The sequence below is a fragment of the Tympanuchus pallidicinctus genome, unplaced genomic scaffold (assembly GCF_026119805.1).
Source record: "Tympanuchus pallidicinctus isolate F22 unplaced genomic scaffold, pur_lepc_1.0 scaffold18, whole genome shotgun sequence".
Lineage (NCBI taxonomy): Eukaryota > Metazoa > Chordata > Aves > Galliformes > Phasianidae > Tympanuchus > Tympanuchus pallidicinctus.
In genome coordinates, this window is record NW_026294699.1 from 4,889,313 (window position 1) to 5,101,013 (window position 211,701).

The 211,701-nt window shown below is 42.0% G+C and overlaps 2 long non-coding RNA genes across 2 annotated transcripts; both read left to right on the forward strand.

Annotated features, from left to right (window-relative positions):
* The first annotated feature begins 37,648 nt into the window (after positions 1 to 37,648).
* LOC128079205 (uncharacterized) lies at positions 37,649 to 211,175 on the forward strand. The gene is made up of 7 exons (XR_008206024.1): positions 37,649 to 38,991; positions 41,578 to 41,755; positions 117,288 to 117,459; positions 119,596 to 119,805; positions 170,382 to 170,451; positions 208,480 to 208,644; positions 209,470 to 211,175. It is a non-coding gene; the product is annotated as an uncharacterized LOC128079205 (long non-coding RNA).
* Positions 49,745 to 51,974, forward strand: LOC128079209 (uncharacterized). Its single transcript, XR_008206027.1, has 3 exons — positions 49,745 to 50,081; positions 50,818 to 50,861; positions 51,846 to 51,974. It is a non-coding gene; the product is annotated as an uncharacterized LOC128079209 (long non-coding RNA).
* Positions 211,176 to 211,701: the final 526 nt, after the last annotated feature.

A 211,701-nucleotide genomic window follows, 5' to 3' on the forward strand; every position in this document is an offset into this window, starting at 1 on the left:
CGGGAATGGAGAGAGGAAACAAGAAGAAGCCTACTGATATTGTTAAGCTTGATAGTCTTTAAAAAAAAAAAAGTTTTTAAGCATATTCTTTCTCTTTCAATTGTAAAACAGATTCTTTCAGAAGAAAAAATGCAGGACCCAGTATGCAGTTCTTAAAGAGAAAAAAAAAAGAAAACAACTATTCCCAGCCCCCCCTCAACAATCAAACTGCCTTCTGTACCTCAGCATACATTTTAAGTGGACAATTTCAGTGCTAGCATGGTGTAGGCAGGGCACAAAATTCAGCTGAGATGAGCAGACCATCTGCCAGAAGCAAAATTAGGGGGGGGGTGGCAGAAACCCTCAAAGCTAATGGAGGGGTGGGAGCGCTACTGGTTTGCTGGAATTCAGAGCTTAGACAAACAGCATACACTGCAAGAGCTCTTGCCAAAAGGAGGAAAGAAGGCAGCAGAAGGGCAGAGAGCTGGATGGCTTGGAGAGCGACATCCTTGTGTGTCAGAAGTGGTCAGTATTTTACCAGCTGAGTTCCATAAATTGGCCCTGGGCAGTCAGTGCTAGTGCCAGCTGTTAACTTTGTAGCAGCCATAATCTCAGCAGGGACAAATAGGGAAAGATGTATTGACAAATGGCACTGAGCATAATAAACTGCTCATCTTTATGAATGCTGGGATCCAAATGATCAAAACAGATGTACAGTTTCCAGATCTTAGCTGCACTGTCAGAATATTCGTGGCTTCCTCTTGCACAGTCATCCATAATGAAAAGAAAACAAGCAGATTTGCCTTCTCTTGGGTTTTTCTTTATTGCTCACTCAACATTAATTACAGAATATTGTTGGAATAGCAGACTGGCAGACACCAGCACCCTGAACAGAGTCTATAGGTTACTCCTGTTACTTCTGCATGTAGCATAATAGCTAAAATTATCTTCAGAACAAGTGTATCTTTGTCGTGGTCATATGGGAAAGCATCAATTTTGTATACTCCTTTATAAATTAAACTTTAACTTGTCATGTTGTAAAGCATGGGAAAGGAAAGGGAGTGAAGGCTGCCATCTTCAAATTGAAGCCATAAAAATGGAGGCAGGGAGACAATGAGAAAAAAAAGGTTGAATTCAGTTAACACAATGATTTCTTATATTTTCTTGACAAGGGAATTGTAAAGGGTGAAAAAGAAAAAGACACAATGGAAATATATGCCTTTAAAAAACATTTGGACACAGAAATCCTCTCCTGATTTATATGTGATTTGCAGGTTCATCAAAATGACTTTTTTACTTAGCGTTGCCTGAAGTGTTTGGGGTCATTAGGGACTTTTCAGCTTATCAGATAAATCCTATGTATCCTGCCTCGCTGTTTGACTATAGCATTTTTTAAAAGACTTGTCAAGTCAATGGGTTACCACATCCCTAAGGCAGTGCATTTAATAGTTATAAAGTGCTGTCCTTTGCTAAGTGAAATACTGAGTGCTGAGAAGAGTACACAATTCTTAAGCCGTAAGTGAAAAGATGAGTTTTAATATCTTTTTCATGTGCAGTAGGCATGAGAAATTCAGAATGCTACACATTTTCTTTCGACTCAGAACGATAAGCATACTTCTGCTTAAACATTACTATGATCAAACTGACGCATTGTTACAAGCAGAAGTGAGTCAAAAATCAGAACGCATTGAATCTCAGGCTTCTCATTTAACTGGAATCTGCCCACATATAAATAGTACAGCTACCACAATTTCCTGGTGGACCTAGTGCCGTGTTTCAAGGCATTGCAGCCACTCTGTTGGTCTGTCGGCTCCCAAAAGAGGCTCAGAGAACTGACAGGCATCTCGTGTTGCCCAGGGCCATCCTCAGCAAGGCAGAATGCTGGCTGCCATGGAACCAGGCATTTTTAAATCTTCAGTACCCATAGACAGACAGTTGCAGAGTTCTTACTGTCTTTCCTTGGACTATTTTCTGGAGGTGACTAAGACCTGGCCTCAGTGGAGCTGACAAGCCTCAAGCATCTCTTAGAGCCATGGAGGTCCTCAGGAGCATCCTGCAGCCACCAAGTAAATGGTGAGATGTTGGCAGGCACCTTTCAAGTCTCAGATGAAATACTTGTGGGATTGAGATCCCTTGATTTGCAGGAGATTTTTGTTGCTTTTTCCATAGATCATTGAGGGAAAATACTCTGAACTGTCAAATACTGCCTTCTTTTCACGTTCTTTGACTTCCACATACAAACCTGATGTGTTAGGAGTGTTAGAAAGAAAGATTTTAAAATACTTTCCTCCTCCCCAGTACTGGAGCCAAGTAGCAAAGAATCAGGACTCATGTTCACAAAACAGATCTGTTTTTTAACCTCCCTATGCCTTGTCTCCTCTGCTGGCAATGTGAAAGATGTTTTAATATTTGAAATAATTTCAAATCTGTGAAATTAGAAATAGCAACTATACTGATTATATCTGGTATCTGCTGGCTCAGTGTAAGAAGTAAAATCATTAAAACTCTCTCCTGCAGCCTGTCGAGAGAAATAATATTTAGTGGGTGTTGAATTTCATATGATTCAGCTCTGTCTTGAAAATTGGCGAACCTCTTATGCTCAATTAGATTTCAAATCTGCTTTCAATACCTCATTCTTCATAGACCGGATTTTTAATGGATCTCAGAAATAAAAACAAACCCTGACCTCCCTGGGCAGGGATAGCTGCTGTCCTTAATGCAGCAGGAGTCTGAAGCCTTTGTGGCTGCAGCTGAGCTGTTTGGAAGAACAATCTTTTGGCCTAAAAAGCCACAAATAGCATTACAGAAGAGTAGCTTAACTGCCGTATTGTTCAAGTCAAGCATGCATGAAGTTACAAGGAAACACCATCAGACTTTAATGCATTCTCTTAGTAGTTATCTAGGTAAAATAAAGTTAACCGCAGCACAGATTATGCTAAGAAAGTGCACAGAATGAGTATTGCTTGTATTTTTGGTATCCTGCCAAGTCAGGATATCGTGCTGTGAAGTACATTGATTTTTTGCTATACATGGCTTATTTTTTTCTACCTTTCTTTACATTTGTATCAAAGATAAATTCCAGATCTGTGAGTTCCTCTGCTGGATTAAACTCAGCCTTAATGTTTCACTTTTTGCCCATTTGGTGTTACTGTCTGTCATCAATTCAACTGGATGATCTGCTTAACTTATCAAGACTGTATGACTAAAACTTTGGTCAGTGTCTTGTTTTTGTCTTTCATAGATGATACTCCCTTTTAACCTCCTACCACTTTTATCTAAGTTTGTCCATATCAAATTTATCACTGTCAATAAATTTTTGCTCCTCTAACAAGAAAAATATAGAAAGAAAAGATTTGGGTCTGTTATGAGATTTGACAGTGTGAAATTTGAGTTTGTGAAAATTCTTCTAACTTTCTAATTCTACTTGATCTTTTCCAGATGTTATAAATCACACATTGGAACCTATAGAGATTATAAACCTGGCACGTCTAGATTTTATTCAAGATCAAAAGTAGAAATAACTTATCTTGTAAATAAAGCTGTTCTCAGAGTGCCCAGCACAATTTAGAAACCTGAGAAATTCAGTTTAGTACAACTGCAGTCTTTAAAATGCATCCTCAACTTACAGCATTTACTGGATGTTTATTCTGACAGCTGAATCTTTATCTGGTTCATTCTACCAGCAAAAAAACGAAACAACTCTTATCTTGGAAGCTTACAGTCTAAATAGACAAGAGAGACAGAAAACGAGAAGCATATGAACCTCATTATCCCTGTCTTGCAAGCAAGAATGTAACAGACTGCTTTCTCTGCCCCTTCTCACAAGCTGAAGGACTAAACCCTTACAGTTCAAGATTAAGTTAACTGTCTTGAGAACAGAGCTTTTTGTTGTTGCTGTTTACACTGCCAACAATTTTGGCTGATTCTTTATTATTACAATTATTTTAAATAAGAGCATGATGCAGTTTAAAACTCTAATCCTGAAATCTAGAAAGGTAGGTGGTGAGGGTGGGGATTTGCCTGAAGAAATGCATTTGTTACAGTTAAAAGGGTGCCATCCCTTTATCCCATCTTTGCGTGTTGCTGCCGTTCTAAGAAGCCACCCTTGGAGGAGGGCCAGGAAGGGGCTTGGGGGACAACCTAAACATGTGAAATAGGAGGAGGAAAAGCTGCACACCGCGCACACACAGATGGCGGGGCACTGGGGGACTGCAGGGCTTGTTGGAGGCTGTGCTAAGTAGGCAGTTTGGGAGCTGGCTGTGAGTTTTAGCAGCTGATTCAGTTAAACCACCTGCACATAGCCTGGTTCCACCTTATTTTGTCTACAGGAATTTAAGAAGCAGAATGAAGAAGCTTCCCCTGGAAGCTTATATATGAAGCATTTATACGTGTGGTTCTGCATGTTTGCAAAATGTAAGATTAAAGGTAGATTATAGCAGCATATATGAGGAACTAAATTTCTTTCCTTTTTCACTATTCTATTCTATTTTTTATTCTATTTTTTCTGTTTTTAATACTGCAAAGTAACAATTTTCAAGACAAATAATAAAGAAACCTTTCAGGTCTTGATTATGTGGATTTGAGTTCTGAAATATTAATTAGAGACCAGCAAGATAGTTTTGTGAGAGGAATGTTCATAAAGCTGTGAATTGTCTTGCAGAGAAAAATCAGTATATTTTTATTACCTCTGAATGCATTGCTGAAATTCAGAAGCATGGAAAAAATACTGGTCTATTAATTTGGATAAAAAATTGGCTTTTTCGCTCTCTGTAAACCTCCAGGTTTATTTTCTTTGTTGTACAGGAGTGGAAGGGATTAAAGGTTCATTTCTAAGAAGCTACAATTGGCTTCTTGGGCACTTAGTATGCTCTAGAGACATTAATATCTAAACTGTTCAGGGATAATTGCATTAGTTGTCTTTTCTCCCAACTAAATTATTTGAGTACATTAACAGTCAATTTTGTGTTGACAGGGCATGAATTTCTACTGATGGGAATGGAAAGCTTTGTATTATCTCAAGCAAAACATCAGTCTAAACTTTAAATTCTGAGAGTATATCATTGGATCAGGGACTTGGTAGATGATATATTGCAGATGGGAGAGAGATCTCATTTTAGCGGTAATGGGAAGCAGTGGATTTAGCAAAAGATAAACCATGTTTCTAGCTGGAAGTGTTGCTTTTAACCCAATAAAGCTTCAGTCCTTCAAAATAGATTGTTAATTTTTAATGCATGTAGCAGTTACTGATGTGACAGGTAGCAGAACTGATCTTGCTCCCATCAGACTTTGTGGGAGTTCAGGCATTGATTTCACATGGGGAGACAGCTGGCCCAAATGCAGCGAAGTGAACCAGCTGTGATGTATTTTGTCCACGTGAATGCATGTAATATCTATTATGTGGTTTTCAAGATTAGAAGGTTGTGTCGAACCAGTCTGAAAAGCAATTGAAGAATTCTTGGTTTCTGATCCAAGCATTTATGAAACTTTTGGTAGATATATTTTTCATTGAATGAAACCAGGTGCCTGAGTACAGCCTGTTAGAAGTGGATCCCATCTCTATGGTGCCTACATTCTTGTTCAGTTCTGACTTTTTCAATCTTCCATTTCTTTCACAAGATTGTTTCTTCTTTTGAGAATTATATTCTAACTTATTCTTTAACAATTGCATCACCATCAGATACCAGTGGCAGCTCTCTACCCTGCAATCTATGACTGCTTTTTGGACTACAGACTGTGCGTCCTTTTTTAACTGCAGTTACCCATGATGGTCACCACCTCCCTTCTCTGATGTCCAGAAGACCAGCCTTTTGTGACCTTGCACATTCGTCACTCAGAGATTACATTCAAACAACCCATGCAATTTACCTGCCAACAAAGTGAATGTTTTTGAGAGCTGTTATTTGCTACGTAGAGCATCTGCTTCTCAAATCTGAAAGTAATGAATATGTCTGGGTAGCCCATAAAGTTTGTTCCTTCCTCTGCCCTCAACAACAAAAGCAGAAACTGAGAAAATCATCTAATATTACCTTTTTTCCCTTTTGTCAAAGCAAAATGTTGAAAGGAAAGAGAAAAATAGGACGAGGACCTGACCCTCAGGCTTGAGTTCGGTGTAAAAAGGTACATACCCAGTGTTTGCAGAAGTGTGAGGAGCGAGCGACTACCTGTGAATCTGTTCATCCAGCATTAATCTTTTATCCATTATTTGAATGCTTCTGCACGTAAAATGAAGAGTCAAAATAGCCAATTTTCATTTTGTTAAGGGTCTTTGCTAATATGATGATCAAAATAAGGCTCAAAAATTAGGGAATACTACAATTGTAGTTGGCATTCCATTGTCTGGAGGAGTAATTTTGTGCAATAAGAAATAAAAATAATTGTACAATTAAAACCATATCTTCTTGTGCTACAAAACACATTCAGCATTGTTATAATTTGGCAGATTCCTGTTTGGAAGCATTAAGGATGATTCATGCCCCTCTAAGCTTGTTTTTGCTCCCTCTACAATCAGTGAAGAGAGAGATGCTACCTCTTCCATCCCATTCTAAAAGACTTCTCTGAAGCACAGTGTTTGCAAAGCTGGTAACATGCCCAGTGCCCAGCTCCTGAATATTTATTGCCTTGTGAAACTACTGCAAATCGTGGTAGATGAGATTAACAAATTGAGAAAATGTTTGTTTTCTTAATAGCTTTAATGTTTGTATAAACTGTGATTATATTGTTTGCACCATCTTGAATTGGATGGGGAGTGTCAGCAGAGTTTAAGATTGCTCAGTTTTTATCTGAGTGTAGATAAAACTAGCAGATAACTGATGAGCAACAGGCTGTCAGCTTCTGCTTTTACGTAGCGATTAAACTTTACCTAAACTAGGTAAAACTAGTCCTCCACATTGTGAACTTTACTAAATGATCTTCTGAGGAATGAGGCAAACTGTTGCTGCACTTTGTGTCCAAACCGTGCAATTCGTGGCCGTGTGACTGACTGCAGTGTATCAGTTCCAAACAACCTAAAAGGAAGAAGCTGCTGTAAGTCCTGGATCTGCATTCATATCTTGATGTGAATGTTTGATGGGTACTTGGAGCAGAGATTTTGATGTGGACCCTCTCTTGTGCATGTAAATAGATGATAGAAATTAGAGGAGTGTTCTCCTTTAAGACTAGATCCAAAACCCTGGATATATGCTTTAATAATAAAAGGTAGGGCCATGTTGTGGCAGCTCTTTTTAGGCATTAGTCACCATTGAATTCACTGTGAAATTCTGCATAAAACATGATAGCATGCTGTGGCATACAGCAATTGCTGTGATGGGATAGAGAAGTATGGAGAAAACATATTAGAAATGCGGTGGGTAAATGAAGTTGACATGCCACATGGGATATTTTGAACTACATTTCACATTTCAGAGTAGAAAAATCAATGTAAGTGGAAAAGAACTTCTACAAAATGAGCATCAGGCCTGATAACTCTTGAAACTTTCTGGTCTCCGTTATCTAACTTCAGTATATAGTGAGGGCTGCTTTTTCTGTCTGTAATGTATTCTGCTGCTTTCTTTATAGTGAAAGAACAGCTGCTAAGCAAAAATTCTGCCTTTGGCAATATCAATTAATTGATGTGGTTCCTCAAAAAAAAAAAAAAAAGCCCCCAAAAAAACAAACCCAGAAGAGAAAAACAAAAACAAAAACCCACAACAGAATTAAAGAAAAAGAAAACAAGCAAAAAGAAAATGGAAAAAAAAGGAATGTAAAGGAAGTACTGCGAGGTGTTTCCTTTCTAGATATACTAGGTGAACCAAACCTGCTAAAAGCATTAAAGAAAACTGTTACATGGCTATCTTTTTTTGGAGGTACAGTCCAGTTTGTGCTGATTTTACAGGTGGGACAAAATGGGTCATCTGGAACAAGGAGTGTGAGCAGCATGGCGGGAGCTGCAGCCCTTCTGCTCTGTCCTCCCCCTGAAAAAACCCTGAGATGCCAGCTGTAAGATGTGCCTATGGGCAGAGATGCTTTCAGGGGCAGAGCCAGGAGAAAAGAAACCGGCTTCCTCTGGGTATCTGATTTTTCTGTTGTCCACATCCGTGCTAGTGAAAGCTGTTCACTGCACGAGGGAATCCTCAGTGCTGGAAATGGATGCTTGCATTAGGTCGTCTTACTTGCCCTCCAGGCAGTTCAAAATTGTCCTCTCTATTCTGCTTTCCAGTGATTTGCTTTGACCAATTTTAACTGACCCAAATAATCAGGCTTTCATTTTCTCCAATTTTTCAGTCCAGTTGCTGTAAATCTTAGCAGCTGTTTCCTGTACCTGATCTGAATTTGTCTTTTCTTAATCTTGTGGTATAAAAGGAAAGAAAAGGAAAGAAAAGGATACAAACAACTAAAAATAGCTTATTGGCTTTCTTGTCTGATTTTTGCCTAAAAACTGAGCTTTATTTATTTTAAGACAACCTTACCATCCTTCTAATTTCACATCTACTAAGGCACTTTTGAAACCATGTGAGATAATCTGATTTGGTTCACATTCTGTCTGGAGAAACACAGCAGACCAGGTCATGAATGCAGCAGCAGACAGGCTCTTGCAGAACCTAATCAGGAAGAGGAAGAACCAGAGAAACTGTTCTTGTGAAATTCCCATCACAATTTTGCTGTTAAAAGTTGTTCAGATAATCTCTAGATAACCATCACAAGCTTATAAGTGCACATCTGTACCATCTCCAGCTGGTTTTGTGATTCAGTCATCACTAATGAAAAGATGTGATTGAAAGCAAAAGAAGATGGGAAATGCCCTCTCCTCTAAGCCGGCAGCTATCATTCACTGCTATGAAACACCACAGATAACACTGCTGGCCACTTTTCCTTTGCTTCAGTACCAGAGTGAACTATCTTACTGATTCCACCGTCAAAAATGAACGCAATTCATTTTTATCATTACTTACCAATAATTATTCATTTAAGCCTTGGTAAAAGAGGATCACAAAATTTGAACTAATGGAAGAATTTCAAAGCTTTACAACGTGCCATGAAGTCTCATGCTGAAATTATGTCCTGTAAAATGTTTGGCCATAGAAAGTTCAAGTGTCACCCAGCAGTAATTATTGCCTTGGTTTCTGAGAGGTTTATAATTCAGCAGCAGAGATGATGCCAGCACAAAGTGAGCGTGCTGTGCTGATAAAACTTCAGTATTTTTCTTTCAGATTTCGTTTTATTTGGAAGCCTTTTTTGTTTATATGCTTGCTAATAAAAACTGCTTTATTTTATTATTTCCTATTTTACCACTAGAAAAATCCTCTGAAGAGAATGTAGGGGTCTGTATTATACCTCTAGGAGATAAACTGAAGATTTTGTGTCTTGAAGTTACCTTTGTACCTTCTAGTATCAAAGATTTATCCCCATAGTGTAAAAGCAGACTTCTGGCTATGCTCCCTTAACAAAGCCAGTTCTTGCCCTGCCTATGGGTTGTGCTGCAGATAGAACTTACTGCAGTACCATACTTTAGGTTCTACTATATTTCTTTCCCTGAATTACTGGGACCCTGGAATTTTCCCTTCAGCGGGGAAGGGACGTGTCACATAACACCCAGCTGGATGCTGCAGCTGTGAAGTGGCTGTGCACAGCAGCTCTTGGGTGGGTGGAAGCACTGTAGCAATAACCTCTGGAACTGCTTTACTGAAGGAAAAGCTACCACATTTCTGCTTTAACTCTATTGCACATTGTAGAATTTGTACCCTTTGCTTGCCCTCTGCTCTCAGCCCTGGAGAACAGAGGTTGGTACCGTATTAAACCTTGTTATATGTGGACTTCTTCATCTGTGGCTCAATAGGCTACTTTTATGAACACATTAAATAACCAATAACTTGTGATTAACTTCTAAGTGGATTTTCTTCTTCTTGATATGGTTCTGTGCCAACATATTTATTAGACAGAGTCACTTCTTGTAACTTGGGAACAAAGAATTCTCTTTGCAGATTCCTCTGAGTTCCTGTTAACATCAATGATCTAAAAATTGGATTCCAGTTTTCTAAGCAGCAAGAAAAATATTTCTTTACGTTCTCTCATCCATCCTACTCATGTCACTTAGCACACGTCCTCCTGACTTTCTTCTAATGATCGATGGCTACTCCTGGTGAGGTTCTGTTCCTACAGTGGCATTCCTCAGCCTCTTCCCCAAGCATGATCATACTTCCAAAGGGTGCCTACTTCCAGATTTTCCATCTGAAACATTTCAGCAGGTATACGCTCTCGAGGATTTCAGAAATCTGAATGAATTTATCAGGTTGATTGAGATGAGAATTGCCTTCAGCTTCGTACCCCAGTGGCCTTTGCTAGCTGTGGCGAAGCTGCTGGAAGAGGCAAGTAAGAGCTCCTGGAAGAGGGACAGCCCTACTGGGCAGCAAGATGCCATGGTGGAAACCACCTGTCTTTGGAAAACAAAACACTGCAGAAATACGTGGGGGAATTCTCTGAAGTGTCTTGATGAATACTTTTTTTATTTCAATTGCTCTAGTGTAACGATAACTGTGAGTAAAATCATGTGCTTTTGGTGGGGATGCGTTTTGGTCCAGATGCCTGATTTTTACATTCTGTCAGAGATGCCGTATGGGGGTTGTAAAGGTTTTATGCAGCCTTTGTCTGCCCTGTTTACCTGCTCCTCTTTGGAATAGCTCTGACTTCAATATGAGGCTTGAGGCTGTTCTCAGTAGTGGTTGGATTTATTGGATCCTTAAAGATTGCTTTGAGAGAAGAGAAAAAGCAGACTGCAGCAGATCTGTCAGGGAAGCAGTTACACAGTAGATTCTGGGGCTGCTGGATTTCTTAGCTCCTCCAAACTTGGTGTTGAAACAGCGGGGAAAACAGTTTCTCTAATTACACTTTGTCTCGTGTTTCAGCCACTGCTACAAGCATTCAACAAATCAAATATGGATTAAAAACAAAATCTTTATAACCATAGATTTTTATTGAGTATAACTTTCTGGAAAAAAATCTTGACTGCAGAACTTAGGGATCTTTCCAATATTTAGACCTCTACTCATCCAAGCATAAGAGCAAACACAAATTATACATATAAATTGTAGGTACTTTCTAACCTCCAGTACTCAGACTTGGGAAAGCAATATTTCAAGAAGAATTTGCTGATAAGTTAATGTGGAGAGACATACATTAGATTAACGTCACAGCTTGTGCTCAGAAATACACATCAGGAAAAACAACTGTACAAGTGTTTCTTCTGACTCCAATATTGTTGTGCCAAAAAAAGAGTATGTACGTGCGTCTGCATCCAAGCAAGTAGTGGTATTTTATCCCATGGAAACTGTCATGATTTTAAATATTCCCACTGTGTGTTAGTATATAACCTTTAACTTCTGTTTTCTGTGTCTCAAAAAAGAGCCCGAGTCACCAAATATCACTTCTGGAGGTGCTGGGATTGAAGAGACAAGCCTGTCTGCACCAAAAGTGTGTGCTAGTGCTATATCATCACCTGGTGATTGCCAAAGTAACAAAAAAAAGTCAAATCTACATTCAGGGACACTTGTGCTTGTTTCTCTGTTGAAAAGTGGAAATAATTATGCTTCTCTGACTTTGTTATACTGTGTAATGTGTTGGGGTTGTGTAACTTTTTGTGAAGAGTTCTTTCATTTCTGTAAAATTCAAGTGTGTCACAAGTCGTGCCCAATGGTGAAGAATTGAAACAGCTGAGAACTTGTATTTTAGGTTGTATTTTACAGCTGAAAAACAGCTGCAGTATCAGCAACACTGTCTAGCTGCCACATGCACACAATAGCAATGGCATGCTGCTGAATGGCCTTTGGTAGGAGGGAAATAGGACAGCTGGGGAGTTTGTTTTGCGAGTTCCGATATCCGTAGGTGTGCCACTGTCCCAAGGTCTCATCAGTGGCACAGATAAAAAAAAAAATTAACCTGTGCTTTTGCAATAAATGTGGAAGGCAAGAAGGAGAATCCAAGATGAGGCTGCTAGTTCAAGGCAGCTGTGGGACAGCAGTGAGACCCGCAGGTGTGTCGGGCTGTGTACTGCTGCTCTAGGGAGGGGTTTGCATTGGCGCTCAGGGTGCAGTTTCCATCTCAGCAGGAATGCTCCCTGACAGTCTGCTCGTCCATGCCCTCAGATAAATGATAGAAGCAAGAGCAGATGCAGAAAGTAACAAAAAGAGGACTGAAAGCTGCTTTTTCTGTGGGAGACTAGAAAAGCTTACATGGCACAGTGAAGTGGAATGAAGAGAGTGAGGGAAATGCAGCACTATAAAAATGCAGCATGGATCCCATTCCAGGAAGGAAGAATTTACACAAAACCATGGTGGTACACAAATAGTATATCTGGACAGCCTGTCAGTAATTTTAGACTGGAGATTAATAGAGATATCTGAATCTCAGGGATAATTTTGGAAGAGTTTCAGTCAGGAATTGGGTTGATGGGGGGCAAAGCCCTCATCTTTTGGCAATCAAATGATCTTACATGATGGCTTGGCAATTTTAAAGAGCAAGACTTCGGCCCAGCGCAGTGGGACTTGCTATCAAACTGCAGTTCAGGTCTGATTATTTTTCTTGTTGCTCTAAAGAATCAATACAAGTGTTAAAGTTTAGTGAATAGCTTTACGTCGACTCGAGTAGTTTTAAAATGAGATTACTTCACTATCTGATTTACAGCTATTATTGGTTAGGATGGGGTGTTAGCAGTGTTGCAGGTAATGCACCTTCTGAAAGAGATGAACATAGCTTTTAATTGCATGTAAAGAATGCATACCTAAAAATGCTTGTTGAATTTTATTTAATATCTTTTGTTACGTCTTTGTTGCTGCTGACCAAGAAGTGCCTATTGAATAGGGGGACAAAATGCCATATCAGCATAAAGATGAACTGAAGAGTTTGTTGCATGTTGTTATTAATGTAAATGAAAAGTAAGACTGCACCTAAAATAGAATCCTCTGAAACTTCATTAGTACTCTAATTTGTCTGGAAAATAAATGATCTGACTTAGCATCTATAAAGGCACTATAAAGATAGGTCTGGAAACAAGTCAAATAATTTGAGAGGCTGTGGATGCCCCGTCCATCTCTGAGGTGTTAAAGGCCGGGTTGGATGGGGCCCTGGGCAGCCTGGTCTAGTATTAAATGTGGAGGTTGGTGGCCCTGCATGTGGCAGGGGGGTCGGAGCTTTATGATCCTTGAGGTCCCTTCCAACCCGGGCCATTCTGTGATTCTTATGGCATCAGAAAATCTACTGGGCACCAGAACACGTTTTCCCCTTGTCCCCATTCCTGCAGTAGGTCTCTTTTTTTGGCCAGAGCAGCTTGTGCAATTGCAGGGGGCTTTTTCCCAGCAGAGGATTCACAGAACACAGGAGCTGCTCATCAGAAAGTTTTGTTACACTGACAGCTCTCCTCAACGCAAAAGGATTTTTTTCACACTGTGGAACCTGGCCTAGTGCCAGTTCATTGCACAGTGAGACAGACAGCAGTTGCTGTAAAAAACAAATCATCCCACAGTAGTAGGTACCTGAGTAGGAGAAGTATAAGGGGCTGCCAAATCCCCAAGTGTTTCTATAGTAAACACTGGGGAAAAAAAAACTGACATTTTAATGGCAGAAGCAGTCATTCAAAATTAGTCTGTATAGTACTACAATCTTCTTATGGATTATAAGGAAACTTATTTTGTTTCTCAGTTAAGTTCCTTCACAGAAATGAGCACTGCCTGGAGTGGCTAAGCTTTCCCAGTGATATAGCAGCCAACCTGAATGGCTGAAAGAGAAGCACAGTGACAAAATTCCCAGATTTTATTATGGGCTGCAGTTGTCTTTGTAGGAAGCTCTCTGGTAATTATCATTCATTATAGTCAGAGCTTTATGACCAGAAAGAAGTTAACGTTAGTATCAGAAAAGCAACATCCCTTTCCATTTATTGATATCTTCTGGGAAAAGTGGCACAAGAAAAAAAGAAGTGTGAAAACAGACAGGTTGTACCTAGAGTTTTTAGTTGCAGATGATCTTCACAAGGACAAATTTGAGGTTATATTGTACAAAAAAAAAGGAAGTCAGTCTCTTCTCTAATACACAGATCTAAATGATTCTTTCATCCAATGTCCTTTTTGCAAAAGGTCAGTGGCGCATTTTGCACATCCTTCAGATTGTTAGAAGTCAAGTCACTGCCTTTTTTTTTCAGTATTGCCAACCATTCAGGCTCAGTCCTCTTTCACAAAAAAAAACAAAAAAAAAAGAGTGGGTGGCTGAAGCAATTTGGCAATGTTAGTATTTGTCTCATGGGATAGCTTTTATGTTATAAACTGGATATTGACTCTCATGGAGGTGAATATTAAGGTTTATCAACCCAGGAGGTATGTATTGACCAAGACAAACCAGAGGTCACTATAACATCAAGAGTAAATAAATCTTAATGCTGCCAAAACAGAAAATCAATATGCGTATTTTTTCACTTATTTTGAATGTCATGGAACTCTCTGGAAATCTCTCAATTGTGTACCTGAATTTCAAGATCCTGCAGATTTTTTTCTTACCACACGTAACCTTCTAAAGACAAGTAGGAGGTTGGGCAAGAATTTAGGAAAAGCACTGATTGTTGTTGTGCCTTTCTATATTGAAGGAGCAGTCTCTACTATCAAAAATATGTCATTTATTATTTAACCTATGTTGAAGGAAACTACTCATCTGTACTGGTTTTCTATTCAAATGATAAAATATTTTCCTGAATAAATTCAAGGAAGTTTGCTGAGGACACCAAGCTTAGTGGTGCAGTTGATACAACAGAAGGAAGGGACGCCCATTCAGAGGGAGCTTGAAAAGTGAGCACATGTGAACTTTATGATGTTCAACAGGGCAACAGATAAGGTGTTGCACTTGGATCGAGCCAATTCGAGATAAGTGTAGAAGAACTCATTGCGAGCAGGCCTGCAGAGAAGGGCTTGGGGGTCCTGGTGAATGAAAAGCTGGACGTGAGCCAGCAGTGTGCACTTGCAGCCAAGAAGGCTGCAGCCAACTGTATCTTGGGCTGCATCAACAGAGGGGTGGCCAGCAGGGACAGTGAGGTGACTGTCCTCCTCTGCTTTGCTGAAGCACCTCTCCTGTGAAGAAAGGTTGAGGGAGCTGAGCTTGTTTAGCTTGGAGAAGGCTCCAGGGAGACCTCACTGCAGCCTTCCAGTCATTGAGGGGAGTGTATAAACAGAGGGGAGACCAACATTTTGCACTGTCCTATCACTGTTGGACACAAGGGGGGATGGCTTTAAACTAAAAGAGGAGAGATGTTAGGCAAAAATTATTTATTCAGAGGGTGGTGAGGCCCTGGCATTGCTACCCAGAGAAGTTGTGGATGCCCCATCCCTAGAGGCATTCAAGGCCAGAATGAGTGGGATCCTGTGCAGCCTGATCAGGTGGGTGGCAGCCAGCTCACAGCAGGGGCTTGGAACTGGGTGATCTTTAAGGTCTCTTCCAACCTAAGCCATTCTATGGTTCTATGAAATTCAGTGGTGATCAGATTGTCAGAAATATAGTTCACACCAAGACCTGTAGTACAAAAGCTATTTTGTAAGATTGCATAGCTTGACTTCTCTTAACATAATAATGTGAATAAAATGTGAAGTATGCTGCTAGCTGAGATGTAGCTATAATTTTGTAGTCCTAAACAGCATTATGTTGTTATGGCCTCTCACTTTCCTAGAAGTAGCACTTGTATTATGCACTCTGATGAAATATAAGGTCCTTTTTAATTTTTGTATGTATGCAGCTAAATATTGTTCAAAAGCTTTTTGCAACACTCCCTCAGAATAGAGAGCAGAAATGAAGGAAGATGGATTCAGTTTTTGCTAAGCATCCAGGCACCAGGATGTGAAATAGCACCCAGAAGGAAAGTAAGATGTAGTTCATTATGTAGACAGGTGGATATGGAAAGGCAATGGATGTCTTAAACAGAGGGTTTGGTACTGGGTTATTTAAAGACCGATGAGTCCAAGAGGGTGGGCAAACTGAAAATAAGTAATGTGGGAAGAAGAGGAAAGGAGACTGGCTAAAAAATATGACGTTTGGTAGTGTAAAAGGGCAGCTGGGAAAAAGGTGGCTGTTTCAAATAACAGTGTGTAAGCTCATGATGGAGGATTTCAGCCCGATGGCAAACCACACTGACAGCAATGGGAGGTTAGTGGCACAAGGCTCATGGGAGGACTGTGACTTGGCCCAGGATTAAAAGAAAGCAAGAGGTAGAGAAGAGAGAAGAGACATGAGGAAGATTATTTGTTCAGTTATTTTGAAGGAAAACATGGAGCCAAGCTCAGGAAACCAGCTGGCGTTATCCCGTAGTACAGCTCCTAAGAGTTTTGTTTTCATCTGGTTTTCTTTCAAGTGTCTAGAATTATTAAGAGGCAAATTTCAGCAAATTATCCCAAGCGTAGGAGACTTGAAGCCTTTGTTTTCCTGTGCTCCTGAGAGCAACTCTGCACTTGCTTAGCTTTCAGGCTGCAGATTATGGCAGGCAGACTCTTCATCCTCTATTTAAATCTCGGTGACCTTGCCGTGATGGAGGCTGGTGCTGAGGAGGAGGAACTGCTGAAGTTTGCTGTCTGTGCTTGAAATCAAGTGTGTTTGCTGTTTGGTGCCTAATGCAGAAAGTTCACTGGAAGTGAAAAATGAGCAAGTCTGACCTTAATTTAGAGCTCGATGAATCAAAAAGCAGTCTTCAATTAGGCCCATGGCACTAAAGGATTATTTACACACTGCAGTTGGAGCTGCGGGACTGCTCCCACCAGTGAGCCATGGCTGGCAGTACAGCTGCTCTCCTCTCCTGCTGCTTCCTTGGCGACAGCATTTGCTATCTGACCTCACAACAAGCAGGTTCAGGAGCTAAACGGGCAGCAGAATAAAAGTACAGAGGTAGGGGATAGTTTTCTTCTGGCAGCGCCTTCTTCTGAGGAAGAAGACACATGACCAAGGAAGCCTTGATGTGGCAGGCATGCCCCTTTCAGAGGTGGCTGGCTGCTTGGCCAGGCCAGTTCCAGTTTAAGGTGCCCCAGCAGCATGGTGATGGCTATGTTGACCTGGCACCTACACATGGAGCTGCCAGATTGTGCCATCACCTGCTGTTCTGGTCCTGCTCTCCAGCGCTGCAGGGATCCATCACCACACTGAGCAGCACAGGGCAACCCAAACAGCTCCCCATCTGCAGACAGGAAAGCACCACTTTGCCATCAGCTCTTATTCTTGTGGGGATTAACTGGACCAGTAAGTACATCCTTGACATGGCTGTAAGGCTCATGAAGGTACACAGGGTTATGGCCCCCAGGGATTGCCCGGGTGAGGAACATCCTGCTGTGGTGCCACTGTGTGCACGGCTGCAGCCTGGCAGCAGCTCCCAGGAGCGCCATGGGGTGACCTTGCTGGCTCAGGCTAAGTAATCTGGTGGCAAAGCAATGAAAGCAGCCACTTGTGGCATCCTCACCCTATAGTTTGTCCTCTCTAAGCAATCCTGCATACTTTCAGAACTACATATTGACTTACTTACCAGTTTAAATACAATCCAGGTCTGTTTTTTTTTTCCTCTGTGTATATTCTCTGCCAATTACAGCTTTCTTGTGCAAAGAACAAGCTGTGTCTCTCTGGACTGTAGAAGAACCTTTTGAATTGGGAGAACTTCTCTTTAAAGCCAAGTAATAAGTTTGTCAATCACTTCTTTATTATCAGTCACTCTCTGATGAACAACATTCAGACTTTAATATCAGCAAAGAGACAGTCTGAGGAATGAATGCTCAAGTAATAACATGTAGGAGTTTTTATGGCCTGACTGTTTCTAAAGTATGTACACAATGGCCTAATTTAACATCAGTGAATGTAACAAATTCCCTGTGGCAAATGCAACATATGGGAATTACTTTTTATGTTTTTTTTGAAGTGCACAAAACTCCCATTAGCATCACATGTACATATCACAGGGAAGTGAGAAGGGAGAGAAGCTCCTTAATTGGTATTGGGCTTGGGGTGGAGTTCTGTGGGGTTTTTTGCTTATGCTTCTTTTCTGGTTTATTTTGGTGTTTTAGAGCAGTCCTGGATGCATTGGATTGATTGTGTATTGGAATGGTCTACTCATGCTCACTTGAAAGTGTACTAGAAGTTATTCAGTAACTTACTTACCAGGAATTATCAGGAATTGGGCAAAATAATTGTGTAAAGACCTGTGTAGGACACAGCTGATGACCGAGTTCTTACACAGAAGTTCTTGCATTGGCTTTTTGTACGTTTAGAACCGGTTTCAAAGCTCTGATAAAAACTTGTATGGTGAGGATCCTCAGATTTTTCTTAGAAATGAGGACACTGAAATAGAAACTGCAACTCCAGGGAAAGTTTTATTGAGAGAAACATCGGAGATTTGAAGACAGGAGCATCACAAATTTGAATTGTGGAAAGCATGTATTTTAACTGTCATGGGTCTTTCACAGGAATCATTAAAAAAAAATGAGATTCTGTTCATGGGAATTAAAGATGCACAGAGTTTTGTGTAAGACTGGGAGCTTAGCAGCACTTTCTCTGGCTGGGTTTTTCCCTTCATTAACTACTTGGCAGTGTGCTAAACGTCCAGGGGTCCTACGCAGCCTTTCAGAATGTGTGCAGTTGCTTTTGTCGATGTAGCTATAAACTGATTTGAAGCCCACAAACGTCATGCTGTGTTGTTTTTTTAATCTTTGTTTTCCTTCATTATGCGTTCTAATTAGTAGGCAATTGTTTTCTTTTAAACTGTATACAACTTAATCTTGGGGGTGTGGATTGACCTCTTGTCCAAAGAGAGAAATTCCCTTTGTATGCAATCGTTCTGAATATGCAGAGTAAGGGCTGCTGCAGTATTTAACATAATTCTGGCTTTATGGACAATTTTGCAAGGCTTTTCCAGACTCTGTCTGTATTTTTAATGTGCCTTTAGCAATGCAAGTCTGATCAAAGGGAATAATTTGTGCCTGTTTCTAAATGGCTGGCAAGAATTTCAACAGATATTTTGAGTAATAATTAATTAGGGATATGGTATGATAATTACTACAGAAACACAGGTCTTTTATTTAAATAGGATAATAATCATTGCTACAGTAAAAGAGTTGTTTGGATTATTCAGAGAATCTCATTTCTCAAATAGAAATTTGTTTTATGGAATTAAAACAAAAACAGGATTTTGAAGCATTTAGTTGTTGGAGCAGCATTTCGTTCTTGTGCCTGTTTTTTATAATCATACGTTTTTATTTCTGAGTTTCTCTCCCATAGGGCTTTCAGTGCTGCCATGGAGAATAACTACCCAGTTTCCTACTTTCTGCCTTCACAGGAAGTCAGCGCAGACTTGGCGTTCACTCTGTGCAGATCCTGAGCTAAAATCAAGACCATTAGACAGGATGCTGTCTTATGCTAAGAACAATAGATATGTGACTGGAATTTTCAGATTGTTATTCTGCTCTGAATTCTCAATCTCAAGTCTGGTTTTGTTTTTTATTAGTCAAAATATTTTTAGCCAGTTATATGCATACATTATTTACATTGTCTTACCTCCTACTGTGTGAAAAGCAAGACACTTTTATCTGGAGACTTCTTATCATAAGGCTCTTCAGCTGAGAGCCGGGATCCAGCAGGGAATGCTTTGGTAGCGCCATCTCCTGCTGGAGTTTAGCTTTTTGTCAGAAGTGAAATGGTTATGAAGTTATCAATTGTGCTGAAATTTTGCGTCTCCAAAAGAGATCGGACAAAGGGAATGCTGACAGTGTTTAACTTCCCTGTCTCGATAGAATGTAATGCTAGGACCTGAATTTGGAGGTTGTAAATTTCCTAGAGCAGCAGTCTGCTTTGGAAGAAGTGGAAGAAAGTGGAGACTGTTAAAACTGCATGTTCTGAGTACAGCTGTGTCTTTTTGCTCCAACGCTTCTCCTGCAGCTGAAATTTTAACCAGTAAGTTAATTCATTACACAGCTATATCTAATTCCTGGGCCACTTGGGTCTCCAATCAAAAGGGTAGAGTTTCCCAACCCTGTGATGACAATGAGATATTTAACAACATTACTTGCATGACAATTACGTACAGGGAGCTTTTCATTTGGCAATTTTGGAAAAAAATGCTAAAACCCTAATCATCATTGCAGAAATTTCTCATATATCCACAATTCTGAGGATGGAGCATCGTCTTTTCTTGATTTCTCACCAAACAAAGACAAAATGCTGTAAACTTAGAATTGTTGGCCAAATCACTTTGTCGTGTTTTGCTATGCCCCGTATGCAGGAGGAACCCAGTTGCTCAGAGACCAGGGTTCGACCCAGGATGAAAATCTCCATTCTGTCTTTCAGGAACTATTAGCACATTGCCTTTTCCATAGAGTGAGCCTATTGTTTATTTTCTAAGCATTACACTGCTAGCTTGCCGTATTAAGAGCCATAATTTCCATCTCTCTTCCAAAAATTCTGTGAATTTGTGCTCTGCCATTTTCTTTCCCTTCTTTAAGTAACAAGCTGAGACATTGCTTCTGGTAGGAAATGAAAAGAAATTAAAGGCTTTTGCTTTTTGGGGACCACCTGTGTGACTCTTACCTAAAAGCCAAAAGGAAAGAATCAATATAGTCATCAGAAGATCAGAATTTCTTCTAAGTGCTGCCTTAAACCTGCAATTTCTTTCAAAAAATAGGCCAACTTCTTGAAATTTCATCCAGCCTCCTTCGATGCAAGACCGCTCCAGCCCTCCCTTCAGTCCCTGTAAGACCTCTCCCCCCCAGCCAAGCCGTGACCCATGGGCAGTGATGGAACACCTCAGACCTGCACTGTCCCTCTGGCTCTCTGCTGCAGGGAGGAGAAGGCAGCGCGGCCGTTCAGGCTGCAGGCAGCAGTAAGTGCTTGTGCAGGCTCTCACCGGCAAGGGGCTGAGCAGACGCAGTAAGCTTTCTGCTCAAATGTAAGCTGCTTTATTTTTCTTTCCTCTGAAGAGACCTTTTTACTTTTTTTGCATGAGCCAGTAGCTTGAGCGAAGATGAGTTTTCTTTCAGCATCTCAGCAGATTTAAGCGTAACAATGCAGAAGCTGACAAAAGACAAGCCGGAGCGGAGAATAGTTCGGGCAACGTGAGTTTTAGTTGGCTGTTTGTGGAAATGCCCTATTCATTTAGAGCTGAATTCCGAAATCATGACGGTTTTTACAGTTTGAGAGACAGCAGCTTGTGTGTATGTGTGTAGAGGAGATTCCCGGCTCTCAAAGGCTGTTATTATGAGGCCAGACTTTCTTTGAATGCTGCCTGATGCCAGTGCAGATGAAATCAGCAGATTGTAGTGTAATGTGGTAACTGCTTACAGAAACTGGTGTGAACAGGGAGGCGGCAGCTAATCGGATTAAGGAAAAGTCTATCACAGCCACAGCTGTCAGTGGATTTTAGCAGATTTTTTTATCGCTGTTTGTGTGGGAAAACACATGATAGAGGGAATCTAATGAAGGAGATTGAACTAATAAACAGAAGTGCTTTTTGATCTGATAGTTGCTCTTCTGAGTAAAGTACTCTGGAGAGGCTCAGGGAAAGTTTTGATGTAACTCTTATGTAGAAGAAATAACCTGGAGACATTTTAGGGAGGGAAAGGTGAGGTGATTGAAATGTTTCCTTCACATTTCAAAAAAGTTAACAAAAAGATTATTTTAAAATCCCAAAGCTCTACTTTGCCATCTAAAAAAAATCCTTGACACGAAGCATCTGTGTTGTTCCTGCCCCCTCTCATCCCACTAACATGCACACACACACACACAGTTTTTTTTAGGAGAAAGAAAACATGCATATAGAAAAGACTGGGACAAGTGAGAAGAGAAATGGAAATGACTGTTCTGACTTACATGGTTACAATGCACACCCTCTGCATCATGCTTCTTCCACCTATCCCATACAGCCTCTTTCAAATATGAGACTAAAAGTACTGACTGATGTTTTGCCTCATCCTGCCCAATCACTGTCTTAGCTGAGGACTCAGCAAGCCCTCAGGACCTTCCTGCAACAGGGTGAGAATTTTAAGGCTGGAGACATGGTGGCTTTCCTCCAATACCTTCACCCTTTCAAGGGTGCCTTGAACTTGGACCCAAACTGAACTGACAACATTTTCTGTGCAGATATGTGGGGTCTGAGTTTTCAGGAGCTGTGCTGCAATGTGCTTATATTCAGAGCTCTGCCCTTACTGACCTCAGTTCCCCCACAAAGGAAATATCTCTGGAGACCACCACAGAAAGTTGACTACAAAACCTCTGCTTTATCTCACAGGAGCTCTGTGACAGGGACAGGAATTCCAAGTGAGTGTTGTGTTTTCATACAGACTGACTCACGCTCATTTTTCCCACTTCCTTGCAGGACTGCTTAGCTCAGGCTTAGCTCCACATGAAGATGAGCATGTGCTTTCCCCATTGGGGGTGGTGGTATCACTTTTAAAGCTGCAGTATAAGAACTGTTGGTGCTTTGCCCCAGTTTATGCCATAGGCACATAACCCACACATCTTACACACAAAATGCCTCGATTCTTCCTTGAGTTTTCATTTTGAGCAAATTGTCATATTGTAGGTATGAATCAATGTATCCAGGGCAAGAATTCCTGCCTTAGTTCAGGCAATATTCACAGTTCTGTTGGTACAAGCTGTAGCTTTTCATGCTAAGGCAAGTTTTTATTTTGTTCCGATTAGAGTCTGAGTGCTTGCTGGACTGTGCTTTAGCCATCCAGTACTGTCTTCATCATATATTTATATCAGAACCGAGCAGTAACTAATTGAGGTTAGTTGAGGCAGAAAAGCAGTTTGGATTTGCTGGGTACTTGCTGTGAATTAGGAGTTTTCTTCTAAAAGTCATGGCAGAATCCTTTAATCCAACATTTTTTCTTAATGCATGCAAAACAAACTGCTGTATCAGTGTGTTCAGTCCTGGAACTAATTGGAGGGAAGAGATTTATTCTGAGCTACTAGTGAATTAGAATGGAAGGAAAAAAAAAGACCTCATTGAACATGTTGTTTTATTTTAAAAATCAGCAAAACTGATACTGATGAAATGCAGTTTTCTAGAAGATGCTGAATTCCTGATGTTTTTCCTGGATTTAGTTATAAAGAAAATAATTCTAAAAGTGTCGTATCCTAAATATTAAGCATTTTTAGCAGCATTGCAGGTTCTCCTCTTCTGTCTTGTATGCTTTGATGACTGTTCTGAGAGGAATCTGCACTCAGAGAAGTCTCTTAGGAACTAATGACACTGTTTCTTCATGCTGTAGAATGCACACAGGTCTCTGAATCCAGGGCATTGCAGAAGTTCAGGTATTTTGGGGATGGAAGGGTGAGAAGCGTACCCAGAGTGAGGCTCATGGCATCAAATAGCAACAAACGGCAAAGCAAAATCTGTTGTGATGTGAACTGGGGCATGGAAGAATGCACCTTTTTTTTCTACTTTGGTATCCCAGTGTTGTCAAGTGGTTTTGTCCCTTCACTATCATGTGGCAACCAGGTTAAGAAGAAGAGCAACAGCTTATTACATTCAGACTTCATTTTAATCCAGCTGCTGTACCGGGTGCAGAGCTGGAGGAGAATTTCAGGCATAGTTACATCAATTCCCATCACCTTTTTTGTAGGATTTATTCTCAGGAGTCCAATTCTTTATGTTGAGAGCCCTTTATGCTGCCAAAGTGACATAAAAATATCTTGGTGCAAGCCCTCCTTTTCAAAGATAATATCTCTTTGCTCAGTGAAAGAGTCCTTGGCCTTGATGAATCCTTCTGCCTGCATGCTCTCTTTTTCCTTTGCATGCACATTCATCCTTTTAGACTTTTTCCTCTGTTCCACCATTAAAAACAAGAAAATTGCGTATATGTCATGTAAAAAATGTGCAGGAGTAAGCAAGGATTCACAATATTTCATGTCTTTTTGATTATAAAGCAACTAGAAATGCATAACTGAAATGAATTTGCACACACTTGTTTGAAGAAGGAGAGTGTAGAGTGGGTAAATGCACAAAAGCAATCAAAGCAGGAAACATCATATTTTTCTTTCAAATGCTTCAGTGCTCAGCTCCACTGCAATTCCACCCCAGCCCCACCTGCACAGTGCTCCAGCTTTGGCAGGTGTTTCACAAGGCCTCGTTTTCCATGAGCAAGGCAGAGGCTCTGTAAAATAGTTCTGCAGATTTTCCTTTCAAAACAAAGGTTTTTTGCCTTCTGAATGTTCATTTCATCACAGTAGCCATGTATGAGGAGATGAGTTACTGAGATAGGAGCAGTAAGGGATGCATTGGGTTGAGTGAAAAAATGTTGATGCTATGGATAGTAATTGGCTTGTCTTGAGTAAATTGGTCTTGCTAATGTGAATGATCCATGGCAATAGCATTTTTAGCCTAGGAAAGGAACTTGTAAAGCCAAATAGGTCTTCAGGGGATGCTGATAGCAAAGCAACATCATGCATCCTGTCCATGCAAACGCTACTGTAGACAGTAGTAGATCTGTAAGTGCTGGCTTCCACTGGAACCTAGCAGTGCAATGCATGTGTTCAGTATGCATTCAGTACTCAGAAATGAATTTGTAAGCAGAGGTGAACAAGAACACTGTAACTAGAGGATGTGTTCGAAGTGTCATGTGAATGTTAAATATTGCTCATTCAATTCATCCTGAAGTATAGGCCTCTTGAACTTGACATCAAAGTATCGTGCAATTAACGTTTTGGACAATCTCAACTTTGAGAGAGCGAGGTTCCACGTTTCTGTGCTGTTCTATTTTACGGTATTACCCAGAAAGCCTAAGAGCCAAGAAACTTCACTGTCTACTGAGCAGTCAGGGACTAGAAATCCTTGGGAGCACCAGCTACAGACCTCAACAACACTGCTTTGTTTGGGTTTTTGTATTGCCTGGCTAACTGATTGACTACTTGTTCAATGTCAGGAGTGCCTGGCTCTCTGGAAACTAAGACATTCCACTCCCAGGAGCTTGTAAGGTGCTCAGCTCCAAAGCAGTTTCTGCCGTGAGACCGAGCTCACAGGAAAAAACCTTCATGAGCTTGAGTGGGACTGCTGGGAGCTCAGCTGATTGCATGAACTGTCTCACTTTCAGAGAATCACTAAACAGTGATTTAACTTTTTAATCTTTCACAAGTGTTTTTGCAGCCACTTAAATATCTCCATTAAATATGTGCAAAGTATTACACAGGAGTACCTGTGTACCTAGACAAATGATATTTATTTTGGTTTGCTAAAATCTCCTTCCTTTTCTCAGTTAGAGCAAAGGCAAAAATCCTGTTGCCCGTAAGGAAAACAAGGTCGGGCCTTTGGAGCTTCTATAGGTATTCCCTTTAAATAATATTTCAAACAGCACTAATTTACCGTGTTCTGGTCAATGCTCCAAATCATCCCTGCCTTCCTCTTCTTTTGTCATGCTGAGTGTTGCACCATGCACTGCTCACCCTGTGCACACCCTGTGCTGCTGAGCCAGCAGCAGAGCAGAAGTTCCCAGTGGTCAGGCAGCACTTGTGCACGGTGCAGTGGGATGGCATGGAGCAGGGCAGGAAGTCAGCCCTGCTGCTGTCAGGACAGAAAAGAACCGCTGCAAAGGACCCTGTACGTGGGGCAGCCCAGCACCAAGCAATGGCCCGCTGGCCTTGAACACACATTTGGAGCCTTTGGTACTTCCCAAGACCAGAAAAAGCACCTGTGGTTGTGATTAGAGAAAATCTGCTCAGGAGTCTTTCTGTCTGTCTATATTCTGAGTTGCTAAAAACCCTAAAAATCTTAGTTCACACAAAGAAAGTAGGGTCAGTTTTTTGACCTAATAATATCACACACAAATACTGTCCCTCTATTAAGGATCAGCTGCATTTGTTTAAGACATTATAACCCCCTGCTGTGTGTTACAATCCCTATTAGCTATGCCTCTGTAACAGATTTACAGCCTGGATTAGTTTGAGCTTGTGAAGAAAAAAGTTTAAAATAAGGAGCCTGAGTTTGCCCTGAAAGAGCCTGGCAGTGCTCGTGCAGACGGTTGGCAGCAGCTTTAGAAATACCAGAGCTGCACAAGTACGCCTGTCTTTGCCTTATGTGACATAGATACGTAAGCTGTATTCTTGAAAGTGATTCAAGGGTTTTCAAGCCTAAGTCTCATTTTCTACTAAAGATCCAAATTGCTTTTCCATCTCTTCTCTCTCAATAAATAAATGATCAGCTCTGACTACCCACGCCAGAACAGATATCTGCACTCTACATGCATTCCTCACTAAATATTTCAGGAGATATCCTAGAAGCTCTTTGTTATTAAGCAGTTTTGTCATTCTGTGAACCATCAGTTATCAAACAGCAGCTTAAAATAAACAATACCTCTTCTCCTGTGGTAAAAAATGTAGCTGTTATTTTAACTCACTGTAGCTGCATTGCCACACCATCTTTCTAAAGGTTAAATTTAGCCAGTTCTGCCTAACTCTGTAAAAGGAAGTTGTTCTCCTTTCCTACCATGGCCTTTCCATTGCACATTTGTATCTTCAGTTATATTAACAACAAGAAAAACAACAACAACAAAAGCAGAACAACTTGAAGTATATCAAATTGAATAATATCAAGTTGAATGATATACCAGCTCATGACTGTCTGCCTCATTCCTTGACTTCCCTCCTCAGCTCTGGTCCAGGCTTGGTGTTTTCAATCTCTCTTCCCGCAGGACCCTTAGCAGGGCTCACCTCTCCCCCTCTCCATAACTCTGTCCCCTCCTCAGACTGCAGTGAATGCTGGAGGAGGAAAAGCCATTCAGCACTCCACAATCCTTCAGGGCACAACTCATTCAATCAGGATGAGACAGATTTATGGCTCCTGTACTTGGGTCCCAATTTCCTGCACTGACATTCTGATTTGTTTCAGTGACATTAGGGGCTTGCCAGGCTCGGTATTTGTTCACTCTCAAGGTACATGAAGGAGGGTGTTACGCTAACAGCCTGCAACTGTCCTGCAAAGGGCTGAGAAAGGGTCCTAATAAAAAGGACCTGAGTCTGGGACTTCCCTGATTGTTAAGTGCATTTTGTTGATCTGGTTTTCCGGTTCCTAGCAGAGCACTGATAATACAATGCTGGTAACACTGCATTGTAAGGGGGTAGCATTAAACTAGAAGTAATACAAAAAGTCTGGCTTGCTTTCTAATATCCATCATGCTTGTCAGATGTGTGTAAAGTATATGCCATCTTGTGTTGACAAGCCCAAAAAGCAGTTGTGATTTTGAAAACTGAAATTACATCTACTGTTGGCCATTTGAAAGGCAAGCAGCACGAAAGACCACAGAAAGGTGTGATGCTGCCCAGGGTCCATCTTTCCCATAGATTTCCTGGGAGAATCATGGTTATTTATAAACAAAACTTCAGAATGATGTTTCTGCTCTGCAGGGCTGGACAGATAGCAAGAAAAGAGAACTCAGTATCCCAAAAATTTGCAAGTTAAGCAGTAATTATTGTGAGAAATCTTTCAGAAGTAAAATTTTGAAATAACCTGAGTGCAAAACAACCTTTTACTTGCCTCCATAGAAACACACATTTGAGAGATTTGCTCCCTGGGATTTTATTAAACTTGGAAAAGCAAGAAAAAAAAAATTGGTTGAAGGACTGTCATCTACATGAGTAAATGTTAACTACTGAGACTCAATGCCAAAATCAGTGGAAGTTAGCATGCATGCCATTGCTCTGAAACACAGATTCTGCTGTTACCTTGATACCCCAAAACTGTGCCTAGCTGTGACTTTCTCAGTAAGGATGGTGGAATATTTGAATAATCAGTTTGTTATTTGCTCCCAGAAGTTGATAAACGCCGCTTTGGGCTTGGAAAGGACTACTGTGGAGATCCTGATCTGACCTGCATAACCCTGGAGTAGAACTGGATGATTTTTTATCTGTCTCAGTTCCAATACTCTGGTTGTACCAAATCTGCAAGCTGAAGCCAGGGTTTACCTAAGTCAGTTCTCCATTTCCCAAAACTGAAACCAGTTTTTTCTGCCTTTGCAATTCACCATCCGACTTACTTTTATCCAGCATTCCCTTACTGGATATGGGCTCAGAAGCAAATGGTGTGAAGGAGTTAAAGAAAGTGAATCCACTTAAATGTGTGTGCATTAGGCTTCACTGCTTTTATAGTACTTGTGTTTATATTTGTTCAGTGGTTTCTCTTTGTTTTAAATGTTAAGCGTAGGGAAATGCAAGTCATGCAGTTCACATATAGCAATGTGTTCCTGCAAATAAGGAGGGCGGACAGAGCTGCAGCTGCAGTCCCTTTTTGTTAGCAGAGAGGCATGAGAGGAAGTAGCAATGCGGTTCCCAGTGCGAGAAGCGATATCTCAGAGTTGATTTCTTCCTCTGTGATGGGCTGTCTTTCCAGGGTAGCTATGGTTAGAACAGGTCCTCTAGCTGACAGCCCACACACAAGTAAATCTTCCTGCTGGGCAGCCTTTCTTGTGGGCTTCTTGGAGCAGAGGAACAGAAAACACCTCTTTCAGTTCTGCCAGGAAGGATCCTGATGGCTATTTATTCCTTCCCCTGGATGATTTCCTATGGCATGTAAGGCACTGCAGGTACAATTAGAAGGGAGACTGGCTGTGACGAGAGGCTGCAGTGCAGCCTGCCCAGTGCTGGACAACAGCATGGATTTATGCTGGATTACAATCACAAACTGAGATTTGGCTTGCTGCTGCCAGCATGTTTCCTGCTGCCCTCCCAGCTCCACTGCTGCCCTTGCTGTGCTGTTTCTTGGGTCTTCTTCTGCATTCTCTTTAGATCCCACATTCCAAAAGCTTCCTGAACCTAAATGTGCTGGGCTGTGCTTACAGAAAGAGCAGTCTTGCCCCCTGCTCCAGGACAGGTACCAAGGTAGCATAAATATTTTTCTAACTGCCCAGCTGCCCCAGTTTTCACTGAGAAATGTTCTCTGCAGCATGCCTGATTCTGATTAGGGTGGTGAAGGAAGGGGAGGGGGTGAGAGGCAGGGGGCAAAGTGGGCACGGGGTGGCTTGTAGTGTTGCCACAATAGAAGTTTGTGGCAGACTGAGGTCAGGCTATAAGGAGCTGTGGAGAGGAAAGTGTTGAACAGGCTGGGCAGTCTGCTCTGCTCTGAAGACAGCTGTTGTCTACAGATTGAGGTAAGGAAAACTTCTGCTCTGCCTGTGCCCACCTCCCACCCTTGCCCTGAGAGCAGGTAGGGCCGGGCTTCTGGTCTGTCCAAGGCAAGCAGGTTAGTTGTTAGAACTGAGAACATGCTCACTTGGGAGTGAGATGAAAGGGTAAGCCTTTTAGTGCTAGTTAACATGCCTATTCAGATTTGCATTTACCATTTGGTCATCCTACCATGTGTAGCCAAGGGGCATTGCTTAATTTTGCATAGCAAAATTGTCCTGTTGAGCAAATGCTTGATATAGCCTTAGTTGCTTCCTTAAAGTGACTACAGCATAGTTTTAATTATAATTTAAACCAAAGTCGGATATCTTTTACAACTGAAGTTTCTTTTTTGTGTTAAACAATGATGAAGAGATTAATGGAGCTCTGTAGGAAGACAATTTTTGATGGAGATGAAATACTGTCTGTGCAATTTCGGATGATTGATTTTTGTTGATTAGGTACCCATCAAAGTGCAGTCGGCAATGCTCTGGGTATGATCATAACACAGTGAAGAAAGGGGCAGCTCATTATCTGAAGAGAATCAGCCTGCCATCCCACCACCCTCCCACCCCCACATTTTCTATTACTGCTTAAGCAGTTTAGGCCTCACAAAACTGTGCTATTTGGAAATAGGTACTATATATATATATATATTATGTATATACACCAGGCTGCTATGAGAGAGAGTCCTTGATATGCAAAATGAGGCATGCAAAGATTTCATTAATTCTATTTATTTTTAAAAGTTTTGAACAAGCATAAATAATCCTGTGAATATTCCCTACTTTCTGTAGAAGCAGCTTGGTATAATCAGAAGAACAGCCTTCAATTTGGCTATTCCCAGAACAGGAGTTTGCTGCTAAATCATCTCTGTTATCAGTGGAGCTCTAAAAACAAGGCTATTGACCACGAGACAAATTTTGTCACCAGCTTGATGTAGGAGTCAGTTTTGACACAGTGTTCTCTTCTCAAGAAAAGCTCTATTGAGAGCTGATGTATAAAAAAAAGTTAAGCAGAAGCTTTTGCATAAATGAGAGCGAGACATCTGACTTACCCGAGCTTCTACTGCACGCTAAGCAGCTCACTGTCCTTTATGTCTTTGAAAAACCTTCCCTCAAACCACCATCTTGTAAAATGTGGTGGGAATATGATAGTAGGACATTATGTCTGCACGTGGATTTTGATTTTGATATTACAATGCATGTTCATAAATCTTGCAAAAACTCCAATGTTTTCACATCATTCATCCTTTGCCATTTGCATCCTTGCTTTTTTCTGTCCCATAAAATCAATGGATTCTAATTCAACTGACAATGTTTTGTGGACCTCAGAGAAATTTGCTGGAAGCAATCTTAAAATGTCACTTTATACTGGCAGGAAAGTTTTGCCATTCCTAGCAGCAAGGCCTTCGTGCACTGAAGTGCCTTGAAGTCACTGGGATCTACCTTTGTGCTAGCTTTGAATCTGGTTTTGCCAGCTGTGTTTTGGATTCATATTTTACAAGACTAACTCCTAACAGAAGTGAAAGCTTATGTCAACTCAGCACTACTGCTGTGGATTGGGGATTTTGAGAATTTATTACAGAAATGAGTTTGTGCGAATATTTATGCTTCATTAGTTACCCACTGGTGTGGAACATAGTATGGGAACTTTGTACTTACTGATTTTCTCAAGTTAAACTGCCAAACTGTTCTTGACTGATATTCCCATATTAAGTGTGTGCAGCTTTTAACACTTGACTTAACAAGTGCCTTTAATTTCACTGAACATAAGTTATTGATCATGGTGCTTGTTGCCTGGAAGCTCCATTCCTGATTGTTAATTGAGCCATTGATTTTTTTAACGCTATCATTAACCAAAGGGTGAGTGCCGTATTGTAAAGTGGTCTGCTCAGAGCAGGGAGGGGAGTGGCATAGCTGACCGAAAAATACCTTAGGAACACCGATGATAGCAGAAATCAGCTGTTGGCTTGAGAGAACTGCACTTGATTTGGGTTTGATACAGCAAAAGGAAGGTTGACAGGAAAGTTCTGCAGATTTCAGGGATGCCAGATCAGACCAGATGTTTGGTGTAAGTTCTGTGTGTTAGCTGCTTATCACGACACCAGATGCAGCCCAGTAGGCCTTACGATAAAAAGCTCATCACAAAAACTCAGACTTTAGCACCCGAAGAGCTCCCCATTCAGAGATGGCAGCTGGCTGGCCAATCTTTCACGCCACACAAGGAACTCACCTGTGCCTGCAACTCTCTGCTCAGACCGTGCTGAGGCCAGTGTGGCTACACTGATTTACGCCAGCCAGGGCCTTATAGTCACTGTTACCCCATTAACTGGAAGGTGTGTACTGGACAAGTGAAAAAGTCAACAGTAATATCAAGTCTGACCACAAAATGGAAAGCAACGTTCCCATCTGAGATGTATAACCTGATGACAGCAAGGATAAGATTAAGAACTAAGGTGAATAATGATGCCTTTGGTAGGATGGAGGTAGGATATAAGTGTAATACATACACACATCATGTTTGTACGTGCAAGATATTATGGATATGACCCCTAACTGAATTTTCTGATGTTCAGTGTCTTATGTGTGAAGGTATGCAGTAAGCAAGTATCAATTTAATTGAACTGCCTTGTCAGGGAACTAGCATTATTATCCGTGAGGTCTTCTCAACTACTTACAGACTTCAGAGAAAGTCACCTCTGCTCACTGAAAACCTTTTGCTTGTATTCCATCATGCACAGTTTTTATGATTTTTAAATGGAATAAAATAGACAAACAACGTCTCAAAGGCATATGATGGAATTTATTTTCCTCTTATCTTTTGGGCGCTGTTTTTATGAGCACATATCACGGTATTCAGAAGCAAACTGTTTCTTCTGAGCTGTTGTACAGATTTACATGGTGACTTTAAGTGGCATGAGAGTAGATGCAGTCTAGATAGGTTGAAAGGATTCATTATTGCTGTCCTTGCAGGACCATATCTAAAAGAAATAACCTATTAGAGTAGAGGCTATAGCAGAGGTGCTCATATTCATGAACCCCTGCAAAACACTACTGCAGTTTGACAACTGTGGTAAGGAAGTATTCATGAGTTTACAATTCGAAAGGTTTGAGTTCTTTGTAGTTCTCCAAACAGTTTCCAGAAACTATTTTATGACAGTTTTAAAAAACTTCAAAGACTTACACTCTTGGGTATACCAGCTTTCTCTGCAAGACAGGAGTGAGGAGAGAGGTCTCGCAGAGGTAGTAATGATTCAGGTGGCATCAGCTCTCCTCATTTCCTGACCTTGTGTGGCTGACAGTTTTAGTGAGGATGGAAACAATGCTGATTTCTGAAGACTGTCAAGTGCGAGCAGTTTTCTGCTGAGTTGTAGGAGGCTGGAGATCTATAAACCTTTTTAAGTGCTAAGAGGAACGAGAGGGCATTGTTTTCATTGCAGCTGGTCTGTGAGTCAGAAAGAGAATAGTAACTATTGGGGGATGGACCTCTGCAACTAGGCTAAGCTTTATTTATTAACTAGTAAAATTTCTTAAAAGGAGAGTGAGCCCACAAAAATTGCTTAGGTCTGTGGCTGTGGACAAATAAATATGAATGCAGAAAGTATTATAATAATACAGCATTAAATTATATTGCGAAGGCAACGCAAGTTCTTCTACTTTGAAAAATAGGCCTAAATGTGGATAGCATTTCAAGACTATCCAAAACTAAAATGGTTATTACTGGAAAGCAGCACTCCGCAAATAAATCATTGGCTGCAATTTTTCAAAGGATTTGTCTGACTTAGGCTATGATGTTTCTGTATTAACTCCTTGGACCTATTCCCAGCTCAACTGGCCAGAGATTTTATCATTCAGTATGTATTTTTTGAAATAGAAAGTCAAGTATGAAACTAGTGGTGTGCCCAGTTGGCCCTGGGCGGTCTGAAATGTCACCCTAGGACTTCATTATCATTTAGTCTCTAGCATTTGCCCATTTTTTAGGAGAAGTCTGTCAAATCAAACGTACTGAGATCTTCTAGAGATGTGGTTACATTCTTTATGACTAAAAGGAAGCTGAGGAGGTGCAATTACTAAAGGATATTTGGAGGTCCATCCTGTTTGAGCTTTACCTTATTTGCCAACTACTTTTTGAAGCAGAAACTGGGTGAAAAGGGTATAGTGCACTCCTGTGGTACTTCATCTATGAGATTCTATTTGCCTACCTCCATATTAAAATGTGTATTTCTGTCTTTTTTGTGCGTGTGCCGAGCAAAGAGGCGCAAGTAAGAATTTTCAGGGTAGCACATCATAAAGTAACAAATTTCATTTCCAAAATGTTTGTCACTTCCATGATGGTCATATAGAGATCTCCCATTTCTGGATGTTTGGTGTCTGTGGTCAGATGTGACAGTGGGAATGGTGCCAACTGTGTGATGGCTGCAGCCAAATCCTGCCCCTTTGAAAAAAGAGAGGAGAGAAGAAAGATGCTCACTTTGGGGGCTGTGCTGGCAGAGACAATACTTGGACTGTAACAGCAGAGGGAATGTCTTCATTTGGGTGAGGTTTGCAGCTGGATGGCAATGCTTCAAGCTACCATCTTCCATCTAATAAGAATGCTGCTCTGCGTCCAGAACAGCATCAAGTACGTCAGCTCTTCTAGGGATGAAATTCTTCATTAAGCTACAATATACACTTATTTATGGTAATCCCATGAGACACCTTCAAGATTTTCACTTACAGAATAACTTTCCAAAATTCCAGGACCTTTGTGAATTATGAATGTCTTCCTAAAGACTTGGTAGGATTAGGTTGTAAGGGCTGTTTTATTACCATGTTAGTTTTTTTCTGATGAAATGCCATTTTTATGAAATTTTCCCCTATTGAACATGTGCGTGCTTTCAGATCCTGGCTGGAGAAATCACTCAGTCTATGGCATTCACAGCTGCTTTGTCCCCTCCGCTCTGTTGTGTTAAAAATAAAATAAAAACCAGCCTGACTCTCCGTCAGTTCGACTTCTGCCTGTGCAACATTATTAACTGATCCTGAGGTCCAGTTCTGAGCAATCCAGGGAAGGACACTGGTGCTTTGATTCCTCTTATTTGACCTGTCCAGCTGAAGAAATAAGTTCCAAATACTGTCTGTAAAGTTAATATGAACAGCACACAGAATTTCATCCCACCAAAGGGATTTGTTTTTAAGCTTCTCTGAACTCCAGTATCTGGACGAAAGCTCTGGTGTTTAGAATTAATGATGTCTTGGGTTAGCTCACACAGCTTGCAGCGCTCTCGGTACTGCGGCTTGATGACTGTCACTGTTGGTTGGGTCAAGGATAGCTGCCACAGACATAATCGGCACGTTTCCTCATTTTATCAGGCTGGTGCAAGAGGCAGTCATTTTTCCAGGGGACAGAATTAATGGGTGAATGTGCTGTGGGGCTGGCACATGCTGCCTCCAGTTTAATAGCTGAATTAGAATCTTTTTAAAGCCTTGGCACCAAGAAATGTGATTTCCCGATGCTTAGGGCTAATGCTGTGGTAAGTGCTGGGAAATCTTGACTGATAGTGCTAAGAGTTAACAGAGACAAAAAATGAAGCACAATAAATCTTACATGAAGTGTCTGGCTATGTATGAATTACATATGTGCATATATGTAGTGGTTTGAAAGGTTTGTTCACATGCAGAGAGAGAGATTAATTATACTTTAACTGCACTTAATAGGATCATCAAATCTAGTATTTTTTTGCTCAGTATTTCATCGTTGCTTCTAGTGGCCAAGCTTGGTTAGGGGGGAAGATTTATAGCCACCATGTGAGAAACTGTATCAAATAAATAATGGGGTCAAATTAAAAACATTGATTAACTATCATTCACTATCCTGTAATCTCTTAATGACAAAGGTCTAATTTAAGAAAGTTGAGAATCGGGATTAAATTCTTAGTTGCTATTATTATTACATGCGTTCATTAGATTCTGGAGGAATTCAGCAGAGATTAAAAAGGCACCTGTGAATTAAGACCAGCTATTAATGGGGAGAGTTGAAGGGGCTTATCCGCATTAATGGCATTTTTCTTATTCAGATAGACTAATTCATGGAAGCATTAGACTTTACAGGTTGTCTGTGTATTCATGGATTTTGTCTGCCTAGTTTATCGTCAGAAAATTTATAGAGCACCTGGAAATATAATCATAGCCACTGGATTGCATTTACTAATCAGAGGAGCCGAAAGCTAATTAGAGGGTTTCACAGGGCAGTTCAAAGGGATACGTTTCAGCCAAAACTGCAGTCAGTCCAAAGAGATAAAATGGAAGGTGAATGGGAGAGGAGGGGAGAAAAGCTGTTTGCTTTAATTGGCCTGTGCATGAAGCTATTTATATTTAACTCTGCGAGTTTCAGGCTGGCCTCGATGTGCCAAACTTAGGAGGGTCGCTGACCCTTCTGAACCTGCAGAACTCCCTCAAATATGTGAACAGCCACCTTTATTAGCTTACTTGAGCATTTGTGTAGGAACAGAGCCAGGCACGACCACACCCCAGCACTTTTTGCAATTTCTTGCCTTCTTTCACTGATGTGTATGCAGTCTGTGAGTCAGGAGCACGAGAGGTGTGCGTGCCAGCTCCATTTAGCTCCAGTTTGGCTCCAAGACACCACAGCCCACCGCTGTGGCAGCTTCACTGTTTGGAATCGTGGAATAGCAGTGGCATCTTCTGGGAAAATCCACCATATGAAAGTACTGCCAGAGTACTTCCATCTGTGCAATGGTCATAATGGTAGGGCTTCTCCAGCCCTTCCCCAGCTGCTATGGGCTTGACATCAGCACCTTCCAGCTGAAAGTACTTGCTTCATTACAGCCTCAGCGCTACAGAGAAAGACAGGGGACTGGTCTGGTCCGGGTCATCGTGGAGAGATGACTGTCCTAACATCATCCGATGCTCGATGCCTGAATGAGCGCTGTCTGACGCATAGGCAGCCTTGAAGAAGTGAATTCAAAATAACGCTGCCCTGTTGAATATTTGTTTCTATCTTTCCTAATAAGGCACTTGCTTGTGATCTTCAGCCCCTCCTTTTTTGACATTTCTAAGCCAGTTTCCTGATGTTTCGTTTTCAGTAAAGAGGCCATTATTCCTGCAATCTATCATTATGAGGAGTGCTGCCTACTTCACAGAAGCTCTTGCAGCCTAACTGGAATCACTCGATGATTTGGATCATTAATATATTGCAAAATGACAATAAGAACTGAAGTGAGGGGGCAGGCAGACACAAAGCACTGATGAAGATGTATCTGCTCTGCTGTCAAAATTCCACTTATAAATATAGGAGCAACCATTGGATTTCTCTTAGCTAGAAGGTGAAGCTTTAACACACCTAAAGAGTATTGATTGTTAATGCTGTTGGTCTGTTTGGGAGTAGATTGAGAACACCTGAGTCTGCTTTGCCTCCAGTTTTTGTGTCTGAATTTTAGTGTGAGCTCTTTTTAATCGTTCTACTACCAAAGCATTTTCCTTTTTTGAAGCTTTGTTCGTTGTTATGTTCCACTGTAAAGCACTTCATTTTCTGGGTCTTTTTTTTTTTACCTTTGGCATCACTTTCTGAGTTCTGCTTCGTCTCCTTTTTCTGGGGAAAAAAAAAAAAAAGGATTGCTTTTAATTGGATTTCATACTACCAATGATGTTTTTAAAAGGATTCAAGCCTAGGAACAGTAGTAGTTCATCTCCTCATCTGCGGCAGCAGCACTAATCTTGTACACATTGGCATGCATGCAGGGCAATAAAAAGTGACATGAAGTAACATTTCAGTGAAGAATTGAATGCAGCGGAGCCAAATCCTGTCATTTAAGGCTTTCTGTGAGGTGTGATTTATTCTCATTTGCAAGCTTTGTGAGAATGTGTGAGTGTTGGGAATTATGCTTATACTTTTTAAGCTTTGCTAGTGACTGCAGGTGTCTGTGCCTTCAGGTTCCCAGCTTGGCATTCCAGAGAGGCTTGATTCTTGGCACACGCACAGTCAGCTTGTTTAGAAAAGCTGGACCCCGAGTCCAGGATCTCAAGTGGAACACCACAAATCATCGGGCTTGAAGACGAGGGCTGTAAGAGACTGGCCTAGGTATCAGGCTCCGATCTAGCAAAAGAGCTTCTGAAAGTTCTGCACAGTTGTTAGTAGGCAGAAATTTTATTTTATTTTATTTTATTTTTTGCTCCTAGAATAGGAAGTGAAGGCTGATGGGACAAATCACTTCACTTTTCACATTATTAGTCTTCTGAAAGCATAGATCAATTGCCCAGAGTGGTTTCTTCCTTCTTAGAGGCAAATATATAATCTTATTAATGATAATGTTTTTTTGCCAACAGCATGATATTCTGTATTGTTCAGCTTAATAATCAGCATGAAACCTATTAAGTGCATAAGATGTGGAGCTGGAAATCTGGGGTGAAATCTTTGCCACTTGGAAATATTAACTAACGTGTTTGCAGTACTGCAATCTCCCACAGTTAACATTCTGGCAATTACAGAGATACAAGTTTTGAAAGATAAGCTTTCTGTTTTGCACTGTACCCATGATTTACCCTGTAGTCAAAATCCAAAGTAAGCCTTTTTGGTTGTTCTAGAAGCTTGGAAGAGTTTAATCTAATTTAATTTATTTTGATTGTGAACGCTTGGGAACTTCCTGGTTCTGACTGAGCTTAGCAATGACTAAATCCTCAGAGCATCTCTTCTCAAGCAGTGCTGATTTGGGGGGCAGTAAATCAATTACCCAGCCAAGGATTTTACCTTCTTGTTTTTCCACATTTCTATATTTTGTGTTCCTTCACTGTCATTTCACTTCTAACTAACAAGAATGCAGAATTAAAGTTGGTTTTATCAGCAACTGTGAATGTCTCTGCTTAGAGTCAATTTTCCTTTCCTTGCACGTGCCTGTCTCAGTTGCTCAATTGTGTTGATGAAAGTTTGAAACTTCCCCTTCACGAGAGGTCAGTGAAGCTTGTAATTTGTCACTTCAAGACATCAGTTCCTATAGCAAATCTCTCATTAGATTTTCCCTGTGCATATCAGAGGTTGAGGTCATATGGCCCCAGGTTGTCTTGTCTCTGAGGGGAGTGCTGGCATTGGAGTATTTGATTGCTTCACCACAGCTGTGAATTTGAAGAAGTCAATCTCTTCTGGTCTGCACTCCCTCTAGAGCATATTGCCTCCTCTGCACAATTTAACAGTGATTGGCTGTTTAAATAGCTTTTGAATAAGTTTGTTCTTAAACATGTTTCCCCTAGTTATCCTCCATGTAGTGTGGAGCTTCTGCTCTGAGTAGCTTACTAGTTTGCCCTGGTACTTCTCATGTTCTCTGCTCCTTCTGATCTTTTTCTAAATGTAGCAGTGAATAGCTAGGGAAAGTCATGTACTCTTATGCTTCTGCTGCTGTGAAAAGAAATTGATGCTTATCATTGTGCCTGGAAGTCCACTTGCAACTTTCCTGTTAAAACCATTTTTCCATCTGCCAAGACACGAATCGCTCTGTAATTACTTTCCCAAGGGTTTCTGGTAGGAAGGCTTCCTGCAGTCACTCCACGACACATTTCCTCCTCATCCTTCCAGTAGACTTCAGCTTGCTGAAGCCTCTCACTTCGGGTTCCTTTTCTCCACAGAAATAGGTTGTGAAGATGACTTTCCATGCCCTTTTGATTTTTCTGTTGGGCGGTGTATGGGAACTGCTGAGTACCGGCCTGAACCACTGATTGCACACCTGGGAAAGCACCAGTCAGCTGGGAGCACAGGTGAAGGCAATTCTATGTAACCAGAAGGGGTGGAGCCTGGCTGCACCTCTCTTAGACCTCATTTAAGGATTGACTGACCCTGGGGAGAGATCTTTTGGGGGAGATTCCTCCTTGGTGAAGCTTTTTTCTGTGATCCTGGAATCTTCTGATGTTGGTGAGAAATCTTTTTCCTTTCTTTATAGCACCTTTCTGTCATGCTGGTTGTTTCTGTGACTGTTGAGTGTAGGCAGCAGAACAAAGGAGCAGGCACAGCAGTTGTAGGGGTGTGCTTCCCCAGCATTCTGTAGCTTGAAGCAGGAGGAGACTGTCCAGAGCCTGTGGCTGGAGCTGGTCCAGCTCAACTCTGCTGCTCACTAATGGGAGTCTCAGCTGAATCAGCACGAAGCTGGTGCTCTGTGCCTTGAGGTTAGAAAAAAAAATTCATCTAGAAGACCTGGAGCTGCTACTGATGCTGGTCTGGTTTCTGTAGGAGTGGGGTGGCAGCATAAGATGATTGGGCAAATGTAACGCTTCCTGTGGCAAGAATGCATTTTACTGCCCCAAAAGCACTTATGTGATGAGAGAAAAAGTATTTTCTGAGGGAAGGGAAAATGTGATGATCAATGAAAGATTTGGGCCTGCTGAGGCACTGGATGCCGATTGTCCTTATCTTTTTAATTGCAAAGTAAGGAATCAATTTCTGTCCATTAATTTTTCATGATCTGGTCACAGTGATTACAAGAAAGACTGTAAGCATTCTCTGCACTAATCCGTATCTGTTCTAAACGTATACAGAGAGATAGCACTGGTCCTGTTGGCAGCTACTGTAGCTGTGCAGGTCAAGCATCAAAGAGAGGGCAGCGCTCTTTGGCCTGACAGGCTGAAGTTGAACTTCCAGTATTTCTGTTTTCCTTTGAAAATCCTTTGCAAAACAAAAGCATATTTGTCTAAATGTGTTGCGTAGTCTTTCTATATGCGTAGTGTGTCTTAAAAGAAACATTATAATAGTATTAAAAAAAAAAAATCCTAAAGTAACGTGACATTTGTCACTAAGCAGAGAGGCAAACTATTTGTGTTTCTAATAGGAGCCACTGGGAAGAGAGAGATTTGGGGGAAAAATCAGCCAGAGGGAATAGGCTGATGAAAGCTTTAAGTTCTAAGAAGGTTTTATTTCTTTGCTGCCTTGTAGTTCCTCTGGGTAAGCAGGTAAACCTGACAGTTCAAACTACATTTTCCTCAATATCTCAAAATTCATTCAGCCCCCTATGTTTCTAATTATTTTTCCACCTGAGAATCAGCTATTTTGTTTCAGGCTACAGCAAGGAAAATAATAAAGATGCATCTTTATTACCAGGGTCAAAGAAGAAAAAAAGAGAAAACTCCTTGCATCCTTGATAGCATGCAGCATTTTGTTTCAGTTTCCCTGAACTTGGGTGATTACAGTAAGCTGTTAGCACCTAGGAGGAAGGGAAAAGGAACTGAATCCTTTTCTTTGCCCTCTCAAATGAGTAAGCTCTCTTATTTAAAACTCACTGATTTCTCTAATATTACTATATAATACATTCAGGAGATTTTCATCGGCAGTAGAATCTGGTAACTTGGTCTTGAGAACTGTGGAAACCATGAGCATTAATTGTAGTTCTTATTCTGGAAGCATAAGTTTTAATTAAGCCTCTAAGTAGGCAACCTATTAGATTTTCCTTCTTCTTACACAGTGACAAGGAAGCATATAACAAATTTTTTACCTACTCCCATTTTTGTTTCTCTTTTGCTTTGGGTCCTTGATGCCTTGAAGAGTGCTTCTAACAAAAAAAAAAAAAAAAATTATATCCAGAACAACAGCTTAATGGTTCACTTGATCTGTGTGAATTCTGCTGCAGTTAGTGTAAGGAATTTCAATGGAAAAAGCACAGAATGGATACAAACTCAAAGAGCCATCATTAAATGTTTTGGATTTGTTGTTTAATAGCAGAGATGAGGGAGTGGAATTCCTCACAGAAGGAATTTACCAACAGTAACTTGAGAAATAATTTATAGGTATAATTTATAACCAACCTTCAGAAACTCAACCTTGTAATATTGAAATGGGATTATTCATAGAGCTAAAGCTGTTCCTTAAGGCCAGGGCTGAAATATGGAGATAATATGCTCTGTAGTTTTGCTTGGACCTAGAACACCTTAAAATACAAGGTATACTGCTTCTGGCCAACCTTCTGAGGAGCTGCCCCTTCCATTGCCTTTTTCCAAGCAGGCCTTTCTAGTCTGGTGAAGAAACAGATGCCTCAGGAGCTAGGTGTGAGGGTACTTGGTGCTCTTTGCAGATGTTACATTTTAGGATTTTCACAGAGCCCTAGAAGACATCAGTACTCTGCAGATAGTAGTGAATGTGTGATTACTGGATCATGAACCTAACAATGGAACTAGTAATTTTTCTAATGAGAAAATCTTTGGAAGCTGGGCCATTGTTCTACAAGGTCTATTTCTCCAATCTTCCATCCCCTTTACCTATGAGAAACTTGAGGGAAAATTAACTATAATTTATGACAGAAATAACTTTGTCATGGATATCAAGCCTACTTATTTTCTTTTCATCTATATTTTAAAAAGTCTGTTCATATAATCTCACATACATATTTAAAACTCAAAATATTCACTTTATATCTTAGTAGCAGATTTCGTGTACTCTTCTGCTTCATTAGACTAGTTAAGCAGTTTTGCCAAATAACTACATTAAGACATTTCTTATCTTTTGCACTTTCAGAGGACAGACTGCCATTTTAACTCAGTTATGCCAAAGATCCAACAATGTGGTCCACAGAATGAAGCTTCTGAAATGTGGATGGTGTGACAACAGTTCTCTGATCCATCATTGAATTATTTGATAAACTTCAACTTCAATCAACAGAAGTAAGCAAGATTCACAATAAGTTCCTTTGTAGGTAAGATAATTAATTTATTAAATTCTTTTTATCATCTGAGAGCAAGAGAAACTGAGATATTCATGGATGTAGTAGAACAGAGATGAAGTTCTGTCACTTCATCTGTAAACTAAGGAAGTTAGAGTTTTTGCTAGTTTTTATGTCTGTGATTGAGCCACTGCTTTTTATTACAGTAAGTGATTGTAATGTGATAGAGTATGTCAGAGAGCTGGTAACTTGGTCCTGTACCTTGTCTCATTTTGTCCAGTATTTTGCTGTACTATTGCAGCAGGCTTGCTTACTGCATGAGCTCCTTCATGTGTAGTTTAACATCAAGTGAAAACAAGACTCTTCTGTGGATACAGAAAAAAGTTGTCTGATCATTCTTTGAGGGTCCCGGATGTTTCTGTGCTCAGGCAGTGTTTAGCTTTAGGTCTGCTTATTTCATTTAAACTGTCTCCATGCAAATGCCAAAGTGCATAAAGAAAAGCGTTTCTGTGGTTTGTTGAAGAGGGCAGTTTTGTTACTTTTCTGTGTGCTTAGACTTCAGATAGAGAAATAACTGCTACAGTCAGAGTAGATCACTTGAACATTTCCAAGTAAGACTTATTGTTGAGATTCTCTTTCAATAGATTATTAAGGGAATATCTGCAGAAATAAGATTTTTCTCTCCGTTTTCTGCTTTCTTCAAAAAGGAGAAAATATGAGAAAAGCAGAGCTGAAGTCAAATACTGTAAACTTTACTGACTTAATTGAAAATGCTGCCACTGTCAGCTGATGGCAGGAAGACTTGAAGTTGTCTCACAGTAACCTCTTCATTTCCTTTGCATTAAAAATACGAGATCATTACTTTTTTTTTTTTTTGGAATTGGAAAAGGAAGCAGCCCTTTACCTGGCTTACCTGGTGATTTAGGTAACAACCATTGCACTGAATTTTCTCAGATATCTGACGTTTTTAATGAGTCTCGCAGACATTTCATTTTCTTTCTAAGTGCCAATTATCAATCTAAGGGAATGGTGGGTAGTTTAACATGAACTGTCAAGGAATTTTATAAAATTATCCTGTCAACACTGTGCTCTTCCAGCAGAGTTAGAGAAAGATTACGAGAAAATGATATTGTCATTTAATTTAAGTGTGTGTGTTGGTATTACGTGTATCTTGCTATTTCACATTACTTATTTCTTGTACTGGCTGTCATTTTATTGTGCATGACTTTGTTATGCTTACTGTTGGGCAATTTGTTAGTTAGATGGCCTGAAAACTTCAGGTGTCAAATTGGGGGGGGGGTATCTACGCGCACTTGAAGTGATGATGTTTGGCATCATGGATAGGGTAATGTTGGAGTGGGAAACAAGATTTCAGGCACAGTTGATTGTCCAAATATTTTAGATGTGTTTTCACTTTTTCACTCATCAGTGGAAGGCATAACGGTACCCTAAACCTCTTTCACTTGGAAGTGTGTTTTTAAGTTGTCTGAACGTTCAGAATTCCCACATTCTCTCCAAATCACCAACCTTATTTTGCTTTTTAGTACTGAAATTTGAATCTGAATTCAGATTCTCAAAAAACTCTGCTAGTTCCACAAGCACATGCCCGTAATCATTTGAATCACGTGGCATAAGCATTGCCTGTGAAAACCAGCTGGGCTCTCCTGTAGCAGCAGAAAGACCTTGCTGCAGGTTGAGGACACCAGTAAGTCAGAGGACCCAGGCTGGGTAATACCAGCTATTGTTAATCCTGATGGGCAGAAGGACTAGGCTCGGATTCAGTTATGATTCTAGTTTCAGCACTACAGAAGAACTCCTTTGAACCTAGCTGTGTATTTTAGGTCAAGAAAACCAATATTTCCAGGAGTGTTGATAGCTCTTCAGCAATGTTAACTAATGAGCATTCAGTTTCCCCTGCAGTAACTAAAGATTTTTCTCCAGACTTTTTAGGAAAATTTTGGCTTCTCTCATGGCTACCCTCAATTATTCCTTTGTATTCTGAGATCTGTGTCAAAATAAATCCTCATCCCTGCAGGATAGTTAAGGGTTGATGGAAGTACGTATATGGTGGTTGTATTCCCTGTCAGAATCTACCTCAATAAATAATCACTGTACATGATTTTGCTTTTTCTAAGTAATCTCATCTCCACAAGTGATTTAACTGAAATTTTCAATTTGGCAATACTGAAGTCTGTAAAAATTTTCATTGTTGAGAATCTCATTGTGTTTTTTGCGTTGTCTGGATTGTTGGTTTTTTTTTGTTTTTTTGTAATGTCTGCATTGTTCTTTGAAGATGTAGGCATCTTTCTTTCTCTTGTATGGTAAAAACAAGCAGTTTGAAGTGGCTGCAATACTAGAAACTAGAAAGCTGTAGAAAGATAGGAAGTAACAGATTGTCCTTTAAGAACTGGCAGACTAAAGAAAAATACAGTATTGAACAGAACTCAAGGAGGAGTTGGTGAGACTCAGTAAATCAGCTTGATAAAAGATTAGAAGAGGCTCACATTAAGCATTTTTTTCATTGAGGAATTGGAAGATGGAATGTTGAGCACGGCTTTGGATCCAGGGAAAACTCTCACAAGCTCTGTCTACTTGAGTATTCTTAAAAAAAAAGAAATTCCTGAATCATGGTCTCAGTCCTGGACGGTGCTGATTGCTTGATTGAGTCACTGCCCGCCACTTTTGAAAGTAAAGAAATTTCAGAGAACTGTAAATGCTTAACTCCTCTGTAAATCAGGCCATGTTTATCTCCCCAAAGCAAGGAATGGGTGCACATTTCAGTCACCGTTACACGAATGCTATTACCATCTGACTAAGTCTGGCCTTCAAGTTTTTATTTCTAACTGAATGTTTTGTGATTTTTATGCCAGTAGGAAGAAATTGATCTGTTCTTGCTACTTAATGTACCTATTATATGCTTGCTATTTAATGTAACAGTATGTGTACCTAGCAAGAATTAGTAGCCGTGATTAGAACCACAGGGTAATTCTGGTTGGAAGCGATCTCAGGAGGTCCCAGCCCAAACTCCTGCTTCAAACAGTGTCACTTGTGAGATTAATGTGCTTCCAAGTACTTTCTTTTTATACTTCCCAGCAGATCACAGGTTAATTCCAGCAAAGTGATAATTTTGCCAAGTGCCAATCGCTTCTTTAGAATTTCGGCTATTATCACTTTCATACGCTTTTAATTCATGGGTTAACTATGGGAACTCAGTAATGCATAGTGACAATTCTGTAGACCTTTAAAATATTACACTCGTTATTATAGTAACTTTCCTCAGTTCCAACAAGTGCTAGAAATACTATTGTTATTGTAAGTTATGGATCCCCAATGGAAGCATTTAATTTCATGGCATGTTAAAGGTTATAACAGCCTATTAAAAAGGGAGAACAAAATCTTATTTTTCCCCCCCCACCAAAAAAAAGAATGGAATGCTTAGTGGTGTTCTTTAAGAGAGCAATGTATCAAAACCCCAATCTCAATTTTTTTTTCAAATAATACATTCTTCAGGGGCTAACCAATGGAATGGTGCAGCCGTACTTTTTAGCAAATACTGACTGTCACTTCTAATTCAGAAGAGAATGCTGAAGTTGGGGAGTATATGATTTTTTCCTTTCATCATTCTTCCTCAAATTGCAAATAACCAAGAGCAATTAATCACAAACATCAGCGTAATCATTATAACTTAAGTGCACAACCCTGTGGAGGCTCAGCTTGCTTGTACAGTCCTTTTGGTTTAAAACCACGGGTAAGGCTGCAGCATTTATGGTGCATTTTTGGAAGCTTTCAGAAATTTAGTTAACCCTGTGTGAGCTGTGGGTTTGATTGAGAGTCTGAAAATAGCCCTCCAAGCTACTGGAAGTGATGGAGCCCTGCTGGTTGCTTTTCATCTCCAAAACCTGTGGGTTTTGTTTGCAGCCCTACATCATAATTACTTACATTGGAGAACATAAATAACTGAAGCTGAGAGATGAATTTTGCATAAAGGTGAATAAATGAAATATTTAAAAACTAGGTGCTTAACTTTGTTGCCTGAGCACCTGTTTCATTGTCCGTTGTAGCCAACAGGATCCTGTCCATTGGCTTTAGCAGACACTGTGCTGATTCCTGGAACTATAGCTGTAAATGAGAAATCTCACAGAAGTACAAAAGCTGTAAGATTCAGGAATGTGAAGTAGCATTAAAAATTAATTTCTGCCTGGTTGGTACCATCTGGAGCTTACAAAGTATGCTAAAGATCATTAAAATAAAATTAAAATAAAATCTCAGCTTGAAAATCACTGAAGTTTCTGTTGTCCCACCCACCTCTCCCAAGGTGTCCATTTTCCTTCATTTTAGTTATTTAGACATTTCATATAATTGCATCACCTCAGTGGTTTTTTTTAACACCTTTGTAGTGTCTTGGAGGCACTACAGTGGGGAAACAAGGGTTGATGAGGGTTTGGCTGGTCGAGGAGTGCTGTTAGGCAGGCCCAGTAGCAGTTAGCTGCTCTGGAGAACTTGTAAGGAAATGTGAAGGTGTGAAAGCTGGCAGAAAATGAGAAATTTGGAAACGAAGTCTTCGGACGCCATCATTACTTGATAGGAGCAAAGGCTCTGAATATGAGAGCCAGTGGCCTGAACTCAGAGTGACTCAAAGTGAGAGCAAATCAGAAGTTTCAGTAGTTAATGTGGGAAATAATTTGTGGCTTTATCAGTGAAGGAGCTGTATGTAAAGAGGGGATGTGGGGCCATGAATTGAAAGCCAAATGATTTAGTACAGCAGGATTCTTTTGAGAGTATAATGAGCTTCTGCCCCTAAATTAAAACTTTTCTTTAAAGATTTTTGAATCCAAAAATAACTATCAAGGGAGTTTCACAGAAGCATTAATTACTTTCATTCCTAAATCTGACAGTGATCCAAATTCATGTTCCAGCTACCATCCCTTTTCCTTTATAAATTAAGGTTGCAGAGCTAAATTATTGGCTTCAAGGACTGCAAGGGCAATTTTCTACATCATATCTCATTCCCAAGTTGAATGTTATACGTAGATTATGCACAAACAATGCTGAAAACCTTTATAGCAATATCCCTTGAGCCAGTAAACTCTTTGTCTACTAAACAGAATTTCCTAATGATACTGTGAATGTATGTGGCTGCCTACTGTGGAATTACCTCTTCTCTAATCCTCCAGTACTCTGTCTTTGATTTGGTTAGACTATTTTTTTTTTTCCCTTTTTTGCAGCCCTACAAGTACTATGATTTTTCTGAGTGGTTTTTCCACGTGTTCCTTAATTATCCTGTTTCATTTGGCCTTGCTAAATGTTTTTGCTTAATAACATAAAAGTATTGATACAAGAAATGGATTTATCTTTCCGACATGTGTTCTGTTCCAGTTATCACTAATTTGGATTGTTAATGATTTTTTTTATTGGGCTGGTAAGAAAATGGCTAGTAGTTGGCTAGTTGCAAATGGTGATTTTGTTCAAAAATACAAGGAGCTGTAATTGAGACAGGCCAGGTATTCACATCATCCAAATCTGCTATTTAACCTGTCCATTGGTTGAAAAAGTGTGTGTTTTTTAAGTGCTTGTACCTGGGAAGAGCTGATCTTGCTCCCTCTCCTTGGTAAGTGGTAAGACACCCTATTCTTACCTCTGTCCTAGGAATTCTGTGCAGAGGTCCGTTTACCTTCTGTTCATTACTTTGACATTCTAGATGCTATTGTCAGTTTAAGTGTAGAGGCAAGGAAGCCACAAAAAATAACAAAGGTATTCAAATCATGGAACACAGGGATACGTTTTTGCTTCCTGGTCTGGGTAAATATTGAAGGGGCATTTCCCTGCTTGTTGGCTGGAACACCTGGACTGAAGCAGGGTTGGAGGTCACTCAAATGCCGTGCTGCTGACTGGCTTATAGTGCATGTTGTCTGCTTGGGATTTTGTTTAAACCACTAGCTGAATAAAATATACTGGGTGGGCAAAAAGATTTCTTGGTTGTCCAATTTCATGTACTACTTTAGTTTTGTCAGAGTATAAATATAATTAGAATATCACATGTCTGAAAGGCAATATTAGAACAGCAGCAGCTTTGTGGTGCTGTGTTGCTTTGTGCAGCACCAGCTGAGCTATGCTTGCAGGCCTACATCTGAAAAAGGAGTTTTCATTTTCTAGAAAGAAGTTTGGATTGAGGTAAGTTTTAGATGAATGTAGATGTTGGAATGGGCATGTTGTTTGCTGCTGTTTGCTGTACTTGTTTCTTTGAAGCCCTCAGCTGGCACTTGGCCTTCTGCATGTGTGTGTAGTTATAGCTTTGCAGTTGCCACCCTCCCTAATTTCTGTACAGAGTGTAGGTTTTTTGGTTTTCTGATTCAGTTGTATCAGCAGTTGGGAATACGTTCTGGGATTCCCTTTGGAGAAAATTTGAACTAGCTTTCCATGCAGCAGCTGTGTTAAGCTGTGTAAACCCATGACAGCATTTTTTTGCTTCTGTCTAACTCTTGGATTTTGTTTCCACTCACCAAAGGTTTAAAAAAACCTTAGTTTGGGCCACTCTGGAAGGCCTCCCGTAACCAGGGAAGCTGAATAGTATAACAGATTATCAGAGAATCATAGAATTATTCGGGTTGGAAAAGACCCTTAAGATCATCAAGTGCAACCGTCAGCCTAACACTGCCAAGGTCACCAGTAAGCCATGTTCCATTATGCCATGTCTACACATCTCCTAAATAATTCCAGGGAAGGGGGCTCCTCCGCTACCCTGGGCAGCCTGTTTTGGTGCCTAAGTGCATTGTAGACTTTTTGTACATTGTAGACTGCATTGTAACAATTGTAGAAATTGTTCCTTATATCTGACCTGGACCTCCCTGGCACAACTTGAGGCCGTTTCCTCACTTGTCTACAAACAGAGACGTGCACATCAGAGGCACTTTATGCAAGTAGTAATAGGATGAAATCCTTCCTGTGTCAATAGATTTTTTTATTTTTTTTTCTCTGGTCCAGTTTTCTTAGCAAGGGAAGTTGCCAGCAGGGTGTCTGCCACAGTGTGTGTAAACCTGCATGCTCTTTTGGTCGTTGAATTCTTATTTTCCTTGTGTCTTAACAAACCCATTGCCCTTTCTCTGGCACTTATTCAGCTTTGAAATGTTTAAATAGGGTGGCAGAGTAATTTACTGCAGTATTTGTACCTGTTATTTGGGAACCAATGGGAGGAAACAATCTGGAATCTTTTGCAAGAGAACAGAGGAGAGGCTTGTTTACCAGATCTCGCATTTCTGGCAAACAGCTGGCTGTAGTTCTAATAATGAGCTGCCCATAATTGGAATGTATTTAATCCAAGTTAACACACATGCACTAAACTTGCTAATTGGGAATTTCTCTTTATAATAAGCACATTACTCTTGCTTTTTCAAGTAATGCTAACACGCTGATACAGCAGAGAGACTGCACCTCGCTATGTGAATGCAGCCAGCAGGCCCCAGTGCATGGTAATTTTTGAAGAAAACATATGGTAAGAGTAATGGCTGAAGTCTGTAGACAGCTTGCCTAAATTACAGTGCATCCATTGAAACCAGGACACATGCTAAGCTGCTGAAAGCAAAGAGATGTCATTAAAAAATGATTCATATACCTTTGCCTTAATGAGTGCTCACACTTGAGGATTGCCAATTGCCTGATCAATAGGTTTGCTGCTGCACAAGGCGAAATTCTTTGTACAAGCAAAATATTATGATTACTTCTGTGTGTTAGCTTCAGCGTATGCGCTTTTGCCTTACAGAAATTTGAAAATAATATTTTTTTCTGAAACCTGCCTATATTTGAATCTAGTAAATAAACAATCGTGTGCTGCCATATGGAGCAATTTCATAACAGCACATGGTGAGGTTCTAATGAGTTTTACCATACTGTGCCTGACAGGTGAAATTTCAGCTTTGATTACAGGAGGCCAAAAATAATTCATCCAGGCCAATAAAGTTTGATTTAGATAAGACTCGATTATTTTTGCTATCAGCCATTAAGATCTGTTCTTTCCTCATTTTCATTTTCAGGCACGCAGCTTGGCAACAAGCAGTAATGGATATTTATTGGGCTATCAAATCCACAGAGACTTGTTTATTTATCTGAGTACTATGATTGTTGGTGTTCCATAGTCCACTCACTGCTATCCTTAAAAAGGTGTCATGTTTAACAGTTGTTTTCAAGCTTGATTCCTGGACTTCAAAAAAAAAAAAAAAAAAAAGTTCTTTGAAGTTGCTATTAGTAATGCAGTGTCTGGAGACCCCATTATGCCAGCCATGGTACAAAAGAAGAGGCAGACTTGGTGCAGGAAATGAGCCCAAACATCACCAGAGCAGAGACAGCAGACTTGGTGCTGCAGCAGGTGGGTGCCTCTGTTGAACCAGTAGTAGCGTGAGCTGTCTTAACGAGGCGTACTGTACTGATGAGGGACTACAACACAAAGCAACATAGGTACTGCCAAGCTCAAGTGGAACTGAGTCTGCTTGCTACTGGACTGCACATTTTGGGGTGGACAAAAGCAGGTTGGATAGAGTTGAGGCTTAAAAATCTTGGGTTAAGCCTTCATCATGAACTGGCTCTACCTTCGGTCTTACCTCCCCTCTTGCAATTAAATACTGGCTTTGTGCCCCAAAATTCAAGTAATACCACTGAGTCAAAGCCATGGAGTTAATTTTAGTTAAACAAATAAATGTGGATTTGCACCATTTTTTTAGCATAGGAGGGCATTTGTGCCAGCGTACAGCTTTGGATAGTACTGGTTTTCCAGTAAACTAGGGCACTGAATTATTCAGAGGAGGCAAGTGCACAGGGAGGTGTAGGCCACCCAGACCTCCCACAGCTGCAAGAATAAGGGATCATGCTGTAGCTCTCGCCTCGAAATTCTGCCAAGTTTCTTCCCAGGGCTGCCCAAAATAGCTTCATGTTTTTGGAAGGCTGGTAGGTCTCAGACTTCTAAGGTTTCACATTAGTACTTACCATTGTTTTTAAGGTATCTTAGGTGAAAAGGCATACTATGTCATCTTGATTTCTTGGAGGCCCTTTATTCTTACTCGTGTGCTCATCACTGTTCTTTTCCTCTATTCTCTTATGTTCAACAGGTGGAAAATGAGCAGTTATGCCTTTTGAGAAAATTGGGAAATAGGTAGGCATGCCATTCCTGCATAGCGTGTGACATTTTATGCAAAGCTTTATCTCTGACCTTTCTTTTCTTACCCTTGGTTCAATTTCTTTCTGCCCTGGGGTTTGAGACAATGAAAGTTAATTATGACTCCTGTTAGGTCTTTCAGGGGGTTAGACTCTTCATACACATACACAGGAAAAAAGTGACCTTGAAGATCCTTTTTCAACAGATGCCCCCTTTTTTTCTTCTTCTGGGTGCTGTTAGAGGTGTTAGAATGCAGTATGAATAAAATTAAGATCAAATGAAAATCTTTTTTCTTTGCTTTTCTTGGGAAATAGTCTTGGGATTCCTTTCCAAGGAATTTAGTAATCTTCGCATAAAATTTGGATCACCTCTCTGAATCCCACAGTGGAAGTCTAATTTGCAAATACTTACCAAGGATACTAAGGTTCGAGCAGGTCCTTTAAGTCATCTATTTAAAAGTGAGCTAAAAGCAGCTTCTGATGTTTTCCAGAATTACTATAAGTTGGGTGCCCATTTGAAAGTATCACCAGTGACTTGCAGATACCATTTTCCTTGCGTTTCTGAGCTGCATTGCAGTCTGATCTCCTACTTCAGGATTAAAAACACAGGATAAGCAAGGAGCTATTAAATTAAACCAGAATATAACTGAGCCAATCTTAGATAGTATCTCTGAGGTAATTAAGAAAGGAGCAATACAGTGATCAAATCAAGCTTGCAATTAAAAGTGAATCAACAGATCAATGGGTTCAAATGAGCAAATCATCTTATTAATATAGCAGGTAATCAAGTAGAATTAAGAGGTTGGCACTGGAGGGAATTTGTTAGTTGCAGGATGAGGCAGGGAAGAGCTGGTTTGCTCTCAGCTTGAGGTTCCATGGCAGTGATCACTGACCTACCAACAAAGCTCATACGATCCTTGTGATCCTAAGCTTGTGCCGCGTGTTTTCTCCAGCATTTTTCAAGGCATTTTTTCATTTTTAGGAAGTGAAGCCTGTCAAAGTCAGTGGTGTGAAAACTGAACATGATCATCCAGCTAAATAAAATTCCATTAATTCATTAGTGTGGGTGTGCTGAAAAATATAGTTCATCAGAAACTTCCCTTATGAAATACATGAGTTCTGTGGTGTTTGCCTATATGGATCTTTCAGCATCTCGTACTGTGCTCCAAGGCAGCCTTTCCCTACAAAGAGGTTTTCTGAGTCTTTTCAGTTCCTTCTTTCCCGGACTTTTGGGAATGCCCGCGTCTGAAATCTCTGTCATCCCATAAATTCAGTTAAAATACTGAAATTAGTTCTATTAGACTCCCAAGCTATTAGAAATGTACAGACAGTATGATGACACAAGCCTCATCTCCTCAGGGAAGATTAAGAAGATATTTCTAGATTTTACTGTGATAAATTCTCTTCCTGACTTAAGGATGGAACTGCCATGCTCAGGTAGAATGTGGGCATATAGTTTTTACAAAATACTTTGCCAAATAGATTAATTTTGAGAATCGTGTTTTTTCACTGATATAAAATAAGCAGAGCTTATAAACACAGAGGTGGCTCATGTGCATCTGTTTAGTATGATAAACTTGTCTCGCCTTTCCCTTGTTAATGGGGATGGCCTTTTGGAAAGCCTGTAAAATTGCTATGTGAAAAAGAGCTTGTTTAAAATTCCACAGGATCTGAGGAGCTGGGCTGTGCTTCTCCACCCAAAATGGACGGCTACAGATCTCACCATCTTAATTCAGAGACCAAATGTAGCTCAGGTCAATTTAATTTCATTACTGTCACCAGGTCTACTGAAAAGCTTATAGTGTTTGTGAACCGCTGCCCACCACGAGGTGATGCCACATGAGGAGAGTTCACTGGGGACCACAAGCAGTAGTGAAATTAATTAACCCATGTCAGCAATGTAGAGCTAAACAGGCTGGTAACTTCTGCATTTGCTCGTCGAAGGCAGAGTAAAAATCAATTTAAGCTTCTTATTCTGCTGAGAATCAACATGTGGAAAGTTGAGTAATTTTTTTTTTAATTGATGGATATTGCAACAAAGGAGAAGGGTGGAAAAGTAAGAGTAGGTGTATTTTTATTTTCTCTTTTTATGATAAGTGCTTACTAAGCGAAAGCTAACAAATGCTGCTGCAGCACTGGATCGCCCATGCTATGTAATTTTCAAGCAGACATAAATACTACAGACCAACTTGTCATTTTAAAAGGGTAAACAGAAAAATCATATAAATTAAGTGACATTTAAGAAGTTCAGGGTTTACATCGCTGCCACTAGGGAAATCAGAGACCCAAGGAAGAAATGTTTCTGTAAAGCATTGATGTAATCAGACTTGGGAAAGAGATTTTTTTTTTTTTCCTTCTAAATGATTGTCCAAATAATTTAAAAGCATAATTTTGGACTCAGATTGTCACAAAGGATTAACTCGATTTATTTTTAATTATGGGCACTGCATTTGGCATTCATTTTAAAGTTGATTGAAAATTAGTTCACTAAGGCAGGCTAAATGCAGTCAGGTGGCTATAGGAAATAAAAAGCCTACTGAGGCTCTGGTTTTCTGAAAGCAGTGGAAGTAGTACCACAGTAGCAAGGTTTGTTTTGTTTGGGCCCTTACCGAAGCATTCCTTGGGCCAGCAGAGCCTGCCTTGGGATAAAGGAGCACTACGATCAACTCCTGACAGCCATCCAGAACCGTGCTATGAGCCTACATCTGCCAAATGCTAATGAGCCTCTTTGCAACCAGAGAGCTTCACTCTGGAATGGGCCCTTGAGGTGATGCGTGCTGTGATGCCAGCCGGAGCTGGCTCTGGTGTGACATGGGATCCCGCAGCCCCAGCTACCAGCCCTGCCGTGTCACCCCAGCACTCTGTCTTGCTGTGCAGTCTGGCTTTTGCTCTCTTTCAGAGTGGGCCAGGCCTGCAGAGCTCCGCTGAGTACGTGCACAGATTCTGGGGCACAGCAGCGGAGATGGACTTGAGTTGCAGCTCATCCAATGTTGGCGGTGAAGCTGCAGGGCCTCTGCTGTGGGTGCTTCTCACACAGCTCATTCAGCGTGTAGGCTGCGTGGCTGCTGCCATGTGGCGTAGGTGCTGTTTCCTTTTCAGTCTGCAGTCAGATGCTGCTGTATCAACACGCAGATGATGAGAGGAGCGAGCCGGGGGAAAGGTCACCTCCCGTACTGTCACAGTACATCAGGCTGCTTGCTGATATTTCTAACCCACAAGTGCAGGAATTCATTGTGCTTATCTCAAGAACAGTGTTCTGCGCACCAGAAGCAGCTCGGTCCTGTCCTCAGTGCTGGTGTTTATCATGTTAGGTGATGACCTTTGAAGGATCAAGCTACCAAGCACCATGCGGGCTGCAACTTTTCAGTTTGTATAGTCAGGAGGTAGCTGCAGTGCAGTGTGATGTTGATTTGCGTTGTCCAAACAGGAGCAGAACTTGATTGACCTCAGTACAGGACATGACCCATTCTTTGCTGATCCAATTAGTCGTAGTCATTAATTTATCTCTTTAAGGTCTTGTTTTAACAGAAGACGGTCTTATTGCCAAGGTAATCCCTAATGTTTCATAAGCATGGCACTATAGACAGTTCTGATGGAAGACGAACCTCAGGGGGTTCACTAATCCTCCCCCTGTCCTAAGGCAGGATCAACAAGACATTCAAGCTTTTGATGGACGTATTTATCTAAGCTGTTTTGAAAGAGAGCCTATAATTCTGGCAAGAGGGCTGGGTTAGAAGTCCTATCCCTTCTATCTCTTGTTCTTTCTCTGTACGTTCTTTTTTTTTTTGTTTGTTTTTTCTTCTTGAGGGCTTGGGGTGGGCTTTGACTCATTTTGTCCACCAAGTGGTTGTTTAGAGGCAGCAGAAACAATACATTGTTTCTGTATATTACCTGTGAATGAGTTACTACTGAACGCCTTAAGGAAAAGATTAGCGAGTGGCTTAGAGTCCATTTATGAGTAAGCTGAGACAATGTAAAAACTCCCACTGATGTGTTAAAAGTTATCTATGTATGAGGGTTGCTCCAGAAGTAATGCCTCCTATTTATGATGTTGGCCCAAGATGGCAGAGGCAGATGTTGGTGGGATGGCAGTAGAGGTTGAACCTTCCACCAATATTCTGTTGTATGTTGTTGCCATGTGATAGATGGCAACAGAGGGACAGTCTGTCAGAAGAGCATCTGAACAGAAGTGCACATGGAGAGGTTTGTCATTCAACTGAGAATTTGTTATATCAAATATTGTGTGCTTTGTATCTGTTGTAGTATCCGTGGAAATGAATAGGAGGCATTACTTTCGGAGCGACCCACATGTGTAGCAGTCTGATATTTCTTTCAATATCTGGTTCTTCACTTAGAAAAGTCAAAAAAAGTGCTAAAAAAAAAAAAAAAAAAGTTAAACAATCATTGTAAGTAATTCCATGGTTTTTTTTTCATGAAATTGTTTTAAGAAACAAAGAGCCTTTTTATTTTATTCTGTAAGCTGTTCTTTAAAAAATAGACTGCACTTCCATTTTTCTCAGAGGCATTTTGTTCTCTGATTTTATGCATCAAATATATTACGATGTTTGGGAAGCAGTGCTATGATCTTTTTTGTTCCTCGTTTGCTTTTTATCAGTAATGTCTGACTTAGAAGATCTGTAGCACTCTCATATACAAAATTATTAGTATGTCAGCAGAGAAAGTGCAAATTTTTTTTTGTCCTAAAGGGTTTCATAAAATGTTATGCAAGTGTCTGGTACAGATGGAGTTGGTAGCACTGCTCCTTCTTAAGGTAGTCCAGCGTTTGGCATTTTCACTTGCCAAGTTTTTAATTGTTCAAACTAAAACTTTTTAGGCAAATATTTGCTTTCAGGCTAAACGTTTTAGGGAATTTTCAAAAAGAAAACAGTTCAGCTGCATCCAAGATTACAGAAATCTATATCAAAGTACAGAGGAAAGGAGATCAGCTTTTCCTCACGAGAAGCAAAATATTAAAATGATCTAATCAGAAAGGTTTGTTTGCTCTTTGTTTAAAAATTGGCCGAGATTTGCTGTGACATCGGAGGTCAGTCTCTTCCAGCTATTGGAACACCCAGGAGAGGTTTCTGAAAAGGCCCCCATGGCTGCGCGTTGGAGTGGGGTCTCTGAGTGCTCCAGGTGGGTTCTGCCACCAGCCTTGGAGGGCTGTGCAAGGCTGGGGCCTTCTACCAAACCTGCAGAATTTACAGGAGCAATCTAGGGAAATCTCTGTGCTCCACGTGTGCTTTCTATTTAATGGCTTTTCCTTCATTCCAGTTTGGCATCCCCAGGGGTGAGGTGTGTGATGGCCATGGTCTCTGGTGCACCGACAGACTTTGTGGTTCAGCTGAGAGGCAAGTCCTACCTTACAAATCAACACCTGTAAAAAAAATTAAACCAGCTTCAGAGATGTCCAGCCAGTTTATATTGGCAATTACAGCTTTGACCTGGCTGACCATCACTCTTCAAGCAGTTGGCAGCGACAGCTTGAGTCACAATGAAGTCTGTTAGTGGGAATCTGCAGACGGGTCTGGCATGGTAGGGCAGGAGGCAAATACTCACAATGGTGTCAAGCCTAACTATGCTATTTGGTTACTCTAATGCTCACTTACAAATGAAACAAAAGTTCTCTGGATTCAGTCCAGAAGTTGTCTGTGCTGAGCATGCTGCAGCACTGCACTATGGGGACCGCACAGGACTTAGCCTGGCAGCTGGAGGAAGCGAATGTAGAGGCAATTATGGTGTTAAGCACTGAACCAGAGAACAGGGAGACAGTGAAACCCTCCCTGCTTCAAGCGCTTGATCCCCTGTGATGACAACAGTCTGCTTATTGTTGCCAGACGTCTCATCACAGCCAGTGGTAGAAGCCTGCGCTATGTACCCAGGTCCCTGAGACTCCAGCTCAAGGAGTCTTTCTTGCTTGATGGAATTTCATGATAATTTGTTTCATGAAATTTAAGACTTATTTTCTCATTATGGATATACATACAAATAGCTGTGCTCAGATTTGAAAAGGAACCAGTTGCCTAGTACCTCCAAACTTACGCATGCTGGAATGTACAACCTTAATAACCTTCTGAATTATTTATTTTTCAGAATCTAATATAGCTCTCAACATTTGTATCAAATTGGAACCATAGGGGAAACATGGGCAGTAGGACACAGCAGCAATTATCCCTGGTGCTGCTCAACTATATGATGGCTTGGCTAACCATTTTTAGCTTTCATGGAGATCGTACTGACGAGTGTTGCTTCAAAACTACTTTATCAGCCTTTGGTTACGCTGTTGTGCTAAAACGCCAATTCCAAATCAGACTGCTCGTTGCTGACACATAGCGAGCTTCTGACTCGTGTGCAGCTCTGTAGTGTGGAATTACATAGCTGCAGGCATCTGGACCAAGTTAACGTATTCATTATTTGGGTCCAAATTTATTGTCATTAGAGGAAAACACGTGAATTAGCTGCAATTTTGACAGAACAATAAAATATAAGATTAAAATTGATGTATTTGGAGCGTTATATGCTATGTCTATTTTCTTGTAAAAACAAAGGCAGCTATTTTGGAAATCGTTGTACAAATGCTTTCTATAAGGAAACCATTTTGAGAATGCTGGCTGCTGCTGGTTTTACAGACGTAGGGATCTGAGTCTTCGGGAGCCTGCTAGTTGCTGCTGCAGCGTGTGTCTGTATGGCTGAAGGATGTGGCTCTTCTGAGGTCTGCTGCTGCCCATAGAAATTCTGGAACTGAGCAACTTGTCTTCTCTGCCTCATCCTATGTGGCTCTGCTCAAGGTGGGAGGTGCTTTCGGAATCATGAGCTGATACAGTGCAGAGGGGCTTTCTGGAGCTGAGTTCTCAATCGGAGCGAGTATATGTGGTGTTCAATGCAAAATTAAGTGGATTAGTTTAAGTAAATAGGCTTTCAATTTAACTTGGAAGGACTGTGGGATTTGGATAAACAATCACAGGGTGTGTTTCTTTTTCTTTTAATAGAAGGTCTGTCTTGTACCGTTAAAAAACAAAAAGTATTTTTCTTACTGAAGAATTGTCTCTGAGAACGTGGAGCAGACTTCATAATGCTCTGCATGATGAAACAGGGGAGTTTATTTCTATATATTTGCCTCTACAGGGCAATGTACGTTAGTATGTGTGATGACTGTAGGGACTGGTTAGATGTGTGATAGAACACACAGTACCGTGCTGTTATCTTGTTTTAATTACATGCAACATTTTTCTTCAAAATGAAGAAAACAATAGAGACAATAATCCGTGAGCGAGCAGATATGTGGATGCAAAAGAGATGCCTACAGTATTCCTCTGTTGGTAGTACCAAGAAGAAAGGTCATGAAAAGCCCCATAAATAGCCTCTATTACCAGAAAGAATGCCTCAGTAAGTGTCTGACAGAGATCCCCAGCTCCCAGCAGCCATTAAAGCAGACTTTCACTTTCAGACATTAGAACATAAAGCTCCTTAATGAAGGGAAGATGTTTTTAGTCAAATTGTTTTCCTTTAATATTTGTTTTCTCCACTTGAATAAAATGTGTATGACGAATGACTGCCTAAGCTTACAAGAAAAACCATTGTTAAAATGGACAGTTTGTACCGAAATTTTTTAAAAAATTCCCATTACACTATTTAAATGGAAACAATCCAGACATCATTAAAATAAAGCAGGATTCCTTCAGGGAGAAATTATTTCTGGTTTGATTTCTGTCAAAATGACTTTGACTTTCAGAATACTTTTACAAAATGTTTTCCCGAGGCTTTGCCTTTGTGAAAGGTTTTTAAACAAAGGAACTATTTGCCACTAAACAGAGTAATCTGATAAAAGATTGAATTCAAATTAAGTATGCTGCCTTTTTAATGGAAGAGGTTCTTTATTATTTTATTTTGTTTTAAGACATGTCACCTAATCAGCACATAAATCTTCATAGAATTCATCTGACAACCTCATTAATTTCCTGTGAATATTGCAGTGTGAAGAAAAGACCATAATTTCATGAAGGTAATTTATTTCAAAATCAGGTGCTTCATATTTTTAGTTCTGTGAGTTTTTCTTTTAATGAAGCTAATCTCAGTCCTAAACACATCCCTGTGGGCACGGCACGCTCAGGCTCTGACCCTGCAGGGGGCCCCATCCTGCTCTCCTCCTGCGGCAGCAGCGCAGGCACATCTCAGTGCAGTCACACGAGGGCACGGACGAATGCAAGCCAGGTGCAGCCAAGCTCAGGTGTCTCTAAGAGCTTCATCTGTGTTAGGCTGTGGCAGAAGAGGGATGGAGGACTCTAATTAGACCATGGAACAACTTGTCTAGCATAATCACAGTGTTAGAGCAGGTAGACCCGAACTGGCACAACCCTCAGCTGGGCCCCCTGCAGGCAGCAGAGCTCTTGCTCTGCCCCAGCAGGTTCCTTTTACTTGCAAGTTCATTGCTAAAAAGTTTCACTTAGTATCTGTTGCATTGCCTCCTATGGTACTGACCTAAAACCAGGCCAGGACCAAATGACTGCACGCACACACCAATATGATGAACAGCAAAATGGCCTTTATTACACATGAACTCTAGCTTATATAACCTATGTGCTTCGTCTGCGCCCTTAAGGGCACGTGCCACACATCAATCATAGAGCAGGGAGAGGACCTATCGCGTCACATCCCGTGGGGGGGTCTCGCAGTTGCTGACAACAAGTATCTGAAAAAACTGAAGTTTCTGCCAAAAATCACCTGGTCCTGGACCTGATTTTCAGTTTCTTTGTGCCTCAGTTGTTTATTGTTTTTACACAACTGCATGTGAACTTTTCATGTTGCCTCAATAGAGTAAGTTTTTTGCTACTTTGTTTGTTTGTTTGTTTGTTTCTTTTCCTGTGTTTGTTATATTTGTGCCATAGGCGTCTTGGCAAAAAGCAGTTCTGTTGTTCTCCCAGCTTCTATGTGAGTGGGCCTGGCCAAGGAGGCTGCTGCTGGAGTGAGCAGGTGCTCACCTTTCGCCTCTCCTCCAGGACCTGTTTCTGCCCTGCATGAGTACTGATCGTGTTTTAAGTGTAACTCTCTAGAATTTTATAATACTACTGCATTTTCAGTGTATCTTCAACTTAACATCATCTTTGGGCTTGTTGACAAAGGTGCTTAAATAACTTACACAATAATGTTATATAAAAGAGAGGCTCGTCATACGGCACTGGAACTGTGACATGAATTGATATCTATCACTAAACGCTGGTTGTGGAAAAATGTCAGATTTGCTGGTAGTGAGTTAAGGTTTTGATGAAACTTCTATAGCTATGCATCTCCCAAATTCTGCCTGCTTTTCAGCGTTACTGTTCTCTTAATGCTGTTTAAAAGCATGGTGGTCACAAACCCCATGCAACCATTAACAATAATGACATACAATTTCAGAAAAAAAATGAGCAATTTGTGTGAAAATGTTTTGAGGTCTAAGCAAAGGCAAAGGGAGCCTGCTTTATTGTCAGAAAAGTTTCGGAAACTTCACATGCAGAATGTACAGAAAGCATCTTTCAGGCGTGATTTTGAAAATTGCTAATATTTGAAACCAGCCGGTGTAACAAGGTTACTGAGGTGAGGAGAGAACGGCTGCCTGGAGGACACGTATTAGAGAGATCAGAAGATGTTGCAGGCAAGCTTCAATATCAGTAGCTATTTTTTACAGTAATTTCATTGCAACATTGACCACTGAGAACCACCACCCGTCATTTAACCAGTTCTGAAAGTTCTTTTTCCCCCAGTTTTAATCTTCTTGTGGAGGCAGCTGAATAATACCTTTTTCAAGGTAAGTGTCTGATATGTTACATCAATCACTAAAATTTCTTCTAAGATCCACATTACGCTTTAAACCTTGACCTTAACAGCCATATCAGCATAATAATTTTTAGGTATCTGAAGGATTTAATACTTGATCAAGAGAGAAGGTGTTGGGGGCTCCTTTTATGACCCATGGCAGATAGGAATATGATTCTGTTGCTCCCCCCTTGGATTATTCTCCATCATCAAGCTTTTAAAGGCAAATAGCTGTTGTGTATGAATGCAATCTGCATGGTAAAGCTTTATTAAGAAATAATAGCCAGTACAGTTGAGTATCAGGTAAGATATTTTGGAGAAGAGTGTTTGATTTTTCAGGCCAAGGGCAGCATGGAGAACAGCAATAAAGATTTCATCTCCTTGCCCCACGGTGAAAGAGAGCTCTCATTAGCATGGTGCAGTATTCCAGGTTTCAAGGCTGTTGGATGGTTTTTGAGACAGGAAAAGAAAAGTGGAGTGGTGGTTTCTGAGTGGTGCTTCCTGTAATGCGAACAAATTCAGTTAGAAATTAGAGGTGGGCAGCTCATTGCTTGGCACATCAGAACATCTTCCAGGTATTGACAAGTTTCACTCCTGGAGGTTTCTTGCTCCAGGTCTGTTGACCAGCCACCCCTGTAAGGCATGTAGCTTTGTAATCACTTGTGAATCTGCGGAGGCAGTCAAATCACTGCAAAACAGTTCAGTAATGATAAATTATTCCAATTTCCATTAGGGTCGATCAAGATATTTTTCAAGATTTTATGATCTTATTTGAGTGGAAGTATTCCTTTTAATTGTTTTATGTAGCTGGTCTATGAAAATGACTATAATTAAAGTCATTTTATAAAGAAAAGAATATTTTAAAAATGATCGTATCATTTTTACTCTTCTCATCACAGAGGAATGAGGTATGAAGTTTTCTCTTACTTAGCCCCTAAGGCACGTAGGTGGCAACTTTCACAAACACCTTCAGTAGCAGAGGCCGGCAGTTTGGCCTGTGACATGCTGGGCCAAGACCCGTTGGTTTCAGGCTGGTTCCACATAAATGAAGCAGCCTGTTGTTTGAACTGATTGTGAAATTTGTGTCAAGGCTTACCTGTGAGTTCAGAGGGTATCTTTCCATTATCATCAGGGAGATACCGGCCAGGCTTCAGTGTCATAATCATGTTCTAGCCAGTGTGATAAATGAATTTGTTTGCCATATGTACGCTGCTGTGTGAGGAACAGCAAGTTCTCAATGAAAATAGTCCTGTTTGGCTGCAGGTTAAAATGAATATGGAATAGTCTGTTAATCCCTCCCAAAGTTTGAAGGTTACTAGTTCAGAAGTTAATTCTAAGTACCACTCAGCTTGACACAGTCGAGCTACATTTTTCCTGTGAAATAGGCCTGCAATATTGCAGTAGTGCTAAAAATGGATGTTTGAGTAGGCATTTCCATAGCAGAAAATGATTCTTTCGAAGTATGTGTAGATGCTTTGCCATAGATGCACTACGTGCACTTTATTAAAGGAGATGCTTTTTCAATGTTATAATCCCCTCTGCTATTTCTAGCAGGTATGCATTTGACTCGTAGGCTGATCCATTTCCATAAAGCACCTCTGTCCTTAACAATCACATCATGCAGCTGTCAAAATCCCTAGGCTGTGATGAGGCATGGTTTTCCTGGGCTTTATCTTGTCATAACCATAGTAAAGAATCAGACGTGAAAGTGGATGAGTTGTGAAAAGAACCTTTGGCACAGCTTTTTCATTTTCAGATTTTAGTGTTTAGGAAAATTATGAAGTGCATTAATAAGTTTTTTATGCTTGAAGACTTCCATTTTTTCATCAAGATAAAATATTTTAAATAAGGCAAATTTGAGGAAGAGCTTGTTTTGGTTTTATGTATATTTAATAACCAAACTGAATGATATCTATTCTTTCTGTTGATTGCTGTGTGGATGGTTTGAGTTGTATGTAGCACAACACACTTAGTTCATGCAACTTCATTATAGGCATTTACAAAAAGTGATTTTCTCTGTGGCCAAGCTGAGAGTGGTAAAACATGTGGCATGAGCTTTATCTCATCACGTTTACAGAGTATGTTGGGAACCACAGGATCCCTGAATGTATTTAATAAATAACACATGTCATCCATCTATCAGCCGAATTACAGTGTGCTGCACAAGCTCAAGCAGTCAGCTGACCTGTTTATCTTCACCCTCCCACCCACCAGCTCTGTTCAGTGTGAGCAGAGTTATGGAAGTTAAAAAAAAAAAAAAAAAAAAAAAAAAGCCATTAATAGAAGAGAGGCAGAAGATGATGAATTAAGGGAGCCTCCATTAATTTTTCATTTTGACAGATTATCGTCTGTCAAAAGGCAGAGGAGATGTTTCTCGTACACAGAGCCAGGGATCTCGCTCTTTGTAACACAGGCTTATGTTTTTCGCATGAATTAGGTAGTGGGCACCAAAAGGATGAAAAATTCATGACAATCTATAATTTACATGCTAGAAGATAAATAATGAACTAAATCCCGTCATTAAATTGGTCTTTCGTTTTTTCTTAATCCCTAGGGTGATGAATCTGATTCTGCAACAACATTTAGTATAAATTGATTTTTTTTTTGGTGGGGGGCAAAGCTGTTTAAAATACTTTTGTTATAAATAGCTTTAGCAGCACAGTGCATTGCCTTAGGCTGAAAGATATGCCAGCCTATTAATGTAATAGTACATTAAGATTGACGTTAATGAATGTCAATATTAACATCACCTTTTCTAAACCACACTGAGCTACAAAAAAAGTCATAAATATTGTAGGGCTTGGTTTAATTAACTTTGAGTTTTGTTCAAAAAAAGAAGTCTGACGTGTTGTGAAACCTTTTTTATTCCAATGGTATTAGCATGGATAAATGGGCATTTGAATGAATGCGGGCTTTTCACATCACTTAATATATGTCAAGGGACATGACCTCATTTCAGTCGGATGTGTTTTTTCAGATAAGGCATTATGGTAACTGAAGTTCCACTGTGTATAATAAATAATGAAAATGCAAGCATCAAAAGAAAACCCTAACAATTTTAGTTGTGCTCTGGACTGGTTGCTAAAGGCTGCTGAAACTGTTCTGCTTTCTTATGTCCTCCTTGTAGATGGCAAAGGGAAGAAACACGGCTCTTGCTATGGATGTTAAAAATGAGTTTCATCTTAATTTTTCTGAATGCCTCTTTTAGTGGAACGTTGTGCAAACACGTGCAGAAAATTGTTTATGTAAATATATACAAATACACAGCTGCACACATGCTCACATATATGTGTAGGGCATAAGCTTGCTTATGCTTGGCTGTGTTCTGTGTTGCTGTGTGACGCGAGGCTCTCAGATGCTGGGCAGTTCTGCAGCCGGTTTCCTCCGCGCAAGGCGCTGCTAATGGTGCCGGCTCTCAGGAGGCGAAGCCATCAGTGCCACCTGACCTCTGTGGCAGTGCCCAGCCTCGCAGCACATGAGGGCCCTGCTGCGCTGTGCCGCCAGCAGCCGGCCTCACATCCGCTCATCTGCGTCCTGAAGGTTCCTTGCTGGAGGACTCCTCCTTCAGGTGGTTTCCTTGACCTCATGAAAGCTATGGAATAGATCAGAAGCATGTGGCCAGAAGGTGCTGTGTGGGTGTGCCATGAGTGTGACTCAAGCAGAGCACATCACTGTTCCAGCTGTTCCTGTGGCCGTGGCAGCCATGTCCCATCAGTTCGCGTTGGTGCTGTGTGAGTGCTGTGCGCTATGAGACCCGGGCAGTGCGCCATCCTGCATTGTATGCGGGGTCTGCAGGTACTCCTTTGGCTTCCTGCTTGCAGGAAATGCCTCCTAATTAGTTGTCATAATGAAAACCAGGCTAAGGATGGACTGATTTAACACACGATCGTACCATTAATTTCTGGGGAATGAGGTTCCTGAACAGTAACACAGAAACGCTTCAGTCACTTCCAGCCATTATTTGGAGTAATGAGCATTGGCTGCTGTGTGCAGCCTGCCGCCCATCCTGAGGGCTCTGGGGTGCCGCAGGAGGCCAGCAGCCCTCCTTCCAGGGCAGGTATATCTGGCCTGTGTCCCTGGCTGGAGGTAGGTTTTTGCAGAATATCTGCCCCTTTTTTTTTTTTTTTTTTTTTTTTTTTTTTTTTTTTTTTTTCATTTCTTGAAGGAAAAGCATTTTTTGTATGTTCTTACAGTTACCAAACAGACTACTTTCAGCTCCAAGCCTTTTTCCAGGCAGCACTTTGCTCCCTGGACATTTGGATTTTTGGAGATTGCTCTGGAGCTTTCCTCTGTGCCTCCTGCTGGCAGCTGCTCCCCTGTGCCTCGGCTCGGCCTCCCGCAGCTCTTCCTGGGCTCTCAGCACAAGTCCCACTGCTCAAGCCAGCTCACTGTGGCACAAAGCCTGGCTAGCTTACATCAGAAACAGGTATGTTGTGGGCCAGCCAGGCTTGGAGCAGTACCCTTGTGTGAAAACCAGGCCCACTGTTATTGTGTGGAGCCCCTTTCAATACCACAGCTTTCCATTATCCAAATCCCCTCAAAAGTTCATCCAGAGAGAACACTGTGCTGCTCTACACCAGCTAGGGATCTGGTCTAATTTTCTATGTACAGCAGTACATTTATTGCTCTGATTAGCAATGCCAGTCATGGCCTCATGATAAAACAAGACAGGTAGAATCTCTCCTTCCTGAATATGACATTCCTAAGCTTGTGCTGTCTGTACCATTGGGATAAGAGAGGTCTGAATTTCACCCCAAATAAGTCAGTAGGATTTTTTCTGTCATTGAGTTCCTCCTGGCCAGCATTTCACTTTCAGAATATGCAATATATTTTTAACACATTTGGGTTTTATAGCTCATTTCCTGTAACAAATGTGTGGGAAATATTGGTGGACTTTCAGTGCAGATTATGCTTTTGTAGCTGTCCAAATTATCTTGGCCTATTTAAGCACATTTAATGCTATTTTAGGCTTGTTGGTATTCACATTGCTCACTGCTTTAAATGTAGCCTCGGGGGCCCCGTGGGCAGGAGCTAGAAATGAGGTTGTCCCCATGGAAGCCCTGTGCAGTCATATGGTAGATAATGGGATTGATCCAATTTCCATTGAAGTCTGTGGTGGCGGGATTGAGTCCAGTATGTTGATTAAAATTTTGTGCTTGCTCATGAGAGTAGGTTTGCGATCAATAAGTAGAATGACATGAAATATCAGGGGAAAATTTATGCAGCGCTTTTTCTGCAAAAATATCATGCCTGTTGTTTTAGGACTGTGTCGCTGCCTGCATACTCTCAGCTTCTGAACCTGGATAAGCACCACATTTAAAACTTAACAATTAATAAGTATTTTTCTTGACACTCTCCGGAGCAAAATTTATTTCCGTGACATATGCTCTGTGTTTAGACTTCAAGGTTAACGGGCAGTTGACAATGGAGACAAAGTATGGACGCCTTGACCTGAGTCCCAAAACAGGGCTACAGTTCACACTTGCAAAGCCGCTCATGCAATTTTTTAAGATGCATCAAACCATAATATCTGTTATCTTCTGGCCCCTCTTGCTGCCTGTTCTTTTCCCTGTAAAGCAACACAGCTAGTCTAAGATAAAATCTGACTGTTAATGTACTTCTGGATTTGTCTTTCCTACAAATACTTGCTGAATATTAATATCTGTGGAAATTAATTGTTTTTCCATTTGATCATCCTTTTATTGCATTGACTTTACTGTATATTAATCTTATTAAGACCTTTGAAAAATCAAGTCAGTACTTTAGATAATGGCTTATAACAGGTGTTTTTTTTTTAATCCTGAGTGGGAAATCTTTGTGATGTTAGCAAAAGAATTCTTATGACTTCTTCCAGGTTTTGGTGTTTTTTGTTACTTTTCAAGTTAGGTGAAACTCAAAGTGAGATTATATAAGGACATTCCTTCTATAGGCATTTCTTTGCTAACTATAAGGAGAAAACAACTTGGTACAATGCTCACTGAACTTAATTTCTTCTGCTGGAGGTAAATTTGAAGTTGGTGGTTTATGAAGAAAACTTCATAGCTTGTTTAAAAAGTTTTTCCCGAATCAGGACAAAGTTTAAAAAAACAAACAAGAAAAAAAAATGCTTCAAGTGGGCACTTTCGTTTTAGGGGGAAAAGTTTGACATTTTTTCCAGTTAAATTTTTCCCAGTAACAGTAAGCTGGACCAGGACCTATTCAAAGAGAGCACTGCAGCAGGAAGAGCACTCTGGGAAAGTTTCCCTTCACTTTTCCTGATGACAAATCTCTCTGCACGTCTGAGGCAAAATCAGAACTGCAATTAAACTGTTTTAGTTCTGGGGAAAAGAGCCTTCTTTCATTTAAACACCGATCACTGCTATTAGAAACTGACTAGCATTGGGAAGCAGCTAGAGGATGAAGTCTTTGCAGAGGCTGAAGTTAATGATGTCCTAATCAATGACCAGCTCAGTTCCACAGATCTGCATTTTCCTTTCTTGGACTGATAAACATCTTCAGCCCATACTGAACTTCTAAGCAGTGAATATTCCAATTTAAATCAATCGTACAATCCTCAGCTTGTAACGGAGGAGCGTGCTTATTTGATGTCTAATATTTTAAGTATATGGGGAAGGAATAAGCATGCTTACCATGTCAATATGTTTTTATACGTGTGTTTCTGAAATCAAGCAAAGAACGGTGCCTTTAAGATTCTTTTCGGACAGTGCACCATCTAGCATCCCAGCACTTAAAAAACAAGACAGCTAGGCAGTCAGCATCTCTTCTAGTGTGTGACCATATATGCTTTAGCGTTGTTACCGACATTTTAGCATCATTCTATATCCTGTATAATTTCAGTTGTAACATTATCTAAATTAAACCATCCTATGTATGGCATGTATTATGTGCAGTCCTAGAATGGAGAAAAAAAAAATTGCAAGGCTTTGTAATAATGAAAAGTAGGACATCACTTTGTTTGGTGTTTGTAGACCTTGGATTAAGAAACAGGACTGAGATTTATACTGATATAAAACTGACGTTTTTTTTCATACACAAAGAATAGATCATCATATGCCCATCTTGAAAAGAATGAAATTGGGATCATTTTGAGTACTGGGAAAATTCAGTCCTCTATAACTTCAGTGAATAATGTTTTGAGCAATTAATTCCTGCTTTATATCTGGTATAATCATTGTTGAATTTGATGGGGATATTTGATGGGGATGTAGGTAAGCCGGACTGATTATTTCTGAAAATTCCAAATTTATAAAGTCCTGGAAAATATGTAAATAAATGGGACCAATTGTGTCTCTCAAATATGAAATCACTGTGCATGGGGATCAGATTCCAGGTGTCCATACAGTTATTGCCATTGTTTTCGTGTAATTTGATAGTATCTTGGAACTAAGCCACAGATGAGTTTGCAACTGAGCTACTGCAGTGCAAACACAGGAGAAAAGCAAAAAGAACTCAGTTTGCAGAAAGTGGCTGCTCTTTGTAACAGGCTTGGTATAAAGAAAAATAACTCGGAGAAAATTTTGAGACAAAAACAAGACCTGATGTTAATTAAATGAGTGACAACCAACCTAATCAACTGGCTGTCACCACATACTGACATAGCAGAGATAGTGGGAGACAACACCAACAAAAAGCAAGTGGTAGTAGCAGTAAAAACAAATAACGTTGAGTACAATGGAAAGACACACGTCCAAGCTGCCTCTTACAAAGAAAAGAACAAAGTTGGCAGAGATCAAACTGATCGTGTTTCCAGTTAAATGTTCTATTAACTGTCACTGTCAGTCAGAAAGGACTGCTTCTTCAAAGATATGCAGACCTTTTGTGAGTAGCAAGATGAATATTCATATTGCCTAGCACAGAAGGAAAAAGTAATGATTGAAGAACTTTGGAAAGACAGTCTGAAGCTGATGAAAAATGGACCCAGAGTCAGCACAGGTTTTAGAACTGTAAAGCAGAATTGTGTGAGGCAAGAGAGTTGTTTGTTATATTGGAAGCAAAACTACACAAAACCTTTGGGGTTTGCTTGATGGATACCAGACAGGACACTTGGAGGCTTTGGGGACACTCCATTAACTTTGCATCCTAAAATTTCCTTGGGAGCATATTTTCTCCTGATCATAAACTAATTTTAATCTAGTGAAGGATGTGGCCATTTAGAACAAAATTTGCAGGGGAAGGGGAGAGGGACACATAAAAATGAACTGCAGTCATGACAGATGACTAAGAGTTTCACTTGCTGGGAAAACAGAAAAATGTAATCTGTGGCCAAACAGAAGAATGAAATCATAGTCTCACAGCCAGGGAGAACTTTGCGAACTTTAATGGGAATAGAAGCACCTTGTTTGCTTTTGTTGGCATGTGGTAAAGAGATCTCAGTCTTTTTTTTCTTTTTTAAGTAGAGATCGACACGCTGTGCTTCTGTTAAGACCACTGAAATTTGCACCCTTACAAAGGCCATGTTCATATAATAACAAGCATAGTACCACTGTGAACAAAGGGCATATGACAAGAATCAGAAGAAATATTTTTATTTCTCTTTTTTTGTTGTTAGTTACAACTCCTCATGACCCCCACATTTGTGTTCAAATTATTTGTTAGAGTACTGAGGGTTTGGGGGAAGAAAGTATTCAACTAATGGTTTTAGTATTTCTTTAGCTGAAGTGCTTAGGAAAATTCCTCCCAGTAATGTGGTTTGTTGGTTGGTTGATTTGTTTATTCAGGGAGATTAATACACAAGCTAAGGTTCTAGACATTCTCCCATGCCGTAATCCTGCATACTCAGCAAGCTCTAGTTATGGCAAAAATGTGATAACAAGTCCCACGTTCTGTTGTTCATTAAGTCTCTTACTTTTAGGACTCAGCCTTGCTTGACCTCTGCAGACTACCAAATGCCTATGAATTCCATGGAATTATTTTACTACAGAGAATGGAAACTCTAAGGAAGTTTATTTTAAATTAGCTTGCTGTTGCTGAGCTACTCTGTTTCAGAGGATTCCTTTCAGGGAGAGAAATCCATCAATCATGTGATTTATGCTCTTTGGGCATGACATTTAGAAGTGCTAGATGGTAAAGAACAGTATTTGGTTTAGAGAAAGACCAAGAAGACCCAAAAGATAAAAGTCCTGCATCAGAGCAGTTTACTGGATTTATATGGCACAGAATGTCTTGAATTATGTTTCTCCTGTGCTAAAAGTCCCACATCCTCATCCATGCAAGATATGACAAAAATAGGCTGTTCTAAAAGTACACTTTAAGGGTGGAAATGAAAATTTATTTTCAAATGTATTCAAAGACACTGAAATAAATATCTTGCAGAGGAGAGAGAGACTCAAAATTATTCTCCAATTAGCATATTCAGCCTTGCATATGAATGATTTACTTAAGTGTCAACCTGCAGACTAATATAGATATATTTCAGTCAAGAAGAAGGGCAAGGAGTCTTTATCACAGTGCTATGAATCTGGACCCTAAAAGAGTTTGGAACAACAGACAGCAATTAATTTTGGCCTTCAAGGATTATCAGAAGGCTTCACATAAATTAAGAAGAATGCTGTGGAAGTTAAGAAGGTAAGCAACTGTGCAGTGCTGGAATACCAATGACTGCCCTTGTTTATTATAAAATAAAAGGCTCAGTTATAAGAGGAGAACAATGAAATTCTATAAGCATATGAAGTTAAGCATTTGCCATTACTCTTAATTTGCTCATAATGGAAGCAGACAAGATTTTCCTTCGCCTTTTTGAAAAGAAATACTTTAATATGAAGAATAACTTGTTGGTTGGTCAATAAGAAAAAATGCAATGCTCTGATATATTAGAAAAAATAATGCTAACACAGCACTGCATTTTCAGGCATCTGATAATTTTAGAGGAGAAAAATATCTATACCACTTCAAGTAACACTAACTGTATTTTTCAGGTGCAGTCCTTTAAGATACTATCGAAATATTTTTCACAGAGAGATCCAGATCTCAGCATACAAATACTGAGATCAAATTCTGATTCTGAGTACATGCACACATTTCTATTGATTCTGTTAGCATCCATGTTCTCGTACAGGAGACAGATCTGACTCTAAGATGAACCTTAGAGTAACACTGGTGCTATTACACGCCCAACTAATGTGTTGGCAAATCTCTAACAAGAAATAACACTTCAGACAAGCATGAATGTGGTCATAAGAAGATTCTGTATTCCTGTTTTGTCTTGATCAGACTTCCTTTGAATAGTGACAACAGACATTACTGCACAGAAAGAAAAATGAGCAATTGGGTAGAGACCAATCAGACACCCTGTAGATGTCAGTTGTCTCTTTTTATGTGGTGTCTTAAAAGCCCTTAAATTATCATCTAAATTTTGTCTTAAAATTACTATTAGCGCTAACATCTTTCCACTGCAAAGTCCAACTATCAGTCTAAAGATCTATTTTTGTTTTGAATTATTTATTTAAGTCTGACGCTTATGTTCTTACAACTCTACATTCCCCTTGGGGTATTGTTATTTTTGCTAAATGAAGAAGAAACAACATTTCCGATAAGAACATTTCATGAGAATAAAGTTCTTTCTTTATGGTGAATTAAACTGCTAAGCGTTCATTTTATGTTCTAATCTCAGCATTGCAGCACAGCACAATTCCAAAAGTTAAGGAGCTGAGCTGCCCAGTTTTTGTACATGACACTGCTACTAAAATTACCAAGTTGTCTAAGTATTTTTTTCAGTGTAGCACCAACTTCAGCCTCTTCTTACAAGTCCAGAACACCACAACTCTCAGTATTGTAGGGAGGGATTTTGGTGCATTGAACAGATGCATGAGCAGAAGGGTGAAGATGGAGTCAGATCATGCTGTTACCACTCTTGGAGTCAAATTTATTCTTTCTACAACTGGCAGTGGTGCCAGAAAGGTTCATATTCTTCTCTAGCAAAAGCATTGTTGATAAAGCATGCATCACTGAAGCCTCATAGGTTTGGTTGTAGGAGTGCAGGCTGAAAGTTGAGCAGCTTGTAGCAGCTGAAGCCTGAGTCCACAGGAAGAGGCAGAAAGCAAACCCTTCCTAGAATGCTCTTTGTGTCTCAGTGTTTTCTTTGGGGTAATTTGTTGTGGGTTTTCTTCCATGACGTTCTACAATTGCTTTTTGAACTCATGTGAAGTACTAGCAGCCCAGTTACCTGTGTCAGTACACACAGTGGCTTAAATACCTATTCAGTGGTGATTTACTTCCTTTTGCTTCTTGCAGACGGTCCTACGTTTAGGTTACAGTTGCCTCCCTCCCTTGCTCTGGATAGAGACAGCTGTTCCCTTGCTTTACTAACACCTCCTCTGTACTTCCTATGACTTTATGGACTTCTGTCATTATTTTCGTTCACTTCTTTTACAGGTTCATCTGAACCTCAGTCTGTTGAACAGTTCCTTGTATAGAGGTTGTCCTTTTGAACACATTTGGCACATTCCCCATCCATTTTCTATTTCTCCTGTATTCTTTTTGGGACACAGCTGAGCCTTGGGCTGCTACTTTCATAAAACAAGCTTTGATAGCTTAAAGATCTCTTTCTTGTTGATAATCAGTTCAGAACCTATTTATGTATATGTAAAACTTAGGAGTTCTTCCTACATAAATTGCTTTATGTTTAATAGTATTGAAATTCATTTGCCTTTCAGTGTCACAAGAGAACCCTGCGTCTCTTCACAGTTGGCTTTCAACTTTACTGGAAAAAAAAACTATTTTATCTTGAAAAACTCATCATCCTGAGAAAACTTTGTCAGCTGACTATCCGTGCCCTTTGTCACTAGATCAGGTTGGGACATGTTTGGCTCAGCTGCCCGTGGGGATCCCCTGGTGCCATCCTGCCTCTGTGACAGCTGCCCTGCTTTTGTCCGGTATCTTTCAACCACCTCTTTTTCTGAGAGAGAACAATCCCTTGTGTTCCGTGACAGCACAGCTTCTTTAAAAGTCTTTGATGAGGGACCTTGTCAGATACCTTCTGGAAATACAAATAGACAGTATCAGCTCAAACTCCCTTATCCACATGCTTGTTGATTTCTTCAAAGAACTCTTGGAGAGAGGCTTTCAGTAGCAGTGGCTTTGAAAGTCATAACAAGAAACCCGTGTTGACTTTTCCACGAGAAAATCATATATATTAATGTACCCAGTAACTCAGCTCTTTACATCCAGATTTTACTTTTTTACTTTAGTTCTTCTTTACCAGATTCGGTATCTCTGTGAAGTTACTGTGTGCAGCTATTGTATATAACAGTGCTGGTAATGAAAGAAAATCCTCATGTATCTGCAGCAAACTAGAGAGACAAACAGCAGTCCTGCCTTGAGAAACATGGTGGTGTGTGGGTGACCAGAGGGGCTCAGCCTTGGGAGGAGGCTGAGAATCTGACTGAAGGGGATTTGTAATTGGTGTTGCCTTTGCCTCTGCAAAGAAGCACCTGAACATGCCATTTCTGGTGACAGCTCTGCACTCTCCACAGAACTCCCTGCTCCTTTTCTATCAGCCTGCAGGGAAATTTCCTCCTTCCAATCAGCTTCAGTTGACTGAGCTCTTCCAAAAACAGGTTTGTTTCCTTGTATTCATTCCCTCCTTCCCTGGTTGTTCTGTGTGCTTTTCTGCAGTTTCTTCTCTAGACCTTTTGATGCAAGCTGCTGCAGCCCTAAAGCAGTCATTTGGCACTGAGAAGATTGAGCTCATGTTATGTGGGGGTTTTCTGTTCCTTGTTTGTTTGTTTGCAGGGAAATAGGAGTTAAGCTGGCCAGTCTTTTTTGTTTGGTTTTTTTTTTTTTTCCCTGTATAAACATCAGAAAATAACACCTATCTTTTTTTTCTCCTAGAATCACAAGTTAAAGCAAAGGTTTCCATGTTTAAAATAGAACATAGCTGTTTGCATCACGGCTCTAACTGTGTGTGTATTAGTAAGCAGGTTGCTTTTTATTCTGTGGTCTTTGATAAGACTGTGTAGGGTTTTGTTTGTTTTCTTTTATACCTTAAACACTATTTCCTAGCAAGAGATGTAACTTGAATTGGTACTTTGTCGTCCTCCCATGCCTTTGTGTGTGTGTGCGGTTTGGATCAATATTTTTGTAAGCCCACACTTATGCTCTTGGTCCCACTCGGAGAGAAATAGAACTCCCCCACTCACGTCAAAGCCGAGCAATTGTAAATCAGCACGGAGGTGCCTGGCAGCCACAATAAGTGCTGTGTACTGGAATGAAAAGGTTACTCATCCTGACTACTAATGAATCAAGTTATGTCTGCCACAGCTATTCTCTGTATGATACATTCATCAGTTAAATGGGTTCGAACCAGCCGTTTGCATCCTGACAACAAGGTGGAGCGGCTCCCAAAATCTGTCTGCAGCATTCAGATCCTCCCAGAGTGCAAGGGGAACAGGGGCGGGTGCCAAAACATGTATTTGCAGTTAAAAAAGAAAGAAAAAAAAAAACAAAAAAACATGGATGCAGTGGCTTTTTTAATGAAAAGAGGAAACATTTGAAGACGATTGGATAATATCCTTGCTGTTTCTTTGACCTCAGGAGAATTTTAAAGGAGTTTGATCTGTAATATACACCTGTAATATATATAGGGGGTCATCTAATGTTTATTGGTTACAGCAAACTGGTTTTATTTCATGTATATTCTGAAGTGATATGTGATAATGGCAGTGGATAACATCCATCAGATTGGATTCAATAGGAAAAGTTTGCCAAGAGCCCTTTCTAAATCTTGGAAGAAAGAAGGCTCTGCTTTAGGAAGGGCAGTATGCATGTAAGAGCTTCCTGTAGTTGAAACCAGCTTTGAATGAGGTAGTTAATCATAAGAGTCTGTGCAGGTTGTTGCAGCCTCCACCTACAAGCTAGGATATGTGATTACTTTTAGCTATTTAGTTGCAAAATTGGAGCTTACAGAGTGAGCCTGGGTCTTCTTGGGCCTGGCCTCCCACATGCTCAAGTCTGGGGACAGGAGGACAGCTCCTGCTTCTGCACTTGAGCACATCTACAGAGCCCTGCAGGTACAGAAACATGAATGGGTTTGGCTCAGCACCTGGGGACATCAACAGGACTGAGTTCTGGGGTACAGATATTTAGTGAATAGTTTACTGAGTCCTTTGTGGTCTGTGAAATTGCCCTCATATGGGAGGACAGTCTTTGAACAGCTCTAGAAGTTCATTACATACAGTAGTTTTCATATCTCTGATCTAGAGATGGTAATTGTGTTGGTGTTTTTCATTTTCCATAAAGAGTGGAACAGGGTCCTCTGTACTCACAGCAAATTGTCCACAAATATATAGAAATAAAGATGATGCTTTCTATATTCAGCTCTCTTCATCACACTATGACTGCAGTATAAGGCCCAGTAATTTTATACTGATATAGGCTGGTTTAGCAATAGGGAGCAGTGTATTAATGTAAGGATGAATATGTTAGTTTATCAAAAAGAATCAGTGAGTGCCAGTTCTAAAGCTTTCCAGTTTAGCTTTGCTTGGTGTGTTTTTCTCGATCCTGCTTCACAGAAACACTGGAGTCACAACAGACTACTTTGCATCCACCAACGTTTTCTTGGCTTTCACATGCATCTTTTTAGGTTATAGTGAAAATACTGGGGAAAGACTGCTGAAGATCAGCCAAAAGTCAGTGTGATGAAACTGAAGGAGAAATACAGGGAAGAGGCAGGTGGTCACACAACCACCTTAGATGCAGTCACACGTGTCCAGAAGGACATTAGCATATGTTAATGAGTTCTTGCAAAATAACAAATATGTATGCCAATGTATGCTTGATTTATCGAGTTGCCCAGTACATATCATGAGGGATAAAGGAATGTTGGCTTTCTAACACCACACTGGAGTTAGTTTCCTTCACAAATTCTGGACAACAGTACGGTCTTAATTTTAAGGTCCTCGGTGAGCTTTAATGAAAGAAGCTCTATGGGACGCCCACTAGGCAGGTGGGTGTATGCAGATTCCCTATAGAACGTAGAACAGAAGCCGGATGTTGAAAGGTGTAAGTGCTGATATCACTGTCTTTAAGGGGGAGCTGTGAAAGCTTGGTACAGTTTGGGGGCTGGAGTATCATTGCATTGCTGGTCACTTTTGCATGTTTACTCCTCTGGTTTCATTTAACATCACCCAGATCATTAGTCTGACCAGGCTGGATTCGGGTTTAGTTTGTTTCCTTTTTCCTTTCCATTACTTCTTATGACAGTAGCATTCATGCATTCTCCCCCTAGGGTAAAAAGGAAAATAAAAACATGATGGAACTAAGCAGATCCCCTTTTAGGCAAGCATTGTGGGTTAACACTGTCGGGCAGCTCAGCACCATCCAGTTGCTTCCTTCCAAACCTCAGTGGGAGTGAGAGCCAGAAAGGTAAGAGGGAGAAAGTGTATGGGCTGAGATAAAGATAGTTCCATACAAAAGAGAATGAGCAGGCTCATAAAATAAAATATAATGAGATTATCTCGCAGTAGAACTGCAGGAAACTGATACTGGCAGGAATGAGATGCTTAGCCTAGCGTACTTTTATCCAGCTCTTGAGCAGGAGCTGCAGATCACGTTGGCCTTACTGTGGCCCAGCTGCAGTGCTAGCTACAGCCTAGCCAACTAATTGAAATAGAAGCACAGCTGGATAGTTCAGGTTTAGCATCAGCAAGTGTGGATCTGTCAGAGCATTAACGAAGGTGAGCTCTTCCAGGCAAATTTGTGCATGGGTTACTGTCCTCTGCTGCATTTATTCTTGGGCTGGTTGCACATCTTGAAAGCACAAGTTGTGCTGTGCTACAGGGGTACACTTGGGGTGTTCATTGAAGAGTCTGATGAAGCTGAAGAGGCCCTCTGTGCCAACAGGGAAAAGCGAGAGACCTACTCAAATTTTGTTATCTTTGTCTCTTTCTAATGAAAACCTAAGTTAGATGCTTGCATCTGAAGTTAACATTTCTGTCTCCTCTTAATCTTCTCTCTCATCTTCCCATCCTTAGCATGATTGATTGCTGTGCTCTGAAAACAGCAACTGAGCTTTTTGGCAGCTTGAGATTTTGAATTGTGCAGTAGTGGCAGGAACAGTTGGCAAGAGTTTCTGAAAGGTTAATCCACTGAGGATTTATGGGTTTGCGTTAGGGAGAGAGCAAACATTATTTGTGTTGCCATGTTATAAAACTATAATCTGACATTGATGGTTATTTTGATTTTGCTTATATTTCAGTGAATGGGAATTACATAATAGCTACTTTCCTATGCAGATCTTAAAGTGGCTTAGGAAATGCAATGAATGCTTTCTGCTAGAAAGATGTTGCAGATGTGCTCTCAGGCCCAAAGAATGAGCAAAGGGTGGAATCTGGTGCCTCATTTCAGAGTCTGTTGTGCTGCCCTCTCTTGCACACTTCCAGTTTCTCTGTCCCCTCTCCCAAGCCATTAAACATTATTTCATCTGAACAGAGGTAGGGAGACCTCATTTCAAGTCTGTTTTCTTCCTGCTAACTAGTGCAATAAGGAGTCTCTAATCATGCATTGTAAGCTTTTCTGAACACGTTGCTGAACAAAGTAGATGGCTGTTTTTGTTCCCAATGTGTCAGATGAAACTGATATAAAAAAATAAAGAAATGAGAAGATAAATTTTAAAGAAGGAGAAAAAGAGAAACTGAACAGAAATAATTTTTCTTTGATGATAAAGAAGTTCCCTTCAAACTTCTGTCTGAAGTCTAGACAGGTTCTAATTTAGTCTGAACCAGTTTGTTTATTTCTAATTAAGAGCATTATTTGGCTGTAAGGTCAATGGGGATATTTTGCAATCTGTGCTTTTAATTTAACTTGAATAGCTTACATCTGGGAAGAAGGAGAGCAAATATGAAGCTCAATAAACCTAATGTGACAGATAATAAAAGCAATATGCAAGATAACAGTATTAAAAATTGATAGTTTAATATCAGTAGGAAGGTTCTGGTCATTTTGTAGAAAAGTAAAAGTTAGAAGTTCGTCTTCTGAATACAGCTTTTCACGTTGTGCCTGTAAGGGACTAATTCCTGTCTGTGCAGCGTAGCATGGGGGATCTTAGCACTGGATTTGCACCAATTCAGATGTCAGTGCTGTTCCCTTCTCTTGAGAAACAAACACTTAGGAACGTATGGACGTACTTGAATGACTGGCATCTTTAGTTATCTCTGCAACACCGCAGGGAGATGTTGTATTCAGCTTTTTGTTTTGCTGATGGTCCACATTTCTTTCCAAGTCAAACTCTCAGAACAGAGATCTTCAAATTAGCTGGGATACTGGAATATTAACACTAGTTTGCTAAAGCTTAATATGTGTGATTAGGAGCTATAAATTGGATAGCTATTCCAGATGTTTCATCTCTACAAGGCTAAGCACTATAATTTACATTCAGTTGGGAAACATTGGACACTTGCTTTAGACATAATACATTGTTTTCTCTGGCAAAGCAAATTTTCTATGTCTCATGTGTTCATCATGCTCTTTCACTTGAATATCAGATAGAACATACATTGATTTCTTTGTCCATACTTCAGAAGCTAAATGTTTATTGTCATGTATGGGAATTGTTGAGTCCCAGCCTGAACCACTGATTGAGCACCTGGGGAAAGGACCCGGTCAGCCCTGGGAGCACAGGTGAAGGCAATTCTATGTAACCAGAAGGGGTGGAGCCTGGCTGCACCTCTCTTAGACCTCATTTAAGGGCTGACTGGCCCTGGGGAAAGGTTTCTGGTTGGAGACCCCCTCTCTTGTGGAGTTTTCCCTGTGAGCCTGCAGCTTTGAAGATGGGTGAGCACTTTTTTCCTTTGTGACATCTTTCTATTGTGTTTGTCCGTTTGTTATTACACCTCCTGTGTCACCATTCCTCTGCATTGATTCTTTGGATTGCTTCATCGTGTCAAAAATGGACATGAAAAAGAGCTGCTATAATGGTGGAAGATAGTAAGAATTGTTGTACTGGTGATGTTATATAGGTAATGCAAAAGAATTTTGCTGAAACAAGTAGGGGTTGAGGAGGGTCTGGCTCTGAGAAAGGAGTTATGGTGTTTGGATAAGCAGTCACTATTACCGTTTGGATATGTTCTGATTACCACAGAAATGCCAGATTCAAAGCAGATGGAACAATTGCAGCCTACTGGGCTGATGTGTTGGCGAACATTTACTTCCTAATGGCAACTGCTCTGCGAGTGACAAAAATGCTTCTGTGCCTTCTCGTGCAAGGGGACTGTTTAAGCAACAGTGTCTTGGCATGGTTTGGTGCATCTGTGGGAGCCACCCCCAGACCCGGTATCATTGACAGGGTCAGGAGGCACAAGAGGTGGACCTGGAGGCTGCGCAGCAGAGGGCAAAACTGCCTGCTCCTGGTGCAGTGATGTGGGCTCCAGGTACATTTCTCTGCCTCTAATCAGTGCAGGTCACACGCAGGAAGTGTCACCTTCATCTGCATGTCATTGATTTTCTAAGTAGTATTTCAGCCCTGAAACCATCAACTACTAGTTTATTGCTAATTCAACCTTTCTTGAGTAGTTTTTAGTTTTTTCTTATTCCGTCTATCTTGTCTCAAGACCTTTGGATATCATAGCACTTCTAATCACATAGTGCTTTCTGCGATTTGTGTGGATTTATCTGTGGGGCCATGTCAGTTGTCTTCCAGTAGGTCTGACTATACGTAAGCTGAAGAGTACACTGAACTTCCAAGTTTAGTTACAAGCTGTACAGTGCCCTCTAGTTCTTATTCATGGTAGTATCATCTCCTTGTAAAATTGTAATAGTAGCTATAGTGAAATCTGTGGTATGATCATGTTGTTGTATAGGAGTTATTTTGAGGCCATTTGTTTTGATGTAGTTGGAACTATTTGGAGAGGCTGGATGCATCAATTTAAGATGGGAAACTACAGTAATCCTTCTCTAGGTTTAAAACTCAGGTAGTCTGAACTCTTGACCTCATTGTATCGTGCTTCCTTACAGCTCAGTGATACTTGCAACTTAAATTGAAATTGCCCTTCTACATAATTAACTTCTGCCTGTGAAAATTTTGCACCTTTGTAAGGAAGTTCAGTAGCAGAGCTTTAATGTCATGTTGTGGCTTAATCTCAGAGAAGCAATTACTGTTGCTTGGTTACTAGTGCCATTGCTATTAAATTTTAAAACCCAAAGCCAAGCTAACAGCACATAGTTTCAGGTATAAGTCTTGATAGAAGGCACAGGTGAGGGTTAAGGCTGATTCATTTCTTCAGACTTCTTTGAGTCTTTGTATTTTTCTGTTTCTGTGAAAGTACAGAAGATAGTTTTCAGTGGGCTGGAATTTGGTATTTTTTTGATATAGATTTGTAATCTCATGGGATTTCTTGACAGTGGGATGAAGTTCTGGTAAGTACCAGAGTTCCAGAGCTGACCAGAAGAATGAGAGATCTGCTTGCAAGCAAGATTGAAATTTAAAGGTTATGAAAACTTGTGGAACAAAGCCCATAGTACAGACAGCTGGTACCTCATTGGAGTGGGTCCAGGGGAGGGCCATGAGGATGGCCAGAGGGCTGAAGTGACTCTCCTATGAAGAAAGGTCGAGGGAGCTGGGCTTGTTTATCTTGGAGAAGAGAAGGCTGTGGGGAGACCTTATTGTGGCCTTCCAGTAGGTGGAGGGAGCTTTTAAGCAGGGGAGGGGACAACTATTTTGCATGGTTTAATAGAACCATGATAGGACAAAGGAGAATGGCTTTAAACCAAAAGAAGGGGGAAACTGGGTTAGATGTTAGGAAGAAGTTCTCTACTCAGAGAGCGATGAGGCCCTGGCGCTGCTGCCCAGAGGAAATGTGAGTGCCCTGTCTCTGGAGGTGTTCAAGGCCAGGCTGGATGGGGCATTGGGCAGCATGAGCTGGTGGGTGGCAACCAGCCCACGGCAGAGGGTTGCAGTTCAAATGATCTTTAAGGTCCCTTCCAACCTAATCCATTCTATGATCTTGTGAGCTGAAACCAGTGGTTTCAACATCCAGCCCTGCCAGTAGCAACTGATTCCGCAGTAGACAAATGTCATGGATTTCTAGATCTTTATAATGTAGATGTTGCAAACGGGAGCAAAGGATCTGCCAGTACTGGATGTGAACATAAGAAGTATCGCATATATTTCATTGGAAATGCTGGATCACAAATGCTGTGATCATTGATCTTAGTGAAGTTGATGATCAAGTCTGGACTTTGAGGACTATCTTAAAGACTTCATATTTGTTCTTGTAGTAATGAGCTGTGTATATTTGACTCAAATGTTACTTGGGGAGCTACATTCCCTTTCAAATAAAAATATTCAAGAATTTAAATATCAAATACAATCTAGGTCAGCAAACAGGCATACTGGGAAACTGATATTGCTGGTTTTGAGAGGAGCGCAAAATTGAGGCAGGCAACCACAGTCATTCTAAACCACTGTCCTTTCTTCATCTTCAATGCATATCTGATGTGCTGTTGTGCTCTCGTTGTTCCCTTCTTTAAATTAAGTTTAACTGGGTCTTTGTTGTGTTGCTGGCTGTAAGTCTCCCTGTCTTCAGGTAAGAAACTCATGAGAGCTGCAGATTTATAACTAAAGTTATTCCACTATTCTGAAACTGTAAATTATGTCTCACTTCACCACCTCCCCACTTTCATAGAAGACAATTTTAATGCTGTGGGAATAAAGTGTTTCTCTCATGCATAAGGATATAATAAGACCATCAGTAAACTAAGGGAAAACACAAGCTCAGAGGACAGTGTACATGATGAACAGTCTTGAAAAGAGACTAAATTCAGGCTTATTGCTGAAACTGAAGATGAATGTCATCTTTATCCCTGCCATTGTAGAAGGAACTTTTCTTAAAGCTGGAATGCTAACCAGAATATTTTTCCTTTGCTGTGGATTTTCTTGTTTTTCCTGCTGCAGTTACCAAGATCTTTAAACTCATGCATGGATTTGCAAATCCTTGCAAACAAAAAGTACTGTACAGTTTCAATTTGTTTAATATTGTAAGGTTATTTTTCTTTGTTTTCTGGTTCTCTCAAGGACTAGCTCTGAGAGTTTGAAACTGGGACACCAGTATTGTACCAGAGCTACGCATACAGTGCTGATACCCACATGATGATCAGAAGCTTTTTGTGTGTAGTATTAAATATATTCTTCAGCACTTTATTCTGGAGATGAAAAATGTGGGCTTACAAGACAATTTCACTGCAAAATTCTCTGCAGAACATTTGTGCAGGTAGTTTAACTGTTTGGAAATTACCTGCCTTAAGGCCTTGAAAATGCTCAAACCTGGAACAGTCTGGAAAATGGGAGAATATACAGAGTTGAGGAGGAAGTTAAGCTCAGGAAGCAGATGGAAAACTTCTTGAAGCAAGTTAACTGCAAGGGGCTGCTATGGCCATCCCCTCAGCAGTGGGTAGGCGCTGGGGCAGAGCTGGCAGCGCGGTTGCGGCACGCGAGTGATTCTGCAGCTGCCCACCCATCCCAGCGCTGGCAGTGTGAAATTTATTCCTGTTTCCCCACCAATAACAACTGACTGATGATTTAAGGTTGGCATGTGAAGCACCCAGATGTCCAGCTCCGGGAGAAGTCTCTTCAGTAGAATCAGCTTCTTGACAACTCATTTTTCTTTGTCTGATTCTTGGCTACGTATCAGGGACTGGTCCTGTGTGTCTGGTGTGAGGCTCGACTGCTGCAACTGTTTGATCTTCCTTGATGCATTTCATTTTCCCTTAACCTTTTTATAGGTGCTGTTTCCTGCAGCGTAGGTCTGGGGCAAGAACTGGGATATGATTCATGCGCCTGAAATGAGGAGAAAGACTTCTTCCCTTCCGCAATGAATTCCTGATGTGGTTTTTAAATGCAAATATCCATAGAAACACCAATACTGCCATGAATGAAGTAGGAAGAAGTGCTGAAGGAAACTTGGTATGCCGATGGATATAAATCACATAAGTTTTACAATGCTGACGCATCAGTGAGCACAAAGCAACAGCTTTATATGGTTGGCAGAGTTCCATTATGTTGTCTGCTCTGGAGGACCCTGAGATGTGGGGTGGCTTGAGCCAAAGCAGAGGCATATCCAAAGGTCCCACTCCTTAGGATGAGTGCTCAGCACTTCCCAAAGCGATATAATTGCTGCATTTTGTCTCAAACAGGTCACCTGCAGCTACTAATTGCATTTAGGAATCATGGCATCCCAGGTGCCATTGTGTAGTGACTGTTGACAAATTATCTCTCTCTTAAAAGTGATTGCAGTTATTGTACTTTCTCAGTCAGTAACTGTGCTTTTAATCTTCATTCCATGTTATGGATGACCAGAACATGATCCGCATGTTTATCTCTCCTGTGTCATCATTTTATGTGACCCCTTTTTAACTGCTCCCTTGCTCTGCCTACCTGTAGATGAGATCACTTCAAGTCCAATGGCACTGAAGGGATATTGCACTTGCTTCTACATTTCATTGATCATTTGTATTTTGGTGCTAATAAGTATCTACCTAGATCTGCTTATAAGTTAGATTCCAGTGATACCTGCAGTCCTTCAGTGATAGTAAATATATTCCTTGAAAGGCATCTAGTATTTAGGGAAACAGACAGTGCACTGAAAGCCAATTGTATGCTTTCTATCCGAAGCCTAACCCTTTTATCTCTGGCCAGCTTTGCTGGCTGAGAAGATTGGACTGTTTATCTGCTTACTACCACAGTCCATCTCTTGTCCTTTCGTGATACTTTTTAGGCATTCATGAAGATTCTCTCAGTACACTTAAGTGTCAGAATGGTCTGTTTAGATAGAAGGTTACCTAACAAGGAAGGTTTCATATGTTCTTCCTTGTCAACATAGACACTGAACTAGAGATTATTTACAAATTTGTATTGCTCAATTATGATATATGCAGCTTGTGATGGATTTGCTAGTCAGAGTAGTGCACTTTGTCCTTGAGACTTAGCCATCTCCTTGGCTTGCTAATCATTTTGACTGCTTGCCTCTAAGCTGAGCTGATTCAGAGTCAGGTATTTTTTGAACCAGACAGCTGAATCCCCAGAAATGTTGGAAAGAGTAGAACTCTTTCTTATAGTCCTGTAACATCAAAATGATCCAGTATCTGTACTTCTGAATTTTGTTGGAAGTGTATGTTCCATGGTTAAACTGCACACCAGCTTTTCTCTTTAGGCAATCTCTCAATCCTTCACTTTCCCCCTTGCAATAAATGTCTCATGCTTTCAGCAGGAATTATGATTTCTGAGAGTCCTACTTGCTACCTACACTACTTATAATGCTCTTACTTTGCCTGTAGCAGGCATCACTTTGCGTTGCTATGCCACAATGTGTGACTGTGTAAGTAAGCTGTATGCCACTCTGCATTCCTGGAGCAGCATACATGGCATGCTACACGTTTTCAGTTGTGCCTTGCATAGCTGTGGGAGGCACGTGATGGCTCTCTGTCAGGGAACTGCACTTCTGCAAGGCTTGAGGAATTGCACAGTCCTGTAGAAACCAACGCATTTCTCTTGACACTAGCAGAAAGCAGATGTTATCCTGATCAATTATCAGTGAGGCATAAGGACAATATGCAAATTGTGGTAGACTACAAACGGCATTTTGTATGTGGTGAAAAGTAGAAAAAAAGAGGAAGGTTTGGTATGTGAAATAAATAAAAAGTTTACATGCATATGAAGCTCTCTGTATTTCAGGATACAGCTCTGCAAAACAGCAGATGAGCCTCAGTTCACTATTAAATCTGAAGTGCGTTTCCCTGGCTTTATTCAGCCCACTAATTGCTCATGAAAATTCAGGTCTTGTATTTGACACATTAATTACTCAAAAAACATTTACACTAGGATTTGCAGAAAGGAACAAAGGAAAAATGAAAGAGAAAAGGGCTGGAGAGTGAGGGGTGGAGAATTTAAGACAAGTCTTATGATGCACTAATCATACGGTATTCTCTGGGGCCAAACACTGACCTCTGTACCACATTGTGGAAGTGAATAAATGCCCATTTATTAAACCAAAATGACAAGGGATGGCAGCTGACCTGCTGACTAGGTCACCATTATGCCCACCTGTGCCACATGTGGTCAAGTTCCCCTGATGCATAGGGTTAGAAGTGTCTGCAGAGAAGTCCTGTGAGGAGTCTTCATGCAGCCAGCGCATTCCGCTGGCTCCCAGCTCTGCAAGGATCGTTCCTTGCTCCTGGCTTCTCTGCAGGGCTTGGGAACGCTGGTGATCACTGACATCAGCACAAGGCATTGCATTCTAATTCTGCTGAGGTCGTGGCCGTCAGTGGAGAAATGGGGTGGTAAATCTAAGCAAGTGAAAGAGGTCGTGAACTGTGTGATGGTGATTACACCTCACAGAATCACCTCATTACAGAGCTAATGCCATTTACATAGGAGTAAATAACAGCTCTGTGGAAATTTGGTCTTTGTGAAGCTTCTGAGGAATAAAGATGAAAATGTAATTTTTTTTCCTCCCGATAACATTGACTGTGATGTGAAGAGTATATTGTGTACCACAGAGGAGCAGGGGAGTCTGTTTGCTGTGAGGAGGATTAAGGCATGAGTTACTATTGAAATTAGTACTCTTTATCGACAGAATCCAGTCATCTCCAATCATTACAGTTCTACTGAAACGTTAAACTACTTTTAAACTTTCATTTCCCCTTTAAAACTAAATTACTTTTGTGTTTTCTCTAGCAGTAGTGCCACCCTAAGGCAAGCAAGCTACAGTAGAGCAAACATATAAAAAACAATCAAGGCATAATTACTAAATGGGAATAACACTTTCTAATGCTGCTTCTCCCAACCCAGCTCTGCGTGTACTGTAATGGAAACTCTCTTCTGCTATTTGCAGCCGGTTCTTCAAGCAGATGTCAGATATGCTTGAGCAGTTTGGGATTGTCTGGTTCACTGATTATGCAGTTCAATCCAAAGCTCTTTTATTCTTTCTCTTAAATTAGGAAAAATCCTTTTTAGGGATAGATGGGAAATGTTGAAAAAATCAGAGATTCTTCCAGTTATCTGTAGCTTTTACTGAAAAACTTATTTTAGATTCCAAGTTTCACTTCCCTCGTTTTCCTACTATTACCTAATGCTTCTGTCTCAGTCATGAGCATTAATTTAAATTATGACATGCTTTCTATGGAATGACACAACCAGATTCGTTTTGGACAAGAAAGACTGCTATGGTCCCCCAAATTCCTCTTGATGAAATATGAATTTTGCTTCAGTTTCAGATAGCTTTTCAAACTCTGTGGTGCATATCCCATTAGAGTATAGGTTCTGAACCTTTTGAGATTTATTCATCATAAATCACCTTCTTCCCGTTCATCTTTTGATATTTGTCCTTAGAAAGAATTCATTCTGCAAAACTTTGAAAAACTCAAAGCTGCAGCAAAGCATTGTAAATCACATGAGCTTTCGGATATCTCTGGATATCACAGGCTCACAGAGATTCTATCTAAACATACATTGGGTTAATCTTTTATTGCAGAATTCAAAAACTATCAATGCTGCAAGATATTGGACTGTGTACTTTTAATTCCATTTATTTCTATTATTATACTAACTTAAAGCCCTAATCAAGCACTGGCATCCCATTTGGCAAGACATTGTAAAATAGCAGGGGAAAAAAAATGTTCCTGTTCTCAAAGAAATTCAAATTTGCATTTTAAGGGAGAAATAGAGGAGAACAAGAGCAACTTGAAGTAGCAACAAACTTGCAGTGGTATTAGGGAACCAGCAGACTGTAGTGGGACTTGTTTGTCCGAGGGATATATGGAAATATTTTCAAGAGTTAACTGTGAATGTCTGGAGGACAACAGAACTGAAAGCAAATTTTGTTGGTTTGGACATTAGAGACAGCCACTAGTATTCTCTGTAACACCTCTCTGGGTTCGCTGATAGAAGGAATAATGTTAATGTAGAGGTGGCATTGTTTGAGCAAATTTCAGTTGTTGAGGATTATGTGCTTCAGTAGGAGTTTTCAGCAATTCTTTCCTACACCCACCTGGGCAGGCTGCAGGAGATGCTTTTAGTTCTTCAGGATACACAAGAACAAGAGTGGGAATGGTGCAGGGATGGAGGGCTGGGTTGCTGCTGCTCCTGCTGCTGTAAGGTGAGGACGAGGCAGTGACTCAGTTGCCACAAGCACTGAGCTGCCAGCAGGGAGCTGCCAGGGTCAGCAGGGCCCTGTTCTGCTGATCTGGCATCCTTCGTGCACGTGGGGTGAGCTCGGGGGGTGGAGGAAAGCTTTCAGCACACTGGGAAACCACTACTGCAGTAACTGCATTTCCAGGTGGATCAGGAGCTTTTCTTTTTAGTGTTGTGCCTGGAGGGAGCTGTGGTGTAGATAAGAACTGGAGTAGGAGTGGTTTCTATCCTAATCAATCTTCTAAGGGGGATAAAATAGTAAAATAGTAACTTCAGTTTCATGGGCTCGCTTTCATGGATCAACAGTTTGCTTTAAAAAGTCACTTAAACATTGTGATGAGCTAAACCCAGTGTTCTTAAATGATGCTTTTCACCCCATAAAGCTGGATGAGAGGAGCTGGGTAGCCTCCTTTGGCCTGTTCTTAAGTTTCCATCCCAAGTGCAGTCAGACATAATCGCAGTGCCAATAATGGTAGTTTACCATTGAAGTCACAAACATTCATTTGATATTGACAGAGGGAAGAATGTCAGAGCCCATCAGTGAGCCGCACAAGAGCCACTGGAGGCGATGCGAGCTGAGTCACAGCAGTGCAGGGATGACTTCAGCCAGCTTGTGCTTCGGGTCCCAAGCATGTCCTGTGAGCAGGGGGGAAGTGGCACCTCATGGGCTGTGGCAGTGACAGGAATGCTTCGAGCTGCCCTAACATGGAAATTTTTGAGGTAAATTAACATTCACAGAAATCAAGATCTGCAGCAAGACATCAAATCTGTCCAGGACTGTGAAGGTATGCACTGCTCACAGACCATTCCCAACCACTGTTAGTCCTCTCTGAAAAGTTATTTTAAAGCCCTAATAATATCTTTGGGAACTTTTCAGCATAACTCATGACAAATTTTTGCTTGGTTAGTTTTTTTGTTTTGTTTTTTTTTTTGCAGTTGTTTATTTTTAAACTTCCAGAATTTTTTTCTTGTTAAAAGCAAGCACTGCTGAGAGTCAAGTGGTTGTTTCATAAGCCCTCATCTAAGAGTATTTTATTCAACGAGTGAAACCAAGGCATGTTCAAGGGCAGTAGAGGAACCCAAGCACATGTACAGCTGGACAGAGTGTGACATAGAGAGTCTGCCTATAATTTATTTTGCAGCATAATTGCTGTCTGATAGTCTCTAAGGGTCTGTGTGTACTTTGATCTCTGCAGTTACTTGAGAGCCCAACCTAATGCAGCACATATATATATGCAAATAGATACAAAGTTTAACGTTCAGGGGCATTGTGTCATTCACAAAATATAATGAGCCGAATTATCCTCTTCTTACAGTGTGAGGCCAAAATTCAGCAAAGCACAGCAGCACTCACTTAGCGTTCTTTCTGAAGGCAGTGACACTTGGATGGTTAAAAGCATTGCTGAATCAGATGGGACTTAAGCATTTGCCTACCCTGAAATGTGTACTGAGAAGAGCTGTTTATTTGGAGCTTTAAATAATGTTCTATTCAGACTAAGGGAAAATGCAGTATTTCTTTCCTTTCTGTCAGAGAAAAAGTAGTGTTTGTGTGGTCAGAATGTAGTTTATTCCTCTTATTTTACAAAATGTCAGAATGCATCTTGCATTTTGACAGAGCAAATTCAGAGCAAGTTGCTGCTCCTCTGGCCCCAGCGTCGGGGAGCAGCGAGCCAGGCCTGCGTGCAGGGACCAAGTCAGCCCTGGAATGACTGTGAACTTGCTTTCTTCTCTGACAAAGATGGTTCTTTTTAATTAAGTCACCATATTGTCAGAGGGCCTGAGGACATGCAGGACACATGGCAGTGACGTGCTCCTGCAGCAGGGAGGGCCAAGAGCACCCTGGGCCAGTTAGCAGGAGCACAGCCAGCAAGGCGAGGGAAGCAATCCTTCCTGCCGTTGGCACTACTGAGGTACAGCTGCAGCATTGTGTGCTCTTTTGGGTATAGAAAAGGTGCCGGCAGATGGGAACAAGTCCTGAGCTGGGATGCCAGGACGGCTGAGGCCTGCAGCACATGCAGGTTGGCTGAGAGAACAGCAGGCGAGAGGACCTTGCTGCTGCGCACTGCTGCCTGAGGAGAGTATGCAGAAAGGAGGCAGCGTGCTGCCCTGCAGTACGGGGTGGGAGCCCGAGAGGCACAAGCTGGGCATGGGAGGAGCCATCCTGAGGTAGTGTAGGGCTTCCTCCTTGTGAGAGCGAGCAGAGCAGTGGCCAGAGTAGTCTATGGTCTCTCCAACCTCAGAGACAGTCCAAAGTGACCTGCACGCAGCCCAGGGCAGCCTGCTTTATCCATGCACGGTGTCGAGCTAGAGGCCTCCAGCAGCCCCATCTGAGTTGTCCCTGTCAGACTGCAGAGAAACAGTTGTTTGTCTGAGAAGCACCCCTACAGCCTTTCATTGCTTTTGTCTTCCAATGTTAAATCTGCTTGGGCTGCACAGGCTCAGCTCAAGTCAGCATTTTCATCACTGTCTTTCTGTTTAAATGAAGTCTTTCAAATTGGAGCCGTTTGGTGAGAGAGGAGAAGTAATTACGCACCGACCTCTTGTCAGCTGCAGATTTCCGGCTCGTTTTTACGTACCTAGTCATAATCTCACTCTCATAAAATTTAAGTACTGCTACATTGCTAGCATTTCCATTTTGCTTGGTGACTTTTTTGTTAGTATTGTGCTACCAGTTTATGTAAAAGAGAAGCAAGAGTCTCTTTTTATGGATAACATGTCTAACTTTTTTTTTTTATGGTAACATGTCTAAATATTGTTTTGATACTCCCAGAAAAAGTAAATCAGGTGAAAAAGGTCACTGAATATTCTTTTATTGTGTTCCTCCCAAAGAGTCACTTAGATTATTCATGTGCTGACTTAAAAATATCGTCGTCTCCTGAAACTCCTTGTTCAGACAAAGTGACTTATTTCTGACAAGGATTCATCTGTGCTAGTGCTGTGCACTGAGCAGTCATTGACAGCATATGTGGATTTAGCTGCTACTTTTAAGGTAGATGGGGGCAATGAAAGCCCATCTCACCTGTGCACCTCAGAAATCCATGAGTAATTAAGGTAACCAGCCTTGATTCATATTTGGAAAGCGGAGCACTTGTGTGTGGTGCTTAAAGAAATGATCTGTAAATGAGTGAGTACAGCTGCCTCAGTATTCAGCATTATTTGCTGCCAGAGAGTGAAGCGAAGGAGAAAACAAAAATATGAAAATGAGAAGGTAATGTGAAAGACGTGAGAAGGACAAAATCCTTCTGAGCGGCATATGAGCAAGGACGTCTTCTATTGTATTTTTTCTTTTGCAGTAGTACAGTCGCTATTCCTTGTTGGGCTGCACTCATTAAAATAACCTCACTGAAGATCGTTTCACTTTTAATTAAACCTCACGTATATCCAAAAAATTGGAAGTATTCTTAAATGCTAACTGGAAGGCTTTCTCACAGGAGATTTCCAAACCAAATCTGTAAGCTGAAGAAGTAGGAGTGATTATTATAAGACTGAGCAAGACTTTTTACCAAGGCCTGGAAGGAGAAGGCCTGAGGGTAGATTTAGATTAGATATAAGAAAGAAATCCTTCATTATGAGGGTGGTGAGGGACTGGCATAGCCTGCTCAGAGCTGTGGGTGCCCCATCCCTGGAAGCGTTGGAGGCCAGGTTGGATGGGGCCCTGGGCACTTGGACTTGGTGAGTGAGCAACCCAATCTGTTGCCTATGACTGGGGGTTGGAGCCAGACGGCCGATACAGTCCCTTCCATCCAAACCATTCTGACTCTATGATTCTGTGCTTATTTTCCCTGTGTATCAGACTGCCACTGTGTTCTGGGTTAGAACTGAACCTTTTTCGTGTGTGTATTTGTACAGTACTTATCACCTTAAGCACTATTACTTGTAACAGAACTACAGGTAATTAATTTCTTTAGAACTGTCATGATAATAGCCAATTTAGTGCCCTGTGAAAGAGGCAGCATTATTACTCCTGGTTTGCAGTGGGGGGAAGCGCTCAGGGAAATGATGAGGCTGCTCACTAGATGAGTCAAAACCTAAGACTGCCTAGAGATTTTCAAGGTTTTTTTCAAGTTCTCTTCTACATTTAACTACGTTTGAGTCTGTACTTTGCAGCAGATTGAGCAATGTGTTTGTCTCATTGCAGCTGATTTCTTACTGCTGTCAGCTCTGCTGATACACCTGCTGCTCAGCTCAGCCTGACTGATGACCAAAGGGGTAGTAAAGAAGCCTACTGTTGTACTCTGCATTCCTAGACAACTGAAACAAGTTGTCTAGAGGACTTCATAACTAAATTTGTAACGCCTACCTTCTTCCTATATTGCAAGGTATATACATTATTTTTTATATTGTACCTTCCTAAACTGTTGGTGCTCATCAATACTCCCATGCTTCTGTGAGCAACAGAGAGCTCTTCCCAGCTGTCACCAAGCCCCTGTGTTTGCAAACTCAATCGTTTTTACAGTTTGATTAGATAGATGACAAAAGATGGTGTTTGTAAGGATTGAGACAGAAGCAGCAGGAAGAGGCTGAAGAGTGCAGGTAAATCTTTAGAAGTCAAGAAAGAATTAAATGAATAGTAAGGTTGAAGTGTGAGGGGGGAATCAGTGGAAGACTGTTTTACTTCAGTTTTGACACTGTAAGTATGTGCCACGTGAAGGAGAGGGCCCCTGCTTAAGTGCGCTGCTGAGGCTGTATTCAATTATGGGAAATGCCATGATCTGATCTCCATTGCCACTGTTGTGTTTTGAGGGGCTTTTTTAGCACTGGTTGCACCAACGTGTAGTTGATGGGTATGGTGGGAAACTTCTGTGTGCTCTGCAGGCGCTCACTGCGCCATGTTTGGTCTTGAGCTCTGCTCACGATGAATCTAATTTGGAAATTTTCTGTCAAAGCTATTTGCTTCAAAACCAGTATTGCTATCCAAACAGCTTGGAACACTTAAATGCCATTTCCTTAAAAGTAAGAATATTTCTCGGTAAGGGCATAGAAAATAGATGTGTTTGACTTTGCTTTACTCCTTGTGAGACAGTTTCAAATTGTCCATCTTGGACTCAGGATCAGGATCATGGAGTGATGGGATCTGACAAAATTTAATGGTCTAAAAATCTGTGTAAAATATTCATCTGTTCCTCCAGGAAGACCTTCAACTTTTGGTGTTCTTTTTATTGCTCTGCTCAGGTGTTCGATGCATGAACATTTTACAGACTATCCGTGTATTTATGAGGGCTGCTCCAAAAAAATGCCTACTGTTTTATTTTCTTTTGATATCCATGACATCAAAGGCAGATGTTGATGATATGACAGTAGAGGTTGAACCTTTTCACCAGTGCTCCATTATATTTTGTTGCCAGGCCCCATGTTGGTTTGAAGACTGTAGAGCCATTGCCAATCTTGACTGTGCTGTCCTACCGCACCCACTGTATATTCTGGATTTAGCATTTTCTGGCTTCCATCCGTTTGGATTAACGAACAACAAACTGCGTGGGCAACATTTGCTTAGCAACAATGCCATCATACCCATTGTTCCACAGCTGCTCAACTCTGCTTGTGCAGATTTTTGTGAGCACAACATGCAGGCTCATGTTCATTGCTGACAAAAAGGCGTAGCTAACAATGATGTCTGTGTTGAAAAACACTATTTTTTGTAGTTGAGAATTTCTTCTATCAAGTACTGTTATTGGACTCTTTCTATCTGTTGTAGCTCCCCTGGAAACAAAAAGGAGACATTACTTTCAGAGTTACCTTTGTACAATGGTCAGCTGGTATTTCAGGCATGAGAAAATCCCTCTCCATTCCTCCACAGAAGTAAGCTGCTGTGGTAGGAAATGTGCGGATGAAAAGGTCCAGCTTTAGACAGGCTGTGCCAGAGCATTTCTAAACAGTTAGCACCACACATGCAGTGATAAACTCTTTCCTTCATTCAAAACAAACTGGCTGCCGTTTGGCGGTTTCAAGCACTGTGACCCCCTACCGTACTTATCTGAGCTTGTTCTTCTCAGTTTTTAGTTATTAATACAGACACTTTAGTTATCAAAGGATTGACAGGAATGAAGGATTGACCTCCTGTGACTGAAGATGCAGACAATCTCAGCTTGTTAAAATAATAAATGGGTACCTGTCAAAGCGACACTCAGAGCAAATGTGGCCCCTGTAGATATCTCTATTGTAGATTTTTTAAAACTCTTTTTCCTTCCTTGTATGGATATTAATTAATAATAATATTTTCCTTCATTTAGATAGATGGAACCACTAATTACTCTTTCCCCATGTATCCCTCACTAGTACCATTTATTCTGTAATAATTAAACATCTCAAGGCAAAAAAAAAAAAAAAAAAGGTTGGTTAGAAGTAGTTAGTAGTGATTTAAATGCTGGTGAGGAATTGGCATATAAATTACTACTCAGAAGGAGGTGACTATTTGTGAGACCTATCTCTAAACCAGTTGCAAATAACAGTGCAGGGCCAGGAATTTGGTTGGATTCCTTTCGTTAATTTCTTTGCTTTGAACATAGCAAAAGAGCTACCTGATACTGGCGACGCACACAGTACTAAAAACCCCAGAGCTGTGCAAAGCCTGCCCGCAGGCTCCGGAGGGAAGAGCAGAGCAATGGCAGTGACCTGCAGGTGCCACTGGGCTCCCAGGTGGGACCCTGCAGCTCTGCACTGCACTCTGTGGTCCTGGGCTTGGAAAACGCAGTGTGTGCCTAGGCTGCACGGAGATGCAGAAGGCTCCACTTAGGGCTCTTGTGATGATGTACAATGCTTTAGCCACACAGATTCCCAGGAAACAATAACAAAAGCATTTGACATATTTTTCTTTTCTAGACCAGTTTTCATTAAGCTCCATCATCCTGAAATGTCTGCTGCTACCCGCTGCGTCTGCTTCAAGAGCAAGTGCTGATGTCAGTAACAGCACTAAACCAGGGCAGCTTTCAGGACAAATCTCTGTACTCATTTGTGAACATATTGCATGCAAGCAGTTACTCACCCCTCGGGTTGTTGTTGCTGTTGGTGCCCAGGTTACTTAGCTCAGTTACTCTGGTTTTATTGTGGTGCAAATGGATAACAGAAGACCTGAATACCTCTAAACTGAGGCAGATCTCTGTCCCTGAAGTGTTCAGAAAGGATGCTGTTATTGGAATGTAAGATTGGTTAAAGAGGGAAGAATAAATCTGTTTTTGCTTAGCCTGTGAGCAAGCAAAGCTACTTGTACTGCAAAGCATTTCTGGTGACTTCTGGCTCTCTCATGTAGTTGCTAGTGCTGTATGGAGAAGCAGTTTGTTGTTTTGTGAGGAAGCAAAGCAGTACCCTAAGGAATCCTGCACTTCTCTGCAGAGAGTAATTGAATATATGCATACGTTCTTCCATAATAAATTGTTAAAGAACATTAGTTTTGGACACTCAAAGCATGCTGAGTTGGTGTGGCAAGAGATAATGAAATGAGCAGGTATTAAGAAATGGCCATCAGAATCTCCACTGGAAGCAAATCTTAACACTTCCAGGTGTTTTTAGGGCAATTATTTTAAGCCCTGGGTAAAAGCTGTATTTGTTACACTGGGTCTGGGTGGCAAGAAGAATATTTTCATTCATTTAATTATGTTTAAAAAGCCAATGGATAGACTGGGTAGCGTTCTGAATTTTCTTCATGCTTCACTTTCTCCATGCAAGAAACTGAGCATTAAATGTCATCTTCTAAAAGCAGGGAATTAAAAATGAGGGAAGTTTAGTTTCTTAGATTGTGGTTGTTGGGTTTTTTTGGTTGCTTTTTTTGTTGTTGTTTTTAATGTATTTAGGCTTTTATTAATATAAAACTCCTGTGTTTGGATAGCATCACACAAGCATTACTAATTCTCGCCCTGACCCTTGTGTGTGGATTGCGTCCTGTAGGCGTTGCGCAGTGCTCTGTACATTGGCCTTTAAAAGCCCAACAGTCTTTAGCGAGCACGTGAGCTTTGTAAAACTTCACACGCTAGATTTAGACGTCCAAAACAATTTCCTCCATATGAGTTATGATCCCACATTGTAATGCTTTTGCAAAGCAGAACTTTTCCTCAGATGTTTACTTTAAATGGCAACAAATACAAAAAAAAAAACTAGCTTGAGGAACTTGTGATCCGATAGTAAACTACCAGTCACATAATATACATAACTGGAGGAGATTGTGAGTGTATTTCTTCATCATTTTTTAACTCTACATTACATTCTAAGATGTTATTTGAGGTGTTTTGGGAAGCAGTATTTTTGGTTGGAAGCCCTAAGGGAGGATGAACACATCATCAGTTATGTTCTGATTCCTAAATAGCTTGCAAAGAGGAGACGTCCTGTCTGAAATATGTGAAAAATATGTCTGAAATATGTGAACAGAGCCTTTTCATTTTGTAAATAACAAATGACCTTCATGTAAAGGGTGTGAGCCGCAGCAATTAAGAAGTTACCATCTTGTTTGCTTTAAGCTACTGTTCCTCCAATGAATTTCAGTGTCTGATGACGTACCAGCGCCTGCTCCTTTAATACAAAGTAAAATAGGTTCACGTAGGTTGCCTTCAGTGTCTTACCTTCTGTTTGAGTAGGCTGAGGACAGCATTTACATCTCTTCAGCGTTATCATTCCTCACAAGTCCCCGTCTCTTCGATCACAAAGCAGGAAAACTATGCATGCTCAGCTTCAGCAAAAAAAAAAAAGGCTGAATGATGCTATGACAGTGAAACTTCACAATCTTATCCTTGGTGTTCTATGTATAATAGTATCTGTTAAGAAAGGACAAGAAAGGAAATGCTAGTGTAATTCCCTCAGGATTCAATCTGGTGGCAGAAATCAGACCGTTAGCTTTGGAAATACTGAGAGCAGGACACGAATAACTTCTTTAACCAGTGAAGACAAAGGAACTGACTCTAGTGTTCATTAGTCCAGCCAATAAAAGAGCATCACTGTATCAGAGTCTTACTAAGATTGATGGAGATTGAGGCACAAATTTGATTTTTGTCTATGGGTAATAAAAAATCATTTACCACTTTCCAAGCACTGCAATATCTTAGGAACTAAAACTAGACTTGGAAGTCACTTAGTAAGTATATCATGATGTTCAAGAAATATCTTAAATTCTTCATTTATGAAAGCATTTCTAACATATTTTGAGATAGAGGAGTTTAAAACAGGCTTGTGAGGCACACTCTTGTCTTGGAGAAGATGAAAGAGAAGCTCTAATGTACTCAGTTTATTTTTTAGTCTCAGATTCTGTACTGAGATCCAGATTTTGTGCTGATGCAGTTGCTTATGGCAGTCATAAAAAGAATGAGTGATTTACTTCTGTTTCAAAGCAAGCTTGTAAAACCCCTGACAGTTCTGGTTGGGGACGTGGACCTGCAAGATGCTCGGGGAGGGTTGTTTTACAGGCAGCACCACTAGACCTTTTTGGAGCATGTCCTCTATGAGGTACTTTCATTAGACTGGTGTTGGTAATGATCAATTAATCTGTTTCTGTATCCAATCCTCCTCTACTCTGCCCTCGCGAGGCTCCACCTGCAGCACTGCATCCAGGACCGGGGCCTCCAGAATGGGAAAGACATGGAGTTGTTGGAGAGGATCCAGGGGAGACCACGAGGATGCTCAGAGGGCTGGAGCACCTCTTTTATGGGGACAGGCTGAGGGAGCTGGGTTTGTTCAGCTTGGAGAATAGAGACCTCGTTGCAGTCTTTCAGTACTTGAAGGGAGCTTATAAATGGGAGAGTTACTTTTTACGTGGTCTGATAGTGATAGGACAAGGAGGATGCTTTTAAATTTGAAGAGATTTAAATCTAAAGAAATTTAGATTTGATGTGAAGCAGAAGTTCTTTACTCAGAGAGAATGAGGCTCTGGCAAAGGATGCCCAGAGAACCTGTAGGTGTCCTGCCCCTCGAGGTGTTTGAGGCTTTTGTAAGATGTACTACAATATTTTATGCTCCCTTTGACCAAAGCTTCAGGTAGGCAATTTCAGTTTTTCAGGACTTTTTCCTAGCATGCTTTATCAAGAAGGTCAAACAGAATAATAAATTTATGGTGCATTACAATGCACAACTGCAGTGAGGAACATGCATGTTTGCTGGAGACGTGCCATTAGCTGGTAGCAACACGATGCTTATGCTCTGCAAAAGGTTTCTGTTTTCTTTCTGACAGAGGTACAAGGAGAGCACCTTGTAAGTTGAGTGCATCTGCATCTTTTTCTTCTTCCTTAGGTTATTATTTTCATGGACCTTGACACTGTTCTGAAAGCTAGAACACAATGAAAATAAATATATATTCAGCAGCTGTATGTTTCCTGTTTCATCTTCAGAGAATGGATATTGTCACAGATAAGGAGGAGAATATAAATCATAAAACCATTCAAGTGTGTTCTCTTGCCAGTACCATCTCTTTGCTACTACAGTGTCTTCCATGACACTGATTCCCCTAGTCTGGCTGAAAGTAGCAATCTCTCCTTCACACTTCATCAGTTGTCTAACCAAGCAAGCTCTTTTAAACCCCAGAATACTGTATGTGAAATTCTAGATCTGCTGAGCACAGTTCAGAACTCCAACAGCCTTCCCTGGACTCAAAATGCTATGTTTCGAAGTGCAAATCCAGAGCTTCTGAGTTGTTTTTTTCTTGTAGCATTCATTTTTAATGTGTTAATTCTTTTTAAAAAGCCTCTACTGGGCTTCTGCCACACTGCGCTGTGGCAGAAGCACGATCACTTAATATGAAAAGGAGCTACCCAGTCAAGACAGACCAACAAGGATCGTTGGAAGAGTAGTCCTCTTATTCCTTTCAAATTCCTGCTACTTGGTATCTTCTCAATGGCATAGAGTTCTCAAATGGTTTAAGGTTTAAGCCAAAACTGCATTAAGTATGCATGGAAAAAGTTTCATCTAAAATTACAAGTGAACGCCTCAAGATAAGGCTTAACAAATTTCTTGAACTGCTGCAGAAGCCTGAGAACAGAATTTCTGTTCAGTGGCAAGAGGATCCCATGAAGGCTTTTGGTCTTTGAAGCATTAGCTGTGCATGTAGCCCATGTTTGCAGTGATCTGCTAATTGTCTTTTCTGAAGCTCAGATAAGAATATCTCTGAGATGGTTCCTAAATTAGGGCTCAGCAACCAGGAAGTTTCCCCACATAGCCAAACAGCCATTCAGCGTCTCGCACTGCAGCATTGTGATGTCTGAATATCCCTTTCTTTCCTTGCTTCTATCTTACAGCAAATGCCAGTGACCCAAGTCCATCCTCTGTCACTAAGACCAGAGAAAGTTCCTCTGTTCCTGTTGTTCTGCTGTGCCTGGAAGTGGCAGGGCTCCTCTGCGACACTGAGCATGACCAAAGCCTCCCAGGTGTGCTCAGCACTTGGTTCTGCCTGCAGGCAGGAGCTGCAGGTATCTTCATTCTGAGGCCAGAACCCCAAGAAGCTGAAACTTTGGTCACTAAACCTTTTCAAAAAATGTCACCAAAGACGCTTAAATATCTGATGAACTTGCAGCTATTTTGTATTTTCTGAGGGCAGAGCAGCAGGGCTGCTGTTTCCTTATAGTTAAATCTGGCTAGTGAACAGTTAATGAAAGGCAGGCTGCATACCTATTCATCTTGTTTTATGGGCAAAAATTGTGCATTGAGCTATGGAGGGTTCTGATTGCTTTCATCTTTATGTGGGTTGTTAATCCAAGGGCAGAGGTTGCGTATCCTTACTTTTACCATTGGTGAAAGTAATTGACTAAAAACCTGTTGTTCTGAACTGTTTTTTAAGCATTACCCATTTTTCACTCCACCTCTTTTTGCCGTAGGAATCCTGAAATCTATTCAGACCACATAAAGAACAAAGAGAAGCAAAGTGTTTTAGTGCAGTGACCAGCATGCCTTGCAGATGGGTTATAATAAGACGCGAGCTGTCTTTGTGAGAACTGAATCCATACTTTTCATGTACAACCTTTACAAATTGTGCCCATGTGGCAGAGTTTGAATTACTTTTTTTACAGCTTTAGAAAACAAATGCAAAAATCTTTCAAGTGCATTCAAAGTCATTACGGTACTTTGCTGAACTGAATCAATTGTCGTAACCTCTGTGGGTGTGTAAAATATGAAATTACTATCACTCTTGTGGTCTTTCTGAGTTTGTAAATTAGAAGGAATTGATTATAGGTGCTTTTGGAAAGGACTCTGGTGTATTAAAAATGTCTTGATGACAAACAACAATATATTATTTGTAAGGTCTTGCTTGATGAAACTGTCTTGTCCACTAATGGCTGTTTGTCTTTGTTATTGTTCTGACTTGCCTTCTAACAAATTGATGTGTGGGATGAGATTTATCATATCAAGTCTGCAGGAAACAAGAGACTTTGCTTATTAAAGTGGTTGTAATACTTTTTTCATTTGATAACTTAAAATATTTTAGAGTTAGTTAGCATTAATATTTTCCCACTTAGACAATTTTTAGAAGTAGTTGCTATAAATTTATTTTAGAATGAAGCAAATTGTGTTTTTCTGGCTAGCTATTTCAGTATTCACTTTGAAAGTTCTACAGATGATGATGTAGCGTTTTTTCTTTGTATTAGAATTATTTTACAGCTTGCTATTTTCTTATCCCTTTCTTGTTCTCATTCTGAGAGCTTCAGTGAAAAGCAATATGCGAACCTCAGAACACTCAAAACTTTACCTTTATCAGATTGGTAACCGAATTCAGCTGAAAGCCTTTGACAGGTTAATCACTAATAGCTTCTTCCAAATTATTTGTGACTCTGGTTTTAGAAAGCAGTAGCTCGAAAGAACATAAAAATATGGCAAAGTTGGAAAAACATATGTAATGAATATATGTATCTTGTTAAAAAAAAAAAGAAATTATTTCTGATCAGTAAATTTTTCTTCTAGTTGGGATTGTTTCATTCTAAATCTTCGGCCTCTCCTTCTAAGCAGAGCCTTTTCTACTCAATTTTATTAGAACGGAATTGGTGCAGGCTCATTTGCAGTGCAGAAATGGCATCTGACATTTTTAGGTAACATATGCAAGAAAAAGAGGAGATAACATGATATAGTTGGAATGATGTATGCTAACTTAATCGATAGATTAGTGCACGTCGATTTAAAGATGGCAATGATCTGAATTTTGAGTGATTGGGTGTTGATAATTCTCTGTGGGGAGGAAAAAAAAAAAAAAAAAGGTATGTTGAGGGGATGTGTGCTCTACTCTGCCCTGAACACCAGCCCAGGGCACCAGCAGAGACAGTGTCAGCTCTGACAGACTGACACAGCATGGCAAGTCTTTATGGGCTTTTATCTCAAGTTATGTATATAGCATATACAAGTACGTATATAGTTATCCGTGTCCTTCCTTGTTATGCAGTAGGACTGACACGTAGCTTTGGGATTATCATTTATACAAGGCAAAAGGACATTTCAGAAAGTTCGGAGCAACGTTATGGTCACAGTTGTAACACGTCCTGCAAATTAGCACAGCACAAGTTCCAGTACTGTCAACAGGGAAAAGTTCAGTTAGACACCATGAGTTTTCTGGGTTAGAACAAACTTTCATGTGTCAAATCAGTGGGAATTGGCCCATCTGAGAGTTCCCACCGGCTGTGCAGCGGGGTGTGTAATGCTGAACAGCAGCGTGTGAGAGGAGCAGGGAGATCTGTCCTGGGGCACGTAGGAAGTTTAGGAAGTTTTGTATTAGATTAATGAGGAACAAAGGAGCGTGCATTTTGTGAGGTCATTTTTCTGTGTCGCACCCATTATGTTTATGTATCACGTGGCAGCGTGCATGTTGTATGAAAAAGCTGCCAGTTATGCCGCTCCTCCATACCCATCACACTCAGTTCATCACAGGCTGAATGCTATCAGGCACCAACTGCAGCGAGGGGGTTAACCAAGGTGGGAATATCTCAGTCTTAGAAAAGTACAGGGTAGATTTGAATTTGACAGAGAAGGGCTTAAAGCCCTCTATAACAGCAGCAAAGGAGGAACTCTTCCGGGACCTGTAACGCTCCCTTAATGTTGTAAGCTGACGAGGCAGTGAAAATGGTGACAGGTGGAGCTTTTACAGCTCCGCTGGTATTCGTGCCAAAATTTGGACAAGCTCTAGTTCAAATGGCAGCTTGCATCCTCAGATGACAAATTATACCTGGTCAGCACAAGCATGGAAAACAAACAAGACAACATTTTTTCTACCTCTGGGTTCCTTATGAAGCTGAAATACTGCTTCCTAGAGCTTGTTTTAAAAAAGAAGCTGCAGCAGTGATAAATGCCCAGGCCAGTCAGTCCAGCTGACCAGTTCAGAGAGGTTATCCAGGTGTTCTTGTCAGGGCACAAATAGATGATGCTCCCTGTGTGATCCATAGTTACTCCGCACGTGCCTTGCCGAAACACTGCAGAATGTAATAGCTGTCACTCCTTTCAGAACTGTAAGCCTGTGATGTCTTTATATAGCTTCAGACGCATACAGTGGTTCTCTATGGCAAGCTTTATGGTTCTGACAATATATGCCTTTGCTCTTCTTTAAAACAAAAAGGGTATTGCTGCAGTCCCTGTGGCTTTATTACATACAAGTGGCAAGCTCTTTACTTTTTCAGTAATCCACATCTTTCAGCCACTGCTTAGAAGATAGCCCAGGGGTTATCTGCCCTCTGTTATTGCTTTGATTCCTTTCATTTGTTTGCTTGGTCAATTTAATAACGAGGAGAGATCTGGCTTCTTGATGGTGTTGTTGGCGTGGCACCAAGCTTGTTGGCACTGAACTCCAAGGCACTGCTGTGGCTGCAGTTCTGAGCCTTGGAAGCTTCTGCATCAGGTCAGCAGCTCTGCCAGAGCACCTCACTGTTTGCTTTATCCCCTGCTCTTCCTCCACTGCTCAGTCATTGTGTGGCAGCCGTGGGCTTACTTCATATTCTCAGAGAAACATTCTATAAAGCAACAAAATTTCCTTTGGGTGCAATGAGCCATAATGTTATGTGAATTTGGGACTGTTGTCTGTCTAATGTTTTAAATACAAGGGGATAGCACTGCTGCAGCTCCTTGTTGTTTACCAGCATGCAGGAAAGCCGTGAGACATAAATAACAGATGCAGAAGAGAACGTACCAGAAAACTGCCAATTAAAGAACATTGTATAGCAACTTCTCCATCTGGGTCACCAGCAGGGTCTGAACCTGGAGCGAGCAGCGCTGCGAGCACCGCGAGGCTGTGAGCCCTTTCTGCAGCAGCCTGGCAGAGATGCAATAAAACCAATAAACCCGTTCTCAAGGCAGTGAACCAATAAACCCGCTCTTGCCTGTGCTGCTTCCTGCAGGTGACAGAGAGGCAGGATCTGTTACCTACCTAGCACCACGCAATAGCAGTTTTGCTGGTTTGTTTTCTAGTGAAGTCGAGGCGAAAGATCTCCCCATACAACCACTTCCTGCAATTTTGCGTGGGGTTTTTTTTCCTGCTACCACAGGTGCAACAGTAGTGACCACATCTTGCGTTCAGTTTTGATGTACACGGAGTCAATGATGTGTGAATATGCCTCCCACCATCCTCCAGGTGCTGTGGCTCACCTCCCCAAATGTTTTGGGGTGGCTCGTATGCGTGTTCTCTCAGGCAGCCACCACACAGTGCTTGAGTCCAAACAGCTGCTGCCCCATGAGGGCAGAGTAGGAAGGGGTGCAGGAAGCAGAGTTCCCTTGTTCACGTGTCTGGAGCTTTGTAGGGACTGGTGTTGTACGGGGAGCTGTTGGTGCTGGGGAGGGGAACAGTGCCCACACACACCACTGTTGGGCTGAGCATGGTGATAATGTGGCACCTGCACTCCAGCTGTAGGGTTAGCCTTCATTGTCAGCTTTCAGAGTGATTTACAAAATAATTTTAAAAATTCATGAACCTCCTCCTTTATAAAACATTCTTGTGAAGCTGAATATTTTATTACACAGGGCAACCATCGCTCATTTCCCAGAAAGAGTGTGTGACTGCTGTTTTGAAAGGCCAGGATGTTGGGCTCTTTGGTTTTGGAGGAAAGGAGTTCTTGCACTGTATTTAGTGTCTAATTGTTTGAATTACACTGTCAGACATGAGGTTTCCAGGGTACAGTGTTTGGCCTGTTCATATTTCATTTATATGCAGGCTTTGGCTGTAATCTTTTTTTCCTAATGATTTCTCTTTTACAACTTCGTATTCACTCTCATAAACTGAAAGCTGATCGGATTGGAAGCAGGAATGTCCTAGGACAGCTTTTGAAACCAGTTTGTTCACAGGACAACAGCAGGGCTCTTCTGGGCCTGCTGTGCTCTGTGCAGCTGCACAGCAATTCCCTCGTTCACGTGTCTGTCCCACTTTGCCTTGTGTTCATCCTTGTGATGGACTGCTGCAGTTCTTTATAGGTAACGGCAACAAGTGGCTGTCCTGGGCAGGAGGAGGTGGTTATGACCCAACTTGCCTGGTGTGACTGCCAAGGCACTGAGAGGTGCATGGTGTGGCATGGAGGAGGACAGACGTGGGAGGACAGGAAAGTGAGTAAGGGCTTGGTGCTGAGGACACAGTTTAAAAAAAAAAAAAAGGCAAAAAGGTAAGGTGAAAGCACAAATTATACCAAAAAAAAAACCCACAAACCCTAACTCTTTGAGTGCAACATACTCTATGTTATTATGTGATATTGTGATAAGAAAGAAAATGCATGCATGTCACGTTATGGGTGTGATGGGGCGTGCTTTACAAACATGGTCATAAAACTAAAATCCAAAGCAGCAAGGATCATAGAGTCACAAGCAAGCTGAGGTTGGAGGCACCTTGTGGTCCCAGTGTCCCAGCAGAGCCTTGCAGAGCAGGGCCCAGCCCCACAGGCAGGTGGCTTTGGGAGAACTCCAAGGAGGAGACCCCACAGCCTCTGAGCAGCCTGTGCCAGGGCTCCAGCACCGCACAGCACAGCAGTGCTGCCTGATGGGCAGAGGGAGCTGCTGTGCTCCGGGTTGTGCCCAGTGCCTCTGCTCCTGGCACTGGGCAGAGCTGCAAGGAGCCTGGCTGTGTCCTCTCTGCACCTCCTTTTGGGTATTTATGGACATGGAAGAGATCCCTCTGAGCCTTCCCCAGGCTGAACGGCCTTGCCTCTCTCTCTCCTCGTAGCCCCCTCAGAACCTTCACAGCCCTACATATGACTCTCTCCAGTACGTCCATGTCTCTGTTGTACTGAGGGACCCAGTTCTGAATGCGGTTCAGAGCTCACCAGTGCTGAATAGAGGAGATTTGCATACATAATGATAATTATTCATAAAGACTAACAATTAACCACTGACAGTTTATATAGTTAGTGAATGTTAATGTGGTGGTGTTCTGTAATGTGAAACTGGCCTGATCTATCAGTCTTTCAAACATGCCCATCACATTGATCTCTAATTGCCTGATATGTACATGTAAATACATAATATGTGTGTGTATTCAGTCAGAAGAAGGGAGAGAGGAAAAAAAAATTCCAGGTTGTGTTGCTCTAGCCTTGAAAGCCAGGTGAGAGATCTTGAGATATGGCCCATGGCAAGCTCCATAGCACAGCTAGATAGGCAGGCAGAAGGATGCACTGCCTTAAGTGCTAACCCCAGCCAGCAGCAGGGGCAACCAAAAATCCTTGTAGTTTCTGATTCTGAATCAAAGCTTTCTTTCCATTCCTCTGTTTTGCCACCAGCTGATCAGCCCCTATCCGTTATTTGCTACGAGCACTGTGATGAATGCAGCTGTGTAGTAAGAAGTTCACATCTCCTACCGAGGTCCATGGAATTGATAGCTTCTGCCTCATTAGAGACCATATCAAAGGTCAAACTCTGTAATGGAATAAGCCTCAGCCTTATGCCACTGATTTGTAAGAGGAGAAAGGGAGGATCATTGATGCTACAGGCACAAATTAAACAGAGCTGCATTCTCAAATTGGCAGAGCCTTTCCCTTCCTGGAGTTACATATACCACAGTACAATGTATTTTTTATACACACACACACACACGCTATTTTAAGAATGTGCGTGTTACATCAAAGGCATTTAACATAACTTTTCAACCCATTCCTCTGCTTCCTCGTGTTTCTGATGAATTTTTCAGCACAAATTCTGGAACACTGAGCAAACAGATCTTTTAGATAACAGCAATATTCAACCTGCCATAGAAATTTTATCATATTTAGCATTTTCTGTCCAAAATTGCTCTCATCCTAGCAAAGTATGAATTTTTATATCCATAACAGTTGTGCTTTTTTTTTTTTTTTAAATCTCTGTATCAGTAGTGCTTTTTTGCTACCTTTTGGAATTACCAGCCTGGGAAAAGAACTGTACTGCTGTTTGAATTGGGAATTTCCTGCCTCAATGGCACCTCTCTCCTTGAAGTTTCAGCACATATTAATGTTTGCAAGACCTGCAAGGACTTTGGATGACCTTGTGCTGCCTAATCCCATGCAGGGTAACCTACCTCTCAGGTACGCTTGCTCAGCACAAACACTGTCTAGGAAGAATGAGCTTTCCTTCTTTTTCAATATTTGCAATCAAGATATATGTATTTATTCAAAAAACTACAACATTCATCTCAGTAGGGGTGGATATTACTTTTTTTTTTTTCTCCCTCAAGTCTCACAAGGCATTTAAACTTGTTTTACTGGTAGCAGGGGGCAGAGCTATTGCTAACGGGCCGGGTAGCAGTGCCTGCATACGTGCACTCACACTTGTGACCTGAAAGTGACTGCAGAGTCTGGGTCTGTTTGATCCATTCAGATACCCCATGTGTTCCCCTGTGATCATGAGTGCACGGGCTGCAAAAGTACAGCATTATGTGACACTACATGTAGGAATGCACACAGGATCCACCCGTGGTTTAACGGTGCATCTGCAGAGGGTCTGAAGGAGTCCCTGGTGTGACATCCTTCCGCACTCGTCTTCAGAAATTCCTGGCAAACTATTCCGCGAGTATAGAGAGGAATGCTGCTCTTTGTTCAGTCACTTATTACATGGGGCTCTGGTACTGTTTGAATCACAAATTGCATGCTAATGGCCTAATTCATAAACCATTGACATTTTTTATGAGTCCTTAACATTCAAAAATGAAGAATTTGTGCTCAAAAAATAATTTGCATTGCAAAATTTAATAATTTAGTTTCTCATATTCATTAATGCCTAAGCCCACACCACATAACTTATCCCACTATAACTACACTTCCCAGCACACTGATAAAAAACAGGATACACGGTAGTTCGCATAAAGTGCTTCTATTTGCTGCTAACTCTTTACCTGCACTGATTGATTATATTTGTAGAGAGGAAAAATCCAGCTATGCGGCAAGTGTGATGAATGCAGTAAGCAATGGCTGCTTTGAAGCTGCTTTCTGCTCTAATCATGTTTTCCACCAATGGCGTTAACTACCATAAAATATGAGATCATAAAGGGTAACGATATCAGACAACAAAATCATCTTACAGACTGCTCAGTCCCACCACATTAGGGAAGGATTCATGTTTCATTAATGAAAACTTGCTTTGCTTTTGACCTAATACCACTGGTTGTCAACAATGGGCGAGTAGAGCGATAATAACGGAGAGCTCTTAAATAACCCTTTTCATCCGCTAATTTCAAGTGCTGTATATTACCCCCTTTATAGAAAAGGAAACTGAGGCAAAGGCAAAGCAAACAGCTCAGTGTCATTGTGGAGTGACCTGGATCTCCCTGACCCTGTCCAGAGCTCAGGGCAGCTGCTGGACATGCATGCGCAGGCTGCTGTAAGGCAGTTGGGGCTATATGGTTTTATAGGTGAAAGGTGGTTTGCCACTGCCAGTGTGGAAATGGGAGCCTGCTGTCCATCCTTGCAGACTGGGCTTCATCTGCTTTACAGAAGATGCTCTCAAGTACCGAGCTGCTCTATTTTTGGTGTATCCTCACTGCAGACAAAACATCTCTTAAATTGTGTAACCATATACAAATGCATACCAACATGCCAGGTTCTGCAGTGACTTTCCTTTAACTATCTGCAAACATTTCAGGAATGCGCTATTTTTTCCCTTTTGCACCAGGAAAAGTCTTCAGTGGAAGGATGCAGCTTCTTGCCCCATGTGCTAGCCAGTACTGAGGCATTCAGACTGTTAAGCACAGCAGGAGCTGCTGAGGGGAACCCCTGCAACTGTCCAGGATTGACAGAGACCAGCTCTTCCCAGATTACTCCTCTAGCTGTCACTCAGCCATCTAACAGTGGAGGTTCAGTCGCCTTCATTCCAGCAGCTCTGTTATCTAGAGCCAGTCCTGTGTCTAACCTGGCTGCACCTTCCTGGGTGTCCCAGCAAAGCAGTGGATGAGTACCCTGGGTGTGCACACAGGCACAGCCTTGAAACTGACAACCAGAACTGAAGTTATAGCTAAAAATGAATTTGCTTTTCGTTCTTAAAGCTGACTTATGACTTATGTCTAGCTCTTACTGCAGTTCTTTTATGCTGTTTTATTGAAACTGACTCCAGATGTCCTTGCAGCTCGCCATAGCACAAAAGGTATGCATATAGTCACAAACCTCATTTTGCTGGAACAGGGACTGTCTTCCCTTTATAATGACATTTCAAATAAACTTTGCACATAGCTTGAGGGGTTTCTGGTTACAATTTCGTTAAATCCTAGTGAACATAAAATGTTGATCAACATCATCCATTCCACCCAAGTGTGGGATCTGATCTCGCTCTCATTCAACACCTTCTTCATGACACAGTGGAGAAAGGAATGCTTATTCTCAATCAGTGAGTGCTTTCCAGTGTCATTAACTTGTTGAGAGTGAAATCTGTGCAATGCCTGTATTGGGGTGGCCCTGCAATTCTGCTCACAACATAGGAAGTGCAGCACCAGGGAGCACAAATGTGTGTCCTTACTGAATGCTTTGCAGGATCCTGGCGAAACTGTGCTGTCTTATTTTCAGTCAGTTCTTAATATTTCTTTTGTATTCTGATGGATTTTGAACTGCAGTAGCTGAAGATGCTGACAGTTAATAAAGAAGCAGCTACAATATATTTGCAGAGCTTCCTGTCTGAGGTCAGTTGCTAAACAGACCTGAAGCGTAGTTCCATAATAACGTGATGCCAAAGGCTTTGGGAGCAGCTGAACCATGGATTCTTCAATTTTAAAGGTCAGATGAAATGCTGATTTAACGTAAAACAAATCAATATTTAAAAAAAAACAATTGAAAAAGTTGAGCTTCTGTATTGCTGGTAGAAAATAGGAGGATTTGAGACATTGAGACTGGCAGATAATGTATGTGTGTTATTAAGAGGACATCTTTTTCTTTCTTTACCAAAGCATGAGACCTACAGGACACATGGCATCCAGTGTTGGTCTGAGCTGGTGCCTAGCGGTCAGAGACCAAGGCAAAAGCTGATTTGACAGTTCTCTGTATGAGGCATCTTGCAGCGTAGCAGGTTTGGGCTTTCTCAGTTCTCCAGGCAAGCTTTTCTGGTTACCACGTGAGAAAGATGTTAGTGACGTTGGTACAGTTCCTTCAGGTTAAGCTTAGATTTTGTTAAGGGAGAAAACCCAGAGCCCCATTGTGAGTGGAGCTGCAGAGGGGCTCCAAAGAAAAGTGAGGTGCACCAAACGCTTCCAGGAGTGGGCATCTTAATCAGAGGGCAGTGAGGCACTGGGACAGGCTGCCCAAAGCATGGGCCCCATCCCTCAAGGCAAGGCTGGATGGGGCCTTGCTCTGGTGGGAAATGTCTTTTCCCATGGCAAGGGCTGGAACTGGATGGTCTGTAAGACCTCTTTAAACTCAATGTTTTCTAGGATTCTATGGTTTTCCATCTAGTTCTTTTCTTTCTATTTCCATCTCTTCAGAAATTCATTGGGAAATGAGAAGTGATTTCTTAGTGTTGTGATGCGCTATTTAAAATAGTTTATTTATTTGAAATTGTAACTATTTTTAAATGAGTTGTTTCAGCTCCAGAAAAACAATCTCTTAAGTAAGCAGAATTAGCCAGGCTCATTTTGATGTGCTTTCCTCCGAGTTAGAAGCTGTAATAACACGTCTTCCATTATAAGACAGACTACATTACCCTTAAAAATGAATTAGCCTTCTGAATATTACTACACAGCAGACAGGGTGGGAGAGCCAAGCTTCTTTATGGATGGTTAAACCACCTTGCTGCTAAGGAGAAAGGAAAGAAAAAAACAAAACACTGAAGACAAGCATATGTTATCATTCCAGAAAAACAGGTTCCTGTGCCCCTCCATTACATGCATACGTTGTACTGAAAGCAAAGGCTGATGAAGGTATGTATCTGTATGAAATGCCAAAGCAGCGTGAGCTTAATGTTAAAGCTGCTTCTAAGTGAAGTCTGCATTTGTAATTTAAAGTTGTTTCAAAGTAGTGAAGGGAACTAGGGAGTTGTTTGGGGCTATGGAATATAGAATATCATTACAAGCACATGCAGATCATATTTTGCTTGAACTAATTCCTCCTGCTATTTTAATATCAAACATAACCCATGCCAGTTTTACATCTCAAATATATTTGGTATTTCAAAAAATAATTAATAGTGTCAGTTTTATTAATGTGTTAAAATATGAATTAAAAACATGACAAATCAACGAGAAACAGCAGTCTGTTTTAATGAATATTTCATACTGTACATCAATAAATCATAGATCAAAGGGAATGAAGCACATTCTGCAATATATCTTTTCTGTCAATGTGGGGTTACTAAAAGTTTTACAAGTTATTTTGGCACTTACTTAGTTGCACATTTGAATTAACATTTTAGGAAGGAAATAAAAGAAGTTATGGCTTTGAATCCCAGAAGACTCCGGTGTTCAAAACAGATTGTCTTGTTTTTAAGCATTGTAGTTGACCACATAACTTCAAGTCTGTGCCATGCCTGCAGGTAACTTGCTCTTCCTTCCCAAACCAGGCTATTTCCCAGCTTCAAACAGGCTGTAGCAGAAGGTGAAAATATTCCTCTCACAAAACATCTCTTATGTCGTGCTCAGTTACATGACTGTTTTGATATAGGTATTGGATAAATTGTGAGTATCTCTTTCTGCTGCTCCTGTTTCTCTTTAGTACAGACAGATTGAAATTTAATGATTCTAACATGATCAACCAAATCAAACAAAATGAGTTTTAACCCATGTCATTGTTGATTGCACATATGGTTAGCCCCTACAAGTGAGGTGAACCTCTCTGCCTTGCACCTGGTGAAAGGGCTTATAGCTACTGTATTTCACATCACGTTTTTATGAATTAATGGAACATTTCTAGTTACAGGAAGTCAGTAGGTGGCTCACAGTAATTGGTAGCTGAAGTAGTTTCGGTCAAAGTTTTTGATGAGTAAAGATCCTTTAATGGAAAGTGTTCTTTGTAAACAGAAAACATCATTGTACTTCCTTTTCCACAATATAAGCAAGAATTATAACTGCACAGGAATCAGCATCTCTCCTCTACTTTTAGGTCAGTGATTGATTAGCCCTAGGGAAAGGTAACTGGAGAAGGAGGAGTGGGTAAGGCAACTTCTCTCACAGAAGCTTCTCATCTGTAATCAGGAAAAACTTCTCTACAAAAGGGTTGTTAAGCACTGGAATAGGCTCCCCAGGGAGGTGGTTGAGTCACCTCACTGAATGTGTTTGGATGTGGTGCTTAGGGACGTGATTTAGTGGAGGATTGCTAGAGTTAGAGTAGTTTGGTTAGGTTGCAGTTGGACTCGATGATCTTTTAGGTCTTTTCCAACTTGAGCAATTCCATGATTCTATAATCTCCGCTTTCCCCTAAACATCCATCTAATCTCTTTTAGACTACAGAAATGACCTTCAAAACATAAATCAAACTGACATTGGCAGCAAGGTATGCCTGTTTATGTAAGCAACGTCTACAGAGGATGGACCTGTTTCGTTTGTCCTAAAGGACTCCAAGCTTGATCCAGCGCCGGTAACATCAGTGCAAGCACTAGACTTTATTATCTGTGTTTTAAACAAGGAATTTCTGACTTCTCAAAGATCTCATCAGTATATTAGAGGCAGCGCACAAGTTTGCCTGTGTGGACAGATTCAGTTCATGAATCCTATGTGAAGCTGTTTTTACCAATTACCACTTAAATAACCCTTGAATTGACTCCACTGGAGGTGCTTGGTCAGTCACTGATAATCTGAGTGGATTCTTGAGCTATAGGGTAGTGTCTTATCAGAAACACATAATAGGGGAGAGAGTTATAGTACATAATCAAGAGACAATAAATGCTGTAAATGAGCAAGCATATACATGAATACAATAAGCTAGAGCTCAGGGCCTTACAGATGTAGTGTTATCGCTTTATCTATGAAGCTTTGGATTAATTAGCCACAAGCAGCACAAAACATTTTCACCTATTTAAGTTTTCTGTGTGCCTACTTCTGCAGTGACATCTCCTTCAGAGGAGCCAATAAGTTTGTCGGTATGATGCTTTCTGCCCAGAAGGGTGGATATGTAGCCATCCTTGGCTATAAAAACTGGAAATTGAAATTGCAATGGCAATGAGTTTGCCATTTTAAACTACAGAGAAAGAATTAAAAAAGACAGTTAAAAAGCAGAGCTCCAGTCAAATGTTCCCTACAGCTCCATAGGGCAGATCCAGCAGCACTTGTTCTGCAGGCGCACACCTGCACAGTCTGCAGCTGCTGCCCATTGCCCAGTCCATCTGGAAGAAGGGCTTTGCCCCAACACCAGCCTTTCCCTCTTGTTTAGTCTGGAAATCCTAGACTTGCACGTAGCCCTACTATGCCTTGTTTCAAGGTCATTTTTTGGAAAAGGCAACAATAATGGGAGTATTTCATTTTCTCTGGAAGTTTTGTTTAATACTTTTTTCTAGGAAACAGAGATACTTGTGTTTTTGTGGACCACTGTGTATATTTACTAGTTTTAAGTTCTAAAACTTTAAATTTAAAGATTTGGTTATGCTTCCTTCCAAAGAGGAAAAAAAATCTTCCCCTAATTTCTGTGGGATCTGATTCAGACTCAGTCGTGCTGAGAATTGTCTCATAGTCAGAGCTGAGTGAAACGTTTGCCGCAAACAAGTTTTCTTCAAGTTTAGGAAGCTTTTATTTCCCTCAAATCCTGTGAGCAGGCAACAAGTTTCACCTGCTGAACAGGACGTTTGAAGGCAGAACGAATGTGGTCTGGTTGTGTCAGGTGTGAATCTTTCCAGCAATAAGTTAGAGACATGGGCAGCCAGGCCTGCAGCAGTGGCCCTGCTTACCTTTTTCTCAAGGCGTTTCTCGTTTATGCACAGATTTACAAATTTGCTTTCCTTAAAATTTTATCTAGAACTTGATTCATTCACAGAGTTTTGCTTAGCCCGAAGCAATCAATGAACAAGATTACGCCCTCCAAATTTATGACATCATTACTTTTTTTTTTTTTAATTTTTCTCACTGTAGCTGAATGCAATGCTGAGAACCAGAAATCTGTGGTGTTTTCCTCTTTCATAGATGCAAACTGGCCTTCTCACACGATTAAGTAAGTCTGGGACTGTGTCTTAGAAATGATACATACAGGTACAAAGAGACTGGATCGGGCCAGTTCATAGTTTCAGTAAAGTAGTAAAGTAAGATTTTAGGAGTCAACCTCGTTCTTTTTCATGAATTTGGTGGTAAAATTATGTATAAACATAGTTTTGTCTGCAAGACTCAAGGGTAAAGTTTGTCACTTTGATCTACTGTAACTATCAATTAAAAGAAAGGATAGGCCTTTTCCAAGAAGCCATCTGGCTGCTTTCTATCAAGTTCTCCATTTTTCATGTTTGTCTTGCTGTAAGAAGTAGCTGCTCTGTTAGAATAGTGCAGCCAGATAAAAGGAATACTGGCTCAAGCTGTCCGTTGTGGTTGAGAGCAAATGATCGTGCTTAATAACGCTGAAAAGAGCAACAAAAAACAGATATAATTCAGAGCACGGCAAAGACAGGAACAAATTCCTTACAATAGCCAGGTGGATGCTCCCTTGCAGCATACTTATATGTGATTCCACCACCTCTCTTTTTTAAACAAAGAAAAATAGAAAGGATTGCACACGTTTGGTTAGTTAAAGATGAAAAGATTCTTATAGCAATTAGTTTCCACTAATTAAGTAGTAAGTGAGGGACAGAAATGGAGACAGATGTCATTCAGCGTACACGGTTGAGCGATATGATTTTGCTGTATCCCAGTGCACAAGGATGATAAAACCCCAGGCCTGCAGCAGGCAAAGAGGAGTTTGAGTCTATCAGTGGTTATTCTGAACTGAATTCTAATGCCAGCACAGGCCCACAGGAAGTGTTTGAGTGGGGGAGGTCTGTGTTGTTTATACTCTTACCAGAGGCTGTGTCCCAGCTCTGTGTTCTGCTCACAGTGGCTGTGCCATACCACTGAGGGGCAAGCCAGGTCCCGTGTGATCCCAGCTGGCAGGACAGTAATACCAGCCAGAATAGGAAAAAACCTATTGATAAGCAACACAAAAACAACGACCTCAGCCTCTGAAGGCAGAATAGAAAAACCAGAATGTGCAGAGATTAATCTGAAACTTATACCAATTGCTTCCCTTCATGTTCGGCGTATTTGGCATAATTACCTTAGGAACAGTATAAAAGCATTATATTGTTAAAGCTGCCAGATGGAAGACAGAACTCTGCTGATAGAAAGCACATCAGACAATGATATTGAAGAGATTTCTGAGGAGTTTTAATTAATCTTTCCCTCCTTTTTCATATAGTTGACATTACTTTGGGCTCATTTGCTCTCTGGACCCAAGCACTTGACTCCTGGCTACAGAACTTGAAGTATAAAGGTCTCCCTAAAGAGCAAGGTGAGGCTCTCAGCTCCTATGAAAGCCACTGCAGGAGTACCTTAAAGAAAAGATGGTTTCTCCACTACACAAAACAGAACTTCGTATATCAGTGTTGACATAAGATGGTGCTAAATGGGTAATTTTTTTTCAAGCGTTTATCTTCTCTGGCTGAGACCCATTATTTTATTGTGCCGGTTGGAAACCACCACACTGCATGACACAACCATGTTTTTAATTAGTCTGAAAAGTTTTAATTGGGAAACAAAGGGAGATATCTTATAGATTATTATTGCAACCTTTAATTGCCTGACTCGAGAGACCGTTAATTATCTTGATGGGAGGATGACACACCTTTCTGTACTAAGGCTCTCATATTCACAGCACCTTTTGCAGAATACGGTACCTGTTGACTTTCTTCCAGCCTTTCATTAAGGAACTGCTGTGATAGGAATTAACTACAGTAATTCCATTACAAAACCTGCTGTCCAGTGGAATTTTTCTGGAAGATTAGATTTCTGAAAGGGAAAAAGGCCATTTTAGCTAAGCATTTCCTCAAGGCCCAAAGTAAATAACCGACAAAGAAGGTCAGAATGAATTTAGAACTCTTAAAGGTCTGCTGTACACTTGTATGCAGCATACAAAAAGTAAACAGTGCAGCTTTCCAGTACAGTGATTTTTATTGTTTAAAATGTTTCACATTTCAGTTTAGAGAGAGATGAGAAATGCAGAGGACAGAATCTGATCAAAATGATTTTACTTGGAGAAAGAACAGCATTTTAAGCAGACATTTCAAGGTTGAAGTGATGCTGTTAGCAGTTGCTTGGGATTAGCACCAGAAGAAAACACTTGTTACACTCACTGGGGCAGAAAGGCAAAGAAATCCAGTGACCTGGGGTCCAGTCCACAGTGCTAAGGGGAGGTGCAGAGCATTTGCTCTGTGTGTGTATTCTGTCTGGGTTTGGTTAACTTAGCAGAGTGATTCTCCCAGCGACTGGCAGCTGGGCTGGGAGCCATTGCTTGCATTTCATGGCTCCAGGACTTGGTCATTTGCAGTAGGTCTCTAATTGGGGCTGTATTGAGTAAAGACTTGTTGGAAGATTTCATACTGTCTAACTGAAAATTCAGATGGGGATTACCTGAACCTGTGTTAGTAAAGAGGCCATTGCTTTTTCCTGAGGTCAGCAGGATCTGCTCTGTTCCTGTGCCAGGACAGTATTCCCTGGCACCCTTCTGTACCATGAGCTAACTAGGCAATGGTCTTCTTTTAAAAAGACAGCCAGGTTATCTCTTTATTTGACCAAGAGTGGGCAAGCAGTGGCTCGAGCTTTGATCCCATGCCTGCTTCTTTGCCAAGCCTCAGCTAAGGCAGCTCTGTGAGAGATGCCCTACATTCCTGCTGCTGGGGCTGGAGTAGTGAGGAAGGAGAGAGTTATGCTTGAGTCATAGGACCTCATAGGTGGGTCACAGGGAGGCAGAGGTAACACGATTTAAATTGCTGTGAGCTTTTTTCATCAGAATGCACTGAGGGAGGTAAGGCAAAATCAAGCAAGCTAAACATACGTTGCATCTCAAAAAGTGTGCACATATACATGCCTGATAAGAACTCACCAAAGTGGATTCCACTTCATCTATGCTGTCTTACCAAACAATGGGAGGGAAAACAAAGTTTTGACATAACTCTTTCATCTGAGGAAATCTTTCCACAACTACAGAAGTCATTACACTGCATCTGCAGTAGCTACAGTCATTGGAAGCAAAGTGGCTATCAGCAGTGCTCGAATGTCGTCTATAGCAGAGCTTTTGCAAATTAAGAGTCTGAGGCTGCATACTGATTGAATGCTGCAAACTACTTCCCCCTTCACTGTCCTTTATTTCTTCTTCTCTCAAGTTGCTGTCAGTAGTAATCCCTCTTCTAATATACTGAGATGGGGAAAATCTCTCTTCAGGGTTTTTCTGGCTGTTTGTTTGCTTTTCAATTAATTTCAGCTAGGGCTGTGTTCAGTTGATGACATTGGTTTGCTATTCACTTGTGCAAAATTGCAGACTTTTGACACTTTGTCCTAGGTGCAAAACGTGCTGAGGGTATGTTTGCAGACCAAAGGAAATTTTTCTTCAGGAGTAGTGGGCGTTTGGGCTGGACATCAGCTCCAGAATGATACACGTAGCTGTGTTATTGGACAATTTTAAAGGGCTGTTCACCTAAGGGCAAAAAATGCCCTTTTGGGGACAACTTCAGCGGTTTAAAAAGTAATTACTAGCTGATTCCATCTAACAGGGATGGCGCATTTGATTCAGAGACCCACAGCACAAACTGAACAGAAGGCCACCTACCGCACTGCAAGGACAGGGCTGCTTATCCACTGTGCGCGAGCAAGGCTTGGGGTGTGAATTGAACTCAATAAGCTGAGCATGCAGCATGTTGTTTAGTGGGGGGGTTGATCTCTTCAGATGCAGTCCGTGTTCCCACCTGGGAGGTGAGTTGAATGAGAAAGCCAGTCTGAATGCCGCACGCTTCTGGGAGATTCTTACCTCTCTGGAAGCGGTGGCGGCTTCGTATCTTCTTGTCCAGAAATATACCAGTTTGTTTCATTGCACTGGAGATAGAGCTGTTGTCTCAGTGTTTAGGAAATCACAGTAGTTTTTCAAGAATTTCTTCTGAAACAAAATTAATGGGAGAAAATGTAACTTTATTTATAATACATGTAATACTAAATTTTAGTATATTCTTCAACACTTGTATTTAATTTGTCTCATCTAAGTGTCAGCTTTATTAAGTAGCTTTTAAATCCTTAATTTGAAGTTGGTGTAAATAAGAACTGAATCCATATTTAGAGTGTCCTGGGCAAAGAGGAAGCTGTAATCATACGTGGACATCTCAAGCCAGATGGATATTGTGACAACAACTAAAAGCTTTGAATGTTCTGTATTTTGTCATCTATTTCTTTCCTGAGTTTTGTGGTTGTTTTGTTGGTTTGTTTGCTTGTTTTGGTTTCTGTTTGTTTTTAATATGTTAAAACCTTTTGCTCGAAGGAGATTCTCCTTGTACTTTTATACATCAAGAATTGAAATATTACCTTAATCTCTTCTCAATTTTTTTCCCCTTTGTAAGCAGTTTTGGTCGTTGCTACAGAAACATTATGGAAATAGAAATGACTATTTTAAATCACTGGTGAGAGAGGAGGAAGGATGATGAAGCAGACTCTTAGCTGTAGTAGCATGTAGTTCAGCATTGGAACTACGGTGCTTAAAAATATCCTCAGCTCCCATTTCCTTCTCTCCCTTGCCCATAGATGGCTGCTTCTTACCCCGAGACCGACGAAGCAAGTGGAAACGTTCTCACAATATTATCTGGCCCACAAGATCAGAACTAGATTTTCAGGGCACCAAAACTAGCTAATGAAAAAAGGTTTGGTGATTTTCTTCAGGTTTCAGAGTTTAAATGCATGTGAGCGACTCTTTTGTAAGCTCACGAGGATTCTGCTGTCTGTGACAGGCTTCCTTGCCCAGCTGACACTAAGAGCTTTGCTACGTCCTCAGCACGTGTGAGCAACGGCTGCGAGATGATGGCAGGCACACGGCTGGACAAAGCTTCCAAACAAAGGCACGATTTCATTTGAGAAGATGGTGCCTGCAGTCACGGCGCAGACACTTGTCATCAACAGAGAAAACAGGAAAACACTCTCTTTGGCTTTCTGTGCTTTTTTTTTTTTTTTTTTTTCAATACTGTTTTTGCCATTAGCAATGGTGCTGGTTACCTGATAATTCTCTTGGTGTTTTTCAGGAAAGCCCAAACTCACCGATAGTAAATGAAAGCCTTCTGAGAATAAAATCCTGAAGAAAACTGTACTACAGCTAAATTACATGCTGGATGAGCTTTGGCACTGAATCTCCCAAAGTTTATGAAATTACTGCACACAGCTTTGTAAAGAATCATGAAAAGTGAAGAAAGACCTGTAAGTAACAGACAAAATTAGTGCAATATAAAATAAAGGCTTCATCATTCTGAATTGTTTAATTCCTAGCTATGATACACCACTGCTAATAGCTGGAAGTGAACACCAGGTTCCAGGCACCTTCATTTCCAGGAGGGGCTCACACTTCTCAGCCAAACAGGATGGTGGAGTCTTTGTGATCCTGTCTAAGCTAGATATTAAAATAGGTTTTAAGTGAGCATTCTCAGAGGAAAGGCTCTAACAACACAAATGCTGAAGGGAAACACAGCCTGTTTTATCTCTGTTTTTGATTAATAAAAGAAAGCCCAAAGGCAAGGAGAAATTGTTTGGGACACACTGTTGCTTTGATGCATTCTGTTGAGTGTCTGTGCACTTATTCACAGAATTAAATAATTTGGTTTAGATTATTAAGTGATTACTCTGTGCTCCGAATGATAGTTAAACTCACTTATTTCCCGTGTTGGCAGTGAAATATCCCTCCGTTGGATTTGTCACTTGCTTTTCTCATTCCAAAAAGATGGGTTACGCAGTTATCCTGACACGTTGGAATACTGACAAGCAATGTCAAATCTCATGATAGCATATAATGACTCTCATTTTCAAACAAGAAAGAGAAATGGGTGTTATTGCAAAATGTTGTTAGATTTTGTATTAAATCTTGCATAGTAACAGTATAATTATAATGTGTCATCTCTGGCTCAGTAATTTGACAATTCAGTTCTTTGGGAGGGGGGGCAGATGGCCTATAACATACCATATTTTTATAATTAGTTTATTCTCTGCAAACTCGGTATGTAATTATTCCCTCATTCATTACTGGTTTCTTTGAAATCTTCTTTTCAAGAACTAATAAATCCTCCAACACAAGTGAAGCTTAAATCTCTCTTTGTACTGTTCTCGATCACCTCTAAGGAATTTACATTTTTAATACTAAACACCCTGGTTATTTCACACTCCAGATTACTTATAAAGACGTCCTCAGCATCACCCTCTGTATAACACTTGGCTGCTTTCCTTTTTTGCCCCTCTTTCTTTCAAAAAAGTAATGAACTTATTTCTGAGAAGCATGCAATATTAAGATGAGATTTTAGTGCCAGGATGGCGAGATGCATACACCAGCAGAATATAAAATGCAAAGAGATGTAGGGATATGTCATATATGTGCTACATTCCAGTGTATGATGTGTGAGAGCTGCAGTTCACTGTGCCATTGCAGGAGGCATCTGTGTAAATAAGAGCGCTCATGTGAATTTTTTTGTTCACATTTGAATCCCTGCTGTAGTACTTAGTTGTGCTATAAATTGTCTTAAATAGTGACATAATCTTCTGACAATAAAGTTTCTTTCCAAATCCAGAGCCTCCTATGTAGTTGCAGGTGCTTCAGACTATCACAGCCATTCATTTGAGCGCAGCTTAAAGCTCTGCTGTGAGCTTTGCTCCCCAAGAACCTCCCTTTATTGTGGTGCTTATCTGAGTACTGCCTGGGGCCTGATGCTGCTGCTCCAAAGTGGTTCCTGTACCAAAAGGACAGACTCGCATTCAGCCTGCCCTTAAATAAATTGACTCTATGCTTAAAGAAAAAGCACAAACAAACACAGTGCAGCAGAATTATGGCTTTTTCAGTCTGCCATTCTTTCAGGTAAGGTTGTCTTCTGGTTGTTTTCAGAACAACACTGTAATTTTAGATGTAAACCATATCATGAGGCTGAGATTTTCAAAGCAGCTTAAAGGATTTAGAGACATTTTCCATTCAAATTCAGAATCTTTCTTTCAAAATCCCTTGAAGAAGTATGGCTGTGTTTTTGGTGGCTGTTGTTTAAGCATCACTTCACTTCAGTTGCTTAGAAATTCTTTGTGCTGTTGTTTAATGTTTCCCAAAGGTGGGGGTAGGAGAACGAGTGGGGAAAAAGATTGCATTTGCTGTCTGTAGCATCTCACTGACCTAAAAGCGCTCTAAAACTCTCCCAGCCCTACGCAAAGCTGACTTCAGTTGTACTCTCTCATCAAAGCACAAGGAGAAATGAAAAAGTTCCCAAGATTTAAGGTGGCAACTTTGTCTCCTACTGACTAATTTAGTTACTGTCATTATCGTCTGTTTTTCTGCCTTTTTCTTAATCCTTTTCCTGTCTGAAACAGGGTACTAATTCACGCCACACTGTGCTACACGGCGCTCCTGGCTGCATCGCACCTGTTGATGTTTATGTGCCAAGGTACATCACGCCAACTGCAATGGCAAGGAAGGTACAGCTGCAATTGAGCCTGCAAACAGGACAGCTGCATCTCAGGGAGCACTGCTCTCCAGCACCGGGCCAGGAACCCGCTTCAACCACTGGAGCAAACGTAGAGGTATGTATGAGCACTTTGCATCTAAAAGAGTTACCAGGGGAAAAACAAAAAGTGATGGTTCATGTTGTGCAAAATTAGGAAGACTCAAATGCTTCTTCCAGAGCACCTCCATCCAAAGTCCTCCGGCGATATGTGCTTCCCTTTTTTTTATATACAAGGAGTCCCTGCAGCAGCCTGCAATCTTGGTTTATCTGGGCAGCCAGTGTTCTGCAGGAGTGGCAGAGTAAGCTCCTTACAGAGACAAGCTTTCAGATCCTGTAGGATCTCAAATAACTCTTCAGAAGCTGATGTTCTCACTCATTGCTTCTGGTAAAGCAGATAAGGAAGGCATCCAGTGAAATGATCAGGTAGCATGTTTGAAACAAGGGAACCTGTTTTAAATAGACCTAAATGAGATGAGAGCCTAGATAATGAAGTCTTTGCTGCTTACCTTTTGCTGAATTCAAAGTCCCCTACATTAACAGGAGCTCAGGGAACAGCTTCCCTGCCTGTGACATCCCAGACATTCATCTGAGGTTTTTTGGAGCATCGGTACTGAACCTATACAGCAAGCTCAGACAGTCAGCTCCAGCCAGGAGTTTTCTCCCATAGGTAATTTCAAGCACTCCTGCTGTAGTTTAAGATGGCATACCTTTCTGTTTGGTGTCCTGATTAGTGAATATCTATCTATCTGGCTGTAACTGTATCCAGAAGCTCTAAGAAGAAGCTGTATTTTTATTATGAACCCGTTGTAAATGATGTGTCATGCAGTAGTTTTCCCCTTAGCAAGGTCCCTTTTCTCATTGAAGACACCTGTGGTTGCAAATCTAATAGAATCTAACAGAACTTGATCCGATAGCCACATTGTTCTCAAATATGGATTGGGTGTGTCAGTAGGTTCAGAAGATACTAGGAAGATATGGGATATAGGAAGATATAGGAACATGCTCGGGATAAAAAGCCAGAATGAAACTAGAACTTCTTTCCTTTCTTTTCTCTTTTCATTTTCCTCAGTTTCAGAATTGTTCTACACATCAAATCCTTGCCTCCCCAGACAAGGTTTGGTGATGTCTCACATGCAGTAGTAGTCTAAGCGTTTGGAACAGCACACCATTATAGTTGCAGGGGAAAATGTACCAGCCTTGAACCTTCTTGAATTCTGTACTCAATTATTTATTGGTAAAATCCCCTTGGCAGTTAATTTTTTTCAGTGTGTGGCTTCTACTGTGTAGTGAAACTTAGTGTCAGGTATTGGGAATACACTTTCTCTCTTTCTGAACTGCACATAGGAAAAGGGTTCTTTTATTTTTTTTTTTCTTCCATGGTGCCAAAGCTTTCTAAAAAGCTGCCAAGCCCATTACCCATGTTTGTTTTAAAAACAACAGTCAAAAAACACAGTCAGCTCCCTAAGTTCTTTTCAAATTAACTGTATTACTGGAAAGTTAACATTTCAAGTCTCTTCTAGTATTTTCAGGAAGGAAAAGCTAGAAATCAAGGATTGTTCCCTGTGCATTTGAACAGTTGCTACTAACTGTGATCACCAATGAGACGGTGGATTCAGTGAAATTTATTTCAGCAAATATCTTACAAAATACCACTTATTAAGTGGAATTTGTATATTCCAGTGTTTAAAAATGGAGCTTATAAGCTGGAGGGAAATAAACTTTTTGTATGGATAGGTACTGATAGGACAGGGGGAATGGTTTTAAACTAAAAGAGGGGAAAATTAGATTGGATGTTTAGGGGAACGTTTTCAATGACAGAATGGTGAGGTGTTGACACTGGCTGCCCAGAGAAGCTGTGGATGCCAAATCCTCGGAGGTGTTCCAGGCCAGGTTGAATGCAGCCCTGTGCTACCTGGTCTGATTTGCAATTTAGTTATTGGCACCCCTGCCTGCAGCAGGGGGCTGGGGACTTGGTAATCTTTGAGGTCTCTTCCAAACCAAGCCATTCTGTGATTCTACAATTCTATTATTCTTTCTGTTCACAGTTCAGTAAGTCAAGTTTTCTCTCCCTTTTTTGGTCCTTTGCCTAAAAGGACAAAGTGATCTGAAGTGAGCTCTGCTAGAAGGTCTCACCTGCATGGAGCAAAGAGGCAAGATCACTTCCCTCAACTTGCTGGCCACATTTCTTTTCATTCAGTCTAGGATACAGTTGGCTTTCTGGGCTACAAGATCAAACTTCTGGCTCATGTCCAGCTTATTATCCCCCAGTACCCCCAACTCCTGTTTGGCAGGGCTGTGATCTGTCCTTACATTCCCCAGCTTAGCACTCTACTAATAGCAGAGTTTACCATGATCTAGGTGGAAGACCTTGAACCTGGATTTATTGAACCTCATGCAGTTCACCTGGGCTCACTGAGCCTGATGCAGTATGAGCCTGCCTAGGTGTCTCTGAATAGCATCCCATCTCTCAGTCATGTGAACTGCACCACACAGCTTGGTGCCATCTGCACACCTGCTGAGAGTGCCCTCGATCCCACTGTTGATATTACTGACAAAGATGTTGAAGGGAACCAGTTCCAGTACTGACTCAATGGTGAGGGACACCACTTGTCACCAATGTTCATCCAGATGTTGAGCCACTGACCACCACTCTCTGGGTACGATCTTGCAACTAGTTCCTCATTCACTGAACATTCTACCCATTAAATCCATATTTTTCCAGTTTGGAGAGAAGGATGTTATGGGGGCCTGTGTCAAAGGCCTTACTGAAGTCCAGATAGATGACATCAGTGGTTCTTCCCTTGTCTACTTATACAGTTATGCCATCAAAAAAAGCAACAAGGTTGGTCTGGCAGGACATGACCCTTGGTGAAGCCATGCTGGTTATCCCACATCAGCTCCCTCTCTCCCATATTCCCTAGCATAGCTTCCAGGAGGATCTTCTCCATGATATTCCCCCAGCTTCTCCAGTTCCCACCTTAGTAAACAGAGGTAGGTGCCACTGGCCAATTATTTGCACTGTTCAGAGAAAACTGGGAAAGTCATCTTTGAAAGCACACATATTTTGCTTCCTGTCACCAGAAAGGTTTCTTTCTTTAGTCTCTGAAAGCTTTGGTGAGCCAAGTCTTTTGCATGGGAAAATAGATTACAAACATGCCATCAGGTACACTTTGCACTGATAGACAGATGGAGACAGTAGTGTATCTGTCTGCTAGAGGGAATTGTCAGAGGGGCACAACTCATCACACTGGTTCTTAGAGGGCTTAATTTGCTGCCGGTAAATAATCTATTTTTTATTACCTCACATCCCCAGATTGTCAACATTCTCAGCTTTTTGCCACAGCTAATTAGACAGGCAAAAGCCTCATAGCCTGAAGAACGAGTCTGAGCTAAGCACCTGCCAAAATATCTGACTTTTTTTGAAGAACTGGAATGTCAAAGAGTGAAGGAGCTGCAGATCACATTTAAACGCTTTGAGCATCAATAAGATTATTAGACCCATGAGGCAAATGTTCAGGATTTCTCTTAGACTTACCACTGAGAGAAGGCAAGATAAAGCTCTGATAGATAAAAACTACTGTGCAACAGTACCAAAGCTAATTATTCTGCTGAACTCTTGGAGAAATCTTGTAGGGATGTGTTGACATCATGCTCTATGTGGCCTGCTTTCCTGAACAGAAGCGAATTTAATTGCATATTTGAATGGAGTCTCTTTGTGTAAGGTACAGCTTTCAGAAAAGAATTTGTCTCAACCAAAACAAATGATGACTTTGCTGTTAGCCAGGCATGGCAGATTTGGCTGGGGATGAGAGGGGAGTTGTTGTTCTGTTTTCATGGTGGTTTTTGTTTGTTTTCCCTATCTGCTATTTTTAAAAGTCCTGTTCTCAAACAATGAATGTAGGAGTTTCTCAAAAGAGCTGAAGGCATAAGGTACTGAATGATACCCCTTCATCTGACATGTCACGATGAAGATATGCATGAAAATGGTGGCAAACGTGTCCTGCAGACCGAGCATATCCTCAAGGGACAGGCTACCAGTGTAAACACTCCTAGTTCTCTCTGCCTTGCTTTCCTTAAGATTCTTTAAGATCAGGGGAAGTTATAGTGTGTCTGTGTATCTATAATAGTTATGAGTTATACAGTGCTCAGACATCTGGAGGAAGAGATGATGAGAGATTCTGGAGAGTAAAACTGGTGGCCAGCTTCTCCAGAGCTGTGTGGTAATTCAGCTTAGTGGGACTGTCACTGTTTAAATCAAGTGTTGTAATTAAGCTATCAAACTCCCTTTGATTTTCTGTGATATGAGCCCTAGCACCTATTTGTGCCTTTGGAAGTCATCCCAGAAATTGCTGACTTGTGATTTCTCATCAGGGATCCTGCTCTTTCAGTTGAAGTGAATAACCTGTTTTCTCCTCACATTAACTTTAATGCTATAACTTTGGTGGGTTTCATGTTTCTGAGATTGCAGAGGTGGAGACGGAGTAGAGCCCAAGGAAGGGCAGTCACTATACATCATCTGCCCACACTGAAGTACAAGCGTTCACCAGCTAATGTCATATATTGCTCAGTTACTTTAGTGTTGCTGAAAAAAAAAATCTAGGATTGAAAATAGCAAGGCTAAAAAATTGTCAGACTGTGTGGTTTCTTTTCCTGACTGCATACAAGGTGATAAATATCTCTTAATTCTATTTATAGCCATAGTCTTGTTTTATATTGATTTACTATTATTAAAAAAATAATAATAATAATTCAAGTAATTTAGGGATATGAGAGAATCCATACCACTCTTTCAATTGTTTTCTTAGCAGTGAAATTTAAGGTAACTCTTTGGTACTGTCTTCAACACAGAAAATATTCTCTCTGCTATGTAACTTCGATAATATTTATCTACAGAGATTTCATATGTTCTGAAGTTAGCAGCTGTTTCAGAAATTGATTAAACCTCCTCTCTTGTTCCAGAATTAGAGTTCATATAACAGAGTGATCAGCTGGGTCAGTTTTCTGGTCTAGCTTCAAACCAGCCTTGCCGTATTAAATAAATTTCTCTGAGCAAGCTGAGCTGCATGTCATTTGTGTTAGTGCCAACAAGGAAAAAAATATATGGCAGTGTGTACATGGGGATAGAAATGGAAGGCATGATGGTAGCAGAGCAGTCAGTTCTTCTGTTTTCATTCTAATGTCTGGTCACAGCTTTCATTTGTTGACTGCACTGGCTTACGGTTAGAGTCAAGAGCAGCAGAAATTAAGGCAAGTGTCTGAGGGAAGGGTCGAGATCTATCAGGTAAGCATTTAAGAAAGCACTACACCTGAATCAGAAATAAATGACTACTCGCAGTAAGTCTTGCTGCAATCAAATCTGAAGACGTTCAAAGGCAAAAAACATAAGTTTTTAAGTGAAGGTGAATCATGTTTGTGGTTTTAGGACAAAGTGCATTAGGAAGAAAAAGAGTGGTGGGGTCAGGGCAAGGGGGAAGAATACTTTAAAATGTATATATCATTGCTTTCTGATATTGTTAAATGTTAGGATAAAATGTTGTTCTTGTGGAGATCTAAACAGAAGAGTGCTTTTTGGAATTCCAAGCTCAATCTCCAATGCAAGACTGCCATTCTGTTCACAGACAAGTAACTCATGCAGTTACTCCAGACTGTGCATATGGAAGGATTCTAGACTATGTATATATGTTTATGCCAATGACATTTTATGTTAATCGTATTCTTCAACAACTGCATCAGAGTTTTGCGCACAAGATGTAGTCTGGATACCAGCAGGCATGACAGGGTACCTAAACAGTCTGTTGCATAAATGGAGTATGTTCCCCTCCAAAAGAGCTACAAAAGGCTCTAAACTTTAAGGCTTTCAGTGTCAGCCAGTTCCTCAAAGAAATGGACTTAGGAAGTGACTAAGAAGTCTTCAAGTCATTGCCAGCACAGAAGGCTATTCAGCCACTACAAGCAGAGCAACCAAGGGAGCGCTTCAGAGCTCCAGCTTAAAGCAGAGCAGTCAGTGAGAGGGTAATACGGTCCTACAGAAAAGGAATTGTGTAACACAAACCAGATCATTTGGAATGCTTTTCTCATACAGTTTTTAACAAAAGAAGAGATTTAAGAAGGGGATTACATTAGAACTATGTTAGAAATGAAAGACTGGAATTATTATCTTCTAATGCCTGTTGGAGCTGAACGCAACTTGCAAATTTGGGCGAAATATGTTTTGTTAAAAGCAACAGCAAAAAAGTTTCAGCTTTTAACTAATAACAGGGACAGACAATTGAGATATTGCTGGTTTGCAGATTCTGTTACTTATATATCTGAATACTCTGCATGGCAATTCAGCCATTAATGCAGAGACAAGGGAAGGTGGAAATGGTTATAATGGAAACAACCCTATGAAACCTCCTCTCCTGTAGCAGTAGTGAGACAAATCAGTGACCTGGGTTCTGAAAGCTGGATGGAGAACTGCAGCATCTCTAACTTTTGGACAGTGTACACAGATCCTAACATTTGGTAGAGATGGATTTTTACCCCAAATTTTAAAAAACACGGAATATTTTCCTTTGGAAATTAAGCTGAAAGATGTTATGGCAGAATGATTCCTAATGTTTGTGGGAAGTCCCTGGCACCATGCATGGTGTGTGCCCATGTCTGGTGCTTGAGGTGGGCCCTTGGGCCTCTGTGAGCAGAGGTGGGGCTGCCCCAGCTTCAGGCACTGCCACGGCACAGCTGGGAGGTGATACCCAATGAATTCTTGTTGTTATTCCTTTCTAATTGAGGTATTCTGTAATATTTTGTCTCCTTGGCAGAAATGCCAGGCAGAAAGCAGTAGAGTTAGTTAGAAACCATGGTCTGGTTTTGCTGTTTGAAATTTATACTTCCTGTGAGGTGAAGATCTGTCATGAATATTCCCAAAGCAATGAAGGTAGGCGGTGGACAGACTGAACTGAAATTAGACATGGTGTTACATACCACAGCAAAAAAAGGAAATGAAAATTACAAAAACAAAAGGCATTGCGGCCACTCTCAGCAGGGCATTTTTCTTGCCTCCAGTGGTGAAGGTGTGGCTGATGGCTTTCTTCACTCAGGACAAGGTTTGCTTGAGGTTAGGATGGCAGCGCACCAGGCTCTGTATGTTGTGCACAGCAGTCAGCCTCAGAGTACGACTGTCTGCATGTACAGCTGTAGTGCATGCGGTGAGGTGGTCTTGCTCTCTGTTTTTTACACCCTTCTATATAGGTAGATGGTTTTTCATCCCTGTCTTTTCCATAGACTGCTGTGCAAACTGGTCCATTTTTTTCTTAACTGAGCCTTTTACATACCCAGCAAAAGTTTCTAGGACTGCCTGTGGCTCGTCGTGTCGCTGGCAGTGCCGCACAGTGTCCCAAGGATGCTCGCATTGTGGTGCTCTCAGGGCGCTTGGATAAAGAGCTCAGTCGTGGGGCTGTGTTCAGATTACATGCAGGGAGCCAAAGCAACAATTTATACAGAAGTCTCTGATGCACTTCCACGTTTCCTGGCAGTCAGGTTAAGCCATCTCAGAAATCCCAGCCTTGGCAGGGAAATGACTCCATTTTCTGGTTTCCGTAGCCTGGAAATGTGCTCTCTTTCTGCCAAGACCAGAAAAAAATGCATCCATAATCCATTGTTCCCCTTTATGGGAGCTAAGCTTACTTTGATTTGCTTGAATTTAAATAAAGGTATTTGCACATCCCTGATGATTTTTTTCCACCTGTATTTTTCTCCGTAATAGACTGTCTCTATACTAGCAGTGACTGATCAATTGTTTGGGGGTTGTTTGTTTTCGAGGCAACGCGTGGGTGATTCTCAATTCTCTCTTGTGGCAGAGCATGCTGTTATCAATATGTTACTTTCTTTTCACTGGGAATGTAGCTTTCAGAAGGCACGTAAAATGAATGGGGTCTGTTTTAATTCTAGTGATGGTTCAGAAACATGTCTGGCAAACCACCTTCCAAATCCCCTTCCCCTTTGGAACTGGTCAGTATAAGAGCTGCACTTGCAAGATCTGAGTTTGTTTATCCTTTTCTCATTAACAGGAGTTAGTCTTTTCAAAGTATCTGCAACCAGTGAAAGCCAAGAGTCTGGGCTGAATGCTCTCTGCGGTCTCAAAAGAAATGCATTTGCTTTCCAAGGGGAATAGCAAGATTAGAAAGAGGCCTGACTTGGGCTGTCAGGTTTCTAAAGCAAAATCCATGCTGTACTGATGGGGCCAGGAAGGCACTGCTCGTATAAATGGGTGAGAGCTGCGTTTCCTCTCCTTTGAGCTTAGAAGCAGCAATGCTGATGACCTGAATAACTGAGCAGATAAAGGAGAGGGCTCAGTCCACACGGACGTTATCATCATAGGTGCTGTAACCAGCCTGGTGCGGCAGCAGAAACACTGACGTGGGGCTGGAAAAGCAGCTCATCCTCCAACATCCCTTCAGTCCTCAGCCAGATGTAGCAAAACGCTGTGTCCTGTCATGGACCAGAGGTGGGACACTCTCCATATCTCCTTTCCACCTTCCACATAAAGTTTATTTACTTTATTTCGACAAGAGACAAAGTCTAGCTCACTCAGTACCCTTCCAACCACAGTGGGGTTTCTGTCTCAGTTAGTGACTTTAGGCAGTGCTGAAGTTCAGTGAGGAGGAGCAGAGACTCGGCTGGAAATGCCAGTGTGCCTGCCAAACTGTCACCCAAGGTGTTTTCAGATGAGGATGTCTGCAGAAATTACACTGAGGCTTGGCACCACCAGGCAGAGCTTCTCTCTTACATCTATTGCTGACTAATACAGACAGCATAGTCTGTTACCCCATTAAGAAGCAGCAATTGTACTGAAAAAACAAATGAGATTCTGCAGGAGCAACTTTTATTAGCAAAAAGAAACATCTCGCACAGTCAGTCCAGTGCTGGCAAACTATTATTTTTATTTGTATTCCCCCACCCATTTCATTTTGAAATGGTGCTTTGCCTGCCAGCGGGTGCTGAAGACTCAGAGCCCATTGTCACAAAGGTGCCTGTCCCACTCCACAGGAGAGCATCACGGCCCACCCTCTGATGGGTCTGCCCACATTGCTGGTGCCCAGGGCTGCCCTGCATGTGGCACAGCTGGCAAGCAGAAGCCCTTCTGCCTGCTGTTGACACCTGCAGAGCAATGGTGGCAGCCAGGGCTGGGTGCCCCCGGCTCCATCCATCCAAGACCTGAGGCTGGGTGCTCTAGGAGGCATTACTTGTGAGCATTGCAGAGCTCATGCTGTTGTTGACCTGCTAAGACATGTTGTCTTGGAAAAGAGGTTTTGAATAAGAGGTGTTGTTGTTTACATCTGTGTGTAACATTCTGTAGCAGTTTTGGTGGGGAGTTTGTTCTTGTGTGTAAGAAGTGGGGGTTTTGCTCCCTCTACAAGCTCAACTTGGGATCTCATTGTCAAGCTGTGTTTTTTGAACAAGCAAAATCTTGCAAGCAAAAAGATTTAGCACTTTTACAATGCAGACAGAAGGATTGCCATCTTAGTTGTTCATGCAGAGCAAAATCCCCCTTGTATGTGTGGCCACCTCATTGGGGCTAACATAGCTGAGAAGAAATGAGCGTGAGCCTTTCCTACAGATAAAATTTCAAGGGCATTATTTCATCCAGTTCCAGCTTTATGTGTCTCTGCCAGTGAGATTTTCCACACTCCTCTTTGCAGATCATCCTACAAACTTCTAGCTTTTCTCTATGCAAGGTTTTCCCAATAGTCACTTTTTTTTTCTTTTTTTTTTCCCCCTCTTTTATCCTTTCATTCGTAGTTTCTGGATTCCCAGCTTTCCTCTGAGGAGTGATCTGGAGCAAAAAATATCTCTCACATCTTACAGCTGAGAAACCTTCTGGTAACCCATTGCTGTGCTGCTGCTCCAGAGGGCTTGGGGGAATCAGTGCAGGGATGGCTGTTCCTATTTGCTGAGGCTTTTGTAGGCGATGCATTCCTCTACATGCTCTTTTTTACTGCCTCTTGCAGTTGGAGCTGGTTTTATTGTCAGATCCTAAAAAGCAGGGAAAAGTTGGGGGTTTCTTGCTTGTTTAGGTGATGTTTGAAGTTTGTTTGAATGCAGTGATTGGTAAGAATAGGATTACTGTAGATCAAATAAAACCTTACGGGGTTTGAAGAATTTTTTTCTTTATTCTTAAGAATATATTAGCCTTCAGTTCAGAAATAAATCACACATTCCAGAAAGTCTGAATCTCTTGCTTGAGCCTCAAACGGGTATAAATAAATGCACGCTCTGTTGCAGCATGTTCGAGGAGTTAGAGAGCTGGCTTCGGTTTGCTGACCCTGATGTCTGTTTCACTCTGTATGTAACTCAGCATCTCCTGGGCTGTGTTTCATTATTTCTCAGAATGTCAGTGTTTTTGAAAAATTAAATATCTCACTCGTATCCTTTATTTAATTTCAGTAATATTAAGCCCACGGGACATGGAGCTATGTCATGGCCCCGTGCCCAGCATTGCAGGTATTTGCATGCTGCAAGGCATTACAGGAGATTTCTGCTGATATCTGGCTAGCTTGCCGAGCAGTGTTGCTGTTTTTCTTCTGTCGGCAGAGCAGAATAAAAGTATCTTCCTCTACAATTGCAGGTACTTTTACTTAGACTTGAATTTCATACTCTTTGCTTTGCTTGTGCATTGCCATCAGCAGTGCTGGCACCAGTGGCATTAACTCCCCTGGAATGTATTAACTAAAGGAAATACTCTGCTCCCAGATATCATCCGTGCTCACGGTGGCTAGTGACTAAACTAAAGGAGCCTAACTATTACAGCATACTGAGAATTGATTATTTGGAAATCTTGTAAGCATATTTTAACTGGACTCTTAAAAATCTCTTAGCACTTCTGACAAATGCTGGAAATTTTGCAGCCAGTTTTTCTGTAGAAATGAAGCTTATAGGATTACTTTATGGATTTTTCTCTCCCACTAGCAGTTTTTGGGCCTGCTGACAAACTTCAGCTGTGACAGCTAAAAGCCTTATTACCTTTAATTCTGGGTGTTTGGTTTTATTGGGATTTTTTGTCATTATTTTTTGAGACACCAACAATAAGGAGCAGGACTTCTCTGTTTCTTCTGCTGATCAAACAGATCCTCTTCATTCTGGAGTGCCAGAGAAATTTGGATCCACACTGAGCTGATAAAAAGCACTCTTTGGCACAGCTCTCAGACATTGATCATACTCCTTCAAGCAGAGCTCTCCTTCCACCTCTTAGATCACTGCAGATGAATTTGTCTTTCAGAATTAATTTTAAAGCTGAACATTGTCTTTTTCTAGAAGCTGAAGCAACATATCAGGATTGGTCCATTCTTTCAAAAAATAGACATCCTCAGACCTTTGGTTCAGCTTACTTAAGCCAAAGATGCCACTTTGGCACTAAAATATTATCAACACTCAAAAGGAAAAAATAACTTACTTAATAGATCTGTGCTAGTAAAAGAAATTCATGCTCAGGCATTTACAGGATTATACTTCAAACTTTACACTTCTGGCAGCATTTTGTTTTTACTTTTAAATCCTTAGCAGTAACGTTTGTGGCATTTGAAATGGTCCTGGAAGAACAGCCATCAGGAGGGAGAGCCCAGTCTGGTCAGTTCTGGTGCTCAGTTTGTAGGTGCTAAGTTAGCAAATGTGAATCCCATCCAAAATCACTGACACACAGAGCCCATGCTACACATATATTGGCTTTTCTGCAAGAGGGGCGAAGGTGTATGAGGAACATCTGTCACTGTTAGCATAAAAATGTGATGATCTTAAAGTACAGGGTTTCTTTAACTAAGTTGCCTGTAATACAAAATCAAATATCGTAGAAGACAGCTAGGTATATTCCCTCTTTTGTTTTCCCTAATGAATCTTTCTGCACTTTGTCTCTTTGTTTATGGCTGCATAAAATCAGCTGCTACCTTCATATATTCCTGAGACTCTTGCTTTCAACCAGGTAAAAAAAAATTCCAAATCTTGAAACTGAAATTCTATTTAGCACCGATGCTGTTTGCATCCCAGCTAGAGCTGTGCTGTTCTGGCTCTGCTGTCCAACACGAGTGAAGCTCTTGCTGCTACCAGCTACCAGCTGTGCTGAGAGTGAGATCCTTTAGAATTCAGACTTGAAATCATCTGAGGACAAGAACTTGTGAATTTGCTTCACTTTATGCATGATACCTGCAGTCAGCTGGTCTCGGAGGAGCTATAACTCATAGCTAAGTGTTTGCAGTGTTGTAATGCAAACACCAGGCACAGCTGTAGCAGTGTGGCTCTGTGCAGTGGGGCAGGCAAGGAGCTGTGCTGAGTGCACAGAGCTGGGCAAGCAGCAGTGATCCTGCTTAGCTGGGGCTGCCAACGAGGTCTCACAGCAGAGGAAGGCAAGGAACACCCTGCAAGCAAGAGTCCAGCAGTCAGAACATCCTATGGAGAGCAGGCTGCAAGGAGGTGCAGGGGAGGAGCGGCACCAGTCTGCCCAACCTCCTTGGTCACACACAGCAGTGAACAAAGTGTGGAGGTTCAGTATTGCCAGGAGTTACTGTTTGCCTAGGTTCTTGTTGGGAAGAGGCTGGGGATTTTTGAGCTTCAGGGGATTCAGTGATTTCTCAATCCAGCCAAGCTGTTTTCCTTACGAATGAGGCATAGATGAGGAGATACTTCCTTGGGCCTACAAATGGCAATCCTGAAATCTGCTAGGAAAATCCTTCCTGCAAAAAAGCCCATGAAGTTTGGGGTGTTTTAATTTTCAGTTGGTTGTGGTTTTTTATTATTGTTTTTGTTGTTGTTGTTGTTGGAAGAGGGGGTTTGTTTGTTTTTCTGTAAGGAACAACCTAAAAAAATGTGAGATTGCTCTCAAATCTGAAATCGGTTTTCCATATTTCTGTACCTCAACCTTTTTTTCCTCTTCTGGGAATCCTTAGAAGGACAGTGAACACAGAGAATTGGTAGGCATGGGTAGTTGTTACAGGTGGCTGTATCTGAGAAACATAGGATGTACTTAGTAGACAAAGGTCAGAATTAACATTTAGGTATCTGAACACATACTTTTAGAGGAAAAGGTATGTTAAATCCAAACCTCCATTAGCAAAGATCATAAAATTCAAATAAAACATTTTCATTCTGGGAAATAGGCTTTTCTCCCTGTTGTTGCAGGTTTGCATTCTTGTATCCCAATCTGTGTGAGGCAATCTCTCTGTTCCTGAAAAGACCAACCCCAGATGGGCATCCAGACATGCTTACTGAGTTGATTTTCAGACGCTGGGTCTGAAGCTTTTTAACTGTGTGTGCAGACTCTGAATCCCTGAATCATTTGTGATTCACTTGAAATTAATTAATCTTGTCTTCCTCCATACTCTAATATTCTCGATAGCTTTAATTTCACCCCCTGCCCCCAAGTGAACATCAGCTATTTTGTATAGCAGGTAGTCACTCTGGCCTGTACTAAACAGAGTTTCAAAGCTTCATTTTGGTTGGGAAGCTGTCCCTGACCAGACCCTAATGCTGCATCCAGCCCCCTCACAGGTACGTTTACACCTGCTTGCCTGGTTTCCATTAAAGATGGGGATTCTTAGGTCTGGTTTCTTGGTGTGTTTTTTTGATGTTGATGTTATTCCAGTTCAGCTTATCAGCACATCACAAACATATTTACAAATATCTTGAATTAGGTATTTCCCATGGGATACAGAATCTTTAGTTTAAAATGTAAGTATTTTCTTTTCTTACATCTTATTCTGGTACTATTTCTCCCCTTAAAGAGGGTGGCTGTAGAAGCTAATTTAACACAGCACCACGATACAGTCAGTGGATTGTGGGGAAAGGAAGGCAGGGGTTGCAGCGCTGGGGCAAATGAGAGTTGAGGGGCTGAGATACAATGAGACTTCTATTTTCCTCCGCGATAAACCATGAAGCTCAACAATGTGCAACCCGCCTGAAATGAATTACCGAGTGATTACGGGGAAGGGATCTGTGATTTGCAGGCGCCACCACCTGGGCACAGTGTCTGTTTGCAGCTGGAACGCAGGCAATTGCATAAGAGAACAACTTTTTCAAGCCCGAGCAAATCTGCAGATTTTTCCTACTAATAAAGTAGTGTTTTTCTCTGAATAAATATGCATGTATGCTCCAGCCACCCTCCAACACGCATGCAGAGCCTGTGAGTGTTTGGGAGCGGTAGCTGCTAGGTAGTAAGGACGGATTAATTTCCTTTTTAAGATATAATTACATCTTAGTCTGCTGGGACCAAGCCCACTAAATCAAGATGCAGTTTCTAATCTATCAGCATGTTTGTTGCAAGTGTGCTGGTCTGCACCAGAGCCAGCTGACCTGAGAGATGTGACTCTTGGCTCAGGCAGCGTGGAAGCAAACACCCATGCGTGGCCAGAAGACTTCCCTGGACCGTCAGCTCATCTTCTGTTCTTTGGGGATCATGCTCATAATGTCAGTTAGAGGATGAAATAGGGTTGAGTGGAAATCCAGAGCATCACTGTGTGCTCAGGAGGGTTTCAGTCGTTTCTCTGATGGTGAGGGAATGATGGCCATTTTTGTGTGGTCAGAACCATTGGGCACTTGGGTGCAAAAAAAAAAGCCTTTGCTTATGGAACCACTGCGTGTGTTCTCTCAGAGACTGAGGTAGAATTATGTAGCTGCAGGCACAACAGCTAGGGGAGGTTTCAGTGATTTCTTCCTTCTAAGATGAAAGTCTCTTCAAGAATGACCTGAAAGGACTCTTTTGGGTTTGTTTTCCTGAAATGTTCAGTGCTTTTGTGGGGATTCCCTTTGGCAGAGGAGCCCTGGGGCACTGGTGCTTCACAGGGATGTGGATGGATTGGTGAGAACAGTGGACACATAGGTCTGAAAGGTAAAACCCAATCCTGAAGTCACTAGGACCTCCTAATCCCTCAGTTCTAATGTGGCGTCCCTGCAGAGTAATCCAAATGAATAAAGTATCTATTGAAATATAAGAAAGGCATTGGATCTTTAAATGAGGCTCACCATGGAAAGAGCAGGATTGGGATGCTGGGACAAAGCAGATCATAGGCACATGTTGTTGCTGTTACTTCCCTCCTGCTTTCTTTTTGAAAATTCCTATCGGTCCCATGAGGAGCAGGAGAATAAACCTGTTGTCAGTTTTATTGCAGTGCTGGCTGCCTAAACTGATGTCTCACTGCAATGTGGTTATAAAAAGGAAAAAAAAGAAAAAATGCCAAAAAGCCTTGCTGATGTAAATGATATTCCTGTTGGAAGACTCTCCAGGAAAGGGCCTCTAAAACAGGAGAAGCCTAATACATACAGCAGTATTTTCAAAACACTGACTTAAAAATTTAAGGCCCTCTGGCTTTTTGGTTTTTTTTTAATGCTATGAGCTCTAAGGAGAGCTGCCAGCTCCAAAAGGGATGGAAAGAACAGAACAACATACAACAAAACAGAGTGGTCTGGTGGTGATGAGACAAATAATATTCCGTATTTTGGAATACAGCCTGATGCTTACACTTTAACACTTCTACTGTAGCATCAAGAAATCACCATCACTGCCAACCCCAGTTTTTAGCATCCAACATACAGTGCTCCTTTTCTTTTTGTTTCATTGAGGCAGGTGCTCTGCTTATGCAATTTCTTGTATCATTCTGATGAGATACATTGCTGATGAAAGTTGTCCAAGGTCTGGGATGACTGCTCGGTTGTAGCTGTGTGCTGCCTTCCCGGTATCGCTGCATTCCCTGCCAAGGCCAGGTTCAGCTATGTTTTATTTGAAAAATGTCAATACACTCAGAAATTTCATTAAAATCTTAACCTTGTCTTGGGTTTGCATAATTAAGTCTGAAATCTCATGAGAATAATTTTCCTTGTGAAGTTGCTTGTATCTTTCAGTTATAACTAGGCAGAGAGCAGTTGTGGTGCAAAACTCACTGAAGTAATGTACAGTGAGATGAAAAATAACCACAGAAAGATACTGATTTCTAAGATGACCTGGCTAACTTTGGCACCAGCACACCAAGCGGTTCACATTTTGCATTCATTCCTCCTGGCTTTTCATTGCTGGAATAGCAAGCTTCTCTGAGCCCATGCCATTCATGACCCAGGACCGCTGCCCCTGTGTGCTACCACCTCCTGCCTGTCCTTCATCACCAGCAATTCCTCAAAGGGGGTTAACTGCTGTATTTCATAGATCTCTGCTTGATATTTCAGAAGAAAATGTTTAAGGCTCCATCTGACTTCTCTTCTGAAAAGGAGTTATGTGAAATGAATATTTGTTGGACTATTGATCTGTGCTTGTTCTTAAATACACTGCAGCCTTAATAAATGCCTTTGGTCCATCCCTCAGCTGGTGTAAATTACTGCAGCTCAGTGAAGCTGAACAGATTTACATCACCTGAAGACACAGTCCTTGGTGTGCTCTGGCAGCCTGTTCTTTAAGAATTTGGCTGTTAGTGTACCATTCTGTGTAAATCCACAGCTGAGCTTCTTGGATTGTGGGGTGTTGCTTGGGGGAGAAGGGTGAGCGCCCTGTTTTTTTGTGCTGTTTTGTGTCTTGTCTTGCTGCTGTTTGGCTCAGCTAATATGAAATGGTTGTTTTTATGGAAGGCTGGATGCTGGGGAGCTTGTGTACCCTGTGCTACTGGGGGATGGCTGCCTGTACTGCCCTTGTGCCTGCTGCAACTCACCCGCTAGCCAACCCAATTTCCAAAGTTATTCAGTGTGCAAGTGCTCTCACTTTTATAGGCCTTTTATGACTTTTATGTTTGGAACATATAATTTTAATGGGTGGAAACCAAATTAACTCTAAACCCCAGCTGACCAGTGCTTCTTGTGAAGACGGTTGAAATTCTGTTTGTTGCACTCCTGGCTCTCCAAACCATGCTAACCTCTTGGCCTGCTGTACTCGTTGCGTGCAATGGGAGATCCAGAAATTAGTGCACTTTAATTTGTCTTTGCTCCAGCACTACAGTTCACCAGTTCACAGCAGTTTAAATTGCCATAACATGAGGAACCTGAAATTTCCCCCCCAGCAGCAGCACGCTTGCACACTGGTAGACTGAGTTCTTGTCTCCATTTGCAAGCTACTAATTGTGAAGACTTGCAATAGAAGGGGGTTACACCAGTTTGTAGGAATACTAAATAAGACACTAATGCAGACAGACTTTGAATGGTAAAAAAAACCTCCATCTCTTGTTTGAACATATTTCTCTGCTATTTGAGATAGGCAAAGGAAGTTGGGAATAATAGATCCAATATAAATATCATTCGTCAGATACTTGTATTCCTCTTGCACATCTGATCTATTCTTCCAGTTCTGCTGAGTATTTCTGTGCTGTGCTTACTTACGGATTCACTTTTACCTCTTCCAAAAGTTTCCTGTTAACCAGTTGTAATGCAAGCAAAAAAATGCATTTGAATGTTATATTGATTTGCTCATGAGGTACTGCAATTGTGAGATAACTGTATGCTGGTAAGCACTCTATTTTACATCTCTAAGGTGAAAATAGATTAAGATGAGAAAAATGGTAAAAACATCCAGAAGACTCTTCCTACATCTGCTACAAAGACTTGTGATACACAGTTATTTTAATGAAAACATGTGTGGGAAGAGGGAGAGAATGTGCTTCAGGTCTCCAGACACTGCAGCATTTTTCTTTCCATCATACTACGCAACTTTCTGTAGCTTTTCTCCTCTCAGACAGCATTACTTCTCTGCCTGTGCTTGGGTACACATCTTGTAGGCTTCTGGGGCTTGTGATTTCACAGGAAGGCAGTGCATCACTGCCTAACTGGTTGCTTCTTGCTATGCATGTGTGAACACCTATGAAGATTCGCTGCTGTGTGGCCTGAAGGATACTCCTCGCTTAATACCAAAACGCTGCTTATGTGCCTGTGTCACCCCTGGTATGGGAAATATGGCCCTGCCATCCTTCTAGAGAGTACTGGGGTGATGCAGGGCAGTTTGACTACTTGTGACAGGAGCTAAGCCATTAATTGTTAGCTGCAAAGCAATGGCTACAATGCACGTATTCCACTTCCAGGGAAGTGAATGGAAACTATGTGTGATGAAGGACAGCATTTGGTAAGATAAGTGCAGATGTAAATCCTCAATCAAAGGGCTTGGGGCAGCAATGACAGGGTACTGTTAAACGTTACTTGGCAGTAACGTGCAGATGTAGAGATGTTTGATTTTTAAACCAAATTTAATTTCTGACACAGATGCTACTACCATCCTCTGAGCAAGGAAGTACCAAGATCTGAAAGTTCTGCTTTTCACCTCAGTTTAAATAAGGTGAGCGAACCACTGGGACCTTGGTGCAACTGTTATATCGCACTGAGTCAGACAGCTATAAAGACAAGTCTGGGTTAAGGTCTTTCCAGAATTCACTACTGCTTCTCAGTAATCCTTTAGTCCTTGCCCCCACTTTCTTGGGGGTAATTCTCACTTGGAAGTATCAGTTCATTTCATGCAGATTCAATCTTTAGCTCCTCAGTGTCGAATGGAGACAGCTCCCAGGCAGCTGGGGAATCCCCGTTGGCACAAGGGAGGGACACTTATCAGGAGAAGGTTCCAGGGAGGGATTAATTGCTTGATCAGGAAATCATACAGAGAGAATCAAAGTAGAATTTCATGGCCTTGTTTTACAGAACTGCTTTTTCTGCTAACGTTGTGCTTTAGTTAGCAGAGAGAGGAATATATGCTGACACTGCATAGCTGAAGTTTGAATCTTTTCCAAACTTTACTGACCAGAAGCATTAAAGCTTTTTGAGAACTACAAAGGAACATCTGGGTAACAGAGTTCATTGAACAGAAATCTGCAAGAGCATCTCCAGGGCTACCTGCACCCTGCTTGGTTTCCTGTTATAGATTATTTTTGGAGGAGTTTTGGCATCCACTTGATACCTTCAGATCTTCCAGCAGTAGCATCTCTTCTGATCTCATGCATTGTTTGTTGTAACTATTTTCCTGTACGTTTCCATTGTTTATAGGTTACAATAATAACTGTGTCAGGCTGCAGTCTGTGCTATCCTTTACCCAGTGCACTCTTCCCTGTTGAGTTCCTTTGACTCTGGTACTAGTCACATCAAGAGTAAGCCCCACCTTCATCTCTCCATCTCCACTATGCAGCAGCAGGAACCAGCAAACTTGAACTTTCTCACGTGTAAACTTGCATCCAGTGTGCACTTGTTTTCCTTTCCAGTTTTTAATATTTCCTCTGCCAGCTGTTTATTAGAAATGTCTTTTATCTTTTTAGAAATTGCTTGCATTTATGTCTTGAAAGGTACTGTATCTATGGTAAAACTTCTGTCATGATCCTAAGGGAACAATCTACTGCTGATCCACTGTCAGTTGTCTTTGTATCATTTTCAAGCTAATGATCAACTAGATTGGGAACGACTCAGCTTATGTTGGTATCTTCTGTTGTCCTCACTGTCTCTTTTTGATTCACATTTCCAAAATCCTGTTATATTCAACCATTTGAATGTAACCAAAGTTGGTGCCATAGCATCTCTCATGAAGGAATTGGAATATTTTATTTCAAAGCTATTTTAGCTCAAATGCTTCACCTTTGTTCTTGCTATTTGCTATGACCTTTACTAAATTCTTGAGTGTCCTGTCTCGCAATGTGTCTCCTACTAGGGATGCCATCCAGTGACTGTGAACAAGATATGAGCCTGCTTCCAAATGGATCACCAGCTGTGTTAGGGATGGCAGCTTCAAAGTGCAACAGAATACTTTCCCTGGGATCTGAGAGCACCCATAACTCATGAAGGCTCTTAGATGGGAGCAGTAATTTTGCTTGTGCATGTGATCTACTCTATATGTTCTCAAGACAACCCTCTACAAGTCACACTTGCACGAAGCTTTTATCATGCTGGATATAAGCCGTTGGCACAAGGAAAGCTTACCATTTTGCTTCTTCAAGGAGATGTAGTTACTGATTTATTTCACAGAGAAGGGGGAAAGCAATACCACACTGTAACAGGAGAAAAGACATATATGTCACTAGGTCAATATATGAAGCCTGTAAAGACTTTTTCTGACTTTTTCATAAAACTGAAATTAGCTGAAAGTGTTTCAGGGCAATACATAACACAAGATGGCACAGCTGTCAAGGCCAAATTTTCTGCTGATTTGTAGGATTATGCCTAATACTTACGGGAATTATGTTTGCAAGGGATGTGGGAAGGGTAGGAGGGGAGAGACCCTGCCATTGCTTTGAAGTATGTCTTCCCACATGGTTTCTTGCTGAGTGCTTGCACTGTGGTCTGTATTTACGTGAAAGACTGATGAGTAGCCCTGAACATCAGGGCTGTGACAAATTCAGTCACACAGAAACGTAAGAGACGTGATTCTGGCTTTCTGTAGAGTAATGCTGGAGTCGAAATAAGTTGAGGAATTGTATGTGATCCCAGATCTGAAATAACAGAAATGCTGACAGATGCCCGAGAAGAAAAAAAATTGCTTAAAAAAATGTTTCACATGGGTAAAATGTGAGGAAAAAACAATGGCAGGCTATTTTGTGGCAGGGATTATGAAGTGTTAGCAAATGCCTACCATGCTGTGTCTAACATACTGGCTTAGTTTAGATTTTCATCTAGTGAACTGAAGGAGGGCGTGCTGTTCAGTGCTCCTTGTGAAGGTATATGCAAAGCACAGGGAGAAAAGCTCGCCGTGTGGCAATTTAAGGCAGGCTACTTGTCTGGATAGTAAAGTTTGCTAGTGGGCTGAAGGGGCTGCTAAAGAGAGAGCTTTCCAGTGAAGAGAGAAGTATTGCAAGAATTATGAGGGACAAGAGGAGCTACTCACTGATGTTGCTGCTTTTGCCTTGATGTTTGGAATCCGAACCTCTGCTCAGTGCACATGGAATAAGGCACGTTTTAGGCACAGGCTCTCATTGACTGCTCTGAGCAGACGGTTCAGTTGGACGGCCTCCCATGGTCCTTTCCAGCCCAAATTATTCTGTGACTTTACCTGTTGTTGGGTTTTTCTTTAAAGCTTGCCACAGTTGTCAGCATTGTTGACTGGTCACACTAATGTGATAAAAGCTGGTAATTTTCAAGGATTTATTGAATACCCCAAAGGCACAACTATACAAATAAGAATAAAGTCATGCTGCCCAGAAAAATCATCCTAGTTATAAGGAAATGTGAAAGCAGAGATTTAAAACAAAAAAAGCTATGTATATAATGAACGAGGAAAGAAAAAGAAGTAACGATTTGGTGGCCACAAAGATCAGATGCAAACTGTGTCTGGATATTCGCATTACAGTGAATAATGTTTGATGGCACTTTAAAGTGGAAGAGGTTTTGAATGGGTCCAAGGAACTCCCAGAGTCTTTTGAAGGCAGAAGCAGAGATAATGAGTCTCTGCATGTGTGCATTGTAAAACTGCTTTAGTTGCAAGATAAATGAAACTTAGAGAAAAAGAAAACGAGCCTGAAGACCCTACAGGTAGTGCTGCAGCTGAAATAATTTCTCCGTTCATTGAGGTATAGGGTCCAGGCTGAATCTGAGGCGGTGGAAGACCAAACCAAAGTGGTAGAGAAGGACTGGTTGTGCAGTAACCTGCAAAATCAATCTGACAGACAGATTGTATTATAAATCTTTTAATAATGCCTTGTAGGAATTGAGAGATCGCATGCAGGATTGCCGTTCTGCACAAGGCTCTTCTTTTCTGGTGGCTTTCCCCTGGACCTTGGAACCCAGGGTTTATCAGACTTTTCCTCGTGTCTCTTGTGGGACTGCATGCGGTCTTGGCTGATGGAATTACAGGATTGGAGATGAGGACTGAGGAGCTTCTCTCTGTCACAGACAATGCCCTCCTTTGCCCCGTCACTGGCTGGACTCAGCTGCAGCATGCTGCTCAGCGTGCCCTTCCCCTGTGCAGGTGCAGTTCTGCTGCCTGCAGTACCACAGCACTGTGCAAGGAGCATCTGCAGCGGCTGCACAATGCTTTGTGTGGTTGGGGTTCTGCTTTTTGCAGCTTTTGGAGGGATCTGTGTTCTGTCTCTCAGCTAATTTAGTATGCGTTTCCTTCCCCGGCAACTCCTCAAACAGAAGCCTTTAGCTGTCTCCTAAAGCTGAAGGGGATCCATTTTCTGGAATCCAGCAGCACTGTGTGAGACACGCCAGCCCTGCAGGCCAGCTCTGTGCAGGTGGTGGCCCTGCGTGCAGTGCTGGGCAGGGGCTGCAGAGGTGAGGCTGGTGCACTCTGCCCTGGCATGTGGCATTCTTTGCACGTGTGTGAGTGATGGAATATTTCTATTCATCTAGAAAGCCAAATTTCTCATTAAAATTAGTCATTAGTGAAATTAGTGAAAGTATCTATTAATATATGCATTATCATTTGCAAATCTGCTGCAGGCCTACCAGTTCCAGAATCAATTTAGACGGCCATTTCTATGACTTTGGCTATGTAATATACATGGCTGAGTTAATTCACATTAAGCATTAAACCCCTTATAGTTTTTGCTCTTTTTAAAAAACGTTAGCAATGCATAGAAGTTTGTTTTTTTTTAATTTCAAGTTTATGGGCTAATTTTGGCTTATTCTAATTTTATATTTAAAACAATGTTCTTCTTTAACATGTTTTCAAGGATAATCAGTTATTGAGAACACTAACGACCTTGGATATTAAGTTCTAACTTCTATTTCCCTGCGGCTGCTTGCTGAATCAAAATGGAGGAGGTATGGAGCAATGCTGGCAGCTCGTTTGCCTTTTTCCTTCAAACAGACCAATACCTGATGCATTTTCCTTTAGATTGTTTTGTTTTCAGTGGTGTTCTTCTGAAAATTGCATTCCTGTCTCATCCCATGAATCATAAATTATGTCTTCTCTGTGGGTTTTAGTATTTGTTTCCATTTCTTGTGACTCCTACATATAAGCGGATTTTGATGCATATTGTGCTAATATGATTGCTGCTGGCTGTGCTGTCTATTTATCAGGTAACCTTACTGATCTTTATTTCACCTCAACTACCAGCAGTTTTGCTGTGCCTGACCTAATTTCAGCCACTGAAGATGCTCTAAAATATTGATATGAGCAGAGAGGTAATTTTTCTTTAACTGTGACAATAAAAATGGTCTAACATTTTCCAAAGAAGATTCTGATAGTTTTATGTAACCGTAAGTGCAGAGGAATGAAGGAATTGCATTGAGTTAAGGGTCCTAATCTTCAGGAACCTGGTACTTTCAGATGAGAAAAAGCCCTCTCTGGATGCACGAGTATTTATATTTACAAATATACACACACCATAGGGGTGTCCTGAGGAAGGTCCAAGGTAAAAGGAGCCTAATAAAGATTTCTGAAGGCCAATGTATCATCTAATTAAAAAACAAACAAACAAACAAAAAACCCTGAAATTTCTCTGGAATATGTTTGCATTTTAATGAAATTGCCCAAGCTTTGAGCAAAGTACAACTCTCTCTTCAGCACTGCCTCTAATTGCTTATTTAAAATGCCAAAAGCTTTACTGGGACTTTTTTTTTTTTTTAAGACTACTTTTACTTTAACAGCCCTCCCCCCCAGCTTACTGCATTTGTTGGCTGTGAGCAGTGCCTGAACTATGAGGGCTGTAGATCGATCACACCAGCCTCTGTTTGCATTATTTAGCTCTTGAAGAGCATCTGCTGAACATCCATCAGGACGGGGTGTGTGCCACCACCATATGGACTGCCAACTGCTGGCAGTGCCAGGGAGGTGCCGTTATGCTCCCATATATCCCCATACAACAGCACCATTAACATCTGGCGTACCATGGCACGCGCTTACTTCTGTGGTACAATAACAGCAGATTATTCATCCCTAACTACAATGAAGATGTTTAATGGAAGTGATGGTACTGACTCAAAATGAAGGTAGAGAAGCAGTCTAGCTGTGTGGAGCATTGAACGCGAAGGTCACGTACTGGAATTTTGTTCCTACTCCGAGTGCACAGGCAGCTCTTTGGGTTGTTTCAGTGGTCCTTCCTGTATTGCCTGCTGCCTCTGGCTGAGACACAGGGAGGCAGGGACTGCAGGAAGGCTTCCCTCAAGGTCCTGTGGAAAGTCAGATTAACATCACAGAAGCTTGCTGCTTAAAGGCATGCTGGTCAGCAAGCCATTGATGGAACAGAATACACTGCCCATTGTATTTCTTGAAAATACAGTAGAGTTTTGAATTGTGTAATGTTTTACTTCGATAGGGCCCAGAGGAGTAATTATGCGTTAAGTGACTGCATTTTGTGGTAGTTGTTAGCTTTGTTTGACAGCCATACTTCCAGCTCTCCAATTATGGACAAACTGCAGAAAGGATCATGTGCTGTCCTTCTTTAATGCTACGTACCCCGTTCTGGGGCCGTGAAGTTGCTGTGTGTTCCAAATTCGTGTTCCCTCTGATGTACTTGATGGACTGGGGCTAAATCCAAATCCTCCTCACTCTGGCAGGATGAGATTACAGATATGTTTTGGATTCTCTTGGAATACATTTCTGGCTCCTAGAAATTTGCTGTCAGTTTTTTTCCCTATCCCCAAGTAGCTTCACAGCGATCAGAAAACCATTTGTCTCTCTCACATTCCTTACGGCCCTAGTTGTGAGCTTATCTTTCATTCCTTATCAATAGCTAGCTGCCAAGGCACGTGAAGTGTCTCTCTTGCACGTACATTTGCCGGGGAATCTCATTGTAACACACCAAGCATTAATTTCCTTACGCTCCGTAGTGGGTGATTTAGGGAGGGACCCCTGCCAGGCCAATGCACCGCTGCAGACTGCCTGAAAATGCTATCAGTACTGTAACAAAGTATTTTTTCCAGGGATTCAGCCACATAGTTCACATAGGTAACTTCATCCATTTCCCTAAAAGAATCCAGTTTTAACAAAATTTCTTACATGATCTCAATTAGCAGGAAAAAAAAAAATTATTTCAGATCAGCTTCCAAACAGATGTCAAAAGGGGAAAACTGGCTTTGGAAGTGTTTATCATGCATGTGGCAACCATTCAGTTGTTCAGGCTAGCCTAGTTCCCACAGAGAATGCCCCATTTTCTTAAGAGTTGGCTTCTTTTTGAAGGTAAGGCTTCAGGCCCAGTTTTTAATATCTTTTTGGGGTTGGACTGTTTTTAACATTAGCTGGATCCAGACACTAAAATGCCTGCTGTAAGCCTGGGTATCCACTCTTCTGAAGGTCTGCTCTCAGCTGCAGTGCTGGGTATCTCTGATGCGTGTTTATACTAGTCTGCCTGTAGCCCGCCACTGTGTCACCAGAGCTCAATGCAAGCCAATTTAGGATTGATTTTGCACTGAAAGAAAAAGCAATTATGATGCAGGAGACTTTCTTCTTTACTGTAAGATAGACAAAGGGAAACGCAGTGCACGGAAATAACCCATTCTTGCATGGAGTCTGTTGGTTATCTGCCAACAACTAGAGCTTGGATCCACCCAAAAAGACTGCAGTGAGAAGGTCCTCATGTAGCAAGGGGAGGTGGGCAGATACTTCTAAACACCCTGAAGTGCGCTAACTGCCGCTGTTGGTATCAGAGGTCAGTTTAGATTAAGAGGCTCCTTTAAGCATAAGGAAAAAACGTGAATCTGGACTTAATCTGGTTTAATAGCTTGCATAGCTGGATGTTTTTTGATGTATCTTTTTAATAGATATCTCTAGTATATGCTTGCAAAAAATAGTTTCTACAAGCTATTTTTTTAGATATGCTCATTCATTTTGTTTGCCTTTTGGTGACTTCAGAGGGAGCCAGGGAGGGGAGAGGTGGAGGAGGTACAGGGGAATAACCTGCTTTCTCTCTGCCACCATGAACTGCTACTGAAAAAGGCTGCAATGCAAATCTGCTTTGTATTTCTGTAGTTCCATAACTATACACTCCTTCATAAAGGTGGTCAGTATGCTATTCTTGTTTCAAATTTGTGATTAATGGGTGAAGACCGTTTGAGTTTGGTTATAATCTCTAGACTGCTAAGCCTTCTTGCCCACAGACTTAAGTGGGGCAATTTCGGTGAACATAGTTATGTGTCATCACAGATTCAAGCTGCTGGCCATTCTAACTTGTGTTTAAATAAAATAAAATCCAGTGAGGTTTATTTTTAAGTGTAAGAACAAGTCCTCCCTCTGGGACCTGGAAGGCTGCAGCCCTAGTCTAATAAATGGCAGCTACAAATGGGAGATGTCAGAGGAAGCAAAAGTAAAAGTTTTTTATATCTTCTAACCTGTTAATTGGGTAATTTTGGGGCAGTTATTGGCTAGCCCACATCACAGGAAGAATAAAATGAGTTTCAGGTATTTTGTTGCAGGCAAGCCGTGTTTCAGAAGAGGTCTTTCTGAAAGACAACTTCTTCTCAGGCTGCCTCAGATAAGGGGCACCTTTCTGACAATACCACTGCTCTCATCTTATCTGCATGTACCGCTGCCATCCATATCCCCTCCAGCTCGGCCCAGGCACTCCTGCTGAATTACTTATTAACAGGCACTTCAACCAGGAAGTTTGCATTTCCTCCCGAGCCTCCAATTCCTGCAATTGTTGCCAAAATCCTGTCAGAGAGTCTGGACAAGGTCACGACTGCAATTCCTCTGCGGCTGGCAAAACCACGCTTCTCAGCTCATTGGTAGACTCCTTAGTTGTCTTTAGGAAGGTTATCATCTCAGGGAATCACTGCTATCAAAAAGATTATTCTTAAAAGCTGTGGAGTTACTTATTCAGACTGTCAAGGCTCGTTACATTAGAAGACTCCATGACAGAATATCTAAGAAATTTATCTTTTTGTTCATGGAAGGAAATGATGGTCCCACTAAGGAAACCGCAAATTTAATTATACAGTAGATTTCCTCACAGACAGAATTTCCAGTGACCTCAGTATGTCAGCACTTGCTTTTAAATCTTAATCCTCAGCACTGACTTTGGTTTTTGCTTGCTAAAACACTTCAAGTGAGGCTGTTTGTCCAAAGCAGTTCTCCCAACCTCAGGTCTGCACCCCTAATTCTCTTTGAACTCTATTTGCTTGCGGAGAAGACAGTGGAATTCCTTGTTTAAAGTAGCAGTGGTGGAAGCGTGCCCTTAATTGTTGCGTTAAATTCTTTATTAAGCATTATCTGTTCCTGTTGAGTCGAGAGACCCGTGTGCTATTCCTGGAGCTCCACGGCCTCGCTGTGTGCCTGCAGATAAGTCGCTCAGCTGCTCGGTGCATCACTTCCCGCATCCCGAAATAGCGGCGCTTCCCCTGTGTAAGCACTTTCCATCTGTGGTGTGCATTGAAAGCAGGGGAAAGACTTCACAAGGTCGCTGTTGTTACTCCTGTTTAGCAAAGGGGAAACTGAGGCAGGCGTAGCCATGTATTTGCCTCAGCATTTGAAATTCAGCTCAGGTCTCCTCATCCTGGAGCACTTCCCCACTCCTAGGCTATAGCCACCTATCTGAACTATTCCAGAGGCACCACCCATTTGGCTGGCATTTGGCTTTGCTGCTAGGTTTCCTTGTCTTCTTCCCCATGTCCTTTCTTTGTGTATTACTCTGACTTCTGCAGTATCTGAGCAGACACTTTTTGAATAGCTGAACCATCGTAAAGAAATTCCTGGCAGGAGACCCTTTGGGTAGCAATTGCGAAGCTTAAGTTAATGACCTCCCAGTTGCATTTGCCTGTTCCTTTGTCTCTAGAGAGATCTCAATTTTTCTCTTGGTGTGCAATAATTATTAACAAATCTTTTTCAATTTAGGACAGAAAGATTTAGTCTCTATTTGTAATTCTGGCCTCTCAGAAAGAGCCAGTATAAACAGTGCTGTCCTGGCCCACATCCATTCTGCATTATTAGGGTGGCATTGATTTGAGAACTCACTCCATTAAAAATTTGATGTCTAAAGCAGTTCCTGTACAAATGGGGTCTCTCAAGGTTTATACATTACTTTAGCCCTCCCTGTTGCCAGATGGTCAAAAACTAGAATGTGTCACAAATGTTACTGGTACATTTCACAAAATGACACTTTCAACTTAGTTTCTACATTCATCTGTTTACTCTAAAGTGCCATTTCCTATATGTAAATAAATGGTGATTCACTGCTCCACCAACAGAGGAGAAACAAATTCTCTTGAAATGTTTGAAGGTAGCTCATGTTTTCCAGCCAAATGCTCTAGTTGTTTTCTTTCTTTAAATCACTTGCATGGTTGTTATCCTGCCCCTTCCCAGGGTATCAGAAGATGGAGGTAGGTGAGATGCCCCCATTTCCTTCCTCAGTGGGGATACGGACACCGCAGGAAGGAGAGTACCTGCCTGTACCTCCAACACCCCATTTCCCCTACGATTTGGGTCTCTGTGAGCCTTAGTGTTGCTGAACAGGCACATGAGTAGTGCTTGTTTACTGTTTTCCCCTACAGAGTTCAGGTTTGGAATTAACCTCAGATAATTTTGTGGTTTTTTTTTCAAATTGGTACTCACCATAGACTCACTCCACAGACTCACTCCACAGCTTACTGCAATGGACTCCTCCCTGGGACAAGAAGGTGAGGTTGATGCTTCGATGTTGATCAAAGCAATCCCTGAACCATAAAGCTGGTATCATACTCCTATCAGATCTCTTCATTTCCACTCACACGTAGAGGACAGCTCCCAACCTATAACCTCTGTGCTGATGAGATCTGGCCTTAACGTAGGCAGACATTTTGTCAAGTTCTCCAAAATTTCAGTCCTACAAAGCATCAAGAAGCTGTAATTCTGGGTAGGTTCACGTATACGTGGGTTGTTTTATTTCTTATAAAACATTGTTATATGCTGTATGGTACATGATGAAGCAAGAAATTCCTGAGCTTTCACCGTGTATAGCTCATTGATTTTTAAGAGTCTGGGAGTTTGGAGCCTCTGGAAGCAGCTTGAAACGTAATGTGAAACCTGCAAATCCTGCCAATTGCCATGGAAAGGTGAGAGAGGTGAAAAAAATCATTTTACACTGTAGACTTTGGCTCATTTTTTGACACTGAGAAAACAACTTATGCCAGCAAAAGCAAAACCTGCAGAGCATGGTGTGGGAAACAGAAAACCAAATAGATAGAGTTGCACTAACTGCAGTCCCAGGACCAATGCTGCATTCTCTGAGCACTCTTACCACTGCAGCGAGGGCGCTCAAACTTTCTCATGCAGACCCCAGTTGCTTTTCAAACCTCAGCAAGGTCTTATTTGCAAAGTTCTGGGAGCAGGAAGGCAACAAGGTGGTAAAGGTTAACTATCTCCAAGGACAAATGTGCCACATTTCAGTGGCTATAGCTTGGTATCATTCATTTCAGCATCAGTCTCATTTTCTTTACCAGCTATGTTATGGTCATCTTCTCTTTCTGAGATCTCTCAAGCAAGATAGGATTTTGATTGTAGTCTTTCCACTGACAGCAACAATACAGTTCTTTAACCCCCACTTTGAGCATTATCTCAGTATCCACCCTCGGCTCCTGCTGATAACTAATTAGTACCTCGCTGCAGATTTAATGATCTTAAGGACAGGTTTGTAAGTAGCAGTGATACCTTTCATGAGACGAACTGGTACACCTGACAAGCTTTTTGGTGCACAGATAAACATACGCATATGCTGTGCAAGGGACTGGTCTCCTGAAGTACGTCTGCAGCGATGGCTGAACTGACTGTGCCTTTTCGGTGTCATTTGCTCACCAGTTCATCAAAACTCATGGAGGTGCTTTTTTTTCTTTCGCTTCACCAGGACCAGATTTCAGCTGCTGTGCAGTATAGTTCCATTTCCGATCTCATTGCAATGACAGGGAGAGAGGAGCAAGATAGCATCTCTTATTTGTAGGGTAACTCTTCTGACAGTATATAAAGAGGGGAAGAGAACACCAATTCCATGGGAGTTCATCTTATTGCATCTAAGATGAAAAATGGAAGACAGAAAAGGAAGTGAGGCCTAAAATAAAAAATCTGAATGCAAAAGATGTTCCTTTCTGCGAGAAGGAGGATGTTCTTAGGCCTAGATACTGAAGTACACTTTGAAGAGTAGTTAGCTGCTTCTAAACAATTATACAGGAAGCAGTGTCATTCAAGTGTCCTGTATTTTCTGTATCTGTCTTTGCTCCCTGTCTTCTTTGCCACATTCCTAAATATATCTGTTTTTAACATCTTAAGAAGCTTGGGGTAGGGCACTCACTAGGTCACAGTGATTGAGTCAAGCCAAGCAGCGTCTCATTGTCAGTTGCCCCACTGAAGACAGCTAGGCTGTTACTGATGCATCTGAAGTAAAGATGCCATCACAATTTGGAGCCAAATGCCTGTGAAACATTTAAACAATATTGAAGAATGAACTATAATAAGTATTAATATTATTTCTGAGTGCAAACTAGCTGAATGTCCTTTACTGCAGTCACCCTCAGCTAGGACTACTAGGTCTGTGCAAGCTAAAATGTTCTTGTTCAAGAGCTTTATGTAAACCTGTACTGGGTATGCTGACTTATGGCCTGAACCAGTGATTGAGCACGTGGTGGGAAGGCAGGGCCAGGGGAGCTCAGGTGTATGCAGTGCTCTGAGTGATCAGAAGGGCTGGAGCCAGGATCCATCCCTTCCCAGACCTCATTTAAGGATTGGCAGTGGAGGTGAGGGTATCTCACTGGAGGCACCTGCATATCTAAGGCCTTCTGAAGGTAAGAAGATTCTTTTCTTTATTTCTGTGCTTTCTGCTATTGCATCTAAGCAGATCCTTGCTCTCTGTAGCTTAAGGCCTTGCTACCCTGCTGTTTTGTTTTCCATCATGTTACAAAACCCCATGAGAAAATACTGCAGTGCACATGCACCGAACCTAACCATTTGTATTCTAACTCAAAAGCCACTGAATGTGTTGTCTTGAGATGAGCTTTGTTTTTCCTTTCTGAATAAGGGCAATGAATCAAGTCAAGTTAAAATTTTTAGAGGTTGAGCTGGTTTGACTTATGCAAATGCAACATTTCAATCACAATGTTTGGGAAAAACATATTATTTCCTTTTCCTCCATAACTCAAAAACCAGTATGTGATTTTTCTACAACTCTTCCCAAAAGATTATCTTGGGTTAGAAGCTACAGACAGGAAATACAGCCCGGTAGGAGTTTACTCAATTGAAAAACTGCTGAGCAAATGAACAAAATGGAATTGGGGATTTTAACTACTATTTGTTTGCTAGCAAGAGTTGTAACCTGAATGTTTGTGAGATACCTCAGGTTCCAAGTTATGATAATTTGTAGAAATAGAAAAGCATGCCTGAGAAAGTCATGCTGGATCACTGAGAGTTATTTTTCCAGCTCCTCTGTTGCTCATTCTCCTTAAAGCTGCTTTGTGATGCAGTTTCTTTGTTGCAAACACAATTCAAAACCATGTGAACTGAATTACTTCCTGATGGAAGTGAGTTGTTGTTATCTCATCTTTTGCTTTTGAAGCATCAGCACATCAGACCAGCTGGGAGCACTGCTCGCCAGTGTGGTTTGAAGCATCCTCACCTGCCCGCTACTGCAGGCTGAGCGGCTGCTGAACGGCTTTCAAAGCATAAGCACTGCAGAAAAGTATGGGGATAGCACACATCTAAAGCTCATTTAACTCCACAGCTCCTTTTTTTCTGTCTCCTATTTATTTAATTTTTCTTGAGTTGTTCTGGAGGAGCAAGCACCACGGTATCAAAACTCATTCTGTTACAGACAGACAAATTCTGAACGCATACACACTACAGCCGTTTTCCTCAGGATCTCCTCCATAAACAAAGTGCAGGATCTGGCCTGGCTACCTCCAGCTCCCAGCAGTACAGCAGGCAGTACTGCTATGTAGGGACCAGGAGGGGAAGCGGCCACTGCGCGGAGGAGCAGCAGGCCTGGCCTGGGAGCTGTGCCTCCACCTTCACGGGAGCACTGCTCCCTTGATTGCTGGCTTCATGAAGGGAAAATCTTCAGGATAAGCCTATTTCTGTAATTATAATGATATGCTTTATCATGCCACTGCAATCCAACTTAAATCCCTTATGTGCTGTGCTGGATAACGCTGCCTTTCCCGCAAAGCTGGCTGGCAGCAGAGGGGTGGTTTGTGTGAGGGCTGCAGGGGGGGCTTTGTGGGAGAGGAGGGTGGGCGGACATTGAAATGTTGGGCACTTTAGCAGGTTAAGCAGATTGAGCAGAAGAAACAATCCCCCCTCTGTTCCTTCAGGCAGTTGTTTCAGTATTTCAGCAAATCAGCCAAGTTTAACTTAGATGTGACTCGTAGGAAGTTAGGATCTGGTCAAGAAGCAGCCAGGGCATGCTTTGATGTCAGCTCTGGGCAAAGGGCCTTCATTTTCGTAGGAAAACGAAATTGTGTTGTCTCTATGCAGCTCTGCACTTAATACGCAGGCGTAATTAAAGATCGGGCGCTATGGGACAGACCAATGGCAAACTCCTGTGTGCCCAGTGCTGGCAGCTGGGCAGAGGGGGGGCTGCCCTGGCTCCAGGTACCACCATGGCACGGCTGAACCCCTCACTACTTTTGGGAAGCGGGGCGGCAGTGAGGGAGAAGTGTGTGCAGCCCTGAGCTGTGCTGAGAGGAGGGCAGGAGGTGCTACTGGTGCTGCAGCAGATTCCCGGCAGCCCCAGGGGAGGCCACAGGGAGCAGGGAAAGAAAGGCATTTCTTACAGCTTTCTTTGTATCGCTCCCCTTGAAGCAGCAGGGTTCAGTCCCTCTAATGTGAGTTTTGGAAGCCTTTTCTTTCTCACCCATAATAATGCAGCAGTCTCACTTGTGACCTGGAAGTCTGAAGTCATATTTTCAGAAAGGAGCAGTGTTTTGTTTCTTGTTTCCCCTGTATAAAGGAAGGATATGTGAATGTCTTTCTCCTTTCTGGCTGTCAAAAGCTACAACAGTACTGTCTGTTGCTGTGCGTTGATGTCAGCAGGCCTCATCCAGCTATGTGAGGCTGTTAGCAGAGCTCTACTGGTAGGAACGTGGCATCTTCTCCCCATGATACGTAGCTCTGTCCATAGCAGCTGTACCTCTGCCTGAAGTGCATAACTTTTCCCCCTTTTTTTCTCTGCTCCCTTTTTAGACAAGGCAGAATTTTCTCCAGAATTCTAATATCTAAGTTTTCCTGTAAGAGAACATCTGTATTTACTTGACTTACGAGTATCTTTACTAACAGGTTTATCCTTTGCATCGTAAAATGCCTATTTAGGCTTTAAAAAGTGCACTGACTGCTTCTTTGAAGCTTGCAGCAATAGGCCATTTTCATTTGAAAGACGTATTATTACCCCCAAAACTAAACATATTATTTTACACATTCCAGCTATCCTGATTCTTTGTGCCTAAGGGCCTCTGAGCAAAATGTGTCATTTGGAGCACACGGCAGAGAAAACTCAGTTATGTCAATATTACGTTTCCCTGCTTCTTCTGCTTCAGAAGAGCTGTGTTCACATCTCTCACCAGGAAGCTGCTGGGTTTTTCCTATCTGATGGCAAAATTGTATCTGTGTGTACGGTATTGTTATTTTTGGCAGGCACATACTTCACACTATTCACACGAGGAACAAGTGCTAGCAGTTGGTTGCATTAAATAGTCCCTCATGTTTTGTGTTCTGCCACAGACCAAATCCTTGGGGAAGGCAGGGGTGATGCATGGTGTGCTGCAGGGAGAAGGTTGTAGGCATGGCCGGACCTGAGCAGCGTGGGCTGCAGGACTGTGGGTTCGGTGCTGTGCAGTACACCAGCAGTGAGCTAGCATGACCTGCAGCCCTATGCTGGGGGCAACACACAGCACACCCCCAGAATCCACTGGATTTGCAACACGAGGGTTCCACCGGCCACCGATCCTACAACAGTAGAAGGGAGGGAGTGGGGTCTGACGCCTTCCGGCCCCAGGCCAGAGGTAGAGGAGATGCAGTGCCAGTGAACTCCTTCTGCCTAATGAACTGCTCCTTTTCTCTGCTGCAGCAGATAAGAGCAATTAAACACTAGATAGCAGATTAATGATTACTGCAAAATCATGCTAGCTCATGGTGACAAATGTGTATAAATATTCACCACGGTGGTAGGCGAGGTGTTCAGGCAGCAATGCACCCTCTGTGTGGCAAATCATTCAAAGGCGATGCAAAGAGAGAGCGTCTGGTGCTTGTCAGATTCATTAATTATCACTGTAGATTAAATTGGAGGAAAGACTGGCTTATGTATGTTGTCTTGTGTTTGCCAAAGGTGGTTTTGGGTCCAGCTGCCACCCAGAAAACAAGACAGGCTCTGGATGTGGAATGTGCATGGATGTGTCTTTGTGCTGTGATGGTTTGCAGCTGGAGGATGGCAGCTGTACTCAGAGCTGGCTTCAGACTTAGGTTACTGGAAACCACAAGCAGAGTTATGAGATGGCACATTATTCCCATGACCTCCAGCTCCCACTCTGTCTTCTATTCATCTATCGCTTGCTGTCCTTAGAGACAGCAAACTGGAATAAGTGGATTTGGAGTCTGACCCCCATTTAAGAATTCCTATTAATAAAGAATGGAATTCAAGGGACTAAATCTGTATTGCTTTCATTGAAGTGCTAGTTAAATTATTATTTGTTTAACTGCTCTGATGTACAGATCTAGTGGTGATTGAGATATCCAAAGTGTAAGACTTCACCTGTGTTGCAATTTGTATATCTGGTCATGGTCATTGCTTTTTTAGTATTGCATGTAAGACTCATATAGCCTACTGGGAAGGCAAAGAAAGTAAGGTGATATCTGGGCTGCACAGAAGACTTAGGTCTCTGCTCTAAAATCTGTTTGATTTTTACAGAGCAACCCTTGTAAGGATTCTAATGGTTGATGGTATTTTGTTGTGTTGTTGGGGTTGCTTTTTTTGCCTCAAAATAGTTTTTGCCATTATCTACAAGAACTTCACATGAAGTGGGGCTAAGAAACTTAGTAGATTGTTGTAATGTGGCTAAAATCTTCAAAAACAGCTGTAGGTGTCCAGGAGGTGAGTGTTCAGCACCCTCTGCTACGCTGGCTGCTGGAACAGCTTGCAGAGAGGAAAGGAGCCAAAACCATCAACTGCCATTTGAAAGTCTTCCTTTATTCTAAGCAAGAGGTTAACCGATGCCTCATCAACAATCAGAGATGACATCTAGGTTCAAAACGGTTTTATGTGCCTCTCACAGAGTGCCTCCTAAACCTGTATTCACATATATATATCAACATGACTAGGAATTTAATTAGATTTATTTCTCAGCGTGTCTATTATGTCCCTCATCAAAGGCATTTAAGTCTTTCTATTATCTTCATTAGGTTTTGGATCTGACCTATGATGAGTATAACCCTGAAAATGGATGTTTCTTTGAAGCGTAGCTGGTAATAAGTATTTGAAAAGGTGATTGTACTTCAGAATTAATCATCAGAACCTATAAAATGCATCTGTCACTGTAGTGTTTAGCCAGCTCTTTCTCTCCTTTATCCCCCCAGAATTTGCGCTAATTAGTACAGGATGAGCTGCTGCCTTAAAATTAAGAATGTTAGAATATTTAATTAAGTTAATTAAGTTACTTTCTGTGCCTGAGTCAGAGGTCACTGGACCCCATGTTTGAACTGTTCAGGTTTGTCAGCACTGCAGAGCCAGCAAACGAGCAAGCCAGACTGGGGCAGCTCGTGCAGGAGGGCAGTGGGCTGCGGGGCCACTGCATGCAGCTGCTGTGTTGTGTCCAAAGCCCCTGAGGGATGAGTTAACTGAGCAGCACTGGTCTTCTGGACATACCAGGTACGGAGACTTTTCAAATGCTGCTGCTTAGTATGCAGTAGTTGTCAAGAATTGTCAAGGTTTCAAGAATTGTGAAGGTTTCACTCCTAAACGTGACATAATGTGGAGCAGTGCTTATTGCACCCCAGCGATTCTCTCCTAAATGTGCTCAGCCAGTACATAAAGATGCGAGTTCTTTTTCACTCATCAGCTCTGAAAATTTACCTTGGATTCCTGCTTTGTCATCCATTAGCTGTTTTAGGGGCTCTGCTGGGCAGATCATTCCAGGAGCATGAGCCAGGAGCACATAAAGCATCTCACACCCTCGAGGGCAGCTTGAGCATCCCCAGCGCTCGCAGGAGGCCACTCGCACCTCTCTCTCTGGCAGGAAAATTCCCCAAATCTTTCTCTGCTTGGCTCAGCATTACCGTGCCAGTCACACCCTGGCACACACTTAGGATTTGCAGTGATCACTTGTAATTGGAGCCCTCTCCCCAGCTCTGCGCGCTGAGCAGGGCTCACGCCTGCAGCCAGGAGCTGAGCATGAGAAAGATGCCTTGCGCCCATGTTTGCTGCCTCAGCCCTCGCTTCTGGCAGGGCTAAAGGACACCTAAGCTCTGTTGTCCGAAATGCAGGCAGAGGTAACAGCAGAGAGATTTTGCAAGTCACTCCACAGCTGCTTGCAGAGCCAGGAGCAGTTCAGAGAGATGGGCACGGCGGAAACGCCGCGTTTATTGAGCTTGCTCTTGTATTTGTATTCGTTATGGCGTTTGGCTCAGGCTCTCTGCAGACCTAACCCCACTGCAGTCGATGGAGCGGAGAATTTGCCTATTTTACTTCATTTAAATTCTTGTCAGACCTTTCTGCTTGCCTCCTCAACTTCCCCTCTCCCCTGGCTGGGACAGCTGCTTAGCAGGGCTGGCGGGGCACAGGGCTACGAGGGCAGGGCCCATTAACTGCACTGTGATGAGTTCTTCTGCCTTAAAATCCCACGCGCTTCCAAATTAATTTAGAATAGATTCAATCATAGTCATTTACAAGGTCTGCTGCTGGGCGCTGCGAGGAGCAGTTTGCTGGTGGGATTCTTGTTCTTTGCCATGGCAAATTGCATAAGTTAGCCATATCACTTTGTGCAGGAGTAGAATGCTGGAATTTAGGTCTGTTGTGACTAATGCTACATAAGTGTAGCTATTTATTTTAAACTGTGTCTGGTTACATTAAAGCATACCTCGTGAGGTCAGGGGGCTAATCCTGGAAGGTCCTTGGAAGAACTGTTTTTTTTGTTGTTTTTTTTTTCCTACCTAATAGATAGCAGAGCTGTAGCGTAGGACGTGGAATTTCTCTGAACATCAATCAGCAAAAACCAGGTGCACTGTAATTACCTGCTTATTTTAATAATTAGTACCTAATTTCTTCTGTTTTCTAATCTTTTTTCATCCGCCATGAATCTACTGAAGTCCACCTTTTAATAAGCAAGGAGGTTGTTGTGTGGCTTTCAGTAGGGCAGGACATGGAGATCGCTGCTGCAGGGAATGGTCCTGACCCTTTCCTGGCACCTGGAGCATTTGGTGGGCTGCAGTCAGTGAGCAGGAGGCTGCTGTGTGCTTCCCAGTGATGCTGTAGGTCAGCTCTGGCGGCTGATGTACACAGGGAACCATCACTGCCTCAGAATACTGGCACACACAGACAAGAGAAGTAGGTTGAGCTTTAGGGCTTCTTTCTTTCTTGAAAGTTCTGATTTCAAAGAGTTTGCATCCACTTGGCTACAAAATGGCTAAAGGAGATTGAGTGAATGCAAATGAGACAACTCCTCATCCTGTATTTCTTTATCTGAGGAGCAGTTTATAAATTCAGGGTAAGTATATCTTTCTACCAGCTTTGCATAGCTCTACTCTCTCAGGGTGAATAAATTTTTTTGATGGGTGAGTTAAAACATCATTATTTTTTTCATTATCATTGTCATCAGTATAAATGGCAGAGGTGTAGGTTTTTTGCCCAAGCTTTTAAATTTTCATGACAATTTTACTAAGCTATTTTATACGTTATTAAGCACACTTGTGATTTGTTTCAACCTATACCTTAATGTGATGTTTTAAGTGAGCGTTCCCTGAAGAGGGCAAAGGGAGCCCAGGCGTGGGGGACCCAGCTCCTCTGCAGCCGGGTGCCAGCACTGCACCCACAGGCATGGCCTTGGGATGGCTGAGGTGCATGAGAATGCACTTCTCTATCTTGGAAGTTTTCTTTCTGGTTTCTTTTGAAAATCCTAGCCTAAGGGATTAAGAGCGTTGATCATTCCTGAGAATCAAGGCACCTGTTTCGCTAAGTCTCAAAAGCAGTGACTTTGGGGAAAATGGTATCTGTGCCCTTTCTGGGGGGGGGAGAAGCTGGCTGTAGATTGAATCCCTTGTTCACTCAAACACAGCAATAATTCCTTCTTGTGGCCGTTGCTAAAAGCTGAGGACCCTGCTTGTATTTATTCTTTAAACAAGGCTTTTCAATGGGGTTTTGCAGACGGCTGCTTTTTGTGAGTCTTTGAAAGAGAGCAGGGCGCCAGTATCTCAGCACCACTCATACAGGAACATCTGATTCCAGGAGGAGCTGAGCAGGGCCCTCCTGCTGAGCAGAAGTCTGTTTTCATGCTATTACACTGGTCTCATTGGTATATTGACTGTATTTTGAGGTAATATGCAACGAAATTTGCTTGACCAAATCCTCAACCATGCAGTTGTCGGTTTTGTCAGTTTATAAAGCAGATCTGCCTTTCAAAGCAGATAAGGCTGCCCTTCCCAAATCTGGGGTTAGTGCTAAGTCTAAAACTAATGCACATGGGATTTGGCAGATTTTTTTTTTTTCTTATTTGTAATGGAATCAGTCTGCCAGTAAACTTTGATTTCTGCTCTCCCCATTATGTTTCCAAAATCAATTTGATTCTTCTTTAGAACTGTTGTCATTTACAGGAACACCATCTTGCACGTGCAAATTACATCTCCTTTCCTTTCTTATCAGCACTCAGATTTCAGAGAACTTCACATGAATGACCAAATCCCAAGCGTTTTCCTCAACTCTTGCTGGAATTAATGGGAATTCTTCCTGACGGAAAACTTTCTGGCGTGGTCTGGGTCTTCAGGACTGGCACGAGCAGCCTGCCTAGGGCAGAATAGTAGATGTTTGGCAAGTGCTGGCCTGATCTAGCAACTGAATTCTATGGTGTGTTTCTAGTCTAAATATAGAATCTTCTGTCTACTCACCCCGAGGATTGTTTAATTTCCACCACGTTCCTCTTTCCTGCCCTGTGTATTTCTGTAGTAGGAAATTGACGTGTGTTTTACTGTGTTCCTTTATAAAAGTGCAAGTTATTTTTCAGGCATTTCCCCTCCCTTCACCTCAATAATTTCTTGTTTTTCTGATAAGAGATTTCAGGCAGAAAGGTGGTATTTTTTCCTCTCCTTTTATGCTGTATACTACAGCGTGTCCGCCAGGCCCTTCAGATCTTAAGCACGCCATTAGAAAAGCCTAACACTCCATATCCCAAATGGGTCACTTCCCAAGTCTACTGCTGAAATCCTTTTAGCTAATACTGTTCAGGTGACTTAGTACTAAATTATATTTTAGAAAGATATGGTCTGCCCTTTACTTTTTCATGGGGCTACCATTCAGTCAATTTTAAACCTGTAATTCTTTTTCAGAGTTGCCATGGAAACAAGTTAGTGTTCCACCGCTGCCTTGTGAAAACGAGAAGAGTGCTCATACATCATTTTACTGCTCCTAGGTCGTTATGCAGTGTTGCTGTTCTGGGCTTCTCTTCTCCTACGCGCGCGTTAGCGGGAGCAGAGCCCCATGCTGTTTTAGCTCTTCTGGCACCATGAGTCAATTAGTTCAACTGAAGTCATATTTAAAGCGTGAATGCTCCATTCGTTCCTGCTTCTGGTGATGTTAGCACCAATCTTAATATATGCTCCAGACTGGGGATTCTTGGCCTTTGAAGAACGGCTTTCCTGAAACTTGGGCTTTATTGCCTGCAGTGAAGGGCTTGTATTTCATATCAAGGTTACATATGCATGTGTGATACTGAGGTTAATAGTGGAGTCCTAAGAGGTATAAATATACTCAGCATAAACAATATGTATTACAGAGAAGTACAAGCACACCAGCAGATGATAGATGTCCGTAGGCCATGGTGGTAAATAACCTTTTGACCTGTTTGGCCATTACAGCAGTATCTTAGAGAGTGATCGAAGCTAGAAGTCTTTCTGTAACCTTTTGAAGTCACTCTGGCTATGCTCTGAATAATAAGCCTTATCAAACCCAAAAAATACAAGCTGCAAAAGTCAGGTATCTCCACTGACTATTTTTGTGTGTACTAGACATATTTATAGCCTCTATATACACTTTAGAAATACATCTATAAATAAATATGGATATAGTGTTAAATACATAAACCTGATATTGTATTTATGTTCCTACAGTGCAGTGCTTAAATACTTTCAGTGGTGCAGTTAACACCTATCGTATTTTTTATCTTTGTCTCAGAAAAAGCTTAGGAATCATTCTGGAATTTTCTTTCTAAATATATTTCTACAATTTGTTTGCTGGGGAAGTCGGAGTCCAAAAAAGAAAGATTGTTGTTTCATTAGGAGTTAATGCTGCAGAGCAGAGATTTCTTGCAGATGGTTATTTTCTCAGAAAACATTAAAGAATATATTTAGGTTCTCTCGTGTATTATTGAACCTTTGCTATCATTTAAGATCATGGGGGAAAAAAAATGCTCAGGCATTGTTTAGAGGGAAAGGTGCCACCCTGAAAGCCCAGTCTTCAATGTGGACAAGAAGCACATCCAAACATCCCTCTGCCTCGGAGGCAAAGCACCATCATCAAGATGCTTTAAGATCCTGTCTTAATCTTGTCATTAAGATGTTAGGTTTAATTTCTCTGATTAATGTTGATCAGTAGTGAGTCATCTCCATTAAATACTGGTTTAGCAAAACTGATCTAACTGTGTTTGCAAAAAAAATGACTGGTAAAGGAAAGATGCGTGGGATCATGGCTTACGTCTGCTACAGCACATCAGCAAAGCTCTACAGGTGAGTGTGTGGCTCGAATGAGGACGGTGCTCCTTGTTTCTTTCTATTTCATTTTGTATGTCCTCTGGAGGTACAGCTTGCTTGTTGTAACACCGAGACTATTGAGGTCAAGGAAATTTTTCTCCTGAAAAACATTTTGTACTTCCAGTGTTTTGTTTTTTTTTTTATTTTTTCCTCCTTCTCTGCAGCAGTGAGAGGCGTATCCTCTACTTTAGGACTGTCTGGACATTTTTGTCCTCTGAATGTTCTGTTCTGGATGGGAGCTAGAGCACTCACGGTTCACACAATCCCATCTGCTCTCTGTGTGATTAATTGCAGCTTTTGAGGACTGTGCTCTTTTAGCTGTCAGTGGCAGCACTGGTGTGTTCTGTGGGATATGACTGCTTGTAGCCTTAGTACTCAGGCAGTCCTTCCAAAAGCCTATTCTTGTTTGGGCTTGAGGGGCAGCAGGGAACAATTCTGCAAGGCTGATGGCTCCAGAGTGAGGGGAAAGTGGGGGAGCAGGTTGGGAGCAGTGGTCCTGCTGCTGTGACCCATTCCTCCTGTGATGCCTGTAGCACTTTCTTTTCCCTTACCAGTGGAGTTTTACTTAGAGAACTGTTTTTGATTTGTTTGTTTGTTTCTTTGTTGTCCCAGCGTTTCTCTCATGCTTAAAACCTCTCAGGTCTTTATCAGCAGTATATGCGCAATGACAGGTGCTCAAGCAACCTACCTCCTTGCTGACAGAGGAGTGTTTAATCAACCTGTGGTGTCTGGCTGTATTTTGTATATTCCAGGCTGTAGGAAGTTGCACCAGCCAGATTAGAAGCATTCTCATTCTTTACATGCAATCACCAGCACTTACAAGAGTGCTGTCCTACCAACACTCAGATAAATGCCTGCAGGCACTACTTGCTGCCTTGCCTGCTGCTGGTGAGTACTCAGCCTGAAGTGTGGCTCTGAAGCTTGAGGAGAAAGAAGAGAAACCTCAGGTTAAACACTTTGCCTTGGATGTCACAACTGTTTCTGTCTTTTCTAAGCATTTTCTTCCAGTCCTGGTAATCTTGATCAGTGTTGTTCCTTAGAGATTAACAGCTGTGTCACTGTCTCATGGACGTCAGCAGATGAAGTGAAACATGGGGCCGGGTGCTTCGTGGAAGTCTGTTTTTTTATCTGTCCAGTGGCATCCAAGGAGATGCTCTGAAGGTTACGGCTGCTTGGAAGGCACCAAAATGAGGTGCTACCTGTGTGAAAACGTTCTTCAATATTGTTCTTCAGTAACTGTGGCTCTGAGACTTTGTTCAGATACTATGGAGTGAGCTTTTGATGAATGGTGTAGGAGGTTGTGCAGACAGGCTCATGGGTGTATTGTACTGATACTGCAGTGTTAGATTTTGTTAAATATTTTAGTGCTTTCCAATTAAATCTTGAATTCAAAACATAGAACTGCACGCAAAGCAGCTGGGCAGTAGATTGGCTTGGAATGTGGCACTGTTGGTCCTTCTGAGCTGCAAAATGAAGTTTGCCAGATTCTAGCAGCAAACTTGACCCTTACAGAAAGTGACTACCTTCATTTTACGATTGTAATGTACTAATAGCAACTCTTGGTATAACCTGCAGGGCTGGAAATAATGAGGGAACTGAATACAATACTCCCAGGGCATGGGCTTAAAGTGATAACTATTCAAGCGTAGCCTTTCACTAATGCAGTTGCTCTTGCACATCAAATAATGTCAGAAATGCCACACTTCATAAGAAAGGGCTATAAAACTTCATTGTGATCTCTCAGCCCAGAAATCCAAGCTCAAAGGAGTAAAACGTGTTTAAATCTGTTGTATTACATGTGGGGAAATGGACACAGGAATAAAAGATACCCCAGATCACCTGCCATACATACAAAGTGTTCTCCCTAATCAGTGTTGCTACAATACCAATCCACACACGCTGCTTTTTTTTTTTTTTTTTAAATCTGTATAACTTTGTTTCTGCAATATTACATTAGCCAGATAGGGCTACTGGAGGGCAGCCAGCCGAGTGGTACTTAGAGAACAGCGTGGATGCCTTTTACAGCATTTGGAAGCTTTTGCTCCAAGCAAGCCATCTTGCAGCAGTGAGTCTGATCCATTGTGACTTTAGCCATGTTGGCAGCCAGAGTAGCAACAGCTGAAGAAAGTGCAAACGCAAGCATTTTCTGCTCAGCAAAGGAATACAGGGTGGGATGAGTCCTCAGCGCTGGCTCTTGCAAGGTAAAAGGTGTTGCTTTCTGGACAACTGCTGTGGTAACGATAGCGTAATCGTAGTCATACGAAGGAAAAGGAGCTCTGTGTTATAGCACAAAGTCCTAACTGTAATTAGCCATTAAACTTGCTGAAAACAAAGCAGCTGCTAACTATCCTGACAGATTACTATGTTAGCATTTGGTCAGTTTGACTTCAGAAGCTTTCAAGATCTTTTCCAATCTAAATGATTCTATGACTGAAGCAGGTGCTTTGGAGGGCACATGGGTTGGTCAGTGAGTGGAGAAAGGCATTACAGGCTCTATTCCAAGCAAATGTTGTTGAATGTAATGCTTTTTGTATTTCATTACCAAAAAAACTATTGCAGTTTCACTTCTTTTTTTTTTTCCTCATAACCATAATTGATATTACAAAACCATTTCTGACTCATAATTCAGGTGAATGAATTTTCACGTTTACCAAAACTCAGTGGTTGCTGCCAGTCTAAAACAAGGAGTCTTTTTATTTCATTATGTTCAGGCAAGCTGTTGTTTGCAAGTTTGCTGCCACAGCGAAAGCAACGCTTCCCTAAATGGTGTCAAAGCACATCCAGTGCTAAGCTGGCAGGCAGCACCTCCTGGCTTAACCCGCAGTCCTTGCTCTGCACACAGCTCCTCTCCTGTGTTCCTGTGATGTGAGCCCAGCAGGACCTCAGCCTGGTGAGCGTGCAGTTGGGGCAAGTAGGAATCATTCCTTGAGCCTCTGTCTCCTTCTTTCATGATTTTAAAATGCTGTGCTTTGCCAGCAGTTGCACTGCAGCTTAAATACCCAGCTTTTCAGTTTGCTCTCTTAAAACAATAGGCAAGTTCTTACACTGCTTTACTGGCTGACTTTTGTCAACTTATCAGTGCCCTTTGTCCTGTTCATGTGATGCAGCTGACTCAGCAGCATCCTAAGGAGTTATGTCCATATTGATATGTACATATTTACAGTGACCCTCCAAGGGTATTTTGCAGTTACTTGAACAGCAACAACAACAATTTGCTCCTCTCTTCAGATTGTTGCTTGCTGCAAATAATTCTTAACCTCTTCTAGCTTCCCTGGTTAAGTAGCTGCAGTTTGCTGCAGTTCTGGCTCCTGCTATCATCAGTAAACACCGGAGTTTACTAAATCCCTGTTGCTGAGAGGCGTTTCCCAGACACAGAGGTTGACTGGACTTCTTCATGCTTCATGGAACACAGCAATGGTTTCCTCTGCTTGTGTCTGAGAAGAGCCTCCTCTTGCCTCTGAGTGGTCTGCTTGCCACAGGGATGGGGAACCCACTGTGAGAGCATCTTACCTATTAGCTTGTGTGATGGAGATGGGGATTCCTGCTGCAGTCACAGGCAGGTGAGGGGCAGGACGTCCCCTGCCATCCCATGTCCTCTTCTGCCCAGGGCAGAGCTGGGGCCTGGCCATTGTTTCACCAGCCTCTGAGCTGCATTCCAGGGCTCTTGCCAGCCTCAGGTGATCCCATCAAACAAGCTGCTTCCTTGGAACTTGTCTCCAGGAGCAGGCACCGTGGCCTGGTATGGTTTAATTCGGGGTATCTGGTTTAAGTTTCCTTCTATTTCATTAAATAATAATAATAATAATAATAAAAACCTAGAGCTTTTGGGCTATATAATGTTTTGCAGCACAAGCATCTCAAAAGCGTGGTTTCAGTAGGAAAAAGGTCCACTTTATCATCTCATCCTCTCAGCCCATTCCCAAACTGGATGCTGGCCAGTGCTGTCAGACCTTCCATCCTCCTCAGAATCCCACTCTGGCTGCAAAATTTCAGCAGCTACTATGCAGTTTTGTAAGGTGTTTCTGGTTTGTACTGCCACAAGAGCAGGTTCCTCAGCCTTCACCAAGCAGCCCCAGGAACAGTGCCCAGCAGGATGGGCTGCTCACAGCGATCTGACCTGGGGGGAATTCAGTGGATGCTGAGGCTGAGTTCAGGTCTTACTTGCACCTTTCACTCCTCTGTTGCTGGTTTGTTTTTTTTTTTCTGAACAGTATTCAATACTAAGGCGATCGTTTGCTCTCGTATTTATTGCCCTTGGCTCCTCTTCTTTATATAAAACAGCTGATTTCCAAAGTCATCTTCTGACTTGTCCAGCTTGTATCTCAATATACAAAAAAATGTTCTGGGCAATGTTTCAAAGCAGTGGCAAGGCTTCCTGATGGCAGCTGCTGTCGCTTTTCCATCTTGCGGTAGCAATTGCTCTGGTGTTTTGTTTCATTAAATAATATAAAGGAGAAGTTTGTTTTGCTGAAACTAGCTGCTGTCGGTATTCACCGAAGTAAGAAAACCAACCTGGTAGTTTTCCTGGCTGTTGTCTGAGCCCTGAACACAGACAGAAGTGTGAATTGCTCCAAGACGCAATAGTTGCTGCACATCACCCTGGACCATTGCTATGCAGAAGCAGAGCTCTGTTACAGCATCAGACGGTGCTGCACAAAGATTTCTGGGGGAAACAAAACCAAACATTCAGGAAGAGCTGACAGGAGGAATCTCACTTCAAACTTTCTCTTTAGACTAATTGGCTTCGCGCCTCTGGATGGTCACATCCTGTATCTTGATAAATTTGTTCATCTGAAGAGCTGCCGAGCTCCAAAGCGGTGTCTGAAGCTCTTGTAGTATCTGCCTTCCAAATGCTGTGTTTATTATTGCTGCTTCCTTTTATCGCTGTGTTGCCTTGGCACGTGGGAGGTGCCATCACCGCGCAGGGTCCCGCTGTGGGCAGTTGCTCTGCACACACAGCAGCACAGCCGTCTGTGTGACTCGGGAGCTGCGTTTCCAGGCTGGCATAAAACTGCCACTGAGACTGTGGAGTCAGTGCGGCAGAGAAGAGAATGAAAGAGGAAAGTAAGCCTTTGATCTCAAAGGAGCCTTGTTATGCAATATTAACTCTTAAAAATCTTGTTTGGGAGAATGTGTTAGGAATGCAATTCAGTAGGCTGCTAGAAAAATTCAGTTGGAGCCAGGAAAGCTTTCAAAGCATCCAGCCAGGGTCAGCAACTAGAAAAATAATATCCTTTGCCCTATGCAAGTTGAACCAGTGCGACACAAAGCATCTTTATTTGTCACGTGATTCTGTTTTTCCATTGGATCTCTTCATACGCTATCAAATTTTGTCATAAATTAGTGTGTCTGTATGGAGATTTGCATCAGAATGTTTCATTTTAAAGAAAGAAAAAGAAGTCATTCCAGGCTGCAACTGGGCTGAGTACAGCCATTAAGCATTATACATTGAGAGCGTATTGTTCACTTATGTGATAATTTTGCTTCCAATTATATCTGGGTAATGAATAAAGACAGTTAAGACTTTAACCTATTTTCAGAAACCAGCGTTCTATCAACATGCAGTTATTTATGCTAATGAAAATAATGATCTTTTTATAGTGCTTGTCACTGAAATGGAATGATGTCCTGCCAACTGTGCATGTTTGCCAGTGGCTACAAATTAATCAGCTAAACTGGAGTGGTAATTGGAGTAAAGACAAGTCAAGGGGCAGAAAGGCCAGCTTTGGCAGAATAGCTTTTGAAGAATACCCCGTTCAGCACACGAAACAAAAGAACTTGTTTATATAATGCTGTTGTTTAATTAAATTTAAGCAGCTGTTTCATCAAGAGGTCTTTGAAGATAAATATGGAAAGTGATGTGCAAGGGAATCAAAATGTGATGATGATTGTGCTGTACTGGATCATACCGCACATCTCCCTCACCCCTGCCTAATGAAATTATTTCAGAGAGCTCCTGATTATAGACTGCAGAGACACCTGGGTGTAACTCCTGCTGCTGGCACTGAATACACGAGGACCACATGTGGAGAAGTTGGCTTCAAAGTTCAGCTTTGGGCTGTTCAGCTGAGCATGCGCAGAGCGTTGCCTGAGTGGTCCACTTGTGAGTGCCCATCACAGAGCACCCTTCGTGCTGGCACTTAGCAGAGAGGTGGAATCCTCAGTATCTTCCCTTGGTCTCTTTTGTCTTCCTGTTGTACTCTGGAATAGTAGGGGTGGAACTAAGTAAAGGTCCCTGATGGGCATTTCTTTCCCATTGGAGTAGATTCCTCCTGACAGCTGTGGCAGCGCAGCTAGAATGAGTCTTACAATGAATTGTGGTTGTCCTATACTGTGTTTAAGAAAAGAGAGGGGTGAGAACATCCCAAAGCACATACTGCTCTGTGAGCAGGGAACGTTTCTGTTCTCTGGGCCACTGAGATGATCTGAGAAGTTCTTCTTCTCCCCTGCCCCTGGTCTTGTGCCAGCAGCAAAAAAAGCTACATGGGGCAGGTTCCTTAGCTGAGAGCTCAGAGGCTCATCTTGGTTGGCTAGGAAAGAGCAGCCGTGGGAAGGAGCCTGGAAACTGTATAGGAATAGCAGGGAATCAGTATTTGTTCATTACTATGACATCTTAAAGCACATTTTTAGCATCCAAAGTTGCAAAGAAAAATTGGAAAACCTGATGCTGGTCTGCTGCAAAGGCTCAGAAATAATGAGATTGAAAAAAATAGGCCAGGCATTCACCTTACTTCTCATAAGCTTGCCTTGATTTTCTGTGTTGACTTTGTGTTAATAAAAACAGGTCAGAATTCTGTCATCGTGGGACTTTGGGATCTGGCTTCCCTTGGCTTTTGGGCTGCTCTGCTGCAGCTCCTCTCAGACAGAAGGTATTCATTGGGAGCTGCAGGCTCCTGCCCTGACACACGGGCAGAGCGGGGCTTTGCTGACACGCTGCTCGTTGTGGGTGTTGATGGATATGTCTTGCATATACTTAATAAGTATTTGAAAGTTTTCCTATGCCCACTAGTGAAAAAGGTACATTTTGTTGTAGGGCCAGTTTCTGGAATGGTGAGCATTAAGCATTTCAGCAATATAAATAATAATTAAAAGCTGGTTGAGAATATTTTTGCAGAGGTTTTTATTTCATCCAGAAAATAGTTTCATTGCAGTCAGAGCACATTACAGGAGCATTTTGTTTAGCATTCCTCCTTTTATTTTCTTCAGACTTAAAGAATTTTTCCTCGATGACAGATGGGAAAGTGTTTTGCTGAAAGATGAAAAAATAGATTTCAAAATTTTAATTTTCCTCCCAAATATATTAAAAGCAGTTCTCCTCCTGCGAATCATGGAGCCATTTTGCTCAAACAACAGACACTCATGAAATGAGAAGCTTACCCTGTGGCAGACTCAGTGGATTCTCTGTTTGCCATTCGTTCCTATGTAAGATCCTTCTATAACCCATCCATGCGCTGCTGCTGTCTGCTGTTAAAGGCAAAGGCCACGTTGCATCCCAGAAGATGCTGCAAGTCTCTTGTGAATATCTTTCCTTAATAGGTCACAGAATCACAGAATGGCCTGGCTTGGAAGGGACCTCAAGGATCGTGAATCTCCAACCTCCCCATTTAATACTAGAGCAGGCTGCCCAGGGCCCCATCCCTCCTGGCCTTGAACACCTCCAGGGATGGGGCAGCCACAACCTCTCTGGCCAACAGTGTTGATCTGTGCTGGATGGGAACAGAACAGGAAAAAGGAGCTTACAAGCTTTAAGTGCTATGTAAGGAATGTTTAACATGCTATTGACTAGTTGCTTGTCAGCAGAGATCATCGGACGTCTTTGTGCTGTTAGAACCCAAATCCTATTTCTCTTGCCATACAAAATCACTTCCAGCCCAGAGATATTTTGTGACCCTTCCATTCAGGCTCCTCTCCCAGGGGCTGGGCATGGTACCCTCAGCCCTGGCTGCAGCTGCAGGAGGGGTGTGGATGTCCATTGTGGCAGTGAAGGTGAACTTCTATAGGATCAGGCCTTATTTGAGTAAAGCAGTGTACCGTATCGTATTAAATTGGCACCCTGACTGCTTCCGTGAGCTTGGCCCTGTGGAGTTTTCAGTAAAATGGCAGTAATTATTTTGTAAGGTGTATAAAGAGCTTTTTCAAGGCACATGCTCATTAAGCCCTTTCAGTCGTCATTAACATCAACCCCTAAAGGACAACAATGGTAATAATGCAACGTAGGGCTGAAAACCGGCATTTAGTAAGAGAGCTCAGTGGAGTGATTTTAAAATCAGGGACTTTCTCCCAGCCTTTTGCTAGGGACAGGAGAATGCAGATGTTTGGCGTTCATTAATGATTCTTATATTAAACTTAGACTCATTTGGATGTTCAGCATGTAATTGCAATGAATTTAGCATTCCAAATAGATGTTGTGGTAATGGGTGTACATGTAGATTGTAAGGATCCATCTCCAGGCCCACCGGGATGCCCAGTGCAATGAGAGCTGTCTGGCTGCACCACGGATTTGGACACTTTGTGAAAGGCAGAGCACAAGGAGCGATGCTCTCTGCAAGGACAGCTCAATGCGTACTGCAAGTTGAAATCGTCTGGTGTTTCCCTTATAGACAGATGAGGAAGAAATGAATGGGAGAGGTGAAGGACAGTTGGATGTGGTTGAGAATCACCAGTAGGGCCAGAGGGGAAGGTGCAAACTACAGCAGCAGCCCCTGCCGGGTGCCGTTCCACACGCTCTCCAGCCCAGACTTACAGGTGCTGGCCCTGTCCCCAGGATTGCTGCAGCAAGGCAGCTCCTTATGAGCCACTGCCTGGGGTGTAGGGTGGGCTGTTAACTGTGGTGGGAATCATTTTCCCTCAGCCCTGGCAGCGCTGACGAACCTTTTCACATAATTGATAAGTTTCATCCACGAGGGCCTTCTGGAGATGGAAAGGCAGCATTATTTCCCCAACTGCCTCATCTCGCTCCCCAGCCTCAGCTCCCCTCTCAGTAGAGGCTGTGAATGAGAGCCACTCATCACGTTAAAAAGCCAGTGTGCCAGGGCAGGCAGGGGCTGGAGGGAGCTATGTAAAGAAGATTAAATTCAGCAATGGGAAGGGACAAGTAATGAGGGCTGGAAGTTGAACTGATGGGTCTCTACCCATTTGGTTGCTCCAAGGTCAGCTTCTCTTTGTTTCCTCTGGTGTATCTTTAATATCCTCCTTTCTGTCCGATACAAATCATTGATTCATGCTTGGGAACTCAGCTCCTGTAAGATTTTAGTGCTGGGCTGAAGGCTACAAGGTTACTGAAACAACAAGCAGAACCAGCTTTATTGTGAAGCATTTAATATCCTGTTTCCAGCAGTGGAGGCTTAGAGGAATAGCATGGCACGATCCTTCTCCCTGCATACTACCCACTGTGCCTTCAGCATCGGGGAGAGGAGAGGGGATGGGTTCAGAACCATTGAATAAGGAGACATCCTATCGTATCGGTTCCTTTTTCAAATAAATCTGCACCTTAAAAGCCACTCACAGTCAAACAAGGCCAAAAAAGATGTTCTCACAGTCATGTCTCTCACTCCCAGTCCTACTGCTTGCTCATTTCTTGCTTATGTGCTGCGTCGTGTAGCACACAGCTCAGTGGGACACAGAACTGACCTTATGCTTGTCCACAAAATGCACATAAATTTGCAGCACTCTATTTTAAAAAGTCTTTATAAATATACTGTGTGAAGTAAGGTGGGGTTTTTTTATTATTATTTTTCAACAGCTGATGCTGCTTTCCAAGGTCTTGTATGTTATTTAAACTCTTTGCTCAAAGATGGAATATTTTCTTACAGGAATTAATCCATGTTATCTGGGGAGAAAAAAAAAAAAAGAATCTGTCTAACTTTCAGGAAGATCTTCTTGTTCTCCAGAATTCACATTAATTCTCTTACTTCTAGGAGATGTTTGAAAGCTTTGCACATCGCGTGGCCGCTGCAGCCCACCAGTCGCTCCGTGCTGCACAGCAAGGTGAGCGCATTGCCATCCGTGTTGGGGGAACTTCTCACTGAGCGAGCAGCTGGCACTGCAGTGAGCGTCTGGCCTGAGAAACAGCCATTGAGAGATGGCCGTAGGGTGGGATTTGTAACGCAGCCATTGCTTGTTTTGGGTAACGCCGCAATTGGTATTCCAAACAAAAATACGTCTGAAGTTTCTTGTGGCTGAGGGCAAAAATTTTTCTTAATAACATTTCCAGCTTTACATTTTCCTTTCTGAAGGTGTTCCCTTATGGTCAGGCTGCTGTGCGCTATATTTAGAGTAAAAGTGGATTTGGGGGGAAAAAAAAAAAATTACATTTTAAAGTAAAATGTAGTGAAATTTATTTACTTGTAGAAATGTTTATGTAGCTATGGATCAACGGGCGAGGGAGATCGTAACATCTCTGGGTGCACCTGTGTGTGTGAGAAGGCATGCAAGAGGAAAAAAGACAGTGCTTAATAGTATGTATGTATACATAGAAATCCAGGGAACAAAGACATTTGAGTTGAAACCAATGCATGCATTTTTGCTTATATTTATATCGTACGTGGACAAGACCATAAGAAAAATAGCAAATGATGACTGGAGAAGCACAGGTGCATGTGGATATGGCTGCCTGTGCTCAGGATTGATGGCAAAATGTCACAAATTGACTTCATTGCTAAAAAATAATCCTTGCTTACTTAATGCTGAGTGTTTTTGTTGCCCTTTGTTGAAGGCATTTTTTCTGCATGTCAAACTATTTTAGCCATCTCAGTCATTAACAAGTGCCTATAAAATGAGATAAAATGACAACAAAGAGCATGAGCTGGAAATGGAATGCCTATCTCAGAACTTCAGTTTCTATTAGGTTGCATGGGGAAAATACTTTACTTAGTCAATCTTTGCAAAATACACACATATATAGTAAAAAAAAAAAAAAAAAAAAAAAAAATTGAAAATATTCGTGGGCAAAGAGACACACCAGCAATGAGAGCATCCACGCCATGCATGATGTCTCAACGCCCTGTTCGACTAGAGGTGATTAATAAGAACATGTAAGCCCACATTGACTGCAGAAATATTCATATTTGGCCGTAGCTGAACTTGCCATAGCAGATGAGAGATCCTCAGGGAGCTTGAGGGGCTGATAAGTATTAGAAGGTCAGGTTTCTTTTGGATCTGGACATCCTAATTTAATTCTGGCTGATGCCTGCTGTATGAATAATTCATTAGCATTTCTCAGTTTGGAACTAAACTTCTCAGAGAATTTAGAAAGTGTGAGTGTTACTGCAGTAAACATATGCCGATTATTTTTTTAGGAGCTGGAAAATGAGGCTGCTCCCAAAAAAGTGGGTAAAATAATTAAAATGTAAATTGAAATAAATTATTCACAGTACTAAATTTAAATAAATGACTTGAACACCTAAACTCAATTAAGGCATGTTGTTAGTTAGAATACTCAGTATTGTAAAGCAGATGTACAAAGCCAAGAACTGGCACCAAAAAAGTGTTCAGTGTGCATGAATGTTTTATAGGTAACGGAGCATGTACCCTAAGGGCCTTAAATATTACATTAAATTATACATTTCTAATAAAGAAAATATAAGTGAATATGGAACAAATGTTGACTTTCAGATTAAAACACCAAATACTTCTTTGAGGAGCGAGCTTTACCATTGCATAACAGTTACAATATTATCTTGTTTAATGGCTTAAACACTGTTGTCAGCTAAATAGCTGTGTGTGTGTGTACAAAAAGGCATAAGTGCCATTGGCAACTGTTGTGTAGCATTACGGAAACCATTCTAAAATAAGACCACATTTACTGTCACTTCAAACTCTTAAAATTTTAATAGCAGTAACATATTCAGCAGAAGAAACTTAGTTATTGGCTGTAACTGCTTCCATCCTTCCTCCATTCCTCCCTTCCTTTCTTCCTTCCTTCCTTCTTTCCATCCTTCCTTCCCCTTTTCTCTTCCCTTTTTTTTTTTTTTTTTTTTTTTAACTCTTTCTATGCCTTCCTTGCAATCACAAGAACAAGCTGTAGTCTAAACCTGCCTAGCAGGAGGGAGTGTTCCTAGATCCACAATAGGTGCCTCGTGTGAGGAATGGGACTGAAGGGGAGTAATCTGGCAGGGATTCAACGTATCTTTTGGTATTACGGTATTGCATTTTGAAGGCTAATGTGTAGACAGCAGGTTAGCCTACAGTCAGTCTTCAAAATAGTAAGAATTCTTTGTTCCTTTTTTTGGATGAAGAGGAGGAAGACCAGCTGTTAGGATACTTTGTTCATGTACGTGATGTACTGTGCCATCTTGTTTGGATGCACAGGCTTAACTGCAGACTTGATGGGGAATGGGAAGTCCCAGCCCTGAGAAGTGAGCAGGATCCTGGTACCTGCTCAGCTCCAGCAGCCACGGCATCCTGGGGGCACGGGGCTGGGCATGCCCTGGTTCATGGGCTGTTGTGAAGAGGCTGCAGCCGCTCTCTGTGTCTGGCTCAGCTGTGGACACAGTTTGTGATGTGACCACAGGAGTGCTGCTTTGCGGCAGATTGTACGACTCGAGCGCTTTGCTTCTGCTAAGTTTCGTTGCTATTTGACAGGTGAAAATGTACACATAAATCCAAGCATGTTCAGGGACAAAGCAGACACACTGGGAAAAAGCTTCTGAAAGATTTTTTCCTACTGAATCATTTGAAGTTAAGATGTAAGCCAGTTTGGGGCCTCTGCAAAGCAGCATAACAGATATTGAGCTCAGCTTTAATTGCTTCTGTTAACCACCTAGTGAAGCCATTGCACATTAACCGTTTTCAATTACGACAGCTATGAGAAAAGATCCAAACACAAGTACGAGTGAGGAAAACAGTGTGCAGACATTTTAGTTCAGGGAACCAGACGAAATAGGGTTATTGTTCCGAGAACATAACGCTGGGCTTTGAGGAGAGGGAGCAGTGGGGAATATCAGCTCATTCTCTTCCTTGGCTGAAACAACGAGCAGCCTGAACCTGCTCCAGAAGGACACAAATAAGCGAAGCATCTTATTCTCCCAGCCAGCAGCATCCCAACAGGAGTGCTGCAAAGAAACCTGCAAATGCAGCACTCCTCAGAAGCCAGGCTTGGTACTTCACCTCCACTGTTAGCACAGAATTCAATGGGAAGGGGCTCCCCTTGTGCCAGCTTTGGCTTTGGAGCAGAGCCCATGGGTTCTGAAGGGTTCACAGAGCCATGGAATTGTTTGGAAGGATGTCTAAAGATCTCTCATTCCAGCGCCCTGCCATTAGTTCAAGCTGCCCAGAACCTCATCCAGTCTGGGATCCTCTCCAGGGATGGGACTCCCATAGCTCTCTGGGCAGCATTGCCAGGGCCTCACTTCTCTCTTCATGAAACATTTCATCCTTATGTATAAATGAAGAGATAACTTCTACGCCCTACAGAATCCATTTGATGGGTGACAAGAAGAGGGTTAATGCTCCTGTTCTCTTGGCAGAGTGCACCTCACAGCTGCCTGTCCTCATTACAGAGAGAGCCAGGGAACCCAGCCATAGGAAAAGGGGGAGGGAGGGGAATCTGTGCAGGGCCCAGCTGGAGCAAGCTGCACCATCCCACGGGGAGCTATAAAACTCCTCTGGTGAGGCTGGCACTTCTGCTCCAGCTCTGCATCAGATCTTTCCTGTAGGAAAGAGGAGCAACCTTTACAGGAAAGGATGGCTTTAGTGTCGAAAGTGAACTGTTCCGTTTTATGAGTGATTTCTGTTTATCTTTGTTCTGCTCTTGGCAAAAGGAAACATTCTTGTAAAGAATCAGGCTTCTCCTGGTTTTTGACACAGGAGTGGTAATAATTCAATTAATATGGCTGTATGTACGCAAAATGAAATGTGAGCCAGTCCAGTGTGTACTGGCACCTTCAGAAGGCTGGCTTTATGAGGCCAAAAACATCAAGAGCTGCATCAGCCAGAAGAGGGAAATAAGGCAGAAAATATGAGAGCTTTGTAAGAACTATTTAGAAATGACATTATTTAGCAGGAGAAAGAAGACTGTGTATCTGTGTAAAAATGTGACAGAGTAGGCTCAGCATAGTAAATCAGAAACATCTGAAGCAGGAAGGAAGTGACAAATAAGTCTTACAGATAAGGAGGAGACAAAGCTGATAGTAAAGGAGAAAAGAACTTGTAGGAAAGTGACAAAAAAAAAAAAAGGAAGTAAAATTAATAAGTGAAAAGTTTTAGCAAAATATTTTTAAAGAGTTAAAGGAAAAAAAAATGGAAACAGACCACTGGTCTGTTCTCAAATGGAAACAGTAGGCACTTCTTTTTTTTATAACAATGCAGTAGAATTCAATAGAGATGTCTTGCTCTGTACAGGGGTAAAGGATGATGTATTTGTTATATGATGATGGTAATACACTTTCTATTCCTACTGTAACTAAAGAGGATATTAATCAACAGCTACTGTAGTTAGACATACTTAAATCAGAAGTTCTGGGTAATTTGCATTGAGGAATTTCAAAGCAGCTGGCTGAGGAGCTTTTTTGGCAGCTAATATTGATTTTTCAGTAACCTGTGAATAGGGGAAGATTCCGGAAAGTTGAGAGATGGCTAGTTCCTTGTCAGGTTATTTCAGAGTTTGGGAAAGATGGCTAAAACAGCAGAGTTTGTCAGGCTGACATCCAGATGGGAAAATGATGGAATAACGCATAATTTATTTGTTTCACAGAGACTAGAAGATGCATACCATCATTAATGCTAATCAACAAAGTCTTTATGAAAGTGACTCTTCTTGAAGTAACTTTAAACTTCTTAGATGGGTTTTAGGTTTAGTTGACATAAGAAAAGCATTTAGTAAATGTACGTAGGCTTCATTAAAGCATTGCAGTATTGATGGCAAAATAGAACTATGAACTTAAAAAGTTTCAAAGAAAACAAATCAATAGGTGTAATAATAGGTCCACCAGAATAGAAAGATAAATGATAACCTGACTACAGGTAGGAAGTACCTGGAACGAGAAAAGAGGAGAGCTGAACAGTGAAATCTATAGCAGAACACAAATATTTCAAGTTGCTAACAGTGAAGCTCCATAAGCAGAGGAGCAATTTAATGAAGGTTGAGATAGTTTTCATCACTGCAGAATCTTAATATTAGAGGTGGATATCTTTTCTAACTGAGGCTAGAGTTCCACTATTGCTACTGAAAGGTAATAAAGCAGACAAAATGTTCCAGGCCCTGCAGGAGCTACAGTTTGGCCCTGTGGCTCTGGGTTCTGTTGGCTTATAACGTGTATATTACAGTTGGATATCCTCACCCTCCCCTAGGTTTCTTCTAATTGCTTTTCTTGTCCAGCATGTGGCATTGACTCTTGGAATAGTATCCAAAAAAGTTTATTTATAAGGTACTAAAAGATGCAATCTCAGTAGCTGAACCAAATTTACAGTAGCAGCATCTTGAATGTCACGGGCATCCTAATGAAACTACAGCACTCCAAGCTGTGTGAGTGATGCTCTACTTGGCTCGAGTGCTTTTATTTGAAATCAAATAGAGGTGCTTGTTTTACTTCAAAGAATGGCAGAACCAACTAGTTCAATAGCACATAGCTCCTCACACCAGCTCCTAGAAGTTAATACTCATCCATGCTAAGAGATAGCAACTTCAGCCAGGCTTATAAAATAAACTTCGTTCCCAGATGAATTTCTCAGTTTCAATCTGTGACTCTGAAATAGTAAACAGATGCAGAGCATATGAGCTTTAGGGACAAATCAGCTGACCTTTAATGATTCCTTACGTCCTTTCCTCGTTTTCCATCAATAGTATATGTATTGATCATAGAGCTGGCTGGTACTGAATTCCTCTGGAGAAATTCAGTATCCAAAAGGCTAGGGAAAATCTTTAAAGTGTATAGCTTCATTCTCTGGTCTGTTGTCATCAAAACTGAACCTCTGAAACTGTACTATGCTGACAAAAAGGAATCTCTTCCATCGACTGTAATGCCCTGGTAATGCTAATTCGGTTTCAAAGGTAGAACTTTGTTTCCTTTTAAACCTCCATGTAGGTAGGTGACTCAGTGTGACTCACCAAACTCACATCACTTTTAGGGAGCTGGGATGAGCCAGTTCTTCAGGAAGCTTCACTGGAAATTACACTGTGAATTATGTCATCTGAGTAGTGAAAATGTCATCACTGTGATGCCGTTCATCTGCATAGGCTTCCTGTGAGAACATCTACCAAATGAAAGAAAGAAGGAATAAGAAATGAGAAATATCTTTTAATTATTTTTTTTGCGATTACTTGACCCGTTTGCATGTGTATCAGCTGTAGTGTTGTGCCATTATTGCAGAAGGGGTGGTCAGTACTCAAAAAATAATCTGAGAGCCCTCTGTCAATAATCACTGTCTTAAGAGCAGTCTGAGAGACGGTTGTATATGAAATCAAAAATCTGCTGACCGTGACCAATCACGCCAAGGCTCTGCATCCAGTCATCCAACACACTCATGTTGCAAAGCTCAGTGGAAGCAAGGTGGTGAATATCTGATTGCTAAGCAACTCCGTTGCTGCTTTCTGAGACAGGAGCAAGTTTCTGTTTCTGTTGGTCCCAATTGGATGTAACTACTGATCTGCTGATGTTTGTGAAGTCCTTTAATATTCACGGTGAAAACCATTGGCTGCAGCAGCAGCCAGTGTCAAGACAAGGTTTCTGTCCCAAGTAGTTGGTAGATCTAAGAATCGAAGTTACACAGCTGTAGCTCAATACAGGTGTTTGTATCATGCTATGTGGGTAGCAAAGGGATCTGCATCTCTAAAACTGCGTGGAAGTATGTGCATTTCCTTTACATCTCAGTGCTTGCATATAACCACACTGCATAAAGTCAGCAGCATGCACGTTTACATGTGCTATTGCGTTATTTGAGTACTCACGTTCTCTTTTGATATTAAGTATTTGAGTAAGAAAAACCTGTATGTGCTGTACACAGTGCATATGCAGTTACTGATGACAAAGCATGCACAATATGTATGGTACATTATATCATACACCATGTTGGGTATGTGTTCAACCTCTTCCACTAATGCTTAAGCTCCATTGCCTCATGATGTATAGCGATAGTACATCACTGGAGCGATGATGATGATCTGATTGTATATTACCATCATTTATTACTGGAATATCATCACTGGCATATTATTGCAATGTATCACCCCAGCAGCAGCCAGCAGGAATGCAGCTGCAAGAGAGTCGAGTTCTATGTTGTATTAATTCCTAAGTGATAGCTGTAGAATTAGTGTGACGGAGAATCAACATGCACCCACTTTCCTCTCTTTCACACACATGCAAAATAAACTGCAATGTTTTGTTTGGTGCTTTTAGCATAGCCAGCCGTTCTCATAACGTGATTCAGTTCTTCGATGAAATTTTAGATTAGGATTGCGATTTTGAAATTTTGTTAGAGATGATGACATAACAACAACCAAAAGAAAGTAGAAATTTGATCTTGATTGCCCTGTGCTATAGGCATTTCTATCATATGCTTTAGGGATTTTTTTGATGACCCTCAACAGGAGATTTTTCTGTACTATCCATGGAATTTTACAAAGAATTATAAAGTGGGTACACCTTTAAGGTCTGATGTTCATTTTTTTCAAATCCTGTGATTTTTTTACATCTGCATGTACATTTCAGAATTTAGTATCTCAATTGGTTGAATCTGCCAAAAATAAAGTATAAAACTCAGTTATTTCTGCCACTCAACCATGCAAATTGGCAAAATGATATCAGATATTTAAACATCTTCATGAGACCTGGATGTGCTTTCTCCTGTCAGTCTTAATTCTCTCTATCTCACCCTACTTTGCAAAAAGCAGGAGTATACTTACATTACAGTGTCTCTTTCACATTCATTGCCTGAAGGAATCCCGAAAACTCTCCTGCAAATGTCCTTTGGATTTATTTCATTGTACCACCAGAAAATAATGTTTGCTGCAAGCCTTGAATAGAGCAACTTCTGCAAAGTGATCTCAGGATCAGCCTGCCTAACAGGTTTAGTTAATGATAAGGCTCCTATCTGCATCCCACTGGGTTCAGATGGAGATGCTGGATAACTGCATTTACTTGTAACTACTCACTCAAGGGCTGAATTATTCTTATCTCTGCTACTTCTGGCCATTATCTATCAGTGCATAAATATCTTCATCTTTTTTAGCATCATGTATTTTTAGGCTAAAAAAGACTTCTCTTAAAGACCGCTTCAATTTTCCATAGTTTATGTCTGATGTATTGTAGTAGAACTAACATTAGGAATGAAATGTAGAGCTATGGCTGCGATGTATTTAAAGATACTGAGCTAGTTTCAAGTTTCTGCAGTAGCTGAGTCAGCCAGCCTCTTTACTTGGCTAGTTGTGAAAGACATAAACAGGCAGGGCCAGACAACTTCTCTGGTAACCAAACCAGAGGAGGACTATAGCAGCACAGCCCTTACTGTGAAGGAAGGAATTCGTTTTTGACTAAAACTAGCACTGCAGCAACAGCAATTAAGCATACCTCTCAGAAGACTCCAAATGAAAGACCAAACAGAAAAGAGAAAGCAGAGAAAACAGCTTCTCCAGAGAGCTGGTGGGAGCCCTTTACAGGCAGCAATCCATTTAGTGGCGCACATGCTGGTGCTCACCTCAGAGCACTGCTCAGACTGGCCGCCAGCTCTGAAGGCATTGGGCAGGCCAGTGGTAAAAATGAAACACTGAAGGTCATACCATCAAGTTTGAAAACAGTTTCTTGCCGACATTCAGTTATAATCTTCCCTTCATCCTTCCCACAAACTGGTTAATGCTTGTGCATCAACTTGTAGATCAGGTGAACCTGTAGGTTAACCCTACATATGCACATTGTGTTATGTGCGTGTATGGGAACTGCAGAGTCCCAGGCTGAACCTCTGATTGATCACCTGAGGCGAGCAATGAGTCAGCCAGAGGAGCACAGGTGAAGGCAATGTGCTGCCAGAAGGGGTGCAGAGCCCTCCTAGACCTATTTAAGAGCTGGCTGCCAGTGGGGAGGGATCTCTTCTGGAGATCTGCCCTGCTGGAGTTTTGTAAGTGAGCCCAGGATAGAGGTAAGCTTTCTATCTGGTCTCTTTTTGTGATCGTAATCTGCTTTGCCAAACTCTCTTGTTTATGTTGTAATTATAGCATCTTAATATTCATTGATTATGCAGCAGGAAAATCAGGTCTGTTTGGATTTTAAAATTGAGACGTAAAAAGTGTTTCAAATTTGCCTGTTGAAAAATGGAATAATGCTACAAAGCGAGGCAGAGCTAGAAGGAAATAGCCATGCTTTGGCTCTCCTCCTGCAAGAGCACAAACGGAGCTCTTGCTTAGAAAGGTCCATGCAGTGGGAGCACAGCTTCCAGCCGGCACACAGATGTGAGTAGCTTCTATAGGGACAATTCAGAGTTGTGTAATCATTTTGGAAACGGTCTTGCATTTGTTAGTTTAACAGTTCACTCAGTTATGTCCTCTGCGCTTGTTTTATTTCTCGTGTGTATGCACATATAGCTGGTGGACCTCTGAATCTTCTGGCTGGATGGGGCTGTGAGCTACCTGGTCTGGAGGGAGATGGCCCTGCCTACTGCAGGGGGCTGGAACTAGATATCATAGAGATCCTTTCCAACCCACACAATTTTAATTTGTTTGTGTTTTTTTTTTTTTTATTTGTAATAATAATATAAAAATAACAGAAGCTGAGTGACTCAGTGATGGGAAGCACGGGATGTTTTCAGCATTTCTGAACACAAGGAGATCCCAACCCCAGTCTCAGCAGCTGTGCCGCTGTTCTATTGCTGCCGCCTGGGTGGCCTCTTCTTTGGTGACTCTGAGTCTTGGCAGTTGGCCTTCCTCTTTGGGGCTCGCCGGGTCCCCCCAGGCGTGCTGGTGCCAGAGGGCCCTGCCACCGGCTCTTGTGGCCCCTCGTGAGGCACTGCCTGCTCTCCAGTGACGCTCTCATGGTTGCCATGTGAGCAGCTGGGACGCTGACTGCGCGCTTCCTCTGTCCCGCCTCGCATTTCGCCCCTGCTGGAGCTTGCAGCGCTGCTGGGGGGTGCTGGGCCAGGGAGAGCAGGCTGCTGCTCTGCTGGGGCAGCTCTGGGCTGCGGTGCAGCGTTGGCCTCCTGTGCCTGAGCAGCAGGAGGGATGTCGAGGCCCAGCAGGCGGTGGGCCTCTCTGCCACATCTGCACACGGTGAAAGCGATGAACTGCTGTACGAAGATCACCGTGCGGCCCTCCAGGTCGGCATTCAGAGTTTCCACGAGGGCCTCCTCCTCCAAGCCTATGTGCAGCAGGACCCGGATGACGCTCAGCACCAACATATTTGTGTGCAGCTCGTCGTAGCCCAGGATGGGGCGCAGTTTTCGTCGCAGCCAGGACCTCAGGGGCTGCAGCAGGGCCAGGTGGTCCCTGAAGACGGTAGCCCAGGTGTCAGGGGAGAGGCCGCCCACAGGATGCCTGGGCACTACAGGCCTTGGCTGGACTTCGTGGTGGACTGCAGGGTTCCCTGTGGCAGTGGGTGCCCCTGCATCTGGTGTAAAGACCAGCTCCTTGAAGTCATTGTCTGCTCGCACGCTGTGGATGATGGACTCCACGTCTCGTTTGCACAGTGGGCACGCTAGCCTGATCCGCGTCCACTGCTCGATGCAGGGAAAGCAGAAGCGGTGGCAGCACGGCATGGTGTATGCCACGCTGTCCCACTTCTCCAGGCATATGGGGCAGCAGGTGTCTGATTCCGCCTCCATGGTTCCACCAGCTGTGTCTGGCTAGAGGGAGTGGGAGATGGCAACGCACTCCCCAGCAGTAACGCTACAGCAGCAGGTGTCACGCTGGAAGAGGACAAGAGACGTGAGTCACACAGCAGTCTGGGAAGGGTCCTTCAAGATGGGTCCTTCAAGATGGGTCCCTCAAGATGGCCCCCCCAGCCACCAGTCCCCGTGCCACCTACCTGTGCTGCTGCACGCGCCTCTCTGGGATGTCCCGTCTGCCTGCTCCCAGCAGGGTCGGGATAAAGAACAAATGGCTCTGAGACAGCAACTGAGAGCTGCGCTAGCAGCACCCAGAGCACGTTTCAGCACCAAAGCTCGCGCTTTGCGCACTCCGGTCCTCGCCCTCACGCTCGGTCGGAGTCCAGGCACGAACTGCTGGGCAGGGCTGCTGCACCCACAGTGAAGCAATGGGGGCCACAAGGTCACAATCAGTTGCCTGGAGATGTCTCAGGTCATCACTTGGCCGAGCTGCTGGGCGTCTCTTCCTCTTGAGCTTCACCTGTGGACATAACTGCCAACGCCCCCGTGATGCCACAATCCATTGCTGGCTCATTGCAGTGAGCAGTCCTCCCCTGCAGCACGTGCCCCAGCCCCCAGCACAAGTTTCTGGGTTTTTCCCAGTGCCGCTTCCCACTCCATTCCTTACATCTCGTGTGCTTGGCAATGGTGTTTCACAAAATTACCCAAGTTAATAAAGACTTTAGGCTAGTCAACTGTATAACTGCTTGTGCACAAGGGAGAATCAACATGGAATATTCGGAAGAGTTCTGAGAGGCAAAACGTAGGAGAATCTCCACCTGTTATGTCCTTGTCGCTGGTTTGAGGTGCCAGTATCTGGCCAAAGGAAAGGAGGAGCAGTGGGTTTTCTTTACATCTATTTGTAATGATTTGCTTCATCGTAATCTGTTTTGCCAAACTGTCTTGTTTATTTTGTAATCACAGCATCTTAATATTCATTGACTATACAGTGTGTCAAAAGTACATGAGAAAGCAGCATCTCTTCCAAGTGTATGCTTTATATTTATCTGCACACCCATTGTTGGTAAGAAAGGATTCCACTCAGCAACAATCCTATGCCCTCAGGGGGTACTCTCTAGTAGTACTGCTGCTGTCTAGTAGTTTGGAAGCTCAAGTCCTCTTGCCAGTTGTCAGCTAGCATGACCTTTGCTGGATATGGTGACTATCCATGGACAGGCAACTATCTTAACAGATGATTAGTCATGGTGCCTGACAATAAAAACTGGTAAAAGGGTGCAGAACTAATGGAGATTTAATTTCTCTGTCTTCTTTTTGTATGTACTGGTTGGATGAAAGAGTTTAAGCTCAGGATTAGACGTCAGTGTCACTGTCTGACCATCAGACTGCATCCAATGCAGTCTGGTTTCTGTCTTCACGGGAAAGCATCTGGAGGGTGCTGCAGATTTTGGCATCCTTTCAAAAGAATGTTTAAAACCTTTTGTCTTCTTTCTGCTCCACACTGCAGTGCAACACTCAGAAAGGATAGGCTGGAACATGAAAGAGGGTTCAAATGAATTAGAAAGAAATTAAAACAAACAAACAAAAAAAACCAGCAAAAACAACCAAAAAAAGCCATTGTACACTGCTACCATCTAGTGAATTAAAAGAAAACAAAATCTTCCTCTGCAACAGGATGAGCCATATCTACACGTGTGAACCTTCACCACTGAAGTCACTGGGACTTTTGCCTTTGACTTTACTTGGAAGAAACCTTAATGAATCAAGTCATATTAAACATCAGGCATTTGAACTTCAAGTGCAATTAGAGAAAGTATCAAAGACTGTTACATATATTTGTGATCTAGATAATTGCCATAATTTGTCCAGGATAACATTGAACCAAAGGAATCATTAGCAATTACTGCTTTAAGGCAGTGTAAATGGGTTCAACAAGATGAAAAGGCACTTTTTAAGGCTGGAACAAAAGGAAGATTTTTCATGGATGCTGAGTTTTGTGTTTTAAATGAATTTAAGCCTTTGAGAAGAGATTTCAGCAGCAGCTATGGAAACCTCAGCTCTGCATTTATGCGAAGAATAGAGTTCAACCAACTTGTCCTCTTGATCTTATTAGTGTTCTCCCACAGCAGAAAGGAACAAGCCACTCCCATTCAGTCTTTAGTTCTTAATTGGACCGGCACGTGCCAACTGATCTCACAAGCCCATCACACCGAAATGTCAGTGCTAACATCCAGTGCTCTTAACATCCACATTGATTTTGACACTTCCTCTTGCAGAATCAGCATTTTACTTACCCCAAAGGCATACTTTCATTTATCAAGTGAATCAAGGTACAAAGTGGTGTGATTAATTATCTGTACCATCGCTGCGGTCCTTCCCCACCCTGTGCCAGGAGAAAATCTTTCCTAAGTGATCTGCAGGTTAGATATGAATCCAGATGATCTCTGGTCAGGTACCGGGTGACTTCTAGCAGGGTTTGTGGCAGTGCCACGCACTGTGTGACAGCGGCCCACAGAAAGCCGTGGCAGGGGGATTTTCCAGCAGTTTTGGAAATGAAGGTGTCTGTTTGTCTGTGATTTCTCATACCTGTAAGCATAGCTAAAAAGAATGCAAGGATTTTAGTTACCTAATATTAACAATATAAATGCAATGCTGTGCCATCCTGCTATAACCACTTCCACAGTATTTATCATCATTAGTCTCCTACTATTGTTCGACGAAGACCTTTGGTGTATTCATGACTCAGCACCACTGTTTTGCCCTTTATTTCTCAGACTTAAAATTAGACACATTATTTGGGGCTTGGCCTAGCATCTGATCTCACCAGACCCCCACCTTTCCCAGATTTCGCCATGTTTGTGTGGAGCTTGGATATGTTCAGAAGAGAATCTTTCTAATTATAAAGCAATCTTGGTTGGTTTTCCCCTTTTTGTTGTTTGCAGTTGAATTTTATTTTGCTGAAACTAGTTACAAAGCAGCCCTGCAAAAGCCCTGCTCCTGTAAAGCAGTTGTCTGTCACTAAGCACTCTTCTAGTGCTAATTAAATTTCCCTTAAGTTTGTCATTTTACAAAAATCGCAGTTTATATACCATAAAAATTATGCATTAGAGGAAGAAAAGATCTTTAACATTTTGTTCACTTTGAAAAGGGGTTCTTAAGTAGCCTATGCTGCTAGAGAACATAACATCAAAAGCAAAATGAGCCCTTCGATTTTTTTCCAAATACTTTTTTGCTGCAGGTTTTCAGAATGTGGAGGTCTTTTTGAAAACCTAATTCCAGTATCTTAAAATCTTCTGGGAAATCAACGTGGACAGTCCTCCTTGCACAATCCTCCAGAATTCCTTAAAAATCCCACTTTTAAGATCTGTTTTAAGCATGCTCAGTGCACCCTCACCATGGCTGACATTCACAGCGCCACTGAACCATTGGCTGCTTCCTCCTGAGGCTCCTCTAATGGCTCCCCCATTTTCTTTTTAATTTCAGGTGCTTTGTGTTGCTACATAAAGCATTATTTTGTCTTTCTTCAGGGCAAATGGATGGGATCTATACAGCAAACGATTTTGAAATGCATCTTAACTTCCCGATCAGCCTTTGAGAAATTAATTTCCACTTAGTTTTTGGAATTGTTCCAACTCATTCTCACGAGTGAAATATGGGCATCAGAAGGTGGAACAGAAAATACAAAGCTAATGATCTGGTTCGTGTTAGTTAGTTCTCTCTTAATCCTTTGAAAGATTGGATTTCTCGTCCCAGGAATTTCCTCTCACTGATAGTTTTAAAAGAAACAAGACAATATTTGCCATACATTATGTATCAAGATTAACTCAAGAAGCAAAGATGATCTGTTCACCATCCCTGTAAGCCTCTCATAATTAGGTCTACCCGCTTTCAAGGACAGGACTAGCTTGTGTTTAAGAATAAGAACTCCCACTGAAATTTAAACTGTTTCTCAGAGTAAAGCTGGGAAGGGCAAAGAGATCTGATCTTCACCTCTTACCACCCGTCGCTTTTTCTTGAACGACGGACCCAGCTCCTTCCCAGCCTGCCTCACACCACAGCTTTCTTCAGTTCTGATATGAGCTCAACCTACAGCAGGGACTACGTTTTATTTTGTGCACTTTGAACTTACCAAGCACTGTAGGGTTTTCATTTGTTTAGGGCTTTTTTGCAAACCCACATTTCCTTCAGCTGAGCCCGTGGTTTTGCTGGGAAGACCCCTCAGGAGGGGCAAGGCTCCGTGTTCCTTTTCAGCTGCATTCAGTGGGCATTGCATTAGCACACAGTGCAGCACGATGAGCTGGTAGTTGATCTTGTGCATTGCTGCATCCTGCGAGCTCTGCATTAGTGGGATTAAGAGTGACAAGATCTGTTAGGAAGCCGAAACCACTGTGGTATGGTTCAGCCCAGAATGCTTCCTTGCAGCGCACCAGCAGTTCTCCTGAGGGGCAGCCACCAGTCACTTGGAGGAGCTTGTCCTAAGGGCTGAGCACCTTCCTCCTGCTTGCAGGCTGCTGCCCTGATACAAGTGGGACAGCAGCCACCTCTGGATGAGGGGTTGGCCCTTCTGGGCACCTAAGTCCAGCTGCAGTACAAGATTATTGTACTAATGAATGTTAGTAGCAGTGCTGATGTGCAAAGATAATGAATCTGTTTGATGACTTGAAATGAACTTGAGATTCACAGAGCTAGCAAGATTTTCTGTTTACTTAGAAATACCGAGGGGAAAGGGAGTTGTATTTGCATTAAACCATCGTATTTTTCCTCTTATATTTACAGTACTGGAAAACATTTTCAAAAATTCATCCTCTTAAAGAAATAACATCCTATCACAGATAAAGAGGGGTAGATTTGAGGAGGCAGTTTATTTAATTTCATTCCAATAGAATTGCAAGCATTTCATTTTTTCTACCATTATTTCAAATGTTGGGCTGCAACATTCAGTCCAGCTTCCAGTACTGACATTTGGAAGCTGTGAAGAAAAGAAAATGTATTCTTTCATTTCTAAACAGTGAGGAAGATTTGGGTTTTAAAATAGATGAAAATTTCTTGAGAACGGCTAATTTCAGTCTTTGTTACTAGAGCTGAAGTTACAGTGGGGAGAGGCGTTTGTCATTTCTCTCAGGAAAGGTAACGTGTTCACAGTTTTAAAATTTCTCATCTTTCTTATTTCCTTCCTTAACCACTCCATTCCCTTCCCCTCCCCCTGCATTAGATGATACTGTCGATGGGGCTCTTAGGCTATAAAATAAGACATTAAAGTGGAGAGCCTGTGTTTGTCCTACTTTCTTCACTTTTCTACATTCAATTCCACACTTAGTAGCAGGGAAGACAAAAGAAGGAGACATTTCCAATACCCAGACCCTAATAATATCCCTCTGGGATTACCTGCAGCTCAATACATCATTCAAAAGCAAAGATTAAAAGTAATAGTCACGTTAATATTATTTCACAATCCACAAACATAAATCCTCATTTGTTATTCATGAGCTTATCACACACACCTCTTAAGGAGCAAAATACTGCAGCATGTGCAGAAAAATGGTAACACAAAGTAAACAGTGAAGGAGAGGTAGACGACTTTATAGCTCATTTAAGGTAAAGATATTGCAGGTGTGTTTGCTAACGGAGAAGTGTTCCTGCTTGGCTGTGATGATGCACAATGCAATAACATTTATTATCTCTGCAGTCATAACTTAGCCAGATCCCAGTCCTATGTGTGCTGCCTTTTTGCAATGGGTGCTCACAGAAATGAGGTTTCTGTAGGGAATCTGGGTGCCATGCACCTCTGCCAATCCAGTGCCTTGCACCACTCTGTTTGGGGCAGCAAACCCATGTCATGCACTGAAGGAGATTGCAGTCCCCCTTTCTCAAGGAAGCTCAGAGCTAACTACACACTGTAGCCTGCCACCTAGCAGGATATTTCTGCTTTCTTCATAGAAATAAGCTGCTGACTTTGAGCACGGAGGGTGTCCTGGGTTGTACCACACTGCCTTCTGCACACAAAGCAACGCGCAGAAACCTTGTAGTGAGTGGAGGCTGCAAGAATTCCTTACAGGCACGTGTGGATAGGCCCCTGTCCTTACACCAGAGGCCAGTGCAAACTGAGAACCGTCTTTGTTTCACAAGTGATCTCCTTCGGGTGCTGTCATCATTTCAGTGCCCTGAGTTTGACCGCTCTGAGCTCTGATTCGTACGAAGTACAGCAGGCGGTGCTCTGTGCATGGCACACACACTGCTTGTGCTCCAGGGCCGTGCAGGTGTGAGCCCCAGCTCCAACGGACAGGTACAACCCTCGTGGTGGTTACTGTAGAAACAGAAAGGAAACTTCTACCGATGTTTCTCTCTTATTTCCCAATAAATAGTAGCATCCCCCTAGAAACTATATCGATCTGGAGTTGTTCAAATAACTACTATTATAGAAGTAGATGAACTCTCCCCTGATAGACCTGTCAGACTCCCTGCTGATGAGAGCCTTCCATGCAATCCATATCCACAATTGCTTTGGAAGTAGAGGACTGACTCCCTCTCTTTTCTCCCTCCAGCAATATCCCTGTAGCTTTTTTGTTTCCTACGCTATTCTTTTTTAAGCTGATACTTGTTTTCAGAAACTGCTCAAGTTGTGACAGAAACTTCTGAGCTATCCCAGTAATTGGCCTGCCTGTGAGGAAGGGAGAGCTTCAGAATGACAGTGAAAGGGAAGAGAACCTCGAAAAAATCATGTCCTGGGAAGCTTCTATCATAAATAGAGTCGCGTTAGCTGAGTTTGCTGTGCATGTGCAGTGCTCTGTACCTCTATTTGCTCTCAGCTCAATGGCTTCTCACATATTTATAGATACAGGTTTTGACTTCATATAATGATCTCGTTGCGTAGATCTTTTCTATTTCTGTAACTACTGCAAACCATTCTCTCCAGCTCAGAGGAAAAGACATTAAATACACAACTTGTTTAGAGGGAGTGCTGCTAGTTTCCTGATGATGACTCAAACACTGTAGAATTAACTTCAGCAATCAGAAGATCAGTATTTCATTTGAACTACCAATATACCTAATGTTCATCACGTACTAAAATGTTTTAATGTATGTACTTTAAGAAAAAAATAGCACAGGCTGTATTCTCAGCTGTCACAAGTGCACAAAGTTGTACTGACTTCACTGGAACAACATGGCTTTATGGAGCGCAGACTGGCCTGCAGTGTAGCTGTCCTCAGTGGAGGCAATTTGTCCTTTGCATACCTCCTAAAAATAATTAATTGAAAGCTGTTTGGTAACTTTCTCAACAGATGGGCAGCACAGTCCACTGCCTAATTTCCTGATGCTCAAGGAGTGACCTGACTGAGCCAGCAGAGTTCTTAATACTTCACCACCTTGACATGCAGGGAGTTTGCAAATGTGGTTTTGTTTTTTAACTGTTTAATGAAAGAGACAGAACAACAGAGCTGCTTCTGCTCTCCTTTTGTGGTCAGAGTAGGGCTGAGCTTCCTGGAACTGGGGAAAATGGGTTATTCCTCTGTCACCTGTGTGTTTAGATAGCAGAACGGACACTTTGCTGCTGTTAGCTCCGTAGCTGTCCTTAACCGTGCAGGAAGCTGCATGAGTGGTGGAAATCTATCAGATTTCAAGGGAGTTAGACACACTCTATTCACTTTCAAGTTTTGTTACACAGAGTTGAGCAACCCCAACAGCAAGGAGCTGGGGGCTCACAAGGAGCTGGGGCCACACAGCCAGGACAGCTGACCCCTGACCAAAGGGATGTCCCATACCATAAGGTGTCACGTTCAGCAGTGAAACAGGAGGGCTGCCTCTGGCTGGGCATCCGTCAGTGGGTGTCTGTCAGTGGGTCACTGTGCATCCCTTGTGTTGTGTGTAGAGCTTTGAGTAGGAATTTCAATGCAAATAAGGGACAGGCAGAAAGAGGGATTTTTGGTAAATTCAGTTTGGCACCTGGTCCTTTAATTTATTTGGCCATCACATATGTTATGCTAACCAAGTGCTCTTGTGTGTGCATGTGTATTTAATAAATAACTTTTTGGTTTGACAGTATTGATTGAAATCCTTTCAGTTTGATGAATGAGTGCATTATGCAGTGAACAGTGAAACCAGCCTTGATGAGTCACTGGCAGGATTTTCCCAACTTTTTGAAGGCATCTTCTCCCATGGGTTAAAAGTCAGAAATGTCCTCCCAGCAAGCTGAGTTTTTGACTGAGGCGAGACAAGCCCAGATATTTCTTCAAGCCCATCAATCCCTCCCACCTCTTCAAATCCCTTTACACATACCCTAATATACACAGAGATGATCAAGGCATGAAACGTCTCTCAGGGTTCATTTGGATTTGCAATGCAGCTCTTTCATGTTAATTTTCTTTTTCCTTTTTCTTCACCTCAATTCACTCTGACGTCTTGCCACAATATTGTCAGTCTCAGAGAAAACAACAAGCCAAAGCAGATGTGTTGAACACATGGTCACCAACAGGAGCAGTTCCCAAGCAAAGTTAGCATGTGAAATCATTCCAAAAGAGGGATGTCTTATCCAAAAAATAATCTGCATCTGCTCCTGTTGTTTAGTGGGTTGAAAAAAAGCCTCCATGTTTAAGCTTAGAGTTTGAATTTATCCAGCGCTCCGAAGTTAGCAGGGTCATTCAGGCATCTCTGATCATTATGAATTTCTTTTTTGTTGGCTAATGGGGACATACAACTCGTCTAGTGTTTTTTATAAGCAGTAGAATATACCGAAGAGCAGAGCCCTGATGTTTTGTTGTTATAGATGGGCAAATCCAAATTTCTGCAGGTGCTGTAAGAATAAGAGATCAGATTTAAAATATTCTTTGAAAGAAAGATGTGGTTTTTCTTTGGGGGAAGAAAAAAAAAAAAAAAAGGCTACTTTGCTTGTAATGCCCTGTTAATTTTAGCTGGAACTTAAACTGGGCTGTGAACTCTTCCACAGACAGTGGATAAAGTAGCAATTACATATTTTTGTTAATTCCGTTCTGTTTGAGATCTATATTTGCTAAAATGGGGGAATGTGGAGGAACCCCTCTGAACAGTGAAATAGAAGCTCTAAAAATAACCCCAGTATTCCGAGGTGACAGCGCAGAGTGAGGACACTTGGGTCTGCTCAAGAAAGATGAACAGCCATCTTCCTAGCTGAATTTTTAGCTGAAGGTTTGTATCGGATCAGACCGTTAGCTGGTTTTTGTTTAATAGGAGCCACCACTTAGCATTTTTGCTGTTTCTGTAACTGCAGCTTTAATGTAAAAGTCTGCTTCTGCAATACAAATAAAGCAGGCATCTCAAAGCAAAACCATAGCAGCTAGAGAAACGTGGCAGTATTTGGGAGGAGAAGTGGCCAGGAGGCTCAGGTACTCAAAATGTGTCACCTCTGAATTTGTGAGGACTTGTCCAACTGCGACACCCTGAGAGACTCCCCTGTCGCTATGATTTGATTACCCATACATTCAGATTGAATATACACCACCTGTTAACATACAGAACAAAACACTTTCTCCAAGAGCATTTGGTAAATAAATGACTTGGAAAATATTATTAAGCTCAAAAACAACATTTTACCATGTTTGATTTGCCCACCAGATGCTGTGGGACCTGAAGAGATAGAAAAAATAGAAAAGTCAAGCAGTGGCAATGAAAATAAAATACAGGGAAAATGCAAGTTTTGTTGTGAAATTATGGTCAGAAATGAATGCAAGGCTCTTATTCTGCCATGAACTATGTTATTACATGCAATAAACTCAGCTTGTTCATTCACAGAGAGAAAGCACTCCTGCCAGTCTTTGCCACATACTTCACAAAGAATATTGTGCCTCATTCAAACAGCAAAGAATATATTAACATGAAGCTGTTTATCGTGGAGCACTGCCCCACACGCTGGGACAGGCTGATGTACAGATAAGAGGCAAAGAGGCAGTCTCTTCTTTTGAAGATAGCTAATAAGCCTTCAGAGATTGTTTCTTGCTGGGAAGATGGATGCCACTGAGAGCAACTGATGTAATGATGCAGGCAAAACTTTCATCTTTTTGCCCCATTTTTTCTGCTCGAGTTGAGAGTGAGAAGCTGTTAGTGTAAACAAGCAATAACATTCCTCTTAGATAACATGAGCTTGGCAAACACGTATAGCACTTTCAGTCTTCAGAGTTCTTTTAACTAATAAACATCTGCAGGTTCACTTCCAGAGTGACAGATGCGTGGGACACTGGGAAAATTAAATTAGAAACGTGAGTAACACACCACAGACCATGGTTAGAAATGAGTAATGGCCATTGAAAAGACACAGCGAGAGCTGTTTGAGGCCAGCTGTCTTCCCAGATCCCACTGCCTGGCACCTTCTCACCCCGAGCTGAGCACATAGCAGACTCAACAACCCCACCTCCATCTGTACAAGACTCTGGGAAGGCCACCATGCATGGTCTAGTTGTCCCCCTGGAGACTGCAGAGAGGTGGTATCTGTGACCTCTGTGCACTTCTACAAGAGGGGAAACCTTCCCACGTAGAGCTGTGTTAGCATCTGAGACAACTCCCATTCCTAATCTAGGCACAGACTCCAGATTTGCAGTAGCTGTAGGCACGCGCATGTAGTGGATGGAGCTAAATACAACTTCAAACTGAAGTATACACCAAGGTGTTACTTTTTAAGCTGACACAGTTCTCTTACTGCTGTCTTCTGTGCTGTTTTATGGGGCATTGGACAGAGGAGCAAAGAAAGCTGCCCAGCAGCACATCTCTCACAGCCAGCTCAGCATCGGCACTAGTGAAGCTGGCATTTTATTCTCTTGTGGTATTCTCCCTCTTTTTATTACACTTGAATTGAACTTTATTCCAAATCAAATGGATGGGGAGATAAGACCTCCTGCAAACATTTGACAGTAAAGTGAATGTGCAGAACAAACCTAGACTCTTGCTGTTTTCTAAGCTGTGGTGTACTGCGCTCAGTGTCATGGTCTCCAAGACAGATGATGCTAAGAAAGCCTATTTCTTAAAGTACCTTGGGTACTTGTTACCTAGTGACTTGGGAAGGAGAGCTTTTTTTTTCCTCTTTTGCTTTAAAGTGAGTGCAAGATAAGGTTATATGACTAGTTGGAATCAATGCAGGTTCTTAATGATGCATGAAATGAAATACTGCTGTCCAGTGGACAGAGAATAGTCAGTATTCTGCTTTATGATAGATACATCCCGTGTGAGCTGACAGGGGAGAAACGCCCCACACACCAGCTGCAACCCCCCACCCCACTCGGCACTTTGTGTCAAACAGGTTGATGTCTGCTGTGGCTGCACACTCCTGTCTGGGCTAATAGAGCTGGCAGCCAGTTACATTGCTTTAGCCAAGAGGCAAATAGAAAGCATTTTCTATGTCATGGTTCTTGCTTTGGGGGGAAAAAAAACATCGACCTTATGGAATTTCTTAACAACTACATATTTTTATCTGGGATCTGTGCAGCCTGGGCTTGGATTGTTTGTACACAGTACTCCTGCTTTTTTGCCCTTTTAATACCTGTGGAAACACTACCAGTTGAAGCTGGATGCAGACAGATTAAAGCACTGCTGGTCAGGGCCAATGCATCTGTAGTTTTAATGCTGAGTTTCTGAAAGTGCTTTTCTGTCAGAAGCAGCAGCATGGAAAGGGCTGAGTTACTGCTTACAGAAGATGGAAAAACATACTTGCTTGTAGGAGCAAAGAGTAGGGAAACTGCCTGTGAGTAGAATATAAGCTGGCTGGGGATTCTGTTGTTTTAAAAGCATGTGATGCTCTGCTTTAAATACCTCCTCCCACTTCAGAAAGTGCTGAAAAGATAACCCCCCACAGGGCTTTTTACCCAAGCAAAGCAGCCAGCAAAGATACGAGCTTCTGAACAGTGTTTGCCATTCCAAAGGGAGAATGTCCGTTTGGAAATGTGCCCACAACAGTTATTATTCTGAACAGTTGTTTCTGCTTAATTGTGCTTATTTTCTTATGTGAACAAGTGGCATCATCTTCATCACTCTTTTGTGGAGGTGAATTTGGTGTGAGACAAGAATTAAGGAACAAATAAATGAGAAGAGAAAGCTGTAGGCATCCCTTCAGTAGAGTCCCATCCCAAGTATCTTTCTCTTCACCTTGAAGAGTGGACACAAGTGACGGGATAACAAAGCTTCAAAGACTTGTTCCCAAACCAGCACTGTGATGCAGATCGCTGCCACATTTTAGGCTTGTAGCCTGAGCATGGCCGAGTGGTTCTGAAACACTGAAGGCAAATCCTAAATTGAAGATGAGTTCAGATAGAATCTGTGTAATTTCAGTGTGATAAGTGGTTGCCCTTTTTCTTGTGGCATAGTGGGTCAGACTGGGACAGTCAGAGCAGATATCTCTATCAAGTCCTTCTTCACAGCAGTTTCAGGGCCAGCAGCTCATTCTCAGCAGCAGGCAGGACTGGGTCGGTTCTGGAGGGAGCACAGATGGGAAAAGCGGTGTCACGGGGCACTGGCAGCTGCTGCCTTCTGCTTTGTCTATTCCAAATCACTTCAGACCGCTTTTGAACAACCAGTGGCACAACGCTGTTTTTGTGTTCAACAATTTGTGAAGCAAGAGGATCTATTTGTGGTGCTTCTTGTATTCAGTGATACACGTGTATTTCCATATTCCCTCTGTTATAAATAACCTGGATACTCCTCATTGCCCTTGCCCAGATACAAAGCAGAGAGCAAGCTCCACGCTGTGCCTCAGCTTTTTTCTCCTTATAATAAAGATTTGTCCAGTGGAAGGACACTGATTGCTGCTTGTCCACAATATTTCCTCTGTGACCAGGTGATTGCAGTGGGGAGGAGAAAAAGAGGGATGGCAAAACCAAACAGCAGGAAAACAAGACCAAATAGTAGGAGAGAGGAACCTTTTTACTTCCAGGAGAAGGCCAGAAGAGGAGCTGTTTCTGAACCATAATTTATTCTTTCCTGTCTTTTGCCCAAGGAAGTTTGCAATTTTACCATCCTAGCCTCCAGTGTTTCAGTCAGTCTGTGCTAATTCTCTGTGCCTTCCTCCCCACCCCCATCACCTCCCACACATCGACTTGAGCTGTATCTTCATCTTCTAAAGCAGCTTGAATCACCATTTCAGACCCTCCAGATTTATGGTTAAAATTAAAGTTTTGGCAAGCTTCTGTCACCACATTGCCCATTACTGTGGTACAATATAATGTAATTAATGTTTTTATGTTTAAGGAAGAAGAGGCACATATGTTCCTCAGCTGCTGATGAACAGATTTATAGGTAACACATCTGAGTCAGTGCCCATGTTTAGACATTACCCTGACAGATCACTAATCATTTTCTAAAAGCTGTGCACCACTGCCCTGCTTCCCTAGATGTGCAAGCAGGACTGCACTGGGATACCATAGTGAGATGATAGATTTCAGGTGACACAAGGGGAGGAAGCAAAACATCAGTAAATGTTTCAGCATATCTATCTCTTCATAAGCAGATGTTCTTGTTTAACACGTACCATTAACCCAGAGTACAGTGTGTGCTTTCTTAAAGAGAAACCCAGCCTGCTGGTAGGAGGCTCATAAAGGCACCTCGCCAGCCTGCACTCTGCCCCAGGATCTTCAGTCCTCATCCTCTCCATGTCCGAGTGGCTGCTGGCACACCCACAGCTCACTGGAGAAGTCAGCTTGTGACTTGCATGGATCCCTTCCATCTCCCCATTCCCATTTTGATTAAGTTTAGTTGGGGTGCCTGTCTCCCAGTGCTGGAGCAGTGAGGCTGGCTGGGGGCCCTGGCAGGAGGGCAGAACGAAGAGCTGGATGCAGCCTCCCCTACTGCCACCTGGGGAAGGTGTTCTGATGCCTGACAGAGCACTGCCCACTGTCTTTGCTGCAAGATAGATATGTGTGCATGTGTACCTTTGTACATCCTCCAGCCACACCTCCTTTTCACAGCAGTCTTGCAAACTTGAGCCAAGACACAGCCCAGCAGTAGGGTGACCTTAGCAGCTACCAGGCCCAGCCCACCTCCTGTCCCCTCCTCAACAGGACAAGGGGAGAAAATTAGATGAAAAAGCTCAAAGGAGATAAATACAGGGAAATAGCTTACCAAATACCTTCACAGGCAAAAACAGACCCCATCTGAGGAAGGTTAATTTATTGCCAATTAAAAACTTAGTTGAATGGTGAGAAACAAAGATAAAAACTGAAATGCTTTCCCTGCAACCACCCTTCTCACAAGGCTCAACCTCACTCCATTTCTGCCCCGGCTTCCCACCCCGAGCAGCACTGGGCAGTGGGCAGGGGCCATGGTCAGTCCAGAACAGCCCCTCTGTGCCAACCCACACACCCCACGCTTCTCTGCTCCAACGTGGGCCCTGCAGGAGCACAGCATCCCTCAGGGTGTGCCCACCCACTCCAGCCTGGGGTCCAGCACAGGGAGGAATTCGTCCTCTTCATCTGAGAGCTGCAACTCTAAGCTCTAAGGGATTTAATTAGCCTGAAAACATCAGTTAATCTTCTGCTGGGCTTACAGCTAGCGGCCTCTTATGTGTCTGGGTGAGTCATCCTCTGCCCCCATCGCAGGCCGCCTCTCAGCACCCAGAGCGCTCGTCAACTGCCGCTGGCTTAATGGCATTAAGGGAAAACAGCACCGTTCAGGAATGTCTTTGCACAGAGCACGTTGGTTAACCTCTACGGAAGCCCATTCTGGGCACTCTCGTACAGTGTTAAAATGGCTTTAATTCAAGTTAGTGTTTGAGTTAAATCTAAATTAAATTTGAATTTAAATCATTAAATCTGTGCGGGGATTTAGTGTGGTTTACATAATCAATTTTGAGTTCATACCCTTCATTAATTTGGATGACTATCATTCAATCTTTGCTTACTTAAAAATAGTTCTAATGCATTTATTAATATTGTAATACTCAAACTGGGTTATTCATGAAGAAACAGGGAGCTTGAGGTTTCTTTGAAGTTTCACAAACTGCGAGTATTTTGCTTAAGAAACTCTCTTTGTTCTGATGTCCGTTAAGGGCAGGAAGGGCTTTTAGTTCCACTTGCAAAGCGTGTGTGTCATCCCAGGTGTGAGGAGCAGGGCAGTGTCCCCATCATTCGTGTGCCAAGCACAGCCCTGCCCTCCTCCTGGGAGCATCCCCAGGCCATGTGCTGTGCAGACTGTGCTCATGGGCACAGGTAGGGCTGCAGGTCAGACTCCCAGTGTGCTCCCTCAGCTTTGCATACTGCAGCCCGCCGTTCACTCACCCAGCTCCACACGATCCTCTGCTGGAGGCAGGCACAGAAGTGATGGTGCACAGCAAGACTGGGCTAGCCACACAGCTCCTACCTATCGCCTGGGGCAAAGTGCTCGGCTCAAGTGAGGGGTTTGTGTAGGCTCTTTGGATCCATCTCTTCCTCAGAGATTGAAGCACTTTTGAAAAATGCAGCCTTCAGTGGAGCAGTTCCTGCTTTTTTCCCTTCTCCGGGAAATGCCAGCCATGTTTGATTAAAATCCCACCTGTCACCAGATTTCAGAGGGATGCAGAGTGGATTCATTTTACAGTATCAGAACCTGCTGCTAACAAAAATAGCTTTCACTCTCCCCAGGTCTCCTAAACATTTCAGGAGACAAGCATAGTAGAGGATATCTCAGCTGACACCAGAGAGCACAAATGTTGACACAAATATGAATCTGAATTTTCTGACAGTAGTTGATTGTGTTGCTTTAGAAGGTTTAACAGACATGCCACTCAGCCGACAAGGCCCTGTTTAATGCTTCACTTTAAGTATTTGTATGATCTTCAGGGTTGTCAGTTCTGGGAATTACAGTTTGAGAGCAGTTTTGGCACTCTCCCTGTATGTTACACAGGGAAAAGCACAATATCTGCTGCTTTTTCAGTCTGGCCTACTGGTAATCTGAGGTCATGTGGCATATACTTTCTGGAGTGGTCAGTAAATATTTTTCATGCTTTCCTTGCTTCATAATGTCAACATCTCATTGATGCAAGCGTTCATTATGCCAACCAGGTGTGTACAGAAGCAATTCCTGTGTCACACGTGGCTGTCTCCTATCCATGTTCTCTGGAACTCCATCTCTGGTTGCTCTTACTTCAGGGCCTCAGATTGAAAATCTCATACTAGCCTCTTCTGTATTGCTCTTAATTTTCCGTGGGTTAGGGAAATCCAGTTTCAAACAGTTCAAACAACATTGGAATATTTTTCAATGTAGTGATTTCTCTTTTGTTCAGCCAAAAATGTTTGGCATGAATTCATAGTTAGACATGCAACAAGAATATTCAGATGAAGGGCTAGCCTGCTTCGAACAGAAGTACACTGCTGTGTTACAATTGTAAGGATGCATTTGTATGCTGTTTGCTTCTGGGGATCTGAAATTTCATGGGAATGCACTGAAAATGATTAAAAATTAAACTTTGTAACCGCTTTATATGTTCGACATTAACATCGTCTTTCATTGTTTTCTAATAGCGATAATTAGGTGTTGCATTACTCTAGGGTAAGCCTTGTAGCACCCCTGGGAAGGCTTTTATGCACAGTATAAATACTGCTGTATACATAAAACTAAATTTGGTTGAGATAAAGCCTCTGCTGGTTTCATTTCCTTAATATTTGCTTTCACCCTTTTCCTTCAGACCCAGAAGGTTCTTTCAGAGTTTCCCTTTACCGGCTTTCTTTCATTCCTTTTACATCTGAGCTGCCGTTTATCTCAGGCCTTTCATTCTGCGCGAGTGTCATCCTCACCACACGGGTGGACTTAACCAAGCAGCTAATGCTATTACAGTGCTGGATCCTCCTATACTGGGCTGTTAACACACATCAGCATCAGCAAGGACAGAAGGCTGACAAGCACATGGGAATTGTCACATAGGGACCAATGTCTGCTGGTCTGTAACTGATACACTCCCAGTGTCCTGTTGGAATAAATAACGGTGAGGCAAACTCTCCCCACAGTAAATCTAGCAAACATTTTAAATATCTAACAGTAAGGACGATGAAAACAGCTTTCAGCATGGCAGGCTTGGCCATCTCTGTGTGGACAAGCAGTCCTCATGGTCTCTGGAGCTCTTTAGGGAGGACAAAGAAATAACAGCCTAACTGTATGTAATCATAATTTAAAAAGCAATAACAAAATATTGTAACTGTGAGGGTGGTGAGACACTGGAACAGGTTGCCCAGCGAGGCAGTGGATGCCCCCTCCATGGAAGCACTCAAGGCCGGGTTGGATGGGACTGTGAGTAACTTGTGGGACAGTGTGTTCCTACTTTCAGTGCTTACAGAACTAAAAAATTCCTTCCAGATAAAATCTGGAGCAGTAGTCATGTACAATAGAGAGGCACCCTGGAGCTCCCGGTGTGTATCTGATCTAAAGGTCTTGACTACAGGGATACTAATCCTAACTTTCAACAATAGGAAAATGGAGAAACTGATAATAAAAATAAAGCTGCAGGTAATAATTGTCTGAGTATGAATTGTAAAAGTGAATCTTCGGTATTGAAAGCCTCCATGGAAAAACCACATAGATTGCCAAATGTTATTTATTTAGTATTGTTATTACAGCTATTATTATGACGATCGGCGTGACAGACTGGAGATGAGTGACCACCTGCTGTTTGCATTGAGGTTCAATTTGCAAACATTCAAGTACCATTTGGTTTGTGCCAGCTTGCTGCATTACTTTACCCATAAAAGATATTGTGTAACCTAATGGCAGCTTTTTAACTAAAAATAGGTGTTCTGCTTATATCCAGGAGAAAGCTGGTATTTAGTGATTACAATACAATGTATTCGGATTTTCTCAGCTGCTTCAAGCTGGAAGAACAGCTTTCTCAGCTACAACAAATGGGGCAAACCTCCTTAGAGGAAAATTTAGTAACGCCAGCAAGCTGGGAGACAAGACAATTGGACAAATTTACTACTGCCATAGCACTGCAAGTGCCTATGTGACCTTGGGCAGGCCTTCAGATGTGGGTTAGAAGGACCGGGCTCTCCCAGCTCCCCCTGGAGCTCCAGCAGGCCCAGGGTCTGCGCACTTAGGGAAATCCAGCCCTTAATCTTCATCATTTGTCATTCTGATACCACACAAAGGCAAAGGGATCTTTTGCACTGGCCTCACAGAGTCAGACCAGGCCCTCACTTGTGGGGTCCAGTCCAAATGCAAAGGTTTTTATTTTTCCTGTCATGACAGATCACCTGTCCAGAAAGAGGTCAGTTAGTGCGGCTACCTGGGAAGGCAAGTGTCGGCTGTGTGCAGAGGGAGAAGCTGTGAGGCAGAGCTCTCAGGAGCTGCTGTTATATCACACTGTGGCTTTGGGCGAGAAATTTCACCTCCGTCTTTTAGGAAACCTGCCTGCAGTACTTACATCGCTTAATTGTTATTTACAAAGCATTCAGGGATTGCTGCAGATACAATCCTCCAGAAATTGAACCCACAGTAATGTGCAGCAAACAGGCTGAGGAGCGGATCAGTAGCTGTGCAGGCAGAGAGGCTGTTCAGATCCCCATTGCCAGTATCTGGTCATAGAATGTTTTAAACTGCGGCATACAGAGATGTTTCTTTCTCATTAACAGCCTTATTGCATGATGAAAGGGAAGGCAAACTCTGCAACCATTTTGCTGATGTTAAGGATTTCGTACACATATTAAATTACATGTGAACATCGTTGCCATGCATCCATCCCAGAATTCAGCCCCTCGGGGACTCAATCATGCTGTTCTCCCGTAGCTAGGAATATCAATGCGCCGAAACAATGAGCTAAATCTGCACGTATCTCATCAGTAGACGTTGTGAAGATAACATAAAAGGGGAGTGAAGGAATGCGGACCTCTCTCCCTACCTGATCGGGGGAGAAGGTTACCGACCTCATCATCTAATGTAATAAACACCATCCAGGTAGGGAGCTATCACAGAGCCCTGAGCAATGCGAAGCCCCGCAGAATGAGATACAGCGCAGTACATGCAACTTTCATAAAGATTTCTGTGTGGGTAGTTTTTGTTTTTGATAAGAAGAAAGGAGGAGGCTGTGAGCCCAACCATGAAATGTGGGCTGGCAACACCCAGCCTTTTCTCACAGCACCCTCGTGTGCCCTCAGCAGAAAGTGCTCCGTGTCACTGGGGGAGCACTGCGCCTCTCTGCAGCACTGTAACTTGTTGAAAGAACTCATTTAAATTAAATAGGACAGCCAGTACATATTAATTAAGTATCAATTGATTCTTAAAAGAGTACTTATTGAGGGTTCTCAAGTTGGGAAGGGATAAATCTGGCTGTCATGTAATTAATTCAGAATGACACAGGCAACAAAATGCATATTACATACTTTTCCTGCGAATATTAACTTGTAAAGAATGCTTACATATCCAATTAACATTTAACAAGATAACCTTATACTATGTTAATTAGCTATCTGCTAATTAAAAATGTACCAAAATTAATATAGACATTAGGCAAGTCAACTGTATAACTGCTTGTGCACAAGGGAGAATCAACATGGAATATTCGGAAGAGCTCTGAGAGGCAAAACGTAGGAGAATCTCCACCTGTTATGTCCTTGTCGCTGGTTTGAGGTGCCAGTATCTGGCCAAAGGAAAGGAGGAGCAGCGGGTTTTCTTTACATCAATGTATAATGAATTGCTTTCTGGTTAGATCTCATCCCAGTGGTGTTGGTCCCCAGTGCTTTGGTTACATGTGATGGATCAAGAAAAAAGGAATAGGGATTTTGAGAACTGTAGGAGAAGCAAATGAGCAAGGAACTCAGCTGCTGTTAACCTAAGCGCCTTACTCGGCCTCTTAAATACACAGATACTGCAAACATCTGACAGAAGTACCTGCAGACTAGAATAACATAACTGCAAAGCACAATGGAAGGAAAGTGGGTGGCTGTCCTTGGGGTTTGAAGGACAGAAACAGTTCTTGTCCATTCTAATAAGACGTTTTCTAATACTGATGTTTGCATCTGTTTCCCTGATTTTGGAGTTTGAGAGCTGCTTTTTGTGCCTGTGAACAGCTTCTGACCTCCACTGGAGGGTGGTTTTCTGAGGCAGAAAACTTTTTGCAGTAATTGCAGCTGTATGGGAACTGCAGAGTCCCAGGCTGAACCTCTGATTGATCACCTGAGGCGAGCAATGAGTCAGCCAGAGGAGCACAGGTGAAGGCAATGTGCTGCCAGAAGGGGTGCAGAGCCCTCCTAGACCTATTTAAGAGCTGGCTGCCAGTGGGGAGGGATCTCTTCTGGAGATCTGCCCTGCTGGAGTTTTGTAAGTGAGCCCAGGGTAGAGGTAAGCTTTCTATCTGGTCTCTTTTTGTGATCGTAATCTGCTTTGCCAAACTCTCTTGTTTATGTTGTAATTATAGCATCTTAATATTCATTGATTATGCAGCAGGAAAATCAGGTCTGTTTGGATTTTAAAATTGAGACGTAAAAAGTGTTTCAAATTTGCCTGTTGAAAAATGGAATAATGCTACAAAGCGAGGCAGAGCTAGAAGGAAATAGCCATGCTTTGGCTCTCCTCCTGCAAGAGCACAAACGGAGCTCTTGCTTAGAAAGGTCCATGCAGTGGGAGCGCAGCTTCCAGCCGGCACACAGATGTGAGTAGCTTCTATAGGGACAATTCAGAGTTGTGTAATCATTTTGGAAACTGTCTTGCATTTGTTAGTTTAACAGTTCACTCAGTTATGTCCTCTGCGCATGTTTTATTTCTCGTGTGTATGCACATATAGCTGGTGGACCTCTGAATCTTCTGGCTGGATGGGGCTGTGAGCTACCTGGTCTGGAGGGAGATGGCCCTGCCTACTGCAGGGGGTTGGAACTAGATATCATAGAGATCCTTTCCAACACGATAAAATCCACACAATTTTAATTTGTTTGTGTTTTTTTTTTTTTATTTGTAATAATAATATAAAAATAACAGAAGCTGAGTGACTCAGTGATGGGAAGCACGGGATGTTTTCAGCATTTATGAACACAAGGGAAAGCAGAAGTGGTGGCAGCACGGCATGGTGTATGCCACGCTGTCCCACTTCTCCAGGCATATGGGGCAACAGGTGTCTGATTCCGCCTCCATGGTTCCACCAGCTGTGTCTGGCTAGAGGGAGTGGGAGATGGCAACGCACTCCCCAGCAGTAACGCTACAGCAGCAGGTGTCACGCTGGAAGAGGACAAGAGACGTGAGTCACACAGCAGTCTGGGAAGGGTCCTTCAAGATGGGTCCCTCAAGATGGCCCCCCCAGCCACCAGTCCCCGTGCCACCTACCTGTGCTGCTGCACGCGCTCTCTGGGATGTCCCGTCTGCCTGCTCCCAGCAGGGTCGGGATAAAGAACAAATGGCTCTGAGACAGCAACTGAGAGCTGCGCTAGCAGCACCCAGAGCACGTTTCAGCACCAAAGCTCGCGCTTTGCACACTCCAGTCCTCGCCCTCACGCTCGGTCGGAGTCCAGGCACGAACTGCTGGGCAGGGCTGCTGCACCCACAGTGAAGCAATGGGGGCCACAAGGTCACAATCAGTTGCCTGGAGATGTCTCAGGTCATCACTTGGCCGAGCTGCTGGGCGTCTCTTCCTCTTGAGCTTCACCTGTGGACATAACTGCCAACGCCCCCGTGATGCCACAATCCATTGCTGGCTCATTGCAGTGAGCAGTCCTCCCCTGCAGCACGTGCCCCAGCCCCCAGCACAAGTTTCTGGGTTTTTCCCAGTGCCGCTTCCCACTCCATTCCTTACATCTCGTGTGCTTGGCAATGGTGTTTCACACCAGTCTCCAGGGTCTTGGCCACATCTTCCCATGGGCCCCTTCAGGTCACCCTGGCCGTGGCACGCAGCCCCAGGCATGCTCAGCAAGAAGGTTTATTCAGTAAAAGGTTTTGTTGGACACTTGATCATCTTAGAGGTCTTCTTTTCCAGCATTAATAATTCTTAGAGATTATCTCAGCCTAACTTCTGGTTTCTAGTTTATCATTCCTGATTCTCTGAATCTTCTGTGATTCCTCTCCTTGCAGTCTGTGGGACGGACGTACTTTAAGATGAAGCTGATGTCTTTGACGCCATAGTCAAGCAATATATGTTTATACCTTACAATATTCAGTTTTTTACTAACATTTAATTATAATGGGGATATAATTTCATCAGATGTTCAAGACCTATGTAGTTTAAAACCTGATAAGCAATAATAGATGTGAAGAAGAGCATAAGCAAAGCATAGAAAGTATTGAGGTTGTAAAAGGAAAAAAAAAAAAAATAAGAGCAGTTAGATAAATGCTGTGATGTAGCAGTGAAGGGGAGTGGAGGAAGATGCTGCAGAAAGTGTGAAGAAAAGAGACTGGTGTGGGAACAGGGAAGGAGGTGGAAGGTATGTGCTAAAGTACTGGAAAAAGCTGAAAATAGACTGATTCTGTGGAGGTTTGGAGTGATCAGCGGGAAGGCAAGGAGGACATGGGAGGGAAAGACAGATGTCATGTTCTATAATGGCACTGACTGTGCTAATACCCCTGCTCAGCCTCTCAGTCCACCCCTTGTAAATGAGAAGTTTTCAGAAGCCTGAGAAGATTTGACAGCCTACGTGGTCACAAAAAAAAAAAGTCTGGATGTAGTCTGTGTTCCCTGTGCCTCCTGCTGCTCCCTGAATCCTACAAGAGAGCACAGCCCTGCTCAGAAGCCTTTTCAGTGGGTCTACACGTGGGGACTGTAAGATATGATGTAACAGAATAATTGTCTCAAAGTTTGCTGGGAATACAGGTGGACAAGGCCAGGGGCAACAAGAGAGAGATAAGCTGCTGTGAAGCCATCTTTTGTGTGGACTTATCTCAAGGAAGGTGGCCATCTCAGGGGATACTCGCATGACTCTTGCTCAAGCACCTAGGAATGTCACATAGGCAGAAAAAGAAGGATAAAATGGGGACCTACAGTCATGAGGTTTAGGTTTTCTGGCAACAGATTCCTTATGAAGAAGAACAGAGGTTTCTGCCATGAGAAGCCTCTTGACCTGCCTCTCTCCCTCCTGGACTTGCTCTACGCTCTACCACGATGCTGAAGAAGAACAGAGGTGTCTGCCATCAGATTCCTCACTACGGAATTCCCGCATGCTGACAGACTCTCCTGGGCCTGCTACCTGAAACTTTGCTGCTTCCTCCCGGGTTGGCTCTGCGACTGCCTCCTGCTACCTGCTTGCTGCCCAAGGCCGGCCACACTGCTGCTTCCCCCCACTTCTGCCTCAGACCTTCGAAGCGCCGTGCAGCAGGATGCTGCTGGGTCCTGGTGCTGACTATCCCCGTTTTATGCAATTCTTGCTTATTTCCTATCTTTTCTATCGCCCTCCTTCCCTTCCTCATTTCCCCAGTTAGGATTTATAATAAACTGGTTGGACCAACATGTGAGCCGTTGTTTCTTAATCTCACGCCAGGTATATAGATATTAAAAGAACCTCATCTCCCTCCTATAAATTGGAATGAGACAGGGACCTGTGAAGGAACTTGAGAAAGGAGAACAAAATTCAGAAGGAAAGAGCTTGAAAGAAGCAGAAGTGGATCCATGTGCACATGGTGATCTTGGAGAAAACAGTTCTTAATAGCAAGACAGCTGGCTCTGAGAAATATGCGGTCCTCCTAGTACATGGCATGCAGTACATGAAGATAAAGCTGACAGGAGCTATCTAATACAGCTAGAACAGGGCTGTGGTAAGAGAAAGCAAAAGTCTGGAGAGAGAGAACAAGGGGACAGCAGATCTAGGGGCAGCAGACATAAGAAACACTGAATTTCCTGACAAAAAAGCAACACAGGCATGGAAGCAGTTGAAGGGAGTATTGATTCTGTGTGCAGCTGAACATGACATATAAAGATGAAAAAGTAAATATATATTTACAGAGACAAGACGGAAGATGCCAGTGTCAGAAGTTCTCTGAGATGCTGCAGTAGCTCTGCAAAGCAGCTGTGAGCTGTGAGCCCACAAAGGGCTCCTCATAAGGCAGTGTTTAAAACGTGCTGGTTAACTTGCACTGGAACTTCTGAGTGAAGAGGGGAAAAGTAAGTTGGGCACCATGCATCATAGAGATTAGCTGCTTCCTAACAGTAGTGTGTAATTTTCGTGAAAGAAAGTGAGAACATGGAGTTTTGTCCTTCACCAAACTTACTGCAGAATTCAGCTTTTAGCTCTGCATGTAACAAGCTTCCTGAGGACCCCTGATGGTGTGCCATTGCTCTATGATCAGTAATACGTTCCTTACTGGCAACAAATCTAACAGGGTTGCTTTTCTAAAAGTCTGCTTCATGGCAATCAGTGTGTTACCACTCCAGTTTTGCAGCCTTTGAAGGGTTTGAAAGTCTGTTTGGGAAACACAGCAGGTAGAGGGCACCCACATTTCTGAGTTCTGTTCCCAGGTCTGGGGCAGAGGCACAGTTTACTCGTGGAAAAAGCTGTCAGATAACAGGGAATGGGTTACGTGGGACTGATGGCATGGGTCAATGTGAGCTTCTGGAGAGTTCCCGATTCTTCTATTTTATTTTGGTAATGATTTGAGATCTGTGACCAGCTCAGAAAACCTCCGCATTCTTTATAGCCCGTGTACTACTTGTGTTTTTCTGTGGGGTGTTCTGTGTATCCTGCAGTGAAGTGTGGTCTTGGCTTTTTTGCAGGTGTTTGTGTTCAGATCATTTCAGGCAGCGAGCTGAAGTAACACCTGTTATTAACTGGTCGTTGTTCTGTTTTATTCCCTACTGGTCAATTAAACTGGTGTTACTTATTTGAGTTTCTTAATTTCGCTGGATGCCATCTGAACATGAGCCCTAAGGATAGCTACCTTACAGGTGAGTCATAAGGAGCAGCTATGCTCCTGTTTGTAGAATACTTTCAAGGCACTAAGTGTCTCAGCTTGGCTTATAAAACCCTTTACTATCATTAGATGTTCTCATTTCCAGAGAGAGGCGCGAGTATTTCAAAACAAAGTAGGTGAGCCACTGTTTACCCTTAAAAGATTATGTACATACATAAAGTGTCTGATTTTTCGCTTCTCAGCTGGTCTGCCCGTGTTCTTGTATTTCTACCATCACAAAAACTGCACACTGAAGGATTTTAAATTGTATCTCTACTTGGGGGGAGATTTTCTAAAGATCGTGGAAACAAGAAGGCAGAAAGGGGAATGAAAACACAAACAAGTGGGAACATCTTTCAGTCCCGTCACACAAACGTTTCTTACCTATCAGACTTTTTAAATTTAGAATAACTGGGAGGAATCAGGTGTTTGGGATTATAAGTGTTATATTGTGTTAAAATTGTGTAAACAGAAACAGTCTGAGATTCCAGGCTAAGTTATGTACATTTAAGTGTTTTTCCCTAGAACTTACAGCAAATATGTGGTCTCTGACACCTCAACAGGGAGCAAGATGACTCCTGTTTGGAAGCATGATAGCTGTAGTCCCAGAGGAGACAATAGTGATTTGCTATTTATTGTTACAGACAGTTGCATTACCAGAGGGATTTGAGGACATTTAGCACAACACATGCACTCTATAACTGAGTGAACATGCCCTTTTGCAAACACATCTTCCCCTCTCTGCGCCGCCTGGAGCACTGAAACTTTCAGGCATTGCCTTATCTGCGATTGCTGACACCTGTTCTATGGGAGCAGATAATTCTGGAAGCCTGTCATTTTCTTCTCCAGCTGCCATCTCACCCTCCAAGTCTCCTAAGGGCTTTGTCACCCTTAATCACAGTTTTCTTCGTGATGGGAACCACAGGTGAAGAACCAGACAGGTTCCAGACTTACCCACAGCAGAATTGTTTTCTCTTCGTTCTTTGGGGAAAAGATGGGGGAAAAACAGAGAGATGGGGGTAACTGCAATAGATGTACTGCAATAGACAGCTACATGAAATGGAAATGAGCTTGAGTAACTTTTCTGTTGGATTTTCTTTCTCATCAATTTCTTTCTCAATGTGGAGGAAGTATACTAATACTCCAGGCAAAAATTCAGTGTCTTAAGGCTTGGGCTGAATGAGGAACTTGTTTGTATGACTGAGGCATGGATTTTCATTTGGTTTTCCAATCTACCTGTCCAGTTCCACTAAGGTCGACAATAGCAAAACTCTTAATTTACCTTTGTAAAATCCTTATTCTCATTTATGCTTCAAGAATGTTTTTAGGTAGGCCTTAAGGCACTGGCCAGGCGTGCGCAGGATTCAGACCCCCGTCACCATGTCCCACACTGTGATTTGTAAGGGGGCTGGATCCCATTGTCGTTGTCACACAAATCTGTGCAGTTAGGGTATCGAGTGGTGTTCAGTGGTGCTCTTCTTTGAATGCAATCACTCTGTGCCATTTTTCTCAGCTGTCAATGATTACACAAAAATGAAAGGTGTGTTCTGGAGTACTGTACACCTAATTTCACAGAGACCATGAGAAATGGCACTGTGCCCCTACCATGAGATTGTGTGCGTGTTGTGAACTTACACCATGCTTGTTAAGGACTTGGTAAAGACTCCTCTTACCTTCAGTGGTCTTTGGATCTGGCACTAAGAGAGGCAGCATAAACAGATTGGGATCTGGAGGAAAGTTTAACTACACGCCATCTATTTTATAGCGCCTTTAAACCAATATTTACAATAGCTAACACCAAGTGATTCACTACTTAAAATGCTCCCAAACACACTATTGACAAACCTGCAATTTGCCTTCCATCTCCAAACCCTGGATGGGTATTTTTGGCCCCATCATTTTTTTATATATTGACATTTAACTTTTTCAGCTCAGAATATATATTGACAGAGCCATCAAGAGAGCAAACACATTAAACCTAAAACAACAAGCAAAAGCTCTAAATAATATGAGTCTGGACCTACAAGCGTGTATGCTGAAGGGCTTTAGATAGCTGGATCTGCAAACAAATCCTCAGGTTTCCATTTGGGCTCATTTAGTAAGCAACACAAAAGCAAATCTCACAATTAATCAGGCAATTTATGGTGTCCAGGCTGGGCTTTTCTGGCTCCGGCCATTCTGTAGCAGGAAAGTCACACAAGCAACGTGAATCTGTTCGAAGCTTCCCAGCTAAAAAAGCAAAGTACCCACTAAATTTTTTGTCTGGTAGAAGTCAGATATTTCTGTTTGGATGATATCCCCGTGAGCTGGCCAGCAAGCAAAGCAGGCAGCGCTCGGCCTCAGGAGGGAACCTGCAGGCAGGCAGGCAGACCTGGGGGCCGGCAGCACCAGGGCATTCTGCAGCAGCTGTCCCAGCACCACACTGTCTCTGCCAAGGCTTCTGCTTGGGAGGAGAATCTGGCCCAGCACTTCAGATAGGTGTTTTTCATCTGTTATTTGCAGGAGAGGAAACAGCTGTGGGTCGGTGTACTTCGGGCAGTACAGCAGCAGGGATCATCTTGACCGACGCGTGCTACCAGGAGGAAGAGACGCAGGCATCTGAAGCGACACGTCCCTTAGCAGCACTGGGGTAACACACAAACTGCAGAACAGAAGTTGCAGGCAAAGGTAACGTCATTTTCTCACAAAGTCTGAAGAAGGACAGATATTTTCAGTCCTCTGCCTTCAGTTCTGGACTTTCATTCACTTTTGTGTCCCTTCACTTCTTCGCTCAGCTCAGCAATCTTGAGGCAACTGTTTTGATCACCAAGCTGTGTATGTTTTCTCTTTTATAAATCATCCCTGTCTCAGTAGGATGCAGTGTTACAGCCCAGTCGTTTGCTTCAGGAAAGGGTTTCCTTCCCTCTGGCAGTATGATCTCTTCTCCTCTCATGTTTGTGGATCTGGGCTTATGAAATAAACATTGGTTTAGCAACCTCAGAAACAAAACCTCCTTGTTCTTGTGCTGCATGAAGAATTCTGCCCTGATTTTAGGTCTCTCAAAGGATTAAGATCATGGCTGGAGGCCGCAGGATAATTTTTTTTTTGGAAGTTTCTTCCTTTTCATGACAGAGGACATCCAGCAGCATTCAGGTCCAGTGTGCAATGATGTCACCTACAGCTGGAGTGCAGCTTCTTCATGATCCCAGACACGGCCATTGCCACTGTTTTTTACATGAATTTATGTGCCAGTGGCACCCAAGTTGGGCTGCAGCAGTAGATTTTGGCAAGTACAGCCATTCCTGGTGGGCTGCAAGCATGGCATGGTGTGAAAGCCCACAAAGAGGGAAGTGTTGATTTTACTGTGTTCTGTGCTACAGAGGGTCCCCCCAAGGGCCCTACTTACTTGTTTTCTGTTAAGTTTATTTGGCTCTTCTAATGTTAATTCCCCTCAAAATCTCTCATGTTTTGTTTTATTTTCAGTTTTATCCTTTTCCTTTCTGCATTCTACAGGAATTATCCTTGTTGGCAGCTTCATTTCTCATCCAAATGGTTTTGTATGAAGCTATACTGAAAAGGGAGTTGAGATTTCCCATCACAACCAGACAACACAGCAATTGCAAAAAACTTGGAAAAAAGTCATCTGAGGAACTGGGAATATTTTTAATGACTAGGGATGGAAGCGCAGTGCTGGTCTGTGTTTGTGACTTGACAGAAGCGTTCACAAAGCTGCCTCAGGAACATCAGGCTTCTAGGGCATCATTCAGACCTCTGCTTGCAGCTGCCTTTTTTAGACTTAAAAATCATACCAAGTTCTCAAGCTCTGTATTTCTACAACTGCTGCATGCCTCTCCAAAACTTCACTTTGACTTAAATGAAAGAAACACCCCAAATCTAAGTGGGTACACATCATATTGCTCTACGTAGATGCCTGAGTGTCTCCTAAGTACCAGGAGGTTCCACGATTTGTCACAATTCATGGGGCTTGTGGAGGGCAGGATCTTTGTGTCCCTCCTTAATGGTAATCTTACACCTCCAAGGAGATGGAGAAAGTCCTTTTGCACATGCAGATGAAAACACAAAGGAGCAATAGCTATGGCCTCCTTTCAGTCCTGAGGAAAGGAAATTGTCCCGACTTCACTCAGCTCCATCTCTTGGTTTATAGGACATTTTCTTCCCTTGATTGAAAATGCAAAGATTCCCTGAGTCCTGCTCGCTTCAGCGAATCTCTTCAGTCTTCTGTATGGAACAACAGTGACGTGCAGTGGCTGCTCAGGCAAAGCACAGCAATGTAGGAGCTATGCTGGTAAAATGGCATTTCTGTGACCGGTTAGATGGGTGGCCAGAACGTGACAACAGTTCAGAAATGAATTTGGTGACATTCCAAGTTGTGATTGTGTGCATCACAAAACTGTTTTCAAGCATGAATTTGTACTGTATCTTCATTTCTCATGTAACAGTGCTATTTAGAGGGTGATCCCATCCTAACCTGATTTCTAAGTTAGTAAAAAATATTTGTACTGACTTGCACTAGTTGTACAGGTTGCAGCTGACAATGCAGGCTGAAATCTCTGCATATAAAGAAAGAAAATCTGATGAAAATTATTTGATCTCTAAATGAGATCTTGGAGAGGTTTAGTAAAATTGTCTGTTCAGCTGGATGCAGTCAGGTGGGAGCACTGCCATTAGATATGCTGCAATACAGAAAGGGCTGTCAGGCAGCCAGAGGTCACGGAATTAATTTGTGGCTGAGCAAGATTTTGGGGGATGCAGTTGTCATTTCGGAGGTACGTGCTGCTTTCTAAGAGCCTCCAGAGTTTCGTTTCTGGTCGTGTTCTCTACATTCCAAAGGGATTAGGGGCTACAAGGGGATTTGCTGTGTGAGTGGCTCACTCTCTGTGGGAACATTTTCTGAACTCCTTTGGCCAGCCATTCGTACAGGCAAACCCAAGGCAGGGGGGATAGTCAGAAGGTTAGCTGGTCTCTGGAAACCTGAGGCTCATCTGTGCCAAATTCAGCTCTCTTCCCAGCGGGCGAGTGCGCGGTTCTTCAGGCTTTTTGGAAATAAAATGGCAGAGAGGCAGCTTTAGAAAGAGTGGCTGTGGGAGTTACTGCACCAGTGAAATATTGCTCAGGGAAGGATTGATGAGCTCTAGGCTGTGTAGGAAGAGGCCCTTGAAGTTGGAGAGGGCAGTTTGAATTATAGGACAGCTACCCAGTTGTTATGGTGACAGAGCTTTGCCTGGGATCTGCTACACGGCTGTTGCTGCCAGAAAGGAGAAAAGGACTTCTGGCAAAGAGAAGAGCAGGCAAGTGAGCCCAAGGCAGACTCTGAAGGGCAGATTGGTGCCCTGGAGGGGCTTGGGAGCAGGTGCTCCGTTTTTCTGATGGCTACATGTCCTGGAAATAGGTTTCTTTTCTCACACTGTTAGCCTCCTGGCTAACCATTGCTGAGGGCAATAACAAATCCCACTTCTAAGAAGCAGTAGCATCGTTGCACTCATGTGACAAGCGTTCCCTGTAGTAAGACAGTGAAGACATTGTGCAGTGCCTGTTTTTGTTGGTCAGCCCATTCAAAAAACCTGTTACTATTCAGCTGGGTTATTAACATCTCTTAATAACTATTGGGTTCATCTGTAGCAAGCCACAGAAATCACACGGAACAGTCTCATATACAATAAGGTTTTGGTGGTCCTTCCACTGGTTATATCATCAACGCCTGCAGGTCAGTGGCAGACAGTCCAG